Source organism: Phascolarctos cinereus, unplaced genomic scaffold (genome assembly GCF_003287225.1).
Source record: "Phascolarctos cinereus isolate Bilbo 61053 unplaced genomic scaffold, phaCin_HiC Scaffold_2;HRSCAF=192, whole genome shotgun sequence".
Lineage (NCBI taxonomy): Eukaryota > Metazoa > Chordata > Mammalia > Diprotodontia > Phascolarctidae > Phascolarctos > Phascolarctos cinereus.
This window is the reverse complement of record NW_027555625.1, coordinates 146,711,799-146,988,574: the sequence shown is the minus strand read 5'-3', so window position 1 is coordinate 146,988,574 and position 276,776 is coordinate 146,711,799. Positions and strand designations below refer to the sequence as shown.

Genomic DNA, 276,776 nt, shown 5'->3' with positions numbered 1-276,776 from the left:
TACTACCAAGTCCCTAATACCCACCCTATCAAGGCTCCCAGGCTCTCTACAAACTTTGTCTATATTTTCTATGATTATATTTCTATGATTTCTATCATTTCTATGATTATATTATTTCTATGATTGCAATCAATCATCAGTTAATCAACATTTATTTTTATTTTTTTTTTGGTGAGGCAAGTGACTTGCCCAGAGTCACACAGCTAGTGAATGATATGTGTCTCAGTCTGGATTTGAACTCAGGTCCTCCTGACTCCCTTAATCAACATTTATTTAGCACTTACTATGTGTCAGGTATTGTCCTAGGTCTGTGCACTAACTCACTTTAGCACACACCCAGATCACACCCACACCCACGTCACTGATCCCTTTCTTCCCTAATTATAATTCTTGGGCTGATCTCCCAAATAAACCACGAATTTACATATGCCAGTCCTGAAGCTGCTCTCCCATCACTCCTAAATGCCTTTCCTGCCAGGGAATAAAACATTTGCTTCCATTTGTAGCTGCTGTGGAGCAGTATGGCTTAAGAGAGGAGGGAATCTTCCAAGGAGAGGTATATCTGGTTTCTCATTTCACCTCTCAGTCCCACAGCGCTCCCAGTTTCCGGTATCACCGGCTCTTCAGCAGATGCTGCTACTTGGAGTCAGCCAGGTTCTGCACCTGCTTTAGAGTTGGAAGAGACCCCGGAGGTCATCAGAGGTCTGACCCCATCATTTTACAGATGAGGAAGGGTCACACAGGGAGTGAGCAGAAGAACTGGGTCTGAACGCAGGTCCTCTTACTCCAAAAGACATGGAGAAGTAGATCTAGTAACAACGGGAAATATGTTGGTGCTGAAGCAATTCCTGATTAGTACAATCAAAGGAGAGCAGGAACTGGGTCTTGAGGATAGTGAAGAAAGAGGCAGACATTTTGAAGGTGAATTTAGCATACATATTTCTTTTTTTTTCCTAAGTACTTAATCATTTTATTAATCATGCTAGTGGATAATTAATATAAGGGTTCTGTGGCACTCTTGAATGCCAAAGAACCCTCATAGAACCCACCCAAGGCACATACAAAGAAAGAACCATGGAGTCTGAATGCAGATCAAAGCATACTATTTGTTATTTTTTCCTTCTGTTGTGCTTTGCCCCCTCTCTCTGGTGGTTCCTCCCACTGGTTCCAGTTCTTACCTACAACATCACTAATGTGAAAATATGTTTAATAGGAATGTATATGTATAGCCCATATCAGATTGCGTGCTGTCTTAGGGAGGGAGGTGGGGAGGGAGGGGGAGAAAAATTTAAAACTCGAAAGTCTATGGAAGTGATTGTTGATAGCATACATATTTCAAGAGAGGGATGAGAAAGAGGGATGTATTGGGAGGAGACGAGATATTTGGGAGTGGGGAGGGAAGGAGGAGAGGAGGGAGCCACCTCCTTGTTATATTCTGATCGACTGGTAACCTGGGATTCAGAGAGATAGAGGTTTGGTTACAAGCTGTTGCCTTCTGTGAAAAGAGCTCCTTGACAGTGGGAACTCGGCTAACAGCGTAGAATTGGAGCAGGTAGCTATTGCTGACACACAGCTTTAGTTAAGCAAGGAGATCAGTATTCTTTCTTCCATGCACAGAGACTTTTGAGGCACAGAAGAGATCAAGAAATGGGCTCCAGTTCCTTTATAATATCACACAGCATTGTTATGAGGGGGAAAAAAAGCACTTTGTAGATCTTAAAGCTTAGAAATTCAAATAAATGTGAGGGAAATAGCCCTTTAGTAAAGCCGAGCTTTATATTGCTGCTTGTTATTCAGTTGCATCCTACTCCTAAACCCCATTTGGGGTTTTCTTGGCAAAGATACTGGAGTGGTTTGCCATTTCCTTCTCCAGCTCATTTGACAGATGAGAAAACTGAGGCAAACAAGGTTAAGCAATTTGCCCAAGGTCACACAGCTAGGAAGTGTCTGAGGCCAAATTTGAACTGCAGTCCTCCTGATTCCAGGCCAATGCTCTACCCACTACTCCACTTAGCTGCTGTCATCTTGGTTGAATCTTTATAGTGAGTGTGATACTGGGAAAGTCAGGGAACCTGGGTTTGAATCGTGGTTCTGCCACTTGATGCAGTGGAAATACTTCTGAACTTGGAGTCACAGGACCCGATTTCAAATCCCTGGCTCTACTCTATTACTGACCATGGACAAGTCACTAAACCTCTCTGGGCCTCAGTTTCCTTAGCTGTAAAATGAGGGAATTGTATTCGATGACCTCCAAATTCTCTTCCAGCTCAGTCTGTGATTCTGAGTCTGGGGTCTGGACTTCTGATCCAATCTTTACCTGGAGCCCTTCAGTGTAGCATCATCTTGAACTCCAGAAGCAGACTGCCACTTTTCTTTTTTCCTGTTCTGAAGCCCACCTTCCCTTCTGGGCTGCCTGGCAAGTTTTGTTTCTTGTCATACAGATGGCTCCAAGAGCTCTTGGCTTACTTGTAGAGGTGACTGACTTGATCTGAACTTAATGAGTAACTCAAGCCTTCTGGGGCTAAGGTTACCAACCAGCTCTTTGGGCAAACTTCTCTGGGCCTCCGTTTCCCCATCTATAAAACAAAGAAGCTGGATTAGGAGGTCTAATCCTACCAGGGGAAGGGTAGAACTCTTAATTGCATTCTTATGTTATATGTCATGTTAAACCCAATTCTCATCAACAGTAGGAGTTGAGGAGGTTCCTCACAGGCCATGAAGAGGCTTCCTGTCCATGGGAGGCTTGAAGTGGTCTGCATTTCCTCTGTTGTCAGTAAATAGCAGAGCCAGGATTGGAACTCAGGTCCTGGGACTTAAGTTCAGTACTCTTTCCACTGCATTATGTATTATCTTCCTTTCTTGGGGCAATATCCCCTTTCTCCCAATCCAGTATCTATGTCTTGAACTACTCCATCATCATATCCTGGCTATTTCCATACCATACTGACTCTACCTCCTCCCCACCCTGGAGTCTACCCCTAACTTCCTTGAGGGCAGGGCTGGCTAGCTTGTATAATATATTCAGTGTTTAACATATAATACTCTATCATATGTATGTGTGTATGTATCCATAGTGCCTATCTACCTATGTATCTACGTATGTATCCATCTATGTAGGTATCTGTCTTTGTCTCTGTCTCTCTGTCTCTCTCTGTCTTTTTCTCTGTCTATCTCTCTCTGACTGTCTTTTTCTCTCTCTGATTCTCTCTGTCTCTCTGTCTCTTTGTCTCTGTCTGTCTGTCTGTCTCTGTCTCTTTGTTCCTTAACCAGAGTCTAGCTAACAGAAATCCATCTCCTCAAACCATCTGTACATATCTTTTCTTCCAAACTAGAATAATGTTCTTAGAAGGCAGACCTTGTCTTCTGCTTTTTTTGGATACACCCTGCTCCTTTTCCCTCCTAACTGTCCTGTGCACACACTGATAAATGGGACTTTAACATGGAGTGCTTTACCTGCATTATTTGAGCCTCATCACAATCCTGTGAGATAGTATTGCAGGTATTATTATCTCCATTTAACAGATGAGGAAATTGAGATTTAGAGGGGGTGAAATAACCTGCCTACAGTCACGTGGCTATTAAGTGTCAGAGGCAGGATTTGAAATGACATTTTCTGACTCCAAATCCAGTGAGACTCCCACCACTCTTTCCCACTTTGCCCCTGTGTATAGAAGTGGTTCAATAAAAGGCTATCGAATAAGTGAATCATATCAGTTATTCTCTTTGTGCCTTTTCACTTGTTGCAGCTGTTTCCCAGGCAGGGAGGTGCCCCTCATCCCCCAACAGCTTTAGGACTAGGCCAAAATTCTTCTTAAACACGATTTATAGAGATCTTTTGCTTTTTACACCATGGTAGAAAATCTGCAGGCCCAGACCAGGGATATATAAACCAATATTTGAATTTTAAGAACAGAAGAAATATTTCCTTACTTTCAACGAAATGCTAATTAGCAAAAACCTTAGAGATAATTTAGTTTAACATCCTCATTTTACAGATGAGGAAAATGAGACAGAGAGATGTAATAATAGCTTGCATTTATGTAACCCTTAAAGGTTTACAAAGTGTTTTTTATTTCAAAACAGCCTGGTAATGCATGAATTATTGTCCCTGTTTTACATATGAAAGGCAGCATATGACATTGAAGGTAATTAATACCGGGACAGTTGGAGTCAGGCAGACTTAGATTCGTGTCCTGCTTCTGAAATGTCTAGCTATGTGACAGTGAACAAGTCACTTAATCTCTGGTACACTGGGCAATATTTTTTTTTTTTGCAAGGTAGTCAGGGTTAAGTGACTAGCCCAGGGTCACATAGCTAGTAAGTGTCAAGTGTCTGAGGTCATGCTCAAACTCAGGCAGGTACGCTGTCCACTGCACCATCTAGCTGCCCTGCCCTGGGCAATACCTTGAAGTAGATGTTTTTAACCTGGGATCATGAACTTGTTTTTGAAAAATATTTTGGAAAATACAAAAAAGAAAAAGAAAAAGAATTTGATCACCATACCTCAGTATATAGCAAGGAGTACCAGAAAATAAGCAGTTTGCAGAAGAACAGCTTTGTATGGGGCAGATATTCCTGAATGTACTAATGACATCAAAGCTTGCAGTCCAGATTTGTGAGTTACCCTGAACACGTGGATTTTCCTTCTCCGTGTGTTTCCCTGCCAGGTTTCTTGAAGTGGATGCACACTTTCTCCCACAGATAATGGATGCATTGATAGAAGAGCATAACCCAGGCTTCTATGTGGAATGTGATGTATTTTTATTCTTGCATTTGCTTTAATTTGAGTACTTGTGATGTTATTATTCTTTTGCCTTATTACTAAACGTACTAATTACTAAGTATGTTTAAGATTTAAAAGTGCTATCATTTTGAGTAACTGTTTTGTATAAATAGAAGCACACCTGTGGGGATTCAAGAGTTGAAAGGGTGAGGAGGGGAGTATGCTCCCACAGAACAGGGTCCTGAGGAAATTTTAGTGTAACCCTGTGGTGGTTCTAGCCTGAGAGCCGAGTGTGAGAGTAGGTTGGGGTAAGGGAGTTGGCTCTGAGACTCAGTCCACTTGCTCATTGAAGAGGTGAGTTGCTCATTGAAGAGGTGAGTTGCTACAGTATAGGTATGGACACCCTTTGTATTAGTTACAGAAGGAGTATTTGAATATCTAGCAGGGTTTCAGAGTTTGGGTTCCTCTCCTGCTTTTCTACGCCTAAAGCACTCCCTTCTACTATTCCTCTCCCAGGACAGAGGGTTGGTGGAAGATGACAGGTTCTGGGAGGCATTAGCTGTTCTCCAAGTTAGCTTGGCTTCTGTAGAGCCCATGATCTCTGAAATATTACCCCTCTTCCTTCAAAAGGCAGCTTACCATACTTTCCCCTTGGCTCTCATTCTTGGGGCTGCAGTCCTCAGGACAGTTTGACAAGCAGGGGAGAGTGTATCCAGGGGAACTCAGGGTAGGGAGACAGGAGAACACAGCCTTCAAGTGTAGATGAAGGTGATGTCTCCCTTTCACCACCTTGCCAACCTCCTGCCTTCAAGGTTACCCACCATCAACAGGCCAATCATAAATGGAGGAGGGATGCCCTTCTCAACTTTACACTGATCTCGGGGATGTCTTCCCTCCTTAGGCAGTGAGCACAGTTGTGAGAATGCCTTTGGACCACTGGTTGAACTGCCGAGGAGATGACAGGTTGACTGAGTGAGGGGATTAGCTAGTTGGGCTAAGGCCAGGACCACTTCTCCCCTGCTAGGCTGGGCCAGAACTCGTTTCCTCTCAGTCAGTCTCCTCTTCCTGACTTATTCCAGGAGACATTCAAGCTGTTTCTCAAACTTCCAGGCATACCCTTCTATCACAGGCCCTGCCAGGCCAAAGCTCTACCCACTAACGGGCTCTGCTCTCTGCCTCTACCTTTTCCTTAATGGTATATAATTGCTGAAAAGATGCTCTTTATTTTTTTCTATTCTTTTCAAAATTCTGAACTTATACACTAAATGAAATGACATTTCCTTATACAGAGTAGAACAGTAAAAGATAAAACTGTGGATCTCTATCATGTATAGCTTATTTTTCTTTAAAAACGTAATAAATTCAACATGTAACTTTCAGAGTTGTACTTGACCATGATTCTTTCAGGCCTTCTTTCTGTTCTCTTCCTTGCATTAAAAATACTTCAGTTACCCTCTTTTCTTTCTTTTTCTCTTCCTTCCTTCCTTCCTTTATTCCTTTCTTTTTGACTATTCTTTTTCATTTTCCCTTTCTTGTCCTGCCCCCCTCCCCAGAAGATAAAAAGAAAAACAAACCATTATAACAAATATGTGTTGTCAAGCAAAACAAATTCCTGTTTTGGCTGAATCCATTATTGTATCTTATTACATTTTGAGTCCATCATCTCATCATCAGGAGGTGGATAGCATGCATCATAACCAGTTATCTGGAATTGTACTTATTCATTGGGTTGATCAGAGTTCTTGAGTCTTTTAAGGTTGTTTTGTTTTTGTTTTTTTATAATATGGTTATTATTCTATAAATTATTCTCCTAGTTCTGCTCTCTTCACTATGTTTCAGTTCATATAGGTCTTCCCATGTTTCTCTGAAACTGTCCCTTGTGTCATTTTTTTAACTATGCAACAATATTCCATTACTGTCATATACCATTTGTTCAATCATTCGCTAGTTGATAGGCACCCCTTAGTTTCTAGCTCTTTGCTATAACAACAACAACAAAAAAAACTGCTATAAATACTTTTGTACATATGGGTCTTGGAAAAGATGTACATTAATCCCTTTCTGCCTTCCCCCAATAACAAGCTGCTGTTGGGCAAATGCCAATTCTCAAGCATAAACCTGGTTGCTCCAGTGGCCCCCCCTCTCCCATCCCGTGATTCCTACATGTTGTTTTCCCCTTTTTCCACAAGGTGGCAACAGAGACTCAGAGAGGAGTGCTTTTGGTCCTTTTTGGGAACACAGGATGAGTAGGAGACCTTCCCGAGCTAGATCTGTAACCTTTATACAGGTGGATGAGCAAGGCAGGGCAGAGCAAACCAGAGGACTGTAGAGTCCCCATCCTCTTTCCTCCGCCATCCCTTCTTCTTGCTTTTACCCATTCCCTGCTCTTATCTTGTGGCTGTTCCTTATCTGCTTGATGAAATAATAGTAGATTACATTTATCCATCGGTTTTCAAAGGACATTACGTACATTATTTTTCTTGATCTCATCTCCTTAACTATCATAAAAGCCATCATTCTATGAGAGACCCTGGTGTACCTCTGTATCCAATCAAGGACGATGTCCTAGGGATTCGAGCTGCATAATATTTCTTGCATCAGTTCCATCCTTTCTATACACATGGTTGGTAACTACCCTAATATGGGCCACCATCAATCTTTCACCCGGGTCAATCAATCAATCAATCAATCATCAATCAACAAACATTTTAAAAACATTTTTTAATATTCTAAGCACTGGGACTACAAAGGAAAAGGAAGAACAGTTTTGCTTTCAAGAAGCTGATATTCTAACAGGGTATGTAGGATGTAGATGTAATAGTGACTATCCTGGCCCTCACTGTCTGAAAACTAGGTTTGCTACATATCAACATTCTTCCAGGGGTTTCCAGTACCCTTAAGGGGACCTGGGGGTATCCAGTCTCTTTGCCATTGGCTCAAAACCCCGCTGATCATGTTCCCCTAATTTTAGGGGGTCTCTTGCACTCCTGTTCTATTTAATTACTGAGGGATTAGTTTTTACAGTGGGCTATATACTTCAAAGTTATAGCAAGAAAAAACATGCCAACATTCTCCCCAACACCTGGAGGGGCATAATCTTCCCTCACACCATCTCAGTCTCAGGAGGGGAGGGGGATTAGGTTCACAGATAAACTCAGTTTCTATATAGTATGGTCCCACCAAGTTCCAAATCCAAAGTCCCCCAGCTTCTCAAGGCTTCCCTGCTAAGCAGGCAGCAACATCTGGCTTGGAATCCTGCCTCCAGGGTCTTCAAGATTAGAGGTCTGGGGTTTAGGGACTGTACTACCACCTGCACCCAAGACTGAAAAGGGCAAACAAAACAGACCCAAACCCCAAACCCTTTTATCGGGGCCACAAGGCCTGAAGAGAGAGGGAAAGTAGTTCTTCCCTCACCCTGCTTGTTCATGATGCCTAAGCTTTGGGTGAATAGGACTTTCACCCTTTCTATCCTGCTAGAGAGAAAGAGCTACTATCCCTGTTTAGTAGTTTTAAAGATGCAGCCTGTTCTGCCTACCAGGCAAAGAAAAGAGGCTGCTTCTATCCATAAATTTGGGGACCACAGGATACCTTCTCCCAGAAGCAGATCCCTGCTTTCTCCTTCATGGGTGTCTTCATTTAGGTAATTTGGGTATGAGCAGCAAAGCTCCCTTGATTAAAGGTATATAAGTAGATACAAATAGATACAAGATAACCTTAGAGGGTAAAGTGCTAGCTGCGGGGGGTCTGGCCTCCTGAAGCTGGGAGTCTGGCCTCCTGCAGCTGGGGGACTGGCCTCCTGCAGAAGGCGGAGCTTTAGCTGAATCTTAAAGGGAGTCAGGGAGAGGGGAGAAGGGAGAACATTCCAGGATTCAGAGGCAGCTACACAAAAATGGAGCATAGTGTGTGTGAGGAACATTTAATAGTCTAATATGGATGGCCTATAGAGTGTGTGATGCGTAAGAAGACTGGAAAGATAGGAAGGCATCAGGTGGTGAAAAACTTTAGGTAACAGAGGGGGTTTTTATTGGATCCTAGAGGTAGGAGGGAGATACTAGAGTCTAAATGGGGATGTGATGCAGTCAGATCTGTATTTTAGAAAAATCACTTTGGCAGTTGTGTGGAGGATGACTTGGAGTGGGGATAGGCTTGAGGCTGGCAGTTTCTCTGTATTTGTAACAGCCTCTTCAAATAAAAAAAGTTTTTCCTATAACTTTTTTTTTCCAAAAAGATCCCCTCTCTTCTGTCCAAAAAGTTATTCCTTGTAACAAAGAATAAAAAAGAAAAGGAGAAAAAAAGCATTTGCAAAACTAAACACTTTCTACCAACTCTGACAGTATATGCAATGCTTCAAACCCATGGTTTTCCACCTCTTTAAAGAAGGGAAGGAGAAATTATTTTCCCATCTCTTCTTTCTGTCAGGTCTTGGCTATTATAATTACACAGATTTCAGATTGTATTGATGTTCTTTCTATTTACATGGTTCCAGCCATATGTAATATTTTCCGGTTCTGATTACATCTCTTTGCATTGAAGTCTTCCTATAACCCTCCAAATCCTTCATAGTTAGTGTTTCTTACAGCTCAGTAATATTCCATCACATCCATGAACCACGATTTGCTTAATCATCTCCCAGTTTATGGCTATCTACTTCATTGCCATCTCTTACCTACTACAATTAATGTTGCTATGAATATTTTTCTGCATATGGTACTTCTGTTTCTTTGACCTCCTTTGGGATATATTTCTGGCTATAGGGTCTCTGGATCAAGACGTATGGACATTTTATTTGTTTTCATAACATAATTCCAATTGCTTTCCAGAGTGGTTAAACTAATTCTCAGTTCTGCCAACGGTGTTGGTTGTGACTGTCTTCCCAAAGCCCCTCAAATATTGACTATTCACATCTTTTGTCATCATTGTCAGTTTGCTGTGTGTGAGATGAAACCTCAGAATCATTTTTTAAAAATTAATTTATTTTAATTATCAACAATCACTTCCATAAGCTTCTAAGTTTTAAATTTTTCTCCCCAAGACGGTGTGCGATCTGATATAGGCTATACGTACGTATACACTCAGAATCACTTTGAATTACAATTCTCTTATACACACATGGTAAGAAGGGATACTTTCTTGCTTCAATGGATTCATGACCTCATCTACATAGGCACTCACCGTTGTACTGGTCCTGATTGTAGCCTATTCATCCATTCTCATTCTATGTGGTTTTTTGCTCTCTCTTTCCATCTAAGTGCTCTATCTGATAAATGCATTGGAGATCTTCCTCTGGCTTTTTTAATATTTCATGAATACTGGTGCATACTCATCCAGACTATATTTCACCTACTGACGATCTTTTTCGTACTCCCATCTAAACTCAGTTGAAATTACTATTCCATCTTACTCCTTTACTGAATTCACCATCCTGACTTTATGATGTCAACCCTATATTTAGGATTTAAGTCCATGTATTTCCATTCTTTTTCTTCTTAAAAACTATGAACTTAATAATCAACAAACAAAACATTTCAATATGCAAAGAACAAAGGAGGAGGATATAGCAACTAAGAACTTCTGTTATGTGCATTTCAGGTGAATATAAGATTTAACAAGGTGATAACAAAAGGGCTATTTTTGTATCCTGAATTTCCTTTTGTTTTCTTCTTATATTTAAAATTTTTTTTATTGATATTTCTTCTTTCCTTCCTTCCTTCCCCTCTCTCTTTCTTTCCCTCTTTCTATCTTTCTGTTTCTCTATTTCTTCTTTCTCTCCCTCTCTTTCTCTTTCCTTCTATCCCTCCTTCCTTCCTTCCTTCCTTCCTTCCTTCCTTTCGTTTCTTTCTGTATCATTGTCACTAGCCACTAACTCATACCTTTGCCCCTTCCCAATTAGAAGCCCTCCCTTGTAACAAATAGAATCAAGTAAAACAAGTCACATTGGCCATGTCTGAGAAAGTATATCTCATTCTGCACCTTTACACTTCTAGATGTTTCATTATTAGTCTTTTTAAGGTATGATTGGTCACTGCTTTGATCAGAGTTCTAAAGTATTTCAAAGTTGTTATACGTCACATTCACATTATTTATCAAAGGACTTGCTTAGTAAAAAGCCCTGTATTTTGCCTCCCTAAGGAAATGAGATGCACATACTAGTTTTTCCCCTCCATAAAATCAATCATTCAGTCAAGAAACACTTATTAAGTATTGCCTGTGTGCCAGGCACTGTACTAGACATCCTTGCCCTCCAGGATCTTGCATTCTATTGGGCGGCTATGAAAATAAATGAAGAAATGAGAGTCACAGATAATTAGAAAGGGTAGTCTATGGCCTAGAGCAAGGTCTATGCAAGGAGTATAGGTCAAAGGGTGTTTAGGCCAGGAGAGTTTTATGACTGTTGGACCTAACACACACAAATCTACAAGGAGTATAGCTATTCAAATGCTCATTGGATCTTGAGTCTAATACTTTAATCATTTGTGAGGAAAACCCACTAAAAGTGTTTTATAAATATTAGTTGTTATTAAGTAGCTTGAGCCCTCCTCATTCATGGGCTTGCTGAAAGCTATCAGATATTTAAAGAATATTTTTGGATAGCAACCACTAAAAATCACAGTTCAAGAGTTCCCACTAATGTTTCTTTAACTAGACAAATTAACCAGGGTAAATGTCGAGATACACAAACAAAAAGGACTAAATCAAGCAGGAACTTTCCTGGCATGCATTCTGAAAGTAGTGATTTCCTCTCAACATTAATCTGGGAGGGCAGGCAGAAGCTGATTCCACATGACAGCTGGAGCTGAATACAAGTCACTTGCCACAGGGTGTTTGCAGAAGTACCAACACTGGGTGCCCTGGTCTCCAGATTAGCCAATCAGACCTTTTCCTGATGCACATGTGTGCACATGAGCACATGTGTACACACGTGTGTGCGCGTGCACACAGAATTTGAGATCTGGAACCTTAGCAACCACTCAGTCCAGCTCATATATGAAATACATAATATACAGTGCTATATATATGTAACATATAATACTATATACACACACAATAATATATCTGACAAAGTGGTTATCTGGCCTCCTCTTGAAGACGTTAACTGACTTGCCCAGGATCACAAGAGTAGTGAGGGTCTTAAGTAGTACGCTGGCTTTATGAGTTGAGAGAAGGGGTTGGATACATAAGAGATGCTGTTAAGGTAGAAACTGTAAGATGTGGCAACCGACTGGATATGTGGAATGAATGAGAATGAGGAGTCAAGGATGACATTGAAATTTTGAGTGTTGGTGATTGGGAAGATGGTGATGTCCTGAATAGTAATAAGGAAATTCAAAGGAGAGGAAGATGGGGGTGGGGAGGGGAAGATAAGGAGGTCTGTTTTACACATGTTGCTTTTGAGATGCCTATGGCACATCTAGTTCAAGGGGTCCAAAAGGCGAGGTGTGAGATTGGATCTCAGGAGAGAGAATAGGGCTAGATATGGGAATCTTCTGCATAGAAATGATCATTGAATCCAGAGGAGCTGATGAGGTCACTGCATGAGACAATATACAGGGAAAAGAGGGGTCAAAACATTTCTTTCTTCATGCTTTTGCAATGGTTTTCCCTCATATGTGGGGGCTCTCCTTCCTTAACTCTGCTTCTTAACTGCCCTGGTTTTCTTCAAGATTTTCCTCAAATTTCACCTTCTGCAGGAGGCCTTGCCTGGTCCATTCAACTGCTGATGCCTTCCAACTGAGATTTCTTTCCATCTGTATATATATCTGTATATCTGTATATATATATATTGTATCTTCCTAGTTACTTACACGTCGCCTCCACTATTAGAATGTGAATTCCTTGAGATCAGAGGCTTATTTTTTGCCTTATCTGGAATACAGTAAGTGCCTAATAAATGCTTGTTGATTGATTCGAGTCCTACCATTCAACTAGTTCTCAATTCGTCTAACAGTATTTTCTTCTAATCCATATCTTCATTTTCTTTATGAGAATTGCTTACAATACTTTATTCACTAGAATCTAGGCAAAGCCTGCAATCTAGCAAACTATATCTGCAGCATTTCCCTTGTCTACTAGTTTAATAATCCTGTCAAAAAAGGAAATGATAGCCTAGCATAATGAGTTATTGAGGAAGCCATATTGGCTTTTTGTGTTCACTGATTCTCTTTTCAGATGTTTGCCAACCATCACTAGATGTTCGGCCACTTAAGCAGCAAGAGAGGGAAGGAAGCTGCTAGCTTCTGAACAGATGTTCTCAGCCAGCTGCAGCAGCTATCACTGTGGTGCTTCCTGTCAATCAGTCATTAACAAGCACTTTTTAAGCTTCTGCTCTGTTTCAGGCACCTGTCCTATGGGCTGGGGATTCAAAGACAAAAATTGAACCATCCCAGCTCATGCGGCTGCCTGGGTACAGAGCAGATGCTTAATCTTGTAGGCAATGAAACTCTTACTCTACACAAAACTGTCAAATTAGAGGTCCCCAGTTGACAGCAAAACTCCAGAGTGTACCAGAATTAGATTAAAATATAATTGGGAAATATTTAACAAAATAAATTTTTAAAAAAGTACAAAATAGATGATGTTACTCTGTGGTTTTCTAAGTCAATTATGTGGCCCACAAAGATCCATTTCTATTTGAGTTTGACAGCACTGCTTACCATTTACTCTTGGATCTCCAGTCATCTCTGCATCTTTGGCCTTGCCTAAATACCACTGATATTCTTGCTGCCCTCTTCTGTCTCTTTCACCTCTAATAGCCTCCAGCCTCTTTCAAAATCTGTGCTGAGAAAGATGTTCCTACTTTAGGTGCTCTGCACACTGATTTCTGGGTTATGAAATTCAAGACTCTCTCCCAGTGGGCTCTGTTGCAAAACCTTATAGGAGATATAGTTCAGAGAGCCTGCTTACTCAGACACAGATGCCTTAGATGACTATTATTACTATTAAAATAGTCCCCTTTTGGGGCAGCTAGGTGGTGCAGTAGATACAGCACTGGCCCTGGAGTCAGGAGGACCTGAGTTCAAATCAGACCTCAGATACTTATTAGCTGTGTGACCCTGGACAAGTCACTTAACCCTGATTGCCTCAAAAAAAAATAGTGCCCTTTCCCCTCAAATCATGGATTGTGGAAAAGGGACCTTGGAAATTCCAAAGTACTTATAGAAACTATGCAACATTCTTAACAGTGATTTGGCATTAGCCACAAAAAACAACTTAGTCTGTGAATGCAGTTATTCAGCCATGTTCAGTAGTGAAGAATACTAGAATTGGATTCACAAAGACCTGGGTTCAAGTCTCAACCTGGCTTCTTACTAGCTATGTGACATGGGCTAAATCCCTTAGCTTCTCTGAGCCCTGGTTCCTCTTCTGTAAAATTTGGTTAATAATACTTCACAGGGTTGCTATGCTCGCATGAAATAATGAAGCTATACAAAAATAAGTCATTAGTATGATTTCTTATTCTTCCAACTCTTCATTCACTCCTTTCCCTTCAGCAGTAGTTGCCAAACTTGCACATTTTCTACTCCATGCTTTCAGTGATATTCTCACATTCCACAGGATGGGTGTATTACTATCAGAATAGGGCTCTTTGGTCAATAAAATGAGATGTGACATGCCCTAGTTTCCATAACAAAAAGTCCAAGTTTTTCCCCTGAGGAGATAAAAGGATGACTTCAAGAATGGCTGTGCTTTCAAAATTTGGGTAGGAATCAAAGCACATTTTAGAATAAATTCTGGCAGTTCCCCCAGGTTTCTAATTTAGAGGTTTGTATTTTTTAAATAGAAAAAAGTCGTGTCAGTGAATGAGGTAGGGCTGTGCTTCCCAGAATCCCAGAATCTCAGCATGGCAAGGGACCTTGGGGACAACTTGCCTAACCTGTATGATCGGACAGCTTCTGTCTGAAGGCCTTTGGGGAGGGAGAGACAACCCTTCCCTCCCCTCCTCCCCCCCCCCCACGCCCCCAGCAGCTCATTCTACTTTGGGAGAATGCTAATTGTTAGGCGGTTTTTCTTTAGATCAATACTACTGATCTTTAGATCAATTTAGCTCAATCTAAATACACCTCTCTGTAGTTTTCACTCATGCTTCTAGTTCTCTCTGGGGCCATGCAAAACAAGTCCAATGATAACTTCAGGGTGATAGTCCATCAAATACAGTGCTGGAGTTGCAGAACTAGGAGCAGATCTTACTTCTGATACTAGCTGTGTGGCCATGGGCAAGTCATAAGCCTCAGTGTTTTAAAATGTAGAATGGGGATAATAATACTTGTAGTACCTAACGAATTCTTGAGAGACTTTGACTGTCATGCTGAAGGAGCAGAATGGTAGGGCTGTGTTTCCAGAGTTGAGAAATCATCAATTATAGTTGATGGTTGGACTCTGGCTGTGATTTTTCTCACTTTGATACATTGTTGAAATATTTAAAAGTGTCTTTGTGTTGTTTTACACTGTTAACAAATTTTATAGCTAATAACATTGATGCCTACTTTAGTTTATGAGACTTGTGGGGTTGATACAGAGATAAGTGAAAGCTGATGAGAAAGGAGATTCTCCAGTTGATTTAATAAACTGTGGTGAGGTATGAGAACTAATTCATTAAGTAAGGAGGCATATTGTACATTTCTGTTAATTTATGAGAAAATATTAGAATATACTTCTTGATCATGAAAATGAATAAGGTTATGAGTTGAATAGCAGGCTGAGGGGCAGGGGTTTGATGTGGATGTCAGCTACTGTCATTGGTAGTTGTAGTCAGCGACGGTCACATTACACCAATTAACCCCAGTGGGTAGGCTGCACACATGGGGGTCATCTCCCCAAACTGTAGCATGTGGAAAACACTTTGCAAACTTTAATGTACCAGTAAAAGACCAGTTTTTAAAATATTCAAATATAACCATGACCGTGACAAACCATGACCTGTAAAACTATGTTTTAAAAAGAAATCTAGGGGGCAGCTAGTTGGCACAATGGATAGAGCATTGGCCCTGAAGTCAGGAAGACCTGAGTTCAAATCTGGCCTCAGACCTAACACTTGACACTTACTTAGCTATATGATGCTGGGCAAGTCACTTAACCCCACTTGCCTGAAAAAAAAATCCATTTATCTTTTTTTCCTTTTTTTTCTGAACTCCTCTGAGATGAAACTGCTGCTTGGGATCCAAGGTAAGGGGCTTTTTCTCATCCAAAACTGATGTCAGTTTTTAGGGAGCAGCCATTCAGGGATGCTTCATTAGTTAGAGTACTGATGGAATGAAATGAATACTTGTCTGGGAGTCAGGAGACCTGGATTCTAGTCTTGATTCTGACCTCTGACTCATTGTCAGTGATTTTGGATAGGTTGCTTCATCTCCCTGAGTATGTTTTCTCATTTATTTGTAAAATGAAAGAGTTAGATAAGATAATTTCCTAAGATTCTTTTACAAGCTAAGCACTTTTCAGATTCAATAACCATTACTCACCTTCATACACTCTAAGGTCTGGCCAGATTAGCTTTCTTGTAGTTCCTACACGTTCCCTGTGCCTTTGCACTGGCTTTGCCCCATGCCTAGAATGCTCACCCTCCTCACCTCTGCCCCTTTATCTCCTTCAAGGCTTAGCTCTAGCATTACCTCCTACATAAGGCCTGTCTTGATTTCTCCATTTGCTACTACCTCCCTCCGTTACCTTTTATCCATTTTGTATATACCTAAACATGTTGTCCCTCCTTGGGACAAGATCCTTGAGGGCAGAGACTGTTTTTTTTTTTCTTTGTATCTCATGTCTAGCAAAGTGCCTGGCAAATAGAATGTACCTAATAAATGCTTGTTGATTGAATGATTGGTCTCTTCTACCTCTTACCTTCTGTGATTCTAGGTATGAAAAGTTATGAAATCTTAACTACACAACACCCACTTACTGGCTTGGCTTGTGCAATAGAATCTGAGAATCCTCATTCCCACTCCCCATTTGGAGGGCAGTGGGATTATTGGTTCTTGCCTCACTCAAAGACAATGGTAGTGGCTCTTGCAGTGTGGGACAAGGGACTCCAGCAGAGCAGGGGTTGGATAAAAATCAACATGGGATGAGATATCTAGATGAAGAATAGGAGGACTAAAAGACTCTAGGACTTCTCTCTCTCTCTCTCTCTCTCTCTCTCTCTCTCTCTCTCTCTCTCTCTTTCTTTGTCTCTCTCTCTCTCTCAGATGGTAGTACCCAAGGATTAGCTACCTATTTCTCTTACCGCTACCACCATATGTTTCTTCATACTGAGGATCTTCTCCTCTCTGGTCCACTGCAGCATTCACACTCTCTTGTGTGAACACCCACGATCCTTTAAGGTTTTGGTTTTAACTGCTGGCATAGGACCCTTATGCAGTCTCTGTTACTACAGATTGTGAAGTTGAGTCTCTTATAGTTCCCACAATTTCAGGGACCAGAACTGGCCAGTAGACAGTAGCAGAAGCTTACTTTAGGATAACCAGCACCTTGATCATGGGGGGCTTCCATACCAAAATTAGGAGAGATGTGATTCTGGTTTCTCCTGCTTTACATAATTCATGCTGTATGCCTCACAGTATTCTTCTACCACCTAGTAGACCTCCCGCTAGGAACTTTTCAAACTCAAGAAACAAATTGAATAAAGATGACTTTGGGTGTTTCACCTCTCTTCCTCCTGTCACTTAAGCATGATCTTGTAAATAACTGGGACATTTCCCCCCAGTGTTATTTGCAGATCTTATCTGCAGATCTTCTTGTCTCTCTGACCAAAGGTTGTCATGTGGCACTACTCCTTAGCCTCCCTCCCACACGTTGCAAAAGCAGCCGAGAGAAATGTCATTTAGTTTACATTTCTTCTCATTCACTACCAAACACATACTACATTCTCATACCTCTATTGAGCTGGTCACAAAATCCTGGTTCTACCTTACTGGGTAATTCCAGCATGGATGGCATGAGTAGAGACAGTAGCTGGATGAAACTGAGTCCATCCCTAATCACTTGGAAAGAGATAAAATATCAGGGTATAGAAGAGTTAAATGACTCCCATTAGTGGTATTAAGAGACCTTCTCTAGCATCTTATTACATAGATAGTATCAACTATGAGAGGAGAGAAGAGAAAGAAAGGGATGAGTTTTGATTGGAAGTTGGATTTCTTTGGATAACCTTGCAGACAACAGCTACTGTTATGCGGTATTATTTTCATTAGGACATTGGGGGTAATCTCCTAATTGTAGGTCAAGCATACCCAGGAAAAAAGTGCCCAAAAAGGTAGTGGAAAGCTAGAGAGAAAGGGGGTGAATGAAACCTCTTAGAAAGTCTTACTCACCAAGAAAACAATCTACACCATGATTACAATAATGTAAATGAAAAGAACAACAACACAAACCTCAACACTGTGTAATTATAAAGCTCAGCCTTGGCGCCGGAACAGAGATGAAGAAACGCACCACCCTTGTTTCGTTGGTGAGGTGGGGGACACTGGGTGTGGATCTTGCATACTGTCAGATGGTTTCACTGTGTTGGTTGGTCGGTTTTGCTTAACTGTTTTTCTTTGTTGCAAAAGGAAAGCTTGCTGTGAATGTAGGGGCTAGAAAAGGATATATCTGGAAATTTTGTTGATACAAAACCAAAGGGAATTAATTAAAAAACAACGTAAATGGCTTGTTTAGGAGCACCTAGGGATGGCTAAAAGATGCAGCATTGAGCAGAAAGAGGCAGGACAACTGAAGGTCTCAGTTTCAGCAAGTATGAGTCTCAAGAGGGAATGCCTCAGCGACTTGCAGAGATTGTGCTGTTTCTATTTTTTTTCCAATGTTAACGTTAACAGTTACGTATATGCAAAAATGCTAGAGGAATTCTTTTTCAGAAGAGAAAAAAATCAAAGGACTGGAGGAATACCTATTTATTCTTATGTCACTCGATTGCTACTTCTCTATAATTTCATTAACAAGGCTTGCTCCTAGGTGGTAAGGGTCAGAGGCAGGATTGGAACCCAGGTCTTCCTCACTCTAAGGCCAGCCCTCTTATAATCTGTTATACCATATTGCCTCTCTACTCTAACATACCAGGGTATTCTTTAGGAGACAGGTGGCATGACATCCTGGATAAAGGGCCAGCCTTGGAGTTGGAAGACCCTGGGTTCAAATGTTGACTGACAGCTATGCAACAATAATAATAGCTAAATGTTTATATAGTACTTACTCTGTGCCAGGTACTTTACAATTATTAACTTGTTTGGTCCTCACAACAACCCTAGGAGGTAGATGCTATTATCCTCATTTTGGATGGGGGAACTGAAGTAAGCAGAAGCTAAGTGACTTGCTCAGGGTGACACAGCAAGGAAGCATCTAAGGCCAAATTTGAACTCAGGTCTTCCTGCCTCCAGACGTGGCATTTTATCTTCTGTGCCATCCAGGGCCTTAACTGCTGAATGCCCCTAACTAACTCTCTAGACAGTAAGTTGCATAGAGATGCATCTAGAATTTCCACATTGGGGTTTCTCTACATAGATAAAATCACAAGTCACCAAAAAAAAAATTCAGTGAAAGAATGGAAGAAGTGTTTCTTAAGGAAAATACAGAGGAGTATGAAGAGTCAGAGGAGAATTCAAATCTCTGCAGGATGTTGTAAGAGCCTTAGAGAATAAGGAAGACTCTGTAGGGTTGCTTAAGATGAAGATGTAATGAGTTCTAAATCCCTGCCGCTCCTTCATGGGATAATAGACTCCTAGCTCTGGAGCAGGCAGCACTCTCAGAGGCCACTTGCTTCAGTATCCTTACTTGACAGATAAGTAAACAGAGATATTTACATTCAAACTAGATGACCACTTTTTGGTGATGCTGTAAAGGGGATTCTTGCTCAGCTTAGGCGAGGTGACCTCGGACGTCTCTTTCAGCCTTCAGATTCTGGGATTCCTGCTGGTAAGTTCTGAGTGTGAAATGCACTGGGTTTGTCCAGAAGGCTGGATGACTTCAGGAAGACCTACTTCTGAGGCTTAGCAGCCTACACAGCAGAGGGCTTTGGGGCTACCTAAGAACCATTTGAGAATCTCTTTTACCTTCTTCTGACTGCTGTGTCACTACCATCTAGACCAACTGGAATGAATCCCGCTGATGATAAGCTAGAAAAACAATTGTTAGAGCCAAGGGCTTGGGGGTGGACCATATGTTTATAGGAAAAAAAAATATGGTGTAGAAATAAATAGTCTTCTCACTCACTAAAGAGCCTCTAAAAATGAAATTCTACTGGGTAAGGTTATAGGTTTTAATTTCAACATATATATACCATGAACTTCTATATTTTGGATTGTATATTCTATATGGGTAGAGACATTGGTCTATACCTTCCAGTTGTGGTCTTTGGAGACATACCCTATGTCCTCATATTTTAATGTTCTTGGGTTTCCCTCACATTTGTTATTTTTTTGGGGGGGTTCTATGCCCATGTTTCATGTTTATATTATTTGGGATCTATGCTTACAATTTGGGTCTGTTTCCTATATTGGGATGTCCCCACCCCCATGGCATTGCTGTAATGGTCTCACACTTGTAAAGTCTGAGGTCCAGTCCTCCCAGAGTCTGAATCACCCCTAGAAGCCCCACTACCAAAAGTCAAGTACATAGGTGTCCAAGACATTGCAATTTCAAAATAAGCTTATTTTATATCAATTATATGGTGATGGTGGGGAGGTAGCTGCTTCCCTTTACATGTAATAAATCACCATCTCTAGAGTAGCTCAATGCAGCAACAGCAATCATTATTAAGTACCTACTGTATTCCAGGCACTGGAGATACAAAGATAAAGCATTCTCCTGAGGGAAACAGTATCCAGATAAGTAAATAAATGATAATTCAAGAAGAAAAAGAATGTTAATAACTGGAAGGAGGAGAGATCAGGAAAGGTTTCCTTCAGGAGGAGGCACCTGAGCTGAGCCTTTAAGGAAGCGCGGAGTTATGTGAGTTTGAGGTGAGGAGAAAATGTGTTCAAAGCATGGGGACAGCATGTGTGGAGGCATGGAAGATGAGAAATGGAAGACTCAGTTGGGGGAACAGCAAGTATGCCAATTTTGCTAGAATGCAAAGAATATGAAGAGGAGTGATGTGAAATCAGTCTGGGAAGGTAGGTGGGAGCCAGAAGGAACTTAAACGCCAAACAGAGGAGTTTGCATTTTATCCTAGAGGCGTGTGGGGCGCTTCCTGTCCTGAGCTGGGGAGTGGCGCCTTCAGATTTGCTCTTTAAGAGGATCATGGTTTAGTTATGGGGAGGGTAGATTGATTCGAAGGAGAGATTGGTAGCTGATCATCAGCTTCCACTCCAAGGTGAGATGGGTTACTGGGCCTACAACAGTAGGCACTCTTCTCCAGTTCGAGAGGTTGAAGATCTAGTGATTCCAGCTTCTCTCTAAAGTAGCCAGCTTCCTTTTCTCTAAGAGATAAGTCCAACTTCCCCATATTTCTGAGAAGCCTTTGGCTGTCTATCAGGCAATGATTAGTTTCTAATTCACTCTAAGCGAGGTTTCTGCTTAAAACCGTCCCAGTAATCAGCAGTATGCACTTATTTTGTGCAATCATGAGCAAAGACCAATTTACCAAGTCAATGGGCATTCCAAATATCGCAGGAGCAAGGCTGTCCTATAGATTGAGATTATAGATCATAAATCCGGTTTGTACTAAATCAGGTGCTAATACAAGGAAGCATTCGGTACCAACTCTCAGGCAATGTTCTTAAACCTAGAAAAGAGAGTAGGCCAGACAATGACCTTTCCAATTCAATACAATCATTGTAATTTACAAGTTACATATGACCAGACCATAGGGGAGCTGAGTCTTAGGGAAAAAAAGTTCAATAAGAAAAAGTGAGAGGGAAGCAATATAACACAGTAGAGATCTGGCCTCAGAATCAGGAAGACCTGGGTTCAAGTCCTATCAATCAGTCAATAAACATTTATTAAACACTTATCATTAAACACTGTGCTAAGTTCTGGGAATACAAATAAAAATAAAGATACTACCTGCCCTCAAGGAACTTACAATCTAATTTAGGAAGAAAGCTCAAAAAAGGAACCAGAAAAGGGTAGTAGGGGCAGGGAGGTACAGGAGAAATCCAAAGAAGTCCAAAAGCGGTGTAGGTGTTTGTTGTTGTTGTTTTAAACTTTTTTCTTTTTTAGGCAATTGGGTTTAAGTGACCTGCCCAGGGTCACGCAGCTGGCAAGTGTGAAGTGTTTGGTCTGAGACTGGATTTGAACTCAGGTCATCCTGACTTCAGGGCTGGTGCTCTATCCACTGTGCCACCTAGCTGCCCCTGTGTTTCTTGTTCATACTTTGTTTTCCAAGAGGACCAATGATGTCACAGAGATGTCTTGACTTTTTGGTGAATTGGGTTGAAGTGAGGCAGAGTTGCATAAAGTCATCAACCTCACTCACTTCCAGAGTCGTCAAAGTCCAGTAGCAAGACAAAAATCAAGGTGACTGGAAATGGCATGGGATGCAGTGGATGACCTTGACATCTTAGATGTCTGACCAAGCTCTAAGCACTCCATAGCACCTATTTTAGCAGCCTTCATGGCTGTTGGAACAAATTGTTCTTATCTGCCAGAAAATGGGGAGAAGGCTATGCTGAGGCCCCTCCTTAAATAAAGGCTTTGGGCCCATGGCCCTATCCTCTTGTCAGAGGGTCCAATCAGAGAGGCAGAAGGTACCAATGAGATATGAGTACCTAGTACTTAGTTCTTCTCAGCAATACAATGATGCAAGACAATTCCAAAAGATTCATGATGGAAAATTCTATCCATATCCAGAGAAAGAACTATGGAGTCTGAACGCAGATCAAAGCATACTGTTTTCACTTTATTTTTCTTTCATGGTTTTTTTTTCCTTTTGTTCTTTTCTTCTTTCACAACATGACTAATATAGAAATGTATTTTATATGATTGCACATATATAACCTATATCAATCTTACAGAATAATGAGATTTTGCAAGGATGAACTTCCTAAGGAAGGAAGGCCTGTTGGAGAGTTCCAAGAAAGTCCAAAGACAGTATAGCTGGTGGGAAATCCCTGCCTTTGACATATTATAGAACGGTTGCTGACCTGCATTGGTAGAAGGAATTTCTTCATCAGGAATTCCTTACAGCAATGAAAGAGTTTCTCATCCAAAATTTTTAAAAATGGTAAAAGGAGAGGCCAAATATGCTCACTCTGGGATCTGATATGGTTCGTCATGGCCTCATTTCAATGGTACTTCCCATAGTCCAAGCGTATTTTAAACTTAGTCAGTTTGGTCCTGAGAGGCTAAGACTATATAATCTGGTGGACTTTTTTTTTAAGTCTTCAATTTCATAAGCATAGGAGCCCCTAGGAAGTGAAGACTTTCTCTCTCAGCTTGATACCTTCTCTACAACTTAGAGTCTGGGAGAGTTGTTGTCTAGAGGTACAGCAACACAGCTCAAAGTCTTCCAGGCTTTAAGGTCAACTTTCTATCCATTGTCATGCTACCAATTTAGGCTGGTAGACTTTGGCTAGTGTATTTACATCTTTGGGACCAAGGAAAGAAAAGCTTTCTTTTCCTTCAGAGCTGAAGGTGTTTAAGCAAAGACCTTTGTCTTTTTCCACTGAAGACCACATATCAGGTAGATTTTAAAGGGTATTCTTATGCAGGCATGGGTTGGATTAGGGAAGAGAAAACTCTAAGGGAACTAGAGAACTGCCTTCAGGGGTTTGGAAAGTTAGCATATGTCTGAGGGATCCTATTTGCTCTGTTTGGTCCCAAAGGACAGAAGCAGGGACAATAGATGGAAGTTACAATGAGGCAAATTTAGGCTTATATAAGGAAAAAAATTTTTTAAAAAATAGTATCTTATTTTTTCCAATTACACATAAAGAAAATTTTTAACATTCATTTAAAAAATTTTTGAGTTCCAAATTTTTTCCCTTCCTCTCTCCCCTCACTCCTCCCTAAGACAGTAAGCAATTTGATTATGTGTAATCATATAAAATACATTTCTATATTAGTCATGTTGTGAAAGAAGAAAAGAACAAAAGGAAAAAAAAACCATGAAAGAAAAATAAAGTGAAAACAGTATGCTTTGATCTGCGTTCAGACTCCATAGTTCTTTCTCTGGATATGGATAGAATTTTCCATCATGAATCTTTTGGAATTGTCTTGCATCATTGTATTGCTGAGAAGAACTAAGTCATTCACAGTTGATCATCACATAATGTTGCTGTTACTATGTTTGTATGATGTTCTCCTGATTCTGCTCACTTCACTTTGCATCAGTTCATGTAAGTCTTTCCTGGTTTTTCTGAGATCTGCCTGCTCGTCATTTCTTGTAGCACAATAGTATTCCATTACATTCATGTACCACAACTTGTTCAGCCATTCCCCAATGGATGGGCATTCCTTCAATCTCCAATTCTAAGGAAAAACTTCTTAACAATTAGAGGTATCCAGGAGTGAGAAGGGCTACTTCAGGAAGTGGTTTATGTTCCCTCTCTGAAAGTCTTCAAACAGAGCCTGAACGGCCACTTGTTGAGTATGTAATGGGGGGGATACTTTTGGGTATGAATTGGACTTATTGGCCTCTGAGGGCCCTTCCAATTCTGAGATTCTTTTATTCCTTAGCTTTTCCTATTTTACTCAGAATTTTACTCTTTTCTGTGGTTTCTAGTGGGTGTGGAATAATTCTGAGTTATTCACATTTTCTTTCCTTTCTATTTGAAAGTCTTTCTCCCAGGAGTTCATAGAATAAGTTGTTTGTCATTGACATTGATAAATGAGAACTGAGAAGAGAGCATTAGCATTGACAATTAAGAGATCATTGGTAACTTTGGAGACAACAGTGTCAGTGATGAGGTCAGAAACCAGATTGTAGAGGGTTTAGAAGAGAATAATAATAATATAACTAGCTTTTACACAGAATTTTCAGGTTATCAAAGCATTTCACATATACAATTTCATTTGATTCTCACAACAAACCTGGGAGTTAGGTGCTGTTATTATCTCCATTTTGCAGATGAAGAAACTGAGGCACAAACAGGTTAGGTGACTGGACCAGCGTCACACAGCTAGGGAGTCTCTAAGATAACACTTGATTCCAAATCTAGCATTCCATCCACTGAGCTATCTCACTGCCTCTGTAAGAGGAAAGGAAGTTAAGGTAAGTATAGACAGCTCTTTCAATAAGCTTGGCTAAGGAGGGGAGAAATAGAGGGTGATAGCTAGTGAATCTATGAGTAACCACATTACAGAAAGCACTGGTGAATAGACAGGAACCAAAGATTAGTAAAGTGTTGGATGAGATTTGTAGTAACCTACTAGAGAAGGTGGGAGAGTGTGGGATTAAAGTAGGGGCTCCTCTTCAGTGGCTGGATAAAGGGGGAAGTGGAGTGGGATTGTTTTGGAAGGGCATGAGAGAGGCAGCTGGGGAGAAGAAGGTGTTCACAGCAAATGGCCTCAATTTTCTTGCTAAACTCTGAGGCAACGTCTATATGTGATAAGGTAGGTAGAAAGGGTGCCATAGAAGGTTTGAGGAGAGAAGAAAAGATTTTGGAACAGCTGCTGTGGTGAATGGGCTAGAATATTCAGTTAGGGAGGAATAGAAGGATTGCCTTGCTGTGGTGAGGGTTCAGTTGAGGTCAGATAGCACACATTTGTAGTGGACTTTCATGTCTGTGTGATTTCCTCTAGCTCCATTCAGGAGCACGTGAGTAAGAGAAGAGGAGGTAGACAATAGGAGTAATTCAGTGTTGGAGCTGGCAAGATATGAGTGTTGAAAGGACAAGAGAGCAAGGGATTTGAGAGTAATAATAATGACAGTGAACATTTATATGGGTGTTTTAAAAGCTGGTCCTGGAGTCAGGAAGACCTGGGGTTCAAATCTGGACTTAGACACTTAACTAGGTAAATGACCCTGGGTAAGTCATTTAACTCTGTTTTTCTCAGTTTCCTCAACTGTAAATTGGAGATAATAATAGCACCTACCTCTGAGCATTGTTATGAAAATCAATGAGATAATATTTGGGAAGAGCTTAGCACATAATAGGTACTTAATAGATTCTTGTTTCCTTTCCTAAGGTTTACAAGTTTTACATATATTATCTCATATAATCCTTATAAGAACCCCAGGAAATAGATACTATTATCATCCTTGTTTTACGGATGAGGAAGCCGGCACTCAGAAAGATTATGTAATTTGCCTAGGGTCGCACAACTAACATAATGTGTGAGAAAGGATTTGAACTTAGATATTATGACTCCAAGTCATAATGAATATTTTGATAAAAACAACAGCAGTAACAATAATAGATAGCATTTATATATTGCTTTAAGGTTTGCAAAGCATTTTGCAAATTTTATCCTCACAATAACCCTGCAAAGTAGGTATCTTTTAAAAAAATATTCTGCATTAGCCATGTCGCAAAAGATAGCACACAAAAAAGCAAGAAAAATTAAGAAAGTGAAAACAATCTGTACTAGAAGTTCATCAGTTCTCTCTCTGGAGGTGGATGGAATTTTTTATCGTGGGTCCTTTGGAACTGTCATGATCAGAGTAGCTAAGTCTTTCACAGATGATCATTATTCCAATATTGCTATTACTGTGGTACTATTATTATCTTCATTTTAGAGATGAGGAAACTGAGGCAATCAGAAGACAAGTGACTTGACCAGTGTAACAAAGCTAGTAAATGACTGAGGCAAGATTTAAAATCAAGACTTTCTGTCTCCATATCCAATGCTCTACCCACTGTAGCATCTAGCTACCTGGTTAATATGTTAAGTCCTTGCAAGATTCCTTGACTGAGGCAACAACAGAAAGAGCTTTGTTCAATGATCCCTTTCTTGTTCATCATCTTGCTCCAAATATAGCTTAAAAATCCCTTTGTGTTACCTATATCATATTTCAAAAGACTTAGCACTTGTACATTTTAACTTTCCTGATATGGTTCTTACAGGTTCATGCTGTTCTTTTGTACTTATTCCTGCTTCTGTTCCAGGTAAAGAAGTGATGTTTCTTTGTGAAAATCAGATGAATTAGTAAAAGACATTGTCAGCAATACCCTTTTGTGGAAGGTTTGTGTGCCGAGGAGGTATCCTCTTGCTCCTTCCTTAAAGAGATAGGATGTTTCCTTAACAAGGTTAACTTCTTAGGAATGTCAGCATAGAAAACTTTACTCTGGCATTGCTAATTACGAATTTGTCTCTGTCAAAGTATCAACTTGCCTTGTTGCAAGTATCACTGAGTTACCTCCACCTTCATAATGAAGTTCACAGTGTCCCAGCAGTTGGAGCAGTTTGGGGTAACAGAGGCTTTGACCCAATAGGCACACTGACCAGTGATCTTAAAATCAATGGCCTTCATTACAGGTGCATTTTAACTTGGCTAAGCTAAAATGTGAATCCTACAATGTGATACCCAGGGGGATGAGGGGATGAGGAAAGAAAGCGGGGTTCAGGGACAAGAATGTTCTGGGTCTCAATCACTAGAGGATAATCAATAATTGTCAGGCCACAGCAGTTATTTAAGAATTTATTAATGGCTTATTGTTGTTGTTGTTGATTTTTCATTTTCAAATAAGATCAATGATATCATGAATGAGTGATGTCTTGACTTGCTCACCAGGCAGTGAAGCAAATTGTCAGCCTCACTCTTCAGTCGTCCAAGTCCAGTGGCAAGACAAAAGTCAAGGTGACTGGTGATGGCCTGGGATGCAGTGGATGACCTTGGCATCTTTGATGTCTGACTGAGCTTTAAGTGCTTCACAGCACCTGCTTCAGCCACCTTCATGGCCATTGAAACAAATTGCTCTCATCTGCCCATTGTATCGGGAAAAGTCTTCCCATGCTTGGGGTAGACACCCCACTAACTCACCAGCAGGTTTGAGGCCTGTAGGTCACCTTCAACTTGGTTTAGCCCATCTGCTGAGATGGTTTTACCTGAGTGTGGCTGCTGAGCGAGCTGCAGCGTCTTGGAGCCACAAGTGAGAGTTGGGTGGAGGTGGACACCAAAGGTGGGTGAGCAGCCCTGAACGGGCTTTGCAAACCCTCACGCCAGAAGTGCTGCTCCTCCCTGAACACCCCATATACCTCATTAAGTACTTACTATGTGCTAGGTAATGTGCTAAGTGCTGAGGGTACAAAGGCAAAAACAGTTTCTGCCATCAAGGAGCTTACATTCTAATGGAGGAGAAAACATGCAAACAACTATATACATGTAAGACATATACATATGTGTAATATATGTGACATATGTTACAGACATACATATATATGTAATATGTGGAAAGTAAGCTCCGAGGGAAGCTTAGTACACTGAAAATTTAACAATCAGCTACCTGTTTGAGCTCTGCCACACCACTGGTCCCTCAAGGAGCTCATAGTCTAATGGGGGAGACAATATGCCAAAAATTGTACACAAAAGATATATACAGTGTAAATAGAATGCAGTCTCAGAGGGAAGCCTCTAGCAAGGGCAGGAAGAACTGGGAAAGGCCTTTTGCAAAAGGTGAGATTTGGGCTGAATCTTGAAACAGGCCAGGGAAGCCAGAAGACAGCTGATTTTACAGACAGAGAGAGATACCAGGGATTGAATGGTGGTCCCCACTATAGAAGTTTTCAGTACAGAAGACTCTATCATGGAGATGAGGAGAAAGAGCATGCCAAGCATAGGAGACAGTCAATGAAAGGAAACTGAATGCGGAGATGGAATGTCAGAGGAACATGAAGGTCAGTGTCCCTCTATCATATAGTATGGAGAGAGGAGTAAAAGAGTAAGGAAAATTGGAAAGGTGGGAAGGGGCCAGGTTTTGGAGGGTTTTAATTTCACATTTGATGCTACTGGCATCAGAAGGAAGGTAATAGGGAGCTACTGGCATTTATTGAGTGGAAGAGGGGGCAGTGTGGTAACATGGTCAGATTTGCACAGCAGGAAAAGGAAGGGGCTCTATTATTCTGCAAGTAGCTTCTTTCTAGATTTGAGGGCCCTAGGCGATACTCAACTTTAATCCATTTTTCCTAGTTGTTCATGGGGGTTGCCTGGTCCTTCCAGCATCAGGACAATGGGTTTATAGAGAAAGGTAAGGTCTTAGTTGCACATGATTGGTTTCCCAAATCTGATGTCACAGATTGGGAGATGCCAGGAATTGTCTTGATGGCTCCCATTGTAGAAGTTTTCAGCACAGAAGATTCTGGCATGGAGGATTGTGGGAAAAGGATGCAGTGGGGATGCTTGCTAGGAATAGGGGGTACATCTAGGATGTAGGTAACCTGTTGCACATAAGCCTGATGGATTTCAAAGTAGCCCAAGAAACCAGAGGTTTTTCAGACTACCACATGCAGCTTATATTTTGTTACTGATCAGTCCATACCCTCATTTTATAGACGGAGAAACTGAGTCCCATAGAGATGAGGTGATTTGCCCAAGGTTGTACAAGTATCAGTGGTAAAGCCCAGAATTTGAAGTCCACTGATTCTAAATCTTTGGACTTAGTATTTGAGTGGGAGAGCAGAGGCAGATGGGAGAGAAATTGAGCTGAGAGAGACAGAGCCAAGTCTATCAGCCGCACACAGATTTTGGCTCCCTGGGGGAGGCTACACATTGACATATCCCATCTAGGGAATCATGTGGTCTTAAAGATGGCTGTGGGTGGAGGCAATAATGGGGGAAGGAGTAGTTTCTGGGTCAAATTGAGAGCTGCAGGAAGGTGAGATGGCAGCAGGACAGCCACAATGGAACAGTGATGGAAGAGTTCTTGGACCAAGACTTCTGGACCCAGAGTTGTGATTGCTACTTTACACCAAGGTCCTGGATCAAGTGGAGGAGATCCTGGACTAAGCAGCAAAAACGTGAGCCATGATGTGGAAGAGCAAACCTGCACCGTGCCCTCACTGGCACTGTGAGTTATGTGGATCGTGCAGGTCTGAGGAAAAGGTAATAATACTGTAGTATACATTGCAGTATATACCATGGACAGTTCTGAGAACAGAGTTCCCTGGGGGAGGGGAGGCTCGCTAAAGCAGTAGTTTCATAGACCATCTAACAGTCCTGAGTGTTTTTCTTTCATGTTTTTGGGTTCAACCTAGAGTAGTACTATGAGTTGGGAAGACTATCTAGGCTTCTTGGGATGTGGGGCTTACCAGGTTGAGAAGAAAAGGCATTTTGGCTATTTATGGGTTTGGGTAGGCGTCCTTTGTTTTTATGTTTTTAAATTTTTGTCAGGTTAAATAAAGCTTGTCAGATATTCAAAGTGTCGTTAGACTGGGTGCTTACATGGCAGCTATGGGTCTTTTTCCTTTTTTTTTGTGCAAACTGGGACATGACATTCCCGGGGGAAGCCATGGGTGAGGACGCAGGCCAAAGAAAGATTTATGAAGAAGCCTCTCTAGATTGAACTTGAGCCATGTAAACCCAGAGCCGTGGTTCTGGGCTGTGGGTTATACCTACATGTTGTGCCATTGATACAATGATACCTCCTTGTCATGGGAGGTCCAAGATCACAAAGTAATAATTACAGTAGGGACATGTGGGTGATATCAGGGTGGAGCCAGGCATTGTTGACCCTTACTGATGATATGATCATTAATGTTATATTAATGTGTTAGGTAATGGCACAAGGGAGAAGGATGGAAGGAATTTAAAGCTTTCTGGAAAGAAGAGGCCATTTTGGTTTGGAGGCCATGTTGAAGGAGCTTGCAGGTGATATGAGCTCCTGATTTGATCTTGGCGATGCCACTTGGATGCCAGGATTGGGCTTTGGAGTAATCTGGGTACAGGATTAGTTTGGGTTAAGAAAGTCAGTGTTAGCCAGGTTTATTGATTTATAATTATTTAGCACTCTGATCATTTTTATACTCTGTTGTATGTGTTTTGTAGGCTTGATGGCAACTTGGGATTGAGAGGAGGAGAAAGATTGTGAGTACTCAAAAACAGATGGCATCCAGAGGAAATGAAAATCTAGGGAAGAGTATATAGGAAAGGATGAAAGTATGATAAGTACTAGTTTTCAGAGTTGCTCAGATTGGTAGAACTGAAAGAAGGGACTAGGATTAGGACATCCTAGACCAAGAACAAGGAAGAGATTTAGGGGGATCTTGTGGGGTTCTTCACATGCTCCTTTGATCTGAGCTCACCAGAGAGTTTTCCTGTTAAGACACATTAGTTTTCTTTAGATTTCTCTCCATCCTCTCTTTCATCATGCAAGGTGCATGCTGTCTTATTAGATTATGTGCATACATATGGGATGTCTGAATGTATAGACAAGAGCTCAAGGGGAGGCATTGAACTTGGAATCTGCTCTCCTGGGGTCACTGTAGTTCCAGTCTCCTGGCTATTCCGTGAATGACATACTCCATCTCTTGGCTCTGGGCATTTTCTCTGACTATCTCTCATGCCTGGAACATTTTTCCTCCTTAGATTCACCTACCACTTTCCCTGGCTTCCTTTTATGTTTTTATTCTTTTTGTTTTTAGGCAGTTGGGGTTAAGTGACTTGCCCAGGGTCACGCAGCTAGTAAGTGACAAGTGTTTGGTCTGAGGCCGAATTTGAACTCAAGTCCTCCTAACTTCAGGGCCAGTGCTCTATCTACTGCACCACCTAGCTGCCCCTCCTGGCTTCCTTTTAAATATCTGCTAAGATCTCATCTTTTACTAGAAGCCTTCCTTAACCCCTTTTTATTCTAGGGCCTTCACTCTGTTAATTATTTCCTATTTATCCTGTATATAGTTTACTACATCTACATCTACATCTATCTATCTATCTATCTATCTATCTATCTATCTATCTATCTATCTATCTATCTATCTTTGCATGTTGTCTCCTTCATTAGATTATAAGCTTCTTGAGGGCAAGGACTATATTTTGCCTCTTTGTGTTTCCCCAGTATTTATCACAGTGCCTGGCAATAGCAGGAACTTAATAAACATTTATTGATTGATTGTCTTGAGGGCATCAGGAGAAGGGTCCATGAATCTGGTTTCTTTGTTCTCCTCTGAGAGAGGGGTACTGGAATAGAATTATATCTCTCTGCTCCCCTAAATACTACTGGTCTGAAGGCACAATTGATTCAGAACAAAAAGGGTGCTAGCTTTCCTGGTGGCTAACCCTGATGAGGAAGGATAGCTCTTGGTTTATACTTACCACTTTTGATTCCTTCCCACCAAATACTAGTTATAGTATAGACAATTACAGATAGTGAATTGTGAGCAAACCATTTATCCAAGAAAACAGATGAGAAAAGTTACATAGATTAGAATATACCAGAAAATATGGCGAGTGAATAGTTCTCCAAAAGGGGAAAGTGATAGCAGCTCAAACCTGATCTCACCCAAGGAGAAACTCCCCCAAATCTTATAGGAAGCACACTGGAAATCAGTGACATCATATTGGAAGAGCCAGCTTCCTCTATGTGTCTGCCATGTCCAAAATCTGTCTTTCTGTCTGTCTTTCTCTCCATTTATCTGGAGTAAGTTCCCAAAAGAGTTTGGAACTGCATGTCTCCCCCCCAAGAAAAAAAGGGATATCTCTCCTCTCAGAGTCATGTGGGTTGTGTTGTATTGTCATAGTTAAATTATGTTCTCTCCAACTTCCCTTGCAAAATTCCTTAGGCTTGACTGGAAGGAAACAAGAGCTGCAATCATAATTCTTTATTATTGTATATAATGTGACTTCATTCTCAGATCCTTCCTTCCCTTTCAGGATTTGGGCAGAGAGATGAAAGAAATCCCAGGAGTGGGGCTCTTAACACTTTTGGAGTGCAAGACATGATGACCAAAGAGACTGAAGTAGGAACAAGGAATGGCGTAGGAAGAGGATCTGGAGGAGGACAGCCAGGACAGTGAAAGGTGTCTAGATCTTGCCATACAAGAATTGTTTGTGAGGATGAGGGATGTTTAGCCTGGAGAACAGAAGAGGGAGGAGGGGTAAGAGCATGTAATTACCCCTCAGTGTTTGCAGGGCTGGCCTGTGGAAGAGGGATTAGACGTGTCCTGCTCAGCCCCAGAGGTCAGAATGAGAGGGAAAGTGCAAAAATTTGGCAGATGTAGTCTTGATATGAGGAATTTCTAATGAAGACACCTGCCTGAGAGTGGGATGATCTGGCTCAGGGGCAGCAGGTCACCCTCACTAGAGGCCTTCCAGCAAAGGTTGTCTGTTATGTTGTAGCTCAGTTTCTTATTTGCTATGGTTTAGGTTGGACTAGGTAGGCTTTGGAAGCCCTTTCCAGCTCTGAAATTCTGTGATTCTATAACTTTATGGAGAAGAAGATCCCAGTAGATCGACAAGAGTTCCATTATCTTCCAAGTGGGATGGCATAGTCCGTAGGTGGCCTTTGTCCCCACCCTCCTCTCTCCTGCTTGCTGTTTCCCTTTCTCTTCTCAAGGCTTGCTTTACTGCCTAGTAATCTGCCAGTGCCCTTGAAGACAATCACAAGGGCATTCCTGCTGACTGGGCAGCCCACACATGGCTTTTTTGGTCCCAGGCCCCAGGAGGTTCATTTATAGCACCGGCTTCTCCTCCTACCACCTCCCAGGGCCCCTCCAGACACCTTATGAGCCTGCTTTCTGAGGTTCAGGGAGGTCCCAGGGGAGATGTTCTGATTTGCCAGAGGATTTCAGGTGCCTGAAAGTGAGGCGAGTTGGTCCTGGGTTTGTGTGATGGACAAAGGAGGAATAGGGGGGTGTTCCTGGTATTAGTCTACCAAGTCTATGGAGATCAGAGAAGCTGGGAAGCAGGGCTCTTGGATTCTCTTCCTTGTTTGGTCACTGACCTTAGGGCAAGTCTCTGCCCAACTTCATGCATCAATATCTCCCCATCCATCAAATGGCAAGATCTCTGCCTAGTTCCTCCCAATGCTCCCCCACCCGCTCCACCCAGGAATGCTTCAGAGGGCCAGAGATCACATTTGTAAACCTTGCTTTGAGTTCTGGTGAAAGGAATCTTCAAAGCACGAAGTGTCATTAGTGTAGAGCTTCTAAAAACAATAGCACTACTAATTGTCCTAATTATAACATTACAAGTAAAAAGAAGGGCCATATGAGCATCTGAAGCCAGTTTCTTAAAGGCTTGGATGCATTTTCCAGGGCCTCATGGATCAAATTATGAACTTAAACTCCTTCCAACCCCTATAATCCAGAAAAGTCAGAAAATACAATGGAAATCAAAACAGGGACACAACTGTTACTGATTATTCCATAAATGGATTATAGAATGCCTAGGAAGAGGCTATTTACAATTTCTGGGCTGGGAAGACAAGTACTAAAGTTAGAAAGTCATCTATACAGGGGTAATTTTCTCTTAACAAGCTGATTGGGGATGGAGGACTGGAAGAGCTGCCCTGAATTCTGTTCTTGTAGACAAGGGGGGGAAGAGATCAGAGCTGACTAGCTTGGATAAGGGAGGGACATGAAAAGACAAGGTAGGATAAGAAGAGAGACCTGGCGGGGGCAGCTAGGTGGTGCAGTGGATAGAGCACTGGCCCTGAAGTCAGGTAGGACCTGAGTTCAAATCCAGCCTCAGACCAAACACTTGACACTTACTAGCTGTGTGACCCTGGGCAGGTCACTTAACCCCAATTGCCTAAAACTAAAAAAAAAAAAGAAAAGAAAAAAAAAGAAAAAAAGAAGAGAGACCTGGGCCACTAATAGTCAAGATAGCCAAGCTCCATCCCTGGCTGTGTGGTGGGAAGTCCCTCCCAGTGCCGACATCTGGGGAGGAGGTGACAGATCTGAAGGTAGTTTGAGCTCCCCAGGCACAAGGAGGTAAATAGGGCGGGAATTGTGGCATGTGGCTGCTGGGTCCAAGCAACATAATCAATGTTTGTCTATTTATTAACAGATGTGGACACGAAATGGGGAATGTGAATGCTGGGGAGGGAACTATGGACTGGCATGGGCCTCCAGGGTCCTTATTCTCAAAAGGATGAAATTGAGATAATGTGCAGATATAGGGAAAACCTTTTTCCAGTGTACCTGCTTGAGGGCTTAGGAAGGGTCTTTAAGGACTAAGGTGGTTCAATGTAAAAGACACTATTTCAGGGGCCAGAGACCTGGGTTATAGACTCTTCTGTGTCCTCTCCCTGGATTTCAGTTTCCTCATCTGTGAAATGAGAGGATTGGATTAGTTGGGCCCTGAAGTTCCTTTCTGCTCCGACAATCTATGGTCACCAAGAATAGCTCATTGTGGTTCCTAATGCCAATGACCTGAAGGAACCTAGGGAGGAAAATTAGCTAGACCTCTTTAAGATTAGAACAAGGCCAGAGACTGGAGCAAGAGGGGAAGGAGCCCACAGATAGCTTCTACTGGGAGCCTTTCCCAATCCCTCTTCATTCTAGTTCTTCCCTCTGTTTTATTTCCTATTTATCTGTTTATAGCTTACTTATACATAGTTGTGCATGTTGTCTCCCCCACTGGATTGTGAGTAGGATTGCTCGAAGGCTTGGGACTGTCTTTTGCATTTCTTCGTATCCCCAGCGTATGCCCCTTGGCAAATAGTAGGTGCTTAATAAATGCTTACTGACTGACTGGTAGAGGGGAACAGTCAACTCTGTCACCTTGGCTTAGGGCGCCATCTACTTCCAGCCCCTACTGTTTTTCTGCTCAGTCCCAGCTTTGTCCATGGTCCTCTAACATCCAAGGATCTCACAGCCTTCTCCCTTCTGTTCACAGCAATTGACATTTCCTCCATTTTCCAGAAGGGCAGATTAATATAGAGTGAGGGAGGGGAGAGGGTCCTGAGTGATGGAGCTATTCAAATGAGAGGCCAAATAGCAAAGGAAAAGCTAACCACTGAAGGACCTACTCCTCTCCTTTCTGTCTCCTCCCCTTTTTCCATCCTCTCCAGCCCGGACTGAGGTTCTGAGATCACAGCCTGCCAAGCACAAGGGGGAAGCTGTCATTTGTTTCGCTGATTTTCCTAGTTACAAGGGAGAGCTCAATTTAGGGGGTGGGGGTGGGTGCCTATGAACAGCAATGACTGATGACATTAGTAAGACATTTTAAAAATAAACCAAGAGACAAACATGCTTGGGAATGCATTTACAGAATCATTCTCTCTTTCTTTCCCTCTGGGTCTGTCTGCCTGTCTGTTTTTCTTTACTCCCATCTCCAACTCCCTTCCCCCCAATTCTCCTCCTCCTCCCCGAGTAGGCAGAAATTCCTTCCCATTAGTCTCATAGAATTAAAAACTTGAAGGGACCTAAATAGTTATCGGGGGCAGCGAGGTGGCCAAGTACGGATAAAGCTCTGGACTTGGAATCAAGAAGACATATTCCTGAGTTCAAATCTAGCCTTAGATACTTACTCACTGTGTGACCCTGGGCAAGTCACTTAACCTCTGATTGCCTCAGTTTCCTCATCTGTAACATGAGCTGGAGAAGGAAATGGCAAACCACTCTAGTATCTTTGCTAAGAAAACCTTAAATGAAGTCATGAAGTGTTGGACGTGACTGAACAGCAAATGGTCATCTGGTTCAATTTGTTTTTAAACAGATGAACAAACTGAAACTCGGGAAGGTCAAGGTTGTGTCCAAAGTCACACAGGTAATAGCATCAGGACAAAAATGTTACCCAGTCCTTGGATTCCAAATACAATGCTTTTGTCTCTATACCGCATTGACAATGCTATCCAAGGAGATTGAGAAGACACCCTGAGGCTCAATTTTTCTCTTCTATAAAATGAAAGGGTCTGTAGCATTTAGAACTGGAAGAGACCATCTCATTTTACAGATGAAGAAACTGAGGGGGGCTGAGAGAGTTGAAATGGCTTACCTAAGGTCATACACATAGTGAATGGCTTTGAGCTCAGCTCTTCTGACTCCAGATGTGGGGCTCTTCCCACGATAGCACATTGCCTCATGGTTCGGACTAGATCTTGGTCTAGATAGGACTAGACTAGATCTATTCCTGTTTTAATACTCTGTGATTTCCTGAGAGCTCTCTTCCCGTCTCTTCCTCGGGGTGTCCTCTACCCATGTGAGATGCTTGGCCTGACCCACTGACCTTCCTATCCTGCTCCTGGCCTGTTGATAATTTCCTTCTTTCTTCCCTGTGGCCCTGATCCCCATCTCTGAGTCACCCCCTTCTGATGAGTTCTCATATCCGGACAGAACCAGTTATTAACTGAGGCCTTTACTTCTCCCTCATCTTACTCCCCTATCTGGAGGTCTCTTGGGGGAGGAGGAGGAGGAGGAGGAATAAGGATTGTGAACCTTCATCTTTGGGAATTAGGTGGGGGTGGGAAGAGAGCAAGGATGGAGGAAGGCTATGGCCACCCCTACCTTCTCTACTACAGAGAGACCTTAGGAGAAGCTTTGCACGTCTAGGGGCTTTGAGTCGCCTTACGTCTTGGGGCTGGGAGGAAGGGAAGATGGAGGGATGCCATGAGTTCCAACCAGGGCTATCCTCTCTTAGTAGTAGAGGGTGGCACCTGGAACTCAACCTGTCCCCTCCCCCTCCCGAATGCCTCTTCCCTTCCTGGTCCTCAGGCACTGAAGGGAGCCAGATCTGGAAGTAGCAAACCAGTTGGGCCGGTTTTAGAAACTCCGGTGAGCGGAGGACTAGAGAGAAGGATGTGTGTCCTGCCCTCTCCTCCTTGCCTGCACACAGAACTGTTGAAACGCCCCCTGCCCCAGCTCCTGCTGTCTGTCTCCAGGACGGCTGGGTCCCTTTCCAGATGAGGCACTCCGGAAGCCTGGGCCCTATCGCCCTCCTGCTGGGGCTGGAGCTGGCCCTATGCAGGGGCCAGGCGACTTCACAGTACTGCGGGCCACAGGGCCAGGCGGAGAGATTGCATTTTACCCGGCTGGGCAAAGGCCGCTGGCTGGATCTTCAGGCGCGGCCACCTGGGTCCCTGGATCCCCTCTACAGGATGGTGCGGGGCTTCCTGGACATGGTGCAGCTTAACCCCTTTCCAGAAGGTGAGGATGGGGGGGGGTCTGGGGGAAAGGGCAAAGTCCTCTGACCATCACAGAGCCTTGTCACTCCCTCTACCTGTGGGGCTACTCATTTTCTACCGGGGTCTGTCCTAACTCCCTGCCGATGTGGTGCTTGTGCCGGCCAGGACAAGAGGGACCCAGACATCTTTGGCCCTGGCGCCATCTGGGAGAGAACTCCCAATAGCTCCTTCTTCCAGGATTGGCAGCATTCCTAGGAGAACTAGGACAGTGGCGTTGGTGGCAGAGGGAATGTTTTGAAATGGCTGGGAAGGCTTTGAAGTGGAGAGCACAGGGTCGGGGTGGAGGGGCTGGGGGTTCAGCAGGTGCCAGTCTTGGGGTCAGTAGGAGGAAGAGTGAAGAGTTTCAGGGCTGTGGTCTCAGGGATGGGCTGCCCTCTCCATCTCTGTTCTTTCTCTTTGGGTGGAGGGGAAGAAACGTTAGAGCGGGCTGGGCCTCTTGCTCTGAATCCCTGCATCCCACTCACCTTTGCAACCTGGTAGGCATGGTGCCCCTGTATGGCAGAGCCTCTGAGAATCAGAAATTGTGAGTCTCTGACCACTCTTAAATAGCGTCTGCCCCACTGCGCAGATTGGGGAGGTCTGGGTGGGGTTGGGGAGCAAGCTGCTGGGAAGAATAGGGTGTAACTTGGAGTGTTCTCTCCTAAGTTCTACCTCCCCCACTCCCTGATCAAGCCCAGCTCCCTGTAGCAGGTCTGGGCAGGACCTTATGGGGCAAGGTGTCCTTTCCATGGCATATAGGGTGTGTATGGGGGAGGAGTTCCCTGAACCCTCCCTCCTGAATTTCCAAAGCTCCTGTTCATTTAAAGATATGAAATATCTCCGTGATGACTCTCCAGATTGGCTACTGGCGATCTGGGTAGGGGTTGGGAAGGCAAGCTAGGTAGCAAGATGAGGTGGTAGTGATGGTAGTGATGTCTCCCTTTTCTGTAGGGCTGGTTCGAGTGGCCCTGAATGAACCCTCTTCTGTTCGAACCTCAGATGTGAGTATCAAGAGGCCAGATTATTTTTGGTGGGGATGGTGTATAAATCTCAAGGGATAGGAGGGACAGAGTTGGGGTGGGGGGGGAGATAGAGCTTTATAGAATCGTAGGATACTGGAACTAGAATGAACCTTCGAGATTTGTGAGGCTGGGTGCTATAGTGAAAAGAGGACTGGATTTGGAGTCAGGAGAGATCTGGATTGGAATCTCATCTCCCACAGGCACACTAGCTGTGTAATTGTGGGCAAGCCTCAGTTTCTTTATCTGTAAAAGAAGGCCATTAATGTCCATACACCCATCTCATAGGATAGTGAATCAAACAAAAGATTGTGTGTAAAGCACTTTACGAACCTCAAAACACTAAAGCAAATGTCAGCTATTAGCCTGGTGGTGCAGTGGTTAGAGCTCTGGAGCTGGAGTCAGGAAGACTTGAATTCTTGCTGGCTTGCCTCTGGGCAAGTCACTTAACCTCTGCTTGCCTCAGTTTCCTCATCTGTAAAAGAAGGATAAGTTTAGTACTTAGCTCATGGGGTAGTAGTGAGGATAAAAACTTCAAAACATCTCTGAAATATACCCCTTTCTCTCTTCTGACACTGCCACCCCCCTGGTATAGGGGTCATGTCTGGACTATTACAATAACCTGCCTGTTGGTCTGCCTGCTGCTAGTCTCTCTGGGCTCCAACCCACCTTTATTCAGCCATCAAAGTGATTTTCCTAAAGTGTAAATCTGACCACGTCACTCCCCCATTCAGTAAACTCCAGCGGTTCCGTCTCCTCCAGGATCAGCTATGAAGTCTGTTTAGCGTTCAGAGTCCTCCGTAACCTAAGCCCCCTCCACCTTCCCAGTCTTCTCCTAGCACCCCCAACCCCAACCCCATACGCTTTGATCAAGTGACATCAGCCTCCTTGCTGTTCCTCAAACAAGACCCTCTATCTCTTGACTCCAGGAGTTTTCACTGGCTGTCCCCCAAGCCTGGAATGTCCTCCTTCCTCACCTCTACCTCTTGGCTTCCTTCAGGTTCCAGATAAAACCCCATCTTCTCCTGGAAACCATTCTCAAATCCCCCAATTCTAGTGGCTTCCCTCTGTTGATTGTTTCCTATCCCTCCGGTATGTAGCTTGCTTGCACTGAGTTGTTTGCATGCCACTCCCCTGTTAGAGTGTAAGCTCCTTGAAGGCAAAGACTGTCTTTTGCCTATTTCTATATCCTGAGTGCTTAGTGTGGTCCCTGGCACGTTTTTGTTGTTGCTGAGTCTTTTCGGTTGTGTCTGACTCTTCGTGACCCCATTTGGGGTTTTCTTGGCAAAGATACCAGAGTTGTTTGCCATTTCCTTACAGATGAGGAACTGAAACAAACAAGGTTAAGTGACTTGCCCAGGGTCACAAGGCTAGTAAGTATCTGAGCCCAGATTTCACTTCATGAGGATGTCTTCCTGATTCCAAGCTCCTTGGCTTGATGGCTGTGTCACTGAAATGCCCTCCTGGCACACAGTAGGCACTTAATAAATGCTTATGATTGATTACTTTGCAAAAAAAAAAAAAGCACTTTGCAAACCTTGAAGTACCATATAAACATAGCTATTATTATTATGATTATCAGCGAGTCCAACACCTTCACTTCAAAGACAAGGTGAGGCCTAGAGATTGGAAGCGACGGGCCTGGTGTTACCTGTCGGCATCCCATAGTGTTACCTAGTGGCATACATTGTTGTTCAGTCATTCAGTCATGCACAGCTCTTCGTGACCCTATGGATCATAGCGCACCAGTGCTTCTTGGAAAAGAGACTGGAGCAGTTTGCCATTTCCTTCTCCAGTGAATTAAGGCAGACAGAAGTTACAAGGGACTTGCCCAGGGCTACACAGCTATTAAGCTTCTGAGACTGGATCTGAACTCAGGTCTTCCTGAGCTCCAGGTACAGCTCTCTATGCACTGAGCCACTTAGCTGCTTCAGTAGCATACACAGGGAGGCTAAAACCCAGATCTTCTCACTGCCTATCTTACAGGTAGTGGTCTTGAGTTCAATTCGCTTTTGGTCCAATTTCCCATTACCTTCCACCCCTTCAAGGAGGGGTGATTGGGAGCGGATTAAGGACCACGCTATCTTAATCTGTGAATTATTTTTGCAGCTAACTTGAGTGCTCAGCTCATTGTTCAGTGCTGGATGTCCATAAACTGAGCAAAGGGCGGGGTTATAATTTGGGAGAGGGTGGCAATGGGAGGGCTAGTCTGTCAGTCCCTTCTGAGTGTTAATTAATTATGTGTAGGGGGAGACGGAGAAGGTGGACTGGGCCAGAGGTCCTGGCTGACATCTTCCCTCTCTCCCTCCCTTACCACCCGCTGCAGGTGGTCCGGTATGAGGCTGGCTACGTGGTGTGTGCTGTGATTGCTGGCCTCTTCCTCCTTATCGTTCCCACCGTCGGGTTTTGCTTCTGCTGTTGCCGTTGCCGCCGGCGCTGTGGGGGCCGCGTCAAGGTTGAGCACAAGTCTATGGCCTGTGAGAGGGGCAGCCTCATGACTTTCCTGCTGCTCATCACTCTTCTCCTCCTGTAATCACGGACCCTCCATTAGGGGACCTGGGAGGGAGGGGTGGCCAGGAGGGACAGAGGGAGGCAAATTGGTATGGTGTGGTATTAGGAGATCCAGGAGGCTCAAGTGCACTTCACTGTGTTTTGCGGGGAGGGGAAGCAGAGGATTTCTGGCTCCCCTAATCCCTGGTAAGAGCCTTGGGGGCATCCCCTGCCTGCTGTGGATACTGACCACAGCTTTCTCTCCCTTCTGCAATAGGACCGGTGTGATCTGTGCTTTCATTACCAACCAAAAGACACACGATGAGGTAGGCCCTGGTGTCCGGGCTGTGCCTGGCGTGCTGAATTCCCTACAAGGTCTGGTCTCTGATGTCCCCCAGGTGAGCAGTAATCCTTTTTTTTTTTTTTTTGCCGCAGCAGCAGGTGAGCAGGGAAGCAACCAGATTGTAGGTGGTCAGGGAGGCAGCCAGCTGCCGCTTGGGAGCTAATTGTGGCCTGTGGGTAGATCCAGTGGATAGGAATTGCCTGGAGAAAGGTAATGCTCCTGAGGCTTTCTAGGTAGACCTGGAGGAGGTGAAGGCACCAGCTTGGATTTGGTATTTCCTTTGCCTCTACAGGAGCTGAAGGCAGTGGCTGAGCAGTTCTCCATCCCCCAGAATCGAGTCTTGGAGGAATTGGATGGTGAGAGCTTGAGAGCCGTGGAATTCCTTGGAACCTGCAGGCATGGGCTGCTTAGGAGCCCAGCACCTCCTCAGAGGCTGAGCTCATAAAGTCCAGTAACTCCCTGGGAGGAAGCCTCCCCTCACTCCCTCAGCATCCACGCTGCCTTTGGGAAGCTCCCACAAAGGTGGGGTTTAGATCTAGGCACTTAGTGCATCCTGGCACTGAGCAAGGACCTGCTACTTGCAGAGCCCTGGGCTGCAGCTGGCAGACAATATCAAGCCCCTGTCCTTTGGGAGCCTTGAGTTCTGATCCCCATCTAATCTCTACGAGGCTGGCTTGGTCCCTGGATCTGCCAGGTCTGTCCTCCTCTCCTCCACTGACCTTTATTGTTTCAAGATCTGTCTCCCCCATAAAATTGTTCGTTGTCTCCTGTCTCCAGCTGTTGGTGTAAACCTTGGCAGCACCATCCATACCCAGCTCAGGGGCACAGTGTATCCTATGCTAGCCACCCTACAAAGACTGGGCCAAGGTAAGAGGGGCCCTGAATCCATGGGTGCATGGCATGTGAGTGTGAATGTGTGTGAATGTATTGGGGTGTGTGCATGGGTGTGGAACTGGGGTGTGTGTGTGTGTGTGTGTGTGTGTGTGTGTGTGGTGTGTGAATATGGATGGGTGTGGAAAGTATGGGTGCATTGGTGTATATGAGAAATTTGTGGAGGAAGAAGGGAGCGGAGTGAGGGTGAGAAAGACTGAAAGGGCTTTGTTCATGAGGCAGTTAGGTAGCACAGTGTTGGAATCAGTAAGTCCTGGGTTCTTATCCAGATTCAGACAATTAGCTCTGTGACCCTGGACAAGTCACTTAACCTCTCATCCTCAGTTTTCTCTTCTGTAAAATGGGGTTAATAACAGCACTTACCTCCCAGGACTGTTATGAAGATCAAATAAAATACATAAATTTGTGCTGCAAGCTTAGGAAGTTTTATGTAAATGTTAGCTATTTGATGATGATGATGATGATGATGTTGATGTTAATTGAGCTTTAAATTCAACCCCTTGACTTAATTCGTCCCACCCCTCTCAGACTTGCAGGTTTCTTTGGACCACCTTCAGCTACTCAACTCCAGCACAGGCTATCTACAGACTCAGCAAGAGCCTCTGGTTTCCTCTTTGCAGGACCATAGGCACAAGCTTCTCTCCCTGCTCCAGGACGGCCAGTGCCAGGGCTGTGCCAGTGCCCTGAGTCATATCCAGCTCTTGGAGCTGGGGGCCAATTTCAGCCAGGTGGGTACCCAGGGGCCAGCTGGCATCATAGCAGTATGGCTTGGACCTCATGGTGGTGGGCGGGGTGGGGCATGGGGGCAGTGGGCGAAGTGAGAGGCGTAGGAGTAGAACAAAGGGAGCTCAGGACTCAGGACTCTCGGGCTTGAGGTGGGACTTTGAGTGGAACCAGAAAGAGGATGGAGGAGGCAGAGACTTAACTCAGCTCTCTGCCTTCGGGTGTCCCCATTGCCTTGTAGCATAAAGAGAAGACATTTCAGAGACAGTTAGATGGTGTGGTGGATAGGGCTCTGGGCCTGGTGTCAGGAAGACCTGAATTTAAATGTGGCTTCAGACATTTACTAACTGTGTGACCCTGCACAAGTCACTTGACTTCTGTCTGCCTCATTTCCTCCACTGTAAAATGGAGATAATAGTGGCACCTACTTCCCAGAGATAACAATGGACAGTGCCTGGCATGCAGTAGGAGCTTAATCAATCCTTGTTCCCTTCTTCCCTAAAGAAATTCTAGATGGGAATTGGGTGCAGGAAAATTGGTGCATGTGTGGTGTTTCTAGAAGGAGTGAATATTTTGTCCTCCTTCTCTCTCTTCTCTTTCCCACTACTCTTTAATATTCTCAATGTTTTTTCCTTCCTCTGCTTTCTCTCTCTCCTCCCATGCTATCCCCAACTCACATGTCTTCCAAGTTGGGTTAATGACTCAAGTCAGCCAAACTCCAACCCTTCATCTACCTTTCCTTATTTCTAAAACAGCTCAATCACAGTGGATAGAATGGTGGACTTGGAGTCAGGAAGTTCAAATCCCTGCCTTAGACACTTACTCATTGTGTGCGCTTGGACAAGTCACTTAACCTCAGCCTCAGTTTGCTCACCTGTAAAATTGATATAATAATAGCACTTAGCTCATGGTATTGTGTTGGGATAATCAAATGAGATAATTATATTTAAAGTGATTCATAGCCCTTAGAGTGCTAGATAAAGGGTTAGGGACTGGACCCATGATTTCATTGATATAAGTAACTCCTGGATGGAGAAATTCCCTTTACCAATGGCAGGATATGCCTTTTCTGCACTGTACAGTTCCACAGAAACACGAGCTGTTAATTATTCTTCTGTTCTGTGCAATTTCTTCCTGCAGCTCTCTGCCACGCCTGGCTCTAGAATCTTTGGACAAGAAGATTTATAACTAAAAGAGATCATAGAAGTCATCTGTCCAAACCCCTCATTTTTAAGAGTTAAAGAATAAAAGAAATGACTTATCCAAGGTCACACCAAGCAATAAATAGCAGAGAGAGACCAGAACTCAGTTTTTCTAAACCCTCATCTAGTGTTCTTTCAAATGACTTCTCACTGCCTCGTAGGTTAGACTCAAGGCAGCCCATCTCAGTCTTTTTGGTCTTAGGACCCCTTTTACACTATTAAAAATTATTGAGGCTCCCTCCCAATAGCTTTTATTTATTTGGGTTATATCTATCAATATTTATCACATTTGAAATTAAAATGTTTTAGTATTATTATGAAGATAGTTTTAACCTTGTGGACCTCTGGGAGAGTGTTGGGGGCCCCCAGGGTTCCCCAGGCTATGCTTTGAGAACTGCAGGACTAGGTAATATATTTGAGGATTTAAGTGTCTGGTTTTAAATAAACATCTTCTGATTCTCAATCCCATTTCTTTCCACTAGGTCAAGGTCATGTAGGGAAAGTGTCTGGACCTTGGGATCATAGGCTGTAGACTAGAAGGGTTTCCAGATCCAGTGTCTGGATCAGGACTGAGTTGGTTTGGGGAGGGAGGTAGATTTATCTCTATGAATTTTTGAATGCTGTGATTTCAGGTACCTTCTGTGAAGAGCGTCCTCCAGAAGTTGAAGAGTGTCCCAGAGGCCAATTTTTCCAACATGGTTCAGAAGGTGTGTATCTTGGGGGATAAGAAGTGGGATTAGACTTGAGGAAAATGGAATTCCTGTGTTTTTTCTTGGTTCAGGGTTTTTTTCTTGGTTTGAGGTTCACTTCCTAGCAAGCCATCTCACCTTCTCACTTCTGGGGAGAAGCCTCCAGACTTGGACAAGACCTTCTTCAAAATGTGTTAAGATCCTCAGATCCAGCTAAGAGCCCCTCTTAGAACTGGGGACAGGGATGGTTTTCTCTGATCTAGAGGGTGTGACCTCTTCTTCTGCTCCTCTCCAGGATAACAGCACATTCAATACACTCCCAGTTCTAACAGCTATGGAGACAGCAAACATAGTTCAAGGTGAGTTGTCCTCTGCCAGCAGGAACCCCGGGGAGGCTCCTACTCTTAACTTCCTACTGCAGGCATGAGTTTCTGTAAGCCATGGTAACCAGCTAGCAATGGACCCATAGGTCACAGAATCTCCTGTGAAGAGTTTCTCTTGAGGAAAGGATAAGCTAGGGGTAGAAGAATAATGTCTGATAGTGGAAAGAACACTAGATTTGGGTTTTGTTCCTTCACCCTACTAGCTGTGTGACCTTGAACAAGCATGACCTCTCTGAACTTTGGCTTCCTCATCTATAAAATGGGGATAATACCCATCCTGCTTAACTTGAAGAGATTTTATCAGGTCTAAGTGGGACAAAGCATATGAAAGTACCTGGTAAACTATAAAGCACTATACTTATTTAAAGTGGGAGGTGGAGGCTTTCCCTTGACAACTTCAGGGTACTATCAGGAACAGTAAGAAGAGAAACATCTAAATAGGCTCTAGGATAATAGAAGATAGAAATGTGAGTCCATAATTGTTATTGCTATCTCACACCTCCCCTTGCAGAGCTGAAGGAGGAGGTGGCTCAGATCCCAGAGGAAGTGAGGACCCTGTCTGAAGGCTTTCCAGGCTCTGAGGCTGCTGACCGTTGGAGGCAGGCTCTTGCACAGGCAGAGAACAGTAGCAGGCCTTACCTACGTATGATCCAGAGATATGAGAGATACAGGTATTGGGTGAGTTGGGGGAGGGCAGATCCAGGGGTAGAGAGAAAATATAGCTGCCCTCCTACCTACTCCCTGCCCTATGCACTCAAGATTCAGATTTCTGAGTACCCGCTCCCAACATCCTGTACTTAGCTCCTCTCATCCTCCAGGGCTTAGTTACTCCTCCTCCCAACTTAGCCTTGACCTCTAGTATTTCAGCCCTCAAACCCAGTGAGTCCTATGCTATTCATTTTTTCCTCAGCCTTTGAAACAAGGGGTATCAGTTTCCAGTTTCTTCCCATCAGTAGGATGAGGGGGTTGGAGCAGTCAATGACTTCTAAGGTTTTTCTGAGCCCCTAAAATCCTGTGTTCTTATGGTCCCAAGTGTTTCCAGATCAGTAACCGAAAGCTTAGGATCAATTCTGTCCATGTACTTAAATATTCATGTACTACTCATGTACATCCAGCCTTAGGGTTAGTGTCTTTTTCCTCTTCCTCTGGCACTGCACCCTTGGCATTGTTCTATGTTTTTATCCCTCCAAGGCCTGTGAAAGAGGTAGGAAAAGTTCATTTTCTTCCTGACCTCTCACATCTTGACTCTCCCCATCCATTTCCTCCCTACCCCACCATGGTAGGTGGATTGCAGGTTATGTGCTGTCCTCCGTGATCCTATTGGTGGTCATCTGTAACTTGCTGGGCCTCAGCCTGGGCCTCTGGGGCATATCTGCCCGAGAAGACTCCAGCCACACCGAAGCCAAGGGCGAGGCTGGGGCTCAATTTCTCATGGCGTAAGGATGAGGTGGGGCAGGGGAACTGAGAGGGGCAAGATAGGACAACAAATGGAATTGGGCTCTAAGGGCTTGGGGTGAAGGGTGCTGGTGCCAGCTGGCCCCTACTGTTCCTCCTATGTCCTAGGGAGTGGCTTCCATACTCCACAAGCTGTGGAGGTATGAGGTAGGGGGTCACTGGGCCTCAGTATGAGTCCTATTGTGTGTTTGGTGACCACCTAGGTCTGGCAGCTCATACATAGACAATCCAGGTCTTACTGTCTCCATGGCCTTATTTATTTATTTGGTCCCATCTGGCCCATGGAGCTGACCAGATGGTAGGAAAGGGGCCAGCAGTCCCAAGGATGGCTCTGTCCTCTGCCCTGTCCTTCCCTCCCCACCCAGTAGTGAAAGCTGCCCCCTTTTCTGCTCCTTCAGACCCTCCACTCTTCCCTTCCCTCTTCCTTAGCACCTGCTCAGCATGGTTCTTTCTCCCCTATGAAATAAAGAAAGAGCACCTTGTAGATAGTTACTGACCCCTGTCTTAACTTGGCCCTAGGTGGATCCAATTAGGTTTGCTTGGAGGTTCCCCATGGTCAACATGAGGCTAGTTCAGTATCCCAGGCGGTCCTGAGCAGTTCCCAATTCCATGGTTGCCTGAGGAGGAGTAGAAAGAGAGATATTTGGGTCAGGGATGGGAGCAAGCCAGGACCTACCTCCTTTTCACCCTCTTGATCCCCTGCCCTGTCTTTTCCACAGGGGTGTGGGCTTAAGCTTCCTTTTCTCTGGACCCTTCATCATCCTTATCTTTGCCACCTTCCTCCTGGGGGGCAACGTCCAGACGCTGGTGTGCCGAAGCTGGGAGAACCAGGAGCTGTACCAGGTGAGGCCTGGCCCAGGGCCTGTGGGCTGGCCCTTGTCTCACTGGATAAATAGAGACATAGGCTACCAAAGCTTCTGTCCCAGGGGTTGGGCTTAAGAGAAGCAAGGGGGGAGACCAATAGAAACACAGAATGGAAGAGACAGTGAAAAACAAACATGGAAACACTGGGGACAGGGAAAGACAAAGAGATAGCAGCAGCAGGTGGGAGTGAGAGAGACTTGGGCAGAAATCCTAGAAGTCCCTGGGTGAACTCCTTGTCATATTACTGTTGAAAACAAAGATAAGAAGTGGTGTCATTATACCCATCAGTTAATACTCCATTCTTGAAATTGAGAACAGAAACCAGGAGGCCTGACACCCAGTTTGTCCCCAATTTGTAAGTCCAGGAATTGGTGGGAAATTTATTTTCTATAGCTAAGACCACTTTCCTGTATCCTGGGAAGCTACCTGTTGGAGAAGTCTCTTGATTTGGGTTCATGACTAGGGGCATTGCTGTGTGTTATCCAATCACCATGCCAAGAGAGGCCAGGGCCCTGGGAGAAGAGGGGGCTGTCTTAATCATTGCTGTAGACTTCCTTTCCCCACTTCATGTGTAGTTTGCTGACACCCCAGGGAACTTGCCCCCATCCATGAACCTGTCCCACCTCCTGGGCCTCAAGAAGGACATCAGCATCCCTTCTGCCTATCAGTGAGTGTCTCCGTCAGCATCTTGGCCTTCTCAGGGCTGGGAAGGGGGAGATGTTAGAAATGGGGTGAGAGGTCAATGGGAGGGTTGGCCCCACCCTGATTCCTTGCTGCTCTCCTAGGCAATGTAAGGAGGGTGCTGCTCTCTGGAAGGTCCTACAGCTTAATGGCTCCTATGACCCAGAAAAGCACCTGGACATTAATAAGGTAAGAAACTTGAAAAGAATCACAAGTTGGCCACCTCTAAAAACAGGCATGGCAGGATTCTGACCCTCTCTGTCCTGGAGACTTGAGCTCCTACTGGCTTCTGGCTCTTAGGTCAGGCGGTCAGTAGCCAAGGGGGCAGCACTGGGGCCCCATTCAGAGAGGACTCTCTGAATTCAGCCCTGGCGTCTGAGCCATAGGTTCCCAGTCCCCTGGCAGCAACGCAACTAGGGTGAGGACTGGATAGCCAGAGGTTGACTGTGGTTAGGGGAAAGGGAGGTGGACATAAGGGGCACAAGAATAAGAAAGGCAAGGGCTGTAGTAGAATAAGTACGGAGGTAAGAGTCAGCTAACCCAGCTCTTGCCAATTACAATCTGTGGGAGCTTGGGCAATTCTCCCTCTCTGAACCTAATTCTCCTCATTTATAAAATGAAAGGATTAGAGTAGATGATCTCTAAAGATCAAAGGAAATAATACATGTAAAGCCCTTTGTAAATTCTAAAGCACTATATATATATATATATGCAAGCTAGTATTATATCCAAGGTCCTTTCATGCATTCATATCATGTGACTTCAGTGATGTGGCTAGGGACCAGGTGCAGAATGGAGAGCAAAGGGGTCATTGTGCTTTCTTCCTGTGAGTTTCTTTCTGTGTTTAGGGGGCCAATCTCCTAAAAGAACAGGAAGATACAAGCTATCAGTCAGGGCCCAAGAGAGGGACCTGAGAGTCCTTGTAGATGGCTAATCTGAGAGTCAGAGGTCCTGAATTCTTTTTCCTGTCCTGTTCTGGCTGTGTGATATTAGGCAAATGACTTAATCTCTTGAGGTCTCTGTTTTCCATCGATTAACTGAGAGATTTAGGCTAGCTCCTCCCAACTTGGTGGCTCAGTGGGTAGAGTGCTGGTCCTCAAGTCTAACCTGACTTCAAATCCAGCTTCAGATACTTACTAGCTGTGTAACCCTGGGCAAGTCACTTAACCTCTGTTTGCCTTAATGCACTAGAGAAGGAAATGGCCACCTGCTCCAGAATCTTTGCCAAGAAAACCCCATGAACAGCATTGGTTTAAGAATGACTGAACAATGGGGCTATGTTCTCCATCTGTTAACAGAGATTTAAGTTGGCTCCTCCCGGTTCTTAGATTATATGATTCTATAAAAATTAATTTACATGTAAAGTGCTTTGCAGTCCATAAAGCAATAAATAAATGTTAGTTATTGTTACTGCTACTAATAACAAATGCTTATTCACCTGGGCTATGAATACCTAGTTACCTCCTCTGAGTTTTGGTTTCCTCATCTGTAACATGGATGATAACACTTGTAGTATCTCACCTCCCAGGGTTATTTTGAAGCTCAAAATGGAGGTGAGATGTGTAAAGAACTTTGTAAACTCAAAGTGCTATGTAACAGTTAATTCTTTGGGCAAACTGGGGGTGATGGAGGAGGAGGTAAGAGGGGACACTTCTTTCCCTGGTTGCCTATGGGTTGGTCCTGGCTCAATATGCCTGTTTCTCCTTATCCTAGTATACTGCCAAGCTGCGGGAGCAGGTGGAGAGCTTTAATATAGATATGAAGGATCTGGACCTGCTGAATGAAGCTGCTAAGAGAGATCTAGAGGCCTTCAGGAGCAGCGGGATAGAGAAGATTGACTACCCCAGCTTCCTCACTCAGGTCAGCCTGCTGCCTCCCCTGCACGCTCCAACCCCTTGGGGCTGCCTCCTTAGCTCCTTAGTACCCTGGCCTGTTCACTCTGATCTTGGACCAAAGATCTCTGGTCCTCAGCTTCCTCCTGTATAAAATAAAGGGGTTGGACCAGATGATCTTCTGTGGTCCCTTCTACTTCTAGAGCTTATAACCTTATGAACCTGTGACATTCTCATCTAATCTGAGGTGCCCCTGCATAGACTTCTAGAATATGGGAACTGGAAAATTCTTGGGCTTCATGTCAGAGAGGCAACCCTGATTCAGAGGTCCCTGGGTAAGAGAAAGAACTTAGAGTCATGAAAGCTTGGCTGGAATCCCACTCCAGATCCTTATGTTGCCCAGTGTGGCCCTGTGCAGATTTGAATATGTCTCAGACCCTCCTCCCCCAACTCCTACCCCATTTACTCATCTGTAGAGTGGGGTTAATAAAAATTGCAAAGCCAACCTTGCAGGATTATTGTTCTTTGTAAACCCCAAAGCACTGCACATATGAGCTGTTATTATTAGCTGGCCCCTTTGCCTCATTTTAGAGATGAGAAAATTGAGGCCCAGGGATCCTTTACAGCTGCGTTCATAAAGACCTGAGAGCTCTTTCCGCTACATTCTCTCCTGTTACTGGCTACTGAACTGAATCAAGGAATGTCAGCACTGAGAGGGACCTTAGAGCCATCTACTCTAGATAGGGGTTACCCTATCTGAACAAGCATCTTCTCTTGCCCTTTGAAAAATATTCAATCTGCTTCCTCTTGGAGACTTGGGAGACTTTTTGAAGTCAGTGGGAGAGAGAGGCAAACCCATTACTTGGGCAGGGGGAGGGGGAAACAGTGAGGAAGGGGTAGCCTATTCCACTTTGGGATAGCTCCAAATTGTTAATAAGTTTTTCCTTATGTCAAGTCTAAGTAATCTACTTTTCTGCAACTTAAGTATTGGAGATAAAACGACAATAGCACAACAGTCCTTGCCCTCATTCTACTGGGAGAAAACAACATTAATATAGATAAGTAAATTAAAAATATATGCTTAGTAATTTGTGGGAGAGAGAACACTAGACACTTGAGGCTGGTCAGGCAGGCCTCCCTCCCTTCTCCCCTCCCCTTCCCCTTCCCCCACTGGAGCTAAGCCTCGAAGGAAGCTAGGAATCAGAGGCAGGGTGAGGAGGGAATGTATTCCAGATGTAGGGAACAGACTATTCAAAGGCATGGCAATGGGAGATGCATGGTTGTATACAGAGAACAAAGTCTGCCAGTTTGCTTGGAACATAGGATGTGCTAAAGAAAATAATGTTGGGAAAACCTGAAAAGACAGGCTGCAGCCAGATTGTAAAGATCTTTAAATGCTGGAGGTATTGAATGCATTTTATCTTCAAGACAGTTGGAAGCTAGTGGAAGTGTTTGAGCAGGGCAGTCACATGATCAGACTCGTGCTTTCCGAATGTCAGGCCGGATGGGAGGGGAGAGGCTGGAGGCGGGGAGACTGGTTAGGAGGCTTATTGCACAGGCTGGAGGCAGATGACAAAGGCCTGAACTGGTATGGTGTCTGTGTGAGTGGAGAGAAGGGAACAGATGAGAGAGATGTGGAAGACATAGAATCAATAAGGCTTGGCCACCCCCCACTTGGATGTGGGCCTAAGGGGGAGTGAAGAGTCAAGGACGACTCTGAGGGGTTGTAAATCTGGGTGAGTACCTGGAAGGAGAGTGGCCTACTTAACGGAAGCAAAGAAATTAGGAAGAAAGGGAGGGTTTGGGTTTTTTTTGAGGGGAGTGTGAAAAAAAATTAGTTTTGTTTGGGATGTATTGAGAGTTTCAGATGCCTATGGGACATCCAGGCATCCTGAGGGAGAGACTGGAGGCAGCATGTACCAGACAGGTCATTCTACTGCCCGCTCCTCTACCACTACTTCCTCTTGGATCCCACTGGAGACAGCCCAGGACCCAGAGTCCAAGAGCCCTGGGAATTTCATCTGACTTGTAACTGAAACCTTTTTTATATGCTGTCTTCCCCAATTAGAGGGGAATCCCCTTCCCTTATGAGCTCCTTGGGAGCTTTTCTATTTGCATCCTGAATTCTTTGAAGGAAAAGCGCTTAATAAATGCTTTTTTATTCATACATGTATGCATGCATGCAGGACTGGGTCTCAAGAGAGCAATTCAGGCTAGATGTATAGATCTTGGGAGTCATCCACATAGAGATAAAAGTTGAACCCATGAGAGCTGATGAGATCACTCACTGAGAGAGCCTGGAGAGAAGAGGACCCAGGGTAGAGTCCTGGAGCACTCAAACACAGACTTGGATGACGATCACTCAGTATTAGAGACTCATGAGGAGTGGCAGAGAGGTAGGAGAAGAACTAGAAGATAATAGGGCTGCGACAACCTATGGTGGAGAGAAGATCCAGGGAAGCAAGTCATCAATGGCGTAGGATCATGCAGAAAGGTCAAAGAGACAGAGAGACTGAGAAAAAGCCACTGGAATTGTGCAAATAAGAGGTTACTGTAAGAAAAGCAGTGTCACCTAATGGATGGAGGTTGGCTTGTGGTCAGAAAGACCTGGCCTTTTTCTTATACTATCCAAGGCTTCTTAAACTTTTTCCACTCGTGACTTCTTTTTGCCTAAGAAATTTTTATGTGACACTGGGTATATAGGTATATAAAACAGGTATACAAATCAAACATTTACTGATAATAAATCATAAAGAAATTTATTTTAAAACAGATCCTTTAGTATACATAGAATTTTTACCATTTATTAAAGACAATTGTCTCAGGGCAGCTAGGTGGTGCAGTGGATAGAGCACCGGCCCTGGAGTCAGGATGACCTAAGTTCAAATCCAGCCTCAGACACATAATACTCACTAACTGTGTGACTCTGGGCAAGTCACTTAACCCCAATGGTCTCACCGAAGAAAGAAAGAAAAAGAAAGAAAGAAAGAAAGAAAGAAAGAAAGAAGAAGGAAGGAAGGAAGGAAGGAAGGAAGGAAGGAAGGAAGGAAGGAAGGAAGGAAGGAAGGAAGGAAGGAAGGAAGGAAGACAGTAGTCCTGAATCTGAGCTGAGGTGTTTCTGGCAGCATTCATTGGTGTTGTGTGAGGTGATGGCATGCACAGTGCAAAGTGCACATGCTTTGTGTTTAGAACCAAGGCTGCAGTGAAGTCGCACAATACAGCGTGGGCAAACACTGCCAGAAACATGCATTTGATTTTGAATTAATTTTTGGTCGGGCATTCAGAAACCTCTTACTGTTGCCAAATTTTTCGTGATCCCCACATTGTACCCATATGGGGTCACAACCCACAATTTAAAAAATGCTGTTAGTTGTACTAGCTATGTGATCGTGGCTAAGTCACAGTTTCTCAGAGCCCAACAATTCCTCAAGACTGTAAGTTAATAGACAAGTTGACAGTCTCTATCAGTGGAAGGAATTTTCTTTTTTATTTTATTTTATTTTATTTTTAATTTATGGAATAAAACAAGCATTTCCATAACATAGTACAATAAAAAAGATGGATTGCACATGAAACTGCCAATCTACTATGCACATCTTGCCTTTCAATATACAACAAAATTACTATGTAAATTTCTTTTTTTTACCCCTTTTTTTCCTTCCCTATTTTCATACCAGAATTTCTTTATATTAATGGTCCAGGCACAGATTTTTCCATTTTTAAAGGAAGAATGAATAAATAGTGATACATTTTTATTTCTGGGGAGTGAGGGGAGGGGAAAGGAATGTATTTAGTAATAGAGGTGATCTAAAAAAAACACCCTCAAAGATATCAATGATTTTTTTTTTAAGAGAGGGCATTGGTAACCTTGGAGAAAGCAGTTTCAGTTACATGAAGTTTGGGAGCTAGATTGCAAGGGGTTGAAAAGCGAGTGAGAGAAGAGGAAGTGGAGTCAAGTAGAATGTTGACAGCTTTTCACAGCTAGGAGTTTGGCTGTGAAAGGAAGGAAAAAGTCTTCAAGCCATTTTCCCTAGTTTTCTTCTGAGACCAAAAGGAAAAAGTCTGATTTCTTTTTCACGCAAGAAGTCTGCAAATAATGGTAGACAATTACCCTGTTTCTTTTAGTCTTCTCTTTTTCTTTTCTTTGGTGAGGCAATTGGATTAAGTGACTTGCCCAGAATCACAAAGCTAGTGAATATTATATGTCTGAGGCTGGGTTTGAACTCAGGTCGTCCTGACTCCAGGGCCGGTGCTCTAGTCACTGTGCCACCTAGCTGCTCCCACCCCAGGCTTTTATTTTTCAAGCTACACAACTTCTTAGTCTGTCCCAGAGCAACATGTTAGCCCCATACATTTTGCTATGCCCCATCCCAGGCCTCCATGTGTCTCTCTTGCCTGCTTGGCCTATAGAAGCTGGGAGATCTCTAACTCTAGAGATGCCTAAGTGTTAGAGTAGACTGTCCCAGAGAGACTAGACATGGGAGCAGGAGAGAAGGTAGGGTGGAACCTCTTCCCAGGGTTAAACTGCTGCTCTGTCCCTTCAGATCCAGAAGCCAGTGGTGAAAGTCGACATCTTGAAGCTAGTCAAGGAGTTGGAGAAGTTGAGTCAAGCCCAGGTAAACCAGGGGGAACAGAGGATTGGTGTAGGGCCAAGAGGAGGCTTAGGAGGGAGGTATGTGGGTAGAATTCCCTGATCAGGGAGATCTGGCTTGGGGCCATGGAGCTTGCTGGGAGAAAGTGAGATGGTAGAAAGAACCCTATATTTGGGGCCAGAAGACTCACATTTTAATCCCAATTCTTTACTTCTACTGGTCTAACCTTGAATAAGCCACTTACCTCTCTGGCTTCAATTCTTTTATCTGTAAGAGGAGAGGTGGTGTGTTAGATGATCTCTGGTGTTCCCAGATCTAAATCTTATCATATTATGGTACACTGACCACTAGGGACCAAGAGGAAGGAAATAATGCCCAGGGGGTGGGGTGGTAGGATGGAACCTACGGGCTTGTGGCCTTAAGGCTGAAGGTTCCCCATCCCTGAAATAATATATCTTACTTTTTTATTGGGAGGTAGGGGCTGAGTGAGACCTTTCAATGTACCTTCCTAAGGATGCTATGAGTCTACTCTTGGGTCTACCCAGATAGCTGTGTGACCTTGGGCAAGTCTTCTACTGTCTCTGAGTCTCAGTTCCTTCATCTGTCAAATGGGGTTTCTATTCCCTGGTTAACCTAAGGGTCAGACAAAATAATAGGCTTGAAAGTGGTTTGAAGAAGGGAAAAAAATTTACAGTATTGCTATTATTAAGAGCAGCTAGTTGGTGCAGTGGATAAAGCACTGGGCTTGGAATCAGGAAGATTCCTTTTCATGAATTCAAATCTGGCCTCAGACACTCAGTAGGTGTGTGACTCTGGGCAAGTCACTTAACCCTGTTTGCCTGAGTTCCTCATCTGTAAAATGAGCTGGAGAAGGAAATGGCAAACCACTCCAGTTTCTTTGCCGAGAAATCCCCAAAATGGAGCCATGAAGAGTCAGACATGACTACAAGCAACATTGCTATTCTTTCTTTCTTGATGTCCTGGGTCCATCCCCCTCCTCCCACTCCTCCCACTTCCACCCCTGATCCCTCCAGACTGAGTCTGCCCTGGGGCAGCAGCTGAAGCAGGAGGCTCAGGCCCTACAGTCCCTTTTCCAGGAGAAGATCCTCCCTCGGCAGACCCATGTGGTGAGTGCAGGGTCCTGGGGAGAAGAGGGAAAGGGGAGGGAGGTCCCAATGGCCAGGAATCTAAGAACCCTTAGGAACAAAGATAGAATCTTCTATCTGGCATTTAAGGCCCCTCAGAATCTGGCCCTTTCCTGTGTTTCCATCCTCTCTCACTTGACCCTGCTCCTTGAACTCTACATCCATTTACAGTAGTCTTGTTGTTTCTTGAGTGTCCTACATTTCATCTCCAGATTCTGTGCCTTTGAATAGGCTGTCCCTTCTGTCTGGACTGCTCTTCTTCCTCTCTTCTGGCTTCCTGGCTCCCTCTGCTCAAATCCTTCTGCAGGAGGCCTTTCTGAGTCCTTTCTGAATTCTTGGTGACTTTCTTCTGAGATTACCCTTCATCTACTTTGAATAATATTTTGTTGTTTGCAAATTGCAATTGTCTCCCCCATTAGAAAGCAAGCTTCTTGAGGGAAGGGATTGTCTTCCTTTCTTTGTAGCCCCTGTACTTAGCTGGCATATAGTAAGTGCTTAATCAATACTTGTCACTGACTTTTCACCTTTGCTTCCCCTTACTAACGTATCTCACCTCTGCTCTCTCCTAAACAGGTGACACTGAATCAAAGTGTCCATGCCCTGTCAGCATCTGCCTCAAATCTCCAGGTGCTGGGTCTGGGGTGGGGAAGTGGAGAACACGGGTTGGGGTGCCTACTGTCCCTAAGACAGCTGAGGGGAATGACTGGGAGGAATATCAGAAAGGAACTCCAAGATCTCAGATGCTAGCGGGCAAAGCCAAGAAAGGAACTTGGAATTACCCACATGCTGTGCCTTCCTAGGAGTAGACAGTGAGGGATGTGAAAGAGATGTCACCTGAGGAGCAGGGTCTCTAGGTCAGCATTTTGAAACCAGACCTGCAATGCTCCTTGCCCTCAATTTGCACTCCTCTGCCGTCCCTCAGCTGGTGGTTTCAGAAACTCTGGTCAATGTGAGCTCCTTGAAAACTGAGCTGCCCATCCGGGCTCACTGGATCTTGAAGAATGTGAGTGAGAAGGAAAGGGCAAGAGCCGGGGATCTGAAGCAGAGAGTGGAGGTGGGGAGGGAGAAGAGGAGAAGGGCAAACTGGGTCTCCTCCTGGTGCTGGGCGTACAATTTATAGATTCTAGCTTTTTCCTATCACTCTGAAGTCTAGTGTCCCCACTTCAGAACCAGCTCTTGAGGGCAGCTCCTGGGATGTTTGAGAAGATGGGTTCTTCCCAGTCTGTTCTCTCAGGTCTTTCTAAGAAATGGGCATCCTCTTTTCTTCACAGGAAAGTGAGTGCTTCCTGAATAGAGAAATGGCATACTTCATCCAATACGTGAACTGGGCGAGAGAGATGGTGAGTGATGGGGACCCAGGCAGCTTGTGATCACTTCTGAAGTAATCTCTTCATTTCTGTATCCTCATCCACCAGTCCTCTCTTCATGTGCTGCTGTCAGATTATTCTTTGAGCAGAAAATGAATCAGTCAACAAGCATTTATTAAGTGCTTACCATGTGGCAGGTACTGTGCTAGATAAACACTGGTGATACAAAAAAGAAAAAAAAATCACAAAACAATCTCACAAAAGCCCTTGCCTTTAAGGAATTCACATTCTAATGGAGGAGAAAACATGCAAAAAAGTGGTCGTATAAGACATATACTGTGTAGATGGAAGTCAATCTCAAATGCAGGGCACTAGCAGTGGGGGAGACTGTGACAGGTCTCCTTCCTAGGAAGGAAGGTGGGATTGGAGCACGCCCACAAACCCTCTATAGATCCTCACTGTCTACAGGATCGAGTCCATGTTCCTTAGCTTGGCATTCTAGTTTGTCCCAAAGGTTTCTGTGCAATCTTATTCCCTTCCACTCTCTACACAAACCCTTCACTGAACCATTGCCCCTAAAGCACACCTTGGGCCTTCACATCTCTTTGCCTTGAATCTCTGTAAGGAGCCCTGGATTCGGAAACAGAGCACTTGGGTTTGAATCTATGTTCTGATATTACCCCGGACTTTAGATAAGTCACTTGAGCTGTATTGATGTCTCATTTTCTTTCTAGAGTGAAAAAAGGGTCAGACAAGATGATCTCTTGAGGTCCTTCTAGCTCTAAATATTTTATAGCTGAGGAAACTGAAGTCCAGAGAAATGGGAAATTATTTGCCAAAAGTCACATGAGTACAGAGTTGAAAAGCCAGAACTAGAAAGTGGGGGGTGGGGGGCTAGGGGATGGGTCTCCTGATTTCCAGCTTAGAGCTCTTTCCCTCAAATCACACCATGTCTGGTTGTTGCCTCACTGTTTGATAGAAGGATGACTTGTCACCTCAGCCAACACTGTGAGCTCCTGGAGCACAGAAACAGTGTGTGTTTATCTTTTTTGTTTCCCATACATAGCACCTGACACAGTGATGGGCAGACGGGAGATGCCCAGCAGATATTGTTTGGAGCAGAAAACCAGGCAATGTGCCCGCTTGCATATGTTTATGCATGAGGGACAATCTGGCATGTCAGAAAGCACATGGGAGTTGGAGTCAGGAGAAATGTGGGTTCATGTCCTGTCTCTGACACTTACGAGTTGTGTGACTGGGCAAATGACTTTGTCTCTCAGCCTCAGTTTCCCCATCTGTAAAATCAGGACAATAACATCAGTAGGATGTACCTATAAGGTTGTAATATCAAATGCAATAAAGGATGGCAAGTGTTTTGCAAACCTTAAAATAACATATAAATGTTAACTATTATTATCATATGTTATACAATCTATACATGTCTTTATCTGTAGACACATCCATATTAATGTATGTATACCTATCTATTTGTGTCTAAATGAATGTTCTTGTGCTACGAATCCTCCTATCCCTATATGTACATGTGTGTTTATGGTTATTCTCTTGCCCGACAAATATGCAAAGGAGTAGCTCCTGCATGCTAGGACCTTTCTGTGATACAAGATGAATGGTTTCTGTCCTTGTCTAAAAGTTGAGAGAAGATAATTATACAATTAGCTACAATATTAAGCAGTGTAAGATAAATGCTGTGCGTGAGTGCCACAGAGTGGGTTAGGAACTCAGAAATGGGAGAGATCACCTCTGGTTTGGGAAGACTCCTGAAAGAAGTGATGTTTGACATGGGCCTTGAAGGATGGATTAGAATTTTGGCAGGTGGAGATTTGAGGTGTAAGAATAGAATATTTGATAGCAATAGCATAATTCTTGAGAGCCGGGATGGTTTCATTTTTGTCTTTGTCTTTCCAACTACTAGCATTGGTGTCTGGTAGGAGCTTAATAATTGTTTGTTGAATGGAATTGAATTGGAATGGGGAAGTTATTCCAGTCTCTCTCTCTCTCTCTGTCCTCACCCCTCCATTGCATTTGCAGTTTACTTATATGTGGTGGTATGTTGTTGTTTGCCAAGGAGTGGAGGTGGAAGGAGACAGAGAGACCTCTCAGAGGTTGCTGCGATGCTCAATCTTGGGACTAGGGTCCTTGAACAGGAATGGTCCTGGGAAAAGAGATGAAATCCCTAGCCCCAGCCAATGTAATCTATGCCAAGGACCCCTTAGGGTATTCTTGGCGCTGAGTGCTTCTGCCTTAGAGTGGCTTCTGGACATTTCTTAGGGAATCTCCCCTCCCTTCTCGATGGGACACTTTTCTGTGGAAACCCTAGAGTTTTTTTTTGTTGTTGTTGTTTTTCCTGTGGGAGCATTAGAGAGGGAGAAGAGAAGGAGAATAGGGCCCTGGGGATCCAGGTCCCCCCACAACCTTTCCCTAGTAGCCTTGTCTCCACAGGTCACTGAGCACATCGCCACCTGCCAACCCCTGTCTGGGGCACTGGACAATGGCCGAGTGATCCTGTGTGACCTTATCGCTAATCCCTGGGTAAGTGGCCCTTTTCCTCATAAAATCAAATCGGCAAGTAGGATGTCCATTGTGTGGGAAGCGCAATGGGAATGCAAAAAACTGTAAAGTAGCTACTGCTCTTTAAGAGCTTATATTCCAGGTCTCCCTTCTCACCTGGTATGATACTTGTCCATCCTTGGTCCCTTGTCTCAGAACTACTCCCCCTCCCCCTTCCCTTTCCCACACCTTCCAGGAGGGGATAGAACCAAGGCTGTGCCCAGGGTCTGCCAGCCAAGGCAGCTGCCTTGGACATAAAACAAGAGAGTGGTAAGGTAACAGAGCACAGAATCTCTGAGAAGGAAAAGACCCCAGAAGCCACATAGCCCAACCTGTAATGGCTATTGGACCCCCACTCCAAGCCCTGCCTCCTCCTGTCCCTTCTCCCAGGGCTCCTCATGTCTTTGGAGATTTTTCTCTGTGGTGTCTGCATACAGGAAGAGCTCACATCAGCTCTCCCACCAGTCGGGCAGAGCTGTTCTTGGTTGGGCCCTGGGGTGAAGTGGACACCTTTCACTTGTCTGAGCCTGTGTGTTTCAGAATGCCTTCTGGTTCTGCCTGGCCTGGTGCACCTTCTTGCTTATCCCCAGCATCATCTTTGCAATCAAGACCACTAAGCACTTCCGACCCATCAGGAAACGCTTAAGGTAAGGGGCTGGTTAATAAGGTGCCAGGATCACAGAGGGTCACTAGGAATCATTTTGTCTGATCACCAACTCCTCCTAGTCATGGAAGTTGGTCATGGCCCTAAGACATCCCAGGAAGAAGTGCAGGTCTTACTCTTAAAGACCAAAACCCCCTCTGAGCCTCAAGGTCACAAAGGTTTTTCATAGGTCTGGCCCATTTGGCCTCCTGCTGTACCTACCCCACCCCAGGGCAAGGTCTGCGGTTCTGAGGGCTCTTGGGGAGGAAGTGGGCTGGCTTAGCTTCTTGTCCCCAGGCTCCCAGAGATGAAGGGAGGGGAATGAGACTCCCTAACATCCTTCTCCTGGCCACAGCTCTACCAGCTCTGAGGAGACCCAGCTTTTTCACATCCCCAGAGTCACGTCACTGAAACTGTAGGATCCAGGGTAAGGAGAAAGAATTGCTCTGTATCCCAGGGAGAGGAGCCTGGGAGAATGAGGCCGCCGAGCAGTAGGGATCACAGGAAACATGCCTCCCTGGCTCTGAAGTCCCACGGGGGGAGGGAGGAGGGAAGGAGTCCAGGGGTCTGGTGCTCCAGGGAAGCCTGAGTTCGTCTTCCCCAGCCTCGTGTAACCATTGCTACAGAGCCACCATCACAAGATAGCTTAACTCACCCGCTCACCTCCTCCTTAAGTCTTTAGACCTTAATAAAATACTTGTTTGCATTTTTGTGAGTGAAATCAATCCCCATTCCCTTGGTCCAGCTTTATCACCCCTCAGTGTACCACTTTGAATCCCTCAGCTGTCCAGTGTACCATGTTAGTTGGGCCTAGAGATTTCCCCAAACTAGAAATGTCTGTATACCTTCTGGTTCCTAGACTTGTGCCCGCTCACTATCCTTTTCATCTTCATGTTGCCGCCCCTCCATCAATATGCTTCCCTCTTTGGCTCCCTTGTATTCTCCTCTCCTTCCCACGTGAGCCCTGTAATCTACCCCCATTCATTTATTCTTTCATCCATTCAAACGTTTATTAAACATCTACTGTTTTGCAAGGTGCTATGCTAGGCTCTGTGATACAAAGATGGATAGGCTACAGTCCTTGCCCCTGTGGAGTTGAAAGTCTATTAGGGGAGACAAGGCATGTACACACCCAAAGTAGAAAGGCACAAACAAAATGCAAAGAGAGGTTTCCTGGAGGAAATGGCAAGAGTTGAACCTTGAAGGTTAGGTAGAGTTTCAGCAGCCTCCCTTGCCCTTCACCTCTCCCCCTTCCTCCACATATAACCTCATTGCCCCTCTCCTTTTCTCTGCCCCTCACCCTGGGTTCTCTCTCTCTCTCTCTCTCTCTCTCTCTCTCTCTCTCTCTCTCTCTCTCTCTCATTTACTCACTCCTGCTTTCTTTTCCATTGATTCCCTGTAGACATACCTCTCCCCCAGTCCCAAGGCCCTCTCTCCTCTCCCCTGTACCTTTAATCTGCTCAGTTGTCCAGATTTACAGAACCAGTCCCTAGGCAGGAGACTCTTTCCCTTTCAGGCTAAGGGAAAATAACCTAGGAGATTCAGGACTTTCATCATGGAAGGAGTAGGCTGAGTGGAGGACAGTGACATCCAATTTAGCCTCCCCTGCCCAGGCCTCTAGGATTAGGTAGTACAACCTTGTTCAGCCCTGATGATTCTCTGTTCTCTTTGCAGCTTCTGGGAAGGCCTGGATTTTTGCCCAGACTACCCTCGCCTGCCCACTGCCAGAGGGTGAGGTCCAAGCTGCTGATCTCAGAGGGGAGGAGCCCTGTCATCTTTGATTCCTCTATCCCCTGCCAAGAAGCTGCCAGTCTTTGGGTCGCCAAGATAAATCTTTACTACTCCCTTGGTTTTGCTGTCAGAACTTCCTAGGAAGGGGACCTGGACTTGGGATGAGGGGTGCTTCCATGGACTGGCTTCCTCCAAGGCTGCTCAAGAGTAAAAGGGACTTGATGGGTTTGAAATGGGGCTCAGGCCCTTTGGCTCTTTTTTTTTCTCTTGCTGTGTGACCCAGGGCCATTCCCTTCCTTTCCCCCCCCTTCCTTTTTCCCTTCCTCCCCTCCCCTTCCTTTTCTTCCCCTTTCCTTTCTTTCCTTTTCCCCTTCCCTTTCCCCTTCCTATGCCCACCCTGCGTGTGACTCTGTATGCGGCTGGAATGTAGAGGAGGAGGGTAGTGGGTGTACCTCTGAACCATTAAAGTGTTTTTCACTTTCTTAAGTGTCTGTCTCCCGTCCTTTGAGCCATGCCTCTTACTCTCATGCTCTGCACGTAGTAAGCTGTTCAAGTGAATGTTTGCTGAGTTCAGAATCTCAGGACTGTGCCGAGGCCCTGGAGTCCACCTAATGTTGGCATCTTGGGATGATCAAGTTTTGTGTCATGGAAAAAACACAGAGTTAAAAGACTCACTTTTCCCTCTTTTTGTATTCCCAGCACTTAGCACAATGTCTGGCACAGAGTAGATGCTAAAAAAATATTTATTGATTATTGATTGAACTTTATGTGCAAAAACTTCTCTGTGCTTCAGTTTACCTATGTGTAAAATGAAGGGGTTAGATTTAATGGTCTTTGAGGTCCCTTCTAACTCTAAATCTATGACCCTATGACTGTGTTAGAATCTTCTCCCTTGGGGCAGCTAGGTGGTGCTCCCACCTTGGAATCAGGAGGACCTGAGTTCAAATCCAGCCTCAGACACTCGACACTTACTTGCTGTGTGAACTTGGGCAGCTGTGTGCAGCACTTTCCTCTTCTGTAAAACGAAAGCCCTGGTATTAGATGATCTCTAAGGTTCTTTCTGGCTTGAAATCTAGCATCCCTGTCATCCATTATCAAATGCCATACAAACACTATAGGTAAAGCTCTGTGCCAGGTACCCACATGAGGTATACAGAGAAGAAAAAGACTTGTCCACTGCCCTCCTGAAGCTTATAGTCTAGTTAAGAAGACAAAATATAAAACAACTGTGTTTTCAAACCCCCAAATCAGAAGACACAATTATCTCTTTTGTCTTTGTTGTCATAATCATGTGGGCTTTTATATAAGCATGTGCAGTGAAGCCTCTAGGAACTTTATTCCTGGGAATGTCATAGCTCGTCATGACCACCATTGTACAGCCTGCACAAAGCTAGAACTAGCATGGAAAAGATGGGACTTTGTCCCAAGCAATGACATGAATAATGCATGCTTACTGCCAAAGAGGGCTTGCACCCTTCTTCCCCAAGAGGAGTGTTGTGTCTACATCCCACAAAGATTCAGTGCTGTTACCCCTACTCCAGGTATGCCACAGGCACCTCTTCCCCACCACCTTGCTGAATTTGCCCTGGGTGGTTTCACACGTTCCAATTCCACACTTGCCTTGCTCACTGAAATGCCTCCCACGAGGCCGTTGTCCCTATCTCATGGGCTAGTATGCACATGTTTTCATGAGTAATATTGATATTCCTTCAGCCTGTGAGTCTCTAACTTTTGTGTGGCTCTCAATATTTTCTGAACTGTGTATTTTCTTGTTGAAATACTTCCTGACTTGGATTTATTCATTTACCATTTGTCCAAATACTGGAATTTCTGGGACATTTGGATGGGTCAAGGGGAAAATAGGACAGAATTTTTATTGAACACATATTGGAGACAGCTAAGTGCTGCAGTGGATAATGCACTGGGCCTAGAGTCAGGAAGACCTGATTTCAAATCCCATCTCATGCACTTAATAGCTGTAAGCTAGGCAAGTCTATTTGCCTCAATTTCCGCAACTATAAAATGAGGATTATAATATCTTCCAAGGGTATTGTGAGGACCAAATGAGATATTTATAAAGTGCTTAGCACACTGCCTGGCACATAATAGGTGCTTATTCCTTTCTCCCTTATAAAGTATCTACCATATGCAAAGCATTGATAAAAATTGGTAAAAGCTGCCTATTAGGGGGAATGCAGGATTTGGACAATACACAATCTTTTCACTCTTGAAGGTTACAGTTTAGTAAAGGGATAAGATTCTTTGTTTGTTTTTGCTAGGCAATTGGGGGTTAAGTGACTTGCCGAAGGTCACACAGCTAGTTAAGTGTCAAGTGTCTGAGGCTGGATTTGAACTCAGGTCCTCCTGATTCCAAGGTGGGAGCACCACCTAGCTGCCCCAAGGGAGAAGATTCTAACACAGTCATAGGTCATAGATTTAGAGTTAGAAGGGACCTCAAAGACCATTAAATCTAACCCCTTCATTTTACACATGGGTAAACTGAAACACAGAGAAGTTTTTGCACATAAAGTTCAATCAATAATCAATAAATATTTTTTTAGCATCTACTCTGTGCCAGACATTGTGCTAAGTGCTGGGAATACAAAAAGAGGCAAAAGATTGTTCCCGCCCTCAAGGAGCTTATAATGTAATAGAAAGTTACCAAATTGTGTGTATCCTTTGATAACAGCTATACCACTACTAGGTCTGTATTCCTCAAGGAAATCAGAGAAAGAGGGAAAGGTTTTTAAAAAATATGTATTTATAGCAGCTCTTTTCCTGGTGGTAAAAAAATTAGAGACTAAGGGAATGTTCTTCTAGTGGGGAATGGCTAAGCAAATTGTGCTAATGAATATAATGAATGATTATTGTGAATAATTTCAGGGGAAACTGGGAAGATTTCCATGAACTAATGAAGAGTAAAGTAAGCAGGACTAGATCAATTTATACAATGTTAACATTACAGAGAAAATAATTTTGAAAGACTTTTGAACTCTGAAAATTATAATGATAAACCTTAAGTCCAAAAGAATGGAAATGAAACATCACTCCCTGGCAGAAATGATGAACTTAAAATGTAGAAAAAGACATATATTTTCAGAATAATGTGAAGTTTTGCTTTGCTGGACAATGCAGCTATTAATTGAGGGTTTTATTATTTTTTTTTTAAATTTGCTTAATTGGGAGGAAAAAGCCGGAGCAGAATCTATTATACCTCAGCTGAAGTGAAAAAAGGCAGGGGTAGCAATCATATTCTCAGACACAGCAAAAGCAAAAATAGATCCAATTCAAAGGGATAAGGAGGGAAACTACATCTTGCTAAAAGGAACCACAGACAATGAAGTAATATCAATATTAAACATATACATATCAAATGCTATAGCATCTAAATTCTTAAAGGAAAGTTAAATGAATTATAGGAGAGAATAGTAAAAGTATCCTAGTGGGGGACCTCAACTTTCCCTTGTCAGAGTTAGATAAATCTAGCTATAAAATACGAAAGAAATAAAGGAGATGAATAGAATCTTAGAAAAGTTAGATATGATAGGCATCTGGAGAAAACTGAATGGAAACAGAAAAAAGTTTACCTTTTTCTTAGATGTGCATGGTACCTTCACAAAAACTGACCATGTATTAGGGCATAAAACCTTGCAACAAAAGGCAGAAAAGCAGAAATATTAAATGTACTCCTTTCAGACCATAATGCAATAAAAATTACATTTAATAAAGGGAAACAGAAGCATAGATTAAAAGCTAATTGGAAACTAAATAATCTGATCCTAAAGAATTAGCGGGTCAAAGAACAAATCATAGAAATAATAATTTCATTAAAGTGAATGACAACAATGTGACAACATTCCAAAATTTGTGGGATTCAGCAAAGCAGTACTTAGGTGAAAATTTATATCTCTAAATGTGTATATCAAGAAAAGGAAGAAAGAACAGGTCAATGAATTGGGCATGCAAATAAAAAACTAGAAAAAGAATAAATTAAAAGTCTCCAATTAAATACCAAAATAGAAATCCTGAAAATCAAAATTGAAAGTTTAAAAAGAATTGAACTAATAAATAAAACTAAGAGCTGGTTTTATGAAAAAAACCCCCAATAAAATAGATAAATCATTAATTTAATTTGATTTAACAAAAGAAGAAAACTAAACTATTAATATCAAAAATGAAAAAGGTGCATGTGTCACTAATGAAGATGAAATTAAAGCAATTATTAGGAGTTATTTTGCCCAAATATATGCCAACAAAACTGACAATCTAAGTGAAATGGATGAATATTTACAAAAAGCATAAACTGCTCAGATTAACAGAAGAGGAAATAGAATGTTTAAATAACCTTCTCTTAGGAAAAAAAAATTGAGCTAGCTATCAATGAGCTCTCTAAGAAAAAATCCTCAGGACCAGATGGATTTACAAGTGAATTCTACCAAACATTTAAGGAACAATTAATCCCAGTACTGTATGAACTATTTGAAAAAATAGGTAAAGAAGGAGTCTTGTCAAATTCCTTTTATGATACAAAAATAATGTTGATACCTAATCCAGGAAGAACAAAAGCAGAGAGAAAACTATAAACCAATTTCCCTAGTGAATATTGATGCAAAAATTTTGAATAAAATACTAGCACGAAAATTACAGCAATATATCTCAAAAATTTTACACTATGACCAGGTGGGATTTATCAGGAATGCAGGGCTTGTTCAGTATTAGGAAAATTATCAGCATGTTTGACCACATCAATAAAAGCAACAAAAAACATATTATTCTATTAATAAATGCAGAAAAAGCCTTTGATAAAATACAGTACCTATTTCTATTAAAAACACTAGAAAGCATTGTAATCAGTTGAACCTCTCTTAAAATGATATCTAGAGCAAGCATTATCTCTAATGAGGATAAGCTAGAAGCCTTCCCAGTAAGATCAGGAGTGATGCAAGGATGTCCATTATCACCACTATTATTCAATATCATACTAGAAATTCTAGATATAGCAGTAAGACAAGAAAAAGAAATTGAAGGAATAAAAAAGGGAATGAGGAAACAAAACTTTCACTTTGCAGTTTAGAATCCTAGAGAATCAACTAAAAAACTAGTTGAAGCAATGAACAACTTCAACAAAGTTACAGGATATAAAATAAACCTTCATAAATCATCAGTATTTCCATATACTACCAACACAATCCTGCAGGAAGACATAGAGAAATTCCATTTAAAATAATTGCTGACAATATAAAATACTTGGGAGTCCACCCGCCAAGATAAACCCAGGGATTATATAAACACAATTATAGAACACTTTTCACACAAATAAAGACAGATCTAAACAATTAGAGAAATATTAATTGTTCATGGTTATGTTGAGCTAATATAACAAATATGATAATTCTATTTAATTTATTTATTCAGTACAATACCAACCAAACTACCAAATAGTTATTTTATTGAGCTAGGAAAAATAGTAACAAAATTCATCTGGAAGAATAGAAAAATAAGAATATCAAGGGAATCAATGAAAAAAAAATATTAAGGAAGCAATTCCAGATTTCAAACTATATTACAATGCAATAATTATCAAAATAATTCGGTACTGGCTAAGAAATAGAATGGTGGATCAGTGGAATAGATTAGGAACACAATACACAGTAGTAAATGACTAGAGTAATGTAGTGTTGATAATTCAAAGAATCCCAATTGTTGGGGCAAGAACTCATCATTTGATAAAAATTGCTGGGAAAATTAGAAGCAGTATGGCAGAAATTAAGCATAGACCATCATCTCATACCATATATGAAGATAAGGTCAAAATGGAGAAATGATTAAGACATAAAGGGTAATATAATAAATAAATTAAGAAAGTATGGAAAAATATACTTGTCAGATCTATGGATAGGAGAAGAGTTTTGGACCAAACAATAGATATAGGAGATTACATGAAGTAAAATGGATAATTTTGATTACATGCAATTAAAAAGCTTTTGCACAAATAAAATGAATGCAGCCAAAATGAGAAGGAAAACAGGAAACTGGAAAAATTTTTTTGCAGCAAGTTTCTCTGATAAAGGCCTTGTTTCTCAAATATATAGGGACTTGAATCAAATTTATAAAAATAAGAGCCATTACCCAGATGATAAATGGCCACAGAATATGAACAAGCAGTTTTCAGAAGAGGAAATCAATAGTCACATGAAAAGATGCTCTAACTCACTACTGATTAGAAAAATTTGCATTAAAACAGCTCCGGTATCTGATATACCTATCAGATTGGCTAACATAACAGAAAAGGAAAATGACAAATTCTAAAGGGGATGTGGAAAAATTGGGACATTAATTCCCTGTTGGTGGAGTTGTAAACTGACCCAATTATTCTGGTGAGTAATTTGAAACTATGCCCAAAGGGCATACCCTTTGACCCAGCAATAGCGCTGCTAGGTCTGTATCCCAAAGAGATCAAAGAAAAGGGGAAAGGACCTATTTGTAAAAATAAATAAATATACACATATACATATATACACACACATACGTATGTATATGGTATATGTGTGTGTATATATATATTTTATATATATGTGTGTATATATATGTATATATATATATGTGTGTGTGTGTGTGTGTGTGTGTATTGGTTGATTGATTGCAGCTCTTTTTGTGATGGCAAAGAATTGAAAATTAAGAGGATGCCTATCAATTGGGGAATGGTTGAACAAGTTGTGGTGTATGATTGGAATACCATTGTGCTATAAGAAATGACAAGCAGGATGCTTTTGGCAAAACCTGAGAAGACTTATATGAACTGATGCAAAGTAAAGTGAGCAGAAGTAATATTATAAGGATGATCAACTGTGAAAGACTTAGCTACTCTGATCAAGACAATTCTGAAGGACTTACAATAAAAAATGCTATCCACCTCTAGAGAGAAAACTGTTCTGAATACAGATTGAAGCATCCTTTTTAAAAACTTTATTATTGTTTTTGTTGTTGTATGTTTTCTTTTGCAACCTGGTTAATATGGAAATATGTTTGGCATGAAATCAAAGTGCTTACCTTCTTAGCAGAGGAGGTTTGGGAGGGAAGTAGAGAATTTGGAACTCAAAATTTAAAAAACAATTGTTAATTTTTTTACATATAATTGGGAAATATTTAATAAAATTAATATAATTATTAAAATTTTGCTTAGGTGGGAAGGATGGGTAGTAAGAGGGACAGATTAATAAAAATGCTTATTAATTGAAAAAAATTAAATGTTTAATTCTACAAAAGCTACAGCAATGCAACCAACATGTAGCATTCATTGAAAAAAAAAAAGCAGAAGTTTGCAAAATACCCTGGCTTTAAGATGCTGTCAGTTTGAGGGCTTTGAGATTCCCCCATGGAGATTAGGCCAGGAACTTCTTGGGGAACTGCCATCTCTAGGAGCTAGTTAAAGTTTGGGCCATCTCCCTCCCTGGTGGGGTAGGGGAGGGGGAAGAAAGCCTCTCCCAGAGGAGAGTTGCCTAAAGTGCCTTTGCTGGCCCCCTGCTCTGGGGAGAAAGAAAAGCCATATGGCAGGAGGAAGAGCAGAATGAAGGCCCCAGAGGCACTGAGAGTTAACTCTTCCCAGCTGTACCCTTGGCCTGCAATGCCCTGCCTCTGAGGAGATGGACTAGCCCTAGCCATTCCCAAGCTTCTGACAAGGCTAGGCAAGTGCAGTGTGGGTCTAGAGGGAGTCATGGGATCCAGGTGGCTTGTCAGGAGTTGCTCCTAGGACAGGGAGAGGTAGTGTGTGGATGCCAGCCATGGCAGGAGCACATGGATGGGAGGATTCCAGGGTTGCTGGGCAGAGCTGGGGGTGTCGCATTCGGGGAGGTGGGGCATTTCAAGCAGGTAGAAGGGTGAATCCTGCTAAGTTGGGAGTTCAAGGTGAGGCTGCCACTAGCCTAGACATCTTGATTTCCAGCATTCTTCGGCTCATCTTGAATTGGGGTAGACTGTAAACAGGAACAAGCCATGTGCCCTGGCTCTACTCCAGAGACCGGGGCTTACATAATAGCTCATGAGAAGAGGCCATCTCTGCTCCTCTTTGTCAGCTGGCTGACTGAGCAGTCATTGCCGCACCCTACCCCTTCATCCAACAGTGCACATACACCTGGCAGCGAATTCAGCCTTTCTCCTTGCTCAAGCCCTACTCTGCTCTTATGCACAAAGGCCTACCTTCTCTTCAGGGCAAGCACGGGCTTTTGGGGAAGGGGAATGGTATTTGCCCCCTTGGGGTTTTCAGTGGAGAGAGAGAGATCCATTGAGGTGGCCCTATAGCAGGTTTTCTTTTGATCCTAAAACATTGGAGCTGGAAAGGACCTTTGAGGTCATTGAATCCCACTCCTTTATTTGACAGGTGAGGAACCTCAGGCCTGGAAAAGTAAGGTGACTTGACTAAGGTCACAGAGCAAGCGAGAAGCAGAGTTAGGACTCAAATCCAAGAGCACCAGTCCAGTGCCCTTTCCAACATACCACAGTGACCCTTGGCAGAGCTGCGAAGATTGCCTTGAGAGTTCCTAGTTTCCCCTTTTGGAGGTGATTCCACTTTGCCCTTCAGCTGCCTCCTTGCCAGGTACTCAGGACTTCATTTAATCAGGGAGGAAAGCATCTCACAAACTCATTCACATTGAGGTATTATGGATGATCATGTTACCCCTCTTAGGGACACTTAAGAGGCAGCAAAAAAAAAAAAAAAGAGGAAGGGACTGGGAATCTAAGACCAGCGCTCATATCTCAGTCTCTGTGGCTTACTAGGTAGGTGAATGTGGCTCGGGGTAAATCACTTCATTCATTTAATAAGCTTTTATCCAGTACCTTCTATGTACCTGGCATTGTGCTAGACATTGGGGTGTGAAAGCAGTCCCCTGTCCTCCTCGAGCTTACAGTCTGTCATGGGGAAACAATATATACACAAACAGTTAAATCCGAAATAAATATATAAATTATTATGAGGTAGGGGAAGCCTTAACAACAGCAAGATTTGGGAAAACCTGTGCGTTGGAGGTTGTTACATGAGATGACCCTTAAACAAAGCTAGGGACTCTAAGGGGGAGGAGTTGGGAGAATGTGGATTCTAATAATAAGGTGTAGTCTTCGAATCCCTTGAGGCCTCAGTTTCCTCATCTGTCATATGAGGAGGCTGGATGGAGCAGTCTTTTAGGTGGGGGTGTGTTGGAGCCAACTCAGACTGGACCACAAGATCCTGTTGTTAAATTTCCAGAGTGAGCATTTACATCATGGAAATTGCAAAAGTCTAAATCAGGGCTTGATTTATTATTTTGCTGATTGTCTGGAACTAAGAAAGTGGAGGAGAAAATATTAGTAATGCAAATTAAACCTAAAAGTGCATCATGAAAACACTCCCAAACCTCTTAGAGAGCCAGTCGTTTAATATTTACCAGCAAGCACATCCCTGCTTTCAGGTCCCTTCCAGTTCAAGCTTCTGTGAATTCTGTAGGAAAAGAGAACTGAGCAGAGGATGATGTTTAACTCATGGATGTAAATTGCTAGTGAAGGAAATTCAGGCATCAGCTGGAGACTCAGTGGGAAGGGGGAGGAGTCTTTTTCCTCTAGCTTCTCAAATCAGTACACACCACGTAGATACTCACACTTTCTCTATATAAGAAAAATCTCCATAATTATCTTAATCCTCTGGCTTTTTGGCCTTGGTCTCCATCCCTGTGGTTAATCAGCTTCCAGTCTCATAGCTCCACAGTTAATCTCCTTTCTATTTTTATTTTTTTAAGTGTTTATTGATGGATTTTGCCTTTATAGGGGGCAGCTAGGTGGTACAGAGGGTAGAATGCTAGGTCTGGAGTCAGGAAGACCTAGGCTCAAATTCAACTCCAGACACTAACTAGCAGTGTGACCCTGGGCAAGTCACTTAACTCTGTCTCAGTTTCCTCATCTATAAAATGAGCTGGAGAAGGAAATGGCAAAGGACTGCAGTGTCTTTGCCAAGAAAACCCCAAATGGGGTCATGAAGAGTTGGACACGACTGAAACGACTAAACAACAGTATTTGTCTTTATAGCATGGTCACTTCTAGGGGTGGGGGTGGGGTAAGGAACCTTCCTTCCCTCCCAATCATGTATTAATATTGTTTAAGGCAGCATGGGGTAGTCCAGTGGTGCCAAACTCAAATAGAAACAGGACTGCTAGACCAGACTTAAAGGTCCTTGTGGTCTGCATGGTGACTTCGAAGAACATACATTAACATTATCTATGTTCTATTGTATTTTTGTTTATTTTGTCAACCATTTCCTGATTACATTTTAATCTGGTTCAGGCTGCACTGAGGTGTGTTGCCGGAGGCATTTGGCTGTGTGTTTGACACTTTCAGCGTTGTGGATGCACTGGGAGTCTAGAGACCTTGGTTTCAAATCTCTCCAGAGACACTTACTAGCTGTAAATCATGGGCCTTGGTTTCCACACCCGTAAGAATGGCGGAGATTCTTGAATTGCCTAAATCATTTGTAAGAAAGTGATTTGCAAACTTTAAAGCTCTGCATAAAGTTGAGTTATTATTATAAGGAGGCAATTGTGTGACAGAAAGAGCACTGAATTAGTTGTCATTGTAGACTCAAGTTCTCATCCCAACTCCGTTATTAACTAGCTGTGTGACCTTATTCAAATCATTACACTTCTCTGACCCTCGGTTTTTTTTTCAAATGAGCAACTCATCATTGAACAAATATAATGTTGGCTAACATTCACACGATGCTTACTATGTGTCAGACCCTTTATTAAGTGCTTTACAATTATTATCTCATTTGATCTTCACAACAACTCTGGGAAGGAGGTACTATTATTTTATCTATTTTGCAGATGAGGAAACTGAGGCAAATAGGGGGTGACTTGCCCAGGGTTGCATAGCTAGGAAGTATCTGAGGCTAGATTTGAACTCAGGTTTTCCTAACTCAAAGTTTGGTGCTTCATCCACTGAGCCATATGGGCAAGGCAATATAAATGAGGAAGTTGGACGAAATCAGGGCTTTTTTCACCGTTTTTTTGTATGATGGACTCCTTTAGCAATCTGGTGAAGCCTCTAGACCCCTTCTCAGAATCATGTTGTTAAATGCATAAGATAAAATATACAAGATTACAAAGAACACTAGTTATATTAAGCTTTAAAAAGGTTTATAGATCCAGGTTAAAAATTCCTGGCTAGGTGATATCTGATGTTGTTTTCAGTTTTTACATTTCTACTTTACTGCAAAAAGGACACTGGTTGGGACAGTTTTATGTGTCATATCACTAAATATCACTGTTTATATGGATAGAGCATTGGATCTGTAGTTAGGAAGACCTGAGTTCAAATCCTGTTTCAGACATTTACTTAGATGTGTGAGCCTGGACAAGTCACTTAACCTTTGTCTCCCTCAGTTTCCTCATGTGTAAAATACAGACTGGGTAGACAGAGGCTGCACTGATTGTGGTGTATGCACTATCAGTGGGAAGAGGAGGAGGGGAGGTTAAGCAGCTGACCTTTCCCTCACCCTGGCAAACCCCAGACTAGACCAGTTCTAGGAAAGCAGGTAGGCTTTTCCCTCTTTCCCAGTTTTGGACCTTGTTCTGAGGCATTGTTATTCTTATGCGGCCTGCTGGAGTGACCATCAGAGTCCTGCCCACTTCAGACATAGAGTTGTCATGTCATCTTCAACAGCATCATGATCCATATTTGCACAGAAACAATATCATAATTGATCCTCATTACCCTTGTGAGGTATGTAGGGCATTTCTTAGTATCTCTGTTTTAGAGAGGAGGCAACCATGACTCAGAGATGTTAAGTGACTTTGCCACAATCACAGAGCTAGTAAGTGGTGGAGGTAGGATTTGAACCCAGGTCTTCTGATTTCATATCTAATCTTCTTTCCATTAAACCAGACTAATTCTCAAAAATTATCTGTCCCACTCTGTCCTTCCTCACTCCCCACCTTCATTAAAATTTCTGTTCCCTTAATGTTTGATGCTCAGATAGTGATCAAGGAGGAAGAACTCAGATAAACTAAGTCAAGTGGAGTTAGTAAGCATTTATTAAGTGCCTACTATATGCTAGGCACTGTGCTAAGTGCTGGAGATACAAATAAAGGGAAAAAAAAAACATGGTTCCTGCCCTCAAAGCACTAACATTCTAATGGAGGAGACAAGATGTGAATAAGCATGCCACTGACCTTCGATGACTCTGGAGGAGAGAGTGAAGCTGATCACTGCACAGCCTTGCCTCACTTGAATCCAATTCACATTTGAGTCTAGACATCACCCTTCTGATGTCATTGGTCCTCTCTGAGGACCAAGGACAAACAATAATAAAGGAGAAGTTGGAAATAATCAATAGAAGGAAGGTACTAACATTGAGGGATATCAGGAAGACTTGTAAAAACTAGCTGAGACTTGGAGAAAGCCGTGGAAGTTTGAAGATAAGGATGAAGAGGGAGAGAATTTCAAGTATTGGAAGATGACTGGTGTAAAACGTCTGTAGTTGGGAGCCCCAAGTGTTTTGTATAAGAAACAATAGGAAAGGGGCAGCTAGGTGGCACAAGTGGATAGAGCCTTGAAGTCAGGAGGACCTGAGTTCAAATCTGATCTCAGACCAAACACTTGACACTAGCTGTGTGAGCCTGGGCAATTCACTTACCCCCAATTGACTAAAAAATAAAAATACAAATTAAATAAACAATAGGAAGGCCTGTATCACTGGATTGCAGAGAATGTGGGGGAAGTAAGGTATAAGAAGACTGGGCAGGTAGGAAGAGGCCAGGTTATGAAGGGCTTTGAAAGCCAAACAAGGATTATATTGGATCCTGCAGGTAATCGGGAGCCACTGGAGTTTATTGAATAGAAGGTGGGGTCACATGGTCAGACCTGTGCTTTGGGAAGATCAGTTTGACATCTGAGTGGAGGTTGCATTGAAGTAGGAAGAGACTTCAGACACGGAGACCAAACACCAAGTTATCGAAATAGTCTATGTGTGAAGGTATCTCCCAAGTTTCTGTCCTTTTCCTTCTTATGAGTTCATCAAGTGAAATAATATAGAAGGAAAAGGACAGAAACTTGGGAGATACCTAGGATTAGTGGGTATGACCTGGATAAAGATCTGGCAAAATCACATTCCCCTCTACTTTTCAAACTCTGTAGGGTGACAGAACCCATCCAGGTAGGCTAAACTGAGGAAAGACCAGCTCTCCCAGTAATGGGCCCTGTCTTTTTCCTTTATCCCTTTCCCATTTCTTGGCTAGAACCCAACTGGGATAGCTGGGAGTCAGGAAGATCTGTCACTATAGAGGGTGCACTTCTCCACTGCATTACTTTCACTCCATCCACGGGCTATTCAGACCCAAAGCTGTTTGCTCTCATGGCTTAGATGGGGTGGGAGTCACCAACTCTATTCCTGCTGGAGAGATAGAAGATCACCAGATCTTACCATCTGTACTGCCCCTACGTTCTCAGACCCTTCGCCCCATTTTTGACTTATTGATATAAACTGAGGACTCTGAGACTTTGCCATCTATGGCTGCACCCTACAAAATTCAAAGCATTTCCACCCGACCTACAGCTGAAGGGTAGTTTCTTTTATGTGCTGTCTCCCATTAGAGTGTAAGCTTTCCTACTTGAGAGTAGGGAAAGTCTGGCTTTTTCTATTTGTATCCACAACCCCTAGTAGAATGCTCTTCACTTCGTAAGAATTTAATAGATACTTTTTTGTTTATTTATTCACTCACTCCTTTAAAGTGTTAATGACTAGCCCAGACTTAATGTGTTATTTCTCCTAGGGCTATTTATGTTTTAAAGAACAGAGTAGATTCAAAAAGGTGGGTGGGCTGAAGACAAATCAGATAGGCCAAATCCTCTACTGGACCTGTGATCTCATTGATGGGATTACTTCCTCCTACTAGGTAGATGTAACCCATCCCCACCCTTTCTGCCAGTAAAATCCTCCCCACCGTCTCCACCATAGGTAGACTGGAGACCTGACCCCTGATCTCTTGCTATTACCTGAGTACTGTGGAGCATAGGTTTTCTCTGTTTCCCTTTGGCAACCCAAAACTTGAAATCTTTAGAATCTGTGATATTGTGAGAGCCAGTGTGGATGACACACTCCTGTCCTGCTTTTCTTGGCTCCAGTTCCTGTTTCCCACTCTGGACCCCTCTCATCAAATACTCTGTTTTCTCCCACTTGCTCTGCTCTCCCCCAATTTGTTATTGTGGCTGCCACTTCACTGCCTAGAATCCTTGGGTCTTATGTCTGTTCACGCTCTCAGGCTTTTCTTATAGGGCATGCTGATTCATCTCCCACCTCCTTTCTCCTCTGTCTCTCCTCCCCCAACATATTTCCAGGTATGGTAAAGACCATCCCTACTATCTGGGTCAATTTCCTGATAGTTACCCATTGGACATATCTCTGGCCATTCTCTGCCTATGTAACCAGTATCTATCAGGCAGGAGTAATCATAATATGAACTGAGCTTTAGAAATGCCAATGTTTTGTATTTGAGCCAGGATAATTCATTCATTTGAGGCAGCCAAGCAGCAAAGTGGATAGGGGCAGGGAATAGTGCCAGGTATTGTGTTAAATATTTTTTTTAATACATCTTATTTGATCCTCACAACAACCCTGACAGGTAGGTGCTGTTATTATTTCCATTTTACAGTTGAGGAAACTGAGGCAGGTAGCAGTTAAGCGACTTGCCCAGGCCACACAGGCTAGTAAGTAAATACAGTCCCAGCGTCCTATACACTGAGCCACCAGCTGCTTCAGAGCGTTGGATGTGGGTTGAGGAAGACCTGAATTCAAATCCGGTCTCAGACACTTACTAGCTGTGTGACCACTTATCTTACCTCAGTTTCCTCAATTGCAAAATAGAGAAAATAATAGCACCTACCTCCCAGGGTTATGTGAGGATTAAATAAAATTATATTTGTAAAGCACTTTATAAAACTTAAATTGCAATTTAAATACTAGCTATTATTATTATGTGAGTCTTGAGCTGTGATTCTGGGATGAAGAGACGGGTGTTTAAAAGGAATAGGAGTTCAGAAAGCAGGAGAAATTGGAAAGGAGACAGACATCGCTGTGATTTGATTTAGGGCAGCCAGAAAGGATTACATTATTTGACGAGGGGAGAGTCAGCTAGATTAGGCTTGAAGCAGGCAGCAGCTGCTTAGGGAATTTTCTCCCTGGCGCTGTTGGAAAGAAAGGTCCTAGAAAAGAAAAACATGATAGTTACTTAGACTGAATCCCGGGTGGGGGGGGAAGGAACCACTAAGTGGGGTTTCAGTGGGGTGTCTGAGTAAGAAAGAATAATCTAGGCCTGCATCTAAAGTCCTGTCCAATTAGATGAGCTACATTTATGTCCCATGATGGAGCAACCCTAGGAGGGAGGTTAGGTATATGGACTGACTGAGTAAATGGATTAGAGGTACAGTTGATAAGAGTGTTGGGCCTGGAGTCAGTAAGACCTGAGTTTTAATTTTGCCTCATATACTTAGTAGCTGTGTGACCCTAGGCAAGTCACTTAATTTTCTGAGCCACACTTTTCTCATCTGTAAATTGGGATAATAAAAGCACCTACCTGATAGGTTTGTTGGGAGGATTAAATGAGATAACATATGTAAGGCACTATATAGATGTTAGTTATTATTAATGACAGCTTATTAACCCATTACTTGCCAAAATTGGTTGTTACATACTCTTTGTGATTCATAGCTGGTTCTGTGTTCTTATCTGTGTAGGTTCTTTCAATGGCATAGCCCTTTGTGCCTTCTTGCCCTTCAAGAATTTCACCTGTATCTTTCCATATATTCTCAACAGAATAAGGGCTCTTAATCTGGGGTCTATGAACTTAGTTGTTGTTGTTCAGTCATGTCTGACTTTATGATCCCATTTGTTTTTGTTTTGTTTTGTTTTGTTTTTTGCAAAGACACTAGAGTCGTGTGTCATTTCTTTCTCCAGTAGATCCATTTTGTCAGGCAATAAGAAGTTAAGTGACTTGCCCAGGGTCACACAGCTAAGAAGTATCTGAGGTGAGATTTGAACTCAGGTCTTCTTGACTCCAGGCCCAGTGCTCTATCCACTGAGTCACCGGCTGCCTCTTAGACATGAATAGCTAGCATTTTTATAGTGCTTTAAAGCTTACAAAATGCTTTATAAATATGCTATTTTATCCTCACTACAATCCTAGGAGGTAAGTACTCATTTTACAGATGAGGAAACTGAGGCAGGCATCAGTGAAGTGACTTGCCCAGGGTCACAGAGCTAGGAAGTGTCTGAGGCTGGATTTGAATCCAGGTCTTCCTGACTCTAAGTCTCGAACTTTATCTACTGCCCAATCCGTATGTATTTATTTTGTTCCTAGTTCTTTGCTACCACAAAAAACTACTGCTATGAATATTTTGCTGTACATGAGATCTTTCTTTCTGGCTTTGAACTTCTTTAGGTATATACCTAGCAGTGAAATGTTGGCATCAAATGGTAGAAAAACGAGTCATTTGCTGTACGTAATTCCACACTGAAATCCAGAATGGCAGCATTAATTCACAGCTCTACCAATAGTCTGTTAGTGTGTTTGTCTTTCCAAAACCCATCCAACATCGACTATTTCACTTTTTTTAAAATCATCTTTGCCAACTTTCTGTGTATTAGATAAAACCCTGGAGTTATTTTGATTCGTATTTCCCTTATTGTTTGTCATTTGGAGCATTTTGTTATGTAGCTGTTAATAATTTGCAATTCTTTAAAAGACTGTTCATCCATAACCTTTGACTAGTCCTCCAATTCTGATCCTCCTTAGATGGTGGTGTTCCATCTATATCACAGCTAGGAGGGTACTGGAAAGAGATGGGCTTCAGTGCCAGCTAGTTACACGAGGTTGTTGAAAGTGTTGCAGTTTCCCCAAAGCAATCCAGTTGAACTTGTCTCCTACTCAATTCTGGGCACAGTGACAGTGCTTGTGCAAAATATTTAGCCCCATGACTCTGCAAACATTCACTGTTTATTGGGTTTGAAGAGCTATTTGAGGTAATCATTTATCCAAGTCTATGGCTCACAAGTCCCTACCTGATGGTTACTCTAAGAACGCTGTTCAACTAAACTCATAGCTGGGTGTTAGGATACTTGGGAGTACTAGCAAATGCTTGTTACTTAGTCATCTCCTTTTCAATATCATAGCAGCAGCTAGCATTTGCTGTGCCATTAGCCACTAGAGTTCCAAACATGTCTGGAGTAGGAGGTGGCTATCTATTACTCTTCTTCTTCTATCCTTCCCCTGGCCTTGGTCTGCACTTCTCTACACTGTGGCCCATACTACTAACTAACCTCCTATTTAGTCCAGGCCACCCATCTCCATTTTTTTTTTTTTGGTTGCTACTCTCCTGTACTGTGTATGCCCCAAGGAGATTTCCTCCATCCTTTTAAATGAGATATGCTGAAAGCTGCTGAGCTGGGTTACAGACATTTTTCTCCTGGACTTGGCTTCCTTATAGCTATAAGATTATGAGTAATTCAGTGAGCTGCCTATCTAACTACATGTCAAGCTGGGCATAGGTGTTTTTCATCCACTTTGTTTTTCTTATTTGGGTAGTACTGATTTTGTGCATATTTACCTGGATTTCATTGAAGAGGATTTGTAGTATTTCAGGGATCAATGCAATTAATACAATATAATTTATGAATACAACATTTGGAAAACCTTTTCGTTCACAGGAAATACTACTACTACTACTACTACTACTACTACTACTGCTACTACTACTACTACTACAGATAGTTCCCATTTATATTGTACTTTACATTTTACAAAGCACTTTTATCATCACAATCCTGTGAAAGGTAGTACAAACATTATTTTCCCCATTCTTGCTTAGTTTAAATTCTTTATAGGGCATCCTTGATGACCCTGGACAGCTCTTTAGTATGCATCTGTCTCCTTTTATATATGACTGGATAGTCAGCTCCAGACTTTTTTTTTTGGGGGGGTGCTTTTTAATGTTTTATTGGTGTTCCTTTCTTTATTTTACATCCCAGCACTTCTCTATGATATCACCTCCATGGAACCTACAATAGAATCTCCCATGATACAAATTTCCCTTGCAACAGCTAAGTAGAGTCAAGCAAAACAAACGAACAAATTGACCATAGCTGAAAATGCATGTCTCCTTCTGTGTCTATAATCTACTATCTTTCTGCCAAAAGGAGAGAGGCTGCTTCACTCTCTGAAGTCCTGATCGGTCATTGTGTTCATCAAAGCTCTGAAGTCTTTCCGTGCTATTTTCCTGGACATTTTGTGACCGCCATGTAAATTGATGACCTAGTTCTCCTTGTTTCATTCTGCATTAGTTCATATGTCTTCTCAAGTTTCTTTAAATTCCCATTATTAGTCATTTCTTATGGCATAATAATCATCTAGTCCATTCATATACCACAATTTGTTCAATTGTTACCCATTTGTTGGGGTACCTGCTTTCCTTCCAGTTATTTGTTACTACAAAAAGTACTGCTATAGATATTTTTGTCTATAGGGATTTTTTTTACCTCCTTGGGATGTGTTTATGCATATACATGGTGTTTCAAAATTCTTAGTGGAGTCTTAAACTATGAAAGCTTAAAGCTATTTAAACTACTAAAGTTTAAAACTGTGTTGACTTTTGGGGAGCCCTGTATATTATATCTAGATAGATACATATAAATATATGTCTAAATACATAAAGATATATAGATACATATAAATACACTTACACAGAAATAGATATATAGATATATGTAATAGATACGTGTAAATATGTGTCTCTATACATAGAGGTGTATCTCTCTATGTATCTAAATCTATAGAAAAATGGCATCATTGAATCAAAAGGTACATATAGCTTGATGATTTATTTAGTATATCTCTAAACTATTTCTTAGAATGATTGAATTAATTCACAGCGCCATCAACAATGCAATAATGTGCTAGCACAGATTCTAGTTTAATAGATGACAGCATATGCAAGCACAAATGTGACCAGAAGACTCCCTTGATTAGGTGCAGTGCACCTAACCTCAGCCAATCCGCTCATCTATAGTTACTGATGCTTATTCCAGCACTTAGCACAGTGCCTGGTACATACCATGGGGCTTAATATATGTTTATTGAATAGAATTGAATTTACTGAATTATTACTCCCTCTTAATGAAGTGTGAATTGACAAGTACCCAAGCCTTGGAGATTTCTTTAATCTTCTCAATGACGTGTGATGGGCACTTCTGCAGCCTCCAAAGATACAGTCAAAGACCTGAATGCTTACCACCCAGTGATCTTAGTCAAATTGAGCAGGCTCTATTTACTTCCCTGTAAAGTCAACCTCATTCTAGATGATGTGGTAAATAAGTGGAGATCTGCCAGTTAAAACTAATTGGGCTGCAGGGGAAACTCCATCAGAAACTAGCTTCCTTACATGCTGCTAGAGCATAGATGCTGTGCACTAGCCATCACTATCACTACCTCTCCTGCTCTGATGCTGACAAGGCTAGGACTCTGATGGTATGGCATTTGATGCTGATGAAGCTTAACATGGAAGCATCTGGTCAAATCTGCAGATTTCCAAGTCATCTCCTGGATTACTTCTTCAGTAAGGTAAGACTCCAGGATTTGGTACTTTCCCTTCTGTGAAGAGCTCTCTCTTGACAATTCATATGACAGTTTTTGTCAGGGGAATCATAGAAGTTTAGCCCTGGAATAAACCTAAGAGACCATCTATCCTAACCTTTCAGATGAGGAAACTGAGACCTGAGGAGGTCAAATGACTTGTCCAAAGTCATACCAGGTAGTTGTAGCAGAGACTCAAACCCAGGTCTCCTGACTTGGTTTGATGTCCTTTTCTGGGAATTCAAGATTGAAGCTAGGGGCAGCTTCATCTAAAGGATAGTTCCATCTCAAAGATTCTTCCCTCTGGTGACAAGTATCCAGTAATCGTCCCCTTTAAATCCTCCCTAGGGCCTGAAGAGAAGCTGACAGCTCACTGACTATTTTTTCCCCTGAGGCTCTGTAAGTTAGACCTAATTGGCTGCCTCAAAAGAAAGAAAAAGAAGATGAAGGAGAGGAGCGTGTGTGTCTGTGTGCAGGGGAGGGACAAGTTGGGGGGGGGAGTTCCAAGGACCAGTTTCCATGGGAACACTTATCGAGGCTGGTGCTACGTTGATGTCAGGAGGAAATAATGGATGGAAAGGTAAACTTTGCTGGTCAGAGGCTGTTCCTGTTAGGACTGTTTGTGGAGGGATCCAGACTCCCAGTGGGGGCTGCCTTAAGAGTCTGAGAGAGACTGAAATAATTCTTTCTCATTTTTCAAACAATAATGATGAGACTACCAGCCATGAATAACAGAAACTGACCTTGGTCCATATCTGGGACTATTCTTCCTGGAGATCACAAGATCTCATTCATTTACTATCTTACTATTACATGTCGTCTAGTGGAAAGTAAATAGTTGACCTTGACTCATCCACTAACCAGCTATATAACCACAGATGGTCCATTTAACCTCTCTTAGCCTTTTTCTTAATGTGTAAAAAAAAAATGAAGATGACAATGGATCAGTGGAAAGAACTAGGTTTAGAACTGGAGCACCTGAGTTTAAAAGTCTGGCTTTGCCACATATTGCCAGTGTGACCTTAAATCAAGCTAAGCATTTAACCTCCACTACAATAGTTAGGTGGCACAGGGAATAGAGAGCTAGACCCAGAATAAGGAAGACCTGAGTTCAAATTTAGCCTCGGACCCTTCCTCCTGTGTGACCCTGGGCAAGTCACTTAATCTTGCCTGCCTCAGTTTCCTCAACTGCAAAATGGGGATAATAACACCTACCTTCAAGGGTCGTTATGAGGATTAAATGAGATATTATTTGTAAAACACTTAGCACAGTGCTTAGTAGTAGACACTTACATAGGAGACACTGAAATGCTTGTTTTCTTCTTCCACTGTAAAATGAGGGTCATGGCCTAGGTTACCTCAAACGTCTCTTCTATCTCTAAACTTATGATAATATCTGCTTGCCTTATTTCACAGGCTTATTGTGAGATACATAATGAAGTAGCTTGGAGAAAGTAATGCATAAGAGAGTGCTTTGTAAATGGTAAAAGGTTATGCAAATGTGAAGTATTATTAGTCTCCTACATTAAAGCTCTATTTTGATGAATGTTTTATCATGGCAAGGGAGTGGTCTTAGGTTCTCAGAGGCTATGCTTTCTGAGAATAAACTCTGGTGTTGTTCAGTAGTTTTAGTTATGTCCAACTCTTTGTAACCCTGTTTGGGGTTTTCTTGGCAAAGATCCTGGAGTGGTTTGCCTTTTCCTTCTCTAGCTCATTTTACAGATGAGGAAACTGAGGCAAACAGAGTTGAGTGATTTGCCCAGGGTCACATAGCTAGCAAGTGTCTGAGGCTGGATTTGAACTCAGGTCTTCCTGATTCTAGGCCTGGCCCTCTAGCCAGGTACCACTTAGCTATCCTGGTCATTCATTTTTTGTCACAGTTTTTTTTTTCCCTTTTTTGATGAGCAATCAGGGTTAAGTGACTTGCCCAGGGTCACACAGCTAGTAAGTGTCAAGTGTCTGAGGCCCCATTCAAACTCAGGGCCTCCTGACTCCAAGGCCAGAGCTTTACTCACTGCACCACCTAGCTGCCCCCATACCCTGGTCATTCTAACCAATTTGAAAGTATTTTTATTATGGGGCCCAGAAAAAGACTGTATTATTCAACAATTTAGCTCAATTTGGAGAGTTTCACCAATAGAGGGGTGATCACTGCACCAAATGATGACTTTTTGGGGGGAGGGCACAGCAATTCTTCAATCCATCTACTAAGATAGAGGGGACAATGACCTGCATTAAGGCCAGGGGTATACCAGAGATTGTACCTGGGATTTCATTAGTATAGGGACCTGCCAGGCGAGAAAACTCCCTCTGCTAATGGAGGTCATCATCCCCTGTGCAACTTATAGTCTTAGAGAATTGTCTAGAACAGTGAGGGGTTGTGACTTCACCAGGGTCACATAGCCAGCATGTATCAGAGGCTAAACTTGAAACCTGGTCCTCCTTGCTTCAAGACCAGTTCTCTATCCTTTAACCCACAATGCCTCCTGTGATCTGCAGTGGTGAAAAGAAATATCGAAAAGTGATTGTTATCATAATTTAGTAGAATGCAAGCTTCTGAAGGAGGAGCGACTGTTTTTCATTTAGTCTTTGCATCCTTGCACTTAGTGGATACTTAATAAATGCTGGCTGGCTTAACTTCGATCTTTGCATATTCTATTCCATTCAACAAGCACCTATTGAGCATATGCTATATTCAAGGCATTGTGCTAGGTGCTGGGTCATAAAAAGACAAAAATAAAATAGCCCCTGGCCTTAAGGAACTTTCATTCTGGGTGGAAGTAATATGTGCACTGATAAGTGAAGACAAAGTGCATACAATTGAATACTAAATAATTTTGGGAGTAAGGAAAGAGAGTGCTAAGAACCAGGGGGATCAAGAAAAGCCTAGTGGTTCTTGAGTTTAACCTTAAAAGGAGATAGGGATCTTGAGAGGTGGAGGTGGAGAGGGAGAACATTCTTTGATTAGAGTGAGAAGGGGTCACGGTAACCAGTACTGAACTAAATGTACTTCCTGTTTATTTAGATGGGACTTCATAGTTTCAAAGTGTTTTGTGTAATCATCTCATTGCATTATCACAGAAATCCATAGGAAGTAGGTAGTGCTAGTGTTTGTTACCAGGCAATCAGTCAATCAATAAGCATTTATTAAACACCTACTATGTCTAGATACTAGGCTAGGTTCTGGGGGTATAAGTACAAAGAATGAAAGAAGAACTCCCATTCTAATGGAGGAGACAAGTACACACAGCATATATATGTATTAATCTATCAATGTATAGTGTGCGTGCATACATATAATGTATATGTACTATGTGGTAAGTATACTATGTAATTCTATATATACTATGTATCATATAGTATATATAACATATAGGCTGTATACATACTATATAGTATGTGTGCTGTATAGTATATATAGTATATATACAGTATATATAATATATACTATTGTGTATATATTATATATGTATGTGGAAACATATATACATATATGTGTATATTTGTGTATGTATGTACATGTGTGTGTGTGTTTGTGTGTGTTAAATACAAGGTTGCTGGGAGGAGGGGTCAGGAACTATTATCCCTATTGTACAGAAGAGGGAGCTGAGGTTCACTGAAGCTAGATCATGAGATTTAGGGGTGAAAGGGACATTTGAGTATACTTACTTCCTCATACTACAGATGAGGAAAATGAGGCCCAAAGAAGTGAATTGATTTATCCAGGTTCACAAAGGCAGTAAGTGGTGAACCTTGGATTAAAGCCCAGGTCCTTTGGCTCGGAGTCCAGGGCTTTCTCCCAAGACCGCCCAGCTAGTACTTGGCATTGGAATTCAGAACTACAAGTCTCCTTTTTTTCTGTTATTATCCTGCCCTACCTCTCAGCTAACCTAGGGGAACTCATTGCCCCCAGAGGTATTGGGACAGCCTGGAAGTATCAGTAGGGTCAAGAAAGAGGAACTAGGTTAACTGATGAGTAATTGATTTGTCAAAAGTTATTAAGGGGAAGTTAGGGATGTTTGGAGGGCACATGCAGAAACTTTTGAGGTGAAATTCACTAGCAGCAGCCATCTCTACCCTCAAACTGCTCTTCAGAGACAGAAACCTGGACTGAATGGTTCATACGATTTCCCTAGGGCGGCATATTTGACATCTTTGTGATCTCCAGGCTATGACAGTCCCTTCCATCAAGGGAAAAGTCTACTAACAGAAACATGTTTCCTCACCAATGCTCCTTTGCCCATCTTCCAAACTTAGAGGATATTCCCAGATGACGTGTCTCTGGAATGACTGTCCACATATCTCCATGCAATCTGAGCCCATGAAAGCTGCTGGGATATTAGTGACAGACACTGTGGGGGTGGCCATATGGCCATGAAGTTCTGTTCATTTAGACCCAGGGGAACTGAGATGGGAATGTGAATCTTTTGCCTGAAGCACAGGCTCATTGCAAACACAGTGGTCACAGATCTCTGGTAACTTGGGTCCTGCTGAGAAGCAGGAGGATGGACTAGATAACTTCTTAGGGCCCCTTTGGATAAGACATTTTAGAGTCTGAACTCTGCTTTTCACTTCCATATAGAATGGTTCCCTGAGATTAGGGTGTTGTTGCATAAGAATGAGGGAGAGAAGTAGGGAGTGGGGGTGGTATGTATTCCACCTTTTTTTTTTTAGGTCAGCTACACTAAATTAAAATGAAGATAACCTGGACATGTTCATAACTCAGTCCCTCTGGCTCATCACCCGAACTTGTTGGCCTTAGCGGGACCCTAGCCCTGAGGTTGCACCCCAGAGCAGAGGCCAAGCTGCAGCTCCCCAGGAAATGCACTGACTGAGGGGGGGAAGGGCAAACAGGAGAGAGGAAAGCAGGGCACCGTTACAAACACTCTCATTTTACTATTCAGACCAGAGAGGAGTATGGGGGAGAAAGGTTGTGAGGAAGGTTGAGTTACAGGAGTGGGAGGATGAAAAAAATAGGGAAAGAGAGAGAAAATGGATAACAGAAGAGATGAAGAAGAGAGATGAGAATCTGAAGAGAGGGTGGAAAGAGAGGGAAAGAGAGAAGGAGAGAGAATGGGTGAGGAAATGAAAGAGAGGTGAGAGAGAGAGAAGAGAGGGCGGGCAAAGAGGAGAAAAGAGGAAAAGAGAGAAGGAAAAGGGAAAACAGGTAATGGAAAGGAAGAAAGGTGAAGGGAAAGAGGGAAAGAAAGAGAAAAAAGAGGGAAAAAGATGAGAGAGAAAGAGAGAGGGAGTGAGAGAAGAGAGATCAGTGAGGAGATAGAGGGAGAGAAGGAGGAGTGGGGGGGGGGTCGGGGAGAGATGCAAATTAAAATCACGTCTCAGTCCAAGCAAACATGGTGCTGCTGCCAAGTGGGCCCGTGGCTGTCCCAATGTTCTCGAGCGCCAGCTCCAGAGCTTTATCATCTGTTCCAAGAGCATCCTAGGCAACAAGGCTTCCATCAGCCAGGGAGATGCAGCGAGCAAAGGTGTGTTGTTTCTTTTCCTTAGGGTCAAGGTGGAGGGTTCCCTGGGTGAACTGCATTGGGAAGGAAGGGATTCCAATGGCTGCTTGTGCAGACCTTCTCTGTCAGTGCCCCCTGTGTGACTTGGCCCCCTACTTTTGATATCTATCCCTGTCTGGCTACAGATGAGAGGGAAGGAATATTTCCTAATTCTGTAGCATCGTTTGATTTGGATCTCTGAGTTGACAGGGGGCTGGAGACATGACTTGTGGGTTTTCAGGGCATTATTCTGTGGCCAGGATTTTTTTGCTGGGGTGAGGGAGGGATAAGCTTTCTAATCTCTTTGAGACTCTGGGGCTGGGGGAACAGAAGGTTGCAGGCATAATCTGAGGCAAGACTTGATGGATTCTTGTGTTCTTCTGGGGCTCCTTGTGAGCCTTGATCATTTGCAGGGTCTGGGACCAGGTATATTGGGCTATAAGAGATAAAAACTGCAGGGTCATTCAATGCCCTCACAATTCAGAAAGAGGCAAAGCTCTGAGAAGAACCCTCTAGTAGGGCACTGGAAGTATTTGGGAAAAGATCTGCTGACTGGCATAGAGGAGGGAGACAAAAGTTTTTTTCCAGAATTTGGGAAGTACTATTTTCTGGGAGAGTTTGGCCACACACATTTGACAACTTGGGAGAACAGTTCAGGCTCTTGGTTCTTATGTCCCTTTGTTCTGTAGGGACTGACGACCCTCTCTTTGGGGACTTAGTAGAGAAATGAAGGAGGGTGATTTTTTCTGCTTTCCCTTTTCCTTCAAGGAAATGAGAATAGAATATTAGAGCTAAAAAAGACCTTAGAATTTATTTGGTCCCAATTCTTCATTTTGCAGGGGCAGAAACTGAGGTTCAGAGAGGTTGAGATTTCCCCAAAGCCATGCACTAATCAGTGTCAGAGCTAGGACCAGAATTAAAGCCTCTCTAGAGAGCTTTCCATTAGAGCCCATTGGCGTTTTTTTGAAGATCACAAACCACAACTCTTAAAATGGGCTCAGGTTTGAGCCTATGTTGAGATCGAGGGTTAAAAGTAGAGATCCCTCATTTATTGGGACGTATTGGTATGGTTTGGCATGAACAAAGGACCAATGAGAAATCCGAGGATTTATGGATACACAGGCTGAGGGATGAAGGCGGGTCATGTTAATGGGGACCCAAAGGAACACCTGGGAAAACTGGGCTGAGTCTCTTTCATGGAACCCTAATAGGACCTTCTCAACAACCCCTCCAAACCTCTAAGACTCAGAAAGTTCAGGTCCGAGTGGCAAACAAAGAGCCAGTGAAGACTTAGAGCCCTAAGAATTCAGCGGGGCTAGAAAGGCAGAGGAGGCAGAAGGGAGGATGTGGAAGGGACCATAAGACGGGGACCTTGCAGAGTCGCCAGGTTGAAAGCAGTAGGGGTGGGGTGGAGCTCAGGATCTGAAGTTGAAATGAACCTAGAAAGACTAGGGAAAATGAAAGGGTTAAGGCTGAGGCTGTGAGCTGCTGGGGGTCTAGGAGAAAGGGTGGGGGGGAGCAATCCTCTAAATGAGGGGGAGGGGAGGAATAAGGAAAGATGCAATAAAAGGGTGGCTGACGGCCAATAGCCCACCAGGCAGGGAGGGGTTAACAGAGGCTCTGGAGAGGCTGGGCTGGGAACATGGGAGGAGAGTCCAGCTCAACCCATTGTTCCCTCAGCTACATCAGACTTCGCTTCGACAGCTCCACCTGCCGTGTTCTACGGACACCTCCTCAGCCTCACCCACCCTGCAGGTAAGACTGGCCCCATCTGGATGGAAGGGGAGGGAACGGGCGGGAGGGGCAGGGGTTGACTTGGCGGGGTGGGGTAATGCCTAACCCCGAAAGGGGTTGGGGGAAGGTATAAGGAGGAGGAAACTTTCACCCTCCCTCTTCTGCTTTCTCTCCGCCTGGAGTTAAGGCTGGGAGGAGCTCAAGGAAAAGAAGGAGGGGTCTCTCTCTAGAGCTCCTTATCAATCTCCTTTAGAAGGCACCAGGGCTTGGAAGAGGCACTGCTGGAAACTTGGCTGTGACCAGGTGCCACAGAACCGCCATGGAACCGAGGCTGGGGGGGAAGATTCTATCCTGGTCCTTGGGGGCACCCAGAACTTACTCTTCATGTTGACTCTCTGTCTCCTTCCCCCACTTCCTGACCATCTTTGGGGCTCCCGCCTCGCATCCCCTATTCCCTGCTTTCTTCTCAGACAATGCGTCCTGGATATCTGTTATCCGAGTGCTGGATGTTGGACCCATCTACCTGCTCCTTTCCTTGGGGCTGAGAGTTAAGGGTGACATTTTAGAATTCACCTGGTGCCTCTTCCTGTCTCCTCTTCAGCTACCCCCTCATTGTTGTTCAGTCATTTTCAGTCATGTCTGACAATTTGTGACCCCATTCGGGTTTTTCTTGGCAAAGATACCGCAGTGGTTTGCCGTTTCCTTCTCTAGCTCATTTTACAGATGAAAAAAATTGAGGTAAACAGGGTTAAGTGACTTAACCAAGGTCACACAATTAGTATGTGTCTGAGGCCAGATTTAAACTCAGGAAGATAAGTCTTCCTAACTCCAGGCCTGTCACTTTATCCACTGGCCACCTATTCCGCCCCCCCCCCCACCTACCCCCTTATTCAACCCAATTCAACAAACATTTATAGAGCACTTATTGTGTCTAGGGCATGGTTCAGACCCTCATTCCTGCCTACCCTTTGGGAGCTTATGGACTGGTATTTGTACATAAATAACTGCAATGCCTCTTAGAATGTGAAGGTGTTTTGAGAGACTAGTCAACCAAGTGCTCTGAGGTCCCAGATATGAGAGAAGTTAATTCTGACTGGGGGGAATAAGTGGTAGCAGCTTCATAGGAGAGGTGACATTTGAATCAATCCCCTGCTTTGAGTGAAGGTTGGGGAAAGAAGTGGTGATAATAGTTCGTTGTGGAAGTTTTGAACTGGGACTTGAAGGATGGGCAAAATATCCACAGACAGAGCTAGGCAGATGGGGAGAGGGAATGGTATTTGAACAGGGAGGGGAAAGTTCTGGCTTCTTTGGTGAACAAGTTCGGTTTAACTAGAACTTAAGGAGTGTAGTGAAAGGGAAGAGCTCTAAAGGGAGGTTGGGGCCAGCTCTTTCCTACTGAGGAGAGCTAGCTTTCAAAGCTTCCAAAAGGGAGGGAAAGTGTCTGATTTGTAGGCTCTGATTGAATGCCTGAACCCTTGCTCTGTGTGACTTCTTGATGTAGACAAAGCTTTGAGGGAAACGAGTATGGCATAGTTACATCTCCTTTATAAATTTAGGGCTGGGATATACCTTGGCATAATCCACCACAATGCCTCACCCATTGACCCATCTTATGAAGAGGGGGATCCCAGGTTTCTGATTCATGGGTGGAAAGAATGAGGCTAGGAATGAGCACTCCCTTTTGCTTGGAATCAGGTAGAGGTGTGTGCATGTGTCTGGGGTGGAGAAGAGGTGCTGCAGTGGGTGGGGCATTCTGAACAGGTGGGAGCACTGGTTTGGGCAAGTACTCTGCTCACCTGGTGACTGAATCTTGTGGTGCTGAAATCAGCTAGAAGCCTTCAATCCAGCCTCCTAATCATAGACCTTAGGAAAGAGAAGAGGTAACCAAAAACTGGGTTAAATGTTTATATGTTTCAGAGATTAGAAGCTTGGGGTAGACACTGCCCAAGCATCCTCTGTATTGTAAGAAGGTGGAATATGAAAGGAAGGAATTCCTAGTGTGGGTTTTTTGTTTGTTTGTTTTTGCATTTAACAAAGATTTAGGAACCCTATTTGAAATCATTCAAGAAGCATTTATTTATTTATTTTAATTCTTAATTAATTTATTTTGAATTATCAACAATAACTTCCATAAGCTTTTGAGTTTTAAATTTTTCTCCCCCCCCCACATCCCTACCCAAGAAGGCACACAATCTGATATAGGCTATACATATATATTCCTATTAAACATATTTTCACATTAGTGATGTTGTAGGTAAAAATTAGAACCAATAGGAGGAACCACCAGAAAGAGGAAACAAAACACAATAGAAGAAAAAAATAGCAAACAGTATGCTTTGATCTGCATTCAAACTCCATAGTTCTTTCTTTGGATGTGGATAGCATTTTCCATCAGTAGGCCTTTGGAGATGTCTTAGATTCTTGTATTGCTGAGAAGGGTTAAGTCTATCAATATTAGTCGTTGTGAGGCAGCTAGGTGGCACAGTGGATAGAGCACTGGCCCTGGATTCAGGAGGAACTGAGTTCAAATCCAGCCTTAGACACATAACACCTACTAGCTATGTGACCCTGGGCAAGTCACTTAACCCCATTGCCTAACAAAAAAAAAAGAAAGAAAGAAAAAGAATATTAATCATTGCACAATGTAGCTGTTGCTGTGTACAACATTCTCCTGGTTCTGCTCACTTCACTCAGCATCGGACCATACAAGTCTTTCCAGGTTTTTCTGAAGTCAGTTCCATTACATTCATATACCACAACCTGTTCAGCCATTCCCCAATTGATGGGCATCCTCTTAATTTCCAATTCTTTGCCACCACAAAAAAAGCTGCTATAAATATTTTTGTACATGTAGGTCCTTTTCCCATTTGTATGATCTCTCTGGGATATAGCCCTAGAAGTGCTATTGCTGGGTCAAAGGGTATGCACATTTTTATAGCCCTTTTGGCACAGTTCCAAATTACTCTTCAAAATGGTTGGATCATTTTTTAACTCCACCAACAATGCATTAGTGTTCCAATTTTCCCATATTTTCTCCAACATTTATCATTTTCCTGTTTTATCATCTTGGCCAATCTGATAGGTGTGATGTGGTACCTCAGAGTTGTTTTGATTTGCATTTCTCTAATCAATAGTGATTTAGAGCATTTTTTCATATGACTATAGATGGCTTTAATTTCTTCAAGAAGTATTTATTGAAACCCTACTACATGCCAACCTTGTACTAGGCACCAGAGCAGTGGAAATATTTAACTGGGTTGTGGGTGATCACTCCAATGGTACTGATTACAACCTCAACCTATGAGGATCTGTCCAGTTCCCTGGAAGTTTTTCTCTGATTCTTCTAATATTTTTGTGGACTCCGGTTCATTTTGCCAGAGAGGCATTGTGGAATGTAGATCTGGAAGGAAACTTAGGGGTCCCCAGCTCCTCAGTTTACAGAGGCGAAAACTAGAACCTAGAGAAGTTAAGACGTGAAGCCTGAGGTCTCACGGGTAGATCTGGGATCTGGACAAAGGTGCTCAGACTCCAAATACAGTGAAAACACTTCACTCTGCTGCCTCCCACAAAGTGGGAGTTTATGCAAAACTTCCTCATAACAAGCTAGGTAATATGAATATTCTCCTGATTTTAATAGATGTGGAAACTGAGGTGCAGGGTGGGGTAAAATGATAGAGTGATTTGCTCAAGGTCATACAGCTCATGAGTGGCAGGATCATAACTGAAACCTAAGTTTTCTGAGGTTCCAAGTTCAAGGTCCCTCCTTCCCTTACCCAACCAAATGTTCAGGTGGTAATCGTTAAAGGTGTTTAAAGCAGGGGAGGGAGGAAGATTTTCCTACCTGGATTGTAGGAGAAATTTCATAAAAAAGGGAAGAACTTGAAGGATGGGAAGGATTTAGATTTGGTGGAAAGAAGGGGGAGGTGTTCATAAGTACTCAGCTAGAGGTGGTGATAGCTAGAGCAATTTAGAGTCACTTTTCATGTATTTTTTATCACCAGTGCCTTGCACATAGTAGGTGCTTAATAAATGTCTGCTGATGAACTTTTCTGAGCTTCAGGCAATCTTTGAAGTGAAGGAAATCAGATATTTGTCATCTCAAGAGGCAGATTCCTACCCCCCAGAATATCCCCCCTCCAAGGACCCTCAATTTCATTGGTATGGGAGCTCCCTCCACAGAAGATAGCCTAGCCCCTCTGTGCCTTAAGAGTTTTGATGAATTTTTTAAAAAAAATAGTCTCATCACTTTCTAGCCACACCTCTTCTCTAAATAAATCTAATGTCCAAAGGATGTGAACGGTTTTGAAAAGCAGAAACCCAAACTATCAGTAACCATATGGGAAAATGCTCTAAAGCACTATAATATGAGAAATGCAAATTAAAACAACTTTGAGATGTCACCTCCCGCCCGTTAACTTGGCAAAGATGATAAAAGATGGAAACAGTTAATGCTGGCGGGGTAGTGAGAAGGCAGGCGCACTAGTAGTCTGTTGGTAGAGCTGTGAATTGCTCCAACAGTTGGGGAAAGCACTTTGGAATTAAACCTAGGGGACTTGATCTTTTATCTAGGCAGGAAACCCAGAATATAATCACAAGGTGTTAATGAGGTGTTAAAGGAACTGAAAAGATGAATCTAATCCCTTTATGAGGTGCGATCACCTTTTCCTGAGTGAATGAGAAGGGTCAATCCCATGGGCAGATGAAAATGGACACTCCCTCCCTCCCCCCCCAAGTGTCCTTTATAGGGCTCCTTGAGTTGGTGGAGGCAGCCAAGGCTGGGGGCAGTTATAGGGTGAGACCCCTGGTAGGGGAGAGAGTTTTTTTTTCTTCCACTGTAATAGGTATGCCACATGGCAGCATAGGTACTCACCCAGAAAGACGCTCCCCATCTAGCATTTGGAGAGTAAGTTTGCACAAGTTCAAGACCCAGCTGAGAGATCAGAGGCACGTATAGTCACCCGAAGGAGGAAGCAGATTCAAGGAGCATGACCCCATACGTGCAAAAGAGAGCCAGCTATGGACTTCAGAGAGAACCAGTCCCGTCAAGTGGGAGCCAGGTCATGGGGAAGATTGCACCAAGACAAAAAAGATAGCTAAGACTTGAAGTTCTGAAGTGGTCCATTGCCTTTGCACATTTATTCCAGACATACGTGCCTCACTCTTGTCAGACTTTAAGTTTGTGCCCCCTCTTTCAATGGAAAGATGTTGTGGATGTGTGGAGAGTACACACAGTTGTGTGTGTAGCCATTTTTCTTTCTATGCTATCTTAGTAAATGCCTCTTCTAAGAGCTAATTACGACTACTAGATGTTAATGAGAGGCACACCAGTCAGGGCTCACGAGCTATAGTTTTAGAGGTGAGTACTCACTAGGGTAGCTCCCTAAAGTCACCCCTGTGGGGAATCCAAGTCAGGAGTGTGAGAACAAGTTGTGAGAGGAGCCCAGAGCAGGGGTGTGTGCTACACTAAATAATTCATATTCTTTCATCCAGCTGTGTACTATAAGGAAGTAAAAAAAAACCCAAACAAATCCATATTCACCAAAATATTTATAGTAGCTATTTGCATTAGGGGAAAACTGGAAGCAAAGTGAGTGCCCATTGAGGGAGGAGTGGTTGAGCAAACTGTGGCATATGAATGTAATGGAATATTATTGTGCTGTAAGAAAAAATAAGTATGAGAAGGTCACTGAAACATGGGGAAGATTTGCATGAACTGATTCAGGGTAAAGTAAGCAGAACCAGGAGAACAATATACAACAACAGCAACAATATTTTTAAAGACAAACACAAAAGGCAAGTGAACCCAGAATAAATGCAATGATCAATATTGAATCCAGAAATCAGATGCACTACTGCAGAAGCCAAATGTGTCTAACAAAGACAGACACTGTTTCTGAATCGATCAGTTTGGGTTTATTATTTTTCTTTATTACAAAGAGGAATTCAGCATGGATGTGAGGGGATGAGTAGAAATGTTATGTAGAAAATTGTGGTATAATAAAGACAATATACATTTTTTTAAAGTATCCAAAATATTAGATGGCCTACCATGCTCACCTCCCAACCAAATGCCATTATAGAGACTGTCCCCCATGTTCTTCCTCACCTCCACCTCTTAGAATTCCTATCTCCCCTCAAATCATAGCTCAGGTGCCACTTCCTTACCTGATACGTCCCCTCATTCCCCTCTTTTGGGATCTCTCCCTCTTCCAATTATTTTGTATTGCTTGTTATATACTTATCTGTGCACACGTTGAACACCCCACCCCAACAGAATGTAAGCTCTTTCCTAAGAACTTAGATTTTTATCTTTGTAACCCTGGTACCTAGTACAGTGCCAGATCTTAGCACATAACTGTTTAACTAACATTTGTTTGAATTGAGTTCATGGATGACAGGGCTATGGTAGGTCATTAAGAGAAAATAGGAAGTTTAGGGCATGTCCCTGAACCTTTGGAGGTGACTTCAGTAAGACAGCCCTGAGTCCCTCAGTACCAAGGTAAGAGTTAGAATCCATTCGATAGAGCTGACCCAGGGAGGTAAGTCCAAGGTAGTGCAATAGGGCACTGGGCCTGGAGTCAGGAAGACAAGTTCAAATTCGATCTCAGATATTACCGTGGGCAAGCCACTGAACCTCTATTTGCCTCAGTTTCCTTAATGGTAAAATGGAGATATCAACAGTATCTATCTCGAGGGTTGCTGTGAGGATCAAAATGAGATACCCATAGAGTGTTTAGCACAGTGTCTGACACAGAGTAGGTGCTATATAAATGTTTATTCCATTCTTCTATACGGTAGACAACTTGAAGTTAGTAGAGTCAGACCTAGGCTAGAAATCCAGACAGACTCTGATACTTCTTAGCTGTATATCTCTCTGGAGAAGTTACATAATTTTCCCAATCCTCAATTTCCTCATCTATAAAATGGGAATAATGCTCGTATTAACCAGGCTGTTGTGAGGGAAGGGCTTTGTAAATCTTAAAGAGATATATAAATGTGTATTACTATTATATTGTCTTTCCATTCAGCAGGAAGGAAAGAGCATTTCTATCCTCTTTCCACCACATGTTCACGTTGAGTAGTTTCAGTTGTGTTCAACTCTGTGTGACCCCATTTGGGGTTTTCTTGGCAAAGGTACAGGAGTGGTTTGCCGTTTCCTTCTCCAGCTCATCTTACAGATGAGGAAGCTTAGGCAAACGGGGCTAAGTATCTTGCCCAGGATCTGAGACCAGATTTGAACTCAGGAAGTTGAGTCGCCCTGACTTTGGGCCCAGCCTCTCTATCCACTGTGCCACCTAGCTGTCCCCTCTACCTGCCTCCTAGCTCTCCACGGCAGGAATTCACAATTCATGCTAATTTGCTGAATGCTCCTCCCCTTTGCACTTTGTAACTCCAGCTTTAGGATTTATGCTGTCCTGATTGGAGCCAGAACAATTCTGGAGCAGGGTAGGGGTGCCCAGGAGCAATAGCAAAGAGTACAGGCTAACCATAGGTGCAATCATAGCAGGAGAGGGAGGCCTAGAAGATATAGCTGTCATCCCCATAGAGGTTGGGGAGAAGGTGGGCCCCAAGAGAGGGATGTCAAGTGATGGGATCCTGGGGATAGCTGCCCCACATGATAGTGTGGGTCAGTGGAGGGCCATAAAGCAAAGTGTTGGGGTAGTGGTCACCATGGGGAAGTATGTCCCGCCCTCCAGAGAAGAACCATCACCCCCTCCCTCCCCCTTCCCTCTACAAGAAGTTGGTGCTGTGGGGCAAAGCTTTATTCACTCTGTATAATTATGACTCTGCTCAGATCACTGTCCCCTAAGTTTCCTCCATAAAATCAAAGTTGGAGCCTCTGGGCCAGGCCATACCTGGACCTGAAGAGTTTGACAGTAAGGAAAGGATCACCTCTGAGCTAGAATGTGATATGTGTGTCCCTGAGACAAGATTAAAAATTGCACTTCTGGTTATTATAATCTATTAGATGATGTGGATAGAGTGCTGGTCTTGGAGTTAGGAAGACCTGAGTTCAAATCCAACTTCAGATAATTACTAGCTGTATAACCTTTGGCAAGTCACTTAACCTCTCTGTGCCTCCGTTTCCTCATCTGTAAAAATAAATGGATATAATAGCCTCTATTTCAAATAAGATAGCAAACATAAAGCACTTTGCAAACCTTAAAGTGCTATATAAATGCTAACTATTATTATTATTATTATTATTATCATTCCTAATAGAATGTAAGTTCCTGATTCAGGCAGTTAGGTGGAATAGTGGACAGAGTGTTAGACTCATAGTCAGGAAGACCTGAGTTCAAATCCTGCCATGGACACTTATTAATTGTGTGATACTGGGCAACTCAATCTCTCAATCTCAGTAATCTTATTTGTAAAATGGGGATAATAATAGCACATTCCTCACAGGGCTGTTGTAACATCAAATACTGTATATTACATAAAAGTGGAAAGTGCTTCCTAAATGGTAGCTATTATTGTTAAGGGCAGAGACAGTTTCATTTTTTTGTCTTTGGGTAGCCAGCACTGAGTACAGTGTCTGGCACATAGCAGGTGCTTACTAAAATGCTTGTTGATCCATTGATGGGAGGCTCTGAGCTTTCACTTTGACATTTTCAATATATTCTAGGATGCTCTGGTATAAATGGAACTGGAATGAGCAATGGGTGTGGAGTGAGGGTGCCCAGGTTCAGATCCTGACTCTGCTCCTTATCTGTGTGATTTTGGGAAAGTCACTTGATTTCTCTGTGCCTCAGTTTCTTCATATGTCAAATGAAGGGTTTGGATTAACTGATCTCTAAAATCTCCGATAGCTCTAAACCTTAGAATCCTAGAACAGGAGTCATGAAGTGCAGAATATTTTTTTTGGTTGTTAATAATGTGGTCATTTATAAAAAGTGACATTATAAAGCACCACACCCTGCATACTGGTCCCATGCTGGGCAGCTTACCCTAGCTACCCCTAAGCCTGGCACTCAGCTGCTGTCTCTCCTTCGCCTGGGCAGCAGGTGGCCGTGCCAGGATCTGGGAGGAAGGCAGTATTCTGTGAGCTGTAAAGACACCCCCCCCACACCCTCGCTCCTCACTGTCTATTTTCATTACTTGGGACAGATGGCAGGAAGTAGTTGTGGGCGTCTGCAATGTGCGGGACTTGGGGATTTAGGATGAAGAAGCATTTTAGAGACTCAGTACTTCATTAACACCCCCCCTCAATATACTCTCACACGTATACATACACACAAATAGCTGGCCAATGACAAATGATGAGCTTGTTTTCAGCCACTCTGTCTTTCAAGGGCCATCCCATCCCTTTAGGTGGCCCATGCCACACTTGTCTTGCCTTCCCTCTTTTCCCTCCAATGGAAAAAACAGGACACCTGGGTTTGAAACCCAGCTCAGTCACTAACAAGCTGTGTGTCCTTGAATACTTACCCTTTCTGAGCCTCTGTGTTTTCACCTATTAAACCAGGAGATTAGACAAGATTTCTTCCTGCTGGGATTCTCTATGGTCTTGCCTCATAAAACTTACCAGTACTGTGACCTAGCCTCTCCCTGCTCCTACTCTTTGCTTGTTCAGGATAACTTAATTCCTGCTCAGGTGTTAATGGCTGTTGATGGCCTGTGTTAGATATGAGGGAGTTGCAACTTAAGGGGACCCTTCAGGGCCTTGTAACTGAAGAAGTAACTCTAATGGAGAGGGAGAAGGGATTAGAACAGGCCATTAGAAGAAGAGATTTGTGGGCAGACCAACCTTTGGACTCCTCAAGCAATGTCATACTGGCTGCCACTCATCTCAGCTATGTAAAATGTAATTCTCTCCCCATTTCCACTCTTCTCCCCTCCCTCCCTCCCCACCTCCACCACTCAGGCAGGGTCCTGGGTCCATCCTCTAGTAGAGGTTATTACTAAAGTTCAGTGCCACATCCTCATAATATGCACCCAAAATGAGTCAGCTAAGAGGAAACATTTTCAATTTGGCTTAGACTAAGTCATAACCTGTGAGGGAATCTAAAGATCATCCTGTCTGACACTCGTCTTTTAACAATGAGAAAAGTAAGAGCCAGAGAAATGAGGTTATAAAGCACAGGGTTACTGAGGTAGGGGCAGAGACAGGAATAGGACCCAAGACTCTTGCCTTCCAGTCCTCACAGTACCCCAGGGCCCTCCACTAGCATGAAGCTTTGAAAGAGACTCTTCTGTCGCTTCTGGAAGTCATCAAAATGCCTGGGGCATATAGTCTGAGGGGCATCTAGCCAGGAACAGAGGGACTCAGAGGTCAGCCCAGGCCATGGAGCTGATAAGCCCCTCCAGCTGCTCTGTGGCTTTCCAGCCCTCTAGGGATTGGCTCACACTGCTTCCCACAACCCATCTGTCTCAAGGACAGCCTGTTTGTCAGAGAGGGAGACAAGGAGAAGGGCTCCAGGGAGAAGGGAATGAGACATTCACTGTGTGGGGCTGAGGGAGAGAGCAGATAGATCAGACAAAAAGGGCAGAGAGTCTGCCCAAGGACAGCAGTTCTAGCATAAGGAGACGAGATGGTTGATGCGGGAAAACACAAAAGGGGAAGCCAGTTCACAGGGCATAATGACAATGGAGCATTTGGGGATGCTGTCCCATTTGGAAACCATAGGATCGTAGATTTAGAGCTGAAGGGACTTGAGAGGTTATCTAATACAATCCTTTATTTTTTACAGATGAAGAAACTGAGGCCCAGACAAGTAGAATACTGGGACCAAGGTTACCCAGGTTGCAAGTATCAGAACTGGGATTTGAATCTCAGCCTTCTGACTCAAAATCCAGAGTTCTTTCTATTGCACCCTCCCAAGGAGCCCTTATTGGAAGTTCACCACCCACAGCCTGTGCCTAAGTTTTCACATGACTCATTACTATTTCTGGGGCTCTATTCTTACAAAATTATCACCCCAGGTATTGCAGTTCAGGTAGGCTAGTGTAGGGGAGAGGGAGCCCTAACATAGAGCTGTAGGAGGTAGGAAGAGTCTGGGACTCAGGCAATCCCAGGAAAACCAGGGCAGTTTGATCCAGACTGTCCACCTCTCTACTTTCCTCCAGTAGCCCATGAAGGGACTTGTTTCACCTTATTTGGGTGCCACCCGCAGCCAGCCCCTCCCCTTTCTTCTAGTTCATTTCAGTCTTTCTCTTTTCTCCCATCCTCCCCCTGCATCCCTCCTTCCCCTACAGTTCCCTTTTGTTCCCTCCACCATCATGTGGCTGCTCAGTATTCACAGACGTGGGCTGATCACAGCTGACAGATGCACCTGTTCAAGGAGACATCAGTCAGCTCTGTTAGGGTTGGGTGGAGCTGAGCTCTCTGAGGTCGCTGTCACCTCAAAGCCTCAGTGCCCAGATAGAAGCTGATGCATTGTGTCTCAGCTTTGTTCTCTCACCTCCTTTCTCAAAGCCCAACCCTCTTAGTCTCCTCTAATGACCTCCAGACTCAGACTTTGATGCCTAAACGTGAAAACTCACAGATTTCCCCATCTTCTCTCTGCCTCCTCCCTTTTCCAGAAACCCAGCCGAGGGTGGCAATCAACTGTGCCTAGGGTGAAGTGATGCCCATGCCGGATCTTTACACAATAGTGCTTTCAATAGGGCTATTGGGCTTTGGCTCAGGACAGCTTGGAAACACTTTCTGTTAGCACTTTCCGAGATGGTAGAGAAAGGGAATAGTGGTGACATAAACCCTTCAAAATCCTGTCCAGTGGGCTGGCATCATGGGAATCTTACCATTTATGTTTATAGAAGCCATGCCTTTTCACTGTCCCCAGCCTCCTTCCATTGGAGAGGCAACCTGGCATAGTGAAAACCTAGGAATCAGGAGGACTGGGTTCAAATCCTGCCCCAGGCACTAACTAGCTGTGTCATTATCACCAAGTCACTTCAATCAATCAATCAATCAATCAACACTTATTAAGCACTTACTATGTGCCAGGCACTGTGCTAAGTCAACTTCTCAGACCTTCAATTTTCTCACCTACAAAAGCAAGAATAATATTTACACTAAGTCCTGCCTCCTTGGGGTATGGTGAAAGGAAGCACTTTGTAAACCTTAAACGGCTGTGAAGATGTAAATTATGACGGTATTTAGACTTGAAGGGTGATATCATAAGCAAATTAGGAGAGCATGGAAAATTTTACCTGTCAGATCTATGGATAAGGGAAGAATTTATGACTGAATAAGAGGTTGAGAGAATCATGGGATGTAAAATGGGTAATTTTGATTACATTAAATTAAAGAGGGTTTGCACAAACAAAACCAATGTAGCCAAGATTAGAAGGAAAGCAGGAAACAGAGAAACAATTTTACGGCAAGTTTTTCTGATAAAGACCTCATTTTTCAAATATATAGAAAACTGAGTCAAATTTATAAGAATACAAGTCATTTCCCCAATTGACAAATGGTCAAAGGATGTGAATAGATAGTTTTCAGAAGAAATCAAAGCTATCTATAGTCATATGAAAAATTGCTCTAAACCATTATTGATTAGAGAAATGCAAATGAAAACAACTATGAGGTATTACCTCACACCTATCAAATTGGCTAATATGACAGAAAAGTAAAATAACAAATGTTGGAGGGTTTGGGGGAAAATTGGGACACTAATGCATGGTTGATGGAATTGTGAACTGTTGCAACCATTCTAGAGAACAATTTTGGAACAATGCCAAAAGGGCTATAAAAATGTGCATACCCTTTGATCCAGCAATACTACTACTAAATCTGAATAACCAAGAGATCAAAGGAAAAGGAAAAAAGACCTATGTGCACAAAAATATTTATAGCAGCTCTTTTTGTGGTGGCAAAGAATTGGAGGATGCCCATCAATTGGGGAGTGACTGAACAAGTTGTAGTATGTGATTGTGATGGAATACTATTGTTCCATAAGAAACAATGAGGAGGATGGTTTAAGACTTGCATAAACTAATGCAAGGTGAAATGAGCAGAATCATGACAACATTGTATATAGTAACAATAACATTGTGTGATGATCAATTGTCAATGGCTTAGCTCTTCTCAGAAAGACAATGATCCAGCACAGTGCCAAAGGAGTCATGATGAAAAATGCTATCCACCTCCAGAGAAAGAGCTGATAGAGTCTGAATGCAGATCAAAATACTTTTTAAACTTTCCTTATTTTTCTTGTTTTTTTTTGTCTGTGATTTCTTTTGCAACATGGCTAATATGGAAATATGTTTTGCATGACTTCCCCCCAAAAAAGATGTAAGTTATGATCAGTGACCCCCAGACTTCTGTTAGTGCTCTCCAACCTTTACTTTCTCTTAAAGAAATGGTATCAAACTCAAATAGAAACTGTTCACTGCAGGCTACATATTGATTTAGAAAACTACAGAATTAACATTACCTATGTTCTATTGTGCTTTTATTTATTTTGTTAAACATTCCCCTGTTAAGTTTTAATATGGTGCTGCTGGCCTCACCAATTGACCAGCATATTGCGAGTTTGATACCTCTATAATCATTAACTTCCTCCAGATTCTCTCTCAAGGTGTCAAGACTTTCTTTCTAAGCTCCCCACAGAAGACCTGGCCCTCTTCTCTTACCTTCTTAGCTGTAGATCCGTGGGTGTTTTTGGTCCTGAAACGTCTAGAGGAGGGCTTCTTAACCTTGTTTGTGTCATAGACCCCTTTGGCAGTCTGGTAAAGCCTGTAGACGTCTTCTCAAAATAATATTTTAAATGCATATAATAAAATATACAGGCATGCAAAGGAAACCAATCTTATCAAAATGCAGTTATCAAAAACTACATATGTGTATGGGTATATATATAAATGACATATGTGTATATATATACATATATGTATATGTATATATATATATATGTATATATGTATACGTGTGTGTATATGTAAGTTTTAAAGGTCATGAATCCCAGGTTAATAACTCCTGGCTTAGAGTTTGCCCTAGGAATTTCTGAATTAAGTCTCTGAATTATTTATTTATTTTTATTTTTTTAAGGCAATTGGGGTTAAGTGACTTGCCCAGGGTCACACAGCTAGTAAGTGTCAAGTGTTTGGTCTGAGGCTGGATTTGAACTCAGGTCCTCCTGACTTCAGGGCCACTGCTCTATCCACTGCTCCACCTAGTAACCCCTAAGTCTCTGAATTTGAATCCCAGCTTTGCCAGTGTGACTCTGGACTGAGACTCAAAGACCTAGGGGGTGGGGGACGGAAGGAGAAAAATAAACTGCCTCTCTGGGATTTGGTGCAGAATAGATAACAAGTGAAGACCTCAAGGTACTTGGTTTATGTGAGGCATTGTGGCAAAGTAATTGCCAAAGAACTAGAACAGTTAAGAAAGGTTTATTCCTCCCATACTGTTCCCCTAGGAGTTTACAGCCTTTCCCACACTTTCCCTGATAGAGAATGATCTCTGAACCAGGAGACAAAAACCCACAGGACTGGTCCCAGCTCTGCCAATGACTCACCATGTAACTTTGGTCAATGTTGCATTGACTCTCCAAGCCTCAGCTTCCTCATCTGTAAAATTCAGATGACATCTGCCTGAGCTCCCTCCCTCACAAAGGTATTGTGAGGATCAAATGAAGGAAGAGATATGAAAGTTCTTTGAAAATTATAAAATCCCCTGTGAATGTGCGATGTTAAGAAACTGTCATTTGAAAGAGAAGAAAATGAATTGCCGGAAGGGACCAGGATATATCCTTGAGTCCATATCCTAGGGCAGTCAGTTAAAAGAACTGGAGATGCTTAACATGAAGAGAAGACTCAGAGGAGACATGGTAGTTGTGCTGAAATCTTGGAAGGGCTATGCAGGGAAGAAGGGATCAGATTTGTTCTGTTTGACCTGAGAAGGCAGGATCGCAAGCAATAGGAAGAAGTTGCAATGAGGCCAGTCTTGGTTTGACGTCAGGAAAGACTTCTTAACCATGAGAACATTCTAAAAAGACCATCCATCCTCTTCTATTGGACAGCCTCATTACCTTTTTGTGGACTGGAGCTCTAGAGCTCATGGGATTATAGGATTTAGAGCTAGAAAGGACTCAGAGATCAGCTAGTCATTGGAAAAAGCAAAATTCTCTTGACAAATATGCATGGTCGGGCAAAAACTCATTCCCACATTGACAGTTCCAAACAATGTATGTCTCATTTTGCATACTAACTCCATCACCCCTAGAGAAAAGAAGAATAAATGCTCAGAAATGTCACAATAGGGCACAGGAAAGGGAAGGTACACATAAAAATTCTGCCTGGCACAGACCTGGAGGCTCCCAAGTTTACTGAATCTAGCTTAGTGTAACAAAAGTCCCATGGCCTTGCTGTCTACCCATCATGGCTCTCTAGGCCCCCAAGAATTCACTATTGGAGCTTGTACAGGGGAAAACCAACTTATCCTCTACAGTATTAAAGAGGTAAAACCCCACCACCTCCACCAGATGCGAGCAGTCCTACCCCTGCCATCCGATGAGAGGAAGAATCCCCCTGGCTATGAACTGGCTGAGATTATCAGCCTCTCCCAGGCACATGATCTGTTCTATAGTCACCCTCCTTATTCACCAGATTTGGCTCTGGATGACTCTTGGCTTTGTTCCACCAGCCAAGGAGGAGGCTTGGCCGCTATTGAGAATACAAAGGAATGTTCTTTGGGTTCTGAAGGTAGTTCCCAAAACAAGTTCTAACAGTGTTTAGAGCTGGGGCAACAGACCTGATGCAAGTATATTGTCTCCTGAGTAAAATCCCCAGCCACATCATAGAAGAAAAGGGAAAATACTCATTTGGATGGGAATCGGTGTGACCTAGTATGAGAGGCAGCTTGAATCAGAGGACTGAGTGCTGACTTGGTCAGGAAGTCCTATGTGCTCATTGGCAAGTTTTTTAACCACTCTGACCTCCAGTTTTTTCATCTATAAAATGGGGATGCTTAGATCTGTAGACCTTGCAAGGCACTTGTGAAACTAAACTGACATTATGTCTATAAATTGCTTTGGAACTAAAATATTACAGCAGCCCCAGACACTGTTATTGTTGTTGTTGTTCTTCTTGGTTCTGATGGGTTTGTTAAAGACTCAGTTCATTGTCTATAATCACATCTCTGGGGAGTCAGCCAGCTACCAACTATGACCAGAGCAATGTCCTTGTAAAACATGAACCAGGTCAAATCCTATGCCTGCAAGCTTCAGGAGATAGTGTTTCTTTGTTGTCACAGATTTGGGCCCCATCCAGTATTTCTTGAAGTAAGTGGGCAATGGAGGTTGGCAATCTCTAGCTGGTTTCTATCTTCCTTCCCTCCTTCCTTCCTTCCTTCCTTCCTTGCTTCCTTCCTTCCTTCCTTCCTTCCTTCCTTCCTTCCTTCCTTCCTTGCCTCCTTCCCTCCTTCCTTCCCTCCTTCTTCTCTCTCTTTCTTCCTTTCTCTCTCTCTCTCTTCATTCTCTCTGTGATTATACAAACTGATGGTGAGGGCAGGGCTGAGGGAAACTCCAATTCAATGTAATTGAACTTATCAACTGAAAACAAGCATTTATTAAGCACTGACTATAGGACCAAAAAATGTAGTAGGTGATGGGGATATAAATCTATATATATGGTCAGTCAGCCAGTGAGTCAACTAGCATTTATTAAAGGTTTACTGTGTGGTAGGCACTGTGCTAAGTGGTGGGGATACAAAAAAAAGGCAAAAGACAGTTCCTACTCTTAGGAGCTTTTATTTGTGTGTGTGTGTGTGTGTGTGTGTGTGTGTGTGTGTGTGTGTCTGTGTGTACATCTTCCCATTTAAGTAAATATAGGATCCATACAAAATGATTGGAGAGGGCACTTACAAAAGGGGGAACATGGAAAAACCTCTTGAAGAAAGTGGCATTGGAATTGAATTTTTCTGAACCTCAGTTTCCTCACCTGTAAAATGGGCTTGATGATGTGACACTGCTAAATTTACAGGGCTGTAATGAAGGTGCTTTGTAAGCTTTAACGTTGTCACCGAGAGCCTAAAATTGACCCCAGGAGCTCTAAAAACAAAGGTTTTCTCTTCAGACCCCACATAGCCTCTTGGGGGCTCTGCAGTTCCTATTTCCACACCTCTCTGGGCTGCTCCCGACATTTCATCAAATCATCTCCCAGATAGACAGGTGTCAAATATTCATGAAGATGATTTGCTTCCTTCTCTTCCCTTCCCTCTTCCCCCACTGGTTTGAGCAAGCTGATGTAGGCATCTTGGCCATCCCCTTGTGTCCTGCCTGTCTCTGCTGAGACTTTTGGGGCTCTCGGTGTTTCCCCAAATCATCTTCTTATTGGTATGGTAGACATGATGGGAAGAGATCCTTGTTCAAGCAATGGAATGAAGTAGATAATCCTTAGAGTCTGTTTCCACTCAGATTCTACAGGTACTGCATTGCTACTGTGCACCTCAGTTTCCCCCATCTGAATCTCCCACAGCTGAACCAATCTCTATCCTGTCAGACTTATACAAGTTTTGAAATTCTCAATGAACTAGCGGATTTAGCATAGGAAGGAATTAATTCCCAGTCCTGCATGTAGACTTCCCACTCCAAACCCCTTGAAAACAACCTTGAATGAAAACATCTTTTGACCAGACATGTGTCAACTCTTAAATATTTGAGGCACTGAAGCACTGAAGCCTCTGAATCATGGAAGGGCCAATGCTACTTTTTTCCTCTAGGGCAGGGATTCTTAACCCCATGTGTGTGTGTGTGTGTGTGTGTGTGTGTGTGTGTGTGTGTGTGTGATCAACCCCTTTAGCAGTCTGGTGAAGCCTATGGACCCCTTTTCAGAATCATGTTTTTAAATAATTGAAGGAAAGGCTAAATTAAGATTAGCGAAAGCAAAGATGTAGAGTTTTTCTCCCCGTCCAAGGTCACAGGCCACCTGAAATCTATCCAGTGTCCCAGGTTAAGAACTACTGCTCTAGGAGAAGGTAAAAAACATTTATTAACCCCTACTACGTGTCAGGCACTGTGCTAAGAACTTTACAAATATTGTTTCATTTGATCCTCATAATAACCCTGGGAGGTGTTATGATTCCCATTTTAACAGCTAAGGAAACTGAGGCAGACACAGGTGAAGTATTTTGTCTGGGGTCACACAGCTAGCAAATGTCTGAGGCTAAATTTGAATTCAGGTCTTCCTGATGCCAGGGCTGACATTCTGTCCCCTAAGTCACCTAGCTACCTTTAGGGAGTAAGGGGGCTCCAGTTTTGACATCTTGAAAAGGCTCATTACAAGGATTGAGTTACAACCTGTTGGGTCCTTTGAATATTTTCTGACCAGTCTCTGCTTTTCCACTTACCCTCCTACCTGCAGAGACCTTAACTAGGAAATAAAAATTTGGAGAAGCTCCTCTTGCAGCCATTATCAGTGAAGCTGCTCTTAGCAAAATGGTGACTTGGATGGTTGGAATCTGACATCAGTTCAGTTCTGGCTCTGCCATTAATGGTTTTGTGACCTTGGGTAAATTGCTTGACTTCTCTGAGTCTCAGTTTTCCTTGTCTGTCAGCTGAGATGTTTATATGAGTTGATTTCCAAAGTCCTTTCCAGTCCTATAGTTCTATTAATCTATAATTAACCAGTTTAGATTAGGAATGAGAGACTTGCTCTGTTACCTGCTACCTACTACCTACATGATCTTTTGCATGCATGTCATAGACCCTTTTGGCATTCCAGTGAAGCTGATGGGCCCCTTTTTAGAATCACGTGTTTAAATGATTGAAGGAAATGCTAAATGAGAGGTTAAAGATCACTTAATTTCTCTGGGCTTTAGTGTTTCCCTCCAAATGTAACCAGGCTTAGGGGAGGAGAGATGAGAGTGTGGGCTGACCTTAAATGGGTGTGATCCCTTCCTCCAAGTCTCTTCTCCCCAAAGGCTAACTCACACCTAAACTTTCCAGCTCTAAATTTCACAAATCCTATCTTCTGCCTAGCATTCATGGAAGATGTAAAGAAAATGACGTGCAGATGCCTCAAGTTCTTCTGAAAAGCTCTACATTGGACAACAGAAGTGGGATCCCCAATGATCTTAATTAGGAGGAATAAGAGATAAATATAAAATCTTGCACATAAGTTTATGAATTCAACTATAGAGTACAGGATGAGGGAGGCCTAGACAACAGTTTGCATGAGAAAGATCTGGGGGTTTTATTGAACTGCAAGCTTGATATGTCAGCTGCGTGATATGGCTGCCAAATGGCTAATGTGATTTCATGCTGCATTAAGAAATTCAGTCAGGCCAGGACTGGGAGAGTACTAGTACAGCTGTGCTCTGTCTTGCTCAGTCTACATCTGGATTATTGTATGCAGTACAGAATACCACATACTAGGAAGAACACTGAATATTCAGAGAAGCGTGAACAAGACAGGGAGGGGACTTGAAACCATGTCACAGCAGGTCTTTGAGCAAAGGCTAATGGCTGGGGCATTGTAGAGAAGGCTTGTGCTTTAGGTAGAGGCTATAGTAGATGACTTGTTAGATGCCTTCCAGGCAGCTACGTGGTACAGTGGATAGAGTGGTGGGCCTGGAATCAGGAAGACCTGAGAGCAAATCCAGCTTGAGACACATACTGGCTGTGTGACCCTGAGCAAGTCACTTAACTGTTTGCTCATCTGTAAAATGAGCTGGAGAAAGAAATGGCAAACCACTCCAGGATCTTTGCCAAGAAAACCCCAAATGGAGTCAAGAAAAGTTGGATACAGCTAAACAGCAACATTTTGGGGCAGCTAGCTGGCACAGCGGATAGATGAAGGACCTGGAGTCAGGAAGATTTACCTTCCTGAGTTCAAATCCAGCCTCAGACACTGGCTAGTGGTGTGACCCTGGGTTAGTCACTCCACCCTGTTTGCTTCAGTTTCCTCATCTGTAAAATGAGCTGGAGAAGGAAATGGCAAACCAGTCCAGTATCTTTGCCAAGAAAACTCTAAATGGGGTCACAAAGAGTCGGACACAACTGAAAAGCAACTTAACTGCCAGTTCCAAAATGACATGATTCCAGCACTTAGCACAGTGCCTGGTACATGGTAGATGGCTAATAAATATTTATTGGTATTGATACTGAGGATCCTAATATAGTTGAGTAGGAAATACGCACACATAGGAAAATATAAGAAATGACGAAAGTAGACAGGAGGTACCACAAAACAATATAAGGTTAGTAGTCAAATTTATGATATTATAGGGATCTAGGTCAGGGAGAGATTTCCAATGGTCAGTTTGGTCAGGGTAGGGAGCAGGTTGGAAAGTACTACAGGAGATAGGAAAGACTAAAAATGCTCAGGGTCCGTGTTTTCAGGCAGGGAGTGATACGGTTGAATGGATAGATTGAATTCCAGGCTAAAGATTTCAGACTTGATCCTAACAGGGTCATAGGATTTAGAGCTGCAGTAATAATAATAATAACAATAATGCCTTTTCTATATCACTTTAAAATTTGCAAAGCTCTTTAAAAATTGTATCATTTGACCCTCACAACAACTCTATGAGGTAGGGGCTATTATTATCCTCATTTTACTGATAAGGAAACTGAGTCTGAGAGAGGTGAAGTGATTTGTCTATAATCATGCAGCTAATAATTAATTGCCTGAAGCAAGATTGAACTGGAGTCTTCCTGACTCCAAGGCCAATGCTCTGGCCACTGTAGCACTTGGATAGAAGGGGCCTTAGAGACCGTCTAAGCCAGCCCCTTCAAGTTTTAGATGAGGAATCAGGCACAGATAGATAAAGTGCCTCAGAAGCCCTGATATCACTCTGTGATCTCAGGCAACTCACTTCATCGTTCTTAGCCTCAGTATCCTCATCTGTGAAATGGGGATAACAATGCTAGGTCTACCAACCTCACAAGGTTGTTGTAGGAATAAACGAGACAATGTCTGTAACTTTATAGCACTATATAAATAAGCTATTATTATATTAAAATTCAGTTAGTGATTCCTAAAGCCCTCTGCCTCAGACCTCGTAGACTCAAAAGGCCAAATCTTTCCAGTCTGCACTCGTCCAGTAACTGAGCTACCCACTTTGTGTCATTCCCTTCTCCAATACTCAATATGTGCTTACAAGCAGCATTTCAGCAGCAACGCTTACAGTACTGCCTTTTGTTGTGGTTCAGTCGTTTTCAGTTACGTTTGACTCTTCATGACCTCATTTGGGGTTTTTTTTGGCAAAGATGCTGGAGTGGTTTGACATTTCTTTCTCCAGTTCATTTTACAGATGAGGAACTGAGGCAAACAGGGCTAAGTGACTTGCCCAGGGTCACACAGCTAGCAAGTGTCTGAGCCTGGATTTGAACTCACATGTTCCTGACCCCAGGTCCAGTGCTCTATCTACTACACCACCTAGCTTCCCTAGAGTACTACCTAACCAGATTAAAGTGTCATTGGGAATCATTTAACAAACTAAATGAAAATTCATTAGACAGAACATAGCTAATGTCAATCGGTGGTTTTCTAAGCCTTTGCAGCCTGCAAAGATCCTTATATACCTTGGCTTCTGTCGGAGTTTTGACATCAGCACTCTGGATCATTTTCATTGCTCTCTCTGGTCCTCCTCCATCCTCCAGGCCTTGTTTCTGCTACAGTGATCAGAATTACAGAAGACATTGGGAGGAGGGGGAAAGGATGCAAACCAACAAAAAATGAAGGGGTGCAGAACAAGCAGAAGGCATGCCTAAGGCAGCAGGAATCTTAGTGGCCCTCAAGCTCCCTATCAGTCAATAGTGGGATTCAACAGGCAAGAAAGCGAATTCTTAGGCTGCCTTAGGGGACGGATGGTGACCAAGATCAGGGAGAGCATAGACCTGGTGTATTCTGCCCTGGTCCGATGAGCTTGACTTTTGTGTTCAGTTCTTGGTGCAAGATAGAAGGAAGGGCATTGATTATTGGGGAGCATACAGAGGAAAACAGCTAGGATGGTGAAAGGTGAAGATCAGCTGGAGACACTAGGAATGTTTAGCCTGAAAAAGAGAAGGCGTGGGGGAGAGTGCAGATAGGAAAGGGTATAATTATCACCGAGCATTTTTCATCATGTGGAAGAAGTATTAGGTGTGTTCTGCATTGGCTACAGAGGATAGAGCCAGGAGCAGTGGGTAGAAGGTACGCAGACACACAGCTAGGCTGGATGTAAGGGAAAACTTACGTAAGAGCCTTTTCAAACCTTTATTTAACTCCTGTGTAAATGTCACTGTGTGCACTGAATGTATTGCGGGGCCTTGGGGAAATGCAAACATCAATACGTTCCTCCAGCATGAGCTCAGAGAGATGGGACTTGTACATAAATAGCAGCTGCACAAAATAGGCTCTGACGAGTGCCCGGAAGAAATACAAAGGACCACGAACGTTCCTGGGGATGGAGAGACGTTCCTGATTGGACAGTGGGGTGAGGATCAGGGAAGGTTTCACAGGAGACCTGGCATTGAAGATGCGTCTTTGAGAAGGGGTTCATTCTTAGAGTTGGTGATGCTGTGAACAATAGTATAGGCAAAAGAGCCACAGCCTGAGCAGCTGGGTTAAATGTCAAGAGGTCTGGGGCAGCTAGGTGGTGCAGTGGATAGAGCTCCAGCCTTGCAGTCAGGAGGACCTGGGTTCAAATCTGACCTCAGACACTTGACACTTACTAGCTGTGTGACCCTGGGCAAGTCACTTAGCCCCAATTGCCTCACCCCAAAAAAAAATAAATGTCAAGAAGTCCTTCTAACTGTAAAGTTCTAGAATTTCCTTACAATTTGAGTATTCAAGAGTGGCCTGGGTTGCCTCAGGAGGCAGTGAGCTCTCTCTCTTTGGAAGTCTTTAAGCAAAATCTGGGTGAGCACTTGCAGGGGATGTGGCAGGAGGGATTCTTGTGCAATTATGGGTCGGTCTAGATGGTCTCTGAGATCCCATCAAGGCAGAGAAATGGAAGTGACACAGAAACTGAGCTGCATGCTGAGGGCTAAAGGGGGCATCAGAATCTCAAGAAGTCTCCCTGACAGTTTGGGTAGTCCACAGAGAGCAGAGGTGTCAGGAAGAGAACTTGGTTTTTAGTTCTGCCTTTGCTACTGCCTGGCTCTGTGACCTTGGGAGAGTCATTTACCTTTCTGCATCTTATTTTCATTCTCTACAAAATGAGGAGCATAGACTAGATGGTCCCCTCCACGTATAAAATTTCTGGGTCTTATTTTCTTCATCTATAACATGAGGAGCTTAAACTAGATGGTTCCTTCTAGGTGTAAAATTCTATGAAATTTAATGATTCTGTTCTATTTTTTTGTAATTGGTTAAATATCGTGACAGGAGGGAGAGCCTCACTGGATTAGGTTCAGTATTAATAATAATAATAGTAACAAATAATTAACATTCATATATCATTTCAAGGTTTATGAAGGCAAATATAGGTAAACTGCATTTCCTCATTTGATATTCATGATGCCCTTATGGGGTAGGTGCTACACGTATTATCGTACCCATTTTACAGATGAGGAAACAAATTGAAAGAAGTTAAATGGTGTGCACAGGTCACATGCTAGTATGTATTAGAAGTGGGCTTTGAGGTCTCCTCTAATGTCTGAGTCACCACTTTCTCACTAGAATGGGAGGAGATAAAGATGGAAAAATAGTTTATGTGAAAAAAACCCTGGGAATGGAGTAGGGTGAGGGTAGGGTGGAGGTATAGTGGCGGTTGATGGAATATAAGATCACCAGGAGTCAAGAGGACCATGTGACCGTCCAAAATGCTGATGCCATCTTGGTCTTATTCTGCTTGGCTTCAGTGGGGCAGAACTAATACCGGGAGGTGGACGTTACAGAGAAAAAGACTTTGACTCAATAGAATGGAAACCTTCCCAATGGTCAGACCTCTCCAGAAATGGAATAGCGGCTACTTGACAACATTTTACGCTTCCTAACCCTGGAGTTATCAATGACTGAATGACCACCTGCAAGGGAAAGAAATTTCCTTGATTCCAAAGCCTTCTCTCTGTTAATCATGTCCAATTTATCCACATATAACTTGCTTTGTATGTATAATTTGCTTATATGTTGTCTCTTCCATTAGACTGTAAGCTCTTGAGGGCAAGGACTGTATTTTGCCTCTTTTTTGAATCCCCAGTTCTTAGCATAGTGCTTGGCCAATAGTAGCCACTTAATAAATGTTTATTGATCGATTGATTGTCTGTATGGGGTGGTAAGCTGGACTGCTAGGGTAATTCTAATACCTAATAACCTATAGCTGTGAAATCCAAAATAAGATGAGATTTCTATTTCTAGTCTCACCGGCATGCTGTGTGACTTTGGGAATCCCCTTTTCCTTCTCCAGGGTTGTTTTCTCATTTGTAAAATGATAAGGTTAGCCTGGGGGAAGCCAAGACTTAGGGAGGACATGACAGTTATCTTTAAGTATTTGAATATATAAGGAAGAGGGTCAAGACTTGTTCTGGTTAAGCACTGGAGTGGAAACTAAAGAAGGGCAGGTTTAGAGTAGGTGGATGGAAAGAAAACCTCGGGGTGGGGGAAGGGGCGAGATGGGGTGAAAATTTGGAACTCAAAATCTTGTGGAAGTAAATGTTGAAAACTAAAAATAAATAAATTTAAAAATAAAAAAATAAAAGTTATATTGGCTTTACCTACCCATGAACAATAAATATTATTTCAATGAAAAAAAAAAAGAAAAAAGAAACCTCGCTACCATCTGAGCTTTTCTGAAGCGGAAGGGGGCCTGCTCAGGAGGCAGTAAGCTCCTCCTCATTGAAGGTCTTTGAGCAGAGGCTGGCTGATTTACTGCTTTTTTCTGGAGGTGTTGTAGAGCGTTTAGGTAGTGCCCGGCACAGTGTAGGTACTTAATAAATTCTTTTTGCCTGCTTGGTTGACTGCAGAGGAATTCTTGTTCCTGTATGAGCTGGGCTCGATGGGTTTGAGACTTGAACTTCTGTGATTCCTAGAGATTGGCTCTGGCCGGGTGGACGGTCAAGTTGTTATTGTTTGCTCTTCATTCTCGAGAAGATCGTGACCTCAGGAAGGTGATGCCATGACTTGCAAGTGAGGGCAGTCAGGTAGGTTTCAGAGGGAGCTTAGCCCTGGGAAGCCCCTTAATGGCTCAGATGGGGAGGGTCATTACTCGATCACTACTTGCTCAAAACTGGGATGAGTCTTTCTTAATGGGATGCCTATCTCTGCTTCAGGAAGAGATGAAGGAGACAGATGGCAGCCTCCTGGGCGACCCCAGCCAGACGCCCCTGGGCAAGAAGGAGACCACCAAGTGGCAGAAGCCTCGCCTGACCCGCAAGGCCCTGATGAAGTGCTGTTTGGTGAGGTGGATCCTGTCCAGCGCTGCCCCTCAGGGGTCAGGTAAAGGGACTGGCAGCGAGGAGGGCTGGCTGGCGGTTTGCACCGAGGGTCTGGGGACTGGCCGACGGGACTCCAGGGCTGTCCTTGTGGCTGGATCTGGGCTGGGCTTTCTAAGAACTCACAAAGCCCCAGATATGGAGCTGGAGGACCTGGGTTTGAATTCTGCCTCTGCCATTTGCTACCTGGGTGATACTGGACAAGTCCTGAAGTGATGGAGTTGAACTAAACACGTCCCTTTCCGTCTCTAGGTTCCTCTGACCTCCCTATGGGCTAGGTTCCTCTGTGTATTCCTTTGTGAAAGTGTGTGTATCCATTCATTCATTCATCCATCCATTCATCGCTCATTCAGCAAACCCTTAGGAAAGTACAAAAAAGAGCAAGACGCCACTCTTGCCCTCATTGAGCGTACAGTTTAGTAGAGAAGGTAAGATAAAGGAGACAGCGCTGAAATATAAGATATTGTCTGTGTGCCATGTGGCTGCCCCAGAAAATGGTAAGTGTTTTAGGAATGATAAGAGTCCTAGCTGCTTAAAGGGGAAACAGCATAGATGATGGTCACGATGGCTAACATTTATAAAGTGTTTACTATATGCCAGGCACTGTGCTAAGTGCTTTACAATTATTATCTGATCCTCCCAACAACCCTATGAAGTAGATGCTATTATTATCCCCATTTTATAGATGAGGAGACTGAGGTAAACAGAGGTGAAGTGACTTGCCTAGGGTCACACAGCTAATAAGTGTCTGAGGTCAAATTTGAACTTGGGTCTTCCTGACTCCAGGCCTGGCCCTCTATCTGCTGTACCACCTAGCTGTCTGGCCCTTCTTCCAGCTGAGGGGCTGTGGGAGGATGAGGCATGGGAGTTAGACCTTGAAGGACAGCTTGGGTTTCAAGAGAAGAGAATGACGGAGTAGGGGTAGGGTGGGTCTGGGAGGAAGCTGAAGATGCTTTGGAAAGCACTTGATTATGGCTCCATGAATGAGTACGGAGATCTTCCAGGAAGAGACATAATGGTTCTGGGGCCCAGTGGCATCAAAGGGGAGCCCAGGCATTCAGGGAAAAAGCAGAGAATGGTGAAGGAATTGGAGGCATATTTTTTCTTCCTTCAGGAATGGCTGATCAATTAATCAGTAAGCATCTTTGCATTTTAAGCTCCCAGAATGCACTATGCTAGGTTCAGAGGATATAAAGAAAAAAATGAAATCGTCCCGGTACTCAAGCAGCTTACATTCCCCTAGGGAGAAACACGTATGATGATAAGTAAATCATACACCCACACCCACCCACACACATACACCCTAAAGCAATTTGGGGGGTGGTGATGGTGAAGAAAGCACCAACAACTTGAAGAGGCAGGAAAGAAAAGACATGATATATAAAGTGGCACTGAACTTAGCCTTCAAGGGAGTTTGGGATTCTAAGAGCTGAAGTTGTGGAGAGAATGCATTATAGGCATGGGGCAGAGCCTATACAAAGTCGTGGAGTCAGGACCTCTATGCTAAGTACTAAGGATGCAAAGACAAAATTTAAAAAAACCCTGATCTCTGCCTTTGGTGGAATTCTAGTGAGTCTAACAACACATAAACATACAAATAAATACAAATAACTTAAATCTTTTTACTTTTATTTTTTATTTTGAGTTTTAAATCCTCTCCCTTCCTCCAGCCCTTCCCATTGAGAAGGCAAGCAATGTGATACCCATTATATATGTGAAGTCATGCAAAACATGGTTCCATGTTAGCCATAAATACAAGCAATTCAAGGACCAAGATGATTCGGGTGATGGGGACAGGCTTCTGAAGGAGGTAACAGCTTGAAGGGAATGGAGGCTCCTTAGAGGTGCCAGTGAGGAGAGAGTAATTAGGGCACATTCACAGCCTGAACCAACAGTAGGAGCTGATTGGAAAAAGAATGAGAGCCCAGACTTCCCCGAGAGCTAGGAAAGAAGCACCTGGATGAGGTCTAGCTAGGTCAGGCAGAGGTCCAGGGGTCTCAACAGTAAACACAGGCCAGAACTAGACTCTACTGAACTAGACTCAAAAGTGTGAACTACCAATCTGTATGGAGTTTATGCCCTGCCAGAAATCTGCCTTACCTGGAATAAAACCACTTCGGTTGTCTTGAGGGTGGGATGCTGGCAGCGGGAGCTGGGAGATAGGGAGGGAGGTAACATCTGGAGACCAGTCCAAGTGCAGGGCCTGAAGATGGCGGCAGCCAAGGCCAGGAGAGGGGACTTCTCCCCTTAACTCCACACTCAGGTCGGGAGCTCTACCCTCCTGTGAATCCTCTTACTACCCTATTCCGTCTCCCCTCTTCCTTCCAAAGCAGCAAATCAGGGGAGTAACCTTGGAATAACCTTGTCTTGGGTATGCTCCCCCAATTCTGGCTGTAGAGAGCCCATCAAATCCCTCTGCACTCTCTCCTATCTCCCCCTCTCCCCCATCTCTCCATCCCAGTTCAGGTAGGGCACGGGTTAGAGACTAAATTATTCCTTCTTTCTCATTGCCTCACCTTCCACTAATGAAGTTCTATCTCCCTCTGCTGGTCAGCCTGCAGATTGCGAGGCCAATCAAAAAGGATCCCAGAGTTCCTCTAAGCCGACCCTATCATTTTACAAATGAAGAAACTGAGACACAGAGGGTAACCCTCGGGATGGCTAAGGATCACAGAGAATGACTGAGGAAGGCCAGAGAGTGGGAAGAAATAGGCTGGGATAGGGAGAGATGGGGGTGAAGTTAGGTGGTACACTGGGCTTGGAATCAGGAAGACTCATCTTCATGGGTTCAAATCCAGCCTCAGACACTAGTTGTGTGACCCTCGGCAAGTCACTTAACCTTGTTTGTCTCAGTTTCCTTGTCTGTAAAATGATCCGGAGAAGGATATGGTAAATTACTGTAGCATCTTTGCCAAGAAAACCCCAAATGGGGTCACGAAGAGTCAGATACAACTGAAACAACTCAGCAACAACACAACAGGGAAAGACGGTGGGCCAGAACTGGTGGACTGGGGGATAACTTGCACTCTCTCCCCTTTGCCACCCCCAGGGAGAACAAAGAGTGGAGTCATAGGTAGGAAGGGCTTTATCTGGGACAACATCGTAGTGGGTGTGTGGTGGTAGAGAGGACATGGGCTAGGGTGATGGTGGGGTGGACATCTCCCTGTCCCAGCTACAACCATGGGTAGACTTGAACAACAGAGGCCTGGAAACTTTCTTGGGAATTGGTTTCGTGGAGGGCAGGCAATCTTGGCAAATGTCTGGACTGTTGTCAGAGGTGAGATGCCTTAAAGGGGATTTGGCCTTCTGAGAATGTTTTCTATTCTTGGATCTTGGATGGCTAGGATCGGGGAGAATCTGGGCCTATTTCTTTCAATGTCTAGAAACTGCCTCATCTATAAAATGAGCACAATAGAATTTATATTTCCTCAAAGGATTGTTGTAAAGCTTTCGGTGCTAAAAAAAAAATGTAAATAATAATTATTATTATGTCTGTGGCATTTCCCTGATATGCTAGTCTACTTTGTCAAGAAGTCAAACAGAAGAAACCCTGGGTAAGGAATAGGTTGGACTCAGGAGGTGAGAGAGAAAGAGGTATATAAAGCAGAAAGAAATCACTACAATTTGTTCTGCTAAGCTGGAGAACAAGTCCATTCTATGCACTGGTTCCTACTTTTCCCATGAGTAGTTGATACCCCTAGAACACCCTCACTGCCTGGATTGGAAGATCACTCCTACTGCATTTAAAGAATGGTTTGCATTTACTGCTCCTACCTCATTTGAGGATAGTATTTCTGAAAATTAAAATTTTGATGTTGTTGAAAGAGCTCTGGACTTAGAATGTGACTTGTGTCATCCTTGGCTTGGTTTTGGGCCTCCATTTCCCCATCTGTAAAATAAGGCAGTTCAGTTAGTTGATTCATAAGTTATTTTTTTTTGAGCCTCTGTTACCCATTCCAGTGTCTGTCACGCTAAATGTCAGGAAATTCTCCCTTGTATCAAACTTTATTTGTTCATTTAACAAGTATTTATGGACCCCCTTCTGTTTGGGGGTGGGAGCCCTATACTGAGGAGCTAGGTGGTACAGTAGAGTGACAGGCCTGAGGTCAGGCTTCAGACTCAGACTCAGAACTCAGACACTTACTATCTATGTGACTGGGCAAGTCACTTAGCCCTGTTTGCCTCAGTTTGCTCATCTGTAAAATGAGCTGGAGAAGGAAATGGACACTCACTCTAGCATCTTTGCCAAGAAAATCCCAGTGGGGGTCCTGAAGAATCAGACATGACTGAAACAACTGAACAGCAACAGCGGCAATTCTGGGCACTGTGGAAGATTCATAAGAAGACACCAGCCAGGAAGCTAAAGTCTAGTAGGGGAGATGAGGCAGATACAAAAACAGCACAGACAGCCCGCTTAGCGAAAACAACATTCAGGGGAGGTTTTGAGGAAGGAGAGATGACTTCTTTCTGACTGGGGTGATTGGGGAGATTTCCTACCAGTGATAATCATACAACGTTAGGTTGGAGAGAGGGAGAAGGAAATGACAAACCACTCCAGTATCTCTGCCAAGAAAACCCCAAATGGGGTCACAAAGAGTGGAACACGACTGAAAAAATGACTGAACAAAAGGTTGGAAGGAAGATAGATGAGGGAAAGGAAATTAATTATACTTAGCATTTATATTTGTTTGGCAAATATAATCATTTCATTTTATTTTCACAATAACCCTAGGAGGTCATTGCTATTATGGCCCCCATTTTACAGATGAGAACACCAAGGTATACTGAGGTTAATTTATTTGGCCACAGTCACACATTTAGTAAGTGTTTGAGGTCAGATTTGAACTCAGATCTTTAAAACCAGCTCCAGTGCCCTATCCATTACACATATCACAGCAGCAGTCTAGGTGTGAGGGAATAAGGGCTTGAATTCAGGGCAGAGAAATTAGAGTAGAAGGAGAGGACAAGTAGATTTGGGAGCTATAAAGAAATACAAATGGACAGACAGGCCTTCCAGACTCACTGGAAATGGAGAATGAGGAGGATGGAAGAGGCTAGGCCCAGAGGAGATGTGTGTTCTTAATTCTCCCATTTTGGGGCCACGTGGAGGAGTGCATAGATTGTTGGAAGACGGAGGTCCAAACCTCTCCTTGGACAATTACTTGTGTGACCCTAAGAAAGTCACTTATACTCTCTCAGGCCCGGTTCCTTCATGTGTAAATGAGGATAATAATGGCACCCACTTCACAGGGTTGTGAGGATGAAATGAGCTATTTGCAGAACATTAGGTAATCTTAGCTATTTTTGTTATTTTCCCCCTCTCCTCTTCCTCTGAGTTGGGATCTATCATTTCTCTTTGGAGGCATTTGGATTCATGTGGGTCAGGCTCTATTATGCATTAGGGTATGGTCTCCAAGGACCGTTGGTGGGGGCAGAACTACGTGGAGGCCTCGGTGGAATTCCTGGCAAGTTGGGGTGGGCAGCAGGAGATGGAGGAAGGAGGAGAAGGTACCAGGTTAAGTTTTGTGGTCTGAATGCCTTAGGCTTCAGGGTTCTTCAGTTTAGTCAGTTAATAAGCATTAAGCACCTACTGTGTGCCAAGCATTGTGCTAAGTGCTGGGGACACAAAGAAAGGCAAAAGACTCCAGACTCCAGTTGGTCTGGAGGAGCTCATAATCATAATCTAATGGGGTTCAGTGACAGGGAGAGCAGTAGGAGATGGTCCTCCACCAGTCAAAGGTGATCGCTACCTCCTCTTACCAAGAAGAGCTCATTGCTGACTGTGCCAGGGTTTGGGGTGTGTGTGTGTGTGTGTGTATGTGTGTGTGCGTGCACACGTGAGCATGTATGTGCTTAAGATAAGAGATGCTGATGTAAGAGGGGTCCCAGCCTCAGCTCTTAGACCCTCCAGCTTCCCATTGACTGTTACTGTACTGCCAAGAAGCAATGGGATTCTGCCTTCAGGGGTGACCTCAATGCACTGATATCACACTTCTCAGCTGAGAAAGCAGATCATCCACACCTCCCTGGGCATTTACATAGCAGGGCCAAGAATAGAACCCTGGAGGTCTCAGCCACTGGCCCTAAGCCCTGCACTAATCCAGCCCTGGGGAGTGGGCATGAAATCAATGCTAACCAAAGTCCAGGGGAAACTAGGGGAAGTCGGGGCGGGGGTTGCAGTAATGGGAAAGGGGTGCTCTTAAGACCTACCAGGAGGACGGGGACTGAAGACTGTGTTGGGGAGACTCATGAAGGCCCTACAAGCCAAGGCTGGTGGGAAGGAGGGAGAGTGTGAGGGTTGATTTGGGCTTTCCCCAAAGGCAGGTTTTTAGCTATGCAGTGAAGGATGGGAATTGAGCATGGGACCAAGTGAGATCCTCAAAGGAGGTGGGTGGTAGAGGTGAGGTGGGGTGAGGGGGCAGGGGAAGCAGTGAGGCAGAATTAGGAGAAGGTCGGGGCCCCAGTTCTTGGGGTTGGTGCTGCAGAGGGTGCAAGGACTCTCTGGAAGTGGGCGAAGAACATTGGAGACAGAGACAGGAACCAAGACAGACGGGGGAGATAGATAGACAACCAGATAGAGAGGAGACAGAGAAATATACTGGGGGAAACAGAGAGAGACAGAGATGGAGGTAGAGGAGCAGAAAGGAAGAGTGATAGAAAAGTCTAATTACGTAAACATCTAGATAGATGCAGAAAGAGACTGAGAGAAAGGGATTGAGTGTAACAGGACTGTGTGGAGAAGGAAGAGAGCTGTAGAAAGAGGCTTTTGGGGACGGGCAGGGTAGGGGGAGACACACTCGGAAACACGAGGGGGAAGGAGAAAGGAGAGAAGTCGGTGAGGTAGGGGAAGGTGAGTTGGCCACGAGCTGGGAGGAGTTTGTGGCCCCAACCCAAGCATCTCAGGGCAGGAGTGCCTGGGTGAGGGAGCTGAGGAGTTCTGTCCCTGCAAAGCCCAGTGAGGCCCAGAAGAAGCAGGATGCCTGGTCGAGGAGAGGACCTGAACCCAGGTGTCTTGGGACCCTCCCAGGAAGCCGCCCTCCAACTCCGAGAATGCCAGCACGGCTGTAAGAAACACCTGGGAGACCTCAACAGCTTCTTCTTCCGATTCATTTCTGGGAACCTGGCCCGAGGTGAGGTGGCAGGAAAGGCAGGGGCCATTGAGGAAGCACAGCCCTGGAGCTTGGGGTGACTCTGCAGGACTCCTGCCAGGATAGCCCAGCACAGGTGGGATCAAGTATTTCATTTGGGACAGAGGAAAGAAAGAGAGGCAGACAGGGGGGCAGCTGTGGGGTCTTTGGCTTCAGAGGGTGGGCTACTGGGTCCTGGGCTGTCCTGGAATGCAAAGCAGTATGATGAACAGGGCTCCTGAATATATCCTAGAAAGGACGGAGGGGAAGGGCGTTAGCCTCTTGGATGAGGCAAGAAGAATCTATCTGGAGCCTTAGTGGAACCTTGGAGTCTGTGGTGAGGTAGAAGGAGAGGGAGATTTGGAGTCAGGATCTGGGTTCAAATTCTGGTTTTGTCATTTACAATTTGGGTGATTTGGGACAAATCATTCACCTTTTTGGGCCTTGATTTCCCTGTTGGTAAAACGAGGGGATCGTTTCGACTATATGACTTCTAAGATCTTGTGTAGTCAGTCAACAAACATTTATGAAGCATTTACTATTCCAGGCACTGAAGCACTGGGCAAACATTCTCTGAGCTATGATCTTCTCTAGGAATGAAAATATCCCAAGCTATTAGAACAGGGTAGCTAGGTGGCACAGTGGACAGAGTGCCGGGTCTGAAGTCTGGGTCCTTCTGAGTTCAAATCTGACTTACTGGCTGTGTGACCCTGGACAAGTCACTTAACTCTGTTTGCCTCAGTTTGTTGGACTTGGAATTGGTATGTTTTGAGTTCAAATCTGGCCTCAGATATTTACTAGCTGTGTGACTCTGGGAAAAGCACTTCACAGCTATCTGCCTTAGTTTCCTGAACTGTAAAATGGGGATAATAAGGGCACCTACCTCCCAGGGTTGTTGTGATGATAAATTTGTAAGGTGCTTTGCAAACCTTAAAGTGTTATCTAAATGGTAGCTGTTATTATTACAACTTAACAAACACTGATTACAATTATATTCTGTACAAAGTTCTGAGATATAAAGATAACCTACCTCCCCCAAAAAACTCATTTGTTTTTGTTTAATAGGAGAACAAGTTCTTGGTGGTGAAATGTACCTAAGCACTCCATCTACTTCTGCTTCATCCAAATCATACACATAGCAGTTCATAGAGTTCAGCCCCTTGGTCCTCACCACCTCCTGCTTTACCAGTTGGCTGGAGATGACAGGGTTATGGATTTAGAGGTGGGGAGTCCAGGAGCTCCTAACTTTTTCATTTTTAAGGACTCTTACTCATTGAAAAAATTATTGAAGCCTTTCATTTCTATATCACAATCATCTCATGCTTAAACCTTGCCCCCAGAACCAACTATTGAACCCACCTTTGTAATGACAAAAACCAGATAAGCAAAAGCAAAATCAGCATCTAAAAGCATATACAAACCTAATCATTCCTTCCCACCTACCCCCCCCCCACCACTACCAAGAGCATGGAGGTATCATTGATTTCCCAGGATCTAAATCAGTCATTCCAATTACTCAGAATTTGGCTAAGAATTAGACCAAACCACTTTGTAAAAATAATAATGATTGCTAGCATTTATATGGGCTTTAAGGTTTGCTGTGTTCTCTTGTTTTATCCTCACCATCACCCTGTGGGGTAGAGGCAGTTAGTTATTAGCCACAATTTACAGATGAGGAAACTGAGGCAGATGATGGTTAAGTGACTTGCCCAAGGTCACTAAGCGGCTGAGGTGAGATTCGAACTCAGATCTTCCTGACTCCAAGTCTAACATTCTATCACAGCTGCCTATGTGCTTCATTTTTATAGATGAAGAGACTGAGGCCCAGAGAGTTTAAGTGGCTTACTAAAAGTCACCTAGCCAGTCAGTTGAAAAGCCAGGGCTTAAACTTAGGTGTTCCAACACCAAATTCAGAGTTCTTTCCACTGTACCATACCATAAGTTTAATTTTTTGATGTTTTCAAGACATTTTCAAACTCTGGTCTCTAAGTCGTCTCTGATACTACCTACCACTTGCTATTTGACCTTGGGAAAAATCGCTAAACCTTTCAGAGACTCACTTTACTCATTTGGAAAATGAGAAAGTTGGATGAGAAGACCTCTCCAAGGTCCCTTTTAGCCTTGTATCTGTGGTTCTGTGATGCCTACGTGCTTAGACACTCCAGGTAGCTTGCCAGTTGGTAGGAGGGCAAGGCCTCTGTCACCTTTTCTCTCCCCTTTCCCCTTGGTACCTCTAGCACAGTCTGGGACCACAGAGGGAAGTATCACGACCTCCTTATTGGCTGAGAACCTCTAACTCTCGTAGCATCCTAGTGAGAAAAGACAGGATGGGACCCTTTCCCAGCAGATGAAGCTGAGTCCCCCAGGAAAGCCAGAACATCGGTCCCTTTCACTACTTCATGTTGGATCTAGGAAAGAAATCAGTCTCCTGTTCCTTTTTCTAAGGGACCTGTGATCCTCAGGGAGAGGGTTAGAGAGGAAGACCATGAGCTCAACATCAAAGTCACTCAGCAAGGGAGAAGAATGTCCTAGAGACTGGTAGATGAGGAGGGGGCAGCATGAATTTCAGAAGAGGGGACGTTGTTGAGTGATGGTGGCAGATTAAAGAGTAAATATGTCATAGGAAAGGGAGCAAGAGGGGGCAAAGTGTAGGCAGCTATTACAGGGCTAACTAGTCTGAGTCCCAGGGCAGCCTGGACCAACAGAGTTAAGAATGTAATGTGGGTGCTGGGGGACCTAGAGGACGAAAGAGGCCATCCTGGGTCCCCGCCTCCCCTCCCCATTTGCCCTTATAGCCCTCCAGGGGAATGGCTCTTGTCTCATAGAGTCAGAGTTTTCTCTAAACTTAGTCTCTTTGAAGTCTCTGCCTTTGAGGTTGGGGGCTAGGAAGCCAAGGCCTATTTGCATTGGTTCTATCCAGGAGCTAGGCTCACTCTTCTCCTTTTCCTCCCAGTGCTCTCTAGGCCACTGAGACCCAGACCAGTAGCTCCCCATCCTCCTTCAGCTCCAGGCCCTGAGCCCCGCTAGGACTTTGGACTAGTATCTCATCTCTGAGACTTTGGGAATAGCCCATAGGTGGAATGGTTGCTGTTCTGTCTTGGGACGTCAGCCATCACTTTAACCAGAGAGGGAGATGGCTTTTCCTGACAGATTCTGACCAAACTAATGGGAACAGAGGCTGTCCAGCAGGTGAGGGGGCCGGGGTGGGAGGTTAAATGAGGATGCTTTCAGATGTCCTGAGTCTAGATGCTAGGCAAAGGAACTGGGAATCTAGGCTGGGCTTTTTGAAGTCCTTGGTACCTAAAGATCTTGGCTTGAGGGTGCAGGTTGATCCGAAATGAGCTCTTGCTTCTGGATAAGATTCTTGGACTCAAAATTAGGGGAGAGCACAGGAATTAAGAGAACATGAGTCAGGATTAGAAGATCAAAGGGGCACTAGGGAATAGGGGAGGTGACCTCACTATATCTATGCCTTATTGTTCTGATTGACATCCCTGAAAAAGGGTCCACTTGACCAGGCTTTTATGTCCAAGGCTGTAAAATCTATTATTAGTGATTAATTCCTTTGACTTAAACTTCTGCCAGTTGGTAAAAGGCCACTGTCCTTAGGAAGTGTAACTCTTTAATGCCTTATCAGCAGTTATACTTCTTGATTCAGATTTCCTTGATTAGATTTCCTTCTTAGTTTTTCCCACGTAGAAGTGACAGAAAGGTCACCCTTTTCTCTCTACTTCAAAATGTTAAAATCTCACCTCCTCAGAGTTCTTAGCATGGGTCCTTGAACAGTCCGTTCTCAATAAATGTGTGTTGATTTGATTTAAATGCAGGAAGAATGCAGTTGGGCATTCAAAGCTTCAGGTTTGGAATTTCCCCAGTGGACTCTGAAAATCTGAATTCTCATTCCAACTGGGCCGCTAACTCTCTGTGTGTCCTTGGACAAACCACTTCAGCTCTCTAGGTCTCGGTTTCCTAATCTGTGAAATAAGGAAATTGGTCTAGATAAAGCTTCAATCAGCACAGGTCTTTCAAAGTCCTTTCCTCACAGCAGTAGGAAGCATGAATGTGATCAATCTCCATTCTACAGATGAGCCTCAGAGAGGTTAAATATTTTGCCAGAAGTGACAGTCAGAACTCGAATCCAGGTCTTCTGACTCGAAGTCCTTTGTTTGTCCTACTATATATCATGTTTCCTACCAGCTGGAGTCCAACCCAGATCCAAAATATTGTGATTCTATAATTCTGTATAAAAGCCCCAAGGCTTTCTTATTCATCCATACATCAGGTGCGGCTGATTCAGGGACAGGGATGTACGCAGTAGAATCGGTTTCTAAGGGCAATGTGGACATGCAGTCCTGATATCAATGCTATAGTGTCTTATAATAATCTTTTACTGAATGTGGTAGTATTGTTCAGTCATTTTAGTCAAATCTGACTCTTCACGACCCCATTCAGCGTTTTCTTGGCAAAGATACTGGAGTGATTTGCAATTTCCTTCTCCAGCTCATTTTATAGATGAGGAAACTGAGGTAAACAGGGTTAAGGGACTTGCCCAAGGTCGCACAGCTAGTAAGTATCGGAGGTTGCATTTGAACTCAGGTCCTCCTGAATCCAGGGCTGGTGCTCTATCCACTGTCCCACCTCACAATGTATTTTAGGTCAAAAACATGGTTTGATCTGTGAGATATGCCAGTCTTTATAATTAATTGCTATTTTTAAAAGGTTTTGATAGGATTTTTAAAATACCCACTTAATGATTGGCTGTTGACAAATCATTTTATCTCTTTGGGTTTTACTTTTCTCATCTATAAAAATGAGGCAGGTTGAACTAGATGACCTCATAGTCTCCTTCTGGATCTAACATTCTATGGCTCTGTTGGGATAGATGAAGATCATAGATGGGGCCACTTTGTGTGTCCTCGAAAAATTCCTTCCTCTCGCTCACTTGTCATCCAACATTTAGCAGCAGAAGGCAGCAGGACAATCCTGTTAGAATCGCCTTTCTTAGAGACAACTTGATAAATGTAGCTAACACAATAGGTGAGAAATAGTTGGATTATCTAATTATAGATACCTTTCCCTCTGCCCATAGGTAAATTTGGTATTTATAACTTTAGGGGACATATGATGACACTCCCACAAAGTTTTTAGTTATGGGGAAGGGCAGCATGATTAAATGAAGGCATATGAAATTCCATAAATGTCAGAGCAATTTTTACTTGGGGTATAACCCTGGAAAGTTCAAATTGGATTATCGGGATTCCTAGCCTGAAGGATTTTAAGGAACAGGGTCAGATTTGTATGTTTCTGCTGCTTACTCCCTGTATGATCTTGAGCAACTCTCTGGGCCTCAGTTTCCCCATCTGTAAAATGAGGGAGTTAAGCTGGATGATCATTAAAGTCCCTTGAAGCTAATAAAAAAAGATTCTTCCTCCTTTGCTCAGCCCTTTTGGTCATTCTATTCTAGTCTCCAGAAATGGCTCTCTCCAGTTCCCGCCCCTACCCCTCCCTTTATTTCTTCTCTTCTTTTTCCTCTCATCTTTCCTCACCTTTCCCTGTACTTGTCCCTCAGTTTCCTCTGCTGCAAAATGGGCATGCACCTGGCAGAGTTGTTGTGAAGATCAAATGAAATAACATTTGTAAAGGACTTGGCACAGTGCCTGGCATGCCATGTATGCAGCAGGCACTATGTAAATGCTTCCACCATCCCCATCCTCCTGGTCTTTTCCTCTTCTCTCTTTCCTTCTTTCTCTTCCCTTTGGCCAGTCCATCTCAATAGAGATCTTTCCAAATTGCTCTCCTGGGCTTTCTTAATGAGAGACAATTAATAACCAATTAGGAGCAGCTCTGGGCTCCACTCTGCCTCTTCCCTGGGCATGTGGGCCAGGATCTTCCCATCCTTTCTTGCAAGGTACCTTCTCCAGGCTAGAGAGAGAGACCTTGACGAAGAGGTGAACTAGAGAGAGGGGCGACGACATCCACAGCAAAGTGAAGGAGGAAAAAGTTGGGTTTTGTTCTTCCCACATCCTCCCATTTCCCCTCCGTCCCTTCCCTTTCTCTGTGGGTGTAATCAACCTAGTTCAGACCTTCCTCTTTTTGAGTGGGCTGTTGTAATGGTCTCCTAACTGATCCTGCCTTCTATCTATCCCCGAGTTCAAATCTTACCTCAGACATTTAAAAAATAAATGATAGCTTTTATTTATATAGCACTCTACAGATATGATCTCTGGTCCATCCTCACAACAATCTGGCAAGGTTGGTGCTATTATTATGCCCATATTACAGATAAGTAAACTGAGGCTGAGATGTTCAGCCAGTCAACTAGCATTTATTAAGCACCTACTGTATACCAAGAGCTATTCTAAGTAATGGGGAATACAAAGAAAGGCAAAAGTATTCCATGCTCTCAAGGGGCTCATAGTCTAATAGGGGAGAGGGCATCAAACAACTATGGATGAGCAAAATGTATGCGGGATGAATTGGAATTCATCTCAGAGGGAAGGGGCTAAGATGAAGGAGGAACGGGATTAAGGAGAACATTGGCTGAGACTGGAAGGAAGCTAAGGAAGAGATGAGGAGGGAGAGCTCCAGGCATAGGGGACAGCCCGGGGAAAACGTTCAGAGTTGAGAGATGGAGTGTCTTGTGTGGGGGAATGGCAAGAGGACAGTGTCACTGGAGCACGGAATAGGTGGAGGGGAACAAACTGGAAGGAGACTGGGAGGGTGGGACATAGAGGAGTGTCGTGTGTGGCTCACAGAAAGGTGAGCATCTCTGCCCCCCATTCTTCTCCACGGGAGACCTTAATTCTCACCAGGAGGGGAAACAAGAGACTGGGGTCAGTGGCTGGCCTCCACTCTGCTTTCTTAGAGAGAAGGGCTACTGAACTAGAATTATGTCTATTTAATTATTGTCAATATTATTAAAATTATATAAATTGTATAATTATATGAATTACATCTATTTATTGTTGATATTAAAATCATATAAAATATAAAATTATATTTAAAATATTGTTAGTTTAAAATATAGTTAGTTGTAATTTTTAGGTTCAAGCTAGATTATTATTTCTTAATGGGGAAAGGAGGTCCCCAAGCTCTGTATTCAAGACCTGAAGCCCTTCCCACCAGATGCCAGTTCTGCAATGAACACACATAACAGTAAAGAAGGTCATTTATCCAAGTCAATAGTAAAAGCAGAAATCAAAGTAAGAATGCATATGAGAATACATACCAGACAATACAGAGTAAAGGAGCTCTCCCACTGGGAGTGAGATAACTCAGCTTAACCAAGAGAGTGAGTCCCAGATCTCACTCAAAGGGGAAATTCCACAAAGTCTCTAGCGTAGTAAGCTGGAATAGGGACATGATAGAGCTTGCCAGTTCCTCTCATGTCAGTTTCTTCCTAGAGTATTTTTCTCCCTTCAGCAACCTAAAGAGAGGGGGGCATCACGTATCTTCTGTTTTGAAGTTAGAAGCTAGAAGAATCTGAAGAGATTGAAGAGATGCTTTTCTTCTCTCCTGCTTTCACTAACTCTGCCCTGCCCCTCATGTGGGCATGGTTGCATTCATCTCCATCAGTGAGGAAAGAGTCCCATACCAGTGGGTGTTAGGGCTGGGATTACATTAGGAAGGAGCCAGGTTACGAAGCCAAACAGATTTTATTTTTGGTCCTGGAGGTAATTGAGAGCCATTAGTTTGACAGCTAAGGAGAAGATGAAACAGAGATGAAATGGAAACTTCAGGCAGGAAGATCAATTAGCAGGATAATTTTGATAGCATAGGCATGAGTTGGTGAAGGTCTCTACACTGGGGTGGTGGCAGTGTCAGAGGAGAGAAGGGGCTTAGAAAAGAGATGTCATGAAGGTAGAAATGATGGGATTTGACCACTGATTGACTATGGAAGGGGTGAGAGAAAGGAAGTAACATCTAGGTCATGAGCCTGGATGACTGGGAGGATGGTGGTACCCTTGACAATTACAGATAAATTAGAGGAAGAGAAGGTTGGGTGGGAGGGAAGAAAATGGGTTCAGTTTTGGACATGTTGAGGTTAAGATGTCTACGGGACATTGAGATCAAGATGTCTAATAGGCAGTTGGAAATGTGAGATGGGACATTAAGTGACTTGCCCAGGATAATACAGCTAATGTGTCAGAAATGGGATTTGAACTCAGGTTTTCCTGACTTGCCTGTGCTTAGTCTCCCATGCTTTTCTCCTCAGAGGTGTGTCAAATGGCCAAGCTTGCTTCAACCTTCAGAGTATCTTCCTGGTTCTTAGATTTCTGCGTCCTTTTATATAAATTCCTTGTCAAGGAGGTATAGCCCTGTTCACATTTGTATTAGATTGATTAATTCAGTCAAGAACTGTACTTAGAATGGAACCCCATCCTTACACTGCTACCTCCTGTTTTCCCATCTTTGTTCGGTGCTTGGAATTAAGAAATAATGCAAGGGGGAAGGGCAGCCAGATGGTGCAGCGGATAGAGTACCAGCCTTGGTACTCTTGGTAGTCTGGAAAACCTGAGTTCAAATCCAGCCTCAGGCACTTACTAGCTATGTGACCCTGGGCAAATCATTTAACCCTAATTGCTGACCCCCACCCCCAGAAAAAAAAAAAAAGGAAAAGGAGAAGTAATTCATGAAGTCCGGAAGAGCTGAGTTCAAATATGACCTGAGACTCTTTCTTACTGTGTAAAACCCTGAGGTCATCACCATATCTACCTGTTGAAATCCCTCCCTTCTTTCAAGGCCTGACTCAGCCTCCATGGAGCCTTTCCTGCTTTCTGACTTCCTTCCCTCCCCCCAACTCTGAATATGATCTTTCCCTCCTCAGATTTCTCATTGCACTTACTTGGTTCTCTCCTTAATACTTGCCACACAGAATAATGCTTTTTTTTGTTGTTATTCAGTAATGTCTGACTCTTCTTGAAGCCATTTTGGGGTTTTCTTGGCAAAGATACTGGAGTGATTTGCCATTTCCTTCTCCAGCTCATTTTATAGATGAGGAAACTGGGGCAAACAGGATTAAGTGACTTGCCCAGGGTCACACAGCTAGTAAGTGTCTGAGGTCAGATTTGAACTCAGGTCTTCCTGACTCCAGGCCTAGGGCTCTATCCACTGCCCAGGGTAATACTTCCTTCTTAATAGTTACCAAAAGGGAGACCTTGTAACCTAGTTATTTTGTGTACTTGTCTTCTGCCCTCTCCACTTAGATTGTAAGCTTCTTGAGGGCATAGCCTTTGTCCGATCTCTCTTTATATCCTCAGTGCCCAGTTGGCACCTAATAAATGGAAATGAATTTGAATTGAAATAAAAGGAGTGGAGCCTGGCCCTGTACTGGAACCTGAATTCCCTTGTGAGTGGCAGCATTTCATTTGTCCAGAGGAGGGCAGCAGTGGGTCAACATTAGCATGCTCAGAGAATATTTCCTTTCTAATGGAAGCTGGCTGTTCTCTGCATTGTCTCCACCCTCCTACACACCCTCTCCCCCTGTCCCTTCTGCCATACTAGCATTTTCAGAGTTTTGCTTTTCACAAACACCTTACAGCTTTTGGCTGTAACCTCTGGCTGTGATTATGACCTTAGGAGACTCAGTCCAAGAAGCTCATCCTTCTACCTAAGACTTCAGCTCCTGATATCCTGGATCCATGGGACTTCTCTCCTTCCCAATCCCATTTAGCCTCTTCTTGGTCTTAGACTTCTTTGCATGAGTTTTAATTTTCCTTTTAATTTAATTTACTCTGGTAAACATAGGCTGAAATATCGACATAGTAGCCTCTGATTCTATCATGGTCATATGTGAATGAATGAATGAATGAATGAATGAATGAATGAATGAATAAAAAAAAGCATTTATTAAGCACTTTCTATAGGCCAAGAGGCAACAAGGTGGCACAGTGGATAGAGTGCTGGGCCTGGAGGTAGGAAGACCTGAGATTAAATCTGGCCTCAGACACTTACTAGCTGTTAGACCCTGGGCAAGTCACTTAAACCTGTTTGCCTCAGTTTCCTCATCTGTAAAATGGCTGGAGAAGGAAATGGAAACCCACTGCAGGTTTTTTTGTTTTTTTTTTTTTTCCACGAAAACTCCAGATGGGGTCATGAAGAGTTAGATGTGACTGAAATGACTGAATAACAACAATAACAGATGTGCTGAGCACTGTGCTAGGTACTGGGGATACAGAGACAAAAGTGAGACTATTCCTGCCCTCCAGGAGCTTACATCCTAATACAGGGAGATAGCACATTGGGGAAATGGTATATGTACAAGCAAGGGATTTTTTTTTTTGTTTGGGGAGTTGCAAGATTGGTGAGGGGCACCATAAAGCAGTCAATAGTCATGCCCTTTCCAGAAATAATGGATGAGGGAGGAGTGGCGATTGCTGCTGCCATGGATAGCAAGATGCCCCAACATGCTGGGACCAGTCAAATGTTGCCCATCAGGTGAGTTGAAATTCACTCCCTAGCCAATCAAGCTCAGCTCAGGCTGTAGTTCCAAGCTGGGTGGATTAATCTGCCCGGAAAGGGAGATATAGACTCTGGTCTGGTTGGGGCTATTCCAGGTAGGCGACTGACAGAGGGAATCCGCACCACAGAAGGTCTGTGTTGTGAAGGGACTGATGAAAGCTGGATTGGACTTTACTGATCACCTAACCTAACCCCCTTATTTTATGAATGAGGGAAAGGAATTTGTCCATTTGCCCGAGGTCATACAGAATTAGTGAAAAAGTTGGAACTAGATCTCAGGTCTTTTGACTCCTTGTCCTGTGCTTTTCCCACCGTATTTCTCAGGACCAAGTTGTAGGGAGAGCTGAACTGAAGATGGCAGCAATGTCTGGGACCCGTCCAATAGGATTTGTGTCCATGGAATCTTATCTGTTACGGGTTACATTTTATTAGGCAGCTCTCGGCTTTCCAGACTGCTCTAGGAGGAACCAAAGGAAACCATCCTTTCAAGGAGTCCAAGATCCATTAAAACAGGCCTCCCTTGTTTCAGGTGAATCCTTTAAATAGTTGGTAAGTCAACTACCATTCAAGTTCCTCCTATGAGCCAGGTACTGTGCTAAGTACTAAGCAGTGTAGCTGTAGACAGTGCTACATCCTGAGGACAGATCCCTAGGAGCTTTGCCAGGGCCTGGGTCATCTTGACCTTTATTGTCTCTCTCTGACTGACTCCTTAGGGCTATTCTCATCAAATTCTTCTCCAGGGAGCAAGTTCAAAGGCCAGTATTAGGGCAATAGCTCCCCTCAGACTTCATGTTTCTTCAGTAACTTTATCTGTACTGTCTTTCATGTTCATTGCAACCCAGTTCCAATCTGGGTGCAAATGTTGTATGGGAAGGTGCCCCATCAATGGAAGACAAGCCCCATCCAGGGATGGCCTGGTGACAGATTTCCTAGATGTATCACCAAAATGTAGAGAGGAGCTGAGATTGCAGCACACCAAATGAGCATGTGGAAATGCTGAGAATCAAAGCATCATATCAGTCAGACAGCATTATTGTTATGCTGGCAGTTGGGGTTCCGATGACAAGTGAAAGTTGGGGCCAGAGGTGGGGAAGTGTAATAGGGATGTCTAAAGGCCACATTTAGTTAATACTCAAATGGAGAGAATGGAGACCTAGGTCTCAAATCCAAGCCCTGCCACTCACTTCCTGTGTGACCTTGGCCAAGTGTCTTGATCTCTCTGGGTTTAGGATTCCTTCTCTACATTTAGACTGTTGGGCTAGAGGACCTCTGAGTTACTTTCCAGTTCTAAATCTGTAATCCTATAATTCTGAAGTCCAGGACCTCAGGGACTCAGAATCTCATGCAGCAGTGGAGACTTCCCTCCCCAGAATGGGCAGATGAGAACAGTTTGTTCCAACAGCCACAAAGGCTGCTGAAGCAGGTGCAATGGGGCACTGAGAGCTTGGTCAGTCAGGAATGGTCATCCACTGTATCCTGGGCCAATCCAGTTCGACTCAAGTCAAGACATCGACCCTTGACGGCATTGGTCCTCTTCAAAAATGGAGGACAAACACCAACAACATAATTGGCCCTCAGTAATTACTTGCTGAAAAAATGATTATGTTCCAGTTTGGGATTTTGGCAGTAGGGGAAAACCAAAGTTATCCTTCATGTAGTTTCTCTAAATGAGGAGTAGTATAAGGCAATGTATTTAAAGGAATGACATTAAAAGTCCCACAGGAAGTCTGGGGACATTTTGTAAATAACTTGTTGGAAGTCTAGGGTAAACGTGTGCTTGGGATCTAAATGGTTAGATGAAGAGATCATTGAAAAGAGGGCTGATTTGCGGCTAAGAGGAACTGAGTTCAAATCCTATCTATGCCAGGTACCACCTCTGTGACCCTGGGTAAGTCATTTAACTTCTCTGGGCCTGGGTTTCCTCTTCTGTAAATGAGTTGGATGAGAACATCTCGAAGCTTCCTTCGATCGCTAAAGCTTATTATCTTGCACCCAGTCCCATTAAGTGATGCCCAGCACTTAGCATAATGCCTGGTACATAATAGGCAATTAATAAATGTTTGTTGATTGATTATCCTAGGGGAAAAGCTATCTGTCCTTCAAAGACCAGACAGCTGGCCCAATGGAGGTGACCAGGGAAGTCCCCAAAAAAATAATGTGACAGGCCAGAAGTAAATTGTAAACCAAGGGGTAAGAAAAGAGAATTTGAAGGACACCTAGTGAGGTTCTTAAGGGTCTTTATGTGCACCAAAAGGAGAGAGCCAGCTAGCCTATTGGGTATCATCAGTCCAGGAGGCAAATGTAAAAGATACTTTGCCTCAATTTTTAGTTGTTAGGAACACTCCCAATCCAAAACTGTCTTTTGGAGCAGACATGTCAGAGAAACTGTGGTCGGTTCACGGGCTATTCTAGCCTTAAACCACAAGTTAGATACAGATAAATCACAGGAAGCAGGTGGCGTCCACCCAAGATTCCTGAAGGAGTGCAAGGGTGACTTTATAAAACAGCTGGCCATCTTTGATATAAACAACTAATATGTCAGGGAACTGGAGGCTTGCCTTGTTTATCTAGATAAGACTTGTCTTGAAACTTTGTACCTCCCACAGTGCTTACCCCAGTGCTCTGCACACAGTTATTGTTTATTAGCATCTGTTGAATATGCTTGACCATGGCTCTGATCCATAGGGAGAATGCCAGAGAGGAACTGTAAATGACTAATTCTCACCTGTATATCAGCCATCAGTTTGGGATTTGTAAGAAGGGGTAGGATCATGACACATTTAACTTACTCTACTGGGATGGGGTGGGGTGGTGTAAGGAAGCAAAATTCTGTCTGTAAAAGGAAATTATGTTGGACAGTTTTATTTTCCTTTGAGGAAGGAATCAAACGGAGGGATAGGGGTGACATGGCTATGTAATTGATTCAAACTTTTAAAAAGGCCTTGGGCAATGATTCATGCCAAGGGGTATTAGCAGAAGTGAATCACTGTGGGAGTCCGGAAAATTTTTTCATCTGCTTTCAGATTTTGCCTTTTGCTTTTAGATCAAGAACTAAAGGCAGGGATAAAGAATCTGGGAGCTAGAAAGGACCTCTAATGTCATTCAATTCAACAAACATTTATTAGGCACTGAATATGGGCCAGACACTGTGCCCTCTCATCTAATCCATACCTGAATAAGAATTCCTTCTATAATGTGCTCAACAGGGGATCTTCCAGCCTGTGTTTGAAGACCTCCAGGGGCCTGATACGTTTTTGGGTAACTCTAGTTGTTAGGAAGTTTTTCTTTAAATGCATTCTAAACCTGCTCTTCTGGGACTCCCACTGATTGTTCCTAGTTTTGCCCTAATTTAGGGCCAAGGAGAACTGGTCAAATTCTTCTACCAGATAGCTCTTCAAATTCTTGAAGACAGTTATCATGTCCTCCTTAACTTCTCTCTTCTCCAGGCTAAACTCCCCCTGGTTCCTTCAAAGAATCCTTGTATAGATTCTTAGGTGGAACTTGAGGATCTTCACCAGCCTAGCCACCCTCCTCTGGACCCTCCCCAACTCTTTAATGCCCTTCCTGAAACAAGGCACCCAAAATGATGTAGTATTCTAGAAGTCATCTGACAAAGGCAGAATACAGCGTTACTATTAGCTTTGGGAGATGTACATAATATTGTGGACTCAGATTAAGCTTGTAGTCCACTAGAATCCTCAGTTCTAGAGCACCCACAACTCAAGATTGGCCAACAAATTCTCTGTGTACTTTGTACTGGTGAAATGGGAGGTATAGGGTGTTTAGGGAGGACTAGCACCTCTGGTCATGAGGGTTACTGAGCCCATTTCAGGGCTGCTCGTCCACTTTTGGTGTCTACATCAACTCTCACCTGTGGCTCCAAGAAGCTATAGAATGTGCACTGGCCACCGTCTCAGCAGATAGGCTCAACCAAGTTAAGAGTATCCAACAGGACTCAAACCTTGGTGAGTTAGGGGAACGTCCACACATAACATGTGAAGACTTCCCTCCTTGGAATGAGCAGATGAGAACAGTTTGTTCCAACAGCCATGAAGATGGCAGAAGCAGGTGCTGTGGGGTGCTTCAAGCTTGGTTAGACATTGAAGATGTCAAGGTCACCCACCACATCCTGGGTCATCGCCAGGTGTCCTGACTTTCTTCTTGCTGCTAGACTTTAATGACTCTGGAAGAGAGAATGAGGCTGAAGACTTAAATCCAATTCACCTACAAATCAAGACATCACTCTGTGATGTTATTGGTCCTCTTTGAAAACAAAAGACAAGCAACACCGGTGAAGTTGATTTTTTGAACCCAAGCACAAGACATTTACATTTATCTTGATTAAATCTTATGTTATTAGATTCAACTAAATGCTCTAGCCTGTAACTCTCTCTCTCTCTCTGTCTTTTTTTTTCAGCGAGGCAATTGGGGTTAAGTGACTTGCCCAGAGTCACAAAGCTAGGAAGTATTATGTGTCTGAGGCCGGATTTGAACTCAGGTCCTCCTGACTCCAGGGCCAGTGCTATATCTACTGCACCCTCTAACTGCCCCTAGCCTGTTACTCTCTTTTTGAATTCTCACCATCATACAATGTGTTACTGGTTTCTCCTAACTTTGTATCATCTGGAAATTTGATAAGAATGTCATTGTTGCCTTTATCCAAGTCATTGTTAAAAATGTTAAATAACCCAGGGCAAAGTATTCACGCCTAGGACCCTCCAATAGAGACTTCCTTCAAACCTGACCTCAAAGCTGTGAAATTATTCCTCTTTGAGTTTGGCCTTTCAACCATTTCTAAATTCACCTAATTTTACTATAGAGAAAGGGACTGGCTCTGTGATATCATTGGTATAAGGGACTCAATTACAGGTAATAAGGAATTCCTTCAATCAAGGTAGTGCAGTGCCTTCTCTACAGTTTATAGTCTTGGACAATTTCTTAGAGCAGAGGTGTCAAACTCTTTGTAGTGGGGGAACCAGATTAAAATGTAATTGGGGAATATACCTAATGTTAATATGTGGTTTTCTAAGTCAATATACTGCCCCCAGGGATACTTAAGTGTTTCTATTTGATTTTGACATTACTAGCCTAGAGCACTGAAGAGTTCAGTGATCTGCCCAGGGTCACAAAGTCAGGATGTGTCAAAAGCAGGACTTTAACCCAGGTCTTTCCAACTTTGAGGCCAACTCTCTATCCAGTATACTGTACTGTCTCTCGTGACTTTACTAGTGTCCAAGCAATGCCCTTGGGCAGCTAGCTGGTGCAGTGGGTAGACTATTGAACCTGGAGTCAGGAAGACTCATCTTCCTGAGTTAAAATCCAGCCTCAGAACTTACTACCTGTGTGACCCTGGGCAAATCACTTAACCTTGCTTGCCTTAGTTTCCTCAAATGTAAAATGAGCTAGAAAAGGAAATGGCAAACCACTCCAGTATCTTTGCCAAGAAACACCAAATGGGGTCACAAAAAGTCAGACACAACTGAATAACAACAAAGCCAATATCTCTTCAACTTTTCTGTGAGAATGAATGGTATAAGTCAGGAGGACCTGAGTTCAAATCTGGCTTCAGACACTTGACACTTACTAGCTGTGTGACCTTGGGCAAGTCACTTAACCCTGATTGCCTCACCAAAAAAAAAAAGAACAAATGGTATGTCAGATTATTATGTTCTTGGCTAAAATCTAGGTAAGCTCTATTTATAGCAGCCTCCTTATCTAGTAACCCCATCAGCAAAGGAAAATAATGCTAGTCTGCCCATTCTGACTCTTTGTGATCATCTCTTCCATTTCTAGATATTTACTAACCATTCCTTTAAAATATGGGAATTGATGTCAAGATCATTGACCTTTATAGTCTGCAGACTCCATTCTCTTCTTTTTTTGAAGATCAGGACATTTGCCCTTCTCTGGTCCTGTAGCATTTCTCATGCTCTCCACGACATGTCAAAGATCTCTAAGAAAGGCACAACAATCACATTTCTCAGTTCTTTCTGTAGCCTAAGTTGATAGGTTCATAGGATGGCTCACCAGGATTAGTTTTCTTGAACTCATCAAGAGCAGCTGTTGTAGGTGCTCTCCTATTACCTTCCTACTTAATTTAATTGTCAGCTTCTTATTAGCTACTTTTGTTCTGTTTATTCCAGTCCAAATATTATTCTCCTTAGAAGAGAAGACAGGTAGGAGTTGACTAGTTCTGCCTTCTCTCCCCAGTTAGTCACCATCCTTTCATCTACACAAAGCAGTGGTCCTATCCATTCTTTCATCCTCTTCCTTTCCTCATATAGTTAAAAACTTGCTTTGTTTTATGTTTTCTCATCAGCCTCATGGATCATTCTGAGTTTTAGCACACCTGACATTATTTTTGCAGTGCTATGCCATGTTTTTGGAGTAATGTTCTGTTACTTCCCCTTCCTTCAATCTTCTATATATTCATTTTTTAAAATAATATTTCATTTTTTCTCAATTACCTGTAAAAACAATTAACATTTGTGTTTTTTTTTAATTTTGAGTTCCAAATTCTCTCTTTCCTTCCCTCTCCTCCCTCCTCCCTGAGATGGTAAGCAATTTGATACAGATTTATATATTGAGTTTTAAAAGTCAAATTGGTTGACAAATTCCCTGTGTATCCATGTCAGTCTCTTAAGACAACCCTTGCCTTTCCTTCTCGTTGGAATTATTTTTCTTTGCATCTTCAGAATTCTGTTGTTGAGAGTTTCCCGTCCTTTCTAAGATGATTTCTCCTGTGGAACTTTCTGTGAGAATTTTATCAGGTGGAGAAATCTAAATAGTGAGGTTCTCCAGAGACTAGTGCTAGGCTGGTTTCTTTCAATATTCCAATAAATTATCTGTAGAAAGGAGTGCACAGTAAAATCCTAAGTTTGCGTGACGCTCAGATCTTGAGGTGGAAACTTATGCAGACAAGTTGCAGGAAGCTCTTAAGAGGTGATGTAAGTGGGTGATAAGTATGGGGAGGTAATGCCTTTAGGGGAAAATAATCCAAACTCGGTTTGTAGGATAGCACCAAGCTATCGGTTTCAAACCAGAAGAAGCATCTTTATATTACCGTAGACCAGTGGTTCTCAAACTTTTTGGTCTCGGGATCCCTTTATACTCTGAAAAATTATTGAGTACTCCTCCCCACAAAGAGCTTTTATTTATGTGCTTTATGTTGATCAATATTACCATATTACAAATTTTAAATCTTAGCATTATTATGAAAATAAATTTGATACTATATGCCACTTGAAAGGGTCTCTGGGACCTGCAGGAGTCTCTGAACCACAATAGTAGTCAATAAATATTTATTAGGACCTGCTATGTTTCAGGTAGGGCAGATAAGTGGTGCAGTGGGCAAAGTGCCTGGCCTAGAATTAGGAAGACTCATCTTCCTTGAGTTCAAACCAGGCCTCAGACTCTTACTGAATCTTACTAGCTGTGTGATCCTGGGCAAGTCACCTAATCCTGTTTGCCTTAGTTTCCTCATCTGTAAAATGAACTGGAAAAGGAAATGGCAAACCACTCTTTGCCAAGAAAACCCCAATAAGATCATGAAGAGTTGGATATGACTGAAAAACAACTGAACAACAACAACCACAAATGTATCAGGTGCTGTGCTAAGCATTGGGGATACAGTATGAAAAGAAAGACAGTGCCTACCTTCAAGGAGCTTACCATCTGCTGCAGGAAGACAACACATGAAAGACGGTAAAAAGTGAGGGGAGAGGGAAGGCACTTGGTGTGGGAGCATTGTGGAGAAATCAAAGAAATCCAAAATGAGTGCAGCTGGGTGGGACATGAGGCGATGGCTGAGGAAACGTCAGTTCTGTCTCCCTTCCTTATGTGGAGATCTAGCAGTTCATGCTCCTCCAGTCAGAGAGGCAGAAGATAACAATGAGATGTGAGTGCAGCGGCTGATTGGATCTTGCAATTTGATAAGATTTCCCAAAGATGAATTTCCTGAGGCATGGTGGAGAAGTTTTTACTCTAGAGTCCTTTAACTTGTTTTTAAAAAAAATTTTGATAAGTATATTTCAGTTTCTTTTGTAATCCTTTGTATCTTCTTTTATACTTAAAAGTAATATTCTGAGAAGGGGCCTATAGACTCCATCAGACCGTCAGAGGGATCCATGATACAAAAAAGGTTGAAAACCTCTGAGTAACTAGAATAAACTCTGAAGGTGGTAGCTACATATCTTATTCATTTTTGCTTTTTCCCTGCGAGGCTTAGCCCAGAGCTTTATACCCAGATCAATAAATGTTTGTTGAATGAATAAAGGCCAGGTTCACTGTTGAAAACTTCAGACCAAGTGGGAGGAAACAGGCAGAGAAACTGGTAATAGCATCCCAGGGGTTCTAAGATGGGTAACCGGGGCCCCACAAGTGGCCCAAGAAGGTTATGCCTGTTGAATCACTGAGCTGAATGCAGAGAGGCCAGCTGTTTTCCTCTCTGGTTTCGTTTGTCCTGCCCAGTAGGTGTGGACAAGGGCAGGCAGATGCAATGCTTCGCAGGTGATGAGAGACAATGCTCCAGCTCAAAGGACTGGTCGACCTCACACAAAGGCTGATATGATCAAAGTCTAGGAAATCATGAAAGGTCTAGAGAAGGTAAACACAGACTTGTTCACCCAGTGCATAAAAGGCAAGAAGCCAGTGTTGGTAGGAGAATGGGGGCAGGGGGAGGGGAGTGCCTGGCAGGGAAGGGGCAAGGATAAGCGAGTTTGTTCTGTTTTTTTCCTTTGCTAACTTTTATTTTAATAGTTCTATTTCCAAGCAGGTGCAAACTACTCCAGAGAATCTCTTGCAAAATCACAGAATTTCAAAACTGGAAAGGGCCTCAGTGGCTTTCTGGTCCACCTGAAAGACTAGCACTGCTGGATAAACAAATGGTCCTTTAGCCTTTGTTTGAAGACCTCCAGGGGAGGGGAGCCCACTGCCTCCTGAGGCATCCCGTTCCACTTCGGGATACTTCCAATGGTCAGGAAGTGTTTCTACAGCCTAAACTTACGCCTTTGCAGCTTAGACATGTTGTTCCTGAGACCAATAAGAAAAAAAATGTGATCCCCATTTCACAGGACAGGCCTTCAAACGCTTGGAGTTTGCTGTAATTTCTGTCTTTGAGGTTTCTTTTTTTCCAGGCTAAATATTCCCTGTGCTTTCAATCACTCCTTGTACTGGCATAATCCAGAGGTCTTTCACCCTGGTTGCCCTCGCCTGGATGCTGTCCAGATTATCAATGTCATTCATAAAACAATGTACCTAGAACTGGACACAATCTTCCTGGAGCTATTACCTCCTTATCTCACTCTTAATGTAGTTCAAGATCACATTAGATTTTTTTTTTTGGCTACTATATCACAGTTCTCTCACACTGAGCTTGCATTCCACCAAAGCTCTCTTATCTTTATCAGACAAACTATTTTCTAACCATTCCTCCTCATTCTTGGGAAATGGATTTTTTGAATCCAAGAGTAAGACATTTATTTACTCCTATTAAATTTCATCTATTAGATTCAGCCCAATATTCTAGTGTCTCAAGGGTTTTATTGTCCTGATGCTTCATTCTTTGTGTTAGTTACCTTCTTCAGTTTTATGTCATCTGCAAATCTGATAAGCATGACATCCATTCTTTTTTTTTCTTGGCAATTGGGATTAAGTGACTTGTCTGGAGTCACACAGCTAGTAAGTGTTATGTGTCTGAAGCCGATGACATCCATTCTTTTATCTGGCTCATCTGTAAGAAATATCCTGTTCTTCACTGTTCATTTTTACCTTGTCTTCTCTTTCTTCTTTTTTAAAAAATTTTATTAATTTATTTTGATTTATCAACAATCACTTCCATATGCTTTTGAGTTTAAAATTTTTCTCCCCCTTCCTCCCCACCACCCTCCCCAAGACAGTACACAATCTCATATAGGCTATACATTTGCATTATTATTAAATATATTTTCACATTAGTGAAGTTGTAAGTAAAAATTAAAACCAATAGGAAGAACCATTAGAAAGAGGAAGCAAAACTCAACAGAAGAGAAAAAAAATGATAGCAATTCAGCTTCCATAATTCTTTCTTTGGATGTGGATAGCATTTTCCAACATGAGGCCTCTAGGGATGTCTAGATCCTTGTATTGCTGAGAAGGGTTAAGTTTATCAATATTAGTTATTGCGCAACGTGGCTATTGTTGTGTACAACATTCTCTTGGTTCTGCTCACTTCACTCAGCATCAGACCATACAAGTCTTTCCAGGTTTTTCTGAAGTTGACCTGTTCATCATTTCTTATAGCTCAATAGTATTCCATTACATTCATATAGCACCACTTGCTCAGCCATTCCCCAATTGATGGGCATCCTCTCAATTTCCAATTCTTTGCCACCACAAAAAGAGCTGCTATGAATATTTTTGTACATGTAGGTCCTTTTCCCATTTGTATGATCTCTTTGGGATATAGCCCTAGAAGTGCTATTGCTGGGTCAAAGGATATGCACATTTTTATAGCCCTTTGGGCATAGTTCCAAATTGTTCTCCAAAATGGTGGATCATTTCAAACTCCACCAACAATGCATTAGTGTTCCAATTTTCCCGCATCTTCTCCAACATTTATCATTTTCCTGTTTTGTCATGTTGGCCAATCTGATAGGTGTGATGTGGTACCTCAGAGCTGTTTTAATTTGCATTTCTCTAATCAATAATGATTTAGAGAATTTTTTCATATGACTATAGATGGTTTTAATTTCTTCATCTGAGAACTGTCTGTTCATATCCTTTGCCTTGTCTTCTTTTTCCCTACCTCTCTTCCTTTATATTCTCCTTTCCCAATCATCTAGCCCTTCCCTGATGAGCCTAAAGAGATTGGGGTGGGATGGACGCAAGTGAAGCCTAGATTGGGGGCAGGCTCTGTGCTGGGTGAGATCAGGAATGAGGAGGAGATCATGTCTGGGGAACGGCTAGGGAAAGAGAGACTCTTGACCTTTGTGAATGGTTCCTTTTTCTTTTCCCCCACCTTTGTAGCCCTGGTAGCGTGTAGAAGATTGGTACAACTCTATGTCCCTTGTCCTGTTGTTCTGTTCAAGGCAGAATTCACATTGCTCACTCTGGCTTCCTGTCATCGATGTTTTCAAGAGATGGGTCCTTCTCTGCTATGGGCAAAGCAAAAAATTCCAAGGGAGTTTGGGAAGCTTGAAGTCCCTCCTGCCACCCATCTCTGTCACTTTCTACAGAGCATGCCTAGAAGCTGTGCAGAGGAAACCTGTGTGGCTGAAAGGGGATGAAACCCAGCTCTTCCTCTTCCTGGGGGTGTCTCAGCCTGAATGGATTGAGTCATAGGACCCTCCCCCAGCCACCTCTCAGCTCTAATTTTCCCACCTGCACTGTCTTATTTGTGAGGACTGGTTTCTTGGCAAATGCCGGTATTCTTGCCATCCCAAGCAGCTTACCCCCTTCTTATCTCACCTGGCTTTCTCCCCATATACCTATGTCACTTTGTCTGTAGTTGGCAATCCTTACCAATGATGTTTCAGCCCCAAGACAATTGGTCATGTGACAGCCAGTGACTTTCCAGGCATGGTGATGAAGCCATCCAGATGTGTACAAAATATTCACCCCCCCCAAGCTTCCTACCCCACAGGCATGTGTGTGTGTGTGTGTGTGTGTGTGTGTGTGTGTGTGTGTGTGTGTGTGTGTGTGTGTTTAAAACCTGATTCTATTCCAGCTTTTAATTCAGGTCTACTCTGGAAATCAGGGCTTTGGCAGCTAAGCACAGCTGAGCTAAGTGATCTCCAAAGGGAGAAATGTGGCCTGCAGTTTCAGACCCAGAAAGACAGTGATTGACAAGGGATATGAAGGAACTGGGTAAGCTGGGAGGTGGGCAGGCACCTCGACATTGGCCAAAAGTCAAGCGTTGGCCTCATTTCTCTTTAAGAGAAGGCTTTCAGCTGTGCAGCTCTATGTGTCAGGGAGCCAGGGTCAGAGGGTAAGGCAGTCCAGAAGAGTGGTTTTAGGAAGCTCCCAGGCTCCAGCACTCCCCAACATCCCAACTAGTTTGGGGATTCCTGTTGCAGTCCCAGTATGTCTGGGTGAGAAAGTTAGGGGTCTGGATCCTTATACCTTCTCCTTCCATATGGGTTTAATGTCAATGGAGGCTTTGACTCTATGACTTTTGGGAGGCTTTTGTGGAAGCCACCAAACAGCTTATTAAACAGGGTGGACTTCTGTCTCAGGAAGAAAATGGGAAGGAACATGGAGGTATTATTCCTACTGGCCAAAACACCTGAGAACACAACTATACAAGCTTACTTAATTATTTGTTAGGGGCAGGTCTACCTTGTTAGTTCAAGTTCAATGTTGGGACAAAATAGGGCACTTCCAAGTCATTGAACAGTTAATAAAATGGGATTTCAGGGCCTTAACTCAGCAAGAATATGCAGCAGGATTCTATGGATGTGGCTTTCCTTATCTCCATTTGGAAACACATGTGGTCAGTGGGTCAGGGTGTGGTGACTCCCATGGTCTTCAGACATCCACTAAATTATGGGGGGCCCCTCATCCCATATGGATAGGGTTTTTTTTAATGCCCTTACATGACTAGGAAGCAAAATCCAGAGGCCAGAATCCAAAGCCAGAGGCCTCTAGGATTCTTTATAAAGAGGGGCATAATTTGAGCCTTGATTCATGCTCCCATCTCCCCATAATCAAGTCCCAGCTCAATTGCTTTTTCCTAATCAATGTAGGAGGCAGGGAGAGGGGAAGCCCTGATAGATGCTGGTCCCAGTTTAGCACCTAAACAGGAATAAGAATTGAGCTGAGATAGAGAGGTGATAATGAGAAGAATAAAAAGAATGGACTCTTCCTTTCTCCTTTGTGAATGTTTCAGACTTGTGCAGATTTCACAATCAATTTCCCAGGTATCAGCTCATCTTTTCACAACCAAAGTTTTTTTGGTTTTGGCCTTTTTGCCTTTGGCCCCAGGGCCTTCCTCTTTTCCTCCTTTGTAAACTTCCCTTTCATTGAACTCCAGGTTCCTTCACCTCCTTAACCTCGGTGGTCCTGGAAATGGTTTAGATTCAGAGACTTGCTGCCTTGATCCCTAATTCCCTGCCCCCCCCCCATTGTAGCCACTGTAGCTGCATGACCAATTCTGGCATCTATCCGTTCTTTTCCTCTGACCCCTGCTGCTACTCAGTCCCCATCACAGCCTCTTAGCAGCATTATAATCCAATCTAGGAGGGAGAGAAGATATTATGGAAATATCCTGGATTTGGAGTCAGAGATCTGCCATCTTCTACCTTGTTATCTTGGAAAGGTCATTTAACTTCTCTTGGCCTCATTTTCTTCAGCTGTAAAATGGGTGGCATTGAACTAGATGAAAGAGAAGATGGCAGGCCTTCAGTGGGGTTACCAAGTGGGGTTTAGGGGCTTGTCCTTAACTTTGCAGGTTTAAGAGCTCGATGCTATTAGCTCCTACAGGACAATCATGCTCTGGAGGACCAAATCATCATATTCAAAAGGGACTCAGTGAGAAGTAGAATGCAAATTTATTAATTTACAAAGGGTGATAGATCCATTAGGATAACTAGAGTGGATCTTGTCTTTAGGGACATTCCCTTCTGATGGGTAGTTCCATTCAGGAGGCCAAATTAGAGATTGGGAGGTAGCTTGCTGAACTTGGAATTGGAATGTGGGCAATTCAATATTGTTAGGGGCCTATGGCTGGGAGGAATGTTATTGTTCTTCCTTTCTGTTTGAAGAGGACCAATGATGTCTTGACTTGCTGGTGAATTGAATTTAAGTGAGGCAAAGTTGGGAAAGTTGTCAGCCTCATGTCCTCCTGAGTCATTGAAGTTAAGTGGCAAAACAAAAGTCAGGATGACTGGAGATGGTCCAGGATACAGTGGATGGCCTTGGCGTCTCACCCCACAGTACCTGCTTTGGCCACCTTCATGGACGTCGGAACAAGTTGTTCTCACATGTTTGGGGTAGACAACCTTCTAACTCACCAACAAGTTTGAGGCCTGTCAGTTAACCTAAACCTGGTTCAGTCTGTCTGCTGAGACTGTTTTACCAGGAGGAAATAGTGGGAAGGATAGTAAACACATCAGATGACATTCAAGATACAAAAAGATTTTGGCCATAACTTTGGGCTGACTATAAGATGAAAATGAATTTGGAAAAATGTAAAGTCTTATACTTGGGTTTCAAAAATCTACTTCACAAGTAGAAGGTTCATCTGAAGAAGATACGGGGATTTTACAGGCCTGCAAGCTTAATGTGAATCATCAGTGTGATACGGTCTTGGGCTGAATGAAGGCTGTGGAGGCTTAGCTTTCAGGGATACGAAGGTGAGGACAGTTTCCCTGTCCTCTGTCCTGATCAAATCCCATCTACAGTATTGTGCTCAGTCCTGGTTGTCAGAGTTTAGGAGGGCATTGACGAGGTGGAGATAATCCAGAGGAATGCAGCCAGGATGGTGAAGGGCCTCAAGCCCATGCCATATGAGGCCTGGGTAAAGGAATTGAGGGTGTTTAGTTTGGAGAAGAGAAGACTGAAGAGGGAGAGGATGCTAGCTGTCTGTAGGGATTGGGAGGGCTGCTGTATGGAAAGGAGGTAGCTTTGTTCTTTTTGATCTCAAAGAGCAGAACCAAGAGGGACGGGTGGAAGTTACAAAGAGACAACTTTAGGCTTGATGTCAGGAAAAAAATAAAAATCTGAACAGTGTTGGGATCACACAAAATCCTTATTCTCTGGCTCTCTTCTCTCTAGACTTCAGACAATCCATCTTCTCCCACCTTCTATTATGACATTACCTCCAACAAGTTGCCGTTAATTAGATCACAGCAGATCTTACATTAGTTACATTTTAGTCTTCTTAATGAGACTTGGGAGACATCCTAGTCCCTTGATGAGGCTTGGAGGGCATCTCATTAGCCCACACACTTACCAGCCATTCTGTAGATGACCAGACTCATATATTCTATGTTGACCCTCGTTCACATCCTTTTCACAGGCTGACCTTAAATCATCATCATCATCACCACCACCACCAACATCATCATTTTATAGTGCTTTCAGGTTTTCAAAGCCCTTTAGAAATTTGCCTCATTTTATCCTCATGACACTCTTGGGGAGTAGGTACTATTATTATCCCCATTGTTCATATGAGGAAACTGAGGCAAACATTTAAGTGCCTTGCCCAGGGTCACACAGCTAGTAATTGCCTGAGGCTAGATTGGAAGTCAGATCTTCCTAATTCTGGGAATGCTCCATCCACTGTGCCACTTAGCTGCCTTGTTGCTGACCTATTATCCCAATTCTATGGGTGCATCTCAACTGGAGCTTGCTGTGTTGTGATTAGGGGGCTGGACTTGTACTTCTATGTCTTGGTAGACTGCTTTTGAGAGCTTCCTCCTCCCCCCCCCCAGTGTCTAATATGCTACTTTGCAAGTAATGATAATAATTCAGTTTATCTAGAGTTTTAACACAGCAGGAAATTGATACCTGTTGCTGGTCTCCATCCCTTTGTAGGAACACTCTGGCTGTGCATCGCCATTTTACCCAGTTCTAAGCACTGCGGAATACACTAAGACCTTGGTCACATGGAGTCCATTGGGTAGAATGAAGCCTAGATCTCAGCTGTTGCCCAAGTGCCCCCTACCATGTCTGGAGCTATACTCACAGTGGTCCAAGGGCAAATCCTCTGACAGATGTTCTGGCTAAGCTGGTGACCCTCCCTCAGCCATTGTTGGGGAGTGGGGGAGAGGTCAAACTTCCCCTCTGAGCCTCAGTAGTTTTCTCCCTGCGTATAATTGGAAGAAGCATTCCTTCCCCTTCACCTCACTCTCCTGCCTCCTCCCTCCCACCTTCCCCCATTTCCTCTCTGCCTCCCCAGAGTACAGTGGCTGAGTGAGATCATGGCTGGCCTGAGCCACTAACTGGGGCCAGGTGCTCTGTCTATGCGGTAGCTATGACAGGGCTATTTTCAGTACTGATTTCACTAGGAATGCATTTGAGGTTAGTCAATGGGTAGACCAAAAGCCATGGGAGGCTAGGTTTCGGTGTGTGTGTTTGTGTGTTTATGTGTGTGTGTGTGTGTGTGTGTGTGTTTTCTTTTAAAAAGAAAATTGAGTCTAGAGAGGCTGTTCTTTTGGTAAATGTGCGTGTGATAAGAAAAGACAAGGGCTTTTCCTTGCAGTGAAAGCCCCAAACTATGAGGCAGCTGCTTGTACTGTTCCTGGGTACCTTCTGGGTTTTAGTGACTGACTGATATGCTTCCCAGAGCTCCTGAAGGCCTGTCAGCTTGGTGTGTTCAGCAATGGTCACTGCCTTCAGGAAGCATGTAGCATCACAGGCTGTGGCCAGGGCAGAGTTTCTGGACTGCCACCATAGCTGATTAAACAGAAACCTAGGCTCTATTTTAGGTGCTCTTGCATTTGGAAGCTGTGGTGGTGCTACATGCTGCCTTTAGATGTGTGCACATGGGCACCTGGACTAGGGCCAAGCCTGCTGCTCGGCCTCCAGCGGGCAGAACAAACTCAGACTAGATGGTTTGGGGGTGCTCATTATTGGCTTCTCCCAACGGCTCAGGGTTCAGAGATGGGCCCTAGAGTAGATGCCGCACAGAAACACATTTCCCCACCCTACTCAGTGCTTCTTACCCATTATATTTGTAGCCTTAGTGGTGTTGGGGGAATTGGTCTAACACCACTTTGTAGTTAAAGAAGCCAAGGATTTAGTGACTAATAGAATCAGAACCCTCCCTTCACTCCTGTCTCTACGTGGATGTCTATCCGTAGGATTCTGGAGTCTAAGAGTACCTGGAGGAATCAGCCAGATATGACTCTCCTCAAGCCAACAGATTCCCATCCAGCCAATACTACTCAGTAAAGAGGTGGGTAATTCTCTGTGCTTGGTGCTAATCCAGACTTCATAGAGAGAGGCCCACAAAATCTTATGACCGTCAGTGGGCTGCTTGGGTTAGGGGGTAGGAAAGGGCACGGAACTGGTAGGCGGAGGGGATTTGGGGGTGCTAAAGTCCCACATCTCTCAGTAGTCCCGTTTAGGGCTGTGTTACGCATCGACCATCTGTGTTAAGTACATGGTTGGCTGGGGGCCCAGGGACACAACTACACACATCAACAATTAAGTGGAATAAGTATTTACGGCCATTATGGCAGGCCTGAGATGGGGGCTGGATTGATTGCCTTCGATCCTGCTTACCGCTGTGAAATTGTCCCTGCTTACTCATGCTTTCTTAAAAACAGCCTCTTCCCTTTCTCCTCTTTAATAATTCAGTCTCTAATTGTCTCAAAACACAAACTTTAAAACGCCAACTCAGGGACTTCATTCCCCCTGCTTCTATCTCTTGTTCACTCCTGTTTTGTCCCCCAACATCTTTTAATCTCTTGGTGGGGACCACGGTGATTTCCGTATCCCTGTCTTCTTCACTCTTCCTTATGAGTGTTGCCCAAGGAGAGGCTGTGCAAATCACTTGCTCAGATTTAGGACTCTATTTCATTCTCCATTCAGCCATTGGTGATCTGCCCAAAGCACAGCTCAGACCATGTCACTCCCACACTTAGTAAACTTCAGTGGCTCCCTATTACCTCCAGGATTAAATATGTAATCCTCTATTTTTAAACCCTACATAACCCGGCCCTTTCCTACCTTTCTTATCCTTTACTCCCCTCCACATTCTCTGTGATCTAGCTGTCTGGCCTCTTTGCTATTCCTCCCACAAGACACTCTATCTCCTGACTCTGCATTTTCATGAAATTTTCACAAGCTGTTCCCCCATGCCTGGAATGCTCACTCTCCTCCTCAGCTCAGTGTTCTGGCTTCCCTGGCTTCCTTCCAGTCTCAGCTTGAATCTAACCTTCTTCAAGAAAATTTTCCTAGGCCTGCCTTCCCTCAGAAATTATCTCCAACTTAGCCTGAATATATCCTGATGACTATTGGCACGTTGTCTTCTCCCCCCCCCCATTAGATTGTGAGCTCCTTGAGAGCAGGGACTATTTTTGTCTGTATTTGTACCCTTAGCACTTAGCACATGCCTCACACATACTAGGTGCTTAGTACAAGCTTGTCACTTGACTGGACTTTTAGTACCCTTCTCCCCAGCTACCACTAGGTTCCTTCTTGGCTGCTTCTGAGTTCTGGGAGTTAACTGAATTTAAGAGCTTAGAAGAGACATCTGTGGCAGGAAGTTCTAGATCCTCTTCTCTAAAGAGTGAAGCTGAAGGGGAAGAGGGAACAAGAAGAGAAAAAGAACAGAACTCTGATAAATTCCTCAAAGGGGAAGAAATCCAAGTAGTTCACTTCAATTCCACTTAATACAATTTAATGAATGTTTATGAAGGGTCATAAAGAGGTCATGTTTCCTTTATTACTACTTGTGTGACCTTGAGGAAATCACTTTATCTCACGGGGTCTCAGTTTTTTCATCTGTAAAATAAATTCTAGATAACCTCTAGAATCCTTTGCAAATGTAAAAAAATTAAATTATTAATTTACAAAATTAAACTTTATTCATTTTCAACTGTTATTTATTTTTTTCTTCTTCTCCACTGTCCCCACACTGAAAAAAAAGGAAAGAAAAAACCCTTTTTTTTTTAACAAATATGCACAATCAAGCAAAACAAATTACCATATTGTTCATGTCCAAAAATGTGTGACTAGTGGTTAGTTCATTACCTCTCTGTCAAGAGTTGGGTAGCACGCTTTATCCTCAGTCTTCTGGGATCATAGTCAATCATTGATTAGAGTTCTTAAGTCTTTAAAAATTGTTCATTTTTTCAATGTTGTTATAGAATATACTGTTCTCCTGGTTCTGCTCACTTCATTCTGAATCAGCTTCTATGAGTCTTCCCAGGTTTCTCTGAAACTGTCTTTTTCATCATTTTTCTACATTGATTTAGAGAATAGAGAAGCAGCTGAGAAAGTTGATCTCAGGAAGCCTGGGTGTTGGAATTCTGGCTCTCACACATATTGACCATGGGACACATTGCTTAACCTGTTAGTGCCCCTGGCAACTCTCTAAGACTAAATTAAGGAGTGGGGGCTGATCTGTGTCCATAGAGGGAGTTTTCTCATTGAGAGTTTACTACGCCAATGAAATCACAGGCCAAATTCCACCTCTCCGAACAGCTTAGCGCATCCAGAAAAGGCAACAAGGATTTTTTAAAAAGCCCCCAAATCATCATTGATGACATTTATATAGCATTTAAAGCTTGCAAGGGAGCACCTAGATGGTGCAATGGATAGAGTACCAGGCCTAGAGTCAGGAGGATCTGAGTTCAAATTCAGCCTCAAACACTTCCTAGCTGTGTGACTCTGGGCAAGTCATTTAGCCCTGTTTGCTCGTTTCCTCATCTGTAAAATGAGCTGGAGAAGGAAATGGCAAACCACTCCAGTATATTTGCCAAGAATAGCCCAAATGGGATCATAAAGAATTGGACATGACTGAAATGACTGAATGACAAAAGGTTTGCAAGCATGCATTTATACCTTGCCTGATGTTTATAATCACTTGAGTAGTATTTTTGTATTACGTCTTCATGGAATTTTGAATGATTTTGATATATGGGTGGGAGATACCATGTTGGAAAAGAGCCTCCTTTGAGGTAGACTTTTGCTTCCCAAATCAAATGCTTTTTCATCATTATAAAAGATAAGCCCAGCAGGATCTCACATTCTTTATACCTTTCACTCAATGATGAAGCATTAGAAGATGTGGTCCATTGTTGAATAACCCTCTTGGAGTCTGTTTGCTCCCTATAAGACCACTCCTTGAGCATGGCCTCCATTTTTGTATAATTGACACAAATGCCTTGCCAAAGATGTTTGCCACTGTGAAGTTCGGGCCAAGTTGAAGGGGGATTCCCTGAAGATGGTAAGGGTCTCCAGATGCTCCTGCTTGTGGATGAGATTATTACTTACGTCAAGCCCTGGAATGTTACAGAATCTCCTGGTGCAGATCTCTGATTACCCCAAAGAGTTTGATCTGACACACACAGAAAATTCAAGTGGGTGAAGAATGCCTATTGAACAGTTTACAACATGCATTGGATGGACAAGCTACACTGTTGCTGTTGTTCAGTCGTATTCAGTCATATTTGACTTTTCACGGCCTCATTTGGGGTTTTCTTGGTGAAGATACTTGTCATTTCCCTCTCCAGCTCATTTTACATTAGAGGAAACTGAGGTAAACAGAGGTAAGTGACTTGTTCAAGGTCAGACAACCTATAGAGCTTGTGAATCCACATGTGTGCCTGGGACAGATATTACTGATGGATAATGAATTGGGGTTAGAATTAAGTAGTTATTAGCCATTTATTAAGCACCTACTATGTGCCAGGCACTGTGCTAATCACTGGGTATACAAAGGGGGGGTGAAAGAAAATCCTTGCCCTCAAGGAATCACAATGTAGTGGGGAAAACAACAAACAATATGTACAGCCTACACGTATGAAATATAGGAAATAATCAATGAAAGGAAGGCATTTGAATTAAGAGGGATTATAGAGTGTCTACTATGTGCCAATCATTATGCTAGGCGCTTTACAATATCTCATATGATTCTCACAGAAATCCTGTGAAGTAGGTACTATTATTATTTCCATTTTAAAGTTGAGGAGACTGAGGCAAATAGAGGTTAAGTGACTTACCCAGGATCACACAGGTAACAAGTGTTTGAGGCTGGATTAGAACTCAAGTTTTCTTGACATCCATTGTATCACCTAACTGATTCCATGACAGGAAAAGGCTTCCTGTAGAAGGTAGGATTTTAGTTGGAACTTGAAGAAAGTCAGGGAAGCCAGAAGGAAGAGAGAGGAAGGAGAACATTCCAGGCTTGGGGGACAGGCAGACATAATGCCCAGACCTGAGAAATGGAGTGTCTTGTTCGTGAAACATCAAAGAGTCCCTTGTTATTGGATTGAGGAGTATGTGGGAGGGTATAAAGTCTAAGGGGATGAAATGGTGCAGATAGATTACGAAGGGCTTTGAACACCAAACAGAGGAATTTTTATTTGATCTTGGTGATGAAGAGTAAAAGATGTCCATCAAGAGATTGTATAACAGAAAGAGAAAGTGGGCTGGTCAAATGGCAAGAGTGAGGGAAGACAGGTGACAGCCAGACTGCCCCACTGGTACTCTCAGGATGGCAGGAGAAAGCAAGGAGGGTCATATTGGGTGGAGCTGCCAAGTCAAATGTACGGACAAGAGTGGCACAGGATGCGCAGGCATGGATGGCTTGTGATTAGCCCCATAGGAGCGAACTTCCAAATGGAGAAGATCATACCCAAAAGATTGGAGAGGCATGTTTAGAGGTAAATTGGTATGAAAAAGATCTGGGAGTATTGGTGGACTGCAAGCCAAATATGAGTGAATAGCATGGTATGGCGATCACAAAAAGCAAATTCAATTTTGGGCTGCGTTAAAAGATGTATAGCTTCCAGGAATGAGGAGGTGGTGGCCCCACTATGCATGTCGAGAGTATTGACCACATCTGGAGTATTGTGTTCAGATGTGCGTGTCTCATTTTAGGAGGGCCATTTGTAATCTGGAGAGCATCCAGAGGAGATCAGAAAAGATGGAAGGGTCTTGAGCTCATGCCATGAGGGGAGTGGTTTGACAGAACTGAGTATGTTTACCTAGAGAAAAGAAGACTCAGGGGATGTGATAACGGGCTTTAAATATTAAAGTGCTGTTGTGGTGAAGAGGGATTAGGTTTGTTCTATATGTTCCCAGGGGGCAGGAAGAACTAGGAGAATGGAGGGAAGTTGCAAAGAAGCAAATTGGGGCTTAATATCAAAGATTGTACTAACTACTTGAGCTGTCCCAAAATGGAATGGGCTGTCTCAGGAGGCAGAGGCACTCTGTTTCACTGGAAGTCTTCAAATAAAGGCTGAGTGACCACTTAGAGAAATTGTCAAAAGGATTCCTTTTTTTTTTTTTAAAGGCAATTGGGGTTAAGTGACTTGCCCAGGTCACACAGCTAATAAGTAGGATTCCTTTTTTAAAATTTAAAATTTTTCTTTTTTTTTTTAACTTCCAAACTGTCTCCATCCCTCCCTACCCACCCTTCACCAGAGAAAGCCACCATTTGACACAAATATATAAATATGTATAAAACCGTACTATTCATACTTCTATTTATCAATTCTTTCTCTGGAGGTAGATAGAATTTTCCTTTGTAGTTGATTTAAGTACTTATGATACTCAGAATAACTTGGTCATTTGTAGTTGTTCTTTGAACAATATTGCTGTTACTGTATACGATGTTGTCTTGGTTCTGCTCATTTCGCTCTGCATTATGTCATGCAAGTCTTTCCATGCTTTTCTAAAACCAACCAGCTCATCACTTCTTATAGCACAGTACTATTCCATCAGAAGGGATTTTTGTATGGTATAGGTTGGATTAAATGGCGGCTGATGTCCCCACCAACTCTGAAATTTAATGAATTGGTGCAAAGTCCTAGCTGATTATTGAAGCCATCTCTGTGCAGGTAAGAGATGAGAATACATACATCCATTCTTTCCTCTAGGTAAGATTACCTGACTAGGCCACAAAATCCTTCTAGGGACCATGGGAGCTACAATCAATCTGGCAAATATTTCCCGAGTACTCACTATGTGCAAAACACACTTATGCCAGGGACTGAGGGGGACACTAAATTAAATATGACGTGGCCCTTGCTGCTTACTTTTCTTGGATTACAGGAGTCTTTGTACATGGAACTGGGCATGATGTCTTTATAGTATAAAGGGCTGGGATTTCAGAGCCTTACAACTAGACTATACCCCTCAAAGATATGTCTTTTGCCCTTTTTGTATCAAGCAAGAATGTTATTGACAATTATATGGATGAGGTGTATTTTTCAAACTCTTGAAAAAAATGAAATATCCTTAGTCAGGATCAGCTCAGAAGATATTTTGATGATGTGGTTTTATTCTGATTTAAGACTGATATATGGGTTATGTTCTGGTACAAAGTATAATTAATCATTTCCAGTGGGAGGAATAAATTTGTCCTTTGAGTAGCGGCACACACTTGAGAGGGATTAAGGAAGCAATCCGTGGTTGTAGAACAGAATTCTGCCCTGCCCGGTTCACACTGGGAGCACTGTGTTCTGACCTAGGAGCCGAAGTTCAGAGCACTGATAACCTAAAGAACATCCAGAGGGCAGCTAGGTGGTGCAGTGGATAGAGCCCTGAAGTTAGGAGGACCTGAGTTCAAATCCAGACTCAGACCAAACACTTGACGCTAGCTGTGTGACCCTGGGCAAGTCACTTAACCCCAATTGCCTAAAAAAGACAAAAACAAAAACAAACAAACAATAAAAAACATCCAGGGGAGGACAACCAGGCTGGAGAAGGACCTTGCCATCATGCCATCTGAAGGTGAGTTGAAGGGTTATATTTAGGTTGGAGGATAAGAGGCTTGAGAGGTGCATGGTGGTTGTGTGCATTCTGCAAGTCTGCATCAGCCTCGGTATTCATGTACCCTCAGTCTTCTCTTCCCTCTGATTGAAGGGCATCATTAGCTTCAGTATTCTCTGTCACTTTGACTGGAGGAAGGAGGGAAGAACTCTTCTCATAGCCTCTATTTAAGGAGGGTACCCAGGTCAGCCAGCTCTTCATTTTCCAACAGGTTACACTCACTTGGACTTTTGCAGTGTTCCCCTAAGAATTTCATTGACAAGAATCTTTTCTTACAAGATTGCCTCAGCCTTGGTCCTCAACACAACATCAGTAGCCTCAATATTCTTTACCTCTCTGATTGGAGGGCAGGAGCAAAGAGCTCCTCCTAAAGCTTCTGGTTAAGGTGGTGAGGGGCACTCTGGCCAGCCATTTCTTCATTCTCCACCCAGCTACACTCTCTTGGACTTCTCCACCAAGTTTACCCTGCCACCTTTCCCCTTAAGATTGTAAATTCCTAGGGGCAGCTAGGTGGCGCAGTGGATAGAGCACCGGCCCTAGGGTGAGGAGGACCTGAGTTCAAATCCAGTGTCAGACACGTGACACTTACTAGCTGTGTGACCCTGGGCAAGTCACTTAACCCTGATTGCCTCACCAAAAAACAAACAAAAAAAGATAGGGACTCTTTCATTTTTATATTCCTTGCACTTAGCATAGTGATTAGCAAATAGTAGGCACTTGTTCAGTTGTTCTTCAGTCATGTCCAACTCCTTGTGACCCCATTTGGAATTTTCTTGGCAAAGATAACTGGAATGGGTTGCCATTTCCTTCTCCACCTCATTTTAACAGATGATGAAACTGAGGCAAATAGGGTTAAGTGACTTACCCAGAGTCACACAGCTAGGAAGTGTCTGAGGCCAGATCTGAACTCATGAAAATGAGTCTTCCTGATTCCAAGCCCGGTGTTCTATCTACTGCACCTCCTAGCTACCTCTAGTAGTCACTTAATAAATGTTTATTGAAAGTCTTCAAGGATTTGAAGGGCTGTCCCATTGAGGAAGGATCGTACTTCTTCTCTATTGTCCTAGAGAGCAAAACTAGGAAGAAACTTGACATAAAGAAGTTTAGGAACTGTCCAAAAGTGGAATGGGCCTCTTTGAGGAGTACTGGGTTTCTGTCTCTGGAGGTCTTCAGGCAAAGATTGGTTGACCCCTTATCGGGGGTGTTATAGAAAAGATTCTTGCTCAGGTGCGGGTTGATCTAGAAGGCCTCTGAGGTACCTTGCAATTGAATCACAAGATGTTTTTTTTTTAATTTTTAGTGGCCTTTTAGGGGACAGATCCTATGACATTTGTCTTATCAGCATCAGGTTCTAATAACCGAGCTGAATGAATGAAACCCTAGATGTCTCTGAGTAACTTCTTGGCGCCCATGGAGACAGCTTCCCAACTACTGAGTTCTTTGTTTAACATTTCATATTCTAAGTGCCATATCCAGCTGATGCAGGACTTCTCCAACAATTTATAATAAATACGACTCTCTTAGCTTTAGCTCATTAGATACTTGAGTGCCAGAGGAGGCTTAGTGAGATAAGAATCTAGGATCAAATGTCCAGGATGGAAATTTCCCAAGATACTCTTAGAACCTTGCCTTGAGTTTAACTAAAGAAATACTTATTTCAGTATGGCATAATGGAGTTCACATTCTAATGAGGGGAGACAACACAGACAGGAGGTTTCAGCTGCAAGTCAGATGGAAGAGTCCCATGGTCAGAGTGCACTGGTAAAACAGATGTTAATGTCTCTTTAATGTTATTTCCACCCATGAAATGCTATCGTTCTCTGATATTGAACCTTTTGACAATGCCAAGGACTTTGGTAGCAAGAGCTTTCTTTTCTCTGTCTTTAGTAGCTGTGACAGTGGCATAGAGAACACAGAGAAGGGTAGGGGGGACCTGGAGGGACTTAGAGAAGGTCACAGCTACCACCCTGTGACTGGCTACTTGAATTGGTAAGAAGACTGTGCTTCTGAAGGCATTCCTCATCCTAACCAAGTTCTCATAGAACCCTATAGACTAGGAAATTTGGGACATGAAGGGTGGTGGTGACTATGGCTGGAATGATGTGTGTGTTGATTTAAGGCCCCCAAATCTGAACATCAGATTGCCTTGGCCTGGTCCAGCAGAGATGCCTCCTTTGAGTACTCTAGAGCAGAGGTTCTTAATCTAGAGTATATGGACTTCCATGGGTTCTATGGATAGATTGTAGGGGGTGGGGTATCTATGAATTTGAATGGAAAAAATTTCTTTACTTTCATTAATCTTCTAATTTCCCTTGTATGAATACATAGCTTTCCCTTGGGATTCTATGTATTTTATTTTATGCATTTAAAAACGTTAATCTGAGAAGGGGTGCATAGGTTTCACCAGATTGCCAAAAAGGGTCAGGAACCCTTACCCTAGAGTGAGATAGCCTACTGGCAATAGATCTGGGTTTTCTGGATCCTCCATGCCCTCAACAAGCCTTTCATTCTGTCACTCCAAAAACTGATCAGTCCCAGAGGCTTCAAATCATAGAATCACAGAATCTGAGACTCGGAAGGCACCTCAAAGGTCATCTAAGTCAGCCCATGGTAACCTTTTCTTCCCATACTACAGATCCACAGTCCTGGGGTAAGAGGGGCCCACAAATTCATGGCTATGTAGATTTTACAGAAGCTAATTTGGCCATGGTGAGAGCTCTCCAGGTAAAGGGAGGTTGGATGAGGCTGGAGGGTGAGACTTGGTTAAATAGGGCAAGGCTTAAAACTCTTCTCTTATGCATCTGTGAGGTCAGTGAATTGAAATCATTCTGCTTAACTCAATCTTTGTTTATATGAAGATCACAGTTTCTTTTATTGTTATTGCTTTTTGTTTTTCTTATTCTAGATTGTCCTTCACTTCTGTATGTTTGCATTCCCAATCTTATTATTCTCTTTTTTGTTTCTTTGGTGAGACTTGCAATCATGGATTTGTTTTTTCTATTCTGCCAATTGTTTCTGCAGGGAAGGCCATAAATTCTGCTTTTACAATTTTTATTTCTCTTTTAAACCATTCAGGAACATCCCATTATGGTTCCATGCTCTCTTGGGACTCCACATGGTCCTCTGCCTCATCAGATTTTGGGTACTCATACTGACCTCTACCCCCTAAAGGTCACACAAGATACAATTGGATTTTCTGGTCATCTCCTTTGACCATTTATGGTTCTTGTTCTTATATATTTCAATCAGTTCCTTACATCTCTTGGATATCATTCCTTTATCCTAGAAGCTTGCTACAAAGATTTTTACCCTAGTTACCTATTTCCCTTCTAATTTTAAATGTGATGATTTTGTGCAAAACCTTTTCAATTTCATGTAATCAAAATTGCCCTTTTTATTTTCTATGATTGCCTCTATTTCATGGTTGGTTACAAATTCTTCCCCAGTCCATAATTGTGAAAGGTATTTTCTTTCCTGGTCCTCTAATTTTTTTTTTTATAATGACATGATATCCAAGTCATTTATCCATTTGGAGCTTATCTTAGTATTTTATGTAGGATATGTGTCTGAACCTAATTTCTGAAAGCCTGTTTTCCAGTTTTCCAAGAAGCTGTTGAATAACAATTCCTTACCCTAGTAACACCTACTACCATACTGCTTGCTTCTGCATGTTGTATCCGTATCCATCCTATCAACTGAGTATTCTATTTTTTAACCAGAACAATACAATTTTGATAATTGTTGCTTTGTAGTAGAGATTGAGATGTAGTACTAGTAGGCCCCTCACATTTAAAAAAAATTATTACCCTTGAGATTCTTGACTTTTTGTTCCCCCAGATGAATTTTTTTTCTAACTCCACAAAATAATCCTTCAAAAGTTTGATTAATATGGCACTGGATAAGTAAATTACTGGTAGTATTGTCATTTTTATTATATTGGCAGGGCCAACTATGAGAAATTAATATCTATATAATTATTTAGGTCTATTTTTATTTCTGTAAAGAGTGTTTTATAGTTGCATTCATATGGTTCCCATATGTACCTTGACAAGTAAATTCTCCAATATTTTATACCTTCTGTAGTTATTTTGAATAGACTTTCTCTACCTCTTCCTTGAGCCTCACTTTTCTCATCTGTAATAATAATAATAATAATAATAATAATAATGATGATATTTAGTAGTAGTTAACCCACAGGTTTATTGTGATTTGCTATTATTATTATTTAAGTTATTGGTGATTCTGTCTTATTCTCTTAATAGATGATAGGATCTGCGAGGGCAGGGATCTAAACCAGGGGTGGGGAGCCTGTTGCCTTGAGGCTTAATATAACCTTCTAGGTCCTTGAGTGTGACCTTTTGACTGAGTCCAAGTTTTATAGAACAAATTCTTTTATTCAGGGGATTTGTTCAGTGAAGTTGGGATTCATTTGAAGGGCCACACTTCAGGATCTAGAGGGCAGGGTCCCCACCCCTGACTAAACTTTGTATTTCTCCTATTGTCCCAACACAATGTATGTAGCAGGAACTTAATAAGTATTTACTGAGTTATACATATATTCCAGTCAGAGTCTATGCCTAAAAAGTGTACCTGCCAAGCCAAAGCAAGGCTCTTTGAGATGTATAGACCCAATTGAGAGAGGAAAGTCTGTTTCTTTCTTGGTCCTCATTTCTTAATCTTGTTACCATGGTCAAGAGAAGGGGCTGGGCAGTGAGAAGATGAGAGATTTGTTAGGTATTGAGGAATCTTTTTAAAGGGCCTGAAAACTCTTAATCAGGATCCAATCAGTTTAGAGCTAGAAGGTACCTCAGAGAGATCACATAGTCCAAGCCCCTCATTTTTTAGATGAGGAAACTGAGGCCCTTAGAGCTGGTGACTTACCTAAAGTCTTATGAATATTAAGTAGCAGATGCCATAACCTATATCCTCTGACTCCAGATTTAGCATTCTTTTCATCAGACCATGCTACCTTTGCTTGGTACCAGAGAGGAGCAAGGGCCCTTAGAGATTTCTAAGCTAGGAGGGTTTTGATAATAATTTAAAAATTTGGAATATACTTTATGTTGAGATTTAGGGGTGCTGGGACCCCAAAATCACAACACGCGGATCCTGCCAGAAAGAATTTGACCCAAATCTTCTCTCAGCCAAAGATAAGGTTTGTTAGAACATCTGTCATATTGGGCAGACTCTTAAGGAGTCTGAACATTAGTGAGCTATTGGCTAGATTCTAAGGATCTGAGCAGTGGCTAGATTTTAAGAATCTGAGCCTTTGGCTGGGTTATGAGAATCTGAACATCTTATTGGAGACAAGATGGACCTTATATAAATAAAGACTATGGGAGGAATCTAGGAGTGGCCAAGTAGTCTACGAAGTAATGGAACTCCAGGGACCTGGACTACAAGGCCAAGAGAGAATGGAGCCCAGGTAGGATTAAGGGTGGGAAATGGCCTGGGGCCATAGGGAAGTAAGACCTGGAGGGCCAGGTTAGGTTAAGAGTAACAGAGATTGGGCATAGCCACAATGAAAGGCCAGTTGATGGGATTATAGCCTCGGGGAACACCAGAGATCTGGCCATGTTGGAAAGTCCAAGTTTTTTCCTTTTTGGGGTCTAGATCCCATCCTCATCACTTTACATATGCTCTCCCATTTGATCCTCACAACAACTTTGGGGGGCAGGTGCTATTGTCTTCCTCATTTTGAGGATGATGAAACTGAGAAGTTAAATGTTTTGCCCAAGGTCACACAACTCTAATTATTGAGAAACTAAATCCAATATTGTAACATCTAGATGATTGAAACAGTGCTTGAGGAAGTTAATTGTGTGCTTCTGTCAGGGCTTGGTTGGGAGTTCTTGGGCAGTACAGGATTAGAAACAGGGAGGCTAGAGGCAGAGAGGCTGGCCAAGAGCTTTTTTTCCAGTAATCTGGGGAAGAAGAATTGTTGACCTGTTCTAAAACTATGGAAGAAGGAAGGAGCAGATCCTGAGGATTGCTGTTAAATTCAAGTCCAACAACCATTTCTTTTCTTTTCTTTTTTTTGTTTTGTTTTGGAGGCAATTGGGATTAAGTGACTTGTTCAGGGTCACCAACAACTATTTATTGATCACCTGCTATGTTCCAGGATTGTGCAAGGCACTGGGTATACAGAGACATAAATGAAGTTCCTTCGAGGAGCTTACATTCCATTGAGGGAAATGACATGCACATAGAGGAGTAAATACAAAATTACATAAAATGAATGCAAAGCAATTTGGAGGCTTGGGGGCATTGACAACTTAAGGGAATTGGGAAAGTTCTCTTGTGGGAAGGGGTACATTAACTGAGCTTTGAAGGGAGATAGGGATTTTGAGAGGTGCAGGTGAGGTAGACTAGTCAGGTCGAACAGCTTGTGTAACAGTAAGGAAATGGGAGATAGAATGTGTGTGAGGAAAATCAAGAACAGTTGACTAGAACACAGAGGTCTGGGAGAAAGGGGAAAGGGTCACAGAATCTGAAAGCTGGAAGAGAACTCAGAGCCCACTTAGTTTGATCTATACCTCAACAAGAATTGCATCTATATAATGCTCTACAAGTGGTCATCCAGGCAACTCAGAGAGCTGAAAACTGAGGGCTCTGGAGGAAAGTAGCATCACATCCTCATAGGGAAGAGGGATGTGGTCGTGGCAAGGACTGGCAGGCCAATTACAGTCTCTGGTTGAGGGACATTGTTGGGAAAAATTAATTACCTGCATTTTTGCAAGGTGGCTGATGGCGTGAATGACAGCCGAGAAAGAGAGAAACAAGGAACCACTGCTCGGTAAGTGCTGACACTGGCAAATGACCATAGGAGCAGACGGTGGGAAACATCGTCATCAAGATCTCAACCGAGAACTCATAAACAGGAACTGGGACTGATTGAGCGTAACTGAGAAGTCATTAAGAAGTGCTGATGAAGGGATATTTGGGGATTGTATCTCTTTTTGAGTGACCAATGAAATTAGACTGAAGTGCAAAGAATGGCAGTTTATAGAAGGGATAATTACATAAAAACAAGTAAGATGATATAGTCCATGTCCAGAGTCTCCTCTTGGCCTGGAGGATTGGTAATTAGTGAATGAAAGGTGTTAAGCTTTTCCCTGGACCATTTTCCTTTGCCTTCTTACTCTGAAGGGTTTGACAAAGTGCTGGCCTGGGGTACAAGGCTCAATAGAACCAGAAGTGCTTCTCTAGAATGTCCATCTCTGCACAGGGTCAAAAACTGCCAGGTAGACTGAAATTGAAGGAGTCAGCAGCCAAAAGGTTGATGAATTTTTCTATGTTCTTTGCCAAGAGTAAGTCCTTAATAAATACTTGTTGATTGAATAGAGCTGAACTGAATTTAGAAAAAAAAACAAATTAGATAAATGTGGACTGGGTAATGCTGATGTTGCCATAGTGTGCAATGGAAAGACTGGGATCCTAGTGAACCACCTAAATAGCATTTAGCCAGGGTTTCATGATGTATTTTTTTTAAAGCATCCATGGCGCGTAGATACATAAATGACTTGTAGAAACAATGGAACCAACCTCAGTTGTATTTAGCAACTGGTCAGAGCTCTGCTGGATTTTGTATCAACCACCACACCTGAAGAGAGAAGTGTAGAACTTGAAAGACAGAGTTCTTACAAAGAACAATGGGAGGAAGTGAACTTTATGATGAAAATTCACGGAACCTGGAGGTTAATTAGCAAGAGAGAAGAGAAGGCTAAGGGTCAATGCACTTACTGACTGTATGACTCTATCTAGGTAATATCTCACCTCTATGCCATAAGGAAGGAGGTATTTGTATATGATTTTTCTTCCATGACTTTGGTTTGGTTTTCTTTTACTTAGAGTATGACTTCCTTTCAGTGATCTTTTTCTTTCCATTTTTATGGCCATTGTGTATATGGTTCTGGTTCTTCTTATTTCACTCAGCATCAATTTATATGGATTTCCCCACATTTATTTGAATTCCTCATATTCTCACTTTGTACTGCACAATACCATTCGCATACCATAGGTTTTCCAGCATTGCCCAATCTACTAGTCTTTGGGGAATTGCATCTTCCTTCCTATGTTCAGTTGACTGGTCCACGCCAATTCCTAGTGCCTGAATGTATGATTCAGAAAGGGATGGAGTAAATATGATATTGCCCCATACTAGCGGTTCAGCGTTCTCGGCCAGCTAGCCCTATCCCCATCTGACAAGCATCTTGACCTGGTTCTGCAGCATGGTACCGCTGCACTGCTGGCCCCTGGGGAAAACTCAGTTCTTGCTTCTCCCAGGCATCTTTCAACCCAACTCCCATTTCCTTTTTGTTTCAAAACTTGTGATCCCTCTGGTCCCTACCATTGATTTCCAGGTTCAAAGGATTTCCAGGCACTATTTGTTGGTTACATTTCCAACTGTTTCCCCAGGTTCAATATGAGAAGTGATGGCTCTTATCACCCCCCCCCAATACACACATACACACCAGAGAAATCATAGAAAATGGCAGGGGCTGGAAGGGACCTCAGAGATGATTTAGTGCAACTTCCTCATTTTAAAGATGAGAAAACTTAGTCTCGGAGAAGTTAAGTGAGCCCAGGGTTACTCTAGCTGTAAGTATAACAGGCAGATTGGTTTATTTCAATCCCATATAGTCCTTTGGTCCCTTCCACAAAGTGACATAATCGTCACCAGTAGTAAAGAATAGGACATTTTATCATACTTCTCTCTGACCCATTAAGATCTGGACAACCCTGGGACCTCCTTGCAGTACAGGTTTGGATTAAAGTGATACCAGAAGACATACTTTGAGAGGTAGACAGCTAGATAAAACATTTATTAAGTGCTTACCAGGAACTGTGCTAAATGCCAGGGATACAAATACAAGTACAATCCTGCCCTTCAGGAGCTTACATTCTAATGTGTAAAGAGAATATATAAAGAGGAGCTGGAAGGTGAGGAGGCTGGAGATTGGAAGAAAGTGGAAATGGCTTAGAAACCTGGCAAGACAAGGAGAAAGCTCATCTAGAGCTAGAGCTCATTGGAGTTCCAGAGGTGTTTTCTAAGGTTTCTGGGTGGGGAAGATACAGGGATGATGGCTAGAGTAGAAACAGCATGGGGGTAGAGTAGAGGTAGCATGCCATAGAGGGGACAACATCAGGAAATCTGGGTCTGAATACTACTTCTGACATTTGCTAGCTGTGTGTTCATGGACGCAACATTTAACCTTTTGAAATCTTAGTTTTCTTATCTATAAAATGGGACTTATGATACTACCTATCTCACAGGGTAGAGTGCTGAGCAAATTTAAACACCCCATATATACATGTGAGTTGTTGTTTGAACTACAATCATTGAGGCAGGAAGAGGTGGCAAGGGATGTCCTAGGACCTGGCTCATTCTTGAGGTCTGGGTAAACCCATGGGACTAGGGAGAGAGAAGGATATTTTAAAAATCTTTCCAAATCCCCCCCCCCTTTTTTTACAATCACTTAAAACATTTCCATATTAGTCATTTTGTGAAAGAAGACTTGAACAAAAAAGAAAGGAAGAAAAAGAAAGAAAGGAATGAAGAAAGAAAGAGAAATAGTATGCTTTGGTATGTATTCAGCCTACATCAGTTCTTTCTCTAGAGGCAGACAGCATTTTTCATCGAGAGTCCTTTGGGATTGTCTTCTTCCAACTCCTTTTTAAATGGCTCAAGAAACATTCTTTATATACAACTTGGCTTCTTGGTCATTTGATCTATTTATCTATATCCATAATGCTCTGAATACATCTAATCTGAGAAACTAAGCAGAGTCAGGCCTGGTTTAGTAAGTACTTCTTGGATGAAAGACCACCTGGGAATACTGGCTACTGTAGTCTTTTCCTTGAAAAGTAGCATGGTACTGAACTTGGAGTAGGAAGACCTTGGTTCAAATCCTACCTCAGATATTTATTATCTTTATGACCCTGGGCAGGTCATTCAACTTGATTGTACCTTGGTTTTCTCATTTGTAAAATGAAAGGATTGGATTTTATGGCCTCTAAGGTCCCTTGCAGACATAAATCTATGGTAATTACTGTGGTAGCATGGTAATCAACCAACAAGCATTTATTAACTACATACTATGTACCAGACATTGGGCAGCTAAGTGGCACAGCAGATAGAATACCAGGTCTAGGGTCAGGAAGACATGAGTTCAAATCTGGGCTCAGATACTTCCTAGCTGTGTGACTTTGGGCAAGTCACTTAACCTTGTTTGTCTCAGTTTCCTCATCTGTAAAACGAACTGGAAAAGGAAATGGCAAACTGCTCCAGTGTCTTTGACAAGAAAACCCCAAATTGGGTCACGAAGAGTCAGATGTTTCTGAAACAAATCAACAACAACAACAACAACAACAATATATGTCAGGCATTATTAAAAGTTTGGGTAAACAAAGACAAAAATGACAGTCCTTACTTTCAAAGAGTTTACAGTCTATTGATTATAATAATAGCTATTATTATAAGAGTTCACATTACTATTGGGCTTTAAAGTTTACAAAATGCTTTCCTCACAATAATCATCAGAGATAAGTAGTAGTATTTTTCCAGGTGAAAAATGTACTCTCTTTTCTCAAGTTTTCTTAGAGCCCTTTGGTGTGGATCTCTATTTTTGCCCCCATTGCATCTAACCTTCTATTACATTTCTCTGTGTTTCTTTCATATCCCCACTAATAGCAAGTAAACTCCCTGAGAGAAGGAATGGTGTCATTTTCTTTGTATTTCAGTATCTAGCAAGGATGCCTTACACTGAATAGGAGCTTGATAGATATTTGTCGACTATTTGAATAAAGAAACCCCATTTTGTGAATGAGGAAACTGGTATTCGGAAAGGTTAAATCACTTATCCAAGATGGCACTGCTAATAAATGAAGACCTTCAGGCAAGGCTGAATGACAATTTGTCCACCATGTTGTAGAAGGAATTCTTATTCAGTCATGAACTAGATGAAGACTGAGGACCTTTCCAACTCTCCAATTCTGTTTCTATGATATGGCAGATCTAGAATTCGACAATCCAAGTCTGCTCTCCAAATCTGGTTGGTGGTCTTTCTATCCCACCATATTGCCTCTGTAGATGTGTTGTGGATTTCATGCTCTTGAGGGGCTCTAGGTTTTCAATTGGACTTAGGTCTTCCTGATCAGATTTTGACTTTGTTGATGGAATAGTGGGATAATTCAACAAGGGAACAGCTGCTTCCATCCCGGAGGCCTTGTTGGGAAGGAATCCAACCTACTATCTTCTCCTTTGCTTTCAGAATAATTGAAGGGAATAGGGGAACATGAAATAGTAGAGGAAACCTTTTAAAGCTCTGTCCTGATAGGGAGTGGAACAACTTGTTCGAATCTTTTTCAGAAGTCAGCTGGAGAACTTGAAATTGTGGTGACTTAAGCAACAATCCATATTGTTGTGGAAACAGCCTTGAACTTGGAGTCAGAAACAATGACAGATGAAGATATTCTGGGGCCTCTAAGTAGGAAGTTTGTTGATTTTTTTTGTTGTTGCTAGATAGAATGTAACCCTGAAACACTTAAAAAATATATGCAGCAACCCTTTTAAAAAGGAAAGGAGGTTTATTGCTCTGTTACTTTATTTACAAGCTGTTTCTCCAGTAGCCCTACTCCAACTCTCTCATTTACAGATTAGAAAACTGAGGCAAAAGGAGATTCAGTGATTTGCCCAAGGTCATATAGGTGCAAAGAATCAGAAGCGATATTTGAACACAAGTTCTCCCACTCTAGAGACAGGACTTTTTCCCATTATACTACTGTACTGAAATTGTGAGTATTTCACATGGGAAGTGGGGGATGCTCATGCCCCTAGACAGTGTTACTATGGGGTTTGATGGAGAAAAGATAGGCCTTGGAAGAGGCATGTCATGGTGATAGTACCTTGGGAGTGGTGTGGATTGGTGGAGAGCAACAAAGCCAAGGTATGGAGGCTATGCTCATTGTGGAAAGGGAGCTCCCTAGATGTTGGTGCCCTGGGGCAAAGCCTCAGTAACTCTATGCTATTTGTGGCTCTCAGGCCCAGTGATAGGCTGTGTATATCATCTGAGGACCAGTCTAGCTAAGTTCAGAGAGGTTTACCCTTGAGATAACTGCAGAGTGATGACTTTTACGATCATAGCAACTCTCAGAGATGATATTAACTACTGAATTGGATGCCATCTGCCCCAGTGAAGTGAGGCAGCATCAAAATTATACATGCTTGAAGTATCTTTGCATTTTAATTACATTAAAATACAAACATCAGCTGCAAGTACTACTCTGTTTTTACTTTTGAGAACATTACAAAGCCTTGTCTTGCATGGAAGTCCTATTCCAGTGAACTCCTCATCATGATGTGGATGTGACCCCAAGTTCTCAAAGGCTCTGTCAGTGGAATTCAAGTTCTGGCAGATCCTCCCAAGCAGGAGAGACTTTGACTATAGGCCTGGCAATGGCCTGAATGACTGTTGTCTAAGGACCAGCCTAGCTCACTAAAATTCAGAAAAGTTTACTTGCAGAAGGCTGAGCCCCCATGGCTTTTTTTTTTTGTCATAGCCATTCAGGAAAACCATTTATTTATTCATTCATTCATTTATCCATTTATTTGTTTATTTGTTTATTTGTTTGTTTATTTGTTCATTCATTTATTTACTCATCCATTTGTTTATTTATTTGTTTGTTTATTTATTTTTTGTTTTGGCTAGGTAAGCAATGGGATTAAGTGACTTGCCCAAGGGTCACACAGCTAGTAAGTGTTATGTGTCTGAGGGTGGATTTGAACTCAGGTCCTCCTGCATCCAGGGCTGGTGCTCTAGCCACTGTGCCACCTACCTGCCCCAGAAAAACCATTTATTAAGGCAGGGAGGACTCAGATCTGCCTCAGTGGAGGAAGAACAAATAATAATGCAAACATGGACCCTTGAAATGTAATAAGGACTTCTAATTTGTAAGAGAATTCATAACAGAATTTGCAAATTTGCAAGAGTATTCAGAAAATACAAAAAGTATATTATCAAGTTATTGAAATAATCACAAATATAAAATCAAATATAAAGAATTTGAGAGCTGGCAATCATTGAATAAAATATTAACAAAATCAGATAATATTTTTCTAAATAATATGAAAACAATCTCATGAATTAACTTACAGCACTAGGGGCTCCATAGCTTGTGGGAATGGGTCGACAGAGCAGGGGAAACTCTTCTTTGTCTCAACTATGTAAGAAGTCCCTCCAATAGTTCAGATTGCACCCTCTCCATTCCCTCTCATCCTTTGTGATTCTTGTCCAGTTTTTCCAGCATATCTTCCATGAAGGGTGGTCATCTAATATCTAATATTTAACATCCAGCCTTCCTCCAGATCACTTGGCAATGTGTAGATACCAAAAGAGTGTGTGGACTCTCTATTTGTTTACCCTTGTTCTCACTACATGACTAGCCCAACTTCATGTATCTTCTCTGATTCCATCCTTTATGACTCATTTGTACAATTCTAGGTTGATAATGACAGCCCACTTATAGTTACCATACACCTTTCCATTGTCCTTTGGGTGACTCTTCACTTTTATTCTTTGGAGACTGTGGAATTGCACGACTAGTAGCCATACGAAAGTAGCCAGCAGCACTGGAAGAATATTGTTATTAAAAAGGAAGAAATACAAGGTCATTAAAAGCACTGCACAGTTTCCCCAAAGATAATCCAGTCCTCCCTCTTCTTCCTGTTCAATTCTGGACCCAACTTATTGTCCAGATCGAATGTCTGTCCAAGACATATTATGAATCAATGGACCAGATCTATGAATTATCTCTCCACTGCATATCATAATCCAGACTATAGGCATTCTTCATCCATTTAGTTTTTCCTAGGTGAATAGTCAAGCTGGACTCTTTTGAGAGATTAATTAATTAACAATTAATTAATTGAGATCTTAATTAGAAGGCGCTGCAGTTGTTCCAGATATCAGTACAAAGTCATCTATAGGATCTCATCAATTTATGGGCAATCCCCTTTCCATTTGAATTCTTCTGTCGACATCTTCCATGACAGAGATGAACAGCTTGTGAGCATATTTCCCATTTTATGAGTCAGTTGATATCAATAAAAGAGAGCTGTTGAACAAACGTATTTCTGTCATTAGATCTTGTAGGAATCTTGAGTAATTTTAACATATGCCAGGGAGGAACCCTGTGAGGGAAGAGCCTTTAAGGCAGCCTTATACTATTCATATAAATTTAACAGAAATAATATGGAATGGTTCATGAATTTGTGTGTCATGCGGGGCCGTTGCCAGTCATACTGACCTATGTCTTGTCACTGGACTCCAATGACTCTGGAGGAGAGAGTGAGGCTGGTGACTTTGCACAGCCCTGCTTCACTTAAACCCAATTCACTTGCGAGTCAAGACATCAGCCTCCTGACGTCGACTGGTCCTCTTGGAAATGAAGGACAAACAACAACAGCAACGATAATAATAGATGATGTTTGTATGATACCTTGGACTTTACAGAGTTCTTCTACATATGTCATCTCATCTGTACCTCATGATAGCCATGGAGGAAGGTGCTACAGGTATGAGTGTCATCCCTGTTTTATAGATGAAGAAACTGAAGCTCGGAAGAGACTAGATGACTTGCCTACAGTCATGCAGCTAGTTAAGTTTAGGGGGCAAGATTCAGACCTAGGTCTTTTCTGACTCTTTTAGCCAGAGGGGCTGGGCTAGGACAGGACCTGGAGCTCAAGGCTCCAGGGTCTTGTTGTGGTACTAAGGACAAAAATGTAATCAATGTATAAACCAATGGTTTAAAGCCTGTGTTACGCAGTCGGTCAATTAGCACACATTCATTGTTGTTGTTCAGTCCTTTCAATCATGTCAGTCTCTCTGTGAGCCTGTTTGGGGTTTTCTTGGCAGAGATACAGGAGTGGTTTGCCACTTCCTTCTCCAGCTCATTTTACAGAGGAGAAAACTGAGGCAAGCAGGGTTAAGTGACTTGCCCAGGGTCACATGGACAGTAAGTATCTGAGGACAGATTTGAACTCAGATCTTCCTGACTCCCTGGCCATCATTCTATCCACTACACCACCTAGCTGCCCCATTTATTAAGCACTGACTATGCACAAGGCATTGTGGGGCAGCAAATTTTACTTGAGTTCTAGTGTGGCTGCTTAACTAGATGGGTGGCTTTGGACAATCACTTAACCTCTCTGGTTAAGAGGATCTCTGATCCTCTGTTAAGTTCTCTGAATATTAGGGATAATTACACTTCATAGAACTGTTGTGAAGGCTGGGTGAGAGAATATAGTTAAAAGTTCTTTGTAAACTACAGCACTATGTAAGTGTCAGCTATTGGAAGCAGCTTGGGACAGCCTTGAAGTCAGAAAACCTGACACCCCCCCCACTTTCATTTACTCATGGTGGTTGTGAGACCCTGGACAAGTCACTTCTCTTCAGCCGCTTCACCTAATTAAAAATCAGTTTCTTCGTCTGTATGTTGAAGATACCATTTGCCTTATCTAGCTCCACCAGTCCCTAGTCAAAAAGCATTTTTTATTTTTAATTTATGGAATAAAATAAGCATTTTTATAACAGTACAATACAAAAAGATCTCATATGAAATTGTAAATATACTATGCACAACTCGCTATTCCTTTCAAATATACAACCAAATAGTCATGTAAATTTCTTTTTTTCCCTTTTTTTCTTCTCTCCCCCCACTCCCACCCTAGGGATGGCTACCATTAGATACAAAAATGTATGTGTGTATGAATGTATGTATGCATATATATATATATATGTATGTAAAATTATTCTATACATACCTCTATTTATCAGTTCTTTCTCTGGGTGCAGATAGCGTCTTTCTTCATACATCCTTTATAGAAAGCAGTTTTAAAGTCCAAAAGCACTCTATAATGTGAACTCTTGTTATGATTTGATGTTGGCTTCCATTTGCAGTATTGTGTTCTGGAAGCCACCTTTTAGGAAAGACACTGATGAGCTGGAGGGTAAAGCAGGATGATCGAGGACTTGAAACTAGTTCATGTGAGGAGGATTGTTTGAAGGAACTGAATCTGAACAGCAGGGGAGAAGATGGTTGAGGGGGTTGGGAACAGGCAACAATCACCAAGTGTTTGAAGGATGGTTCTGCAGAAGAGGCACTACGTTTGTGCTGCTTGGCCCAGGAGGGCAGCACAGGGAGCCACTGTGGGTGCAAGCTTCCTTGGGGCACATTTCTGTTCAATGTAAGGAGATATTTCCTAATATGTGGAGCAACTCTAGAGTATAATGGGCTGCTTCTGGCGGTCTTCAGACAAAGATGGCCAGACTACTTGTCGGAATGTCACTAAAGGGACATTCAGGTATGGGTTGAATTGGATGGCCTCTGAAGTCTCTTAGAATTGTGAAATGCTTTTATAGTTCCTATTAGCTGACACAGGCCCTGTCCTCTAAGAGTTAGGATGCTAAGATTCAGATATATGAAAGAGTGATAATGGCAATAATAAAGTATAAGGGGGAAGAGGGAAGAAAATAAGCATTTATATGGCACCTACTATGTGCTAGGCCTTTACAATTATGATCTCACTTGTTCCTCACAACAGCCCTGTGAAGTAGGTGTTGTTAATTTGCCCATTTTACAGTTGAGGAAACAGACAGAAGTTAAGTGACTTGCCCAGGGTCACACAGTTAATGTCTGGGGCTGAATTTGAACTCAGGACTCTAGGTGACCTGAGGTCCTGCCCAGTGCTCTAGCCACTGCTTGACCTAGCTGCCTCAAGACTCTGTGATGTAGGGCTAAGCTGCAGAATAGTCCTGTAGGAGTCCAGAGGAGGGGAAGAGCAATGAGGAGGGAGTTATCAGGGAAGGCTTCATGGAGGCCAGGCTGGAGCTAGACTTTGAAGGTTGAGTCATACCTGTGTAGCAAAGTGAGAAGGAGTGAAGAAATCCTTCAAACCCACTTCAGGGGAGGGGAGGAGCAAGAACAAAGCTGTTTTCAGTGAGATTGCCCCGTTTTGAGCCTCCACCCTGGCATAGAGGGAGCGCCATTCATCCAACCGTCTTTTCTCAGTCCTGGTCCTACTCTATCTCTGCAGCATTTGACATTACTGATCACTGGCTTCTAGACACTCTCTCCTCTAGGATTTCATCACCCTCTTCTCTCCTAATTTTCTTTCTATCTTTCTGACTATTCCTTATCCTTCTCCTTAGCTGGTTCTTCCTCCATGTCATGGTTGTCTCCCATCCTGGGCCCTTTTCTCTTTTCTTTCTATTTTATCTTCTTTGGTGATCTCACCTGTACCCATGGCATCGAGGTGGTACCCTGGAAGGAATTCTGGACTTACAGTCCGGAAGAACTGAGTTCCAATCCAGTTAGATTTATTAAATATGAGACCATGGGCAAATCACAACCTCTGTCTGGTTCCTCAACTATAAAATGGGTGAAAATAATAGCACCTATTTCCCAGGCTTGTTCTAAAGATCAAATGAGATAATATTTGTAAAGTGCTTAGCACAGTGCCTGGTACACAGTAGGCACTTAAATTCTGCTTTCCTTCTTTCCTTGCCTCCCTATTTCCCTCCCTCCTTCTTTCTCTCTTTCCTTCCTTCCATTCCTTTCCTTCCTTCCTTTTCCCTTCCTTTTCCCTTCCTTCCTTCCTTCCTTCCTTCCTTCCTTCCTTCCTTCCTTCCTTCCTTCCTTCCTTCCTTCCTTCCTTCCTTCCTTCCTTCCTTCCTTCCTTCCTTCTTCTCCTCCTCCTCCTCAGCTCCAAGACCTCTGCTTCTAGTCTATCTCAAGCACATAGGCAACAACTCCCCTCACCTTCCATCAGTTCAACTGAATTTGTCTCAGGTGCTGGAGTTTCTAGTTGCAGCTCTGCCTGGGGCTAATGCTACAAGGGGACCCTGATTGGTGAACAAAGGAGGGAAATCAGGAGATGACTGAACGCCTTCAAGGGGCTGGCCAGTGGTCAGGGTGACTGCTGTGTCCAGCAAGGGATTTGTTTCCTGCTAAGGAGGCTGACCACTGATTTCTGGCCCTAAGCCCTAGGTGAGTCTCCTGTAACAGCCAGAGAAGTGGGTGGAGAAGAGAGAGCATCTCAACCTTATCCAAGATTCCCCCGGACCCCAGCAGGCAGGCAAGCAGGCAGGGAGGCCTGCTAGTGAGGCAGCCGGCTCTAGTCCATTAAGCCAATTGGCTGGGTCTGCTAATGCAGAGTGGGCGCTCTGTTCTCCAAGCTATTATCCATTTAAGCATCTTTAATATTTTACAGTGTACAACAAGGGAATCAATGTCCTGTTTATAGCTCAGTGTTTATGGGAGTCACTGACATCCCAAGGCTGGAGAGGAAGTTGAGGCAGCAAGGCACAGAGTAGGAAGGAGGTGACCTCCTTTGAGACCAGTGACTTATCCCTATCAGAAGTTAGGAGGCTTGACCTTTTGTGCATGTATCCTTGAGAGCAACTGCCAAGTGCTGATCAACTGTTAATGCCCCTTTATCTGTGGGATGAGGAAGGAGATCCTTGTCCTCAGGAAAAAAAAAAACCCAACTCAAAACAGCTCTCTGTACAGATTACTGTGGATTCCACCAATTTGGAGTTTATGGTAATTTGCTTTGGAATGAGGCTGACTTGGCTCCATCTGTGAAGCTGAAGGGTTTGCTAAGGAAATGAACTGAGCAAATAACATTGTAGGGGGCATATTTAAGCTACTTAATCAGCCATTTTAAGGACTTCAGCACATCAATGGGTTTAACTTTTAACAAATATAATTACTTATTTCTTTATTCCCCAGCAGGACCTCTGATTAGGAAATAGTAGTTTTAATCCATCAGTAAATATTTACTGGGGGTGGGATGGGGAAGAGAATAAGCATTTTATATAGTGCCTACTATGTGCTAAGCACTTTACAAATACTATCTCATTTGCTCTGCACAACAACCCTGGGAGGTCAGCTACTATTATCCCCATTTTACAGTTAAGGAAATTGAAGTGAACAGAGGTTAAGTGACTGGCTCAGGGTCACAAATTATGTGTATAAAGGGGAATTTGAACTCGGGTCTTCCTGGCCTCAGGCCCAGCATTCTACCTACTACTCCATCTAGAAGACTTGGAAAAAGGCTAGTTGCTTGGAAAGACAGATTGGAGCCAGGCAGTGAAGGGCCTTAAAAACTGAATGGGGGAGTTTCTATTTGCCCCTAGAGGCATAGGGAATATATTGTCTCGAGCCCCACTGGTTGTGTCCCCTCTACTGGTTACCAGTAACTGGTGCCTGATTCCATATAACCACTTACCATTGAAATAACTTTTATAAAAGGATATTTACTATGAAGATAAAGCAACATAAAAATACAAACCTTTTTCCCCAGACCCAACACTTGAGGGGTGGGGGTGGGGTAGATGACTCAACTCTGTCTCTGGGGATAGTGAGCTCAGACTTAGCACACTTTCTGTATAATATTGATCCCATCAGTCAGTCAATCAACAGTCAAAGGCATTAGCGCCTACTAGATAGTAGTGCCTACTGTGCTGAGCACTAAAGATACAAAGAATGGCAAAAAAAATCATCCCTGCTCTCAAGGAGATCACAATTGAATTGGGGAGAAAACATGCAAACAACTATATGTAAAAAAGATCTAGACAGGTGAAGTCTGATGACATCTTGGAGGAAAGGCACTAAGATTAATGGGGTGAGAAAGATTCTTGTAGAAGGTATAACCTTAGCTGAGACTTGAAGGAAGCCAGAAGGCAGAGACGAAGAGGCAGAGAGTTCCCAGGATGGGGGGCAGCCAGTGAAAATGGCTGCATCTCAGTCAGGAGACAGAATGCCATGTGTGAGGAACAGCAAAGAGGATGGCGGATCACAGAGTACTTGGAGAGCATAATGTGTAAGAAGACTGGAAAGGTGGGAAGAGACCAGGTTATGGAAAGTTTTATAAGCCAAACAGAGGATTTTACATTCTGGAAGGAATGAGCTCCTGGGTAGCCGATTGAATTCTTGATCAAGCAGGGGAATGGCACGATCAGACTTGCATTTTAGAAAGATTAATTTGATATCTAAGTAGAGGGTAGATTGGAGTAGAGAGAGATTTAAGGGAGGGAAACTAGCCAATGAGATATTACAATAGTCCAGGTGTGAGGTGATGAAGGTTTGGATCAGAGTGTTGGCAGTGACAGAAGAGAGGAGGCATAGATGAGAGATATTATGAAGGTAGAAACAACTGGATTTGACCATTGATTGCATATGGGGGTGAGGTGGGGATGAGAGGAAGAGAGAAGTCAAGGATGACCCCTACGTTGCAAGCCCAAATTATTTCAAGGATAGTAGTACCCTTGATAGCAATAGGGAAGTTAGGAAGGGGTACAGTTTTAGAGGAAAGATATTGAGTTCGGTTTGGGAGTTTAAGATACATATGAGACAACTAGTTCAAGATGTATGATAAATGGTTGGAGATGTGAGACTGGAGGTCAGGAGAGAGGTTAGGGTTGGCCAAATAAATGTAAGAAATGGGGTGAGGAGGAACCATGGATAGTTTGAAAAAGAATAAAAAGGTTTAGAAAAGCTGCTGCAGTGAGTAGGATAGCGGCAATTAGGAGAGTATAAAAGAATTGCCTTGCTGCAGAGAGAGCCCAGTTAAGATTAAGAAACATATATTTGATCCAGTCAGCATAGTTTCATGATTTTCTCTAGCTTCCCTCAACAGCATGTGAGTTAGTGTGAAGGCAGAGGATGGTAGGAATAATCCAAGGTGGAGGGTTGGCAGACGAGATCTTTGACTGAATAAAGGGCCAAGGACTCAAAGGAAGAGGACAGTGTATAACTGAACTGAATCACCAAGGGGTCAAGATAGAGAAGAGAAAGGAGTGAATCCAGTACAGAGGTGATGGCTTGAGAAAGAACTCAGTGGTGGAAGGATTGGAGGTTATGGTGAGGACAAAGAACAAGTTTTGGGGTTTTGAGGCAAGGGAGAAGTAGAATGACAATAGTCTGTGATCAAATAAAGGAAATTCAGAATTTACGAACATGGAAGTACAGTGATTTGAGGGTGATGGCAAGGTTAAAGGAGGTCACGTAAAATTAGTAAGTTTAGGAACTAGTGAGTTAGGGTGCTCAAGGGACTATCTTACATGTAATCCTAATTTGAGGACAGGATTTGGAAAGGAAAGAAAGACTATGAACTCTTTGAGAAAAAAGGACAGTCTCCTGGAGATAAGTAGACAACAGCCTTAAAGATTCTGGTTAATCCTGAATGGGTGATAAAATATGGATTAATGAACCTCAAAGGAGTCAGTGTTACTGAGGGACAGCAGTAGAGGTAGCGCCTGGAAGTGACAAGGGAGAACACAGAACATTCTTTGTTCCAACTCCACCAGCATGACCACTGAAGTGGGGTGGGGAGGTATGAGCAAAAGTGCTAGAAAGGGTAGGCAGGGAAGGTGTGTCATCGGGGGGAGCCAAGTCTCCGTGAGTACAAGAAGACGGAGGGAATGATAAAGGAAAAGATTTAAGCTGAAAACAAGTTAGCTGAGGAGCAGGCATTCCTGAGAGCACAGGGGAAGGAGTGGGTAGCTTTAGAGTAGGTCATTGGCAGGGTTGGGTTGAGGGGGATGGGAATAAGGGAACAGTCAGTGGAGGACCAAAAATAGGGTTTGAACAATGGCATGGGTTCAGAATCACTGAGATAAAGAGAGAGTGATAGGATGGGAGTATGTTACTCATTGAGGAATGAGTTCAGGTACTAAGTTATCTTTGTCCATAGGGGTTCAAGCCTGGTGGTAATGAGGCAGCAGTGTATACCTGTAAAAGGCAACTTTTGTGGAGCTGTAGGTAGCCAGAGAGTGCTTGGAGCACAGTTGAATGAATGTTCATGGAGGCTAAGAAACTCTCCCAGGCAAACAAGTTCATGTCCAGAGAGAGCATGACTGCTTGCTGACTCCTCATCTCAGCTAACACTGAACTGGGTCCTGCGGGTCACTCCTTGCTCCTCAGGGTATCAGTGCTGAGATGGCTGCAAAACCTGGACAACAGTGTGCTGTGTCCATGAGGCTTGGTCTCCTGACCTTGCAAAACTTACAAGGTAGGAAGTTCCAATTCCTTCATTTAAAATGGGAAAGAACAAATGTGAAGACCAAGGACCACAATAGGACCATGTCCCAGTATTGGAGGGGACAGGCCAAGGCCACTCCTCTTAAAGCATTTTCTCTCACGTCAGTGGAATCAAAGATCCCCCAAGAACAAGCAGCTGCAGAGAAAAAGGCTCTGGCCACTAGTGCTTTTAGAATGCCTTCATCACCTGGATTCACAATGAATCACAGAGCCTTCCTATTCACTGTATGGTTACCTAACCATAACTGTTGCAGAATGTCTACACATGCTCCAATATTTTTCCAGAAGCAGGCTCCTCGGTCCCCTCTCCATGGGAAGCCACCATCAGAGATATTCTGAGCAAATGCCAGTCCCTATTAAAGAGGTTGATAGAGTCTGGTGAAGGTTGTATAAGGATGAAGAGACTTGGTCATGTTTAAAGGCAGTAGAGAAGGAACTAGTAGATAAGAAGAGGCTGAAGAATTGAGAGAGGGTGCTATTGAGGTTGCAGTCTATTGGAAAAGAAAGGAGAGACAGAGATCATGGGCCCCTAGAGAGGTGTGGGCAAGAAGAATGGCCACCTCATTGTCTGAGGCTAGGAACAAGGAAAGGAGGGAGTAAGGGATGTCAAAAAGTTTTGAGATGAAAAGAAGGGGAGAAGAGGGAGCCCATGTAGAATGGACTCAACTTTTTCTGTAAGGAAAAAGGTAAGGTCATCAGCTGAGGGGGTGGGGAGAAGTGTCAGAGTCTTGAAAGATGGTTTAGGATATCTTCTAGAATTGTAGGATCTTAATAGATGCCTGATGGATTGAAGTGCTAGAGTGAATTGTAAAGGACTGTGGATTTGAGCCTGAGGTTTGGGATTCAAAACCTGGCTCTGTCCAAATTCTGGCCTCTGGGCAGAACTATCTGACTAATGCCTAGGAAGTCCTTTCCTTTCTCTACTTTGAGAGGCATCCCCTACTTCCCAGCCTGCAAAAAGACATCATTCCTTCCTTGAATTTTCTTGTAGCCATTTGCTTGGATTTCTCTCTTGCCCTTACTGTATTCTGACTCTGATCCTTATACATTCTGTGTGACCTTGGAGAAGCCAAGTTTCCTTGTCTGTCCAATGAGAGGACTGGTTTAGATGTTAAATCCTATCAGTCAGTCACTCAGCAAGCATTTATTAAGTATTTACTGTGGGCCTGGCACTGTGCCAAATGCTGGGAATACAAATACAAGCAGAAAGAAAGACAATTCCTGCCCTCAGGGAGCTTTCATTCTAATGAGGTAAGAGAACATATAAAAGGAAGCTAAAAGGGGAGGAAGGTGATGAGAGGTTGGGAATGGCCTTGTAGGGTCATAGTAAAGAAAGTCTAGAGAGGCCAGGGTGCAGCCTGGACAGGAATGAGACATAGCTGGCCTGGGTACTCTCCACAAATGGAGGTTCTAAGAAGAGTCATCCAATTAGTGGTGGCAGGTATATCCAATATATGGATTCCAAGACTGGAATGGCCTTCCAGGAGGCAGAGGTTTCTAGGGCTTGGTAGAAAAGTCTAGAGTGCAGCCTACAGAGTAAGAAAGTGTCCTATGTACACATTCCTCCTTGTACATTAACCTTGTGCACATTCCTCAGATTCAATTCAGTGACTAAGGAAACACAATTGAGTTAGTCTAAAGGGATACAATGACTGGGGGGAAAATGGTCCCTGGCTTCAAGGTACTTATATTCTAAGGTCCATTCCCTCCTCTCCATTAGTCAGTAAACTCCTAGAGGGCAGGGGTTGGGTCCTTTTCCACCTCTGCATTGCTAGCATCTATTCAGCAAAATGCTTTAGGGCCTTAAACATGGTAGGTACTTAATAAATGTTTGCCAAATAGAATTGTGTGCATGGCCTCCTACCAATCACTGCACAGACAACATAACAAATGAAACCCTAGTGCTTTACCCTCCCTCCCTCCCTCCAGGTTGCAGCCCTTTGGGACTCTTGGATCTCCTTTTTCAGCACCCTATTTCTTTCTGTTGGCTTTTCCCATCACAGTATCTCTTACTGCCCCATGATCAGGTGCTTGTATCCCCATCATATGTTGGTATGCAGGTGCACAGGTGGGGCTGCTCCCTCCCTGCACCAGCTTATGTAGGAAAGAATGTTTGTGTGTGTTCCCTTTGAGGACTGGGAGACATTTAACTGCCAGAAAGAGGCACCAGCAACCCCCCAAAATCTCCTCTACTTTTCCACCCCCACCCCTTCCCCAGTATTTTCCTGTTCAGTGCGTTCAAGCTGTCTGGAGGAAAATTCACACTTAGTTGTTAATGAGCACAGAACATGGGATTTTAGAATTGGACTCCCTGAGCTACCCCAACCCAGAAGTATTTACACTTGGAAAGCAGAGCCTGGAATATCAATGTTTAACCCAAGAGAATGGATTTCTTCTGATGGTGGAATTTCAGACTATGATCTATGTGGGTATTTTGGACGTGAAGGGGCCTTTTCGTGTGTGTGTGTGTCTGTAGGGAGTGAAGTTCTGTTATTAGAGCCTAGCTAAGGATTCCTTCCTAAAGTGGTAAACCAAGGTGAACTTTGTTTCCGGAGAGTGGAGCCTCCCTTCTCTCTTCTCCCTCCCTCCCTCCCTCCCTCCTTCTTTCTCTCCTTCCCTCCCTTTCGCAGTCCTTTTCCTCCTGGGCTGCTAGCACAGTGTGAGATCACCTTCTCCCAGGACACCCTGTCCACTCCCTGGGCTCATGCCCTCCTCCCTAAAGCACGGCGCTATTACCACCAGCGGGTAAGGTGTTCCCCTGGGATGGATGGCGTTGTCATGGTGATCCTTTATCTCAATCAATGCAGGCAGGACCAGGGAGGGCCAGAGAAAGAGGGAGTGGAATAAAGAAAGGGGAGGAGAGCTGAATGACCCACCCAGCCCAAGCTCTGGCTCGCTCCCTCCTCCCCCTTTCTCTGGGAGTGCTCTGAGAGGGGTGGGACACAGGGGGCTGGGCGGGGGAGGGGTGGGTTGGAATTGTTTTATAGCGGTTCTCAGGCCAATGAGAGGGCAGGGAACTGGGATGGAGGCTGGGAGGGAGCCGAGGGGTTTCCCGGGGCTGCCCGCCGGCCCCCAGCAGCCCAGTAGTGACCCCCGCCCCCTGCGCGTCACCCACCTGGGATCTTTCCCTCCCCCTTGCACTCCCTCCTCCACCCCGCTGGTCTTGGAAGCGGGCAGCTCCCGATGGAGGTGCCTGTGCCCAGGGATGCCCGGAGCTGCCGGAAGCTCCACTGGGCGGTAAAGTTTGCCGGCTGACTCGGAAAGTTGCTGCTTTTCCCCGCTCCGCTCTCTTCCCTCCTCTCTAGCCTTCTTGGCTCTGCAAGGCCAGTTTTTCCGTTTCCCCTCCCAGGCTCCCGCCTCCTGCAGTCCCCTGGCCCCTGCCTGCCTAGAGATCTCAGACACAGGGGGATGTGAGCCTCCCAGCTGCTGATCAGAGGGAGGGAGGGAGGGAGGAAGGAAGAGAGTCAGGGTACCAGGGAGCCAGCAGGGTACCAGGGAACCGCTGGTCCTCTACAGCTATAGCCCAGGAGACTGGGCTTATTGCTCGGGCTGGGTCACTCTCCCAGAGAAACTGAGCTGGCCAGGGGGACAAGTGGAGTGGCCCCAGCCCCACCGGACCTCCGCCCACCATGGGCATCCAGGGCATGGAACTCTGTGCCATGGCGGTGGTGGTGTTGCTCTTCATTGCTGTCCTCAAGCAGTTTGGGATCCTGGAACCTATGTCCATGGAAGGTAATCTTTGCTGGGCTTCCTCTGGGCCTCCGTTATCCCCTTTCTCTCCCCTCCTTTCTGGGCAGATAGGACTCTTGGAGGCTCTCTCCCAGTTGTCTTCTTTTCACAGCACTCCTGAATCCTTAGAGGGACCCCCCAAATTGCTGTTCTCCTCCAGGACTAGAGCTGGTATTCTAGCCTGGCAGATGGAGAGAAGCAGGATGTCCTAGCTTTGTTTCTTCCCTCTTCCCTAGCTGAGTTGGTGGGTCTTCCCTAGCCATCTCCAGAGGAAGTTCTGGACAGTATAAAGATTTTGGTTCTTTAAGGCTGACCTTTGGGGATGATGGAAGAAGAGGTTTATTATATGAAGCCACCAAGCTCCTTCCCCTCTGACTGACCCCTTCTTTTCTGTATTGCTGTGGCCCCTTTAAGTTAGTCTCCATCAATATTAACCCTTTACTCCTTTCCTTGCTGACTTGGTCTTGGACAACTGCAATGTTTTTGGGGAGGAGGAGGAAGTTAGGGGTGACCAAAAATGAACATGAGGAGGGAGTAAAGGGGAAAAATGGAGTCCTGTAGCTTTTCTCCCAAACATACTTGTCCTGTGACCCCAGGAGGAATGCTGGACAGCTGAGCCAGGATTTAGGGTTAATAGTGCTATTTTTAGAGCCTTGATGTATTCTATACTGGCCAAGGCCCATTTTCTCTGGGATGCCTGGATTTCCAGCATCTTGTTTTTATTCTCAGTCATGGAATATGTGTGATTGGGAGAGCAATCCAGTGTGTCCTCCCATACCATCCCAAACTATCGAGTGTGACAGAGTCATGTTCTAAGAGACATACGGTGGTAACAAGAGAGGAGGGGACAAGATCTTGGGGCAGAGATTCCCAGGCCTTCCCATCCCATCTTTCCATCTGATCAAGTCACTAGGGACCAGTAACACGTGGCTTAATGGGTCTCCTATCCTGCCCATTCTCTTCAACCTCTCTGGCAGGAAGGAAGACCCTACTGAGGTTAAGGTCATGTCATTTCTGTCTCCACCTGCAGCCATCGCATCCTCCTTAGAGAGAGGACAGTCACTGCCTTATCAGTTACAACAGCGCCACCTCAGCATTAACTGAAGAGCAAAGCGGCTTCTACTTGCCCTTAAATCAAGACATTGAATCCTTTCCCAGGACCCCTCAAGGACGCTTGTCTGCGGCTCCCTCCCCATCCCCACCCCGCCTCCTGCTTCCCTCTTCAATGCATCATTTCTGTGGCATCTGACCAGCCAGCCTGGTTGAGAGGAACCAGAAGGGAGGTGGGTCCCCTTAAATGTGATTTCCCCCAATCTTTTTGAACTCCATTCTAGACTCTCTCTCCTTTCCTTTCCCTCTCCCCTCTGCCACATAAAGTACACTCTCTTTTACTCCCCCAAACCCCTCCCCCTTTTTTTCTCTCCCAGCCCAGCCAGGGCAGCTCTTGGATAGAGATATACTGGGATTTGATCGGTCACTACTGCCACTGCGTGTCCCCAGATTCTGGAGGGATAGAGGACAATGTCCTGCCTGCCTCAGCATTATATTGACCTTGTGTTACTGACCCCATCCCTGTGGGGCTGTAGCTCTGAGCTCTCTAGTGAGTATGGGGAAGAGGGAAGACTTCACTATAGATTCTTGTGCTGCAACAGTAGGGCAGTGTCTCCACTGACAGAGCCATGAATCCCCCTTGCTGCCTAGGGTGGGAGGTGCTACCCCAGCTTGGACAAGGAGCAGCTCAGGTCAGGTTAAGAAAGGAGGAGCTAGGAACCCTAGTGTTTCTTTGCAATGAAGAGAGAGGATTAGTTGGGGCAGTGTGGGTTGTTGTGGGTGGGAACTGCTGATGGGTCTTCAAGTGATTCAACTATCCATCCCCAGGGGCCCAGGCAGGCTTTATCTCTATGGGGATCCAGAATCAGGGAAATATTGTGCCCCCTACTTCTCCTTTATATAAAGTGTCACACTGGTCCCCTGTATAAAGTATGAGGTTATCATTTCCAATCAGGTTATAGAATCCTAGAATGTAGGAGCTAGAAAAGGACCTTAGAGATCAGCATCTTCAGAAGAGGAAGGGGAGACTCAGAGAAGTAGTGGCTTGCCTAAGGCCTGATCTGGGAAGATGTACATTTAGCTTTCTGGATTTTTGCTGTTTGGGAGAAGCTGAACCTATAAGACAGTGAACCCAGGGGCCTGACCTAAGGCTGCATAAACTCATTAGTCCATTGATAGAGGAAGATTGGGGGCATAGGAGTCAGCTCATGACAGGAAAATGGATGAAGTGACTTGGGCATACAAAAAGCTTTCAATTTGGAGTGAGAGAGGAGACAGACAGACAGACACATGTGCACGCATGCGCGCGCGCACACACATACACACACACAGAAAGAGAGAGAGAGAGAGAGAGAGAGAGAGAGAGAGAGAGAGAGAGAGAGAAAGAGAGAAAGAGAGAGAGAAGAAAGCTCCATCTAGTTCCAGGGCAGATAGGTGACAGCCTGGTCTAGAGTCAGAAGACCTGAGTTCAAATTTAGCCTCACAAACTTACTAGCTGTGCGATCCTAGGCAAGTCACTTAACCCTATTTGTTTCAGTTTCCTCATCTGTAAAATGAGCTGGAGAAAGAAATGGCAAACTGCTCCAGTATGTTTGGTAAGAAAACTCCAAATGGGGTCACGAAGAGTCCAACAACAAGAACTTTGCTAAAGGGCATAAAAAATTACAGGACATTGAGTACTTGGTGTCTTTTCTCGGCATAGGAACATAGATCTTAACACCTAATTAGTAAAAATAATGAGTTAACATAGGAAGTTCCTAGAAGATATGCCATGGTGGCCTCCCAGGTGAACCCTTCCCTAGGTGAACTCTTCTGTGACATAATTCCCTTCCTTTGCAGTAGAGTTTGAGTGTGTGTTGCTTGTGTGCTTTTGTGCTATTTGCCCCAGACGCAAACATTTATAGCTAAGCTCTAGAGGGAAAATACCATCTAAAGCTTTTAATCAATCACTCAACATTTATTAAACATCTACCATGTGGCCAGACACTATGCTAAACACTTTGGATACAAAAGAGACAAAAGACAGTTCCTGCCCTCAAGGAGCTTACAATCTAATGGGGGAAACATCATGTTTACAGATATATCCAAAGCAAGCTATCTACAGGATGAATAGGAAATGTTGTTGTTTGTCCTTTGTTTTCAAAGAGGAAGAAGACCAATGACATCATTGGTGACATTTTGACTTGTTCTTGAATTGGACGTAAGTGCCGCAGAATTGTACAAAGTTGTTGGCCTCACTCTCTCTTCCTTTTGTTCTGCCACTGGAATTCGATGACTCAGGAAACAAAAAAATAATTAACAGAGGGAAGGCCCTGGAATTAAGAGGAGAGCTTCTGTAGAAGGTGGGATTTTCGTTGGGAGTTAAAGGAAGCCAGGGAGGTCAGTAGTCAGAGAGGAGAAGAGAGAGCATTCCACCTACGGAGGAGAGTCAGAGAAAATGCCCAGGGTTGAGAGATGGTGTGTCTTGTTCATGTAACAGCCAGGAGGCCAGTGTCACTGGACTGAAGAGTATGTAATGGAGAGTAAGACAGGGAAGGCAGGAGGGGATTAAGTGATGAATGCCCAACAGGGTAGTTTGTATTTGTTCCTGGAATCAGTAGGGAGTCACAGGAGTTTAATGAGTAGGAGGGTGACATGACAGGCCCTGTGCTTTAGGAAAATCACTTTAGTGGCTGAATGGAGGGTGGATTAGAAGGGGGTGAGATTTGAGGAAGGCAGACCCACCATTCAGCTATTGTCCAGGTGTGAGGTGATGAGGACCTGAACCAAAGTGCATTGCTAGATAGCATTTTATGTTTCAAGTCCTCTCTCTTAGTTGGAACTGGATGTGGGAGAGGAGGGTCAGTGCAGATGTAGATTGTGAACTCAAATGATTGGACATGGCACTTCTCATACTCTGCCTACTCTTTTCTGTGCTTGCTTATAGTATTTAGGCTAAGCAATTAAGGGGATCATTACAAGGGGCATTCAAGGTCATTAATAGAGCTTCTCCATTTTACAGCTGAGAAAACTGAGCCCCACAGAGGGTGTGACTTGCTCCAGTTCACACAGATAAGTAAATAGCAGATTAGGGCTTCAGATTAGATGCCACTGTCTAAGGATAAGGACTAGATTTGGAATCAGAGCAGCTGGGTGTGAATGCCAGCTCATTTGACTATAAGTTATTGAACCTCAGTTTTCTTATCTGTAAAATGAAGAGGTTGGATGTTTGAAGTCAGAACTAGACGAACTTAGGTCTTTCCCAGCTCTGAAATCTATGGACCTCTGAGTTCAAATCCATCCAGTTCAGAATTTAACAGTGTTATCTAAAATGATGTATGCTGGTGTCCTTCCTCTGGAAATGAGTTTATAAAATATTTTGTATTTAATTTTCTATGTCCATGATTTACCCTCCAATGCAGAGAAGCTCCTTGAGAGCAGTCTTGTTTCATTGTTGCCTATTTCCCCAGCATTTCACACGGTTCCTATTACAACATAAAGACTTTAAAAATGCTTATTGTTGAATGGTCCAGATAAGGGCCGGGCTACAGTTTGTTTTTCCTTGTTATATGGGAAAAAGTTTGGTGGAGCAGATGCATAGTATAAATAAGATAGGGGGCAAGGGACCAGGATGTTAATTTTAAGGCAATAAGCTTTTCAGGCATTTTGGAAGTTCCTGTTTTTATATGCTCAATTTAGATATGCTAATTATGAATCATCCTTACCTATCCATTCATAGTTATAGTATCTTGCTCGTAGTAGGTGCTTGATAAATTCTTGTTAGATTGGATTGGATTAAAGCAGAGTTAGCAAAATCTCTAGTAGGCAATGCATTGCTAATCTAGTTCCAGTTTTGTATGGATTTGAAGTCGCATTTTTTGGAAAATTCAGACTTTTTACTTATTTAGATTGTCTTCCCCATAAAGGGTATGTACAGTTGAAGAGCTTTAGGGGCACAGTTCCAATTGACTCCATCCCACTGATTACCATGGTGGCTCTAATGTAGATTTCCAGACTATGAGGTTAGCAGTTTGATTGTGACAGTGAGAGGGAAAGGGTGAGTAGAAAGGAGAGGAAGAAATCCCAACTCTATTTTAAAAAAATTTGAATTTTATTTTCAGCTCTGAAATATCTCCCTCCCACCCTTTTTCCCATTACCCATTGAGAAAGCAAGAAAAAGAAAATTTGTTACAAGTATTCATAGTCAAGCAAAACAAATCCCTGTATTATCTTGTCCAAAAAAATAGTTTCATGCTATACTCTGAGTTCATCACTTCTCTATCTGGAGGGATAGCGTGTTCCATCATGAGTTCCCTGGAGCTGTGGTTGGTTCCATTGTGATGATTAGAGTTGCTAAATCTTTCTAAGCTGTTTGTCTTTACATTATTGTTGCTATTGCATAAATTATCCCCTTGGTTATGCTCACTTTACTTTGCATCAATCAGATCATGTCAGTTTTCCCAGGTTTTTCTAAAACTATCCTCTTCACCATTTCTTATAGCACAATAGCATTCCATCACATACTTATACCACAGTAAGTTCAGCCATTCCCTAGCTGATGGGCACCCCCTTAGTTTCCAGTTCTTTGCCACATTAGAAGAGTTGCTATGAGTCCTTTTCCTCTTTCTTTGATCTCTTTGAGGTATGGACTTGATGGCAGTATCATTGGGTAAAAGGGTATGTACAGTTGAAGAGCTTTAGGGGCACAGTTCCAAACTTTAGCTCTTCCTAGTGAGGCAGCTAGGTGATAATAGTAGATAGAACACTGGGCCAGGAGTCAAGAAGACCTAAGTTCAAATCTAGCCTTAGACACTTACTAACTGTGTGACCCTGGCCAAGTACTTAGCCTCTGTTTGCCTCAGTTTCCTCATCTGTAAAATAGGGATAATAATAGCACCTACCTCCCAGGGTTGTTATGAAGGTCAAATGAGATAATATTTGTAAAGTGCTTAGCACAGTACCTGACACATAGTACGAGTTATATAAATGCTTAATACCTTCCCCTTTTCCTTCCCCTCTTCCTCCTTTCTTATTATTACTAACCCAGATGAGTACTAGAAAAGACAAAACCCAAACCAAACATGTTATGGTGGAAAAAGCACCAGATGGGAGGCCCACCTCTATCACTGAATAGCTCTAGAACCATGGACATGTCTGAGTCTGTCTCCTTGTCTCTAACATGGGCATAACATCTGCTCTGGCTGGCTCATAGGGTTTGTTTGAGGACTAAGTAAGTTGATAGATATGAATAATGTCATATATATGCATGCAAGTACATGTATATATATGCTTATGTGTATACACACATATACAGTGTTATATATACCTGGATCGTGCATGTACACATATACATGCAAGTATATATGGATATATATATGCATGTGTATAAATGTACAATATAATATTTAGATAAACATATACATGCAGTGTTAAATATACCTATATGATAAGTGTACTTACATGAATATAAGTATATAGGTGTATATATGCGCATGTGTATCACATATATACAGTGTTTTATATACTTATATCACACATATACATACATGTATATATGCATATATGCATATGTGTATGTGTTCACACAATACGTACAATGTTTGTGTACCTCTATCATATACACACACATACAGATATAATATACAGTGTTATGTGTACCTCTATCATATACACATACACATACACATACACATACACATACACATATAGGTATATATGTATGTGTGTATATGTATAGATATATGCATACATGTATGTGTACACAGTATTCTCAAAGTCTTAGTGGGTATTTAAGCTCTTAAAACTACACTAAGACTTCTATCATAGGACCACAGGCTGTAAAATTCTAATCTGTGTGACTGCTTTGGGATTATCTGGAACTTTGGGCCATCATAAAAGCTTATTGCTGAGTAGTTGATTAGATTTGTGCACTCTGTCCAATATGGTGGTTTAGACTGGACTGGTTATTCAACCTTTCTTACCCACCGAATTAGATCAGTCAAGATGATTCAATTGATGGCCTGGAAATCAGCCCAGACTGAGGCAGTGTGGCATAGTAGATCCCATGCTGAACTTGGAGTCAAGAGCATCCTGGGTTTGAATCACTTATTAACTGCATGACCGTGGCAAGTCATTTAACTTCTCAGTTTCGTCATCTGTAAAATGGTGATAATAGTAGGACCTACTTCACAATTGTTGTGAGGATCAAATAAGATAGTGTACATAAAAATGTAAAGCATGTTGAGGACTTTAATGTACCATATAAATGTTGCTATCATCATCATCATTGATATTATTGTAAAATGACCTGAAAATGACTAACATGGCATAGCAAAGAGACAGGTTTTATTTCCCTTTTATCCTCTGATCCATCTTTATATTCCTACCTCCCTTTCTGGGGTTGTTGGGGATTAAATAGTAAATAGGTTTCACAATCTCAGATGGGTACACTGGGATTGTAGTGAGAGCTCTTGGAGAATTAATTAAGTGAAACATTTATGAAGAGGGAGCTCTGGAACTCTTGCTTGTGTCAGCTGGGACATCTTTGAGGTCCTGTGAGGGAACTTTGTCTGCTGAAAGGGGGAGGGGAGTAGAGTTACAATTAGTCAATTCGCAAAGATTTACTAAGTGCCTCCTATGCGAAAGGTACCATTCTATCTGTCTGTCCATCCATCTATCTATCATCTGTATCCATCTATCCATCATCTATCTATCTTATCATATCTATCATCTATTATCTCTATCCATATATCATATCTATCATGTCTATCCATCTATCCTTCATCTATCTATCTATCTATCTATCTATCTATCTATCTGTCTGTCTGTCTGTCTATCAAATCTATCATCTATTATCTCTATCCATCTATCATATGTATCTATAATATCTATCATCTCTGTCCATCTATCGTCTATTATCTCTATCTATCCATCTATCATCTGTATCATCTCTATCCATCTATCTATCCATCCATCACCTATCTATCCATCTATCTATTATCTCTATCCATCCATATATCATAACTATCTATAATGTCTATCTATTGTATCTATCCATCTACTTCTGAAATATTTTGTTCAGTTTAGGACAATGACAAATCAGAACTTGTCTAGAGGTGAGGGGCTTGGAGATCATATCCTAAGAAAATCAGTTGAATAAAATGGCAGATGTTTATCCTGAAAAAAAGATGTACGGGAGACATGACAGTGGTCATGAAGCATTTGAAGGGCTATTGTGTGGAGCAAAGATTAGATTTGTTCTGCTTGGCCCTGGAGGGTAGAACTATGAGCAGTGAGTGGAAGGTACAGAATGGCAGATTTTAGCCTGAAAAGCTTCCCAATAATTAGAGATGTCCAAGAGTGGAGCAGGCTTCCCCCAGAGATGGTGTGTTTCTTCTTATTGGAGGTAGATTTTAAAGTAGATTGCAGATGACCACTTGTTGCATATGTTGTCATGGGGACTCCTTTTGTGTACATGTTAGAATGGATGTGTCTCTGCCAACTCTCAAAATGTTATTCTGCAAAGTGCAACATGAATGCCAGGTATTATTATTATTATTATTATTATTGCACCCAATAGTTCATGCTAAGTGTGTTAGAGAGGCACAGAGTATTACTGATGTGCAGGATCAGGGAAGATTTCACAGGGGATGTGGCATTGAGTTGGGTTTTAAATTCAGACAGGAATTCAAGGTCCTGGATTAGATTTGCCCAAGATAATGAGATCTTGAACTAGAGTAGTAGGAGTGAAAAGATAAGAATGGAGGTGAGATATATTTTGGAGGAAAAAATTCCCATTGGAAATGGAAAAATAGAGCCATTAACAACCTCTAGGGGCAGCTCGGTGGATAGAGCACCAGGCCTTTAGTCATATAGACTCATTTCTGAGTTCAAATCTGGCCTCAGACACTTACTATCTGTGTGACTGTGGTCAAGTCACTTAACCCTATTTCCTTCAGTTTCCTCATCTATAAAATGAGCTGGAGGAGGAAATGGGAAACCATTCCAGTATTCTTACCAAGAAAATTCCAAATGGGGTCATGAAGAGTTGGACACGACTGAATAAGCACCCCCCAACATCCTCCAGATGCCACTTCCCGACCCTACCCCTTTCCCTGTCTCTGTCTACAGTTCTGTGCATCTTCCTTTCTGGAGAAGGAGAAGGGAATCAAATTGAAACCATCCAAAGAACAATCCAGCTCAATCATAATCTATTAATCACTTATTATATGCTAGACACTATGATAAGTGCTAGGGATACAAGGACAAAAACCAAAACAGTCCCTGCCCTTAAGGAACTTATACTCTGCAGCCTCCATTCTCTCCTCCTCTTCCCCCATTCCTCCCACTCCCACAGAAAGGATAATGCGTGAGGGCAGGTATTACAGGGACAGGTGAAAGTGATTTTAAATAGCCTAGGATGGCAAAGTTGTGAAGTATAGTCTATCCTGGAGATTTTAAAGAAAAAAAAAAGAAATAGGGAGTGGAGCAAGGGGGACCAGGGCCCCCTTCTTAAAGAACTAAATGAAAGGCAATGTGATATTATAGAAAGAGCATGGCATTTAGAGTCACAGGGGACCTTTGTTTGAAGCCTGACTCTACCTTCTGAGTGACCTTAGGCCAGTCACTTGGAGTTCAGATGAGAGGGCTTGGCCTGGATGACCCCTCACTAAAATTCTATAATTCTGAGGTTTGGTTTTCATCTCATTTGTTCTGGGGAGCCTAGAAATACTCTAGAATGCACCTCTTCCCCCTCTCACCTTACTGGTCCTCTCCTGGTTAGTTCCTCTGGTATTTTCCCCTTAGGGAAGACAGCCTAGAGCAGGGAGGAGGGAGAGAGTCATCACCACCACTTCCCCTCCTCTCTACTGCTCCCACCTCAAGCCATGGGTAACACATCAAACATACCAAGGATGGTTTTAGGATCATTTTGCTTCAGGAAGGTGTTCTGGAGTTGGGGAGGTCCAGATGATCTCTTTTATACCCTTAGGGTTCTCATTTTTTTTTTTTGCAAGACTCCTAGATTGTTGGTTCTAGTAAAGGATGTTGGATCATCTTGTTCAACCCCACCTCATTTTTAAAAATGGGGCTGGAGAGGTCATATGACTTGCTTAAAGTCACACAAATAATCACAGAGTAAGGATTCATACCATTTCTTCTGATTCTTAGATGCAGTACTCTTTCTACCATGATAATACATTGCTGTCGGAGTAATTATTTTTTGAATTCTGATATGGATTGAACCTCCATTCCCTTTGTGGGACAGGGGAAGTAACAAGTGAGTCCAATTCAGGGTTTATAGCATCATAAAATCAAGATTTAGAGCTTGACAGACTTCAGAAAAACCTGGAAAGACTTGTATGGACTGATGCTGAGTAAAGTAAGCAGAACCATTAGAACATTGTACACAGTAACAGCCACATTGTGCGATGACTAATTCTGATGGACTTAGCTTTTCTCAGCAATACAAGGATCTAAGACATCTCCAAAAATCTCATGATGGAAAATGCTATCCACATCCAGAGAAAGAACTATGGAGTTGGAATATAGACCGAAGCATACTATTTGCTCTTTTTTTTTCTTCTGTTGTGTTTTGTTTCTTCTTTCTTGTGGTTCCTCTTCTTGGTTCTAATTCTTCTTTACAACATGACTAATGTGAAAATATGCTTAGTAGGAATGTATATGTAGAGCCTGTATCAGAAAGCACGCCATCTTGGGGAGGGAGGTGGGAAGGGAGGGGGGAAGGGAAGGGGAGCAAATTTAAAACAAAAGCTTATGGAAGTGAATGTTGAAAACTAAAAATAAATTAATTAAAATTGTTTTAAAAAAAGGATTTAGAGCTTGAAGGGACTGGAGATGCCAATGAGTCCAACCCCTTGATGACATATGAGGAAACTGAGGCATAGAGAAGTTAGCAACACCCTTTACTTTGGGAGGGATAAGGATTTCTCCTAGTATATTTTTAGGGGCTTCATGGACTGCCCCAAAATCTCTCCTTCAAGTACTTGTCAACTGTTATTCAGACCAAACATATTCAGGTTCCTTTACAGAAGCATAATTAAAGAAGGAGGGAAGAAGAGAGGAGAGGAGAGGAGACAAGATGGATGAGATTGAGATGGGAATGAATTCCTTGCTGGTCTGAGTATTACAACTCATTAGAGATGAAGAAATTGGGGACCCCAGAGGTTGTCACTTGCCTCAGTTGTCTTCAGAGGCCCTTTCAACCAACTCAGCAAGGATCTTCTCTATCACAAATCTAATAAGTTAGCCTCTAGATCTTGCTTGAAAGCATCTACTTGGGGGGAATGCCCTCCCTCCAGAGGCAGCCCATTTCATTTTTTTTTGGTAACTTTTTAAAATTTTAAACTTAAATACAAAATAAGAAAAGAAAAAAAAAAGCATTGCCATGTACACAGCAGTCCACAAGAGAGGATTCAAAATATACAGCAATACATTTCCATTTCAAGAAAGCCTGCCCTGCATAATAAATACTACACATCATGTTGAGAGCTGTCTGTCTTTTCCTTGCTTCCTTGTAAGTTTTCTTTTGTTCTCTATTGTGCGCTTTCTACTTTGTTCTTTTTTCCCTTTTCTTCTCCCCCTCCCCTTGCCAAAGATTACAATTAAGCACAGACATATTTATATATAGATATATACACATATATACACATAAATAGACATATATAGACATATATACACAAAGATATACATATATACATAAACACATACACCCATATATACATGCATTTATACATACACATACTTAGGTATTGATAATCATAGTCATATATAGATATAGATCTTCATATGCATCTATGTAAGACTGTACTATACTCATTTGTCTTCTCTTTCCCTGAGGGTGGATAACCCCTTTCTTCATAAGTCCAAGTCTTTCCATATTTTTCAAAGTTTACCAACTCATCATTTCCTACACCACAGCAATATTCCCACCTTGTATTGTCTAGTTGTTTTAAATAATCCAAAACAACATTCATGAATGTGGCTGACACATAGTGTAGTTTTCCTATTTTTCTCTTTTCAGTAAATCTATTTTAGCCTCAACTTTGTCCAAGATTATGATTACCACATCTGCTCCTTTTCCCCTAACAAATTCTACTTCTGATCTGTATTTTATGTTTATGCATATCTCTTATTTCCTATCCCTCCTGACTCCTCTACTTTACTTCTACTCACTACCTTGCCCTCCTATTATTTCACCTATTTTCCCCAAAGATCCCTCCCTTATCCTCCCATTCTCATTAACCTAAACACCCTTCTATACCCCCTTTTTAACCTATTCCCTCACCCTCCCCTCTAAAGATCTCTTCCTTAGTCTCTCCCCCTCCCTATCCCCTTGGCAGTTTTTTTCCTTTCTGAATTTAGAAGACTTTTATACTCTTCTAGATATATATGTATTGTTCCCTCTTGAACCCATTCTCTATGAAAGTAGGTTTCCAGGACTACCAGCCCTCCTCTCCCATCTAATTCCTCTGTGTTGGTTCTTCCTCTCACAACTCATTTGTATAAAATATTACTCTTTTTAGCTGTTCCTAAACATTTTACTTTTAAAAATAATATCATACTCAGGTCTACCCCAATCTTTCTTACAAACTACCCAATTACTAATAACAATCATAGACATGTTTTACATTTTACATGCATAAAAGGTAAATAGTCTGTCCTTATTGAGTCCCTTGTAGCTAGTGTTTGGTATTTATCTTATATTTCTCTTGCTCTTGTGTATCAAATCTTCCATTAAGTTCAGGTCTTTTTTTTTTTAAACAAAATCCTGAAAGTTTGACAATTTGTTAAATGTCCTTTTTAAAAATTTAGGATTATGCTTAGGTTTGCTGGGTATGATATTTTTGGCCAGAATCTCAGTTCTTTTGCTCTTTGATATGTAGTGTTCCAAGACCTACAGTCTTTTAGTGTTGCTGCTGCTAGGTCTTGTGTGATTCTAATTGTGGCACAACCGTATTTAAATTGTTTATTGCTTGTTGCTCATAATATTTTATACTTGATCTGGGGGTTTTGGAATTTGACTATGATATTCCTGTGAGTTTTTCTTGCTGGATTGCTTTCAGGTGGTGATCAGTGTAATTTTTCTATTTCTATTTTCCTCTCTGGTTCTAATGCTTCAGGATAATTTCCCTTACTTATTTCTTGTATTATTGTTTCAAGATTCTTTTTGTGATCAGAGCTTTCAGGTAATCCGATTATTCTTATTTTTTCTCTTCTTGATCTGTTCTACCGATCAGTTGTTTTTCTTATGAGATATTTTACCTTCTCTTCTTTTTTTCATTCTTTATATTTTGTTTTATTATTTCTTGATGACTTATAACTTTACTAGCTTCCCTTGCCCAATTTTGATTTTCAAGGAGTCATTTTCTTCCTTAAATTCTGGATCTCCTTTTCTAATTGGTTGACTTTTTTTCCTAATCTCCTTGTTTTTCTTGGATTGTTCTTATTTTTTGTTTGTTTTTTCTCAATCTTTCTCATTTGATTTTTAAAGTCTTTTTAAAGTCTTCTGTGAATTCTTTTTGGGCAGGTGAGGTGAACATTTGGTGTTACTCTTTGGGGTAGAGGAAGGTTGCTTTGCTTCGTTATCCTCCTCTGAAGACAAACCTTAGTCTTCTCTATTCGCATAGTAACTCTCTATGGTTAGATTCTTTTTCCTTTGCTTGTTCATTTTTTAAATTTGTAGCAGCTTAGTTTTTGTAATCACCTCTAGCCCTGGGGCCTGGGGGATGGTGCTCCTGGCCTTGGATCTTTCTTCAGTTCTCGCCTCTGGTCTGGAACCAAAACCAAGACCTCCAGCCTCCTGTAAGTTCCTAGAGCCAGCAGCATCCCAGTCCCGCTGCTTCTGCACTCACCGGGCATGTGCTGGTTCCTTCTTGGCCTCAGCCAATTCTCCACAGCACAGCTGGGTCTGGTGTTCCTGGTCAGCAGAGGTTCCCTAGATCTTCCTGGCTCAGATGCCCAACTCCCCTCAGTGTCCCCGCAGGTAAAAAGTTCCTGTGACTGGGGCCAAGGCAGCCTCCCAACCCAGAAAACCTCAGGGTTTGCCGTTTGTTTAAGTGGACCTAGCCTGGTGTTTATTCTTCACAGGGACCAAACCTTGTCCTGGGATTTTTCTTCAGATCTTCTCTGAAGAAGTGGTCCCAGGAGGATCACTGTTCTGCCCCTACTCTTATTTATTTTTACCACTCTATGTTCACTCTGAGGTGCTATTATTATCGGTTTTTGGAGGAAATCTGGAGAGTTTGAAATTTTCTGACCTACTCTACATCTTCCCAAAATCCTCTCTCCATTTCATTTTTTGAATGGCTCTACATGTTCATAAATTTTCATCATGTGTAATTGAAATCTGCCTTTTAGCAATTTCTACCCATTGCCCCTAATCTAGTCCTGCTCTCTGAGCCAAACAGGATAAGCCTTGGGTCAGAGGCCACATCACTAACTCCTAGGCCTCCCCACTCCTACTAACTCCATGCTGTTTCAACTATTTCATGTGAACCTGGGGTCAAGTCTGGTTTTGCCACTCATTTACTAAGTGACTTTGGCCAAGTCATTGAACCATGGCAAATGACTTTGGGCATGTTTCTTTAGCTATAAAATGAGAATAACAATAGCTCCTCTAATGATGCCATGGTGATATGCCATAAAAATGAAATGAGATATGAGTTTGGAAAATTCCTTGAAAAAATTAAACGTGATACATGAACTTACCAAATCACAGAATTTAGAGTTGGAAGAGATCTAGGTAGTCATTTAGTTCAACTCATAACTGAAAGGAATACCTATTATAATCAGTCCATCAATCAGCAAGCATTGATTAATCACCTACTTTGTGTCGGGCACTGTCCTGTAACCTAGGCAATGGTGGTCATCTAGTATTTGCTTTAAGAGCTCCAAGGAAGGGGAACCCACTGCCTCCTAAGGCTGCGCATCAACCTGAACACAGCTCTAGTTATCACAAAGGTTTTCCTGGGAGGGGAAGCTAACTCATAAAAGATAGTGCCAACTGGTAACATTTTGGGGTTTGTTCATAAGAGTCTTATACCAAGAACCTTCCTTTATTCAGGTCAAGGTTCTGCTTTGGAGGATGATGTTTTAATAGCAATGTTCCATCTTTCTCTGATACCTCTTAGATCTCCCAAATTTCATCTAAACTTGTTTGTCATTATTTTTGCAGTGTTCACTTAAAAAAAACACAGACTGGTGAACTGAAGTGACAGATCTTTTTCTGAGATATCCACTGTTCTGATTATGTGAAATTTCCTGTTCAATCATGGAGCTATAAAATCACAACAGGAAAATATCCTCTAAATTTATCTCAATGTCTCCTCCTCTCCTTCCCTCATCCCTCTATAGTATGTAGATTAACTCCAATGTTACTGGTCTGAAACAGTGAAAATACATTTGGACTTTCATTGCACTTAAAGTTTGTGCTAAGATTGATCCCAGGGCATGATGGGGCCTGGAAGCAGAGGAGCCAGATAGTTTGGGAAAGGATCTGGAAGAAAGAAGTGTGGGTTGTGGAAAAGGTTGGGAGTTTGGAAAAAAACTGAAATGGAAAAAAGACATAAAGTTTAGGATGTAAAGAGAAGTGAGAGGGAACACAGCTATAAATGACTAGAACTGGGGAACAACTAAGAGAAACCTTTCCCGGATATTCGCCTTGGGCTGTGTGCCAGGAAAGGCCGAGTCTAGTTCAGGGAAATTCTGAGTAAAGTCCAGGAAAGCCACTGATTCAAGGTTTGGGTGGCTTCATGTAAAGTAGTTTTGCACCAAGAGAAGGATGGAGTCAGGACCCAGATGTGTGATGAGAAGACCTGCAAGAAAGAGCTTTGGTGTGGTGTGGGGGTGGGGCAGAGACTGGTGGGGGAATTTGTGTGGAAGAATACTGAAAACTAGGAAATGGTTCTTGGAGTAGATTGATAAAAGATTAGTCTATGTGGGAATGCTCACCAAGCTAATGTGAATAATAAGACCTGATTTGTAATTACCTACTTGTATATGGTTTACCCACTGATTGCCAGCTGGCTGTTTGGAAATTATTGCATAGTTGAGGGTGTGGTAGATGGGGAGAGAAATACTTTAGAGGCAAAGAAACCAGCTGGCATGTGCATGATATCCTAGCACCCACCTCTATGCCTTTGTAGAAGTGGCGCTCCATGTCTGGAGAGGCACTCCCTCTTCCCCTTTGCCTCATGGAATCCCTTTAGCTTTACTTATCTGTGTACATATTTGATGCCAACCATACCTTTTGAAGCACCAACCACCACATTGCCCATCTCCCACCTCCCACTGGTGGATTTCTTTTTTTTGTCTCTATGTCCTTATCAGCATTGCACAATAGTGCCTCCCATGTAGTAGTACATACTTGCTAAACATTTTAAATATTGAATTGAATTGGCTTCGGAACAGTGGGGATCCCTTCAGTAAAATCATAGGATTATAGGATTTAGTGATAGAAGGGATCTTAGAGATCAACGTGTCCAACTCTCATAATATGGATGAGGAAACTGAGGCCCTTATAGTCAAAGTAACTTGCCCAAGGTGACATATGTAGTCTACCAGATCTAGGATTGAACCCAAATCTTCTAAAAATTTTTGTTGATGTATTTTGCTTTTACGTTATCTTTATTCCCTAATGTATCCTTTTCTACTCACCCAGAGACACATCCCTTATAACAAAGAATTTTTTTAAAATTCAGTTCAGCAAAATTTCTAACATATCAGTTATCGGAGTATCAAACATACCCAGATTTCACTCATCTTTAAAAAATGTTCACTTGACCCTACTATCCCCTCAAGCTATTATCCACTAGCTCTCTCCTCCTTTTTGTGTTTTAGCCAAACTCCTAGAAAATAATGTCTGCATTGGCTGCTTCCATCTCCCTACCTCCCGCTCACTTTTCAACCCCAGGCTTTCATGTATACTGCTTGAGTAAAACTGCTCTCTCCACGACCAGCAATGATCTCTTTGTTGCTGATCTAATGGACTTGTCTCAGTTCTCATCCCACTTTCTGCAATGTTCTGCCCTATTGATTGCCTGCTCCCGGACAGTCTTTTCTCCATGAGTTTTTGTGACACTGCTCTGTTGTGATCCTCCCCATTGGAGTGAGCCTAATTGCCCTCCTTTGCATCTTCTCCAGCCATGTCTCATTCCTTATTCATGGGGATACTCCAGGGCTCCATCCGGGGTTCCCTCCTCTTCCACGTTCTCTCTTGATAATATCCTCAACTTCTTTGGATTTCAGCTATCCTCACCATGCAGTTTACTCTCAAATCTATATATCCAACCCTCTTGAGATCTGGTCCCACACATCTCCAACTGTCTGCTATACATCTCTACCTGGATGTCCTACTATTATTTCTCAATTTCAATATGTCCAAAAAAGAACTAATTTTCTTTCCCCTTAAACCCACTAACTTCCCTGTTTCTATAGAGGGTGTTACCATTCTTCCAGTCACCAAGAGTCGCCTTGAGTTTCCACTCTTGCTTCACCTCCCATATCCAATCAGTCAATTTCACTTCCTCCATATATCTACATCTGTTCCATTTTCTTTACTCATGTCACAACCACCCTAACCTGATCCCTCATCACCTCTTGCCTGGACTATTCCAATAGCTTCCTAATTGGTCTCCCTCCATCTAGTCTGCACCCTCTTCAACCCATCCTTCACCCAGCTACCAAACTGATATTCCTAAATCACAGTTCCAACCATGTCACTGCCTTGCTCAAGAAGCTGTAATGACTCCCAATTGCCTTTGGGTTAAAATGACTCCTCTGTTGGCATTCAAAGCCCTTTGTAATCTGGCTTCAAACTATCTTTCCAAGATAGTTATTCATTACTTCTACTTAAGACTTTATACTTCAGCCTGGTCTACTTTGCTTTCTAGACTCTGTACTATCACATGTCCTAGAATGTTCCCCCTCCTCATATTTACTTCAAAGCTCAGCTCAAATGCCAGTAAGGCTTTTCTGATTCCTCCACTTAGTATCCCCTCCTGAATCAGTATGAATTTATTTTGTACACATCCTATATTTATTCATCTGTGAACCTATTGCTTCTCCCTAGTAGCATGTAAGCTCCTTGAGGTCAGGAACTGTCTCATTTTAGTATTTGTATCCCCAGTACCTAACATAGTTCCAGGCCCATTGTAATAAATATTTGTTGACTGATGGATGGATGGAAGATTTCAATTATCAGAGACACTTGCTACAGCTCTCACTCTGCCAAATGCAGAACAATTAATAATTTCTTGACATGCTTTAATGATTATTCCATCCTTTCAATGAAGGGAATTTCTATTCTGGATCTGAGTATTAATCAATAGGGAAGAACTAGTTGCTGAGTTGGAAATGATAGGAACCTTGGAGGGGGATCGATCTTAGTGACACGAGAAGAAAGCCTGAATGAACCCCAGATTTTGGGAAAGAAAATTTAGGAGGGTTCTAAGAAATTGCACAGGGGAAGTCAGCCCAGGAGGTATGGGAAGCTTTTAAGGATGAAATTCTGAAAACTCAAACACAAAACCAATTCCAGTTAAAAGGAAAAGGGGAAATTGTCCTCAGAGACTGATGTGAATGCACAGGGAATTCTGATCAACTTGGATTTTTAAAAGGCACGTACAAGAATTGTAAGTAAGGGCAAGTGATGGATGCTGAATGCAAAAACCTGGCATAGTCTTGGAAACATAGTGAGTGGTGTACTCAAGCTAGAATGAGCTGGTACTTTTGGGTAAAACAAAGTCCAAGCTGTATTGCAGAAGAGAGGATGGCCAAAGAAAGATCCAGAATGCTGTTTGGAGCAGTGAAAACTACAATGGAGAGGAGGCAGAGAGCACCTCAACTCATATTTTGCTTCCACTTTTAATCTCAAGGAGAATGATCTTTGGACCAGTGAGGACAGAACAAAAATGACTATAGAATTCATATCCAAGATAAACAAAGGACTAGTGATAATAACAAGAGCTAGCATTTATATAGTACTTTAAAGCTCACAAAGTGCTTTACAAATTGGGTCTCATTCAATCCTCCCAACAGCCCTGTGAAGAAGGTGCTATTACTATTCCCATTTTACATATGGGGAGACCGAGGCTGAGAGAGGTTAAAGTGATTTGCTCACAGTCACACAGTTAGTAATAATAGCTAACATTTATATCATGTTTTAAGGGTTACAAAGCACTTTATGTCTATTATCTCATTTAATCCGCACTACAGCTCTATGAAGTACTTGTGAGTAACTTGCCCAGGATCACACAGCTTTTAAGCATCTGGGATGGGATTTGAACTCAGGTCTTCTCAACTCCAGCTCCAACATTTTATCCATCGAGTCACGTAGTTGCCTCTAGATGATTTCAATTCATCAGGCCCAAATAACTTCATGTCAGGGTCCTAGAAGAATTGGTAGATGCCATTGCTGGGACATCGTCAGTGGTGTCTAAAATATCGTGAGGAACAGGACAGGTGCCGCAAGACTGGAGAAATGCAAATGTTCTGGTTTTGCAAAGAGGAAAGTGAAATGGAGCCTGTAAACTATAGGTTGCTGAGCTTGACTTTGATTCTTGACAAAATTCTGGAGCACATTACTAAAGGGATGGGTAGTAAACATTTAGAAAGGAAAGTGATGCTCACAAGGACCCTATACCAAGATTTTACAAAACTTTCAAGATGTTTCAACATCTGGTATTCTAGGCTAAGCTCATTTCGTATCCTGATAGGGTTACCAGCCTTTTAGAACAGGGGAATATTAAGGATATAATTAGCCTAGATTTTAGCAAAGAATGTGATATTTCATGCCATTCTTTTTGGGGAAAATAGGGCAGACATAGACTAGAATCAGGGTGCACAACCTGCAGCCTCGAGGCCACGTGTGGCCCTCTAGGTCCTTGGGTGTGGCCCTTTGACTGAATCCAAACTTCACAGAACAAATCCCCTTAATAAAAGGATTTGTTCTGTAAAACCTGGACTCAGTCAAAAGGCTGCACCGAAAGACCTAGAAGGCCACACATGGCCAGGAGGCTACAGGTTCTCTTCACTCCTAGACTAGATGATAGCATAGTTAGGTAGATTTGGAAATGGTTGTATGGCTGAACCCAAAGAGTAAGTTATTAATTTGTTGATTTCAGGTTGGAATGTCTCCAATGAAGTGCCCTTAGAATCTATACTTGGACCTGTGTTAATTATGATTTTGGTTAATGACTTTGATAAAGCAATAAATGGCATGCTTATCAGATTTGCACATGACACCAAGCTGGAATGGAGAGCTAGCAAATGCAGTCAGGATCCAGCTCTTAACCTGTGTGGGGCTAATTGGTGAAACCTCAGAACATGGAGCAGCAGTCTCCAGCTACCCAGCCATGTGATCTTCCTGCCATGCCGTCATGCATGTACCCCATCAACAGCTTTTGCACTAGGAGTAGTAAACTAATCACGACCACTGTTGCTTCTGGAACTCATTTGCCTTCTGGCTCCACTCACTGAAACTTTTGTGTTATCTGTGACTCCCTCAGTCACTCACATTCACCCCATACATCCAATCTGTTTCCAAATGTTGTCCATTTTACCTTCACAAAATCTCTCTCATGTGCTTCTTTCTCTCCTGTCACATGGTCTCTGCCCAAGTACTGGCGCTTACCACCTCACATCTGTACCTTTGTAATACCTCCTAATTGGTCTCCCTGCCTCCAGGCTGTTCCCACTCTAATCCATCCTCCACCAGCTACCAAAGGGATCTTCCTAAATCTCAAGTCTGACCGTGTCACTCCCCCCATTACTCAACACACTTCAGTGACTTCCTATAAGCTAGCATCAAATGATAAGTCCTCTATTTGACATTGAAAACCTGGCCTCTTCCATTTTCTTGCAATTTGTTTCCCTATTCACATTCTACAGTCCCATAATTGTAGGCCTTTTTGCTTCATCACATAGGACACTCCATCTCCCAAATTCATGACTTTTCATTGATTGTCTCCCAAGTTCTCTCTTCTCATAGCCACCATTTCTCTTCCCTGGCTACCTTTCCTAGTCTGTCCTCTCTTGCCTTCTGAAATGGCCTTCCATTCACACTGCATATGTCTTGTATACACAATTTTTACATGATGTCTCCCTCATTAGAACATAAACTCCTTAAGGACAATGACTGTGTTATTGCCCATGTATCCCTGGCCCTTCTCCTGGTAAAGACTTAATAAATACTTGTTGGCTGACTGACTAGACTTCTCTTTTGCCGAGTCACTGCTTTTCTACATTTGTTATTTACTCCTATGTGTATAAAAGGTCATTGAGGCAGGAAGAAACAGTAATGCTTTCTAGTTTGTATTCCCAAAGCTAAGTGCAGTAGTTAGCTAACAGTGCTTAATAAATGCTGGTGTTCTTTTTTTTTCCATTCATTCATTCATTCGTTCGTTCATTCATTAAGATCTTAACAGGCTAGTATGTTGGACAAATGCAAATTTATATTTGCGTTGGTTTTTTTTAATTGACTTTATAAGTAAAAGATAGGAAAGATGTGCCTAGATAGCAGTTTGAAAAAGATCTGGCAACTTCAGAGGAAGGCAAGTTCAACATGAGTGAGCAGTGTGATATGGCTACAGTACTAGGGAAGTCTTAGTGTTCAGTCCTAGGGAGGTCTTACTGTCCTCTACCCTTCTCAGCCCACATCTGGGGCACTGCATTCAGCTCTGGGCATGGATTAGGAAGGCATTGCTAAGTCGGAGAATGTCCAGGGGAGGGCACCTGGAATGAGGGCCACATGAGGGCCAGTTGAAGGGACTGTGTATATGTTCTTGTTGTTTAGTCATTTTCTACTCTCTGTGACCCCATTTGGGATTTTCTTGGCAAAGATGTTTGCCATTTCCTTCTTCAGATGAGGAAACTGAGTAAAACAGTGTTAAGTGACTTGCCCAGGGTCACACATCTAGTAAGTATCTAAGGCCGGATTTGAACGTGGAAAATGTGTCTTCCTGACTCTAGGCCTGGCTCCCTATCCATTGTGCAACAACACAACACAACAAGCTGCAACAACAACCACAACAACAACCACAACCACAACCACCAAAATGGAGGAAGACATGGGACTGCCTGAGGCAATACACTTCATTTTTGGAAAGCACCAATTGTTGGGAAATTTTTTCATTTTTTTTTCTGATATTAATCCTAAATTCACCTCTTGGCAACATCCCCCCATTGCTCCCTAGTTCTGTCCTCGGGGCCCGACAGAAAAAATCCAATCCCTCCTCCACAGAAGGAAGAGCCCTTTAAATACCTGACCACAAATGTCATCCCTCTCCTCTGAGTGTTCTCTTCTCCATGATAAAACCACCCCCAGTTCCTTCAGCTGGGCCTCATGAAAAGAGCCTCTAGGCCCTTCCCGATTCTAGTGGCCCTGCCCTGGAGGTCCTCTAGCCTATTAATGCCCTTCCTAAATGGCGGCACCCAGAGCTGAAAAGCTAATGCCTTTTATGAATCTGGAACACAGCTACTTATTGTTAAAATATCAGATTACCACTTGCCCTGTTCCGAGTTCTTAAGGGGTGGGACACAGCATATAAGTAGGTAATAAATATTGATTTCTGATCTAAATGTTCTCTCCCTATTTAAAACATAAATACAAAGACTATGCCCCTTATTAAGGTAAAGAGTTTCCAAAGTTTTTGATAACTGGTAGGCATAACTTTGTATCATTCTCAGGCTTCTCATACTAAATGCTCATCTTGAACAGAAGAAGCTTTGAGAGAGCTGTGGTGTAGCTGAAAAACAATTGGATTTAGAGTCTGAAGACCTAACATTCTAATCTCAGACCTGAGTGCTGGCTAGGTGGTACAGTGGATAGAGTGCTGGGCCTGGAGTCAGGGAAACCTGAATTTAAAGCCAGCCTCAGACACTTAGTAGCTGAATGACCCTGAGTAAGTCACTTTGCCACTGTTTGCCTTAGTTTCCTCATCTGTAAAATGGGGATAATAATAGTACCTATCTCCCAGGGTTGTCATGAGGATCAAATGAGATTATATTTGTAAAGTGCTTAGCACAGTGCCTGGCATGTGGAAAGTGCTTAATAAATCCTTCCTTCCTTCCTTCCTTCCTTCCTTCCTTCCTTCCTTCCTTCCTTCCTTCCTTCCTTCCTTCCTTCTTTCTTTTCTATTTCAGCTCTGCCATTAGGTGACCTTGGAAAAGTCCCTTAAAATTTCAGCCTTTTCAAGTATAAAATATGGACAATACCAGCATTATTTACATCACAGGGCTAGTGTGAAGCTCAAGCAAGATAATGAATGTAAAGTACTTTATAAATCACAAAACACTATATAAATGCCAGTTTGGTGCTAACAGCAGCCAGAACCATGGGGCAGATAACTGTTAATGATCCTGTACCCCTTCCTCACTGTTTTGTCCTGGACTTCTTTTTTTAATCTAGAGTTACTCATCATTGCTTCTACCCTATTGGTAAACTCTGCTTTGGCATACCCAGGTTAACAAGCATTAAACTAAGTTCTTAAGATCATAGCTGGACAAGTAGTTTAATTAAATTAGAAAAAAAAACACCCCAAAATAAATAGTTCCATTTATCATCATGGAGGATTAGTCCACTCACACTCCAATACCAAATCTCTACCACAGAAAAACACAGTTTAACTTAGAGTCTGATTTGCTCAGCTGCAGTCTCCCAGACACTGCAGGGAGAAAGAAACAGAAAGTCATTGACTGATCCTAGGCATCTCAGTTTATGATACAGAGACAGGTAGTCCACATAGAGGAGGGCTGGGTTAGCTTTGGCGAGCTTCCTGGTGGCAGCGAAATGGGCCAATAGGACATGAAGGTCCCTCTCAGAAGCCCTGAGGTGGATCAGTGTGGTTCATGTACCTGTTACAGAAGCCTCCTCTTTGGGGCTTAGAGGCTGCCTAGAGGCCCCTAGGATCAGTCCTGCTCAGAAATCTATTCATCACAAGACTGATACTGGCAGCCAGCAGAGTCGGCGCGGGGAGGGGGGGGCGGGGAGGAAGAAGGGGAGGATGGTATTACTAGGCTGCCAGCCAGGCCACACTGTGTCTCTTCTTTCTCCTTCAAATCTCCCATTTCCAATCCAGTGTCTGCCCTCACATCTGCGGTACAACCAATTTGGGCCATGCTGGCAACACAACCAATAAGGAAATATCTTAGTCGTCTCTGCAAAGACATGGTCCCCAACGGATGCATTCCCTGCACACGTATTTGAAGGACCGCCTTACAGAAGGGGGATTCCATTTTTGCTACTTGGCCCAAGACAGCCAACCTGGGAGCAGGGGGCTGAAGTTGCAGGAAGACAGATTTAGGCTGTATGTGAGGAGAACTCTCCTACTGAAGCTGTACCAAAGTGCAATCGTGTGCCTCCGCGTATAACAAGTTTCCCCTCATTGAAGATCTTTGAGCTTGGATTGCACGACCACTTGTTGGAAGGATCAGTGGCTCGGCTGATGATTGGAGCAGATGGTGTCTGAGGTCCTTTCCGATTCTGAGAGTCCGCAGTTGTGTGGGGTGTTTGCAGCATGGTAGGGAGATAAGACACGCACCCAAATAATTACAGTCCGGGGTAATATGGACTTCAGAGCTAGATGAATGCAACAGATTGGAAGAGATGAGGGAATTAAAGAGGAAAGAGATTGCTTCCAGCTGGGATAGTCAGGGATGGCTTTAGGAGGATGAAGGATTTGAAATGGGTCTTGAAGTCAGTCAGTAAAGATGTATTCGGTGCCTACTACATGTCAGGCACTGCACAAGGTGCTGGGGTCACAAAGAAAGGCAAAAGACATTCTTTGCCCTCAAGGAGGGGCAGCTAGGTGGCGTAGTGAATAGAGTGCAGGCCCTCTCGTGGTCCTGAGTTCAAATCTAGTCTCAGACACTTACTAGCTGTCTTACCCTGGGCAAGTCACTTAGCCCTGTTTGCGTCAATTTCCTCCTCTGTAAAATGAGCTGGAGAAGGAAATGACAAATCACTCCAGTATCTCTGCCAAGAAAACCCCAAATGGGGTCATGAAGAGTTGGACATGACTGAGCAACAAAAGCCCTCAAGGGGCTCATGGACTAGAATGGGGAAGAACAGGCAGGATTTGGAAAGGCAGAGAAGAAAGAGGAAGATATTCAAAGGAAGGAGGAAGGGAAATGGTGAGAGTAAAGGGGCTGAAAATATAAGAGGTTTGCATGGACTGGGAGAATTATACCTGAGATCTAGCAGTTCACTTTTCTTAGTTCTTTTCTCTTCTTTTCTTCTTTTCTCTTCTCTTCTTTTCTTTTCTTTTCTTTTCTTTTCTTTTCTTTTCTTTTCTTTTCTTTTCTTTTCTTTTCTTTTCTTTTCTTTTCTTTTCTTTTTCTTTTCTTTTCTCTTCTCTTCTTTTCTTTCTTTCTTTTCTCTTCTCTTCTTTTCTCTTTCTTTTCTCTCTTTTCTTTTCTTTTCTTTTCTTTTCTTTTCTTTTCTTTTCTTTTCTTTCTTTTCTTTTCTTTTCTTTTCTTTTCTTTCCTTTCCTTTCCTTTTCTTTTCTTTTCTTTCCTTTTCTGTTTTTTTGGCTAGGCAGTGGGGTCAAGTGACTTGCCCAGGGTCATACAGCTAGTAAGTGTTATGTGTCTGAGGCCAGATTTGAACCCAGGTGCTCCTGAATCCAGGGATGGTACACTGTCCACTGCACCACCCAGCTGCCACCTAGTAGTTCACTTTTATATAGTATCTTAAGGTTTACAAAGTGAGGTGGGTAGTGACCCTTTTACAGAGAAGGAAACAGGGTCAGAGAAGGTGAATTACGGTGGGTCACATTAGTTAGGATTTAAGCTCAGATCTTTCCTCTCACAATATACTCTCTTGCTTCTAAAGAGGATTCAGTCCTTATGACTCCTCGGGGGGGTCTTGTCCCTCAAGTTTCTGAAAAGTCTCCTCAACTGAAATTGGCAACACATCTAGGGGACTTTCCTTCATCGACCAGCTCTTGTTGACTCTGGGGTGGAAACTTCTTGTGCCCCTGGAAAAATGCTTCTCCCGAGGCAGTTCAGCAAAGTCCCCGGGTCTGACTTTGCTGAGCAATAGAAAGTAATGGAATCAGACCAAGGGAAGAGGAGACAGCTGGTGTTGGGGAGAACGGTGACCTGGAGAAACAGCATGCTGTTGGCACCCAGTGTAAGCATCAGACCCAAAGGCTAGGAGAGGGGCTAGCTAGGGGTGGAGCCACTCACGGCTTCTGCTCTTCCTGCCCTCCTCTCCCTCCCCTTCCCCACCAAACTACCTCCTGTGTCCTGTCTTTGCCTAAAACAACATTATCGATTTGTCAGAGCAGATACCTGAATACCCCTTCCCATATTCTTTATCACATTTTCCCTTAACCCTTGCTCCTCCATTACCCTCCACTCCAACCGTGGCAGAGCTCAAAATTCTGTGTCCCCAAGCCAAACTGTTAGATAGGGCCTTGGTGCCCTTGATCCATTGCAAAATAACAATTCTAGCCTCCCTGCAATGCAGAAACTATGCAGGCACTAGTGTCCCAGCTCCAAAATTTATTAGCTGTATTACCATATGGGAAATCTTAATCTTTCTGAGCCTCAGTTTCCCTGTCTGGGAGGCAGTGCAGAACAGTGGGAACATGCTGGCCTTAGAGTCAAGAATACCAGGGTTTAAATTATGAATTTTAGCACTCACTAGCTATGTAATCATGGACAACTCACAACCTCTACCTCAGTTTCTTCATCTGTAAAATGAGTATTCTGAATCAGTAAAGATCTGGGTTTAAATCCTCATTAATGTGACCTGGTATAGAATTCACCTTCTCTGACCCTGTTTCTTCCTCTGTAAGAGGGTCAAAGTCATAATGATACCTGCACAATCCACCACTTGGGCTTGTAAGGAGAGCACTTTGTAAGCCTCAAGATAGTATATAACCGTAGTACTGCCTCAAAGGGTTATTGTAAGCGCCAAGTGAGATCATACAGAGAGCGTCTCCAAAGTCTTAGTACAGTTTTGAACTCTGAAAGCTTAACTAAATTTAATTTAAGCTATGAATGCTTAAAGCTACACTAAAATTTTGGGATACTCTATTTTTAAAACATGCCTTCGGCAGCTAGGGGGCGCAATGGGTAGACCGCTGTGCCTGGAGTTAGGAAAACCTAAATTCAAATCCCACCTCAGACACTTACAAGCTGTGTGACCCTGGACAAGTCACTTCACCCTGTGTGCCTCAGTTTCCTTGTCTGTAAAATGGGGATGATAATAGCATAGGTTGTTATGGGGATCAAATGAGATAATAATTGTGCAGTGCTTAGCACAGCACCTGGCACAAAGTATGTGCTATGTAAATGTTGGCTGTTATTGTTGTTACTATTACTATGTTAAAACACTATGTCAGCTGTTATTATTGTCTATAACATGGAAACAATTTTTCATAGGACCATAGGATGTAGAATTAGAGTGGGAGGGGACCTCAGCTGGCCATCTTGTCTAACACCCTGCTCTTACTTGTCTTTCCTTTTTCTCATATTTGTGTCCCCTTGCTTAGCCCAATATGTGGCACATAATAAGTGCTTCATACATGTTTGTTGACTGACTTACAGATGAGGAACCTGAGATTCAGGAAGAGTAGATGAATTGGTCAAGGTGACATAGGTTAACCAACCAAAAATTATTTGTTAAATGCCCAGTATGTGCCAGGTACTGTGCTAGGCACTGGGAGTGCAAGAGATGAGAATGGAAGAATTCCTGCTCTCAAGGAGCTTGCATTCTATGGAAGAGATCATACATATACATATACAATCTATACATACACACATATATGTATATATAGTATATATGTGGGAAAATGGGATATAGTTGTAAAACTTAGCTTACAGGGTTGTTGGGAGGAAAGTCCTTTGCCAAACTTAAAGCACATCACAAATGTGAGTTATGATTAGTAACTGATCGATAAACATTTATTAAGCACCTACTATATGCCAGGCACTGGGCTAAGCGCTAGGGATACAAAAGCGCAAGGGATACAAGAGGCAAAAGACACTCCTTGCCCTCAAGGAGCTTACAATCTAAAGGAGTGAGACAACATGCAAACAATATATACAAAGTGAGTTATACACAGGCTAAATAGGAAATAATATTTCTAGTTAGAGAGAGAAAGAATTCAGGCTAGGGGAGGGACAGAGGAGAGCTCTTTCTTCTTTGTTCTGACTCTAGTTTCACTATTCTGGCTGCCCTACCAGCTTACCAAGGTCCTTTCCAAATAGTGGCATCCAGAACTGGAAAGATAATGCCTTTTATGCATTTGGGAGTTAGCTACTTATTTTCCAAATATCAGATTACAACTTAACTTCTTCATGTTTTTTAGAAGGGTAGAGTATGGAGCATATATGGGGTAGCTAGGTGGCACCATAGTGCATAGAGAGCTAGGCCTGAAGTCAGGAGGACTCATCTTCCTGAGTTCAAATCCAGCCTCAGACACTTCCTAGCTGTGTGCCCTGGGCAAGGCCCTTAACCTCATTAGTCAGTTTCCTTATTTGTAAAATGAGCTGGAGAAGGAAATGGCAAACATCTTTGCCAAGAAAACCCCAAACGAGGTCACAGAGAGTCAGATATAACTGAAAATGACTGAACAACAACACAGAACATAATAGGAAATGCTGTTTTGATTTCTGATCAAGTGTCCTCTTCCTATTTAAAACATAAATTTTAAAAAATGCCCTGTGTTAAAGTAAAGAATTTCCAAAAGCTTTCCATTACTAGGTCAGAAACTACTTTGCACCATTTTCAGGCTCTTCATATTAATGCTTATCTTGAATAAAGGCGTCTTTGAGACAGCTGTGATGTGGTAGAGAGAGAATTGGACTTACAGTCTACAGATCTGAGTTCCAGTCTCTTTTCTGACACTGGGTGACCTTTGGGCAGGTCCCTTAAAACCTCAGCTTGTTTTCTCACTATAAATTAGGGATAATGTCCACATTACTTAACATCACAGGGTTATTGTGAGGATCAAACAAGATAATGAATACAATGCACTCTGTAAACCTGTCTGGGGTCAGGGCCATGAGACAGGTGATTGTCAGTTATGCTGTACCCTAGGTCCTGGTATGTCCTGTTACCTTTTAGGCCTTTCTGAATTCATATGAAGCTCCATCCCAAGAGAAAGTTAGGTAAATGCTGTGACATGCTGTAAAGTTCTCCGCAAGCCTTCTTTGGGTTATGGTAATGGGTGTATCAGGGCAGCTAAGTGATACAATAGATGGAGGGCTGGGTCTGGAGTCAGGAAGACTTGAATTCAAATTCGGCCTCATATACTTACTAGCTGTGTGATCCTGGGCAAGTCACTTAACCCTGTCTGCTTCTCTTTCCTCATGTATAAAAATGAGCTAGAAAAGGAAATAGCAAACCACTCCAATATCTTTGCCAAGAAAATACAAAAGGGGTCACCCTTCCCGCAGAGTGTCATATTTTTAATCTGATAATGGAGTCTATTAGAAAAATGGGATTCAATATAGCTGCATACGTGTCGTATCTTGTGAGCCCCTTAAAGAGATCACAGACCATATTTTTTTTGTGTGTTTATGTTATACATCAATCACAATTATTTGCCTTTGAATTGAATTTAACCAAATGGTAAGCTACGCTAAGACACTTAATCTACACTTAATATTGCTGAAAGCTATCAATTTTTTGAAGGGAGGGAGACTTAGAATGTATCCCTGCTCTGAGAAAAGAGCTGGGAAAGAAAACTGTTTACAATCAGATAGAACATCTGGCCCAGGGCACAGAGAAGATCAGTGGAAAGCAACCAGCATGGTGAAGGGTCCTAGAGATGATGCCATAGCAAGAACTGGGGTTGTTTAATCTGGAGAAGGAAAGATTCAGGGAAAATATTGTATCTGTCTTCATGTATTTGAAGTCATCTGGAAAAGAGAGCAGATTTATTGGCTTGGTTTCGGTAGGCAGAAGTAATATTAATGACTAGAAGTTGCGAAGAGGTAGGTTTTTATTAAATGTAAAATAGATATGCACACACTTGTGTATATCTATATACATAGAGAGATCTATTTACATAGATCTATCTATCTGTCTACACACAATTAGAACTGTCCCAAAGTACAATGAGATGCGTCAGGGTGGTCTTTTGTTAGGCATATAGTAAGAAGGATTCGTTTTGGGTATGGATTGGAATATAGATAGATAGATAGATAGATAGATAGAGAGAGAGAGAGAGAGAGAGAGAGAAGAGAGAGAGAGAGAGAGAGAGATGTTCATATAGATATATATGTATATATATATATACACAGACACACACAGACACACAGACACACACACACACACACACACACACACACACACACACACACACACACACATATATATATATATGCCTATTTTATGCCAGGCACTGTGCTAAGGCACTGGGGGTATAGAGAATGATACAATCTCTTCTTACAATGATCTTAACATTCTAGTAGGGGAGATAGTAAGTACAATAAAGTCAATGAATATAGATGTACACGAGGTAGTTAAACACAACGTAGTTTGGGAGGGAGAAGGAGGTCACAAGCTGATCAGGAAAGGCTTCATGCAAAAGATGGTACATGAGTTGCACCTTCAAGGGAGAGATTTATGAGGTGAAGATAAGGAAGAGTGCATGGAGAATGGCTAGTACAAAAGCATGGAGATAGAAGATATGAAGTATTATATATGAGAAACAGAGAGAAGGCAAGGGGGAAAGATAGTGAATTCAGTTTTTAGATATAATGAGTTTCAGATGTATGACTAGCACACAGTGAGTACTTAATAAATTTATTGACTGACTGTAGGCTATCTAGTCTGTAATGTCCATTAGGAAAAGCAATTGATGATCCAGGACTGAAGCTCTGGGGAGAGACTGGGACTGGACATATAGATCTTTTGTTGTTGAGTTGTTTTCCAGTTATGTCCAACTCTTCATGACCCCATTTCATATTTTATTGGCAAAGACATTAGAATGGATTGCCATTTCCTTCTCTGGCTCATTTTATAGATGAGGAAACTGAGGCAAAAAAAAAATTAAATGGCTTGCCCAGGGTCACACAGCTAGCAAGTGTCTGAGGCTGAATTTGAACTCAGGTCTACCTGACTCCAGGCCTTGCTCTCTATCCACTTTACCACCTAGCTGTCCTGCATCACGTATATAAAAATAATTGTTAAACCCATTAGATCCGATGAGGTTATCAAGAAAGAATGTATAGAGGAAGAAGAGAAGAGGATATAGGAGAGAACCTTGGGGAATATATACCCAGTTAGGGGACTTAATATGGGTGAAGAATCACAAAGAAGAATGAAAAAGAGTGATCAGATGGGTAGGATGCAAGAGAATATAGGAGAGAGAGAGTGTTTAACAGGGTCAAGTACAGTGGATAGATTGAGAAAGAGAGGACTGAGAAAAAACCATCAGATTTATCAATGAGGAGATCATTGGGAACTTTGAACAGGGCACTTTCAGTTGAGTGATGAGGTCAAAAGCCATTTTGAAAAGAGTTGAGAGATGAAGGAGAAAAGAGGGAGTGGAAGCCATGAACATAGACAATTTTCTCAAGGAGTTTCATGAGGTATAAGGTGATAGCCTGAGGAGATGGTAGAGCTTGGTGAAGGATATTTAAGGATGGTAGACCCTTGGTATGTTCAAAGGAACTAAGGAAGGAGTCATTTGATAGGGAGGGGTTGAAGATTTGCGAGGATAATGGAGGATGGAATCTGCTAGTGAAAATGGTATGTAGAAGGGTTAGCTTTGGCAAGAGAAAGGTCTACCTTTTCATCAAATACTGGGGATAAGGAAGATAGAGTAGGGCAGGGTTGTGAAATCTGCAACCTTGAGGCTACATGTGGACTTCTAGGTCCTCAGCTGTGGCTGTTTGAGTCCAAGTTTTACAGAACCAAATCCTTTTATTAAGGGGATTTGTTCTGTGAAGTCTGGATTCAAAGGGCCGCATTTGAGGACCTAGAGGGCCACATGTGTCCTGGAGACCACAGGTTCCCCATCCCTAAAAAGAAAGGCAGAAAAGCGAGTTCACATCAAATGGCCTCAGTTTTCTCAGTTAAGTAAGAAGTAAGGTCCTCAATTGAGAGAAAGTGAGGAGGAGAAGGTATAGGGGAACTTCAGGAGGAAAGAAAAAGGTTTGGAGTAGCTTCTTTGGGGAATGAGATAGAATAAAGGGCTATAGAAATGCTAAATAAAGTACTATCATATTCTTATATAATAATATCTAGCATTTATATAGCACTTTAACATTTATAATACACTTTACACATATCATTTCATATTATCCTCATAGCAATACCAGAAGGTAGATGCTATTGTTGTCCCCATTTTACAGATGAGGAAACTGAGGCAGACAGTGGCTAAGTGACTCATCCAGAGTCACACTGCTAGTAAGTGTCTCAGGCAGGATTTCAACTCAGGTCTTCCTGACTCCAGGTTCAGTACTCTATGCCTTCTATCTCTGATCCCTAAGATGTAGATTCTCAGGATGAGGATGATTCTGGGATGATCTGAGCTGATCTAAGCCAAACAGCTTCAGTTCTCCTGGGAGTGTGGCCACTTCAAACTTGATTAGAAGTCAGAGGAGTCAGGGGAATCAGAAGCCACTTCCTCTTCACCTAGAAGCTGTGAAGTGTCTGTCTGCCAAAGGCACAAGTACATAATTAGAGGCTTAATTGCCTGTGTCTCTCCAGGGACTAGATCTCTCTTCTTTAAGGGACTGAGTCACAGCCATACTTTCTGTCTGGAGGTGATCCCTCAGGGATGGAGGTTGGAATGTGTCTGGTGCTCTATGCTCTCACGTCCCCCATTAAACCCATAAAGGGACGGATTGCATCAACCCTAACTTTCCGCTATTATAGTTTGAGCTAGGAAGTCGTAAGTCTGTAGCAGGAAGATGTCTGTTCTTGTATGGTCCCAGTATTGTACATACTGTCAAGCAGACCAAACTGGCCTCTAAGCTGTGGATGGCCAGAGCTGCACAGAGCAGGTGAGAGACAGGAGAGTCAGCAAACAGAAGTTTAATTTCAAAGTGAGGGAAACAGCTTGCAAGCAAGGAGACGTAGACACAGGTGCTGGGGCCCTGCCCTTAGTGGAGGGATCCAAGACAGTGTGGGGAGATCTCAATACCAATACCGATGGCTACTCAGTGAGCTGTAGCTCTGACAATGATGGGTAACAGCCTCAATGAGACAAGGTTGATTCATAGCAGGGCTTCGTGACCAGAACATGGGTGCTTGTCTGATATTGTCTGGTGCTTGCCCAAATTCAGAGAACACCTGGTGCTGGTCAAAGCAACACAATAATTATGGCATTTTATTAGAGGGTGAAATCATCCAGAGGGTGAGTGCAAAGGATTGTTGTTATGCCAAGCTCAGGGCACAGCTTGCTTGCTGGACCTTAGCTCTGGGAAACAGGGTGTCTTCTAAAAACTTGGCACTACCTTATGCCCAGAACCAGTCTTGTCCAGTAAAGCTGACTAGGTGGTATGACCCAACTCACTGGATGTTTTGACAAGTAAAGAAATAGCTCAATTTCTCTAGCCTTTTGAGGTTGACAAGGCACTTTCCTCACAGGCTGAGTAGAAATATTATTACCTTTATACTCCCCGTTTACAGATAAGGAAACAAGTTCAGAGTGACTTTTGTTCATAGCAGATCCTGATTTGAGGCAGCAGTGGTGCGGTAAATAGAACACCAAATCGGGAGTCAGGAGATCTGAGCTGAAATCCTGCCTCAGATACTTACTAGCTGTGTGACTCTGGGCAAGTCACTTAACACTCTCTGCCTCAGTTTCCTCATCTGTAAAATGGGGATAACAATAGTACCTACCTCCCAGGTTGTTGTGAGGATCAAGTTAGATAATCATAAAGTTCTTAGCTCAGTATCTCACACATAGTAAGTGCTATACAAATGTTAGCTATTAGTACTTATTATTAATAATAATAATCTTTCCAGTAATCTTTCCAATCTAGGGATGGGGAACTTGTGGCCTCGAGGACACATTTGGCCCTCTAGGTCCTCAAATGCAGCCCTTAGTGGCCTTGAGGCTGCAACTTTTCCATCCCCTGCAATATACCATCCTGCTTCTGTGTCCTTAAGCCTTAGTGGGACTGCACTACTTTGAAGTCTGTCTTCCAATGACAAATGAGATCAGAAAACATGAGCCAGTCTACTGAGTAGCTCAGATGGAGGAGCTAATGATGAAGAATATGGGAAGAAAAGCATGAGACACAACTTCATCATCATCCTCATCATCATTGACTCTTTTTGGGCAATTTGGAGTTTGCAAGCAACATATTTAAAATATGTAAAATTATGTATGTAACAATTACATATATGACATTGTTTTTAATGTCACAATACCTTGTAGGGATAACTTGAAAGGGTTGGGCATATTTAGTCTGAAGAAGGGAAGACTCAAAGGGGCACAAACGCTTATAGGGGTCCTTGAGTATTTGAAGGGTTATCATATGGAAGAGACCTTAGACTTGTTTTACTTGATCTTGGAGGACAGAACCAGTGGCTTTGGATATACACTGCAGACAGGTATATTTATGCTTCGTGTCAGGAAAAACTAAGTTAAGAGCTCTCCTCAAGTGAAATGGCCTCTTCTGTAGGTAATTGGTTACTTCTCAATGGAGCTCCTTAAGCAAAGAATGTTTGGCTTGCCCTTTGGGGTTGATATAGAGGAAATTCGTACTCAGGTATGGGTTGGATGAAGCGGCCTTGGAAAGCCCTCCAACCCTGAGATTTTGTAGCCTTATAAATTCTGTGATTCAAGGGACAGACTAGGAGAAGGAGAAAAGGACTTGGCAAGAAGAGAAGACTTGTTTACTCACTAGCTTTGATGAGAACATTTATGAAATACCTAACTTATTCAAAGAAGAAATAAGACATAGACAGACTCTTGACCTCAAGTGATTTTTATTTTGATGGGATGTGGCTTTGGGAAGAGTCAATAGAACATATAGGGAGATGAAGTAGAAGGTGATAGGAGCAAAGGAGAGCCAGGTAATGCACATAGAACAAAAACTCTATGCTCTGAATTTTGACAGATCTGCCAGGGACAAATTTATTAATTAAAAATTCATAAGTATCTCTGCTTAGAGAAAGAGAAATCCAGAGGGACAGAGCTCCATCCTGCTTTTGAAAAAGTTTTTCTCCAAGTAATTTTTAATGATAATTTGTAGGTTTTAAGAACAAAGACAAAATTTTTAAAAAATAGTCTTCTAGAGGCTGGTACTGGGGGAAAATTTCTTGAATGAGCTTTCAGGGAGAGGAAGCTGCAAATGTTCACGATTTTTAAGGTAAAACTTTGACACCAAGGTAGAGGTGCTGACTTTCTAGAATTTACAGATAAATTCAACTGAATTCAATAAACATTTATTGAGCACCTTCTCCATACCAAACATTGAGAATCCAAAGACAAAAAGGAGATGGTCCCTGCCTTCATGGAGCTGGGTGCAGAAGTATGTACACAGATAAGTAATTATAATGCAATTTCATAAGAGAGACATCAGAGCACCTCCCATTCTTGGAAGGAATCTGATCTAGTCCATGACTGTGTCTCCAAGGAAGGTTCAGATTTTGCCACCACCACCCCACAACCTACATGTCAGAACTAGAACAGAACCTTAGAGATCCCTGGCTGTCCCCTACTCCTGGAATGTTCTCCCTCCCTCCCTCTGCTTCTTAGAATCCCTGAGTTCCTGCAAGACGCAGCTTGAATGCCCCCTTCTTTAGAAGGCATTTCCTGGTCAACCCAGCTACTAGAGTATCTACTTTTGAAGTATATACACATGTATGTATGTATGTATGCAGATACATATGTGTATGTATACCCACACACATACACATACACACATGTTGGCTCCTCCATTAGAATGCAGACAACTTGAGGGCAGGGACTATTTCTGCCTTTCCTTGCATCTCCAGCTCTTAGCCCAGTGCATGGCAAAGACTAAACACTAACGCTTGGGAGCTGATTGATTGTCTTCTAGCAGCTGGCAGCAGTTCCTAGTTCCTTACACCACAGATATTACATTTTTGAGCAGTGTGACCCAGCTTCCCTGAGTTTGCAGGTCTAATAGAACCAACACATTTCTCAGAAGGGATAAATGTACTGGAATCCCTTCAGGTCAGTAGGTATGTACTAGAATCCATTCAGAAAAACTGGGTTTGAACCTTAGATCTGTCTAAGAACTGCAGAATATTAGAGTAGGAAGAGGCCTTAGAAATCATTTAGTCCAAATCTGTCATTTTACAAATGAGGAAACTGAGAGCTGGACTTAGAATTATGAAGAAATGGGTTTGAATCCTGCCTTGGACAAAATCATTTAGTCTCTATGGGCCTCAGTTTCCTCATCTGTAAATTGCTGCCCCTTCCAGCTCTAAATCTGTGGTCTTAGGGTTCTAGGAGCCTGTGACTCTGAGGAACTGACTTGGTGTTAAGGGCAGGCCCGAGTCAGACCCAGTTAGTTTAATTTCATTGTTGGGACTAAATGGGGGCAGCTAGGTAGTACAGTGGATAGAGTGCCAGGCCTGGAGTCAGGGAGACCTGAGTTCAAATCTGGCCTCAGATACTTACTAGCTCTGTGGACCCTGGGCAAGTCACTTAACCCTGTTTTTCTCAGTTTCCTCATCTGTAAAATGATCTGGAGAAGGAAATGGCAAACTGCTGCAGTATCTTTGCCAAGAAAACCCCAAGTGGGGTCATGAAGAGTTGGATACAGCTGAAATAACTGAACAACAACAAAATGGGACTTTATGAGGCACTTGTAGGTCACTGAACAGTTAATAAAAAGGTTTATTTCACCCTACCATAGAAAGGATACCCACCCAATAAGGGTACTTTGCTCTGGTAGAGGCTTCCTTCCTTGTCTCTATAGCTAGTCAACAAAGCAGGTGTACTGACTTCTAGGGTTCAGGAACATCCACCATGTCTGAAGGGTGCTGACTCTACATAGGTGGACCTCTTTATGCCCTCAGGTGACCAGGAAGCCGCGTCAAGAAAGATACAGTTTGAGCCTTGCCTTACCTTCTCACAACCAATAAAGTCCCAGCTTTGTTGCTTTTTTAGGGAAAGTCTGGTCTGCTGGGTTGGGGGAAGGAACCCTTGTAGATATATTTGTCCTATTATATTTGATCAAGGTCACACAGCTAGTAAATGACAGTGTCAGGTCTTCAACTGCAATTATCAGGCTCCAAGTGTTCTTTCCCCTACACGATGCTGCAGGTCCTGTTGATATCAATTAGTTAATCAATAAGCAATTATTAAACACCTACTATATGCTAAGCACAGGGGCTAAGGATGGTAGCCAGCAGGTGGGGAGAACAGTTGTGCGCCCAAAGTAGGCTACACATGTGGTGGCCCAAAATTTATATTATATATAATCCCCTGGATGGAGGTGGCATTGAGCTATACCTTTGACAATGAGGATCCAAGGCTTGATGGTAGAAGCTAGTCCCTGGGTGTGTGAATCAAGGGAACTGTAGTTCTGGGGGAATGATTTCTGAGTTTGTTAGAGTAGGGGAAGTCATTCTGAGAAAATGGCACACAAGGGAGAGATAGTAAGAATATCTTTGGCCCTGGAGGTTTGTTATAGTGACTGTGCACATGAAGGCTGGTGGTCAATAGTCCAATTGAGTGTAAATATAGGGGCCTCATGTGAGAGTGGGTATATGTACATTTTCCAACATGACCATTGTGGGGATATATTTTGGCTGGACTATGCACATATGAATTGAAGATTTTTTTTTGGTTTATGTTTTTATTTTGCTCAGTGGGAAAGGAAGAAAGGATAGTAAGAAGGACAGATTAATAAAAGAAAAAATAAACAATTTTGGCAGAGAAGGGTGGATGAATGATAGGGTTGACCCTAAAAAATGAAAAAGAAAAGGTCATTGAAGCATTTTTATTGCACAGAAAAGAATAGAAGGAAGATGGGAATGAAACACAGAGATGCAGAACAGAGTTGATAGGTACAGGTTGAATTTATTATATCTTCAAGGAAAAGCAAGCTATGCATAGTAGATTCACTGTTTCATATACAATTCTCTTTTTCTGTTCTACTTGGTATATGGTAATGCTCATTTTATTTGGTGTTTGTTAAGTTCAGAATTAAAATATATTGCATATTTTAATTCTGAGAATTAGATATGATGACTGTGTGAGAAGAGACAACGATCCATTTGGGGAAGTCTGACGGTGGGGGAAAAGAGAGAAGAAAGAAAAAGAGGGAGAAGAAAAAGAATGAACAGAGAGAAAGGGGATAAGAGAGAGAGAGAGAGAAATGTACGTGATGTATGTGGTAGGGTTTTGTGTTAGGTATTGGTCCTGCTATTCACAGGGAGGGGTTATGGACCTCAGGCTATGGCCACAAGAAAGAATCTCAGCCCCAGAGTTGAAAAGTCAGGAATAATAACAATAACACATCCAAATAATGCTTTAAGGTTTACAAAGCATTTTGCTTATAGTGACCCCTTGGGGTTGCAAATAGTTTTATTCCATTTTCACAGATGTTGAAATTGAAGCTGAGGTGAAGGGACTTGGCCATAATTACACAGGTAGGAAGTATCAAAACTATGATTTGAACCCAGGTCGCTTGACTCTAAGGTCTCCTGCCATACCAGCATGTCCCTGAACTGGGCAAGGTCTTTGTAAGAATGTTCTGCCCTGGGCAGCTAGGTGACGCAGTGAATAGAGCACCGGCCCTGAAATCAGGAGTACCTGAGTTCAAATCCAGTTTCAGACCAAACACTTGACACTTACTAGCTATGTGACCCTGGGCAAGTCACTTAACCCCAACCGCCTTAAAAAAAAAGAGAGAGAAGAATGTTCTGCCCTTCAGAGTACTACTAATTAGAATGGAAGCTGGATCTTTTGTATGAGGTACTAGGTGATTAGCTCAGCAACATGCCAAGTCCTGTCTACTTTAATATTCATTGATATCACTGATGTGTGTATTCCCTGGGGTAGGGAAATGAGGGAAACAGGACACAGGTACTAGAGAGAAGCAGTAGTGCCGTGGTGAGTGATAGAACAAAGGAGGGAAGAGATGGCGCTACTCTCTGAATAGCCTCTAGGACACGGGGGTTATGTTGCCCTTCAGGAGGAAATGGACCAGAAAAGTTAGAGGGTATAGAATGATGATTTTGTCTCTCTGAGGAATAACAATGTAGATGTTGTAAATTTCCATCAGTAGGCTCGGCAGCTAGGTGGCACAGTAAATAAAGCATCAGGCTTGGAATCAGGAAGACTCATCTTCATGAGTTCAAATCCCGCCTCAGACATTTACTAGCTGTGTGACCCTGGGCAAGTCACTGAACCTTGTTTAGCTCAGTTTCCTCATCTATAAAATGAGCTGGAGAAGGAAATGGCAAACCATTCCAATATCTTTGCCAAGAAAACCCCAAATGGGGTCACAAAGACTCTGAAATGACTCGACAATATCAGTAGGCATTTTATTAAGTGCCAGGTACTGTGCTAGGCTCTGGAGATACAAAGACAGAAGTAAAACAATTCCTGCCCTCAAGAGTTTACGTTCTCTTGGGAACAATATTTCATAAAGCCTTCTCATCCCATCCCTTAATCATATACTCTTATCATTTCTTCTCAAGTTATTCCTCTTATCCACAGAACTGTCCCACTTCCTTTTCCCAGCCTCATGATTTCCCAAAAAGATACCTGATAGGCTATTTCTTGCACCTAGGTCACCACTGGAAATACTCTATGTGGTTGTGATCTTGGAACACCACAAATGATTTCTGAAGAATCAAGGTTATGGGTGACCCACCTTCACAAAAGAGATAGGGAAGGATGGTGAACACCTCCCAGCTCCCTTTCCATTCACATAGTCATAGTCACCAGGACAGGACTTTCAGACCTCATGTATAACCTACTGGGGCAGGTAGGTGGCACAGTGGATAGAGTGCCAAGTGTGAAGTCAAGAAGACCTAAGCTCAAATCTGCCCTCAGACACTAGCTGTGTGGCCCTGAGTAAGTCGCTTAATCCTGTTTACCTCAGTTTCCTTACCTGTAAAATGATCTGGAAAAGGAAATGGCAAACCCATTGCCAAAAAAAAACCCCAAATGAGGTCATGAAATGACTGAACAATAATACACACACACACACACACACACACACACACACACACACACGAGCTGCAGAAGGAAATGGCAAACCATTATCTTTGCCAAGAAAACCCCAAATGGGGTCATGAAGAGTCAGACACAACTGAAACGACTGAACAACAACAATACCCTACTGGAGGTACTAGTGTCCCTGAAGCTCCTCATGTCAGGTTCAGCTGCCCAGCTGCGGCAATGGGAAAGGGAAGCCCAAACCGTCCCCTCTCTCTGCCCAATCTTTTTTTAGCTGCTCAATCTTCTTGTGAACTGTTTCTTAAGAATGGATCCGTCTCTGATTTCCTCTGTGCTAGGTCAATTCTATCCTTGTCATTTGAAATCTCACCTTACTTTGGCTGGCTTTCCTGACTGCACCACCTCAGTTTCATTCACACTGTCAGCTCCTGATGTCTGTCCCTGAATGCTACTTTCACAGGCTTAGAATGCGCTGGGATGCAGATAGGTGTGTGACATTCAGAGGCTATCTGCTAAGTCAAATCAGTCTAGAGCCTCGAGGCTGCAGGTTCTCCACCCCTGGTCTTGTCCTTTCTAAGTTCTTTAAGGAAAGGGATCACTCTGCACTCTCATTAGCGTCACTGTGTGAACACCTTGTGCCATGCTCAGTAAATATTTGCCCTTACCCAGGGAGGAGCTCAACAAATATTTGGTGATTGATGGATCCATCTTGTTTGCTGATTTAGGGCCTCTGTTATTTTTCAGAGAGACAAAGTAATGTTTCTAAGTATTCCAATTTGCTGGCCTATCTCCTCCTGAAGGGCAGTCTGACCTCTGTGCCCAAGAGGTCATTCAGAGAGCAGTACCTGTCTTCTCTTTCCTTCGCTCTATTAGTCACTATGGCAATGTTGCTACCCTCTCTAGTACCTGTGTCCTCTTTCCTCTGTTTCCCTCCCCATCCCTACCTTTACCCCAACCCTTACAGACCACTCTTACTGCCATCTGGTTGTTTCAACAGGATAATCCACCAGCAATCAACATTCATATATTAAGAACTTACTATTTGCTGTGTTAAGTACTTGGAGATGGAAAAAAAAAACTAAAACAGTTCCTGCCAGGTATGGACAACAGCTACATTAATTGGTGAAACTATGGATTTGTTGAACCGTTTTGGAAAGCAATTTGGAACTGTGCCCCACATTGACTGAGCTATGTATACTCTTTGACCCACCTATACTACTGCTAGGCGTAGATCTCAAAGAGATTAAAGGAGGAAAAGGACCCACGTGTTCAAGAATATTTATTTGTATATATATTTTTGTATGTTTTGTCCATTTATATGTAGTATCAAAGAACTAGAAACTCCAGGGAATGCCCATCAATTGGGGAATGACTGAACAAATTATGGTATATGAATGTAATAAAATGCTATTGTGCTATAAGAAATGATGAAAGGGATGGTTTCAGTGAAACCTGGGAAGATTTGTAAGGACTGATGCAGAGTGCAATGAGTCTAGAGCCAGGCGAACAATTTACACAATAACAACACTGTAAAGACCAACAATTTTGAAATACTTAAGAATTCCGATTAATTCAATGACTAACCACAATTCCAGAGGACTCACGCTGCTACCCACTTCCTGAAAGAGAGTTTATGGATTAAGGAAAAAAAGGTGTTCAACAATGTCAAATGCTTCAAAGAGATCAAGAAGGATGGAGATTGAGAAAAGGCCATTAGATTTGACAATTAAGAGATAAATGGTAACTTTGGAGAGAGCAATTTCTGTTGAATGATGAAGTCAGAATGCAAATTGCAGAGGGCTTGGAAGAGTGAGAACAGAGGAAATGAAGTATAGATATGTTTTTCTACGAATTTAGTGAAGAAGGGGAGAGATTTGGAACAACAGCTTGCGGAAGTGATAAACTCAAGGGAAGGTTTTTAAGGAGGAGGGAAAACATTGGACATATTTTTAAGAAGCAGGGAAAACCAGTAGATAGGGAGAGATTGAAGATTGGAGGGAGAAGGAGGATGATAGTGGGGGGCAACTTGTCAGAGAAGACAGGAGATGATGGGATTGAGGGCATATGTATAGAAGGACTGGCCTTGGAAAGGTGAGGGGCTATCTCTATAAAGGAGAGGAGAAAGTAGTGGGATGATGTAAGGGAGAACTGAGATGAGGAGAAGGAGGAGAAAGAGGAGGAGAAGAAAAGGAGCTTGAGATGAATGACTTCAAATTTTTTTTTTGTGAAGTATGAGATGAGGTCCGCAGTCCAGACAATGGAGGAAGGGGATGCTGTGGTATGTTTAAGAAGAAAATAGATTTGTAAGAGCCGCTGTGGTGAGTGGGATAGAGCATCAGTTAAGGAGGAATATAAATAAGCTTCAGTGAAATCCTAGGTGAGATTAGATAAACATAAATCTGTAGTGAATCCAGTAAGCATAGTTGTGTGACTTCTTTCAGCCCCCTTCAGCAGTTCCTGAATAGGAGCAAAAGAAGTGGTGGATGGTGGGAGTAATCCAGGTGTGGGGTTTGGCAAGGTATGAGTTGTGTTAAGACAACAGGACAAGAAAGAAAAGCATTTGAGAATAGACAGGCTGTGTAAAGTTGAACTGCTTCACCAAGGGTTCAAGATTTGGAAGGTATCACTAGAGTAGAAATGATCACTTTGGAAAATACCAAGGAGTGAGGATTATTGGGAAAATGAAGAATAGGGTTAGGAGTAGTAAACCACATGGGGAGATGGAATGATAAAAGGTGATCAGATAACAGAATTTTGAGGTTCCTGAATATGGAGATGGAACACTTGTGGGTGATTGCATGATCAAAGGCCATTCCCCCTACTTCAGTCCTAGACCTCTTATTTCCCATAAACTGACTTGGAATGGGTGGGTGGGACTCTTATGGCCTTCCCTTTTTCTCTCGGTTCTATATTTTCACTTCCCAAGGGGAACCTGGCCTCTCATAGAATCACAGTGCTAGAATGACCTCCGAGGTCATCTGGTCTAGTAATTTTTATCCTTTCTTGTGTCATGGACCCCCGTGGCAGTCTGGTGAAGCCTGCTAATCCCTGCTCAGAATAGTATTTTGTTAACCACCATTCATAACAGAAGGAAATACCAAATTTCAGTTAGAGGTTAGAGCAAGGGTGTGGAACCTCTGGCCTCGAGGCCACATGTGGCCCTCTAAGTCCTCAAGTGTGGCTTCGAACTTCAGTTTGGATTCAGTCAAAGGGCCACACTTGAGGACCAAGAGGGTCACATGTGGCCCTGAGGCCATAAGTTCCCCACCCCGGGTTAGAGTATTTTTTCCCAATCCAAGTCCATGGGCCCCTGAAAATGTATCCATGGGTCTATGGACCCTAGATTAAGAGCCTGTAATCTAACCCACTCATTTTACAGATAAGGAAACAAAGAGGGATAGAAGTTGTGGCCTGCCCAAGATTGCACAGCTCAGAAGTGGGAAAGTCAGGATTTGAACCCAGATCCTCTAACTCTCAAGTCCATTGTTCTTTTCCCCATACTGCACCACCACTCACTAAGCTGTGTGCCTGTTTCTCTTCTTCCAGACAGTAGTGACAGTGAACTGGAGCTCTCTGCTGTTCGCCACCAGCCCGAGGGGTTAGACCAACTCCAGGCTCAGACCAAGTTTACCAAGAAGGAGCTGCAGTCTTTGTATAGAGGATTCAAGAATGTGAGTATCTCCTGGGTTGTGGTGGGGAAGGAAGATAGCCCATCATAGTCTGTATCTCTAGATCTCCAGGGGTGGGATGTGGATCTGAGGATAGAGGATGACTCTCTCTACAGTAACCTCTGAGTTGAGACAAGAAAGGGCTATGAAGAGCTCAGGATGCAAGAAGTCAGAGTTGAATTTAGCACGTGCTGTAACCATGTCTAGAGTTTTTGTTGCCATTGGCTGCAACACAATCACTTCCCCCTCACTTCTAACATTGTTGCATTGAGTTAGATGGTGTGTGGAGGGCCATCTCCCCTTCCCATGGCCCAAGTCTTTTCTTAGCTATAGAACTAGGGATGATTGGGAGGACAAAGCAATTTGGGAAGGGAAGACCAACCATGGCACCACCATTTGTCCCCCTGCCCCACAGTCGTTTCCTCAGAGCTGAATGAAATGAGTTTCATGGAGGGCCAAGAGGTTATTACAGAAAGAGAAAAAGAAAGGGAAGAAAAGAAGGTGGTATATGATGAGACACCATATAAAAGGATTAGGCATGATAGGGTGGTCTGGGACAACAAAGTCTGGAGAATTGCCACTCACTTTCCTGGGGTTTGGGGAGTGGGGGCTGTGGACCAGGCTGCTAAGAAGGGTGACTCTTTGCTGCAGGAATGTCCCACTGGCTTGGTAGATGAAGAGACCTTCAAACTCATCTACTCCCAGTTCTTCCCTCAGGGAGGTAAGTTTTCCATTTGTGAACCAGTCATTTTCCCTATCAAGGAAGGAAGATTGACATCGTTAGCTCCTCCCCCGTTTCCATTCCCCTAGGTGCTAAAGGGCCATTCATACTTCAGTTTCATGTTGTCTCCCAGGTTAGCAGCAAGGAAGCTGGGCAAGTTCACCCCTTCATCCTTACCTACCCTTGACATCTGCAGCGAGGGCTGACTGAGGATCGAGGGCATATTCTGGGGCCAGTGCTGACCTGTTGGCACATCTGTCACTGGTGCCATCTAATAGCTACCCCCTCCATGTGCGGCTCTCCCAATGTAGGCATCCATGGAGGTGATAGAAATGTTGTAGCTGTCAGTTTTGAAGCACTCTGGTACCACATGAGACCATGCCTGAGACCAGAGTCCTGCTCCCCTCTCTCCAGAGGGATCTAAATTCTTCCTGCCATCATGCATCGTGCTCCAGGCTGTGAAGCATCCCTTCCCCTGGGCGTGCCCAACACGACTATTCCTGGTGGGAGCAAGGCGTGGGGGTGGGAGGCCTCTCAGCAGGTCCCCGGCACTCAACACCAGCCCTCTTCCTCTGTCTGTCCCTGCAGATGCTACCACATATGCACATTTCCTCTTCAATGCCTTTGATGCAGATGGGAATGGGGCCATTCACTTTGAGGTAGGTCCCTTGTTCCTGCTTTGCTGCCCTGGCAGCCACTCTAGAGGGATTTCTGGTCCTGCTCCTCCCCACTTGGCTTCCTTCTTCTCTCTTGTGAAAGAAGGCAGCTAATTCTATGTTGCCTCTCCCCTCAAGAGACATTCCTTGGAGTCCCACTGACTAAGATATCATCCCTGCAAGAGTTGGTCACTTCCAAGGTAGCATGTTGGATAGTTGATAGCTCAGTCTTAGAGTCAGAAATGTCATCTCAGACACTTGGTGGCCAGGCACTATACTAAGGATTAGGGATATAAAGACAAAGGTGAAATAGCCTCTGCCCTCAAGGAACTTACATTCTACTGGCCCAAGGACTTAAGCTCAGGGAGGAGCCTCAGTTTCCTCATCTGTAAAATGGGATAGTAATAGCTTATACCACTAAGAAACTCAGTGACTTAGTAAGTAGAGTGCTGGGCCTGGAGTCAGGAAGACCTAAGTTCAAATCCAGCCCCAGACACTTATTAGCTCTGTGATCCTGGGCAAGTCACTAAATCTCTGTCTGCCTCAGTTTCCTCAACTGTAAAATGGGGATAATAATAGCATTCGCCTTCCAGGGTTGTTGCAAAGATCAAATGAGATATTTGTAAAGTGCCTAACACAGTGCCTGAAACATAGTAGGTGCTTAATAAATGCTTGTTTCCTTCCCTCTTCCCCTCCTAATAACTCCCTGACAAGGTTTTTTGTGAAGAATGTGTTCTGCAAACCTTAAAGCACTACAATTATCCCTTCCCCCTCACAACTTTCGCCATTATAGTTTTGATATATCGTGTGTCGGCATAAAAAATTAAATAGGAATTTTGGGGGGAGTTTTGTGGAAGCCACAGATGCCACATGAAGGCCAGCAGATAACACAGAATATGTTTAGAAACTCAGGAATGCATAAAATATATGTATAGTATTATATAATATCAACATATTTTATCTTTTAATACTATAATAATTCAGATTTCTTCTCTGGTATGGAGGGAGGACCAAAATATTTTACATGGATTTTCCAGATCATGGGGGCTCTGCACCCCTAACCCCAGTGATGTGGAAGGGATAATTGTATATTAACATATTGTTGGCCGCCTTGGCCAATCCAAGGCAGCTCGGGTAGAGCTGGTCTCAGAGTCAGCCCAAGTCCTTACCATATCTTTTTTCACCTCAAAAAGCACACATTTTTTTTTGTCTGATTATATTAAGATTTTCACTTAAAGAATTTATTCTCCATGGCTTGAGTCCCACTGTTTGACCTTGAGTAATTGTCTGAACCTCTTAGCTCCACATCACTAAGATGATAAATTACAGAGAAGGTTCTGATTTTCCATAATGAAGGAAATTTCTCACTCAGAGTTTCCTGCACAAAAGAAACCAAAGGTTTGGTTAAAAAAAAAAAGCCTTTGATTTTCCAGAGACTGGAAGGTCAAGAAGCTTGTAAGCCTCTGGTATACCAAACACTTACTGTATCTTAGTGTAGAGAGGGGCAGCCCAGCCACAGTGATCACAATGGGTCTACTGAGTCAGATCAGACCATCCTAGGGCTGAGAAGTCACCCAGGCCAGCATCTCTCAACTGTCAGCTGAAGCACATTCTTCTTCATCTACAAAAAATTTAAAACCAAAGGCCCAAACTTTGTTTTCACGCTTAAAAAAATAAACTAAAAAAAAAAAGCAAACAAACCCTAAAGCCTCCTGTTCACCCATCTCCTTGTGCCTCCTTCCTTCTGAAAGCCCCCTCCTTTATCCTCGCTCCCTGAGCTGGGGCTGGGGAGGCAGAGCAGCCCAAGGCAGAGAGTCTAAATATTTCACACAATATAAATTGGTTGACAAACACTGATTTATCTACCTGCCTGCCTTTGGATAGCGTCATATCTAATCTATTTAAAAGTATAATTATCTATCTGTAGATAACTATAGTCTGTCCATCTCTCTGCCTCCATCTGTCTCTGTTTGTCTTTCTCTCTCTCTTTGTCTCTCTCTCTCTCTGACTCTGTGATTTAGTGCAGGGGTCAGCAAACTTTGACCAGTGGAGCCAAATCTACACCACCCCCTCCCTCTCTTGTTTTTGTATATCCCAAGTTAAGAATGTTTTTTATATTTTAAAATAAAGTTTTGTTTACAAATGTAAAACAGTGTAAAAACCCATTCTTAGCCAGAAGACCCTACAAAAACAGACTGCATGCACTGGATTTAGCCCTCAGGCTTTAGTTTGTTGACCCTTGATTTACTGTATAGAGAGCTGGCCTCAGAGCCAGAAGGACCTGGGTTCAAGTCCTGTCTCTGACATGTACTCTCTGTGTGATCCCCTGGGAAAGTCACTTAACCTCAGTGCCCAAGGCAACTCTTAATTTTCGTAGAATGTGCTGACCTGCTTTGGTGGATGAAGTTTCTTCATTTTTGTTGTTCAGTTGTTTCAGTCATGTCTGACTCTTTGTGACCCCATTTGGGGTTTTCTTGGCAAAGATACTACAAAAGTTCGCCATTTCCTTCTCTAGCTCATTTTACAGATGAGGTAACTGAGGTAAACAGGGTTAAGTGACTTGCCTAGCAGGGTCACACAATTAGTAAGTGTCTGAGGCAGGATTTGAACTCAGGTCTTCTTGACCCAGGCCCAGAACTCTATCTGCTGTACCGCCTAGCTACCCTTCATTGGGAGTTCTCTATACCAGTAACATCATAGATTTAGAAGCAGCCAAAATTATAGAGATAGATGGTCTAGGCCAGGGGTGGGGAACCTGTGGCCTCTAGGCCACATGTGGCCTTCTAGGTCCTTGGGTGTAGCCTTTTGACTGAGTCCAAGTTTTACAGTACAAATCCTTTTATTAAGGGTATTTCTTCTGTGAAGTTTGGATTCAGTCAAAGGGCCACACTTGAGGACCTAGAAGGCTGCATGTGGTGTCGAGGCCACAAGTTCCCCACTCCTGGTCTAGGCAAACCTCTTCGTATCATAGAATGGGAAACTGAGGTCCAAAAATGTTGTTATATTGTTCTACCGAGAAATCAGCGAGCGAGACCCAGATGTAATTTAAAGTGTGGATTTATTAGAGTGTGGCTGCAAGGGGTATGCACACCCAAATCAAGCAGCCCTGATCAGGGGTTGAGCTAGGGTTTATATGGAAAAGAGCATGGGAAAGAAATGCCAGGAACACTGATGAGGTAATCCAAAGGTGCAGGTGTCTTTGGGGGCTATGGATGGGAAAGTACAGGGAGTATACCGGACAGGGAGGGGGATGGATCTTTGGAGTCTGGCAGGAGGAAGAATCCTTGGGCTGGCCAAGGACACCCCTCTCCCTCTGTCTTGAAGAAAGAATGCTCTGCAACAAGGGAAAGCTTTCTCACAACACAGGAACTTACTAAGGAATTGGGAGGCTTCCAGAGACATGATCTGAGGGCTGGGGCCTGAGCAGCCCAGCTCTGTGTAGCTGTACCAGGGAGAGAGATAAGGGTCATGCTCAGGCCCATGCATGAATAACTGCTAGGCACAGTGTCCTTGGGCTGGGGAGTGGTTGTTAGAGACAGTGTTTCTGAGACTAGGGAGAAATTGGGGCACAAGTACAAGCACAAGCACCCAAGCACCCCATCATTATGGGTTACAGATCACACAAACCAGACCAGGTGTCCTGGTCTCTGGTATAAACATAATTATCTAAAGCAATTATATTGCAAGGTTTCTTATCCATTTGTGTTGGAGGTATGGGCTATGCTGAGCTATGCAAGAGTACATTTCACTATTGTTTAGATTTAGGAGGAAAGAGGTCTGGGGCAAGATTAAGCACCAACTTTTGCTTTCCATGGCTTAAAGGGCCCTACTACCTAAATGGTAAAACAATATGAAGTCACACAGTAAACAGGAGGAAAAGGATTCTCACTGGGAAGACATTTTTCCTTTGGTCTAACTTAAATCCCTCGACCACCAGCCAGTTCTCTTCATTCCTCCATCTCCCTCCCTATCTTGGGGAGTGGAAAGAGGAACTGGGTTGTCTGCTGTTATGGCTATGTTGTTTTGGCCTTTGTCTGAGCAGTCATCTCCCAAAGGCACACAAACCCCAAGGCCTTGCATCAGCTCTGGAGGTGCGGAGATGAACAGGAAGCTGTGTTCCTAAGAAAGGACTTACAGGCCGTACATGTTGTGGGCTCATTCACATACCTTGTGACCTAGAAGCTTATGATAAGAAATGGAATGCAGTCCTCAGCCCATTAGAAATGCTGTCTTTTAAGCCTTGTTGATAAATTTTTAAATTTGCCAGCTCACTCTAACTTGTTTTCATTGGCCTTCACCCAGAGGAAGTATGGAGAAGTAACTCCACAGAAAGAATTCTTTATTTCTCTTTTTTTTATATTTTTATGGATGCCTTTTGTTTTTATATCGTCTTCACTTATAGATATTCCCTTTCCTACTGGCCCCGTGTGAGAAAACAGCTAAGCAAAAATGATGTCAGAGAATTTTCAAAATTCTACATTTCTAGTCTCCCACCTTTCAGGAATCAAAGGATGATATATTTAGAGCTGAAAGGGACATCAGAAGTCATCTAGCCCTAACCAGGGGTATGCTAGAGCCAGCTGGAACCTGCTCACTGGAATAGGTTATTAAATTTTCAGTGTGAGTATTTACACCTTGGAAATCCTCAAATGCCACAAATCAGGGCTCAATTTATTGTTTTTATTGATTATCTAGACTTAAGAAATTATTGATTATCTAGACTTAAGAAAATGATAGAGAAAATGCTAATAAAGAAGATTAAACTTTAAAGTGTGTTGTACATACATTCTTGGAGAACTGGATGTTAAACATTTACTAGAACACCCCTGAGTCTGACCCTCTCATTTTGAGGAAGCGGACCTGGACAGGTTAAGTCTTGCCTGGGATCACATAGCTAGAAAGCAGAAATTAACTCAAGTCCTCTAACTTCAAATCTTCTTTTTATTGGGCCAGCAATGGCTTTTATAATAACAGTTCTTTGCTTCACTTTTTTTGCTCTTTTCATTCATATTACTATAGTCATTATGTATGTTTTCCTGTTGCTTCTTATTTATCAGTTCATACAAGTCTTCCATAGGGCAGCTAGGTGGCACAGTGGATAGAATGCTGGGCCTGGAGTCAGGAAGAATTCAAATCCAGCCTCAGACATTTACTAGCTGTAGGACCCTGGGCAAGTCACTTAACCCTGTTTGCCTCAGTTTCCTCACCTGTAAAATGAGCTGAAAAAGGAAATGCAAACCACTCCGGTATCTTTGCCAATGAAAACTCCAAATAGGGTCATTTAGAATCAGGCACAACTGGAAAATAATTAAACTGAACGCATCTTCCTACATTTCTCTGAATTTCTCATATTTGTTATTTATTATTGCACAATAACATTCATCGTAATCATGTACCAGGTTATTCATTCATTCTCCAATTAATAGGTGTCTGATTTGATCCTTTTTCTTTGCCACTGCATAAAAGTTTCAGCACTCTTAAAAAAAAAGAGAGAGAGAGAGTTTTGTTGATGGAAGTATACAAGCCTTTTATTTTTACACCAGTCATTGAGAAGAGGCAATGTGGCTTAGTGGGTAGAGAGCCCCCCTCAAAGTCAGGAAGACCTAGATTTAGTCTTGATCTCGGACACACACTGCCTAGCTGACCCTGGGCAAGTCATTCACCTCTAGCAGTGCCCTGGGCAACTCTGAGGATATAAGTTGTAGAGAAGGTACCAATATACATCGGTTCAGTCTCTTCCTAGTGGAGGTGGGCTGGTGCTAAAAACCTACTACATTGCTTTGCTTCTAGTCCTGACTCTGTCTACTCCCCTAGCAAGTGCAGATGGCTTTTTTCTAGGAGTGTGGCTGAGAATGGAGATTATAGTTTGAGGGGATGGCGGGGTCTAGTTGGGAGACATGAGTATGTTGGAAAGTACAATGCAGTAGGGTAATAGGCAGTGGTCTCTTGGACATAGGGGGCCACTATGTTGGGGCTCCAGACTGCTTTTTTCATGATCTAAGGAAGGAAAGAAACAAGCATTTGTTAAGCACCTACTAGGTGCCAGGCACCTGCTAAGTGCTTTACAAATGTCTCAGTTGAGACTCACAAAAACCCTGGGGTAGGTGCTATTATTATCCCTATTTTATAGTTGAGGAAATGTAGGCAAACAGAAGTGAAATGACTTATCCTGGGTTCCACAGCTAGTAAATGTCTGAGAGGGGATTTCAACTCGGATTGAATCCAGAGCTCTATCCACTGTGCCACTTAGCTGCACCTATCTCCTTCCACCCCCACCCCTCACCTGTATTTGCATTTTAAAAGAGGCATGGAGAGGGTCAATTCTTAAACCAAGAAATGAATTGCTTATGGTGAAATTTTAGGCACCAATTGATATTTGGGTGGGTCTGAGCCCTTCAGATCACATCACTATCCAAATAAGACTGCCCTAGATTCTGGAAACACACAAGCACTGTGTTCCAAGGGTCATCTCACTTGGGGACCTGTGGAATGAAGCCCAGGTTCTAAGTCCTGCCAGGAAATAAAAGCCCGCCTCTAGAAGAGAGTACAGAATTGCTCTGCTTGGGGCTCCTGCTTCATGGAGGTCTGCTTCAAAGAGGCCCCTGGTTTGGTGGATTCCAGGCCTCTAAAAATAGCTGCAGCTGAAAGCTCAAACCTCATCACAAAGAGGAAAACCTCGCCGAGAGTCTCAGGATCGATACTGCCTCAGACTTGGCTTTCTGAGGTTCAAGGGCAGCTAACGGGAAAGAGGCAAAGCAAACATGTTTGACTTGAAAAACCTCTGGATTAGTGGCGGTGTTAATAATAACAATATCGATAATGCTTTAAAAAACTTTTTTTTTATATTACTAGCCAGCTCCAGGCATTCTGGAGGCACTATCACATTACCATCGAGTGATGTTTGTAAAGTAGAGGAATGAGCCTTGTACTGTCCTGAGAATCAGAAATCCCCCCTACCAATGTAGGTCAATACCTTCTCTGCAACTTGTAGGCTTATACAGGTGCCTAGAATGTGTCAAAGGCAGCTAGGTGGTGTAGTGGATAGAGTGCCCGGCCTGGAGTCAGGAAGACCTGAGTTCAAAACCAGCCTCGGACACTTACTAACTATGTGACTCTGGGCAAGTTGCTTAACCCTGTTTACCTTAGTTTCTTTATCTATAAAATGAGCTGGGGAAGGAATTGGCAAACTACTCCAGCATCTTTGCCAAGAAATCCCCAAATCAGATCACAAAGAATCAGACACAACTGAAAAATGACTGAACAACAACAGAATGTGTTGAACTCACAGCCAGTGATAAGCAGTGGGAAGGATTGACCCAGAGTCAGACAGCCAGTATATGCTAGATGAGGAACTCAAATCTGGGTCTTCATGACTCCTTATTCACCACATCATGTTGCCTCTCAGAGGCAGTGGATGGATACATCAGAGAAGCAATCTGGCCTGAAAAGGTCTGGGTTAAAGTCCTGCCTCTGACACATACTGACTTTATGATCTTGGGCCAATTACCTAACCTGTCATTGCCTCAGACGATCTAAGACCATGAATAGATAAACTGCAGAGAAGGTGATGACCTGCATTGGTACAGGGACCTTCTGATTGGGCTTTCATCCTTTTGTAATCACAGGACTCTTTCTCCCTGTCTCCCTCTCCTCCTTCTACTTCTCCTCTCTCTCTCTCTCTCTCTCTCTCTCTCTCTCTCTCTCTCTCTCTCTCTGTATATACATACATATACATATATATATATATATATAATATATATATATATATATATGTATATACTCTAACTTCCTGAAGCAACCCATTTGATTTCATTTATGTTATTTAATCTGCAATTTCTTTTGTATTGTGGTATCATAGTTTTAAGAAACCAGGCTATAAAAATGATAGATTTTGCCATTGGGAAGGAGTTCTGAGGAAATGAGTTAGAAATAGCTAGAGGCAAGTATATTTACATTCCTTTAGTGCAGCAGAGAGGGTCCAGTTGAAATTAGATAAATCAAATTTGTAGTGAACCCAATTGCATGTTTCTCTCCCGGCCCTCCCCCGCTCCATGCGATGAAAAGAAGGCTTTTTGCAGCATATGAATGAATAGGAATGGAGAAGGCAGACAGTAAGGACCCAGGATCAGAGTTTGGCCAAACAACACTGGCAATAGAACAAGGTGGCAAGGGATTCAAGGATAATTGATAGTGTAAGAGTCTAGACTAAAGAGAGAGCAAGTAAAGCCAGGCAAGGGGAGATGGAGTGGAAGAACAGGGATGAGTGAAAGGATTGAGAATCAGGATGGGCATGAGGAATAGGTTTAGGAGGGGTGAGGCAGAAAGAGAGATGGTAGGATAGGAGATTGTGGCCAGATAGAGGAATTTCAGAGTTGGTATGAGTTCTTACTACCTCTGACTCACAAAGAGTCAGGATCTCTTCAAGTTCTGAGATATGCTAGTGACTGAGAATTAAGTAGGTGATTGGTTCCCTGGACCTGACCTGATTTATGTACAGGGAAGATAAGTCTGATAGTAAGTAGTATGAAGGACTGTTTAGAGAGGAAAGAGAGTAAAGGTTTAAAGATCTGTTAAATCCATATACATGGTAATAGATGCCTGTACTAAGATGGTAGCCATGAAGAATAGGGAATGAGAAACAGGAGAGATACTGAAGAAGTTGAATTGATGAGATTTGATAATTGAATAGAGATGAAAAGGGTGTGGGATAACAAAGAGTCAAAAAATAACTCCAAGTTTATAAGCATGGGAACCTGGGTGAAAGGGGATGTCAAAGACAGAAATAGTGAAGTCAGAAAGAGGCCCAGCCAGGTTTAGGAGAAAAGATAGTCTCTCTGCTTTTCTGGACCCTTGTGGAAATGGCAACAAAAATTGCTCCCTCAGTGGGGGAAGCATTTGGGTAGTGGAAAATGTCCTTTGTGAGATATGGTAATACTTGCATTCATAGTAGAGAAGGGAACACGCATTTATCAAGTACCTACTATGTGTCAGGCACTGTGCTAGGCACTTTACAAATACTATCTCATTTAATCCTCAAAATATCCCTGAGAAGGGGCAGCTCGGTTGGCACAGTGGATAGTGCACTGGCCCTGGAGTCAGGAGGACCTGAGTTCAAATCTAGCCATATGATACTCACTAGCTGTGTGACCCTGGACAAGTCACTTAATCCTGATTGCCTCGACCCCCCCCCAAAAAAAATAGCCCTGGGAGGTAAGCGCTAATTCGATTCCCATTTTACAGTAGAGGAAACTGAGGCAGCAGATATTAACTGACTTGTCCAAGGGTCACAAAGTTAATAAGTGGTAGAAGTTCAATTTGAACTCAGGTCTTCCTGACTCCAAGACTAACAGCTCTATCCACTGCACTGCCAAAACTACCTCTAAAAATAAAACAACTCTATGTGTAAAGCCCACTAGGACCTTCCTTATCAAGGGGAGTGCTAACTCTCTCTCCTTTTATATAACACATAGTATCATAAGATTATAGATTTGGAACTGGAAGGAACCTTGAAGTGAATCTTACATTTTTTTACAGATGAAGAAACTAAGTCCCAGAAAGGGTAAGTGACTTACCAAGGTCACACAATTATTAAGTGACAAAATCTAGATTTGAACCCAAGTCTTCTGACTCCAAATCCAGTGCCCTTTCCATTGTGCTACACACTCCCTGCCTGCAGGACCCTAATCCTCCAAAAAAGAACATGGGACATAGAGATTGAGTCACTGGAAGAGTGCTCATTGAGTACCCAGGCCCAGGGATCTTATGGTAGAAGGCTTAATCTTAACATCAGAAACGTTGATTTTAACCTATTCATTTTTACTTTTCCAAGAGTCCTTAAAGAGATAGAACTTGATTATCTGCCGAATGTAGCAGGTTAGGGACTGACTACTGGAGTTACTAACTTTGCAAAAGAGGATCATGAGCCAGAAACTTAAGTCCTTTCTGGTCTTTGGCCTTTGAAATAGCTGTTGATTTCTTGGTACCAGTGTACCCCTGCATGTCTCTTACAATCAGAAAAGCTGAATTGACAAGACAGAAGAAACAGCTACTGGGCCAAATGAACCCCCAAAGGGTTTGGTAAGTAAGTGGTTAGTGTTAACAGGATGGCAGGAGAATGGTTAAACCACTGAAGAGAACGGAAAAGACATACACCTGCTTTTAGGCATCATCATGGAAGATAGGCTGGGTAATGGTGAGAACTGTTATTTACAAATACTAGCTATACTTCTGAAAAAAATATTGATATCTTTTGTTTTTACATCTCCTAAATTTCCCACTATGTATTCCTCCCCTCATTTACTCCCATAGAGCCATTTCCTACAACAAATAAGTTTTTTAAAAGGAAGAAACAAAAAAAGTTCAGCAAAACTAAGTAAGACATTGAAAAAATCTGATTATATACCATGATGCACATCCATAGTTCCAACTCTGCAAAGAAGCAGGGGGACGTGTTTTCTAACATCTCTTCTTCTGGGTCAAGTTTGATCACTATGATTTCATGGCATTCAGTTTCATTTGTTTTGGTGGTGATGGTGTTCTTTCTTTTTACATTGCTATAGTTTTATATATATTGGTTCCTTGGCTCTTCTTACTTCACTTTCCATCAGTGCATGTAAGTCCTTCCATGCTTCTCTGTATTGATCATACTCATGATTTCTTGCAGTGAAGCAATGTTCTATTATATTTGTATACCACAATTCATTTAGCCAGTCTCCCAACTGATGGATATTGACTTTGTTTCCTGCTGTTTGCTACCACAAAGGAATATTGCTGCCATAAATATTTTGGTGTCTAGGGGGTCTGTCTTTTTGTCAGTGACCTCCTTGGGGTATATACTTAACAGTGCAGGGTCAAAGGCTAGGGACATTTTAGTCACCTTCTTTGCATAATTCCAGATTGCTTTCCAGAACAATTGAAGCTAATTTATAGCTCCACCAACAATGTTTTAAGTGTGCCCATCTTTCCATATGTTCTCTCTAGGATTTACTGTTCTTTATCTTTTGTTATCTTTGCCAGTTTGCTGCACATGAAGTGAATCTTAGGGTTGCTTTTATTTGCATTTTTCTTAATATTATGATTTAGCACAAGCCTGTACAACCTGCAATCCACTGAAGGATTTTGGGCGGCCCACGGAAAATGTAGAGGATTTTTCGTAGGCCACCCAAAATCCTTTGACAGGCTGCAGGTTGTGCAGGCCTGATTTAGAGCAAACTTTCACACATTGTTATTGTTTTCATTTCTTCTTTTGAAAACTTTGTTCAGATCCTTTGACCACTCATTGATTGATGAAAGGCTTTTGGTCTCAAATATAGTTAGTTGTCTTTTATATCTTCAGTATCAGATGCTTATTTTTTTTTCCAGTTGACTATTTCTATTCTTATCCTAGTTGCATTGATTTTGTTTGTGCAGAAGCTGTTCAATTTTGCATTTATCAAAATTATTTTATCTTTTGCTCTATCCCTTTTTGATTTAGAATTTCCTTTATCCCTTTTGGGCTTAGAATTCACCTCCCCCCAAAGCTTTGAAAGGTATATGATCTGTTTCTCTTCTAATTTTTTTATGGCATGGTTTTTTTTTAAGTATTCAGATCATAAAATGCTTGCTCAATAAAACAGCCCTGTTCATTAAAGCAGGTCCTGTAAGACCTCTACTCAGCAAGCCATCATTAGCCTAGTTCTAGTTATAATTTGGACCTGAAAATAATAAAAATTGTACTTCCACCAAATATTCTATAATTTAGCCTTTTCACATCAGGGTATCAGTCGCCCCAAATTATTCTAATTTAGTGAGCTTTGATGATACTTTTATTACTACCATGGATAGCATGGAAAATCTGGGTTCAAGTCTTACCATGGACACATACTGGCTGTGGGACCCTGGGCAAGTTACCTAATCTGTCAGGGTTCTAGGCAACTCTCTAAGAAGTTTCAGAAAAGATGCTAATCTACATTGGTAGAAAGAATTTCTTCATCTGAAAGTTCCTTATATAGTACCAATGAAGTCACAGGTCCACTCCCTAATCCCATATTTTTGCCAGTAATCCCCTCAACAAAATCCAACTCCCTTCAGCCCAATGCTCTTTTTTTTTCCTCCATTTTTTTTGGACAGGATTTCGTGGTGGGTCTCTCAATTTTGCTTCGAGGAACAGTCCATGAAAAGTTGAAATGGGCCTTTAATCTCTATGATATTAACAAGGATGGATACATCACAAAAGAGGTACTGCTTACAAGTGGTAAAGAATGGGAGGTGGGGAACAGAGGGATCAAAAACATTTGCATTGGTCAGGTGTAAGGATTCTGGTCTGTGATTGGCCCAGAGTCAAGGTGAGGCAGGTGGCTTGTTTTCAATGTGCAGTTCCACTAATGAAGGAGATTCTCAGCTTTAGAGTCTCAGTTTGATTGATTCTGAAGCACTGATTGCTTTGGGTTCTTTGGTGAGGTAAGAGAGATGGAGTTGTGAATTATCTGGCTTTAGTTTTTAATTCCTCATTCAGCTGAAGTTGGATAAATCCCTACTCTGATGCCACATTATGGAGATGATTCAGTGTTTTTGAAGTCTGTGCCAGAGGAGGATAAGACCTGGTGGGTCTTCCCAAACTGAAAGGCTTTGAGCATGAGCCCAGTGACAATTGGCCTGTCAGCCAAGGACCAGCAAATGGCAGAACTGTTGACAGGCCATTAGCAGCTGCTCCTTTAAAGAAGTAACTTTCCTGGTAGTCCTCAGGGCCCTTGCCATCGCCCCTTCCATTGTTCCCTCTGTTGCAGAAAGAAAGTATGGAAATGTGGAATACTACCAGAAGCACTGGAACAGTCTCCAAATGAAGGTCCCTTCTTAGCTCTCTAGACTTTCTGTTCCCTCCTCTCCAATATAGGAGAGTCCCCAGGATATCCCAGACCTCACCACTGCCCTGTTCCTCATCCTAGGAGATGCTGGCCATCATGAAATCCATTTATGACATGATGGGTCGTCACACGTACCCCATCCTGAGGGAAGAAGCCCCATTGGAGCACGTGGAAAGGTTCTTCCAGGTAACATCCCAGCTCCTGGGAAATGTGATGCAGGCAGAAATCAGAAAACATGGAGAGGAGCGTAAGAGTCTCTCAGTTATGGGGCCAAGTGTGTGATTTCTTAGAGAGGCAAAGTCCTGACAAGGTGATAGCAGACATGGCCTGAGACCACCTCTCACGTGAAATGTTACCTGTTGACATGCAGACTGCTGGTCCTCTATCCCCCTTCACCTTTCTTTCCCAAAGATGGCCCTCAGACTTTGGAAGCAACTCCATGAAAAGCAGTGGGATGTTGAGGAAAGAATACTAACCTGGAAGTCAGGAGCTCTAGGATCCAGCCCCAGCTCCACCATTAAATATCTGTGTAACCTTATGCAAGTCATTTTGGTTCTCTTGGCCCTCATCAATGAACTCAGAGACTTGGACCCGATGATTTCTAACATCTGTTCCAGATCTAAACAAATTTACAAATTTTTAAGAATAGGGAGGAGTCTGAAAACTGACTTTTGCTTGAGATGAGAGCAAGAGAGTGGTGAAAAGTAAGGTGAACCATCCAGGTTAGAGATGGAAATCAGTCACAGTTTCAAGGAAACCTGAGTTCTTATTCTAGTGAAGCTGCTGACTTGCTATAGAACCATAGGCAAGTCTGTTAACCTCTCTGAGTTGCAGATCTCTCAACTGTAAAATAGGGATGATAATACCTGCCTTGACTACCTCAAATAACTGCTTTGAAAGGCCAAGTCAAATAAGGAATATGAAAGCACTTTGTAAAATACAAAATATGAGGCATTATTCTTATTACCTAGAATTAGTCCTGAGAGAGAGAGACTGAGGAGGCAGATTTGCAAGTTGCAGGAAAGGTTGGTGGTGAAGCCAGGAGGTAGGTGGAAGAGAGACCAGAAGAAAGAAAAGTGGAGAGGGGGAAGTATCATTGAATATTTTACATTGGGATGGGAGGTAGCTGATGGGGAGAGTGGCCAGGAAAGCCAGGGTCCAGAGGTTGCCAACAGGACAGTATCTTTTGAAAATTAGTGGTATGAAAAGAAAGTAAAAAAAAAAATTTTTTTTAATTTAAAAGAAGAAAATTAGTGGTATGGTATCTAGTACCTGCTTGAAAAATGTTAAATCAGTGACAAAAGGAAAGATTCAGGCCTGAGGATGTTCTTCAGATAGATGAGTACCAGAGGCAGCTAGGTGGCACAGTGGATAGAGCACTGGCCCTGAAGTCAGGAGGACCTGAGTTCAAATCTGGCCTCAGACCAACCACTTGACACTTACTAGCTGTGTGACCCTGGGCAAGTCACTTAACCTCAACTGCCTAAAAAAAAATAGATGAGTGCCTAACATAATGCCTTCATATTGGAGGAACTTAATGAATGTTGTGTGGAGAGAGAGAGAGAGAGAGAGAGAGAGAGAGAGAGAGAGAGAGAGAGAGAGAGAGAGAGAGAGAGAGAAAAGAAAAAAAGGGAAGAGGAAGGAAGGAAGGAAGGGAGGAAGGAAGGAAGGAAGGAAGGAAGAAAGGAAGGACAGACTTGGCTGAGTGAATTTCCTGTAGTTTAAGGTATAATTAGGAGATTGCTCCTGGATTTGACTTATTTCTAAAGAGGGATATGTATGTGTTTCAGAAAATGGACAGGAATCAGGATGGAGTGGTAACCATTGAAGAATTCCTAGAGACTTGTCAAAAGGTGAGCTTCCTTCCCCCTTCAGCCTAGCCAGAAGCAGCAAGAGGCTAGATTCCTCTTGCTTAGAAATTCCGCCTTCTGAGGGTCCAGGGAAATAGGAATATTTGGGAGATTTCTCTTTTCTTCTTCCATATCTTCCCCACCCCTGTCTTTCCTTTGGGAAGGTTTTAGAGCATCTTGCTCAGTCTGGGTCCTCAGAAAGTCTCTATCCTGTCCCCTCTCCTTCCAAGAAACATTGACAACCAACTCTTCAGCAAGGCCATGATCTAGGACTGTTGTGATTCTCTTAGGACTTACTTCAATAGGAGTCTAAACTCTCAGAGCTCAGGCTAAGTCAGAACAGCCCAGAGAGTCTCCTTACAGGCCTTATTTAGGTCTGGGTCCACTCCTGGCCCTCACCTCACTTGGGTTCATCCTATTTGGAGTCAGTTCCTGGGATCTTTTAGAGAGTCTTGCAAGCCTGGCATTTCTTCCTGGCCTCTTGCTATTGCCCCTGCCCCTACCTCTGCACCAAAGTCCTGACATCATAGACTTTGCAAATCTTCCATTCACACTCTCAGGCAAAGAAAAGGTTCATGTATAGAATAGGATATGGTTCCTTTGAGTGCAGTGGTTTATTTGTGACTGTGACCTTTGGGATATTGGACAGATCTCTGGAGAAAAGGGTACCAGGAGCCTCTTTCCCAATCAATAGCAACTGACCTCAAAACCTCTTCCAGCCAGGCAGCACCTCCTCTCCTCACATGACCCAGTAAACTCTAAACTCCTTTTTAATCCATGTTTTCTCATGATGAAGTTAATTTATGTTAAATTACCTAATCACTATCATCATTTCTATAACTGTTCCTAGAATCTGCTTACAATGAATTCTACTGTTATGCTGGATAGCTCCTCACAATGTCCCCTTTTCTCCATTTTTTTCTTTCTTACTCCAAATAGGATGAAAACATCATGAGTTCCATGCAGTTATTTGAGAACGTGATCTAGAAGGGAGAAGCATTCAGCTGCCACCCTCCCCAGCCTCTGCCTCGGAAGGCCACCTTCACACTGACAGGCGCCTCCATCACAAGAAACTTTTTTTTTGTTTTTACTAATTTACAAAAAAAAAAAGGAAAAAAACAACAACAAAAGTTTGCTACACACATACACAAGATTCCCCTAGGCTTGAAGAGGGAGAGAAAGAGACAGAAGGACAGAGAAGGACAGAGAGAGAAAGAGAGAGAGAGAGAGAGCGCAAGCTGGGCTGAGTATCACATGTACCAACTTTTCTCTCCTACTAGGAAGACTAGGAGATGTTATCTCTGGGTAATAGAGTGTCATCTATTCAGTCCACTTCCCCAAGGAGGACTTATGTCTCAGGGACTGGGTGAAATCTGCACATTTCCAAAAGGAATCCGTAGTACCTTCTGCCTGATTAGGGAAGTGTTCCCCAATTCCATTGGACAACTGGGTTTTACCAGGAGAAGGGCTTGAATTCCCACAGAGGACAGATAGCACAGTCACTAAAGGAGATCTCCACCTCTTTTCCTGAGGCCAATAGCAACTCTGCAGCCCTTAGAGGCCATGGGATTAAGTCACACACCCCTTTTCCAGTCTTTCATCTCTTGAGACAAAATTGGTGACCCTGCCTCAATGGGTCAAAGCTATCCGTAGAGCTCTCTCCTCTTCTTCCTAATTAAGATAGTATCATAGAGCTGTTAGGAGCCTTTACAGACCACTTAATTCAACCCTCCTCATTTTACAGGTGAGTAAACTAAGTCCCAAAGAAGGGAAGTGACTTGACCAAGGTCAAACTGCTTAGTAAGTAGCAGAGCCAGGATTCAAACTCCAGGCTTCTCACTCCAGATCCACTATTCTTTTCCCATGATGCCATACTGCCTCCTCAGGCTGCAGCTATTCTGTCTTGTTTCTATTCTAGATCAGCCCTCACTGTAGGAGTGCGTTGTCCCTACTTGGAGAGATGGCCCAGCTCGTCCTCCACTTGGGGGTTTCATGGCTACCAGGAGGGATGTCATGAGGAAGGGAGCAGTAATCTGCTTCTCTGGGAAGTCTTACTTTTGCTGATTCTTCAGGAAGTTGAGAGGGAGCAGGCAGGGCGTGTTTTGGTTAAAAAAAAAAAAGCTCAATGTATGCTTTGTTCCTGCCTTCTGGTAAGTCACTCACAACAGATAGAACTGCATGAGAAAACAGGAATTTCATAGCTGCTAAGCTCAGGACAGACAGAGGTGCCTGTGAGTCAGAGACCATGATGAAGCACTTGGCTAAAGGGTGAGGGATCCAACCACGACTGCAAAGAGGAGAATCCTATCCACTCTGCCACCCCAGGAAAGGAATAGCCTTCCAAACTCAGGGCCTGGGGTCTACTTGATATAGAATCTTAATGATAACCATCTTCTACTCTTGCCCCAGGATAAGGAAGGGAAATCCTTCATCCTGGTTCAAAAACCAGAGTCTATTTAATGTGCCTCTGGGTTAGGGAGCTCAGACTTGAATTAACAAATTGTCTGGATCTTCTTCTTTGGCACAGAGAGGGTAGCTATTGCAGCTCAGGGATTGGTGGAGGTGGGGATTGGGTTCAGCTGGTTCAGACTGGTTGCTGGAAAGATGGGCACTCCCTCCCCAGGAGAAGAGAGACACATACCAGTAGGATTTAGAGCTGAAAGTGACCTTCTAGGTTATCTAGGCTAACTAGCTTGTTAGTCTCCAAAAGGAGATAGCTATGAGACCCTCTGTCCCCTCACCCCCATCTACAGCAATGAGGATGACTGGCCGTCCCTCACCTCTTCAAAAAGCACAAACCTTACTTGCAGGCCTACAAGTGAGAACTTTGCCAACACCAAGAAGCCTTCTAAGGAGGCTGATCATTGGATACCCTCTATTTTCCAAGAGAAGGCTGTCCCATTCTCTCCCTGGTGGTTTTTGTTTAAAGTTTTTTTCCTGGTGCCCTCCCCTCCCTTCCCCCCTTCCTCAACAACTGGGAGAAGTAGGAAAGAGAGTTCCTGGAATGAATCCTGTATCAGAAAAGTGGGAACTTAATTCCTTCCCCTCCCTGATGATATTCAAAAGCACAAACTCCTTGTTTCTGAATGAGTGACAACCAGGCAGAGTCTACGTTTGTATTGACCAGACCTCAAGAGTTAGACTGGGCCACCTATAGCTCTGGGGATGGCATTGTGATTTTCAGGGAAGGGTACTCAGGCCAGCATTTAGAAAAAGGAAAAGAGTAGAGCCCAGAGGCACTGTTTGTCTGGGAGACCACGTTGCTAGAAACCTTCAAGAGAAGAGACTCAAACCATCCCCTACCTCCTTCCTTTACCCCAAACATCTGATGTGGAATAAGAGGTTTGGATATAGGTTTATACAGGCTGTATATGACTCATTTAAATTTACACCTGGCTCTGTAAGTTTAAAGGGTGATTAATACTACCAGGGTGTTAAAATAATTTGGATTACGGTGGTAGTTACAATCTACTGCTGAATGACCTCAAGAAAAACCAGTGTTATTTCTTATCAAGTACCCCATGGGAAGTGGAAGAAACTTTTCTGTAACCTTCTCCTCCCTAGGAAGAGGATTCTGGCTGGCTCCACAGTGTGTCAGAGCCAGCATCTGGTTTTTAGGGACTAAGAAAGTACAATGGGGAATTGAAATTGCTCATGGTGTGAGGGCCGTAGCTGCCACCCCCAAGGAACATTCCAACTAGATACATTCCATTACTCCACAACTTCTCCTCCCCTCTCAGGCCCCAGACCTAGCAGTTCAGAGCCCCATGTCCTGCTGTTTTCCCCTGACTGCAGGGGGATTCCCATTTCTACCATTTGTCCTCTGGACTCAGCCTGGCTCTGTGCTCACCACACCAAATGCAGGGCCATGGTGGTCCTCGTGGTTAGACAAGTAGTTTTGGTTCAAAGCACAGCCCTCCTAGGCCTCATACCTGATGTACACTCAGGGGAAAGAGTATCCCGAAGGGGACTTCAGTAACTGAGCTCAGTTCAACCTCTTGTTACCTTTCTCACCAACACAACCCCAGGTCTTCCTGTCATTTCTCTAGGTTCACATTTTCCCCTCCCTCCTCAGTCTCCAGTCCACATTCTGAGCCTTTCTCCCCACAACCATAGAGGGGTGCTCTTAGCCATTCTCAGGCCCTGCGTGTCCTCTCCTCTTCATCAAGCCCCATTCTGCTCCCTTCTCTCACTCTCTCTCCCTGCATCTCTAAGCACTAGGGCCAGTCTATCTTCTAGGAGCCAAAAGCCTGCTGGGAATTCTTCTACCCTGGTCCCTCTCCTTAGGGGCTCCCACTGCTGAGTGACTAGCCCTAGGGACCATGGATTTGCACAAGATGCTCCTTTGTGTGTGTGTGTGTGTAGTATAAGGCATGGCCGCATGTCTGATTGGCAGGAGCCTAGACTCTGGTGTCTACATCTTCCTCACTTGCAGCCAGAGGAGACTGTTCCTGTTCACAATACTTACTTGATATTCAGTCACTGTATATTTTAATAAAATAAACTTGAAAAAAAGGAGAGAGAAATATCTGGTTTCTTAATACTGAGTTCTGGATTCAGGAGCCAGGGCTAACTGCTTTTTTAAAGAAATACTTTTTATTGACATCTTCTATTTTTAATGACAGGAGGACCTGGCCTTCATTGGCCTGTCCCTACAAGTATAAGTGAGTGGTGGGGAGTGAGGGTGATGATCAATAAGGTCCCAGTCCTTAGTGCCTGTGCAATATTCTTTTTTTTTCTTTTTTATTAATTTATTTTGATTTATCAACAATCACTTCCATATGCTTTTGAGTTTAAAATTTTTCTCCCCCTTCCTCCCCATCACCCTCCCCAAGACAGCACACAATCTGATACAAGCTATACATATACATTCCTATGAAACATATTTTCACATTAATGATGTGGTAAGTAAGAATTAGAACCAATAGGAGGAACCACCAGAAAGAGGAAACAAAACGGAAGAGAAAAAAAATAGCAAATAGTATGCTTTGATCTGTATTCAAACTCCATAGTTCTTTCTTTGGATGTGGATAGCATTTTCCTTCACTAGGCCTTTGGAAGTGTCTTAGATCCTTGTATTGCTGGGAAGGGTTAAGTTTATCAATATTAGTTATCGCACAACGTGGCTGTTATTATGTACAACGTTCTCTTGGTTCTGCTCACTTCCCTCAGCATCAGACCATACAAGTCTTTCCAGGTTTTTCTAAAGTCAGCCTGTTCATCATTTCTTATAGCACAATAGTATTCCATTACATTCATATACCACAACTTGCTTAGCCATTCCCTAATTGATGGGCATCCTCTCAATTTCCAATTCTTTACCGCCATAAAAAGAGCTGCTATGAATATTTTTATACATGTGGGTACTTTTCCCATTTGTATGATCTCTTTGGGATATAGCCCTAGAAGTGCTATTGCTGGGTCAAAGGGTATGGACATTTTCATAGCCCTTTGGGCATAGTTCCAAATTGCTCTCCAAAATGGTTGGATCATTTCACAACTCCATCAACAATGCATTAGTATTCCAATTTTCCACATTTCTCCAACATTTATCATTTTTTTGTTTTGTCATGTTGGCCAATCTGGTAGATGTGATGTGGTACCTCAGAGTTGTTTTGATTTGCATTTCTCTAATCAATAATGATTTAGAGCATTTTTTCATATGACTATAGATGGCTTTAATTTCTTCATCTGAGAACTGTCTGTTCATATCCTTTGACCATTTATCAATTGGGGAATGGCTTGTATTCTTATAAATTTGTCTTAATTCTCTATATATTTTAGAAATGAGGCCTTTATCAGAGAGACTGGTTGTAAAAATTCTTTCCCAATTTTCTACCTTCCTTCTAATCTTAGTTGCATTGGCTTTGTTTGTGCAAAAACTTTTCAATTTAATGTAATCAAAATTATCCATTTTGCTTTTTAATGTTCTCTATCTCCTGTTTGGTCATGAATTCTTCTGTTCTCCATAGATCTGATAGGTAAACTATTCCTTGCTCCCAGTTTACTTATAGATCAGCCTTTATATCTAAGTCATGAACCCATTTTGACTTTATTTTGGTATATGGTGTGAGATTTGGGTCTATGCCTAGTTTCTGCCATACTCTTTTCCAGTTTTCCCAGCAGTTTTTTTCAAAGAGTGGGTTCTTATCCCAGAAGCTGGGGTCTTTGGGTTTATCAAATAATAGATTACTATAGTCATTGACTACTGTGTCTTGCATATTTAACCTATTCCACTGATCCACCACTCTATTTCTTAGCCAGTACCAAGCAGTTTTGATGATTGCTGCTTTATAATACAATTTAAGATCTGGAATTGCTAGGCCACCTTCCCCTGCATTTCTTTTCATTAGTTCTCTTGATATTCTGGACCTTTTTTTCTTCCAAATGAATCTTATTATTTTTTCTAACTCTATAAAATAATTTTTTGGTAGTTTGATTGGTATGGCACTGAATAAGTAAATTAGCTTAGGTAGAATTGTCATTTTTATTATATTAGCTCAACCTGCTCATGGGCAACTGATGTTTTTCCAATTATTTAGATCTGATTTTATTTGTGTGAAAAGTGTTTTGTAATTGTGTTCATAGAGTTCCTGGGTTTGTTTCGGGAGGTAGACTCCTAAATATTTTATAATGTCTACAGTAAGTTTAAATGGGATTTCTCTTTCTATCTCTTGCTGTTGGGCTTTGTTGGTAATACATAGAAATGCCTATGATTTATGTAGGCTTATTTTATAGCCTGCAACTTTGCTAAAGTTGTTTATTATTTCAAGTAGTTTTTTACTTGATTCTCTAGGATTCTCTAAGTATATCATCATGTCATCTGCAAAGAGTGATAGCTTTGTTTCTTCTTTGCCTATTCTAATACCTTCAATTTCTTTTTCTTCTCTTATTGCTAAAGCTAAGGTTTCCGGTACAATACTGAATAACCGTGGTGATAATGGACATCCTTGTTACAATATTCTTTGCAGGCACATATTGTGTATATACACTTCCCATTACATTTCCATAATCTACATTTCCCAATGTTTTTCTTCCCCACCCTCTCCCAGAGGGCCATTCTTTTTTTTTTTTTTTTTGGCTAGACAGTGGGGTTAAGTGACTTGCCCAGGGTCAGACAACTAGTAAGTGTTATGTGTCTGAGAGCAGATTTGCACTCAGGTCCTCCTGACTCCACGGCCAGTGCTCTATCCACTGTGCCACCTAGCTGCCCCCAGGGGCCATTCTTATAACAAAGAATAAAAAAGAGGGGAAAAACTCTTTGAGAAAATTAATTGACATATTTAAAGAATCTGACATTCTATGTAATATTTCACACCCACAGTCTCACACATTTTGAAAGAAATAGGGTGAGGCATTTCTCATATCTCTTCTTTGGGGACAAGCTTGGTCATTATCATCTCACAGCATTGAGTTTCTCTGGTTTTGTTGTTTTTGTTCTTTTCACTTACATTGTTGCAGTTATGGTATGTATTATTTTCCTGCTTCTGCTTCCTTAACTTGACATCTATTCATATGTCTTCCCTGGCTTCTCTTTCTAGTTCTATTTATGGTTTCATTCAGTACAGTCACATGCTGGTTAAGTACCACAATTTGTTTTTCCATTTGTCGGTGGTGTGTTTCTGCTTTGTTTCTACAAAGAAGAACTGCTACAAATATTTTATTTTTAGAGGTAATGGAGATTAAGTGACTTGCCCAGGGTCACCCAGCTGATAAGTGTCTGAGGCTGGATTTGAACTCAGGTCCTCCTGACTCCAGCCCGTTTGCTCTATCCACTGTGCCACCTAACTGTCCCTGCTATAAATATTTTGGTGTGTCTGGGGTCTTTCTTTTTGCCATCTACCTTTTTGGGGTATATATATAGTAGTGGAATCTGGGTCAAAGAGTATGGGGAATTTAGTTGATTTCTTCACATAATTCCAAATTGCTTTCTAGAATGGTTAGATCACCTCACAGATAACCAGAAGTGAATTCCTGTGCCTGTCTTCCCACAGCCACTCCAATATTGACTACTCCCACCTTTTGTTATCTTTGCCAATTTGCTGGATGTGTGGTAAAACCTCAGAACTGTTTTGATTTGCATGTTTTGTTTTTTTTTTCTTTTTAAGGATTTGGATCTTCCTTTCATGGGGTTATTAATAGTTTCTATTAATTTTTTTTGGAAGCAATGGGGGTTAAGTGACTTGCGCAGGGTCACACAGCCAATAAGTGTCTGAGGCTGGATGTGAACCCAGGTCCTCCTGACTCAGGGGCTGGTGTTCTATCACTGTGCGGCCTAGCTGCCCGGGCATTTCTTTTTGGGAATTGTTTGTTCAGATACATTTATCACTTATCTTTTGTTGTTTTCTAGTCCTGTTTATGGTTTCATTCAGCATAGTCATATGCCGGTTAGGTACCACAATTTGTTTTTCCATTTGTCAGTGGTGTGTCTGTGCTTTGTTTCTACAAAGAAGAACTGCTACAAATATTTTATTTTTAGAGGTAATGGAGATTAAGCCCAGGGTCACACAGCTGGTAAGTGTCTGAGGCTGGATTTGAACTCAGGTCCTCCTGACTCCAGCCGTTTGCTCTATCCACTGTGCCACCTAACTGTCCCTGCTATAAATGTTTTGGTCATTTTTTCAGTCATGTCTAAATGTTCATGACCCCATTTGGGGTTTTCTTGGAAGATGCTGGAATGGTGTGCCATTTGTTTCTCCAGCTTATTTTATAGGTGAGGAAACTGAGGCAAACAGGGTTAAGAGACTTACCCAGGGTCACAGAGCTAGAAAACACCTGAGGCCAGATTTAAACTGGCCTGACCCTCTATCAACTATGCCACTTAGATGCCCAGAAGAAGCATAAAGTACTTAAATAGCCCACCGGTTCCCTCCTCAATGCCCTCTCAACTGCCCAGGGGAAATGAACTTGGGGCTGCTCTTAGGGCAAATCTCTGACATTCCAACGAGTTCCTCTTTCTCACAGAATCAGACAAGTCTTTCTAAGAGTTGTAGTACTGCCTTGTGGTTTAGATCCTACCCAAAGGTAAACATACTTTAGAGATCCCTGAATAGGCAGACCCCCTTCTTACTCCACTGTCTGAGGCACTCTAGAGCCATGTGGACTGTCTTCTCCCTTCTTCAAAGAGCATGATGCGTCAGGAAATCTTATTTTTGTATAGGGTCCAGTGCCCAAATTCTCAAGCATGACAATTATTTTTCATGAGGCTGCTCTCAAAGCTAAAGTAGTCAAGGCATCTCCCTTCTCTGATAGAAAGCTAGATTCTGAGATCACATTGCCTGAATGTCATAACATTCAGAATCTGCCTGGACCTTTACAAAAAGGATTGGGATATAGGAACAGTATCCCTGAAAACACCCCTTGGTGTGTATGCAAACATTTGTCCTCACTTGTCTGGTGCTTCTGCTAAGTCACCCTGGGGTGAGGAGGAAGGATGGGAATGAGGGCTGGAGGGTGAGGAGGAGAGAAATCCTGTGCCTCTTGCTGAAGTTAGGAAGAAGACAAAATGGAAAAGGCAAAGAGCGAGTCCTTAAGAACTCTAAGCTTGCTTTATAGGCTATCAAGAAGTGGTTGGTACTTCACCACTATTCCTAGCGACTAGGAGATCCCTGTGTCCCATCTGTTTGATTAGGCACTAACAACAGCCCAGGCCACATAACTTCATCTGGCTAATTGACATACTCCTCCACTTCATCAAGAACACTGATCAACCCCCTCTTACATTTGAGGCAGCCAGGTGGCACAGTGGATAGAATGCTAGGCCTTCATTCAAGAAGACCTGAATTCAAATCCAGCCTCAGACATTTACTAGCTATGTGATCCTGGGCAATTCCCCTCTGCCTCAGTTTCCTCATCTGTAAAAAGGGAACCATACTAGCACCTGCCTCCCAGGGTTGTTGTTGAAGCTTAAGTGAGATATTTGTAAAGCACATACATAGTAAGCACTGAATAAATGCTTGTTCCTGTCCCTTCCCCCCACTTACAAGTAGTACCCTTCTGGAATGATGACTTTGGCCCATATTGTAGAGAATAATTCTACCATATGTCTACTTATCGACATTTTTGTCCTTGGATTTCAGTATCGACTTTCATGGTTATCTAAAATAAATCAATAGAACAATCTATTTTGGAGTCGACAACTGCTTTGATTTTAACACCTCTCCAATTTTCTGTGCTTTTCCCAGTCACACAAATGCATTATATGTAATTTTTTAATGTTTTTTTTTTATTCTCTGCTGGTCTCTAGTAGCTGCTGTTTGTTGCCAGGCACAGTCCCACTGGGTACAAGGTTGTAGAGCTTTTCTCTGCTTATCTCCATTTCCATATGTTCTCTCATTTATACCTCATAACTGTGAGGTCGATGCTACAGATGTTATTATTCCCATTTTACAGATGGGAAAATGGACACTCAGAGAGGTTCAGCCACTTTTCTAGTGTGATATAGCTAGGAAATGTCTAAGACTGGATTTGAACTCAGGTCTCTCTGGCTCCAAGTCTGGCCCTCTATCCACCATACCATACCACCTCTCAGTTCTGATATTCCCTTACTATGACTCAATAAGTCAAACTGATGAGGACCCAGGCTACGAATTATCAGAGGAGCCCTCCCTGTCTTCATATGCTTTCTTGGTTCTCAGCCAGCATAGGCTGTAATCTGACTCTTAGTTCACCCAGGCTCAGTAGAGCTTCCTGTCGCCCTCCAGTCTCTGAACTTAATGAATTGCTTTTAAAGGAAACCCAAGCTCTGCCAGGCAGGCTCCGATGCCTCTCCCGTTAGACGCAGTAGACAAGATCTTTGGTTACTGGGAAGTTGTGATTCCTACTAAACCTCCCTGCCAAGCTCCTTGTTAATATTTGATAGGGAGCTGCTTTGGTCCAAGGAAAGAGGTGAACCTCCTAGCCCGATGGATTCCTATGATGATTCCTGAGGACAGCTGGGAGCTCATTTGTACCAGACTTTGTCCCAGGCTGTGAAAGCCCTCATAGCAAGGGGCAAAATGGTAAACATGGGCACTGAATGTAGAGGGAACTGAATAGGGTGCTGACAATCCCCTCGGCCCTTTAGCAGCATTGAAACAGTAGAATTTAGCACCTAATTAGCAGGATTCATTCATTAAAATAGAAAGCTACTAAATGGTGGGCTGGGGTGAGCTCCCCCCCCCTTCCTGATCTCTATACTGTATCCCATATACCTCCCCCCACATTCCCTGGCCTCATAATAGTGTCTCAGGGTCGCATCATCCCCCTCAACTTGAAGGCATAGTCTATGTATGATACTTGTACCAGCAAAAAAATCCAAGTCCCCACCTCTCTGGTGGGAGAAAAGTCCCAGTCTTTTGGGAGTTTGAGGCATTTATTTAAGATCACACAGCTGGTTAGCAGCAAAGCCTGCACTAGAATCCAAGAATCCTCATTTCTAAGCCAATGAAACAGTCATTGCTGCTCCTTTTCTGCAGTGGCTCCTGGGGCAGGACCTGAGATTCTGGTTGATAGGACTGTTCTATAATAATCCTAGGAAGCATCACTGTATCTCAGCACTGACCATGTGAAGTCCATGCAAGTGTAAGGATTCTCATCTTAACTCCCAGTCTAATAGAGCAAGGCTCTAGATAGCATCTGCCTCTTAGGGTCCTAGAGGTACCCCTGAGGGAATCAGGAATGATTCTCAAATACCATCAGCTTGAGCCCCCACCAGTGTGCTTATCCTGAAGATTGTCAGTAACCAGATAAGTAGCTTTCAGAAAGCTACTTATTTAGTAAGTATTTGCTAAGGTGGCACAATAGGAATACTCTGTACAAAATATCTCCCCAGAGGTCAGGGACACTCTTCCACCAGTATATGCAAAGTCTAGGAGAAAGCAGGATCTTGCTTAGAGAACAAATATGATGAAGGAGTAATTTAAAGCTTTTGGCTCCTGCAGATCCTGTTCATACTTGTAGGATCCTAAAGACATTTCCTTTAGGCCTGAGGTAGTTCATTTGCTGATAGCTCATTATAGAGCCACAGGTCCACTGTGTCCCTGGCCCCAGTGACGCTGATAGTGCCGACGACGGCTGATTCAGAGATCCTATTTAGGATGCTGATGGAAGGTTTTCCATATGCCGGCAACCTCCAGAGCCTTTGAAACTGGAAGGTTCCCCTCTGGTCAAAGTAGGATAGGGAGTGGGCCTTGGCAAAAACCCAGGCTTCCTTCTCCTCCCTTCAACAGAGGAAATTTCTCCCTCAGCAATGTGCTGGAAAACCACACTCGCTCCCGTTTCTGGAATAGCCTCCCACTGCTGCTAACCTGATGCTTTTAGACAAGACCCAAAGGATATAATAAAATCCTACATCCAAGTGGAACAGACCTCTCATCGAGGATTATTAGCCCTCATCAAAGGGCTTTCAAAGACTTTTCACACTTAGTCAGTTACTCTTGATAAATCTTTAGTTCATGTGATGTCAGGCGAAATAAGTACCTCTAGCTCTAACTCAGAAGTGCTTAACCTTTTTTTGTTTGTTTAAGGCAGAAAGGCTGGGGAAGCATATGGACCATTTCTCTGAATAATGTTTTTAAATGCGTAAAATAAAATAATAGGAAGCCAATTACATAAAGATAGCATCAAGATATTTTTAGTAAAACTAGTTAATGGATCCCAGGTCAAGGTCCTCTACTGTAACTAGCAGGTCATTTAACCACTCTGAGTCTGTGAAATGAAAGTGAGCAGTTCGGCGTGGTGGTGGGCACACTGGGTTTGTAATCAAAAGACTTGAGTTTGATTCCCAAATCTTTTACTTGTTCAATCTAGGTGACCTTGGGCAAGTCACTTGATATCTTCAGGTTTTACTAAGGGGGTACAATAGGAATAGTTTGCACAAAATCTCTCTCTAGGACACTCTCCTGCCAGTATATGCAGAGTCCAGGAGAGAGTGGGATCATACTGTCTGCCTCAGACATTTTACTAGCTGTCTGACCCTTGGCAAGTTTCTTAACCTCTGTCTGCCTCAGTTTCCTCAACTGTAAAATGAGGATGCTAACAGCACCTACCTCGAAGGGTTGTTGCGAGGATCAAATGAGATAATATTTATAAAGTGCTTAGCACAGTGCCTGGCACATAGTAGGCACTTAATAAATGCTTATTCCCTTCCTTCTGAGGCAGCTCCTTCTGCTTTAGGATAGTTCTGATAGGAAATTTTTCTTGACATCAAACCTAGATTTTCATCTTCTAAACTTCCATGAATTGCTCCTGAGTTTCCCCTTTGGGGTCAAACAGAACAGGCTTACTCCTTTTTCATCATAAGATTTTTTTTTAAAGGCAATTGGGGTTAAGTGACTTGCCTAGGGTCATACAGCTAATAAGTGTCAAATGTTTGGTCTGAGGTCAAATTTGAACTCAGGTCCTCCTGACTTGAGGGCTGGTGCTCTATCCACTGTGCCACCTAGCTGCCCTCAGATTCTTTTGAGTACTAGAAACACTATCACTTTCCCTCCCCTTCCCCCTGTACTTTCCCCCTTTCCCCTCCCAAGTCATCTCTTTTTGGCTAAACATCCTTCACGCCTTCAACCATCATCATAAGTCATGAACTCAAAGCCCTTCATTCTGGATGCCTCTCTCTGGATGTTTTCCTGTTGATCCATGTTGGAAGCCTTGCTTCTCTTCCTGGAGCCCAGGATCTCAGCTGGCTTCGTTGCCTCTCACATCACAGGGTTGACTCATCTTGACTTTGCTGTTCTCTAAAAAATCCTTTTTCTTCCCAACTACTGTCCAACAATGTCCCTCCTATCTTACACTTGCAGAGTTGATTTTTTGATCCCAAGTTTAAGATTTTACATTTATCTCATTATATTTCCTCTTATTAGATTCAGCCCAACTGATCTAAGAATACCTTCCTCCCTCACTCCCACCTTCTCCCAACCCCCAACAACCCTCCCCTCCCCCCCCCAGCCAAGCTACAGCCTCCTTGAGTTGTTGGCCATTGCAGTATTGAAAGGGGCCTCAAAGGTCAGATCTAGGGTAATTCCTGGACTTGGGTACAGTAGCAGCTGGGATTGGCAAATACAATCCTCTTTTGGCAAATGTAATCTGGACTTGAGGTGGGAGATATGGGTCACAGGTTTTTCCAGCAATTTTGCTCACTGATTGCACTGGGTTCTCCAAAGTTGAGAGGTTCTCAACCTTCTTGTCAGGAGATTCCACCTTTTTTTTTTCTCCTGAGGTTGAAAATGGATAGGTAGTAAGGATGATGGCAGTGAAGTCCCTGGCTAGGGAGCAGGAATTGGTGGATGACAAATTCCTAAATGGAGTGGTCAGGGCTGTACACTTCTGGGAATCCAAGAAAGAAATGGAGAGTAGACTGGGTGGAGCCACCTAACAGAAAGGATTACAAGCTATCTCTTGCCAACCTATTGAAGCACACAGAAGCTTTCCCATGGGCCTAAGAGGTGCAGGGTACATTTAAGAACCAGTACACCCCAACTCTTATCAGAGCATTGTCAAACCATCTGGCAATTCAGTCAGCTCTGGATTTACTGGCCACTGTTTCCTAGTAGGTCCAGCCTCACAGTCACTTACATTTCTGGATGTTACAGTCTATGGGAAAATGTAGTAGAACATGTGTTATAGTGGAAAGAGCACCCAGAGCTATGTGACCTGGGGAAATGATTTAACTTTTCTGGGTTTGAACCTTTCTTTGTAAAATGAGGGGATCACACCAGCTGGTTTCAAAGGGTCCTTTTATGTTCATATAAGCAATGAATTATCCTGGTAATCCAAGCTTTCTAGAGAGCTGAAGGCAGGGGTGTGCTGGCAAATGCTTAACAACTGGATCTCTAGGAAAAAGGAAATGTAGCCACAACACACTTTGAAGTTTAATCTGTACCATTAATATTTTCTCCATCACTTTCTTAAGTCTAGACAATCAACACAATAACAAATCCAACCCTGATTTGTAATTTAACAATCCTCTCAGAGCAGCACACTCAGGGGCTAAACTTTTACCCTGGCCGAAAAAGTTTAACCCATTAAGTGATAAGGATGATGTTTGAACACTCTTATTTGGACCACCAAAGTCTACAAACCACTCTCCATACATTATCTCATTTGGGCCTCACTATAGCCTGTGAGTAGGTATAATTATCCCATTTTTCAGATGAAGAAGCTGAGATGCAGAGAGGTTAAGAGACTGCCCATGGTCACAAAGCTAAAAAGTATCCCAAGCAGTCAGAATGCTGTATATATTCTTCCTTTCCATCTTAACCTAAACAGTCTTTTCTTGGTGGTTTCAGAGTCATGGTTAGAAAGATCAGTTATTGGGTAATGACATAGTGGTTTAATCTAATAAACATTTACAAAATATCTACTTTGTGGTAAAAGGTTCTGTGTTAGGTGTTGGCAGTACAAAGATGGACCCAAAATATGCCCTCAGAGCCACTGAGGTGTGTTTGCTACCCCTCCCCCATGTCTCAGAATATTGGGGGTTTCGAGGTTTTTTTTAATCTACATTTTATAGCTTTTTTTCTGTCTCTTTCTTTGCTGGCAAGCTACCAGTGTGTGCCAGTAACTAACAGGACCCTTTTCCTACCCTTCATATTGCTTTTGGCTAAGAAACCAGAGATGCAATGTGCTGGTTGGGTCCTGCCTCTGAGTGAAGGCCCCCGGGGGCTTTCTCTCCTAGGAGTAAAATGCATTAATGTTTGTGTACCAACTTGATTCAGATCTGCTTTGGATTCCTTGAGACTTCTTGCTTCCTTCTGGTCCTTAATGGTATTCCAGATAGGTATGAAGTCACAGTATTAATTAAGGCTTAGATATCTATTGGCTTGAGGCCCCAGTCTAGGTATTAGTTCTTTTTTTTTTGTCCTGTTTCTGTGTTCTTACTGTTATCTTGATGACATCAGCCCCTATAATGCCTCCCCCCCCCATATGCTAAAGAAGAAAGGAAAAGTCCACAAACAGTATCCCTACCCTGAGGTAGATACAGAGACCCTAGACCCAATACCCAATACCACTGTCAACTCCCTAAATTAGACTGACACCAGATCTTGGTCCTTCCCCATCCTTATTCCCTTTCTATCCCTAAGACTGCCATGGGGATGGGATGAATCCTTTAGGACAAGGGTTGGAGGACTAAGTGACTGAAATCAGCTGGGTCTTGATCATGGGCTTTGTCAATAGGTTCTAAAGTTCGATGTATTAATATTGAGCTAGATGTAGTCACCTAGTGTTTCTTGTTGTTTTTCTGTTGTGTTCAACTCCCTGAGACCTTATTTGGGGGTTTTCTTGGCAATGATACTGGAGTGGTTTGCCATTTCCTTCTCCAGCTCATTTTACACATGAGGAAACTGAGACAAATGGGGTTAAGTGACTTGCCCAGGGTCATCAAGCTAGTAAGTGTCTGAGGCCAGATTTGAACTCAGGAAGATGAGTCTTCCTGACTCCAGGCCCAATGCTGTAGCCACTGCACCACCTAGCTGCTCCACATAGTGTTTACCTTTCCCTATAATAAGATAGCTAGGTATTACAATGGATAGAGTGCTGGGCCTGGAGTCAAGAAGATATGAGTTTCAAATCTGACCTTAGACACTTACTAGCTATGTGACCCCAAGCAAGTCATTTAACCTCTGTTTGCTTCAGTTTCCTCATCTGTAAAATGGGTATAATAATAGCCCCTAACTCACAGGGTTGTCATGAAGAACAAATTACATACACCACACACACACACACACACACACACACACACATATATATATATATGAAATGCTTTGCAAGCTTTAAATTACTCTATGAACACCATTATTCTTATGATTACTAATTAAGTGGTGGACCACAGACTCAGTGTGAATACTAAATAGCAATACAACAAAGGGAGCTGAGAAACCTGCCAGGCATTTTTTAATAGGACTTCAGTCTTCTGGCAAAGCTCGTTGGAGACTAGGCCCATTATGAAATGAATCCCAGGACTCAAGCTAAGTGATAGATGAACATTCTCATTAATGGCCTCTGTTCCTATCAAATTTTCCCTGCCACCCTTGGGCTCTTGTGGAGGAGGAGACCATGCAGGATGGGGGCAGGGATGTTGGGAAGGAGCTGACTCTTCTCTCTGCATATATAAATAATACAGGCATAAATGTTTTTATGTGTAAACATGCATATCAGAGAAGAGATATGTGACTATTTATGTGCATATACGTAGATATATATGTCAGAGAAGAGATGTGACTATATATATGTATACATGTAATTTGTGTATACATATGTATGTATATGTCTGACTATATATACACACATATACATGTCTATACACTGCACTGCCTCCGTTAAGAGAGGCCTTGCCCCTTTGAGCTTCTATATAAACTCTCTTTTCAGAGACAACTCAGTGTAGTAGTCTGAGGGCCCAGGTTCAGACCCTGCCTCCGCTCTTTCTTCTTTCTACCTGTGTGAACTTTCTGGGACTTGGTTTCTACATCTGCAGCATTAAGAGGATTGGAGGAGATGATTTTGTACAATTCAGAATCTATGAGTCTCTTTAATCTTGTGCTTAGTTTTTTTTAATTTTAGCATTCCCTTCAATTACTTTATTTTAATTGTATTTTATTTTTTCCAATTACATGTAAAGAAAATTTTTTACATTCATTAAAAAATTTTTTTGACTTCCAAATTTTCTTCTTCCCTAAGATGGTAAACAATCTGATATAGGTTATATATGTGCAATCACATGAAACATGTTTCTATATTAGTCATGTTGTGAAAGGAGAAAGTGACCAAAAGAAAAAAACCACACACAAAAAAAGTGAAAATAGTATGCTTTGATTTGTTGTGCTCTGTTTTGGATGTCTTTCCTGATACCACCATATTTTCTAGGTGTGGGGGAGCTGGAGGGAGAAGACAAAAATAAGAGACCTGGATGATGACTTAAATGTTCAGTTTTACAGATGAATGAATTTAGGTAGAGAGAGGGCAAGTAACATGCCCAATTTCACACAGCTAATAGTAAAAACTAAGACTCAAATCTCTGTCTTCTGACTCCCTGTCTTTCCTCTATACCAGACAAGCCTTTAGTCAAGAAATATTTTTCTGCTAGAAAATTATCAGCAATTATAGCAAAATACTCAGAAACGAAAGATAGAGTAAAAATAGCCTTAGTTACCACTTTCAGTGTATTTCGCAATGCGTTTATAAGCTACAGGAACCAAGGAAAGGACTTTGATCATTTTATCTGAAATGTACCTTGGGAAATACAGGATAGAGAAATGGGGCTCAAAGTCTTTGCTCTGGATTATGCCTAGAATCCTTTGGAATGGACTGTCCCTTTACAATCCCTATGGAATAAACTGGTGAGGGATCAACTGGGAGAGAAGCCATTAGTTTAGGGGCTGGGGCCAGGGGAGGGTGAAGCAGGTGGTTAGAGAAGGTGAATACTATGGTAGGAGCCACGCCTAAACCAAGAGCTTGTGAGCACAGGGGCCATTCCAGTTCTTGGCGCTAATCTTTTCTGACTAGATGATAATTAGAGTTGAGTGGATTGTTGAGAGATACTCGGGAAGACTTGTCTGAAATGCTATAGCGAGCAGAACCTGGGGAACAATTTGAACGGTATTGCAAACAGTTCTAAAAGATTGAAGAACTCTGATCAATGCAATGATCAACCATGATTCCAGAGCACTGATGATGAAGAATGTTGCCTCGTGACAGGGGAGATGAACCAAGGCGTAGAAGAAAAGGGAATTTTGGGGTGTGGCCAATGTAGCAATTTGTTTTGCTTGATCACACTTGGTTTTGCGATGTTTCCTCTTCCTAGTGGGATAGGAGGGGACGTAGGAGGAAGAAAAAAATAAATACTTGGTCATTTCAAAAATCACATTTATAATAAAAAAAAATATAAGATTCTTGAGGGCAGGTACTCCCTTGCTTTCATATTTTTACTCTCAGTGTTTGTCACAGAGTACAGTTATTCCTTCCGGATTGCTGAGGCTAGGGGCCTGCCCCCCTCCCCCTTCCTCCCATTTGGAAAATCCCCATAAAAATTTTTGGCCATTCCTTTGTGATTTAAGCAACACAAGATGCAAGGAACTCAAGATGCACAGATCATTACAAGATCACCGTGAGATGGCACATGAGACATTGCCATAGACACACTTGACATCCCCAAACCAGAATGCAGAAATGCAGCTCTTTTACTACAAATTTAATTTTAAGAAAAAAAATTGTGTAGCTATTCATTTATGTTATTAAACAGTAAAATACATACTGTACAGGTAATACTATATATATATATATATATATATATATATATATATATAGCAGTACATACATTTTATGCATTTATGAGTTACTAAACTTTTTAAGATATCTTTAAATTTCTAGCCTTCGTGTGTTATCTATTGGCTTTCACTTTCTTTTCACATGTTCTTATTTTAAATTTAAGAAAGAAATTGTGTACATTTTGGTATTAAAAGATAAAATATGTTGATATTATACAATCCTATACATATATTTTATGCATTTCTGAGTTTCTAAACTTTTTTTTTGTGTTGTCTGGGGGCCTTTGTATGTCATCTGTGATTTCTGCAAAATTCCCCCAAAATTCCCATTTAATTTGTTGTGCTGACCTGTGATTAATCAAAATCCCAATGGAAGAAGTCACAATGTGGATGGGATAACTATATATGCTTAATAAGTGAGTTTTTAAAAGTTTTATTTTTAAAAAGGAAAGAAAAGACATTGAAGTTGGAGCCAAAAAGACATGGATTTGACCCTCAGTTCTATCACTTTGAAAGGGAGTAAAGGCTTTTAGCCCTAGCTAAATTCCCTGTCTTGAAACCTTCCTTGAATCTTCAAGCCGATACCAATTTCTTCCTTTACTGAGCTCCTACAGTATTTACCACACACTTCCTTTCTTTTTGCATAATGTTTTATTGCTATCTTTTGGTTTCACATAACCTACATTTTCTCCAATAGTCCTCACTCACTCTCTCAGAGAGCCGTTACTTACAACAAAGAATTTTAAAAAGAGGAAGGAAAGAAGTCCAGTAAAATTAACCAGGGCAGCAGTGGATATGTTGAGGTTTAGAGGTGCTGGGACCCCAAAATCACTACACGTCCTGTCTGAATGAATTCGACTCAAGCCTTCTTTCAGCCAAAGACAAGGTTCATTAAAGATCTGCCATATTGGCCAGACTCTTAAGGAATCTAAACATTTGTGAGCTATTGGCTAGATTATAAGAATCTGAGCCCTTGGCTAGGTTCTTAAGAGACCTGAGCCCCTTAATGGAGACAAGATGGACCTTACATACAGAAAGACTGTGGGAGGGATCTAAGGAGAATTTTGGTGGGGAGAGTGACTGGGAAGTTGAGAATGGGGTCTAAATAGGGTCAAGGGTGGGGCCATCTGGAGGTAATATGCAATAGAGGTTGGGCTGAGTCAGAGGTTACAGAATTGGGAGATTGGGTGTAGGTGATGGTGAAAGGCCAGTTAATAGGATTATAGCCTCAGGAAAACATTACAGACTTCCTTGATCAAGTAGGAGAGTTCAAGGAGAGTCCTGTAGACAAATGGGACCCAAATTCTTTTTGAGGTGAGGGGCAAAGGTCTCGGCTTTGGCCTGTACCCCAATAGAGTGTTGGATCTGGAGTTGGGAAGACTCATTTTCCCAAGTTCAAATTTGGCCTCAGAGACTTACTAGCTATATGACCCTGGGCAAGTCACTGAATCCTGATTGCCTCAGTTTCTTCATCTGTACAATGAGTTGGAGAAGGAAATGGCAAACCACTCCAGTATCTTTGCCAAGAAAACCCCATAAAAATGGGGTCACCAAGAGTCAGATGTGACCAAGCAATGACAAGCCTTCCCATATTTCTACATATTCATCATCTTCATTGTTTCTTACAGCACAGGAATATTCTGCTGCATTCACGGACCACTATTTCTTTGCCCATTCCCCAATCAATGAGCATCTACTTTGTTTCCAGTTGCTGGCCACCTCAAAAAGTGCTGCAATAAATACTGTGGGGTATAGGGAGCCCTTCTGTTTGTCATTGACTTCCTCAGGGGATGTGCCTAGTGGTGTAATCTCTCCAGACCATAAACTTTCATAGCCTGGTTTAGACTCAAGAAGACTTTGCCTGTGACACATACTGGAGGTATACATAAACCTAGGAAAGGGAGGAAGCATTTATTAACATTCACAGTACCAGGCACTTAGCTAAACCCAAGGGATAAAAATGCAAAGGAAGAGAATGATAATCCCTGCCTTTAAGTAGTTTACCATCTAATAGGGGAAGACCATACACAAAATGAAACTGAAAAGGGTGGAGACTAAGGAAGAAGTGGTAAGGGTTGGATTGTGTGCTGGTCCTGGCAAATCTGGCCTCAGACACTGGGAAATGGCAAACTACCCCAGTATCTTTGCCAAGAAAACCCCAAATGGGGACATGAAGAGTAAGACAAGACTGAACAATAGCAAGGAGGAGATGAAGATACCAAGAGAGAGGGAATGGTTTTGAAGTCCAGAATTTCAGGAGGAACTCCCAAATGGGAGAAGTGGGATGGGCCTTATGGAGGGATATTCCAGAGTGAGTAAGCAGCAGGGGTAGTAGGCTGTTTGAGAGCAAGGAGGTCCCAGGCATTGAGGGAAGTTGTACAGTGAGAAAACAGAAGAGGCATGGTTTTCAAGTCCAAAAAGTCAGGAACAGGTCAGGGAGGGAAAAGTTAATTTGCTAAGTGAACTTCAGTTTCCTCAACTAGAAAACAGGTCTAATAGTATTAGCAACAGGAACTGTACTTGATGGAACTTTTGTGAAGATCCAATAAAATGATGTGTGAGAAAGTCATTATAAACCATAAATACTATTTAAGTATAAATTATGCTGCTGGTGGTGATGTGTAGGGAGTAATGACAGAGATGAAATTACTGATTCCTCTAAGAAGCATATTTATAATGAAATCTCCCAGGTTCTTAGGAACTGGGGGGAGGGTGGGAAGAAGGAAAGGCAGTCTGTGGAAACAACTAATACAGGATGACAAATAGGTGAATTGTTTTTTCCTAATGGTATTGATGAGGTTTAGGGGTTTAGGGGTGTTGGAACCCCAAAATTACAACACATGGGTCCTGCCCGAAAGAATTTGACCCAAGCTTTCTTTCAGTCAAAGATAAAGTTTATTAGAACATCCGTCATATTGGGCAGACTCTTAAGGAGTCTGAATGTTAGTGTGTAGGACAGCAACTCTAAATCAATTAAACTCAGAGACTTCTCAAGGTGGAAGCAAAGGTTGCTTTTTATTACAATCTCTCGAGAAAGGACATCTGCTCCGCCCCCCCCCTTCCAGGAGGAGAGAGGCCAGGCACAGAAAGAGAAATGAGATTATATACCCTAACACAAACAAACCTCCACCCACCACTATCCCTTATTCCCATTGTCTGGGGAGGCAGGTTTACTTTCTTAGGGTGAAAATTCAAAGACAAAGAACAAGGAAACAGGGTATAGCCAATCCAAACATACATATCCTTATTTAGTAAACCTAACGCTGACTTAGCAGTGGTGTGGTGATCAGGACAGGGTTTAGGGCCGAATTCCGATGAGTTAGGTAATTCCTAGGAAACTGAAATTTACTACAATTTCCCCTTCCCCCTTATCCCAGAGACAAGAAAATTCGGGAAGCTTTTCAACGGGCAAGCAGTTCAGGTTGGGGGCAGGGCTATTCTTTCTGCTAAGCCTTTTAAAAAAAAACAGGGTGGGGGGGGTTCCGAAAGCAACAATCAAGAAATATCAACAAGGACTATTGATCCCCTGAGGAGACTTCACTTTTGAGAGATCATCTCTCACATTAGTGACCTGTTGGCTAGATTTTAAGAATCTAAGCACCTTAATGGAGACAAGATGGACCTTATATACAGAAAGACTGTGGGAGGAATCTAGGAATGGCCAAGTAGTCTGGGGGGGAGGGGACCGTGAGGTAATAGAATGCCAGGGACCTGGACCAGTTGACCAAGGGAGACCGAAGCCTAGCTAGTATTAAGGGTGGGAAGTGGCCAGGGGCCATAGGGAGGCAAGACAATGGAGGGCCAGACTAGGTTAAGGGTAACAGAGATTGGGTGTAGCCACAATGAAAGGCCAGTTGATAAGATTATAGCCTGGGAGAATCCCAGAGATTTGGCCATGTGGGAAAGTCCAGGGTTTTTCCTTGTGGGGGTCTAGCTCCCATCCTCATCAATGTGAGGAGAATTACCACGTCCCTTTTCCTTCAGCAAAATCCCTGCCTCACTGGCCTTCCCAGAATGCTTGAAATTACTCTATTAGAATAAATATTTAGGTTAAGCATTCAATTTTCCAAGCTGTTCCTTTAAAACGCAAGCCCTTCTGGGAATAAGAGCATATTAATGCTATAATAGAGTCCTCCCAGGAGGCAGCTAGGGGGCTTAGTGGATAGAGCACTGGACCTGGGCTCAGGAAGACCTAGTTTAAATCCAGCATTAGACACTTACTAGCTGTGTGACCTGGGGCAAGTCACTTAACCTCTGTTTAACCCACTGAGGAAGGAAATGGAAAGCCACTCCAGTATCTTTGCCAAGAAAACCCAACATGGACAGTATGGTCCATGGGGGTCACAAAGAGTTGGACATGACTCAACAACAACAATAGACCCCTCCCACCTGGACAAGAAGGGCTAGGAATCCCAGACCTTTCAAACTAAACTTCTACTATTGAGGAAATTGAGGCACAGAGGAATTAATCTACTTGTTTGAGGTCACACAGAAAGTAAATGGGGAGTCAAGATGTCTTTTGACACTAAGTTCAGTGAATTTTCAATTCGATTCAATAAGCATTTATTAAATACCTACTATAGCACAGGGACTGTGCTAATCACTGGGAATACCAAAAGAGGCAAAAGACTGTCCCTTGCCTTCAAGAAGTTTTTAATCTAATGGAGGAGACAACATGCAAACAAATATATAGAAAGCAAGCTCTACAAAGGATAAATAGAAAATAATTCACAGAGGGAAGATCCTGGAATTAAGTAACCAGATTGAGGCTCTGGGATCTGGCTGCAAGGACTTCTGGGACTTGCAGTTCCCCGGGGGACAGTGAATTTCTTTAGGACTGGGATGGGAAAGGACTCAGCACTAAGGTAGCTAAGTGTGAGATACAGCTTCAGGTTGGAGAGGGGCTGTTTAAATCCAACTTTATGTGACTAGAGATTGCACCTAGAATATCACCCTAACCTCAGTAATTCTTCAGGAATACTGGAAATGGATACAAGGAATTTTGGGTTCCCCCAGGTGCTGGATCCACCCAAAGCTTTGGGTCCACCGAAGCTTGTGTTTTGAGCTCCCTTTGGGTTTTGGCTACACCCAAATTTTATTGAATGTTTATATTTACTGATATCCATCTCAATCTACCTTGTTTTCAAGTTGCCCTCTCTGCCAAATTGCTGAACTGCAGTACTGTAAGGTACCCTTGGAGCAGCTAGGTGGTGCAGTGGATAGAGTGCTGGGCCTGGAGTCGGGAAGGCTCATTCCTAAATTCAAATTCAGCCTTAGACACTTACTAGCTGTGTGACCCTGGGTAAGTCATTGAACCCTGTTTGCATCAGTTCCTTACCTGTAAAATGCGTTGGAGAAGGAAATGGCAAACCACTCCAGTATCTTTGCCAAGAAAACCTCAAATGGGGTCACGGAGAGTCAGACAGGACTGGAATGACTGAACAACAACAACAAAGGTACCCAAAAGTACCTTCCTGACCTCCCCTTTTTATAGGAAAGTTCTCATCTTTGACACGATAGAGATGATCCCTCCTTTGCAAGGATTCCAGGATGGTAACTGGTAAACCAAGGTGCTATCTGCTATCTTTACTTCCAGATTTGTGATTTGGGATCTCTGACTATAGCAATTGTTTGAAGGAAATGAGAGTATGGGATTTGAGTATTCCTGGGATGTAAGGTTAGCTAACAAAAGGCATTGGAGAGTTCCATTTTTGTTGTCAATTTCTATGGGGTTGTCTGGAACCATATGGATATTTTACCTGTGGAGTTATTGGGAAAAGGAGGTCTTTTCAACTGGCTTTAAGGATGAAAGCAAAATGCAAGGAACAATTTATGCTTATGGGCTACATGTCAATTATTCAGTGGTTGCTAGGAGAATGGCCTTGGGTTTTTTCAAGTGAGAAATCGAAGATTTTATAAAGATGCCTATGGTGATTTTTTAAGGTGATTCATTTACATTCCTCAGGGTAAGCAAGGATAGCACTTGCAGTCACAAAGTTCTAATCAAAACCAATACTTATGCACATAAAAAAGAAAGGAATAAAGTACAGAGACAAGACATTCTGGAAAGCATAACAGAAGCTAAAAATGAATTGGCCCCACCCATCAAAGGGTTGGTAGATGTTTAACCTAGCTCTCTAGGGGGAAAAATGTACTTACAACACACTTTTAAATTTAATCTGCATTATTAAGATTTTTTCCATCACTTTCTTAAGTCTAGACAATCAATACAATAATAAATCAAGCCCTAATTAATAGTATTTACTAATTTCTGAGGTGTAAATGTTCACACTGGAAATTTAACAATTAATTCTATCAAGCCAATTTGGCTTCTGGGTCAATATATGATGAGAAAATAAGAATGGGTTGAGATCCACATCCCTGGAAGGAGCAACCACATCAAAAGATCAGTCTGATATGAGAAGCAAAAGAGTTAATTGTTTTAGGATGCATTAAAGGAACCACAGTGAGCATATGTCCCAAGGAGATCAATGACAAATAGGAGGCCTTATACAGGATAATCTTTGCAGCAGAATATTTTTGTAGTAGAGGATTTGGAAACAAAACAGAGGCTCATCAAATGGGGGAATGGCTAAACAAGTTGTAGCACACAAATGTAAATGGAATATGAGTGTGGTGTTAAAAAACAACGAGTGTTAATGAATACAGAGAAGCATAGCAAGACGCATGAACAGATGTTAAGGGAGCTAAACAGAAACAGGAAAACAATATGTGCAATGACTACAACTATGGACATGGAAACAACGACAACAGTAAAGTAATTGAAACCCAGCGCTGTAAAATTGCCATGACCTGAGCTTGCCCCCAAAGAAAAGATAAGAAAAGCTATGTCCTCACGCTTCTCTGCAGAGGTGGGGGACCACGTGTGTGGAATGCTGCAGACAAGGTCAGATTTTTCAATATGTTTGCTAGTTCCGCTAAACCATTTCCCCCTTCTCATCTTTTTTCTTCTTTATTATAAATGATAGCTGTCTGACAGAGGAAAAGTGAAGGGATACATTGGTAATGTTGGTCATGTAAAAACAAAAGATATCAGTAAGACTTTATTTTTAAAAATAAGAAGTAAAAGGCTTATACTATCTTTGACTATGAAGGTGATAGACCTATTCTACTCTGCCTTGGGGTATAAGTTCTCAGTTCTGAGAAAACTGATGCTTGAAGAGGTGGCCCACATCACATCATCGTCATCATCATCATCATCACCATCATCATCACTAATATTTATACACTGCTTTAGGGTCGGGAAAACACTTTTACATATTTATCATATTTGGTCCTCACAAAAATCCTGGGAGGCCATTTTTAACCTCCATTGTGCGGATGAGAAAATGAAGGCTGAAAGGAGCTAAATGATATGTAGGTGTTGACTCAACAGGGATTACAGAGGTAGTTAGATTCTGAGGGAGAATTTGAACTTGGGTCTTAGTCTTAACTCCAAGCCCAGCACTCCACCCATTATACCACCTAACTGCCTCTTAGCTAGTAAGTGTCAAAGGCAGGAGGTGAAGCCCAGGTGTCTCCTAACTCTGAGGCTGGCAATCTATCTATCACACTAGAAGTGTCAAGCAAGTGGCCTTTAGGATGCATGTGACCCACAACACTCCTGAGTGCAGCCAAAGCAGATTAAAATGTCATTCCTATCTGATTTTACGTGTTGATGTACTAATAAAAAAATAAATACACAAACGTGTGGTTTTCTAAGTCAATATGTGGCCTGCGGGGATCCTTTGTATGGCTTAATGGCCCCTGTCTCCATTTGGGTTTGACATAGCACCATACTGTCTCTCAAGGGTCAGGAACTGAGATGAGTCATAGCTCTTTTCAAGAATCCAAAAGGCTTTCATACTGAAGAGGAATAAAGCTTCTGCTTAGTCCCAGAAGTCAGAACTTGGAACAGGAGGAAGCTTCAGAGAGGTAGAATTAACTTTACTACAAGTAAAAATTCCCTAACAGTTAGAGCCTTTCCTAAGTGACATGGGCTACCATGGGATATCACAGATTTCACTGGAAGTCTTCAAACAAGATCATTAGTTGGGTATAATATAAAAGAGATTCTTATTCATGTAAAGGATGGATTGGGGAGTTTCTGAGGCCCCTTAAAACACAACTCTGAGTGTCTGTGTCTGAGTGTCCATGACTTCACAGGTCTGTTGTGAGGAAAGTAGATCACGCAGCTTAAATCTCCATAGAAATGTGAGCTACATATTGGTAAAACTTTCATTCATTCATTCAACAAATATTAGACCATATTCACACAGGTAGTACGTGTCTGAGCTTGACTTTGAATCTAAGTCTCCTGATTCTAAATTCAGTGGCCTTTCCACCATACCATGCTGCCTCCCAATGTATAGTCATTGAGAACCTACCATGTTCAAGGTTGTTGGAGGGTGGAAGTAAAAGAAGAATAAAACACGGAAGGGGGCAGCTAGGTGGCACCATAGTGCATAGAGCGCCTGGCCTGTTGTCAGAAAGACTCATCTTCATGAGTTCAAATCCAGCCTCAGACACTTACTAGTTGTGTGATCCTGGGCAAGTGACTTAATCCTGTTTTCCTCAGTTTCCTCATCTCTCAAATGAGCTGGAGACAGAAATGACAAATCACTCCAGTGTCTTTGCCAAGAAAACCCCAAATAGGATCAGACACAACTGAAAATGACTAAACAACAACAAAAACATGGAAGGATTGAGATCTCAGTCAATGAAAGGAGCACCTACATCAATGATATCAGTATGATATAGTGAGTCAATGAACATTTATTAAGTGCCTACAGAGCGAACCACTGCGCTAAGATTAGGACAAAAAATATAGCAGGAAAAGAAGCTTCTCTCATAGAACAGATTGTGTTGAATTATCTTTCTGCCTATTATTCTTTATTTTCCATTACTCCACAACAATATAATCTCTGGAAGTGAGATTTTTTAACCTCTTTTTGTTTGTTTCATGGACCCCTCTGGCAGTCTGGTGAAGCTTATGGACTCCTCATAATCATATTTTAAATGCATAAAATATATAAGATTACAAAGAAAACACAATATTTTGAAATATAATTATCAAAATATTTTTATAAATAAGTTATTTAGGAATTCCTAGTCTAGAATAAGAAATATTTATTTCTGCCTCTACAAATTGTCTCATGCTATTACCTTTCCATGAACACCAACCATCCATTTCCACTCATCTACCTCTCCAGATAGGTATCTATCTAAGGGTGTGCTGGTAAATGTTTAACAACCAGATCTTTGGGGGGAGGATGTACTCACAGCACATTTTTAAAGTTTAATCTGCGTTACTAACATTTTCTCCATCACTTTCTTAATTCTAGAAGATCAACAAAGCAATAAATTAAGCTTATGTTTGCAGCATTTATTTGGTTTCCATAGTTTAAAGGCTTACGCTGAAAATGTAATAACCAGCTATTGTGAATTAGTACGAGCCAGCTCTAGCCCAACACTATGTCTATCCAAATCTTGTTTGTATTTCGAGAATCAGTGAAAGTCCTGTTTCCTCAAAACAAAAATCTCTCTAATCAAGCTCAAGCTAGAAGCTTTTTTCTCATAAGTTATTAGCTATGTGGTTGAGGGATAGTAATTCAGTCTCTGTGGACTTCAGTTTCTCTATCTGTAAAAATGGGAATGATAATGTTTACTCTAGGAGCAGCAAGGTGGTACAGTGGATAAAGTGCTGGGCCTGGAGTCAGGAAGACTCATCTTCCAGAGTTCAAATATGGCCTCAGTCACCAGCTGTGAGACCATGGGCAAGTCACTTAACCCTATTTATCTCAGTTTCCTCAGTTCCTTATTGAACATTGCAGGTTCTGAATGAATACACATTGGAAGGCAGCATGGTATTGTGGAAAGGGCACTGAATTTAGGAAAATGAGCTGGAGAAAGAAATGGCGAACAATTCTAGTATCTCTGCCAAGAAAACTCCAAGTGGGATGATGAAGAATCTGACATAACTAAAAAATTACTGAACAACAACATTTACACCACTTACATTGCAGATTAATGCTGAGGAAAGCACTCTGTAAACTGTAGAATTATACATAAATGTGAGCTTTAATAATAACACTAATTTTTATTATACTGAAATATATATTATAATATAATAATTGTTAGTAGTAGTATGACTGTTAACTCATTCTTCCCATCTTTTTTGATGGGATTAATATAGAAGTAGTTTGAGGATAAGCCTTTATCCTATTATTATTATGGCATATTCTATACAATATCACAAAAGTCAATAAAATGACTGCTTTTTGAATAAGAATGTTGGAATATAAACACGTCTTCTGAAGACTCACTGAAAGTATCTTTGGGACAATTCCAACTGCAGACAGGATAACAGGGTTGACATTTACCTTGCCCTGTTCTCACATAGTTTTAATTACTTCCTCTACGTCTCTATAGTTTGAAAGTTTTTCATTCCTTATAGTTTGTAAATTATTCATGTTCAATATAGTAACACCTATTAAAATATTCTTAAATTTTTATGATCAATGTCATATCAGAGCAATGTGGGCCACAGTTCTATCTATAATGATGCTCTGGCTCTGAGAGAGTCTTTATTTGTTGAATTCTCAAGGATATTTGGAGGAGGGGGGTTGTATTTGCTTCGTGAGGATTTGTAGTCTGGTGGTTTAAAAAATATGATGAGCTTCTGGTATAGAATTCTAATCACTTGAAATTGTCCTTTTAGTTATCTAGTCAATGCTAAACTCTTGCAACCTACAATGATATGTTGAACAGTGTCTTTCTTTTAATCAATCAAATTGCTTCAATCAAATCATGTCAGCTCCTTAAGGATAACCTCTCTGTAATTTCTAGTGTCAATTGCTGAATTGCTATCATAAAGCCCTCTACTTCATAAACAAATCTGGACATGACTGCCATTTTTTAATGCTTCTTTGTTGATAAAGTTTTGATTAAGTTCATGAGGATGTCCCCCATGAAATATCTTTAATTGTGCTCTTGGATATTAGCTGCTTCATAGACTCCTTCTGGAGAGAAGGAACTATTGAAGGAAAAAAATGTATTACTTTTATACTCTGAATTTAAGCACATTTGCCAGAAAAAAATTTAACATAATTTAACAACAATCTAATATCTAAAGATTTCTAGCTTGGAAAGGGAGCTGTCCAAACTCTGGGCAGATTAGAACAATTTGTTCTAATGGCCATGAAGGCTGCTGAAGCAAGTGCTGTGGCCAAGGTCATCCACTGCATCCTGCACTATTGCTAGTCACCTTGACTTGCTCCTGGGCTTCGATGCCTCTGGAAGAGAAAGTGGGGTTGATGACTGCCTCACTCAAATCCAATTCAACCAAGAATTAAGACATCACTGGTGGTCCCATTCAAAAACAAAGGACAAAACAGCAACAGTGTCCCTTGACTTCCCAGATAATTTGAGACAACATTTTTAAGACTCTTGAATAATGATTCCTCTGTATTAAGATTCAGTGTTGGGTTAACATTACAAAATAATTTAGTATCAAAATCACCATTCATTTTTCCCTGGACCAATCTCCTAACTACAGGAACAACAAAAAGACCTTTTCCCTTTGATCAATATCTTAATCATTTCCAGTTAGAGAAGGGTGGATCCTAACCCAATCACTGTAGGGACTGGAGAAAGGCAATGATGTAGGTAAGGTGAGGGTTCAGTTTGGCTCTTTTTCCTAAGAAAGGCCTTAATTTTGGTTCCACCTACTTTCCTAAAGGGATAAGTCTGGAAAGGTTTTGGGGGTGGAGAAATACTACTTCTAGAGAAATTAAAAAGGAGCTCTTTAATGTGTTTCACACCAGTCAATAACCATTTATTAAGTGCCTACTATGTGCCTATACTGTGCTAAGTGCTGGGGATGCAAATATGAAAAATAATTCTTGCCCTCAAGGAGCTTACAATTTAGTGGAAGAAGATAGACATAAAGGGAAGCTGAAAGGGGAATACGGGAAGGGTGTAATGGGGGGAGGGGAGAATACGTGGGTTCAAGGAATAATGGGGAAGTCCAAAGGCGAGTAGCTTCATTTCCTATAAATGAAGAGATGGCTAGGCCTGGGCCCCCTTCTTAAATGGAGGCTTTGGAGCTCATCACTCAGCCCTTCACTCAAAGAAGGAGAGGGTGCTGATGAAGTCTGTGACTACCAAGGCAGATGTGATTGTGCAGGATGGCGAGGTTTTCAGTCCCACTTTCAGTTACATTAGACAAGTCTAGTAAATATAGACCTATTTCTATTGCTTTGTAAAGTGAGAACTCTTTGTTCCAAAGTACTTTTGCAAAATTTATTCTGTTTATCACGTACTCTAAGAACTTCTATCAATCCTCTTCCTCCGTTTTGACAAGAAAATGTTCATCTTTCCATAGCTGCCTTAGGATGATGGGCCCTGTGTTTTATTAATATCATATAGCTTTTTCTTTGAACATCTTCTAGATAAGGGTTTCTTAGTCTAAGATCCCATACCCCTAAAGGATCTATGGATAGATTTCAGAGGGTCCATGAATTCAAAAAAATAGTTTAACAGAGATATTTCAATAAAATTGGTTTCCTTTGTCATCCTAGAGAGGCAGCTAGACAGCACAGTGGATTGAGTGCAGTGCCTGGAGTCAGGAAGACCTGAGTTCAAATCTGCCCCCAAACACTTACTAGCTGTGTGAACCAGTGGCAAATCACTTAACCTCTGTTTGCCTCAGTTAACTCATCTGTAAAATGTGAATGATAATAGCACCTACCTCCCACGTTGTTGTGAGGATCGAATGAGATAATATTTCTGAAATGCTTAGCATAGAGCCCAGCACATAGCAGGTGCTTAACAAGTGTTTCTTTCCTTCCAATGTATTTTACTTTATCCATTTAAAAACATTATTCTGAGAAGAGGTTTTTGTTTTGCATTTACTCAAATGTGCACTTTTGTCGTACCAGATTTTTGTGCATAAAGAGAACCAGAAAATGTCCACATCTACGTCTTTCAACAGACTACCAAGGGGGTCCAAGCAAATGCTCAATTTTTTTTTTCCAAGCAAATGCTTAAGAACCCCTGTTCTAGACCCGTTGTCATCCGTTTTACCATGCCAAAAGTATAGGTTAAGAACAGTTTTCTGTAGGTGTTAATTTCCCTAAATATGCTCTTCCAATTAAGTTTTGATTCAGGATGCCGATTTATTATTTTTTTTAAAAAGTTTATAGAGGTTTTTTTTAGTAATATAAGCTATGAATGGTGTTTTTAAAATACATAAACACAAAATTGTCCTATATTTGGAGGAGTCACTGATATTTTTATCTTTTGGTAATAAGTATGCGTAACCCAGCTCCCAATTATATTAAGAAAGATGGGATCAAGTTTGCATCAGGGAGGAAGCCAGCAAAGCGCTTTGCTAGTAATTCATGCCACACCAAGAAGCACTGGAAACAATACTTATGGATCTTGTCCAGACCCATCGTTTTCTAGTTTTTCAGGGAAACTAGAGTTCCAGTCATCTCCTTGAATATAACTGTCTTGTTGAATTTTATTAATGATACATATACAAGATTTTTGTTTTGTAGTTACTGCAATGTACATCTTTCGTCCAATCCAATGTGGATTTTCGTGAACCATGAAGGAAAATGTCTGCATCACCTGTATTTTCCTTATTTGGGGGAGGGGAGGAGTGTCTTTTATTTATTTATTTATTTTTGCTTCTCAAGCCTCTATATTATAGTTTTTGATTGTTGAGTTATTTTTGTTCTTTCTGTTGCCTCTGCCTTTTGACTTTCACTTTCAATTGTTGATTAAGGGTGTTAAGAATTTCTGACAGATTTTTGCTTTCCAGAGCCCATTCCATGTTTATTTTTTGTTGCTTTAATTGCATGATATATTGCAAATGTTTTCTCCTGCAGGTAATAGCTAGATAGCAATGTAATCTTCTGATGTTTTCCCACGAGTCTTCAATAGTTGTTTTAAGGTATTTCTGCTGTCTGATGCCTTTCCTGAGGTGTATTCTTTGATAGCTCCATTTTTTGCTACTTTGGTCCTTCAACATTAGGTAGTATTTCTAAAGTTTGTTTGTTGTAGATTTTCATTGCCTTCAGGTGCTTAATTTTTTCCTTCTTCAGATTTAAATGCATCAGTGAATCCCTCTGTCCCCCATTGCCTGAGGGCCAAGGATGTTTCATTTCATTCTGCCCCAGGGTTCTCCAGTATCCTTAATAGAACTTGGGGGAATCTAGTCTCTGTTATTGGCTTAAGCCCACACTGATGGAATTCCCCCATTATAAGGGTTCCCTGAACCCCAATTCCATTTAACAAATTAATAGATTAGCTTTTAAAAATATTTACTTCAAAGGTATAATAAGAATAAATTTGCAAACATCTCCCCAATACATTGGTGCATCATTTCTGCCTATACCACCTCAGTATGTGGGGAGGGAAGATTACTTCACAGTTTATCTCAATTCCTATAGAGCATGGTTCTATCAAGTTCCAAGGCCAAAGCCTAACTTGGGCTCAAATCCCAGGCATCCTAGTTTCTTAGGTCTTCCCTACTAGGGCTGGCAGCAGCATCTAGCCTAGAATTCTGCCTCTAGAGTCACCATGGCTCAAGCTCCTGGGTCCTGGAACTCCACTGCTTAAGACTAGAACTGAAAAGGACAAACAAAACAGATGAAGCTCTAAGCTGATTCTTGGTGCCACAGGACCTAAAAGTGTATGAGTAAGGGGGAGGTAGTCCTCCCCTCACACCCAGCTCAGTTCATGACCTAAGCTTCTGTTGAACAGGACCTTTACCCCTTGGATGCTGCTGGAAAGAGAGTGAGGCTGGCCCAGTCCAGCAATTTAAAAGGTGCTGCTGCTCTGGCTATTCAGCCAATGGAAAAGACTACCCCCATTGGGTGCTAGAGGAATGCCAAATGTCTTTTCCCAGATGTGGGTCCCTTGTGTCTCCCATACTGGGGCCTCCATCTTAAATGATCTGGGGATGCATCAAAGCCCTTTACATAAGTAACTACTCAGTTTTTGCTCTCACAATATCCAATCTAAGTTTTAAATTAAGTTCTTCCTCATGTGTGGGATGCGACTCAAACTAAAAAACACTTGGAGGTATCTCAAGGTAGGAACAGAAAGTTTATTTTCAAATCTCGAGATTCAGGTGTCCCTCCCTCCACCAGTAGACTCTGATGAAGGGAGACAAATTACAGAAGCAAAAGCCAGGTTAAATAACCCCCTCCCACCAACTGGCCACTACTTGGTTCACAATTTAAATGTGAAAATCTACCTTAGAGACAGAAAACAAAACAAAGAAACAATATACATATCTATATTTAGCTCCTTAGTTTGCTAAAATAATACCAAAGAAGCAATTAAAAATGTGTAGCTAAGCCAGACGCTGTGCTGTTGTGGCAAGGTTACCACCGTGACCGAAATATAGCAACAGGTGTAACAAGATACAGGGGCTAGATTCCCGTGAATCAGGTGATTTCTAGTAAATCGAAACTTGGGCCTATCGGGCTGCTATGCCTGCCTTGAGTCTTGATACAATTTCTATTCATTCTTCTAAGAAGTCTTCACAGGACTTTGACTCACAGGCCCCAGACCCTCATCTATCCCACTCAGCAAGAACCATTTACCCCCTGAGAGATCATCTTTCACACTCACAATCGCCCTACATTGCTCTGTGGCACATTGCTGAGGACATCATTGACCAAAATCAGTTTGAAGTCCTTGCCTGTAACCTGGGGACACATTTCCAGCTTTGATATGATGTAGAACTGGAATATAATGAAACCATTCCGCATCTTTGATCCATTTCGTGTGTGCATAGGGCTTGCTTGCTGTAGTGATCAGCCCCATCAACACTGAAGCCTTTCTAGCAGGTGGGCTATTGGTACTTCCGATCTGTTCTGATGTTCCTTGGCTTTCTGGGATACTACATCACAAAGACACTCCTTAAGTTCTGAAGGGATTTGGGCCCAAGTCAAAATCTCAGCCCCTTGCCCCAAAGGGAATTTAGCTCCCATTTGTCTATAGGCCCAGCTCCTCACCTCCCTTTGAACGCCCTAGCCCCACCTTTTGATCTTATTCAGATGAGCCTTTGTCCCTTGCCCTAAAAAGAATCTGACTCCCCTTTGTCTATGGGACCCAGAAAACCCTTAAACGTTTAGGTTCCTTATTGACTCCCCTTATCTCCCTTTGAAAGCCCTAGCCCCACCTTGTGATCTTATGCAGATGCCTTCCACTCCCTTCATTATCTATTCCCATTGTCTATTCAATTTCTCAGACTTTTCAATAGGAATTCTTACCCAGACCCTTTTCCCAACCCCCTCCTCTGGCCACCCAAAGTTACTTTAGTGTATATAAGAACCACCGTGGCCCCCATTCAAACACTGAGAATCTCTCATGCCCAAAAGGCTGAAACTTTCTCTTGCCTGCTTGTCCTTACAGGAGTCACCTGGCCTATA

The 276,776-nt window shown here is 42.6% G+C and overlaps 2 protein-coding genes and 1 pseudogene across 5 annotated transcripts; 2 read left to right on the top strand and 1 right to left on the bottom strand.

Annotated features, from left to right (window-relative positions):
- The first annotated feature begins 37,187 nt into the window (after nt 1-37,187).
- PROM2 (prominin 2) lies at nt 37,188-62,666 on the top strand. Its single transcript, XM_020988321.2, has 24 exons — nt 37,188-37,609; nt 38,578-38,627; nt 40,972-41,174; nt 41,413-41,533; nt 41,771-41,834; nt 42,256-42,345; nt 42,898-43,097; nt 44,927-45,001; nt 45,279-45,342; nt 45,878-46,037; nt 46,650-46,802; nt 47,541-47,664; nt 48,261-48,352; nt 48,471-48,555; nt 50,080-50,226; nt 54,743-54,814; nt 55,825-55,917; nt 56,509-56,562; nt 56,858-56,938; nt 57,207-57,275; nt 59,703-59,792; nt 60,351-60,457; nt 60,809-60,880; nt 62,128-62,666. Exons 1-23 carry the CDS (start codon nt 37,366-37,368, stop codon nt 60,870-60,872), a joined length of 2,502 nt encoding a protein of 833 aa, XP_020843980.1. The 5' UTR covers nt 37,188-37,365; the 3' UTR covers nt 60,873-60,880; nt 62,128-62,666.
- A 26,343-nt stretch (nt 62,667-89,009) lies between these two features.
- On the top strand, nt 89,010-245,586 carry KCNIP3 (potassium voltage-gated channel interacting protein 3). 4 transcript variants are annotated; one of them, XM_020988347.2, is made up of 9 exons: nt 89,010-89,083; nt 114,205-114,370; nt 224,894-225,018; nt 225,667-225,736; nt 226,325-226,395; nt 238,501-238,608; nt 239,316-239,420; nt 241,025-241,087; nt 242,024-245,586. In XM_020988347.2, the coding sequence occupies exons 2-9, from the start codon at nt 114,211-114,213 to the stop codon at nt 242,069-242,071; spliced, it is 750 nt and encodes a 249-aa protein (XP_020844006.2). In that variant the 5' UTR covers nt 89,010-89,083; nt 114,205-114,210; the 3' UTR covers nt 242,072-245,586. The 4 variants fall into 4 exon arrangements, with proteins under 4 accessions (XP_020844006.2, XP_078005791.1, XP_020844014.1 ...); XM_078149665.1 differs by lacking the exon at nt 89,010-89,083 and adding an exon at nt 113,832-114,075; XM_020988355.2 differs by lacking the exons at nt 89,010-89,083; nt 114,205-114,370 and adding an exon at nt 180,937-181,217.
- On the bottom strand, nt 235,774-235,858 carry LOC144456085 (U6atac minor spliceosomal RNA; annotated as a pseudogene).
- Nucleotides 245,587-276,776: the final 31,190 nt, after the last annotated feature.

What these genes read in the sequence shown, in the direction of transcription:
- PROM2 (XM_020988321.2), top strand. Translation starts at nt 37,366, where the DNA reads ATGAGGCACTCCGGAAGCCTGGGCCCTATCGCCCTCCTGCTGGGGCTG. An exon ending in AGTCTTGGAGGAATTGGATG is followed by an intron (nt 41,835 to 42,255) that starts GTGAGAGCTTGA and finishes TCCTGTCTCCAG; the next exon opens with CTGTTGGTGTAAACCTTGGC. An exon ending in CCCATCAGGAAACGCTTAAG is followed by an intron (nt 60,458 to 60,808) that starts GTAAGGGGCTGG and finishes TCCTGGCCACAG; the next exon opens with CTCTACCAGCTCTGAGGAGA.
- KCNIP3 (XM_020988347.2), top strand. Translation starts at nt 114,211, where the DNA reads ATGAAGGAGACAGATGGCAGCCTCCTGGGCGACCCCAGCCAGACGCCC. An exon ending in ATGGGGCCATTCACTTTGAG is followed by an intron (nt 226,396 to 238,500) that starts GTAGGTCCCTTG and finishes TTTTTTGGACAG; the next exon opens with GATTTCGTGGTGGGTCTCTC. An exon ending in ACGTGGAAAGGTTCTTCCAG is followed by an intron (nt 239,421 to 241,024) that starts GTAACATCCCAG and finishes TATGTGTTTCAG; the next exon opens with AAAATGGACAGGAATCAGGA.